Source organism: Amblyomma maculatum, chromosome 1 (assembly GCF_055883805.1).
Source record: "Amblyomma maculatum isolate TAMU_Amacu chromosome 1, ASM5588380v1, whole genome shotgun sequence".
NCBI classification, from domain to species: Eukaryota; Metazoa; Arthropoda; class Arachnida; order Ixodida; family Ixodidae; genus Amblyomma; species Amblyomma maculatum.
In genome coordinates this window covers 498409486-498680758 of record NC_139344.1, presented here as the reverse complement: position 1 = coordinate 498680758, position 271273 = coordinate 498409486, and the positions used below count along the sequence as shown (strand labels likewise).

General features: G+C 45.5%; 1 protein-coding gene, 2 long non-coding RNA genes and 2 pseudogenes across 4 annotated transcripts; 2 read left to right on the top strand and 3 right to left on the bottom strand.

Annotated features, from left to right (window-relative positions):
• The first annotated feature begins 6788 nt into the window (after positions 1 to 6788).
• Positions 6789 to 15838, top strand: LOC146210299 (uncharacterized). Its single transcript, XR_014703520.1, has 3 exons — positions 6789 to 7116; positions 13768 to 13874; positions 15250 to 15838. It is a non-coding gene; the product is annotated as an uncharacterized LOC146210299 (long non-coding RNA).
• Positions 15839 to 28791: 12953 nt separating this feature from the next.
• LOC146210298 (uncharacterized) lies at positions 28792 to 54510 on the bottom strand. The gene is made up of 5 exons (XR_014708796.1): positions 54374 to 54510; positions 53565 to 53669; positions 51512 to 51623; positions 31901 to 32046; positions 28792 to 29145 (listed from the first exon to the last, which is right to left on the bottom strand). It is a non-coding gene; the product is annotated as an uncharacterized LOC146210298 (long non-coding RNA).
• A 1461-nt stretch (positions 54511 to 55971) lies between these two features.
• LOC146210295 (uncharacterized) lies at positions 55972 to 211237 on the top strand. 2 transcript variants are annotated; one of them, XM_084609161.1, is made up of 11 exons: positions 55972 to 56169; positions 58097 to 58236; positions 59048 to 59176; positions 61090 to 62470; positions 62549 to 63700; positions 70339 to 70627; positions 94994 to 95178; positions 156332 to 156523; positions 207296 to 207404; positions 209130 to 209252; positions 210153 to 211237. In XM_084609161.1, the coding sequence occupies exons 4-5, from the start codon at positions 62368 to 62370 to the stop codon at positions 62866 to 62868; spliced, it is 423 nt and encodes a 140-aa protein (XP_084465287.1). In that variant the 5' UTR covers positions 55972 to 56169; positions 58097 to 58236; positions 59048 to 59176; positions 61090 to 62367; the 3' UTR covers positions 62869 to 63700; positions 70339 to 70627; positions 94994 to 95178; positions 156332 to 156523; positions 207296 to 207404; positions 209130 to 209252; positions 210153 to 211237. The 2 variants fall into 2 exon arrangements, with proteins under 2 accessions (XP_084465287.1, XP_084465282.1); XM_084609156.1 differs by lacking the exons at positions 70339 to 70627; positions 94994 to 95178; positions 156332 to 156523; ... (1 more) ...; positions 209130 to 209252; positions 210153 to 211237 and having other exon boundaries at positions 62549 to 63207; positions 63317 to 66544.
• Positions 118754 to 120372, bottom strand: LOC146210297 (uncharacterized; annotated as a pseudogene).
• On the bottom strand, positions 142006 to 142063 carry LOC146210296 (U6 spliceosomal RNA; annotated as a pseudogene).
• Positions 211238 to 271273: the final 60036 nt, after the last annotated feature.

Here is a 271273-nt window from a genome sequence, read left to right as displayed (position 1 = left end):
CTGCAAGGCCGCTTCTCGCTACAAACAGCCCTCTTAAGGGCTACCCAAGTGCTGGATGGGCAGCCGTTGGTTGCTTTCCTCAGCTCCGGATCACATTCATCCCTCTCATGCGCGCGCTTGTTTTATTTTATTTCCTTGTTTTTGTTTTTTCCCGTTGGTGCTCGTGGAAGAAGAAACTGTTCGGAACGGACTGCAGGTGAGCAGCGGCATGCGATATTTCGATAAGTGATTGCTTGTCATGAATTCGCCGCGCCTATTGCGCGATTATGTATGGAAGCATCGTTTACGAGATTTTTCACCGCAATTAAACTGGTGCCTCTCTCGATAGGAGGACGCTGGGCAGTATTTTCAATGTAAATACAGTGCAAAAATTGTCTCGCCAGGAGCGGTTGTCAGCTGGAAAAAGAAAAAAAAAAAATACACTTTGAATACGAATATAACGCGAGGTGCCGATTTCGATTTCAGCTGCTCAATTTATCCATTTAATGCTTCGATTATTAGCAGAACATGGACCGTCATATCTTCTCGCGTTCTGAACGGAGGCTGTGTTCCCTCCATCGGGTGTTTCCCAAGACAGTGCACTAAGGTCGCTTAATTGGAGAGCTGCATATTATGCATCAGCGAATGACGTGCGTTAGCTTAATTTGCAATCACCTTGTTTTTCATGTCTTTTTGGGCCCAGAAGGCTAATTGTGCCCGCCTTATGTGTCGTTAGGCGTGCTGGTTGCGTAATGCTGCGAATCGTTTCGCTTCGACGCTAGCTGGAACTTTGCGGCCGCTCAGGGGCAACTGGACATCGACAGCTCACTTTTGCATTGGAAGTGCTTGCAGCCTCCGAGATATCTGTTGCGCAGACTACTGTCTCGGAGGGCCGCGTACTTCCCCAGGCGACATCGAGAGGGCGCCGCTGCCGCGCCAGGTCTGTTTACATCGCCCACGCGCGCTCTTGGGTACCGAAGAGCTCGAGTTTTCTCCGTGCAATTCTGCGGCCGCATAAAGCGCCAGCTACTGTAATGCATTTATACGCCTACTGGGAAGCTTTGTCCTTTGTGCACCGTATCAAGGTAGCAAAATTTGGCTCACATTCACTTCCCCTGTCCTGCTTGCCGAGCGCACGTGCATGATTTTGCTTCGCGCGACGGCCTTCTTCCTAATATTTATTTCATATTAAATGAGTACTTCAGGTGAGGTTGATTTCAAAGCATGCGAAGCGTTTCTTCCGCCCTGAGACAGGCTTTTGCAGCACGACGTCTGGCTGAAGGCACACCAACTCTAGCTTATCGATTTATTTCCAAAAGAACACTGCTCAGCTGGAAGCGAAATTCTAAATGCGGAGCAAGGGCCGTTACAGCGTTCACTCTTCTCCTGTCAGCATGCAAAGCTAGCGTGCGCGGTTTTCAATCTAGACCTAGCTATCATCCGTACCTTGGCGAGTGTCGATCGCTTGCTAGTGACCGTCTTTGTACACATGTATTCCTTGCACTGCATTGTCACACGTGAGTAGCCTTTAGCCAGACACTGTTGATGTGGACACGTTGTCTGTTTTTTGCGGGACTGAAAACTGCGACGGCTGCCCAAATTTTAATGCTTGCGTCATGTTCCCGCTCTACGTTCCCTGTCTACGCGTGTTGTCGCCGTTCCCTTAATGCCACCGGTTTACGGCTGCAATAAAACGTACATAAACGATATACTGCGTGATGAAAAGATTGTGCGACTTAACCCGCTATTACTTACTGCTAGAGGCGTTCCAAACTTCGCGCACGGAGAGAAGCAAATTTATTTATTTATTTCATAATACTGCAGGCCTTATGACCCAAGCAGGAGGGGCATACCAGGTAACAATCACACACAGAAAAAAAAAAAATACTATACACACTACAATTCGGCGAGAAAAAAGGAATCATAATAGTAATTATTAAACAATTTGACAGTCTAAGAAATAAAAATAGGCAATAACACACAGCACAATTCGGCATGAACAAAGGAAACAGATATAAAGTACTGAAAAGTTGAGCAGCCTAACCAAACAAATGACCTTCCAGTGCCTTGTTAAAATTACTGCTTTGGAAAAGAAATTCTGAAAGCAAATTCCAATCAGAGATGGTCCGTGGGAAAAAAACTGTACTTAAATGAATTTGTTCGGGCAAAGACAGGTTGCAGCATATGTTCCCTAGTGTGTCGTGTTCGTCTGGCAGTAGAAGGTTGGACAAAGTTAGGTAATGGAATATTAACTTCCTGTGACAGAATCTTACCAAGAAACAAAATTGTGTTCATTTTGCGGCGGACTGAAAGGAGCGGGATGTCATTTTCTACCATCAGCTGTGTGGGAGAATCAGATCTGCTGTACTTGTGGAAAATAAACCTGACTGCTTTCCTTTGTATCATTTCAAGAGCAGTGATGTTCTTTTTTGTGTGAGGGTCCCAAATGATAGAGGCGTACTCGAGCTTAGTTCGGATGAATGTGTTGTATGCCAAAAATTTGATATTAGAGGGGGCGCGATTAAGTTTGCGTTTTAGGAAGCAGAGTGTCGAGAATGCCGAAGAACAAATTTGTGAGATATGCGGTGACCAGTCCAATTGATTGGTAAGTGTCAGCCCTAAATACTTATGGCTTGCTACTTCTTTAATATCGGAGCCTTGTAGGGAATAAGTAAATGGGCTAAAATGTTTTTTCCTTGTTACACGTAGGAGTACAGTTTTCTTGACATTAAGTTTCATGCTGCGTTCCACACACCATTTGTCAATAGCTGTCAAAGAGGCTTGAAGAATACCATGATCAGAAGTTTTCCTTATCTGCTTAAACACTATGCAATCATCTGCAAATAATCGTATGGATACAGAATTTGGAATAACATCAGGCAAATCATTTATATATATAATGGACCCAACACGCTTCCCTGCGGTACACCCGAAGTGACACACAGTGATTCGGAAATGGCACCATTCACCTCAACAAACTGACTTCTCTTTTCCAAGTATGCCTCTATCCATTGAACTATATATTGTGGAAGACATATTAGCTCTAATTTACGAATAAGTTTATTGTGTGCGACCGTATCGAAGGCCGGAATTGTCAAGGGCAGAGGATAATTCATGAACAGTTGACACAAGTTGGGTAACTGTTGACATTCCTTTTCGGAATCCATGTTGGAAAGGTGATAAAATGTTTTTGTCACTGAGAAAATCCCTAACGATACCCGCCAGAATGTGTTCTATAATTTTGCAACAGCTGCTAGTTATTGATATAGGACGGTAATTGGATAGTATTGATCGATCACCTGATTTGTGAATAGGCACTACACGTGCTACTTTCCAGTCAAAAGGTAAATCGCTTGTACGGAAGGAAACTGAAAACATGTTGGCTGAATACTCAGCAATCTGTGAAGCATAGCGTTTTAAAAAAGTGTTTCGAATGCCGTCCACTCCACAGCCTTTCTTTGTGTCAAGTTGGCGTAGCAATGATAATACGCCTTCTGTTGAGATGGAAGGAATACTACTAGGATCTATACATTCTTTCGGTTTAGTAAGGACAGGTTTCAATGTGAAAACGCTTTGAAAGTAATGATTAAAAGAATCCGCAATTTTATGGCTATCAAGTAACACAGTTTCATCCGTTTTCACTCTATCTATCACTTCCTTTCTCTTACTTAGATGTCTCCAAAATCTGCTAGGATAAGTATTTAAATATGAAGGAAGAATAACTTGGTAGTAATGGTTCTTTGCCATCATTAACTTACGTGCTAACGCGTGCTTTAATTCTTGAAAGGTTGCAGTAGGGGCCTTAAGTTGCCTACGATGTCGTTTTATTTTGCGTTTCAGGTGTATGCAATGCCAAAGTGGAAACCTTTGTCACTCTCTGGTCATGTGGATGAACCTCTATGGCGAACGGAGAAAAATTTTCGGCATTAATTTGCTTGGCATTCTTACTCCCGCATGCCACGAGCTCTTGTGCATGCTAGCTTGCAAAATAATTGCACCAAGCATGTCTGCGTAAAGGTCCAAGTGTGGCGCCTGCCTGCCTGGCTGGCCGGAGCTGACTTCACTGCCTCTCGAGACGTGGCTGCTCTCTTTTGTTTTCTTGGGCGGCCAGGTAATAATTACCAACTTCATTGGCGTTGTGTGTCTATCCGTTCCAACTACTTTTATGCCACCTACTACTGGTGCGACACTAGTCTTACGAAACATTTGGCCATGTCAGTGACTTACCACTTCACTAGCAAGCGTGCGTTTTCGGGCGCCGTGCAGGCTGCTACTTTGACTTTTATTCACTCTCGTTCCAATTTCCATACCCTAATGTGCCCATGCAGTCTCTCTCTCCATCTCAGTCCCTTCCTGAGCTGACCAAAAAAATAAAAGCTTGCACGCAACAACCTGCCGCGGCTACCTGTGTGTCGTGACTGCGCACGTCTGCCGTACTGAAGAGCATGTACATATCGCGCTGCTGACACTTTACCTCGTCACTCGCAATCTTGCTAGATTCCTCTCTACCTTAATAGAGCTGCAGCACAGGCCTTGTCGGTATCAACTAGAGCTTCTGTCTCGGAAAGAGGCTGTTGTGTGCGAGGTCGCCTTTAATAGGAAAACAGAAAAACACCACTGCAATGGCAGCCATGTTCAATCGTAATAAAACCCACATCTGTTGCCCACTGTCTGCAGATCCATCTGTGCTTATACCAGCGGCGGCGACACCAACCAAGTTGAAAGCGTCCTAGCTCTCGGGCTATTTTCTTGCTTCGTCGCTCTACCTTGAACGTTCAATAATTTAAGCACCACGCGTAGCTTCACGGCGAACGGAGATCTATACCGACAGCCGTAGCGTTTGCGCTAACACCTTGTGACGACGGCCCCTATCTCTGTGCGCCGGGAGGTGTTTGCGATTATTTAAAATTTTGTTTTATTTTATTTTAAAAGGAAACAATCCGGGAGCAGGCAATTGCCGGCCCACAGGCTCCTTCCAGCAGCGCGCACACGCGCCGCTGACGACGCTGCCGCCTATGCCCGCGTCTCTCAAGAGGCCTGCTTTTGCTTGGCCGGCAAAGGTAAAGGATAGGCGCACCGTAATCGGAAAAATTATTCGTTATCATGCTAAAAAAAGTACGCAATATATAAAAAAAGAATGCAGAAGTGTGTTGGATTCGGGCTTGCCGCGGCTGCCTTTGCGCGGCCGCCGCCCGCTTCCCAGTTGTTCTCCCCGTTCCCTTTCTCCCGCCTGAGGGGCTCGGACGACTTGTCACTGTTGTTCGGGCCACAGCTCCGCCCTGGCGTCCCAGTGGCTGTTCCCATTGGCGCCTTTTGGCGGGAACACGGCACCGCTTCCTATGCTGAGGCAGCGGCGTGGCCAGTTTCTTTGCGAGCGGTACGCGCTGCACTGAACGCAATCGAACGCATTAGAAGGGCGCCTGGAACAGGGCCTCAAAGCGGCGCCGGAGTCCAAGATGGGGCGCGTGCTTAACCTCTTCGACGCACACATTGCCGAGCCTCCTCCCCGAGCTCCCATGCCCACACCACCGCATCGCTACTGGTCCCTGAATGTCAGGCTCAGCATTCCGGGCATTAAGAGCAAGCGCAGCACCCCTGTCTGCGCTTTAAGGCAGGAAACCGCGGCAATAATCTACTAGGAATTTAGCGGTAAAACGCTGCTATACACCGACGGTTCCGTCTCGCGCGACGGCGCTTCTGCAACAGCGGCGTGCATTGTCCCAGCTCTAAACTAGAGCAGGCAGTGCAAAATCCCCTATCGCGCGTCCTCCACAATCGCAGAGCTAGCGGCCCTACATTTGGCGGCGGATATTGTCCTCGAAAGACAGGATATTAGCGAAGCTGCCATCTTATCAGATTCTCGCGCTGCTCTTATGCAGCTGAAGAATGACAGGCCACTGCCAGCTACTCGCTCACTGGTGGCGAAAATCCGCGCAGCGGAAGCCTACGGCAAAAGCGTCTGCCTGCAATGGCTCCCCTCCCACGTTGGGATTGCAGGCAACGAAGCAGCAGACGAACTGGCCAAACGGGCGCATAACAGCAATGCCCCCGATTCTAACGCGATCACACGCTTTGATGTGGCGCGTCTAAGCATATTCTACAGGGCCAAACAGAAGCACCCTGATAGCCGTGTCGCCTCAGGCAATGCGCCACGGGTCCTGCATCACGCGGATTACGACGCCACTGAGCGATCGAGCATCCTCAAAATGCGAATTGGATGTGTTTGGACAGCAGAGCGCCTGAGCAGACTACGGGGAATCCGCTCCGCTCTGTGTCAGGATTGCGGAGCAGTGGAAACACTCTCGCATTTGCTATGTGAATGCCCCGCACTGGACGCACACAGGCGTACTCTTCAGGATGCCCTCGGCAAACTCGGGATGCCGTCGGCTTCCTCAAACGATCTCTTATTCCCTAAGGCATCGCGAGAAAAAACGCGACGCGTACACGGCTATGTCCTCAAATTCGCCGAGGACGCGCGCATTCTTGCGCGGCTGTAAAGCCATGTTTACCTTTTTTTTTATTTATTTTTTTAAATATATCCTACTGTTTTTTTTTTGTATTTTCTTCTCCGTCTTACTATTCTCTATACTACTCATCTATTTCCAACTGAAATGCACACCTTGTGCTTCTACCACGCGTCCCAACGCGTGCTCTAAGCCCGCTTTACGCCGGCTCCAGCATTCTGGCGACCTCCCTCGCCCCTCGGGGATTGGCGCTCTCAACGAGCCAATCAGCTCTTGCGCTCCCCATAGGTCCGCGCGCCGGCCGTTCGGCCGCCGGCTCTTTCGCACTTCGTGCGTACGCTGCTCGCACCAAAGCCGAACCTGCACTGGGCTCCGACTTGCCGGTAGTGGTTGTGCTTGTGCTGTGTCCTAGCCGCGGGGCACCCAGGATAGCCCTCTGTGTTCTGCGGACCTCGTCGCAGTGCTTCCGTTCTTCGGCCCCCGACTCTGCGGACTTGCTCGCGCGTCCTCCCCCCCTCCCAATCTTCCCGTACCCCATTCCCCTGGGCACCAAGAGTGCCGCCGCTAGCTCAGGCTGGCATACGTCGTGCCCAGTACCCCATCCCCCCTCATCATAGTAACCACCGACTGTCCGAGCGGAGTTCAGAGAGGGACCCCTCCGAGACATCGCAAGGTGCGTACGCAACTGTTCTTCTGTCGGCCTTTGTTCGCGCAGACCAGTGTGTACTCGAGTTCGTCTGCTCCGGGTCGTACCTGAGAGCGCAACTCGAGCCTGTCGATCGTGGGGTGGTGGTGGTGGTGACTATGATGATGGGGGATGGGGTACTGGGCACGACGTATGCCAGCCTGGATCCGAGACAGGCGTACCTTGCGGTGGTTGCCCACTCTCTCTCAAAGGAACCCTCTGGTCACTGCGAGAGAGATGTCACAGCACGCCCTTGCGTGCTTGCGGCGCGCACTCCGTGTCACTTCGTGCGCGCAGGGGAGCCTTGCTCCTCGCGCGCTCCCTTCACACGGTGACTGCGTATGTGTGTGTATGTGCGTTTGTATATATGTGTATGTATGTGCGTTTGTAAATATGTGTGTGTGTGTGTGCCGCTGGAGGATGGCGTTTCAATAAACGTCTCCTTTGTGAACTTGGAGGTTTGTGTCCTTGCAGCGAAGTGCTCTCCTCCCGGTGGTGGTTGAGTGCGCGCTTCAGTGTGCGCGTGGTGAAGGCTGATCGGGGCTTCGGCTCGCGCGACGCTCGAACCCGCGGTGGTTAGTCGCCTATGTCCACGTAGAAAACCACAAGTGTTTTATTTGTAAATCACACTGGGGTATTGCCTATTTGCCTCTGTCTCTATCGCAATGCCTTTGAAAATTTTCCTGTTGTTCTCTTTTAGTTGGAGCGACTGCTCCAACATATAACTTAAATATTCTCTTTGTAGAACTGCTTTCTGGTGTCTTTAGGACTGAATAGACTTTTTTTGAACACTTAGTGGCCTGTCAATGCAAGTACAGTATACAGATAGGCATGAAAGAAATAGGGTGACTAAAATGTCATATAAAATGACAAAAAAATGCAAACGTATTTCCTGTAGTAGGAGACGAAGGCAATGGTGTAATATTCTTCAATGTCTCTACTATTAATCAGACTATACATCTCTCTTAGTACTTGTAAAATTGACAATGTAATCTCTTTAATTTCATCACTCTAACTTAATCCCAAATGTCAATATGGAAAATCGTAGTACATTACATCTATGTAGTTATAATTTCTATTGGATTTCTTGTATTTTTATTTACTTTTTCTAAGAACTTCTTTGTAATAGAGCTTTAATGGGTGCACAAGGCGTGTTCCGCTAATATTACCACACGATTAAAACTAATTTCTGTCTTCTTTTGCTACATAACATGTAATTTATGTCGACGTTTGGAGCATAGCTTTGGCGCGCGTTGCTCGGTTTCGCGGCGTGGCGGCGTCGCTGTCATCGTAACCACTTCCGGGGGGGGGGGGGGGGGTACACTCAGCGGCGAACAATTGGGCTATCTGTTCGTTGCGCATCAACGCGCTGCCTTCCGCAACCAAACCGATAACTCAATTGCTCTCTTCATTTCTCTGAGCTTCTTTCATTATAGCCAACAACTTTTAGTGGAGTTTCTCTTGAAGGAAAGCCAGAACTTTTAATGGACTTGAAGGAATACAAGTGAAAAATTACAATTTTTTCATGTACTGCTACATATGTGTCTTGCTCGAAATATTTTTTTCAGTTTACCGAAAACGTGGAACAGCTGAAGAGCTGCGCTGAAATTTCTCATTAGGAAGTAACATAATCCTTGACAGAGGCAGAAACTATGTCAAATAATTTATAAATTCACATTGATGACATATGCGGTCGGGTCAGTGTATTGTGCCCCATCTACATAGGCCAGTCGCGTCTGCTTTCTTTGGCTCGAACTTCTCGGCCTGCCTTGTAGTGAGGAGGGTGCATATTTTTCTCATATCATAATGTTGTCCCGGATGTTTTGCTTTACTAGATGTGTCTTTCAATGGGTGGACCAATTGTTTGGGCTTTTAGTTTAGTGCTGCTAGAATTAACCTGCCTTTCTCTGTGTCAAACAGCATCAAATTATTCCAGTCCTCTAATTGAATACTTTTTTTCCGCAAGTGCGTACTTTGCGTTACACAAATCCTAATCGGGCGGTAGACACGGCCCCAGTCAGGTGCTACTCTATTTCAGGTTACAAAACTTGTTAGCGAATACGCGACTGTTCTTCCTGACGCAATTGTCCGGCACACATGTCAACAACTACCACTACAAGTCTCACCATTGCTGCGTGCAGCACTTGTATTCTTCGTCACACTTTCGGCTCTAGGGTAGTATATGAATTCATCTTATGCTACTTCCTTAGCCGCGCCCACAATTGTTCTCCCATCCCTCTTGCTGCCGGCTAAAGATCTGTGCAATTCGACAAAACGCACTGGTGAAATCATTGAAGAAAAGCTCGCCATAATGCCCTCGAAGCCCATTAATAAAAGGCAGCTTGATACCACGTGACAGCGTGGAGGCACACACTACCTCTGCGCGCCTATTGACAAATCCGCGGCACCCCGTGTACTCTGCACAGAACCCGGCAATCGGCGAAGTCCGATCCTTGTCGAGGCAGACAGTCGCTCACCCCCGCAATGGCTAACGCGAGAATAATATACAGACATCAAAACATTACCTACTTACTCATTCAGCGGGAAAACTGGGGAGATACGCGCTTTATCCTCACTTGGCTTGCAAATCTGACCACCTTCTTTCTGATTCGGTGGGTTGCGGCCGCTGCGCAAATACAGCTTTGGTCAGGGTGAATGGGGTAATCCGTGCGCACTGTGGTCTTGATGTGTGGCAGAAGGGTAATGCAGGAAAACACCACAGACCTACAACCATTGCTGAGCTTCGTGGTGTCTCCTAGTAGTGCATCATCCTCGTCAGTGGCATTGGGCTTTTAAAGGTTAACGTCGCAACACTGTCTTGACGATAACAGCCCAGCTCCCCAATAAGGCAGCACCCCTTTGAAAAATCCTGTATCTAATCATATATACAAAGGTAATTCTTCAAATATGTATCCGAGATTTCAGATGTAGATTTTCAAATCAAGCTGATTACAAACTGAAGGCGGACGACGTCGGCTCAATTCTGCTGCAGCTATTTACGGAATATTAAGTGATATAGCACTTCAAAGACATCTCCGGAAGAAGATGGGAATGTTAGACCTTGTACATATACTCTATAAATAGCCCACTAAGCTGAATCACATTGCAAAAGACAAGGAAGCCATTACAGCTCTAGAAGGAGAGAAAAATATATTACTTGGAAACCGCCAAGTACGAGAGAACAGAATACAGAAGTAGGAGCCGAGAGTAATGTAGCAGAACTAGCGAAATACAGAATAGAGAGCAGGGAGGGAGGGAGGGAAAAAAGCAGAGGAGAGAAGGAAGGAAAGAGTGGAGAGCAGGGAGGGAAAAAAGCAGAGGAGAGAGCAGGAGAGGGGAAAAAGCAGAGTAGAGAAGGAAGGAAAGAGTGGAGAGCAGGGAGGGAAAAAAGCAGAGGAGAGAGCAGGAGAGGGAAAAAAGCAGAGTAGAGAAGGAAGGAAAGAGTGGAGAGCAGGGAGGGAAAAAAGCAGAGGAGAGAGCAGGAGAGGGAAAAAAGCAGAATAGAGAAGGAAGGAAAGAGTGGAGAGCAGGGAGGGAGGGAAAAAAGCAGAATAGAGAAGGAAGGAAAGAGGGTGGAGAAAGTAGAGAGCAGGGAGGGAGAAGGGAAAAAAGCAGAGTAGAGAAGGAAGGAAAGAGGGTGGAGAAGAGAGCAGGGAGGGAGAAGGGAAAAAAGCAGAGTAGAGAAGGAAGGAAAGAGTGGAGAGCAGGGAGGGAAAAAAGCAGAGGAGAGAGCAGGAGAGGGAAAAAAGCAGAATAGAGAAGGAAGGAAAGAGTGGAGAGCAGGGAGGGAGGGAAAAAAGCAGAATAGAGAAGGAAGGAAAGAGGGTGGAGAAAGTAGAGAGCAGGGAGGGAGAAGGGAAAAAAAGCAGAGTAGAGAAGGAAGGAAAGAGGGTGGAGAAGAGAGCAGGGAGGGAGAAGGGAAAAAAGCAGAGTAGAGAAGGAAGGAAAGAGGGTGGAGAAGAGAGCAGGGAGGGAGGGGAAAAAGCAGAGGAGAGAAGGAAGGAAAGAGGGTGGAGAAAGTAGAGAGCAGGGAGGGAGAAGGGAAAAAAGCAGAGTAGAGAAGGAAGGAAAGAGGGTGGAGAAAGTAGAGAGCAGGGAAAAAAGCAGAGTAGAGAAGGAAGGAAAGAGGGTGGAGAAAGTAGAGAGCAGGGAAAAATGCAGAATAGAGAAGGAAGGAAAGAGGGTGGAGAAGAGAGCAGGGAGGGAGGGGAAAAAGCAGAGGAGAGAAGGAAGGAAAGAGGGTGGAGAAAGTAGAGAGCAGGGAGGGAGAAGGGAAAAAAGCAGAGTAGAGAAGGAAGGAAAGAGGGTGTAGAAGAGAGCAGGGAGGGAGAAGGGAAAAAAGCAGAGTAGAGAAGGAAGGAAAGAGGGTGTAGAAGAGAGCAGGGAGGGAGAAGGGAAAAAAGCAGAGTAGAGAAGGAAGGAAAGAGGGTGGAGAAAGTAGAGAGCAGGGAGGGAGAAGGGAAAAAAGCAGAGTAGAGAAGGAAGGAAAGAGGGTGGAGAAAGTAGAGAGCAGGGAAAAATGCAGAATAGAGAAGGAAGGAAAGAGGGTGGAGAAAGTAGAGAGCAGGGAGGGAGGGGAAAAAGCAGAGGAGAGAAGGAAGGAAAGAGGGTGGAGAAAGTAGAGAGCAGGGAGGGAGAAGGGAAAAAAGCAGAGTAGAGAAGGAAGGAAAGAGGGTGGAGAAAGTAGAGAGCAGGGAAAAATGCAGAATAGAGAAGGAAGGAAAGAGGGTGGAGAAAGTAGAGAGCAGGGAGGGAGGGGAAAAAGCAGAGGAGAGAAGGAAGGAAAGAGGGTGGAGAAAGTAGAGAGCAGGGAGGGAGAAGGGAAAAAAGCAGAGTAGAGAAGGAAGGAAAGAGGGTGTAGAAGAGAGCAGGGAGGGAGAAGGGAAAAAAGCAGAGTAGAGAAGGAAGGAAAGAGGGTGGAGAAAGTAGAGAGCAGGGAGGGAGAAGGGAAAAAAAGCAGAGAAGAGAGCAGGGAGGGAAGAAAGCAGAATAGAGAAGGAAGGAAAGAGGGTGGAGAAAGTAGAGAGCAGGGAGGGAGAAGGGGAAAAAGCAGAAGAGAGAAGGAAGGAAAGAGTGGAGAGCAGGGAGGGAGGGAAAAAAGCAGAGTAGAGAAGGAAGGAAGAGGGTGGAGAAAGTAGAGAGCAGGGAGGGAGAAGAGAAAAAAGCAGAGTAGAGAAGGAAGTGAAAGCAGGGAAAAGACGCAGAATTTGCGCAAATGCACCACATGGTATTGTAACTGCGCATCATTACAATACCATGTAGTACCGCAGCGAATACTAAACGTAACCAGTCCTCATGCGGTCTGGTATCGGAGACGTGCGTTTGCACGCAAGAAGTCTCCAACGCTCAGGATTCTGCGCGAACAGATACCTTTCCCGGCTAGCCTTATACACATGTGAACCCACAATGAAGCTAGCCCAACCCCGATTTAACCGCTGGTTACTTTCTCCACCTTATCTGGGTGGACCGCAGCCATGACCACAGTGGCAAAGCGCTTTTAATTTGTATAACAAAAATAAATAAATGCGCCAACATAAATCTTGACCACTGTTACAAAAAGAACAACACGTAGCGCTCTATTGTTAGTTTAATTATTGCAAATAAATTTTATCTGTTTACTTATTCTGCATTTCTTGTGCTAATTTGGATACTTTTTACATTGTTTGATACTGATGATGATATTTTCCATCTGTGAGGCATCCCTCGCTTCAATAGTTTCTTATAAACTTCATGCACTGCACAGGTTGCATGTTTGATTTCTAACTGACCCTATATATTTCTAACTAATTTAAGCTGTACAACATTGCAATTAAAGTATTCCACACCATATATTATTTTTATATTATTTCTATAGTGCCGCCATCTACAATAGGGCTTCGGAAAACACCTTTTGTGAACTCCATTTAAATGTTTTTTTCTCTCTTTTGAAATGTTTATTTGTCCGATGTCTGCTTTTTTCAATGAGTATTAGTTTTAGGAACTTTAATTTTTTTACTTTCATTGCCTGATTATTATGATGATGAATTGGGTGGACACAGTATCCGTACAGTATCCGGTCAGAGACCTGCCGGTCGCCACCGCGCGATCTTGGTAAGCTGCGCATGCGCGAGAAGAAGGTAGGCGAGGAGGAACTGTTTGTATTCTGGCGGATGTGACGTAATAAATTGCCTATTTTTGTTTTTTGTTTGCTTGTACTCCAGGTGCTTTTTTTTTTTTTTCTTTTCCTTTTCAATTTTGGCGCGCAGTGGCACAAGCAAGCGGTAGGCTTGTTCGCGCCGCGTTGTTTCAGATTGACCGGACTGGAATGTATTCTGCAAAATAGACTGGATGGCACCCATCCTTGCAAGTTTCTCCAGACTTTCGTAAGTACAGCGAAAATGCAGCGCAAAACACTTACGGCGGCACTCCGTACTTTCCTCGCCAATTTAGGAGAGCTCATGGCGCCGCTCTCCTCACGTTACAGCTTGTCTGGAAAGTTTTTCTGCATCGATGCGCTATTGCTAAGTGATCTTGCTGTGAGTCGGTCGCTTCGTGCGTGCTTCGATCGGTCGCCGGCGGCTCATTTTCGAGTGCGCCTCTGTTTTGCTCCCGAATAGCCCTGTCTTGGCAAAAGCAACCATTTCTATTTTTTTGTTTCAGTGTGTGCCGGAATAATCTTGCTGCACAGCGATTTTGGGATCTTGGCTACGTCGCAGCTTCTGCTCATGGGCTCTCCTGCACCATGAATGCCTTGTGCCTCATGAAAGGTGGGTACAAAATGTGCGCTGGCAAAAACAGGTTGCTCCACAAGAGCGCTACTATATGAAATAGAAGTTACCTTATTTATGAAGCTGGGGCCAGCACCGTCGCAGCCAAATCAGTAGAAAGGGGGGAGGGGGGGTGCCAATATCTGCCGGAATTTTCTAACCACTAGAAAGGACTAACCCGGCCATACGACTACATTTGTATAACATTTTAGCTAACCGTGATGATGTTAATGTTGACATTTTTGCATCAACTCTAGGTGAATTCAAATTCTGTTTCTAGTTATGACTGTATGTTGTCTTGTGTACCATACAAGGTAATTGCTGTTCATGGGCACGGTAAAAAAATAAGTTTTTCAATATTCACCAGCAAATCCACAGGGCTATTTCTTTGGCCATTATATAGATCGTTTTTGTATTCCTGACTAGAGCGGGTGAAATTGCTTCTTTCAGCACGTTACCAAAATAAATGCTGGTGCATATTTTCCAGCAGCTGTCAAATACAGTGAGAGGGCAAGATGAGCCAGTCTGTTCCATATGGAGTGCCCACGTAGGCCTGTCATGGTAGGAAATAGAATTGTATAATTGCTCGAAGAGCTTTCCAGTAGCAATGTTTTGATGGGCTAGCTGGCACACCACTGCAGTGTGGTTTGGCTGTGCGAACAGGCCAAGGAGGAAAGGAACGCGCATGGAAATGCCAAGTTTGTTTTATCATTTCTTCATCTCCGTGCTTCTTCGGTTTACACTGCCAAATCATATTCACGCTTTCCTATATGTTACTTTGCAGGCAGCAAATGCACTGCTTTTACTGATAGAACATTAAATGTGACAGCTACTAGCATTATACTTTCCTTCTGTGTTGCAGCGGGATCATTCATGTCTTACCTTTCCCAGGAGCCGGCATTTATTGCATTGTTCTGAAACAGGAATCCCTTGGAGGTGATTTGCATCTTTTGTCCATCATCTTGATTCCGTCTCCACATAGGTAATAGCCACTGCGGTGGCTCAGGATTGGGGTGCTCAATTGTTAAACCCAAGGACACAGAATGAAATCCTGGTTGCGGCAGTCCATTTACAATGGAGGCGAAAAGCAATGCCGTGAACTGTGCGATGTTGGCACACATTTAAAGACAAGGTTGTAGAACTTTCTGGAGGCCTTCACTAAAGCATGTATTTATGTCCCATTAATATGGAAACAGTCTCTCCGGGCAATGGACAGGGAGAAAATCCAATAATCCAATGAGGTCATTGAGAGCATACTTACCACGGTAGCAGAGGTGTATCCAGGTGCCTACTCTGTTGGGGGGGGGGGGGGGGGGGGCACAGCTAGTATTGCGACATATCTGTAGTGCTTCCTGATATATATTTTTTTACATAGTGGCCATGCAGACCAGTTGGTGCAAACCTAACTTGCTGGACATGGACATGGGAAGCCAAGGACATGGGAACTCAATACAAAGAAGTACATGGGACAACACTGTTTGGTCTGAGACCCATTTCCAAAGCATTTCACCCCAAAAGAGCCAAGCATCAGGTGAGGGGAAATCCTGTACCAGTTGGAAAACTGTTTGGTACCTGGCGGAACCTGGAATCGAACCTGGTACCTTCTGAATGCACAGCAGATATTGTTCCTTATATTTCTTTTTCTTGTGTTCCCGTGTCTTTGGCTGGTCCAATATGTTAGATATACCCCAAGAAAACAAAAATGACAAAATATTTTTGGTCAGTACATAATCTAATTGCCCACTGTTCTTTTAGTTTTCATATCATTGTTTGTCTATAAAATATATATCCATGAAATTTGTTGCCGCTTAACTAAATTTGTGTACAATATCACAATATCACCGATCTAGTTTTTTTTTTGTGTGTGTGTGTGTTCAGTAAAGACTATTAGTGTTAAAGAAACATTGTTCTACATGCATATTTGACAAGGCTAAGTTTCAGAAATAAAATTTTCAGACAGCTCGTCCCAGTGTATATAATTTTTTTATAAGAACATTGCGAGTACGCTGAGCACTGATGTCTTCTTGCAATGAAATTTTTTTTAGCTTGGTCAGTTCTTTCAAGACAAAACTTATTATCATTTAACCATAATCATCACGGATCTGGTGTGTGAATCGACCCTAAGCGCTCTGTAAAAAAAAGAAAGACGAAAATGTACTGCATACACCAGCGCATGAACAATCATTAAGCTTTTTTTAGATCTTCCAAGGCCACGTTGAACACCATTAGAGCGAGAACCCGAGCAAAGGCTACTACCCCACCAAGACATGATGGCCTTGTGACAGAATCTGCCTCGCATTCAGGAGGTACCAGTTTCGATCCTGGTGCCGGTGGGTACAAGATTGCTCCTGGCCTGATTCTCGGCTCTTCTGGGATAAGATGCTTGGGAAAGGTATTCTAGTTCACTCCAGGAAAAGGGTCATGAACCAAAATTCACAATTCGTTCCACCATTAGACAACCCTAAGTCCGCTTCGTGCAGCAGAAGCCCATCTGCAGTTCCTTTTTCCTCCTTTCCTAAGCCATGAGCCCTGGTAAGCCAAGCACCAGGCTGGGCCATAGCTGGTACACATTTGAGAAAATTGGGAGTGGAAGTCGAACCCACCACATTGCTGTAATGTGGAATGATGCTGAGATAAGGAAATAGTGAGCCATTCAAGAAAGACTACTGATTACTCACACTGTGGTTCATTAAAGGGATTTACTCAGGGGTGCAAGAGCTCAAATAACATTTGTAGCGATTTTTGGAGCAGCAAAATCTTCGTTTTAGAGCAGTAAAATTCATATTTGGATCAGCTCACAAGAAAAAAAAATTAATTCAAATTTTGGAGCTGTTAAACAGGGAAGAAATCTTACTTTCGGCACAAAAGAATGAAGAGGTGTGAATATCGGACTGTATGAATGTGATCCAAAGGAAATCTAGCAAGGGCCACCTATCACCGATGCTGCATGTATTTTTGTAAATAAGCTTTTTGTACTGCTAGGCATGCTATCACACACACACACACACACACACACACACACACACACACACACACACACACACACACACACACACACACACACACACACACACACACACACACACACACACACACACACACACACACACACACACACACACACACACACACACACACACACACACACACACACACACACACACACACACACACACACACACACACACACACACAGACACACACACACACACACACACGCACGCACGCACGCACACACACACACACGCACGCACGCACGCACACACACACACACACAAACACACACACACACACACACACAAACACACACACACACACACACACACACACACACACACACACACACACACACACACACACACACAGAGAGAGAGAGAGAGAGAGAGAGAGAAATGAGTCATAAAATAGAAGAGGCTAAATAAAAAAAGCTACAGAATATGCTTTTTTGTTTTTTTTTCATTTAGCGCGATTGACAACCTTAATCATGGGATCTTATGTTGCTTGCAAGGCCCAAAAAACAATGTTTTACTCTGCGAAATCCACAGCTTGTGTCGTGCGAGGGCAGCTCCAAAAGAGCTTAATTTGAAGCAGTGACTGCGATCAATCTCTGTCCAGAAGCGAGCGCAGTGCAAAGACAAAATGTTGATTGAAAAGCAAATACAGAAACAAAGACAAAAAGAAACGCCGACCAAAAGGCGAAATGGCAAATGCCGAAAGCAAGTTTTAAGCAAAGAAAACTGACGAACGAGCGCATCTTCGGCTCGTGAATTATGCTTCTTGTGGACTGCCGGTGGTTTTGACACAATATTTTGATTAAGGAGAGGTGGACGATTATTAGGTTATGTATTTCATGCACAAATCATACTTTATAGTATTTCCATGTTTCAGCACGCATAAATGTTAATTTTGGCAGTCTTGGGCTCCACTGCGGCATTATGGAATTCAATAGCTAGGCTGCTGTAAGTTTCTCGACCTTCTGATGTTCGAAATAAATTTCACATGTTCCACCTCCAGTTGTATTAGCACAAACACAGAAGCCATAACTGACGCACCTCCTACACTATCTGACGATGGGAAAGTGAGTCTATTGACAAGACAGCATAAAAATAATCTTGCTGTACATGAATGGCCCAACAGGACATCGAAAACTTCTATGAGCCGCATAAAAAACTAAGATACATCCAATAAAAACATGCAGCACTTAAAATACAGTGTTGAAGTATTGCTCCAAAATCACATGGCCCACCACGGAAGCAATAGCAGTGGTGCCTTGTCACAAACAGCCCATTTGCGTTATAAGGTTCCTTCAGCGCACAGACAGTGACCGAACTGGAAAGCGGAGAAAGCACATGGACGCAGAGAAAAATATGAGTAGGCATTAGAATGCCATGACGCCATCTCAAAATAAAACTAAAAGGCCAGTGACGCATGCTACAGTGTCTGTAGCATCGTGACTGGTTATATCACGGCCGCAGAAAGTTGTCCCTGAGTATGGCAAACTTTTGCGGATAGTCGGGCCATTTTGGCACTTTGTGGCGTAAATTTCACGCTTAATGCTCAGCTTGGCGCAGCTGTTGCACCCCTGTGTGCTGTCCGCTCATCATTCTTGGATTTTCAGGCACCAAGCCGCTTCTGCTCTGTGAGGCCTGGGAGAGGTTGTTTTTGCCTTTTTAACTGCTTGGAGCAGGACAAATTTTATTAGCCTTCCATTAATAGCCTGGTACACAGATTTAGGGTGTGTCTTTCGCAGGCGCACTTCCTGCATATCCTCCAAAACCTTTAGCATTCTCTCCACTGCTTTGAAGCTCTGTTCGATCGATAGCCTTCGTCCTGCGAAGCTCCCTAGAAACCAAATACTGAGATTGTTGCGCTAAGACTTGCACTATGTGTGGGAAGTCACGCCACTCACACGAAAGAAAAAGTAAGGGGAACAAAGGACTCCTTTGCGGCGCGACGGAGTTCTGTATTTTTTCTTCATTGTGCATGATCATCCTTTATAGAAGTAGTATTAGATGGCATTCTCGAGGCATTGCAGATGAAGCTATGTGATGTTAAGAAGATAGTGAGAGACCGGAAAGCGTGGCGTGACATGGTCCATAGGGTCACGAAGAGTCGGACACGACTGAACGCCTGAACTGAACTGATCGCTGTCATACCTGCTTAAGTGCTTCCGCACTAACTGGGGACCAACATGGCGGCCCACCAAGCCTGACTGCCATTTTTAGCCAAAATAGGCAACCCTGGCATGAGATGTCACCACCCTAAGCTGGGCGCGCAACATGTAGGCTCCCTATCCTCTGAGAATTCGGCGCCATCTATTAGCGTTGCGAGAAAGAGTCTGCTGTCCCACATCGCCTCCGAGATCATCGCCACGCTTACGGGGGTGATTTCTGAGGCCATGCTTCCCGCCCTTCCTTGCAAACATCTCCTCGGCTTTGACTGTCTTTTGAGCCACTTTTTCAAAAGCATGAGAATGAGTGGCGACTCACTGAGCGGCCACTCTTTTGGAGAGCCGCTGGTTCAGTGAGCCATTGGGAACCGTGAGCAGCGTTTCTTTTGGAGTGCTGTTAGGAACCGTTCTGCCAGAGTTAGGTCTTCTGTTTGCTGCAACTTCAGCGCCATCTATTAGTAGTACGAGAAAGCAACTCCAGTGGGCAGGCACAGGTGGATTGGGCCGGCATATAAAGAAAAGAAAAAAGTGTGCTGTCTGCATAATCCTTCGCACGTCGTCGGTCGGCTGTTTCGGTGCAGTGTCGAGGCTCCACGCTGGCGACCTGGCAGCCGCAATGTTTGTATGCTTCGGGTGCTCGCCGCTGTTTTTGTGCGTCTTTTGTTTTGCTTTCTATAATTGCTATGCATAGTTTTCTCAAGCTGCATTACAACAGGGCGAATGTGGAATGCATAGCCCCTTCCGCAGCCAGCCCAGCAGAAAAAAATGTCTGGTTCAGTCACGAACAGTACCGACTGCAGCACGTCGTGTGCTCTAAACGGGAACAGATGCTTTAAGAAAATTAAAACCACACTTCACAGCATGAATGGGAGCGATTCGGCTGGAAGTAGACACAAAATGAACGAATTAATTAAATACGGTCTGCGTATGTATGTGGCGGCAAAAACGGAAAGGTTGAACAAGTTTGGGTTAGGGGACCGGGCCAGAAACCTGTTGCCAGGAATAAAGGAAGCAATGGGAGAAACCGGGGTGCTGAAAGCTGTGGGCATTGAGAAAGATTGTCGCAAAGTTGAACAACAGGGTTATAAGAATATACGAAAAACGAATCAGCTAGAGAAAGCATGTGGGGGGGGGGTTAGAAAGTGAAAAAGGACTAACGCGGACTCGAGCTACAAAGCGCACACTGCATTAAAAAATGATGCATTTACGTTATACCTTAGGCTCCTCCTGAATTCACTGTCTCCGGGAATATAAGAGGGACCTCGAATCAGGTAATCTGTTTTCTCTATAGTTATAATTCACTATCTATATTTGTCTACATTGTCACTATCAATATTTATTAACAGTCAGTCCACACAAGCTTTTGGGCTAGAGATTGATGGCCCGAAGTATTTATTAAGGATAATTCTCAGTGTGTTGAATGATGGCCAATGTTATTCAGATAATTTTGAAACGATAGGGTACCAAAAGAACGAAATCCTCTCTTGGGGAATGGGTGCACCTCCAATAATGGACATAAAGAGTAAGAATCGAGTCTAAAAAAATATGGATGTTGCTGTTTACTGGGATTTTGTAGTCACCATGAGGGGAGATAGGATGGACACACAAATATTTCCACGCTTTCGTTTAGTTTCGGGAGGTCGAACGGGTGCGTATCAGTGAACGAGAGAGAGGCAGAGTTGCCTTTCTCTCTCTCCAATAGACTACTGTTCGCTCCTGAGCGACCCAGGCTTAAGTGAGCCGGTGAACCGTTCAAATGAGCCGGCTCACTTCAGTAAGCTGAGCCGTTCTGAGCCGCTTTGCTGATCTCTAGGTCGTCGTCTCTTCAGTTCACTGTTCCTGAGTCTGCGTCGCTTGGATGGTAGCTATTGGAAGGTACTCTTGAGAAGATAAAGGTGGCAAACACCTGCCACATGGCGGCTGCGACAAGGTACTGGCTGGATTCCCAGGATGTTTTTACCCAGCACCTCCACCAAATGTAGCGGATGAAATGGGTTTAATACAGGTCAACGTTTGAATAATGAAGGCTGCTTGCAAACGGCCCAAAGCCCAGAACAGTCTGCACGCATCCCTCTCTTCCTCGAACTCCTCAGTAAGCACTTCCTCATTTGAAAGTAAAAATGGGGTATTTCACATATAAACCTCTGGCACCCATTGCATTGACTTATGCTTTAGTCCACTTCAGCAGATCATAATGGTTGCGGAGCACTGCAAGTTTCATTTTCAACCGTCAAAATGTAGAGCACATGCAGTCGAACCCCGCAATTTTTTTTTTTTTTTGTTCCCGCGAGAATTTCACTCTTGCAAAAGTTGACAAATAAGTAAATATTAGCAATTGGCAATTAAGCTATAAGTTGTGATGGCTCAAAAAGTGAGCATGGAAACGGCGAATACGCACTTGTCGGAATTCACAACCAGGCCGTGCTGTTGGAGGCGCTGTAAACTGCACGCAGGTAGTTCTCGTTATCTATAGACATATTGCTGACTGTGTTCGCATACATCAATGATCGATGTATGCGAACACAGCTGGGAGGCCTCTTGTGACCTTAGCAATGAACTGCTGAAAGGTTTGAGCTGGGTTCTGAAGTCCAAAGGGCATCCACACATCCTCTAACAGCCCAAACGCAGTTGTGATGGCTGCTTTAGGTATGCTGGCAAACACAGTGGGTATCTGGTGATGTGCCTAACTAGGTCCACTTTGTTAAAAATGGTGCAGCCATTCAGATGTGATGTGAAGCAATGGATAGCTGTCGTGGACAGTCTTGGCATTGAACGCTTAATAGTCACTGCACAGACGCCAGTCACTTGGATCTTTTTTTAGATATGAGATGCAATGAAGCCCATGCGCTGGATGATGGGTGTAGTCGAGCTGCATCATGATTGAACTCCCGTTTAGCAGGTGACCACCAAACAAGAGGTGTGATCGTGCTGGTGGTGGTGGTCACACCATATGCTTTGGTGGCTGGGTGAGATTGAAACGCTTTGCCAGTTACTGAAATCACACCGGGATGTTCTCAAAGGAGGTGATGGTATCAGCATGCCGATGCCAGTGGGGACAAGGTTAGACTCGACGCCAGATATAGATAGCCGAGTGAAGCTGTCTGTCGGGCTGCATGCTGAATGAAGCCCAAGTGAAAGTACGATAAGAAATATGCGCTGATGATTGGGTCAACATCAGCGATGACGAACACTCATCAAAATGTGTGGCAGGGTACCAAGTTGAGGGTGAGAGAGCGAAGTCTATATGTCACTATGGTCGAAGAGATGGCAGCCCGTTGCGATTGCCCCGCCAGCTAGGCATGATGGCTTTTTTTTGAAGGATCACGCTGACCTCTGCACCATTGTTGACAAGGAGCGGAGTATGACAGGTCTTGTCAATTACCACAAAAGGACCCCGCCAGGGTAGCGCAGTGGTTACGGCACTCGAGTACTGTTCCCAAGGACGCAGGATCGACTCCCGGCCTCGGCGGCCACTTTCGATGGAGGCGAAAAGCAAGGCGCCCGTGTGCTGTGCGATGTCAGTGCACGTTATAGAACCCCAGGCGGTCGAAATTTCCGGAGTCCTCCACTACGGCGTCTCTCATAGCCTGAGTTGCTTTGGGACGTTAAACCCCACAAACCAAACCACGAAAGGTGGCCGCATTGGGGAGCCACGAGTTGCCATTAATGGTCTTGAGGGGTTTTTCCCAACCACGAGACGCACTTCATGGCAGGATGTAGGAATTGCCAGTCATACCAGCAGTGTTAAGTTATGGCTCTTTTTGCGCGATGGAAAGTGGTGCCTGGAATATGGTGAATGGTCTCTTGGGACAGGCTCCTGAGTGTGTCAACTGAGGTAGTAAGCTCATCAGTACAGGCCGCGAGGCAGGAAATTGCCGAGTCTGCAAGTGGTGAGACAGCTGTGGCTAGCTGGAAGGCCACCTCATGAACCTGGTTGGTCAGTTCCATGGTTGTGTCACTGGCCGCTGGGAAGGCAAGATGCAGATGCTTGGGCATCAGCAAGAGCTGAAGAAGAGCTCTCGAAGCAGCGGAACATGGGTGGTGAGTCCTCACCGAGGAGCTGCCAAATCCGGTGAAGCTGTTGTGAAAGGCGACAGTCGCCAAGGTCCACCAGTAAGGAGCTGCTGTAGGTGAGAGCGTTCTTATGCCATAGTTCTCTCGGGTACTTTGGTCTTGAGGTGCTGATGAGGGCATCTCCCATGAGCTTATAAGAATATCCTACAGGTCACTGATCATGTCAGGAGAGAGCGCAGATAGGACATGATTGTACTAAATCACCTTGTGAGGTGATGCAGTCAGTAGAGATGTGCACGGGCGGAAATTCTGAGCCCGAGCTAGCTTGGAATCTGTGTTACAGACCAGAGTCTGGCATGGCAACATGTTCAGACTTAAAGGGCCCACGAAGAGCTATTTACGAAAACTAGAAAATGCACTCTAGATAGAGGTATCCTATCAGTCCTCTTTGCAACACGCAAATTTTTACGCTAGTGTCAGTAATACCGAAAATATTGGCGATTGAAAATGACGCTCGTCCTCTGCACGCTTAACCCGACGCACGCCAGCGCGGAAGAAAAAAAATGAAAAAAAAGCTGAGACAGCACCCCACCATGTTCCATTCCGCCCGGGTCACCTGGGAGCATCCAGTGAGCGGGCACAACCAGCAAGCCCCGATGACATCATTTGGAAGGTTTGCGCGGGGGAACGTGTCGCCCTAATCAGTTGAGAGCTTTAACCAGGAGCACTTTTTAAAAATTAGTTGTCAATTGTCTCCATGCAAAGCGTTTAAATTTGACTCGAATACTCACAAAGACCATCTTTATGGATTTCTTTGACTAGAATATTAGAGCAAATATCGTTTTAATTGCCCTTTACGGCCCTGGTCTGGCCCAGAATGATACAGTGTAAGGAAGAAGATAAGAAGAAGGAAAGAAATAATTTCCAAATAATGAGTTGACCTTGAAAGACCTTGAAATGCTCAGTTGTCGCGTTTAAGATTGAAATTTGTTGAATATATAGAGGCACAGCACAACATAGAATTATTATTATTTTTTTAATGTTATTATGCAAGAACAATTTAATCATTGATGAATGCTTAAGACATTTGTGGCACTCCTGGATTGTGAATCCAGCAATGCTGAAGTTCTTTTCACTGTTGTAACTTGTGGCTGCAATGAATTATGTGTTCTTAGCAAGAAAGGCGAGATTTGGGTTCATGGTTTCCTCACTTCACCTCTGAGCAAGGGGTTGATTTTGTGGCCAAGTACTCGGTAAGCTTATCTTGCTCACTGTGTGCCTTTCATGGCACCGACAAGGCCGTGGACCGCATATGCTTTGACTAGGTGTTACGGCCCATTTCTACTGAGGCTTGTCGAGGCCTGGCACAACACAGACGTGGAAGAGCTGACAGCGTACCGCAAATCTGGAAACTGATACCTAAACATCTGCCGAAGAGGAAGAGACAAAAGTAAAAATTCGATAGCCCACAAGTAGCCCTTCTGCTTGGTCGTTGACAGCTAGCAAAGATCTGTTCATGCCAGGGGTGTGTGGTGTAAAGGTGCATAACATCTGTATAGAGAATTCAGACACTCTTGTCTGGAAAGGATGCTGCAAAAAACTGCTGTATTGTGACTCCTAGCACACCACAACCATATTCGTGCCTTTACCGAGCCCTTGCACACCTTTAGCGGTGAGGGCCGAATTGTGCCTCAACCTGGAGAAACCACACTTGCGGGTTCTGGGGTCAGAAGGGTGAAAGGCAAAGTTGCAACAATGAAACGTTCTTCGAGAGTAAGGGCAGCTCTGTAGAGCAGGTGCCGGCTTCAGTCATCCTCTAGTCCTAGGTAATCAGTTGTAGATGCGGTGCTCTAGGCCGTAAGGAAAAATAAGCTTCCCACACATTTTAAGGCATAACCAAACTGAGCTGTGGCAGGTGGCAGCACGTGCTTCCGGCCCAGTGCATTCTTTGTTGTCCTCCTCTTGTGCAGTCGCGCTTAAGGCACAGCCAAAGAAGGATGCTGCAAGGGTAGTTTTTCTAACCAATTGTTCCAGTTTGTTTTTTCTGATATTTTATGTTGAGCCTGTACTCTGTGAAATTTCTGGGTCTCAGAGAATAGTACTATAACTGTCGCAGCATTCAACAAATATTTTTATTACAGTTCTGTATTCTCTGCATGAACGAGACAAATTTATAAAAAGAAAAAAAGGAAATGAATACATCAGGGCTGTTTCTTGGACTAGTTAGTGGGGTTTACTCAGTGACGTGAAAGAGACACAACGCTAACTTGCAAATCAAGTTTATTTGGAGCGAATAAACATATATATAGAGGAAAGCACTAAAAAAAATACGACGAGGCACGTTTGATTCTCAAGAATGCAGCTGTGTGCGTTAATTGGTACTTCCATCAGTGAATCTGTCAGAAAAGGAAACGATGGTCATGACATGAACGTGCGATGAGTTAACCTCTGCCTTTAAGGTCATGGCATGACAGCGTTAATGGCGCCAGAGGCCGGTTTTCTTTGTGAACCTTCGTGTAGAGAGACTTTGCCACTCACTTGTCAGAAGCTTTTAACTTGTGGCTGCATTGTCCCATACATAGTCGCAAGATACCACATTATAAAACCACTGCGGCAACGATCTAAACCACCATTTTAACCAAGCCACACAAAGGTATCTTCGTGGCCTAGGGCTCGAATGTCTTAACTCTAGATCTAGGGGTCCTGAAGGGCTGGATTCAGATTTCACCCTTCCATGTCACAGGCGAAGCCTGTGTTGGCAGCGCCTACCAATTCGGCCATGCCACGTCTCATGCCATCACACAACTCAATGACTAGTCATGCATGACCATGTCGTCTGCCAGCTACCACTTGCCAGAGCCATGCCCATGAATTTTTGCTCACAATGCGGACAATGGCTTTTCTGGGGGACGAAGACTTTAATGGTGCTGAATTAAAATAAGCTGTTTAAGAGTTTAATATCCTGTTGCTACATTTGAGCAATCAGGTGCCTTCACTGGGCATCCCCCCTCTCCACTTGTATAGGAGAAGAGGGAGAGGACAGATTAATGATGTATTCCAGTGGATGAGCAGGAGCACTCCCAAAAGTTCTCTCACAAGAGATGCTGCTTCCAATGGGAGAATTAGGGTTGGAACACTTTCATCCAGCGATAGAACTAGTGCAGTTTTTTAGCACCAAGAACAGTCAAGAGCAGTCCAGGCTGCACTTCAAACACAAGTTTGAAGGACGTCGCCTGACATCAAAAACACTGCATAATTACTGTTGCACTCCTTTTAGCAGAACATTTTCGAGAACACTGCAGAATCTGCACTGGAGAAATGCGTAAGCATGCTCATTGCTGTGTTGTCCGCAAGATGTGTCAGCGGGATTCCACGAGTAACAGACACTGCTCCTTTCCTTTCCTGTAAACCAATTATAGAAGGGTGGTGAACTGTGATGTGTTCAATGGAACACTGGTTGTGTTCAATAAGGGGCGTGCGATGTACCATGTGCAGCAGCAATGCTCAGGCGTTCGGATTTCTCCACTGCAGATTCTGCAGAACTCGGAATTTTTCAGATTGAAGTTGGCTGATTACCTCTATTTACACACTTTCTAACCATTCCTACCATTTGTGCACGCAAATCACGCCCTTTCCCGCTCGTTCACGTTTCAAACATTTCAAATTTACCGTCACTGGAAGTCAGTACCACGTGACCCGTTTGGATGTCGCCATTACCCCTCTAATTAATTACCTAGTTAACCCACATGCATCAAATTATTTCCCCAGCAAGATTTCTTGCTCTATCTAATGCAACCATTCTTTTTCTTATAACTTATTTCATTCACATGTAATTGTGATGACAATTCTGGTGACATGAAACTGCCGACATACCTACATAATGCTGATGCATTAAAAGCATTACTGCCCTGTGCAGTCATACCTATTTGACACATGGTGCCACAGAGGACATGGGCTCAACTTCAGTTAGCATTTCATTTACAATCATGCCAGTCACACAATACTGCGGTCTGGCTAGCGGTGGTGATCGTTCAAGGGGAAGAACATGCACACCCTCTCTTGGCATGCCACTGCACTGCTCCTCACTACATGGCATCTCTGCTCCCATCCGCCTAATGCAATGAACTATACGAGTACTGATGCGACAGCATTTGCTGACCGTGAAGAATGTCAGGCATTCAGCGTCAGTGTCCATGCGAAGCCTTCGCCTTGTAACTGTGGCAGGTGGTTTTAAGAAGTATTTCCCACCTTCCATTTATGGGAGAGGAGGGAGATATTTGGACAAGAAAGATGCAGCAAAGTTGAACCAGAAGCCACGACGAATAGAAATAGAATATAATCAGGATTGGAATAATTGGAGAGTAAAAAAAAAGAAATGATGGAATTAAAATTGGATTGGTTGAAATGTTCCAAAGTGACTCTGGCTATGAGGGACGCTGTAGTGGAGGGCTGCAGATAATTATGACTAAGTGAGGTTCTTGAATGTATGCACTCTGAAATCGCACAGCACGTGGGCACCTTGCATTTTGTCTCCATTGTAACATGGCAAGGATCGAATCCGGGTTTCCAGGCTCTGTAGTCAAGCACCCAATGACCAAGCCACCACAGTGCACAATGAGAATAGTAATACATTGGTGAGTGAATTTCTTCTGCAGTCACTCGAACTAACTGTCCTTAAATCCTTAAATTTGTTTTTCCTACACCAAAACTTCCTATGAAAATGCTCTTCATGAACTGTTCCCAGCACTCAGGGTTGTCGGGCATTGCCCCTAGTATGTGGGCCATTCACTTCTGATCTCTGCAGTAGGCACTCCAATCCTGAGTGACCTTCTACCGGTTTCCATTGGGCGAACAGGAGTAAGAGCAACGAGCAGCCAGAGCAGCGCACAAGAGCACTGGGGACGCGCGTTCTCGTCTCCCCAACGGAACATTCACGCTGCTCGGCGGCGTAGCGAGGGGGAGCGTGACATCAGGCGTCATGTGATGAAACTTTTCCCGCGTTCACGTTGCCCATATCCGCCGACCGAACGCCATCGCTGCCATCGTCCGCCATTTTTCTCGTCCGTCCTGCCTGGGATGTGCCTGGGCTCCGGGCGAATAACCAGAAGTGACTACAGAAAGGTCACATGACTTCCTCCGTTCTCCCTGTACTCCGCCGCTGGCGACTGAGCACCGAGGACTGCTCCTGGCTGCTCTCGGGACCCCAAAAGCGCGCCTCTTCTGCCAACAGAACACAACGCTACTGCTCCTGTTCAACCACTGGTAGGCGCCAAAACTCGCGAGAGCACTTTTAGTGCAGCTAGAAGTGCTCCTGTTCGTCCAATGAAGACCAGTATTAGTACATTGCTGCAGAAGTGGTGGCTGCTGGAGACAGGATAAAATGGAAAAAGGTCCAATGGGATTATTTTCAGTAATGCTACTGTACATGTGTGAAGCCTCCTTCTCTATTTCTACATAGCGGGGCAGAAGTTCACTGCATGTGCGAAAACCATGAAAGACGTCTTCTGGGTCATTGACGCGACAAACTGTTGCGCAATAATTACATGCATTGCTAGCATGTACTCGGCCCTCAGGACCACATACATTGTCCCTGCCTGCTATTGCAACAAACGAAAAGACGCTGCCAGGTTTGCCTTCTAAGAGATCAAGTGCCGCTTGGAAAATAAACTCACCCTACTATTGTGAAAGAATTTCTGCAGAAATTATGTGAGGGAGCCTCGGTAACCCGCCCTGCCAAACATACCTTGCCTGACGTCTGCAAGAATAGGCGCGACTGGAAAAAGGTCTATAGCAGAGCTACATTGCATGTGCTCAACAAAGTTGTTTGCTGGGTTAACAGTATAGGAGGAGGAGGAGGAGGAAGAACATTTATTTCCGCAGAATATGGTGCAGCAGCCACCTACGGGTCCGCACGCAGGCGTCCGGGGAGGCAGTCTGTCGCACCGCGGCCAGAGGACACCCGGCCTTGTCTAGGAGAAGAGGTCTTCAGCCTCGGCCGCCAGGCGGACGGCGAATCGCTGCGTTTTTTTCGTCGGAGCTTCTTAGCGTGGTCTCCCATTCGGGGTGCTGCGGACGCCTCCACAACATCTAAAACCAAAGAATGTATTGGTACCTTTAGAGATGTAACCGACACCTGAAGAAAGACCGGAGGATATATCCGCCACCGGTTAGATCCCTGAGTAAAAAGGAATCGTACGACTGGAGAAGACTCCAAGCTCGAAATTTCTTTTTGCCCCTGTGGAGGAGTTGGACGGGTGCCAGAGGGCGGAAGAGGGACGGTGCAGAAACCGAAATTTGTAAATTTTGCGGCCACGTGGCAACATTAGATCATATAATATGAAGATGCGTTCGTGCCCCAGGGCGCAACGCGATTAAAACTAGTATAGCATCCTAAAATTTGAAAGTGCTTGGAAAGACAAGGACAAGAGAAGTGGATGAGACAAAAGCGTTTGTCCTGTCCATCTCTCTCGTCCTTTGTTCGCTATTCATGGGGGGGGGAACACAAGCTTACAGAGGGGTATTTACATGACCTCACACGTGCCGTTTTATTGCCCCGAAGATGGCTTTTGCGTAATAAATTGTGGTGAGCCGATGAGACATTATTAATATAAACAGCGCACACACGAAGACAAAGGACAAGATAAAAGAAAGCCACAGTACAAGCGCTGACTCACAACTATGCCTAAGCCCTTTACTCCAAGGCCCAGAAAAAACAAACATGAAGAAAACGAAACAGTCACGTGAAACAACCCCTGGGTTCACCTGCTGCACAAAAAATCACTTAAATAAGACACCTCTTTGCTTGAAAAAGCAAGAGAAGTCTTGCTGACACACTTATTGTCCGTTGAAATAAAATATGATTCCACTATCTCCCTCGTCATCTTCTCTTTGTGGCGATACAAAATCCTAACTTTGTCAAACTTAGGAGTGCACTTCTCCTTCATTATTTCACATGAATGGCAATGTGATACCAGAAACGTTTTGTCCTTTCCACTTTCCAAGTTGTTCCGGTGTTCCTGTAGTCTCTTATTAATACATCGTCCTGTTTGTCCTATATAACTGGCTCCACAAGAGAGTGGAAGCCTGTACACAACACCTGTCTTGCATCCAACATATGGGTTTCTATGTTTCACCCCACATTCTTGCTTCTTCGCTTCTCTTTCCCTTTGAATAGCCGGGCAGATCCTCTTCATCTTGAGCGGGGCGGTCATTGCTACGTCAACACCGTACCTCTTGCCTACATTTTTGAGGCCATGTGAAATTCTGTGCACATACGGTACCACTGCAGCCTCCCTCTTCCTCTCACCCATGCTGGGCAGGGATTTCAGTCTGTGTGTTCTTTTAAGGCTCTTCAGTACCCGGCAACTGGCCTCAATAATAACCGACTCCCGATAACCGGCCTTTGCAATTCTTGTCACTTGTCTTTAAAAATTCTTGCCCATGCCGTGGTAACAAGATTTCTTCAACGCATTTAATAAGCATGTGTTAATCATCCCATTCTTCACTAATTTGGAATGCCCCGAATTGGAGCTTAGCAACGGCTTCATCGATCTCGGGTTGTATTCCCAACAAACATGATCATCAGCGAATTGAATCAATAAATCTAAAGTATTTAGATTTATTGATTCAATTCGGTGATGATCACCGAAACTACCCTCAAAATTTGACTTCGTCTGATTTGGACCAAAACAGACATTCAGGCTAATTCAGCTATGTCAAGCATGATGGTGACTTCCAAATTTAGTCCAGGCCACTCTCTGCTGAAGCTGGATTCAGTTTATTGACAGGCACACTCGACAGCAGTCAAAATATTGCTATGTCGCTAATGAGATCATGGATGTAACAATACAATACAACAAGGTGAGCGCTTGTCAAAGAACAGAGAGCACATGCAATTAAAAAAATCATTGACATTTTCCCGAGACGTGGTTACAGGGATGATGACAGTGTTTCATCGCAAGAGATCCCTTCAGTTGTTTTTATGCAATTTCAGTGCCAAATTAAAATAAATCCTTGATTCTTGGATATTATAGTGCTCGATCTATACTAAAGACATTTTTTTCATTTACACCATAATCTAATTTAGTACATATTGTTACATTTTGGTCCATGTTTTGTCCCTTTACAGGTCCGACAGGCACATTAAAGTACAAGGTTCTTAGTAACAATAGTGCAGCACTAGTGCTGTGTAGCTGTGCACTGTGAACTATCAGACATAAAGCGCCAGTTCTTGAAGGCCTTTTTGGTGTCCATGGGATTAAAGCATAAGTTATAGTCCTGTGCATTGTTGATAAATTCAGCTTAGCCCCACCATCCACTGGTTGTCCTGGTTAGATGAGTTGGTAGACAAACTGCCCCACATGAGTAACAGTCCAGGGTTCACTCCTTGGACCACGTCAAATTTTTCACTACTGAAGCTTCTGGAAAACTTGTATAGCTTTTCTTTTTACCTGTATGGCTGCACTTATGTGGGTGCTAATGAGTAATTAGCCTCTATTTGAAGTCTACTTTATCTTAAGTGTTTCCACTAAGTATACATTTGACTGATCCAGCAGCTAATGCGTGGTACTGCTTTTTTTGATACACGTCGCATAATTCAGCACTCTGCCCGAGATTAGCAGTGCACCTGCTGCTATCATATTGCTGTAACGCATGTAGCTCAGCCACAATTTTCTCAGTTGAGCAAACCAACCGTTTTCTGGTCTGAGAACTTCAGCAATAAAAAAAATTAAGTCAACAACACACTTTGAAACAAAATTATCTTTATTATTTCAATCAGTAAGCTACTATCATTTGGTTACCATGCATGAAACATTTTGTAGATTTTGAACTGTATACTCACAAGATGAGTTGAAACGGTTCGAACTGACAACAGCTACAAGTGAATGGCAGCCATCCTTCCACCAGTGTTCTTGTGATCTGCAAGGCTCCTGAAGTGAAAGCTGCATGGGCCACAATCTCCACACGAAGTCTTGTATCAAGGCATTTCTAGAACAAAAGAGTTTATTCTAGTAATGTCGATAGGCAGTTCATTGAAAGCTTTTGCAGACACAGCTGCTTCTAGCCAAGAAGGAGCTTTAGTTTCTTGAGGTGTATTACTATTTTGTTTTCGTTCATGAACGTGTTACAGAATACATATCTTTATCTGCCAATGGAACTTCTTTTTTTTTGTGTGTGTACTTCATTCTTTTCAAGGCTGAAGCAGTACAGGAAAGATAAGGGCTGCAAAATAGATTGATTTTGTGGTAAAGTATGTGAAGTAAATGAAATAGGCTTCTGCCACAGCAAAAACCCTCCACCTAGTAAACACTCCGGCAATGTAGTTATATGAGAAAGCAATTGAGACCGGCTTTAGCGGCAGTAATATGTGTGGGTCTCAGAACGGGCATGCGTACAGTACTGCAGTTTGCAGCAGTTTGGTTTTTTATCGAACAAACTTTTTGAACCCGCAAAACCGAAATAAAGATTCGCCTCAAGCAACCTGGTGTGCAGTTCCCCTTCAAGTCAGCTGAACAGTGCAAAGAAAAATTGTTGGTAAGTGTGTGGCATGGACACCACGACTACCGAAGATTTTTTTTTTTTTTGCAGTTTTTCGAAGTACATAGGCGAAAATCTAGAGTTAAAAATACGAATTAAAAACATGCAACCCACAAAAAAATCCGTGCTTCAGGTTAGGCACAGATGCAAAGAGCGACTTGTCAAAGAACGCAAACTAAAGAAAACTAAGCGCTGTTAAAGCTGATCGCACCATCGATTACTTCAAATCTTGCGTGCACGTTTCTGTACAGTCCTGTCGTTTTTCAGAGAATAACCGGCACTTTTTACATCGGAAACAATAAATTACTTTCTTCCTGCCGATACATTCCGAACATGCTTTTAGTGCGCTCGCCCAAGTTCTGTACTTGCCCCCACGCATTGACATTATAAATGGCACTGAACCATTTTAACCTCGCAGAAGCCGCTAAAATCATTGTACTCTCCTAAGCTTGTTTCCGATGAACGGACATTTTTTAAATAGGAGCGAACTTACCAAGATGAGGTGAATTGCGCGTATCGGTGGTCTCGGTTCGTCGAGGTTGCAAGTGTACGACAACAATGTTTTAGCGCAGCGTTTAAGGGTCTGGTTACCGACTTATAAAAACTGAGAAAGCATATGAGAACCACAGCGGTAAAGAGGAAATGTAAAAGCATAATAACAGCACATATTTCTGCCTCTAATGTCGAACCACTTGCCGAACGTTGTTAAATGCTTCAAGCATGGCGCCATGAAGAAAAATGCAAAAGCGAATGCAGCGCCACTACTGGAAATTAAACATTTACAACTTTAGGGAAAATATCAGTTACAAAAAAAATTCCTTTCTGAATGACATTAACAACATGACTTCAACATTTACAACTGTACTCTTGATAAGAAAGCTTAGTTTGTTGCATCCTAAAGAGAGAAAAAATGATTCGTTAAAATTTGGTAAGTGCCACCATCTGCACCGCTCGCAAATGCAGTTTCGGCGCACTATTTGAAGTACTTATTTTAAACGAGCGCATGTTTGCGAAGATAGACCTCGCAAGGGCTGCTTTGCTCTATCAAGACATTTGACGCACGACATGTAGCAGGGATTGCAAGGCACATCCGCGCAGACCTGTGAGGAACCAGTGGAAACGTGAAGATATTCCCTTGCTCCTTTTTCTTCTCGCAAGCACAAATAGAAGTGACTATGAAAATACTTCGCAGAGCCCAAAAGGAAGAATACGCTGAACAGTTACATTACGAATCCAACTGGATTGACATGTTGGAAAACAAGCGGCAGATTTGATCCTGGCAGTTTTGTTGATGTGTTCAACTGACAGCAAGCAGCCTAACTAGAGCACAACTCACCCTTGATTTTTTTTTTTTTTTTTACTTTTTACAGTGACTCATGCTATACAGATATTTTATAAATGCACTAAACAAAGCGGCCCAAGCATGCGAACAAGCGATAGTTTGTTTTGTCTCTCACTCTTATTTTTTCCTTCATGCATGAGCGCCCACACACTAGGAGGATGAAAATCCTGCAGGTTATGCACCTGTATGGATATGAACGAGGAATGACAAATGATGCAGCATTTGTCCAAATAAAGGCACATAATGCTCTTGGAGAGCCTATAGAAACCCTCAAATTGAAATAATCTTATACTACAATCCTTTTCTTCTGGATGAACACAATGCTTATTAAATATGTTCACAAAATATGGTCTGTAATGCAAGCAACTTTCCTGTCATCAGCAGGACATCTGCGGCTATGCATCTAAAACTTGCCGTCACTGTGGGGAAGCAATATGAAATGCAACAGTAAGATGCACTGCTTTGATCTAGCAATCTTTTTCCACCTCAAATGAGAATTCAGTGTACTCACCACGTTTACAAGGTCCTTACTAACCATCCGGTTAGCCCCTGAATTTACATCTCCTAAATGAGAGGGCATGTGCTGCACTTACCATATTTGCTAAATATGCACTCGGGCACAACAAAACACAGTGCCTTTCAGGTCTTGCAGGCATGCATTATGTTCATCTGTCAAGAAATTTCTAAATACTTGCGTGTCTAGTTAGAAACAAACCCCTATTTCACAAAAACTGGGGCAACTAAAAGATGTTAGGAACTCACACAAGCCGCACAGTTTCATGCTCGCAGAATAGCAGCTATGTTCTTCTACCAAGCACATATAAGACCAACTGCTTATTTCTGTTATCTGAAACTGCTTCCCCAACAAAATCTTGGCTCTTCAGTAAAACTTCCCATCATGTCAGAAAAGAAAGAAATGAAGCACCATACAACACTTCCTAGCTGCGCCATAGAACTGAGCAGTGTCCACTTTTATTTTTTTTTTTTGGTAAAGTTGTTTTTCTTTTTTAGATACGAAATGGCTGCGCTATTCCAAGTCTGACATTGTGTCCACTTCTATCTTCGTCCAGGTTGGATCGATAGTATGTATAATTAAATCGATAAATAAAAAATGAAGCTAGTGTGACTCGATGAAATTAATGCTCGGCACTTTCTGCACATAGGAAAGTAGAAAACACTAGCCATGCAACAATGACTAGCATCTCACAACAAGTAGGTTTCCATGGATATTGTGTACGTTTTTATGTAAGGGTGTCTTGCACTTTTTTTTTTAGGTGAAGAGGATGCAATAGTGTGCAACAGCAAAGAAAAAAAAAAATGGCAAGAGCATAGCCGAACAGGTTCCTCATCATCCTAACCAGCCTGACTACACCCACTGCAGGATAAAAGTCTCCTTTAATTCTCTTGTAAGGAGGAAGATGAGCATGCAGGAAGCTCAATGTCGGCAGCCACAGCCAGTTTGCTCAAAGTGGGAGACAAATCATCAAACTGCATGGGAGAAGTTCTAATTAGGCATTAACGCAGATGACGATGATGATGGTGCCATGGTCAGAGAGAACAAATTTTATGGTACATAATGAGCTGTGAATGGCGACCCTGGCCGTGCAGGCGGTCAAAGGCAAAAGACGCTGCGCATTATGGTGTGAGAAGCGAAAGATCAGATAATGATGTCCTCACTTTTATTAGCTTGTGCAGTTTCCTACACATCACAGATACAGTAGCACCAGTATCAACAAGGAACGGCCCTCCACCGCTTCAAGTACATTAGTAGGAACAATACGTGGGCCCTACATTTGTTGACATAATCGCAGTTCTTGCCTCAGGCAGTAACTAGTTTTCCTGGGGCAAAGATGCAGCAAAGAAACTGAGTGGCATTATGAGGATGGAGGCGAGTAGGCAGGTGGTGAGTGGAGGTGTCAAAGTTGTCTGCAGGACAGACGTGGCCGGGGCTCGGGAGGCGCATAAAGTCAGGCACATCTGCAGGTGGCGACAATGACGCACAATGTGACCAGAAACTCTGCACGCATAACAAATAAGAAGGTTGTCATATGTGCGCCAGGAGTCCACACAAAAAGGGGACGGCTACGTAGGAATGAAGGCGGTAGGCTAGAGTGGAAGGTGGAACGGGATAAACATGTCTGACCAGATCTGACGTTGCCATACATGAGCGTAACCGCAGCAGGAACCTGCAGATGAATGAATGACAGCACTTCAGACACTTGCTCGCAAATCAGCCTGAAGGGTCATGGCCAGGCTAGATGGAGATCCTCAAATGTCCTTAATTAGGAGTAGCTGTTATGTCACCTCCCCAATCGCAGTCTAACTGGTCCAGCAGCAAGCTGCTGACGGAACCAAGCTGGAAAGTGATTCAAAGTGTACAGAAGGTGGCTGAACCAGAATGCGCTGCTTTGCTCCTGGCAAAGCATGAATATATTGGCAAGAGTGATAGGGTTTTGGACAACAACATCTGGACTGCGTCAGCCTCGATGTTTTTGAGAATGCGCTTTATCCGATCCATCTCTGGCTGGAGACTTCTAGATGTGTACACAGGTTCACAATGTCTTCAGTATAACTGGTGAAGGATCCTTGCAGCTGGGTTTAGGCTCACAAGTACTGTTTGGAACACAGCTTTTGTATGCAAGGGCGGCCAAAGATCTAAGAAAAGGCGTGTTTGAAAGCAGACTAGGTGATGAAGTTTGCTTTGTGGTTTCTGCTCTACAAACTGGCAACGCCTGTCACGTAAGACACCATGTTGTTCAGCCTCCCAGTGTCGCCTCCCTGGTTGTGGACGCTTAACCACTTGTAAGAGGGAAGCCAATCCTATGTATCTTGGTCATTGAACCCACTGAAAATGGCAAGGTCCCAATATCGACATCAAGGTCCCTACATGCCTATCTTAATGTTTAGCCAGCTGTGGCGACTTAATCCTTGAAAACTCCATCTCATTCGCACACTTCATTTTCTGCTGCCCCTTGCTACACGAAGTCAAGAATGTAGCACAAAAGTAAAGAACATAAGGCGATTGACTAGCGCTAGTCAGTCATTTTATATGTCCTTCTTCATCCGTTCTTTATTTTTGCGCTAAATTCTCGACTCCATGAATCATCAACTAGCCACGCTACACTTGGGAGGGAATGGATAAGGTTTGCCACACGAGGGACGGTGTACGAATTCAGGATCTCTGAACAGAATAGATAATTCAGTTTTAAGCGACGAAGGCGATCTTAGTCTAGAAGCAATGAGCGATAATTTCAAAGCCATTGATAATGAGTGCATGGCAGAGGTAGGCAATAGGATAATTAGACAGGCTACCAGTAAACTACCTAAGCAGACGAAATATCTGATTATGAAATGGCAAGGCGCGAAAACCTCCATTACAGCGGTCGGGATAGAACTGGCAGAGATGTTAAAGGTACTCAGTGAATGCAATTTGTTCGACGCAAGGAAGTATATTACGAAGAGAATCGAGCATGCTCTAAAAAAACAGTGCTAGCCTGAAAGAGGTGAAGGGGAAATTAAGTGAAAATCCAATGTATGCATGCCAAGGTAGCCGAGGAGTTCTACAGGCTGATAATGAGGAAGAGGTTAAGAAAGCTATGAAAAGGGGGAAAGCAGCTGGGGAGGCTCAGGTAACTGTTGAAGGACGGTGGGGAAAATGGCCACCCTGCATATGCAATGTCTGGACATTGTCACCAGAGTTTTGGAAGAATGCTGACATTATTTTAATCTGTAAGAAAGGGACTTGACTAAGGGCTTGAAACATTACAGACCAATCAACATACTACCTGCTGCGTATATGGAATTTACTAAGGTCATTGCTACTACAGTTATATATATTGAACTCGAAAGGGGATCCCGAAATAGTTAGATACATAGGCAATTTCATATATAAGGCAAACCAACAGATGAGGCTCTCTATAACCCAGAAGCATGAATATGGTACCGTCTTTGCCAAAAGTAACCAGGCTGCTCTGAAGGCTGCCGGAGCAAGCGCGCGGCCGTGTGGCGGCGTTGCGCTCGCTGTGGCTTATCGGTGCTCGTCAGCTCCGAGGGTACAACAGCTGACGTAACTTTGCATCCTCACTCTCGCCCGTTGGATGATAAAAACTAGGCGCATACGATGTGCGTGCTGCGGTTTCAGTGGAAAGCCTGGTTGCGCCCAGTGAGGGCGCTCAGTATTGCGACGGGGCTATCGCTCTTCTCGGCAACTGTGGAAAACAGAAAAGCAGGTGATAGTAGACACGAGGAGCTATAGATGTTCGTTTCTAAGACGAATACGTGCTTGGTTTGCCCTGAAATAAGGGTTCCCCGAACGAGAAAGTAATCATGTGGCTAAGGGTGAGGAAGGTTTCATTATAATTCGGTACCTAAACGAAAACTTACCCACAAGCTGGGCGTGTTGGTTATTCATGATGGAAAAATGTGTCTTCATTTTGTCCTCGTCCTTCTCTGCGCTGTATTTTTCCATTACCCACAAGCAAATGCAAGAATTTGTTAGAATCAATCATTGAACTTACTTATACACAGTCTCCTAAAGGGGCTAACACAATTTTTCATTTTTAAAAGAGATATAAGATGGCTTGAAAGGTTTCACAAGCTTTCCCATATCTTTGTACTGGAGTCACGGCCCGTAAAGTGGCAGTACGCAAGGCACCTTGGAGAAAGCACAATTTCGAAGTGCGTTATCATTCTTTAATGTACAGGCGCATCAAACATGCAGGAAAGCGCAATAGTGCTGGTGCGTTTCAACTGCGGATTACAGAAAACTAGCACGTATAACTATATAGCGAGAAGCGCGACTTGTATCTGCTTCAGTGCAGTTGCCGAGAAGGGCAAATAGCCCCGTGGCTGTACTGAGCGCCCTCGCTGGGCACAACCAGGCTTCCCACGCGTGAAACCCCAGCCTGCACATCATACACGCCTAGTTTTTATCATCCAACGGGCGAAAGTAAGGGTGCGAACTTACGTCAGCTGTTGTACCCTCGGAGCTGATGAGCACCGATAAGCCTGAGAGAGCGCAACGCCGCCACACGGCCGCGCGCTTGCTCCGGCTGCCTTCGGAGCAGCCTGGTTACTTTTGGCAAAGACGGTACATGTATGGCAGCGGTGCGTTGCCTGCCGGCAACACACTGCTCACCAAGGGCGCGGCGATGACCCGCAAGGCGTACACACGCATTGAATGTCACCTCCCACCTAGTGCCGAAAAGGAGAGTACATTGGGAACACTTCCAAATGCCGCTTCGCAGGCACCCGAAATCTTGGCAGGCAGCAGCTGCCAAGACTGTACAACCCGGCTCCATGCATGAAAAATGATCGCCGGTGAGCTGCTAAAACAATCCTTTGCAGGGCACGACGCGCAATTCGATGGACATGAAGAACGCTGCTAAACTTTAATGTAGGATTTTCAGGGGGATATTTTGAGAGTTCGATATAGGAATATGATATATGTGCATTTGATATATTCGGGATCAAATATAGAATCAGGGCAACCTTAGACTTGATATATTCGGGATCAAATATAGAATCAGGGCAACCTTATACTTTAATCAACCAAATGATCAGGCAGGTTTTCGGAGAGAGTACTCTACCATCGATCACATTCGTGCTATCAACGAGGTGATAGAAGGATGTTCGGGATATAACCAGCCTCTATAAATAGCATTCGTTGATTAGAATAAGCATTTGACTCAGTCAAAACGTCAGCAGTCATTGCCTAATCAGGGTGTATATGAGCCGTATGTGAAAGTATAGGAAGATATCAATAGCGGCTGCATTGCAACCATAGTCCTCCATAAAGAAAGTAATAAAATTCCCATAAGGAAAGGCACTAGGCAAGCAGACATGATCTCCCCAGTACTATTTGCCACTTGCTTAGAGGAAGTATTCAGAGACCTGGAGTGGGAAAAATTATGGATAAGGGCTGATTTAATACATTGCCTTGTTAATTAACTTAGCGGACAAATTACAAAGAATGCTTAATGGCCTAGGCAAGCAAAGCAAAAACATAGGCCTAAAAATTAATATGTGGAACCCTAAGGTAATGGTCAATAGCCTCGGATAAGAACAGCAGTTTACAAAAATTCCGAGGGCACTGTAGAATCTACACTGCAGAAATGCGACAGCCTGAGTGTTTGGTGCACAAGGTGAATCACATTTGCTCTCATTATCATTACCAACTAACTGCATTGTCACTGCTAATTCCATCATTGTCATTATCACTAATTGCAGCATTATTGTTATCGCTACTATCATCCTCACTGTAGACAAGAAGAATTATGATGTGTTTCACGATTCCGGGCATGGCGCAGTAGGTTAAAGCGCTCGGCAGGGGATCCGAGGGATGGAGGTTCGATTCGCGGTGGAGATCGGATTTTAATTTTTCTAGATTTAAGGACAAAGTTTTCAGCGCAAAGGCACGCGGCCAAAGGAAAGAAGAAGAAGAAAGACTATGGGGACTATGCCTTTGCGCTGAAAACTATGTCCTTAAATCTAGAATACCAACTAGCCCAACAACTTACTCTACTGAAGTTCATTTTCCTGATGACGTTACTTTCGGTTTTGGTGATGACGTCATTGGATTGACAGCTCTGTGTGACCGAACGAACAAACAGCAACAGCCATTGAAGGCTTTCGCCTTAATAGGTGCAGGGGTGAAAGCAGGCTCAAGCATTTTGGAACAGCTCAGGGAGCAGTGGTAATGCCACTTTGGAGCACTCAAATTATGCTTTAGAACATGTTTCTAGGGTCAAGCACTTTTAATAATTGCAATTTGTTTCCTGATATAGAAAAAAATCCAATTTGATTACTTTTTACTCAAGATTCAATGCTGTACTACCTATGCACGCATATCTCAACATGTAAAGATGTTTAAAGTAACACAGCTGACCAAAAGCTTTTGCCTATTCTGACTTGACAGCTTTACACATGTCCACGCTCAAGCACCACCACTACCTTGGAATTGAAATAAACGAGCTGCACATCGCCACTCGCTGTCCTCTTCACATCCTTTTTGATCCCGCAGCTGTGCTGATAAATTCCTGGGCACTGCTCAGTAGTACCTTCGGGAAGGATAAATGGCACTGAAGGGTAGCCTTTTCTTCCTTCAGCTTCTTTACTTCATGGTTGTCTCCTAGTGACTCATGTTTTCTTTTAAGTAATACTGGGGCTACACGTCGGTAACAGGTTTTCTATGCCCAACACTCTTGAAAGCATTTCTTGCAATTGACACTTTCATGGCATCACCCCCCTAATGCTTCAAGTATGCTTTTGTCTGATGTAGACTTGACAGGTTTACAAGCGTTGAGGTGCCGGCTAGTTGGTAATACATTTTGGAATAACAGCGCGAAGGACGAGGACGAAGATAGAAGGACACAAACACAGCGCTGTGTTTGTGTCCTTCTATCTTCGTCCTCGTCCTTCGCGCTGTTATTCCAAATTGACAGGTTTGTTGTTAACAATGATTCTATAGTGAAGTACACACTCGTTTTCACAGCAGAACTGTTGGAACAACTCGTGTAGTTCTTTGTAACCAGAAAAGTTTCCTCAACAGCTCATGGTTGCCTGTGGCGATTGCTTCGCTCCTTGCCCTCACTTCTCTCACCACCGGCGACTCAAAAGGCTGGGAGAAGTTGCCGTCATGTGCACAAAACATTTTTCTTGCAATTAATTCTTCCCAGTCATTTGTGACTCGTTTTAGAATAACTTGAGATCAAAAGATTTCTTATGCTCGCTTTTCTAGTTTATTAAAATTTTATATATGTTAGCTAGGCCCAGCCAAGGTGCATTGTACCTCCACCACCAGTGTGATGCCTTCATTTAGACTATGACGGCCCCTATAGACCAGAATACGGAGGGTAAATTGATCGCCACCATATTGAGGGCGCTGTAAGGCTATCTAGAGGTGCTGCAGCGAAATGACGGCTCTGCACTACCAAACGAGGTGCCATGGGTATTCATAGTGCTTACGCTTTTACGTTTCTTTGAAGTTTTCACAACTTGCTGCCCACAAAATCGTCAAAAGTGCATTTCTGCCTCATGGCAAGGCTGTTCTGCACATCTCGCAATGGCAGAGGCAAGCACAGCGTCCACAAGTGGAGCGAGTGGTTCGGTTAAGTGCATAGTACCTTCCTATGCAAAAAATACTACGGTTGTGACTTTTCCACTTTGATTTGCACGCCCAATGATATGCCACATATTACCAAGACCCTTGCAGTACACAATATATCTTACCCTCGCGTGGTGTCTGCAAATATTTGTTGCAGTCCGCACCGCACAAACACCGCACAATCAGAGCAAATGAGACATGTTTACTCACACTTGCGGCATGCAAGTGTGAGTAAACATGTCTCATTTGCTCTGATTCCCTGATGTCGCCATTGTCATCTCAGCAAGGAAGTGCCTTTTTTTGTTTTTTTTAACAGCCATGATAAGCAACGCCAACCAGTCACAAAAATTAGACTTCTTGATATCTCCTGCTTGGATGATGTGCTGCTGATTCTTTCTTCAACCCTGTTGGAAAGGAAAAAAAAAAAAAAAAAAAAAGAAGAAGAAGAAGAAGAGAGACACCGGGCAATTATCGCCAATGAGAAGTATTCACTCGCAGTAGCGGCATGCGGTCTGTTTTGTGAGGTTTGGGCTGCGGCTGATTTTTTTTGCAGGCATCACGCAAAGGTAAAACATATTGCGGACTGCAAAGGTTTTGCTTCTACATGGGACATTACTTGGGGGTGCAAATCAAATAAGAAAAGTCACAGCCATAGCAAGCCTGCATGCAACGGTACCATGCGCTTATAGGAACCACTCGCTTCACTTGTGGACACTGTACTTGCCTCTGCCCTCGCAAGATGTAAAGAATAGCATTGCTGTGAGGCAGAAATTAACTTTTGACAATTTTATCAGCAGCCAGTTCTGAAAACTTCAAAGAAACATAGAAGCGCAAGAGCTAGACACCCACGGCTGCCTCGTTTGACAATCCAGAGCCATAGTTTCACTGCGGCAACTATAGATGGTGCTAGAACGCTCTCAAAATGGCAGTGTTCAATTTACCCTCCTTGCTCTGGTCTATAGACCTTTTCGAAAAGTGGTCGTGGGAGCTGCCATATTGAATACTGGGCTGTGCTGCTCGCACAGGAAAAGTTGAGAATTATCTCTTCCAAACCCGCCCCACAGCCCAGTCAAACCAGTTTCGCCGAGGCTCGTGAAAAGGTCTATAGCACAACATGCCACTGCCCTGCTGCACTTCTCACAGTCACCTAATCAAATTGCATTGAACCGCATTCCTTGTACCTGGCGCAATTAATGGCCCAATACAATTAATGTTAAGCAAAAATCATGTTTCGCTAAATTTTATGGCAAAATAACAAGGCATCAAAACATCATGGCAAAACATCAAGTTTTGGGGTTTTGGAACAATATTGCGTTTTGGGGCAGGATAAAGCAAACAGAGTGAATGGAGCAGTACTTCCACCCTGCAGGTAACAGAGCACTAGATGCTGTTGGCGAATGTGTCTGCTTAGGACAGGTAGCAACCGCAGATCCGGACCATGAAAGGGCGATAACTACAGGTTTCTCCCCGAATTTAATCCTAGTGCTAGTGCAAATAATCTGAGCGCTGACTGATATAATCTGCGTGCCATGTAATTTAATTTGATTGCCAAGCATTTAATTAAAGCACCAGCATATCTATTTTGAGCGCGAGCTCAGATAATGCCAGCTCCAACTAATTTAATCTGAGTGCCAAAGCAATTAATACAAGCGTCGGCATATTTAATCAGTGTGCCAACCAACTTAATCCATATGTGGAAAATGAATGCAATAGAGGGCTCCAAAGCACGAAACATGAATTCCAGAAATAAATCGAAATTGAGATCATCTTTCAAACAATGCGCCGAATCAGCGAAGCGTCAACTTATAGGATAGCCTTCATCAGTATTATGACAAATATTGCCTTGATGCAAGTGTTTTAAACCTAATGTCTCCCAGAAAATAAAATTGCATTATAAAGACGGCCGCTTCTGTGCTTTTACAAGCCTGTAGTTTGTTATCCACCTACGCCGCTACGATTGCCACCCAGGCAAATTAAGCACTGCTGTTTGGGTTGTAAGCTCTGCTGTACATAGTTTCAGCCACTTTGCCATGTCACAGCCAGACTGAATGCAACGGCGCGCGCTCTCTCTTTCCGTGGTAGTGGCCGTGTAAAATTGAGAAAGCGGTAAAATGAGATATGTTTCTCTGGCTCCATATCTTCTCGCCTGAACCAATTCTGCTTTACACTAATCCTTCTTTTCTGTTAGTGGCATTGAATCATTATGAGAAACACAAATACAATTCTGCACCGGTTGCCATTTCGTAAAAACAGCAGGCTGTTGTGTGAAGGCCGAAATGCCATCGGCATGCAGATTCAGTGCATATGACAACCCATAATAAGCAGTGCTTAACCAGCCGATTAGAAGATGACAGTCATATCTATTCACTTGTCATACGTCTAAACTAAAAGCTGCGAGAGGCGTGTCATAAACTGCAGTTTTTCAGCTGCGTGTGGTTTTTGGTTTTTTGCAAGATACAAGAACAAAGCGAAATAGTGCATGCAGATGTGATGCCTAAACGTCGCACGGTCTGCAAAGTGATCTCAATTTCGATTTATTTCTGGAATTCATGCTTTGTGCTTTAGAGCTCTCTACCACATTCATTTTCCACATATGAATTAAATCCGCTGGAGCTTGTATTAATTGCATTGGCACTCTGATTAAATTGTTTGGCGCTGTCATTATTCGAGTTGGCGTTCGGATTAAATACACTGCCGCTTTTATTAAGTGCTTGGCACTCAAATTAAACTACACGGTGCGCAGATTGTATCAGTTGGCGCTCAGATTATTTCCGCTGGCACTAGGATTAAATTCAGAAGGAAAACCTGCAGAACAAGTCTAGGATGGAGCGCATTTGGCAAGTTCTTGCAGGTCATGACTAGCAGCTTACCGGTATAACTCAGGAGGAAAGTAAATAACAGTTGCATCTTACGAGTACTCATCTATGGGGCTCAAATGTGAACGCTAATTAAAGGGGTTATACTTAAGTTGAAGTAGATGCATAGAGCTACGGAATGGAAAATGGTAAGTGTAGTCTAAAGATAGGAAGCATGCAGAGTGGGTCCAAGAAATCAACTCTAAATAATGACATTCTAGTTGAAATCAAGAACAAATGGCCACAGGCAGGACATATATTGCAAAGAGAGGATAACCGATTCGCTAAGAGTAACAAATTGAATTCCAAGTGAAGGCAAGCGTGGCAGGGGGCGGCAGAAAGTCAGGTGGGTGGACGAGGTTAGTAAGTTTTCAGGGGTCAAGTGGGTGCAGCTAGCACAAGACCGGGTTAACTGAAGGATTATGAGAGAAGCCTTCGTTCTGCAGTGGGTATGGTCCAGCTAATGATGATAATGATGATGAGCTATGGACAAAGAAAAACCGTATGGCAACAAAGGGCTCCTTTAGCACAGAAAAAACTGGATTAAAAAAAAATCTTCCCATCAGTTGAACCAAACTCATTAAAATGGCCAATTTGCCACCACTCTGAAATTAATGGCTGTGCAGCATAACTTTTGGGATCTGCACTCACAAAATCAATACTGACATGTACATTTCACTTGAGAAATCGGTTGCCAACGGTGACACCAGCATTTCATCTCTCCTCCTGAGTACTCCCTGCCACTCTAGATACTGCTCGTGTAAAAAAAAAAATATTGCTAACATGTCGTATTGTCTACGAAGAGGCTTCACAAATTCATAAACATTTAGGCGCTCCAAAGCCTTTTAATTAAACTGCACATGCTCTTTTCTCTCTGCGCGCGGAGGGGCAGCTGAACTGCGCATGTGCAAAGGTTATCGCAGTGCACGACTTGCACTTTTGAATGCAGCAAATTAAACCAACTTAGCGTTTTTTTAGGTATAAGCCACAGAAGAAAGGTACAAAAAGATGAAATTTCTAAATTTTTAACAACATAACAAAGACCCTGAGCTTCAGGCCCTGCGTGACCACCCCCGTGCCCTCCGTCTGCAGCTCGTGCCTCATCCGCTTGTGACCGGATTGCTCTGGTGCGACTTGTCATCGGCTCTACCGCGTCCATCTCTCCTGGGGGTCTTTCATCCTGCCATTTTCCATTTCCTTCACGACATCTGCCATCCCAGCATCAGAGCCACATAGTGCCTCATTACCCAGCGGTACGTCTGGCCAAACATTAGACATTCGCCAGTGGGCCCGCTCGTGTCTTGCTTGCCAGTCCGTCAAAATGACTCACTATACAAGGACTCCGCCCCAGTCTTTCCTGCCACCTGGTTGTTGCTTTGACCACGTTCACCTTGATTTGGTTGGACCACCACCTCCATCTAATGGCTGCCGGCACATTTTGATGATGATTGACCGCTTCACTCGTTGGCTCGAAGCAGTGCCCATTCTGGACATTACTGCGGAAACAGTTGCCAAAGCCTTCATTTCAGCATGGATTTCCCACTCTGGCTGTTACCACGGATCGTGGCCGCCAGTTTGAATGCATCCTCTTCACTTCCCTTACCCGTCTGCTCGGCACTAAACACTGCCGCACCACAGCATACCATCCTTGTGCCAACGGCATGGTTGAGCGGCTCCATCGTCAGCTCAAGACTGCCCTCATTGCTCGCCTAGATCGCGAGCACTGGGCTGGTCACCTTTTTATGCTGTTTCTTAGCCTACGAACCGTTTTTCGTCGCGACCTTGGCTGTTCGGTGGCCGAAGTCATCTCGGAGACTTGTTAGCTCCTTCGGCTTCCTCGTCCCAGCTCCTGCAGTATCTTTAACGCCTTTGGGACTGCATTCAACACCTAAACCCAGTCCCACCTCGATCATCTGACCGTCAGAGCTTTGTGCACCCAGACCTTGCGTCCTAGACACGTTTTTCTAAGGCTAGACACTGTAAAGGCGCCTCTTAGCCCCCCCTATGATGGCCCGTACTGCGTCCTCAACAAGACCACAAAGTCGGCGACTATCCTGCTGGATGGTCGTGAAGAGGTAGTCTCACTGAATCGCCTTAAACCCAAATACATGGAGACACCTCCCTAGGAGCTCCCCTCGGATGTTGCTGTCTTATCTGTCGACGTGCCTGCCGCTGAGGCCATCCCTGCCCCGTTGGCGTGTACATTTCGCCGCTCCGTTTGGTCGGGGGGCCCTGTAGCGCACAGCGCCGCTGTACAGCGGAGGCGCTAAGATCGGCGTTCACAGCCAGCAAAAGAAGAAAGTAAGGTTGAACGACACGTGCTCAGTGAGCAAGCACGACATGGGCTGTTCGGTTCGAGAAACCTGCCACGCTGGCCCTCTTGTTCTGGTGCTCCGCTACAACGCCGTAAATTCCTTACATGCTCTTCACTGCAGGACACTTTCTGCCGGCTGCAAATATACACAGAACCAGCACTCCACTGCTTCAATAAAATGCTGCTTTAGGCTTGAGCACTGCCAGCTCCGACAATAAAGGAATAAAGGGAAAACGGCACCCAGGTGGAGGTGACGATTAAGGGAGGAGGGTGTGGGAATTTAAGATCCCCCGCACTTGCACAACACGGCAAACACTCCCTGTCTCCCTCACGGGGATACCTCAGCTCTCTCCTTCCCCTGAAGCAGTGGTGGAGAGGGCGAGAGAACTGGCCTAGCGTGCCGGGCGGCCCCTCCTTTCCCCTACCCTCTCATATCGATGCACAGCATCTCATCCGGGGGAGACGACGCCAAGCCGCCAGAGCGCGCGGATGCTGCTATGACCAAGGATAAAAATTGGGCTCTCCCAATAAACAGCCCAGTACGGTGGCTCTGCCTCAGTGTTTCGTTCTTCCCTGCCACGGATGTGGTTAGAGCTAGCGGCACAGAGCCCGTGAGAACCCCGGCATCCATTGCAAGCCAAGAACAATGTTCAAAGCACAAATTAGATTAAGCTCTAAAATGCCATTGAATGGGTCATGTAATATATATAACTGCAAAAAATTTGCACATTTAAAGCTGACAGTGCCCAGGCCCAAAGCACCATTGCACTCAAGCAGTGGACTGCTAGTTCGCAGCCAGCAGAAAGTGGGCTGCTGCGATGAGCAGGCACACAGCAACACCGTGGTTGCCTGCAAAGGCTCAACTTGAGAAATCATTTTCTCACTTAAAAGCACCCTAATTAAACTTTCAGAATTAAATGGCAATGAATGGCTCTGTGCAAACTAGTATTTTTCATATTTTTAACAGGGCCACTTCATTACATAACTGACGGAGGAATAAATCAATAAGGTAATTTTCTCGGATTTAGAATATTTTTGCAGGTGGACCTTACATTGTTTGATCTCTTTCATGTTTTTGCAGGTGTACCTTAAGTTGTTTGATCTCTTTTATAGGCTTTTTGTCTTCTAAAAAAGTTGGAGAAATAGATTGAGTACTATAATAGTAATAATTGGCTTACAGGAAAGGAACAGTTTTTCCGTGGACACCTGAATCACGCTGCAAGGGAAGGAAGATGGGAGCGAAAGCGGAGGAGAGAGGCCCCATAGTGGAGGGCTACGGAGTAATTTTGACCACCTGGGGATATTTAACATGCATTGACATCGCACAGCACACAGATGCCTCTCCGCTTTGCATCCATCGAAACGCAGCTGCCGGCAGCCAGATTTGAACCCAGGCACTCTGGAACTCTAGTCTAGCACCTAGTACCATAAGAATATAAAATTTGATAAACATTTCAAAATTTCAACTTTTTGTACCATATTTTACGATTTATATTTGAACAAATATAAGGCCGATCGCTCGCAATCAGCCTCTGCTTTCCTTTTCTTTTTGGAGGGGGGGTAATGCCACCTGGTGTTCCCGAGATTCTTAGGTGGTGCCTGGGAGAAAAAGACGCTGAAGTCTGCTCACGCGCTCTGTGCGGAACGCTGGCTGCTGGTACAGCTTCTTCCTGTCTTTTAGGCACGTCTAGCCCTATTGTCCGTGACAATATTTTATGATTTTTATTTGAACAAAAATAAGGCAGAGTTTGCTTATTTCCTGCACATCAAAAGAACAATGCATTTTATTAATATGAAAATTTTTGTTTATAGTGATGCATCAAGAAGTTAATTTTTTTTACAAATTTATCTGTGTGACTAGGTTTTGCTATCACTTGCAAACTTGAAAGAGTATAGACCACCTTCACTCTGGCTACGTCATGAAGATGTGGTGGCGCTGTCTCGTAATCACATACTTTCGCGTGGTAGGAAAAACAATGCTTCAGTTGCTTTCGCCTACTGTCATTGTGCGATGGTTTGCTGCAGCCGAAAAAATAAAAAACAAAGCACCATGCTGACTAGTTGCATCACCGTGGCATGTACTGGAAGGTAAAGAACGCAAAGTTTAGTAAGCTTGCACAGGTTTCTTACGGACGAAGGTCGCCGTAAACAGTGGGCCATCGCAGTGAGGCGCGAAGGGTGAATACCGACACCTTTACGCCACAGCGGTTACGAGCTCAAAGGTCATGAATAACTCGAGTTTGGCCTTCTTTATGACACGTAATGGTACTTTGTGAGTGCACGTAAAATGTTGACGAGGCAGCCAGTATATTAATGCATAGACCTGTTTATAACGTAAACAATTCCTCAAGCAAATTTTTGTTTTTCACTTTCTAATTGTATGTATTATGCGCATAGTGAGCTGCTGCACAAGCGATCTGCGTTGCACTCCTCCGTGGTTAAATTGTATGGCTAACATTAGCTTTGTTCACCTAATATTATTTTAAATTTTGTGATGAAATGTGCGTGCGCTGACAGCCACTGATTTGCTCAATTGGAGCTGAATTTTATTATACTGAGGGGTTTGAGTGGTATTCACTGCAGCTAATTTTGAATGCGAGTTGTGGGGTTGAGCGTCCCGAGCGACATATGGGCCCCTGTTCCAGATTTTGAGGATCTTTACATCAACTACGTACTGCATGGCACACTGTCGCATTCAGAGTTTATCCTACATAGAAACGTGGTCACGGCGGCCAGGACTGAACTGGGTAGCCCTAACTACGGAACCAGCATTATAAATGCTGACACCAATAACCTCCCACGAACACAACAGATAGGCGTGCAGCGTGGTGATTTAAAGAAATAATGCAAGGATAAGCAAACCTGTACGGTGCCAAGGCACAATGCCCTTGCTACTGTTGCCATGCTTACCAACAACGCTTATTTGGTGCTCGGTATGAAGAACTGTCCGAGAATGCAATGATGCTTTGAGCGGAGTACTTCCTACCTGGTTTGCGTGCCCTGTTTACGAGAAAAATCACATTCCACTTACCCGACTGAAAGTTGTTGTACGCACCCAAAGCTTTGCAATCGGCTAATGTGCTGGGCAAATAGAAAATAGATATCAATCAACCCTGCTCATTTTCAAGGCAGCAACAACTTCGCTCGTGCGCTTTGAACCCGCTCTTGGTCTGGTACGGTGTGCAGGACAAGGCGATACATGCTGTGTACGTGAAGTTTTTCCAAGTATTGCTTTTGTACTCATTACTGAGGTTCACGGAGTACTCACACAGCGCGTGGGTATTTTATCTGCCAAAAAGGTGCCTGCATATCACAATAACACGCTCTTGGCAAGCATGGCCACAGCAGTGGGGTGGCTCCCGTGCTTTCCGCCTGCTCTGGGGCCATAGACGACTGCCGCGCCACCTTGATTGCTGTTTGTTTTAAACATGGCGGAGACCTATAGACACCTAATTTTTAGGTTCGTGTTTTATTAGCTGTAATGATGCGCAAGGTATTACTGTACAGAAAGCACCAGGTGATATCCACCTATGACCGCTAAACAATTTATCATTGAATTTCTTTCCTCACTCGTTTCATTTTTAAAAGCCGTGTGATGGCTGTGACGCCAAAGTTAAGTTAGTGATATCCTGTGAATTCACTACAACGCTGAAGCCAGCCTGCCTCGAGAACCGGAATCACAAGTGAAGAGTTGGTGATTATACTGCGGCTTTTTTATGCCGTGCATGGCTTGGACTTGATTGTGATGTCACAGCCATCTCTCAGCTGCTAAAACCGAAACTGGCGAGAAAAGAAAATTGAACTGAGAATTATTTAGCGGTCGTAGGCAAAAACCACGTGGCGATCCGTATACAGGAATGTCTTACAAAAATGCCACCAAAATTTGGTGTCTATACTCCTTTAAGATGGTGGTCACGGGCAGAAAATACTTTTACACCAAAAACAAGCTGGGATAATATTCTTCATAGCAATACAATTTGCTATGATTTTTTAAAAAGAAATTGAGGCTGGTCGAGCCCAAATTCTGTATCAGGTGGTGTAGAACGAAACCGGCACCTTTACCTTAGCAGATCATGCTAGCCATAACAGCCTAGCATCAGCATGACAGGAAAAAACAAACAGTGGTAGCATAACATATATACACCATCACAAAATCGAAGAACTTGAAGGTAAGCTGTCTAAAAATTGTAAAGGAACTGCAGCAGCATCATTCTTTGTATCGAAAAAAATTGTTGGCTTGACAAGCACTGGACCATATATATGCTGGTCTGCAAATATGAAACGCCTTTGCCCACACGTACCAGCCACAGCTATCCGATGGAAACTAAGGCAGAATCAAAAGCACAGAAGAAAGCTGCAGGTTGCCTCCAAAGGATCCCTGTTTCAGCACACGCACCAAAGACAGGGAAGGACCTGGAAATCAGAACAATGCAATAAATGCCCACTCCTGGGAAAGGTAAGACGTGAAGGATTTTGCTACAACACAGAAAGTATAATGAATGAAAGTATGAATTCCGCAATTCATGGCAGTTGGTTTTGTGTACTATCTTTGCAAACATTTGTCGTCACTTCGCGTAAAGGATCCATTTCTCGTTTCTAATTCTGAGGCAGTTGCTGATTTGCTCCAAAATGAGAGCTTGGTATACAGTGCTGGTTTTAGCGTAGATGTGGTTGATTTGTATAATCTCTTCCACACTCTCAACTCATCCAGTATGTTCAGCAATGTATTACGGAGGACTATGATGAATGCTGGTTCCAAAATGAGTGTGGAACCTTAACCGGATCCTTTTTGGAAATGTTATCTTACTACCTGAGTAACACGTTTGTTGAGTGAGATGGTCGCCTTTATACGCAAAAATCTGGTGTGTGCATAGGTGCCCAGGTAGCTCCCATCCTCAGCGACATTTATCTAAGCAGGGTTGATATGAAAGTTGAGAATGATTTAGCCAGTTGTTGCATGCACATTTTCCGTTCCGTGGAAGATTTTCTGGTGCTAGCTAGCTCTGTGAATCCTGAATTTGTGTCAAATGTTCTTGATGTTTTTGCACGTAATGGGTTGGGACTAAGGCTCACGCATGAAGTCCCCCAAGAAACAGCCTTACAATTTCTTGATTAAGTTGTCTTTCCAACCCCATCATGTCTGTTGGCAGTATTCACCTAGGAGTGAAAAGCACCTTCTGAATCACATGTCCTTTCATTCAAAGCTTGTAAAAAGTAGTTTTGTTACGGGATGCTTAGGCATGGCAGTGAAGAAATCTTGTCATCATAAAATGATGTCCAGTCTCTTAACTCAGGCGGACAAATGCAGGGAAGCTGGTTTCCTGAACTCAGTTTTCGTCTCGAGTGCAGACAAAGTCCTCCGTGCGCTAAAATCGTCTTCAAGCATGTGAGGGCGGGAAAGGGGTTCGGAGGAAGGAAGAAGAAAGGTAGTAGTCATGCCATATGTACACACGCTGTTGCACCAAATTAAAAGAGTAGGAAGCAAGCATAGGGTAAAAGTTCTGTTTCCTTCTCCTAACAAACTAGAAAGAGTGGGAGCCGCGGTTAAAAGAATGCACGAGGGGCGCAGAAGAAATATGTGCAACATAAATCATGAAAATAGACATGTTTCTTGTAAGACTGGCATAGTATATCAAATCCCTCTGTCCTGTGGCCTTACCTACATAGGCCAGACTGTGCAATGCATTAAAGTGCGGCTCATGGAGCACACTAATTCGCTGAAAGAGAAAGAAACTAACCTAGCGAAGCATTGATCCACGTACGAATGCACATCATTTTTTGATGACAGTGATGTTTTGTTTGTTCATTCTTACCAGTGCACTAGAGAAGTAGCCAAAACTTTTCACATCAGAAAAAGTAAAGGGTGCGTGAGTACGCCTTTTGTCACATTATCTCCTCGGGAAATGAATATGCTGCACAGTGGGCAGCAGTTCTGCCGATACACTCGTGCTTTTAAATGCCTTTTTTTTTTTTTTTTTTTTTACCAAAACTTGAGGTCGTTGACATTGCGCATGTGCGCTGTTTCTTCGTGTGCATATATATGATGTGATTCTTCCCAATAAAAAAATCAGCTGTAAGTTCACCGCTGTTCGTGTGTCTCGTTTCGTTTCTTTCTTGGTCTGTGTTTGTTTTGCGCTGTTGGGCCACCATTAATTTCGATTCTCCCCCGCTTTTAATTGCTTTGGCTGTGGCGGTGCTGATCGAAATTCATGCCCTGGCCACATCAAAGTCATGCTGTGGACTATCTTCATAAATAAAGTCTGTTGATTCCATATACCAGCACCATTGTGGAGCAACCGGTTTTTGCCGGCACATATTTTTACAAGCGGGTGCACTCAAGTAAGTGCTACTCACCTTTTCATGAGGCACAAGGCATACCATCGGGAGAGGCCATGAGCAGAAGCTGCGACGAAGCCAAGATCTCACAATCGCCGTGCATCAAGGTTATTTCGGTACACACTGAAAGGAAACAGAAATGGTTGCTCTTGTTGGGACAGGGCTAGCCGGGGCCAAACGGAGGCGTATTCGAAAATGAACTACAAAAGGAAAGCCCTTTCGTGCGAGCCGCCGGGACTGCTTTTAAGCGCGCGAAAAAGGGCTCCCTAGTTCCTCTACACTTCACTTGCAGTCACTGCAGACTCACAGCAAGATTACGAAAAAATCATTCAGATCGCTGAACAATAGCGCGTCGAGAGAGAGAACAACTTTTATTTAAAATGCCTGCAGAATCGGTTAGGTTCCCTCCAAGCAGGGAGGACAAGCTTTTACCGTGACGCGGCCACTACGTCAGTCTCGTGCGTTGTGCTCCTTGAGGTCTTGTTACGTCCCTCGCTACTTCCGCGGGTTCGAGAGGGCCGCCGCCCCCTTCTTGGGGTGCTGCCCCCCCTCTCCTCGGTTTCGCTCGGTCGCTGCCTCTCTAGAGCTGCCGAGACCTGCTGGACGGCCTTGAGTTGTGTCTCTTGATCACAGCTCCTCGTTGCAGCCTCTAGCTGCGGCGGGATCGTCGTCTTCTCGCTGGCTTCGCGCGGATTTACGCTACAGTCCCAAAGGATGTGAGCCGCGGTGGCTCTCTCCTTCGCGCACAGTCTACACATGTCGCAATGAGTAGGCGAGGCAAGTACGGAATGCAACACGTGCTTTGCGCTGTATTTCGCAGTACTCACGAATGTTTGGAGAAAGCTGCAGGGATGCGTGCCACCCAATCTATTTTGCAGAATCCATTTTAGTCCGGCCGATCTGAAACAATGCGATGCAAATGAACCTCCCGCCATGGCCGCTGCGCGCCAAAGTTGGGAAAAAAAAAACCCACCTGCGGCTTTGGAGTCGGCGAAAGAAAAGCTCCTGGGTCCGAGAGTAAGCGCAAGCAAAACACAAAAATGAACAGTTCATTACGTCACATCCGCCAAATTACAAACGATTCCTCCTCGCCTACCTTCTTTCTTCTCGCTCATGCGCAGCTTACTAAATCGCGCGGTGGCGACCGGCAGGTGGCCAGAGCGCCTGATGATGATGATGATCTCTTTCCTGTAAATCAAATTTTTCATTTAAATTATCATCTATCACTAACTATAACTGTCAGTAACTATATATCAGAACCTCACCGACATTCCGCGGACACATTTCGCGCACAGTTTCTGCGCATGCTACCTTTTAAAGTCGCTGTTAAAGCCTAGCCTAAAACCGTCGGCTTGCTTGTTCGCACGGCGCGCTCGTTCTGAGGAGTACGGGCGAGACATCTCACTTCACCCTCGCGCGCGCCCCCGGACGTGGGCGCCCGCCGCTGTTCGCGCCGCTGTCGACGTCGGGATATCGGCTCCCCGCGCTCGGACACACCGGCGCTCGCTCTCCCGCTCCTGTTCGTCGCCGCTCGTGCGCCATCGAGGCTCCTCGTGTCACCCTGGCTCCCAGTGTTTCGCATCAGTGTGTGACAGCATTGTGAGTTGCCGGTGGCGACCCGCGTCTCTCCTACCCTATGGACTACGTCTCAGTACCATCTCTCCGCCACCCTCTGTGTCCTGTGATGTTTGTGGTGGTGACTGCCGCGGATCATCCTCACCGGGCCAGGGATGGCAACAGCCCACACCGCCACCGCCGCTACCAGGCGCGCCAACGCCGGCACACTGCACGTCTCGTCCAGTCCCGGGTGAACTCTCCGCCACTCTACTAGGCCGCATCGGATGGCATCGGTGGGGAGAGATTCTTTACACTCCGCTATCTTATGGGCGGAGCCATGACGTCACCTCATCGGCTCACGTCAGAAATAAAAAACAACAAAAACCAGTGGAGGCGCTGCTGCATTTTCCGTGCGCGAGCGCGCCTCTGTGTCGTCTGCTATTTGTCCTCGTAGGCAAGGAGTCCCAAAATGATGGACAGCGATGACCCACAGGAGACCGTAATGAAAGAGCATTTGAAGGAGTTGAAGAAAAATGACGATACCGGCTTTCTTGAATCCGATGAGGATCTCGAAGAGTTCGAGAAGAAACTTGCATCTGCTCGCGTCCAGTTTGCACGGAATCATCGAAGACATTCAAGTCCGGAGCCTGTGAGTTTGCCCGTTTCATGTGTATTATTATGATAGATTCAGGATCGAGAATTTAAGATGATGTTTTTTCAGCTCCCTGTTTGTGTTGTCGGTAGTATTGGCAATGAGGCGCACCGGCGGGTGCGCTATGTTCGCGCGTCTTGATAAATGGTTTCTATATAGGTGTTTTAAACCGCGCGCGCGTCTTTCTATTTGTATTGTTTGCACGGGCAGCGCGAGTGCGCATGAGCAATGTTAGCGGCGACAGACGAGGGTAGATAAGCGCGTCAAAAGCGAGTCGCGTGGCTTTTTTGCCCCGGCGGAAAGGCCGGCGCGGGGCAACCGGCGAGCGTCATGGGCCAGCAGGGTGTGCACGGACGAAGATCACCGACACGACGATGGAAGCAGTGCCTGCAGGAACAGCCTAGGCGTATTCCTGTGAGTTGCTGCGAGGAGCAATCTTTCTTGTGTCGCCGTTAGCGCTTTGGCCCCATTGCTCGTTTTATTCGCTCCGCAGTGTGTTTGGTTTCGCCGCGGTAAGACACTGACATTCTTCCCGTTGGTGTTCAATTGTCGCGCACATGAACAGCCTGCTCTCAGCGCACGCCTTATGTTTCTTTGTTTTGCTTTTTTGTTTATCCGGAATAAACCGGTGTTTTTTAAGAGACTGGATTTGTCACTCGTCGGGCGAGACCATGGCTCGCGGACCCGTTTTTTTGAAGGCAAGGCCTTCAATATATAATGAGCATTCAAAAAAGTATCTAAATTTATGCGCTTTAGTGCATTGTAGAAAATTGGAAAGATTGGGATATATATGAAATTGCGTCGACGGATATTCAGAATATTCGCTTTTCAACACGTCTAGAGAAGAGCGCATTATCCCCATTAAGTATAACAATAATAATAATGTTTATTTTTCAATCACCATCTTCACTAAGTTCCCACTCCCTTTATATATATAGCTTGCACATCCACGGAGTTTTTTTTTTTTTTTTTTTTTTATCGGTAGTAATTTTTTCAGGTATCCTATTGTATTTTACCAGATCAGTTTTCAAGCATCAGCTGATGTATACAGTCCCAGATGAGAATGTGTGAAGAGTAAACTGAATGAACTTAATTTCCTCCATCGGGATACAATATGATCGAGATGGAAGTTCAGGCAGCATATACAATGTGCGCAGAATGTATCGCCTAGATGAACGTTAATTTCTCACGTTTGACATTCTCGGAACAAAACTTTGGCTGACCGAGAAAAAGGAAACGCTGTTAAGTAACACACACACAAAAAAGGACAGTCGTTTATCTCGAAATCGGTGGATGCGGGTAAATGAAAATTAAATCAGATGCTTCTAATTTCATATCTAACCGCTGCTCCAGCCGCAAGAACAAAAATGTATTGTGCCTGTTCTATTCCCCACTCGATGACTTTTATTTTTAACATTCATTCTGTCTTAGTGCACTATGACGTGATCCTGCTTTTTAATTGCAAAACGCATGTATGCGCCACACATCCCAACGCCATAGCGAGAAGATCGACGTCGTATCAAAATTGCGCACACAAACCTTCACGAGTTTCAGCAGCCTAGTCAGCACTCGTATGGAACGCTGATTCATCAAAAGGTCAAGCACCCGGCGGAACCAAAGCTGTAGAAATCGGGCGTGCAACGATTCCCTTTGTTTACCGTCCCTGTCGGCGTGACACAGGACGGTCAGGGATGCGTGGTCCAAAAGGAAACCGCAGAAGCCGCCTCGGACGGTTCCCATAGCCAGAAACGGGAGAACAGTAGTGGGAAGGGACCTCGCAGGAGATGGGCCAGCGGCCGCGGGTCGCCGTCCGTGTGACCGACCCACTGCGAGGGCGGACGACGGCTTCAAAGGAGCCGCTTCAAAAGCCTAGCCTGGGAAAGAACAGGCACTCCGAAGATGCTACGTGCAATCCTCCCCCTAGTTGAGATAGAATCAATGGGGAGGAGCGGGCTGAAGTTTTTCCTATCGATTGTGTCCAGTTGGTCGGCACAATAATAAAAAGGAATGTTGAGTTATTACACAAAGTGTGTATGAGTGACGAAAAAAGTAGTCATCCATTTATTGTGTGCCATTAGTTCATCTGTCAAACCATTTCCTTCTCAAGCAATATATATATATATATATATATATATATATATATATATATATATATATATATATATATATATATTTAGAAAGAGAGAGAGATCTGTGTCGCATATAGTGCCACTTAGAGTACTGAAGTCAAAGTGCCTTGAACTGTAGCATTTTCAGCTGTTAATTGATGCTCTGTATATAAAAAATAAGTTAATGTATTTTTTTTTTTCATACTAATTAATGGTGTTATCTTTTCACACAGCCCAGCTCATGTTTTCCTCAAATCGAGGAGCAGTGCCAATCTCTCTCAACATGCCATTCTGCGTTGTCCGGCGAGTGAGCAAGGACTGCGTGCTGGGCATTGATCGCAACAAGAACAGAACATGTCCAAGCAGCAGCACGGTAAGGAAACTACACCTTAAATAATATATAAATTATGCACTTTTCTAGAACAGTTACAACTGCTACTCACAAAACAAGGGCACAATCTTTTTCCAGTAAGAATGACTGCCTAAAATATGAGTAAGATGTCACATTCCCATTGGAACTTCTGCACAACATTTTATTTTGTATTTGAAAGCCTCTTTCATCAGATGTGGATGTGGTTACCTCAATCAGCAGTTGCCGAACTAAACCTTCTGCATGCCAATTACCACCTGTCAGATGACCTCATCAGATTCTAGCTAGAGTCCACCAGGGTCATTGTGTTTTCCTGCTCTCTCTTGGTAAACATTTTTGCCAATAACAACCTCCATCTGTGCCATTTTTAACAATTCACTGACTAACATAGCTTGGAGCCAGCAGAAATGCTTTGTGCTTGAATAGGCTCCTTAAGTAAAACAAAAGTCTTAACTATATTAGTCCTCACTGTTATACAGTCTTTCACAATGCATTTTAAACACACCCTCAGCATGCTATTATAAAATTGCAAGATAATTATAAAGTTGCTCAGACGCAGTTTGGCATTAATTCTGAACAACTGCTACTAACACTTCTTAGAAAATATATATACAGGCAGAAACCTAAATATGTCTTAAAGAGCTGCAGATCTACAGATGATGAACGTCAGTGTAAAATGGTATAAGTGGACATTTGTATTGACTAACAATAAAATTTATTACTGGCAGATGCCTTCAATAATATTGTGACATCATATTGTGCCATTTTGACAGATGAAAGCAGCAGATATTATCACGAGTGATTATTCTTTCAGACGAGTTGCCCACCTGACTGGCCTCAAGATGTCTTTGGAAAGAAAAGGATGACGTTACAGGGAACAAAGAAAAAAGGATGCACTGCAAGCGTGCACTTAAAGTGGCTTATTGTATATCCCGACTTCAAGGTAGGCCTGATTTTTCTGTTCCAGGACAAGGATTTAAATTTTCGCAATGTGTATGTGATCTGAGAAAGATAAGGAGGAAAAGTCTAAGCGAAGGTATAGCAAGAGGTTGTCTCAAAGCAGCTAGAATGGCCAGGCAACTGAGGATAAAAACGCCTCTTGTAGCCTATATCATTTAAACCAATTAATCTTAATGCCAGTGAAACCAAGTGACAAAATGCTGTTTTCATTTATTCAAGCATGAAATTAAATACAATTTTCTCATAAAAATAGAACAGGTAAAACTGAAGCTAAAATCACCAGAATGGCAGGAAAATGTACAAGGTGAATTCAGGTTTATTACTTTGCCCTTCATAATTTTTTGTTCTGTCAGCATAATGGGAATGCTACTGACAAAGATGAAACTGTGGTGCCAGGCATTTAGAAAACGAAAGAGTCAGCAGCATGCCTAGGACCATCATAACTTTCTGTGCTGCATGACAGCTTTGCTACAATCAGCAGTTGTTACGGCAAGTTAGTGTCTAGCTCAAGATTCTGTCTCACAGCACTGATGAAAAATGTACATATGTGTCAAAGTATTATGAAGACAAATAAGAAAGCTGAGGCCGTTCACATTTTGATGAGAACAGAGAAGCATACCCACACACCAGCTACATGAGAGTTGAAATCATGGCCTGCTCGAAAGAGTCAGACACAGAACCAAATATATTTAGAAGGGTGGATGATTGGACTTGTTATGTTAGTTCATGAAGCAAGAAAAAAAAATTGCAGTGCAAAAAAAAAAAAAAGCCAGTCAGGGAACTCCGTGCAAAAAAAAAAAAAAAGTTGCCATTGTCCCATAAGATCATTGACTGTCACATAATAAAAAAAAACATGGTGCAGCGATCTAGTGCTAGATTGGTTTTTCGGCTCCTAATAAGTTGAGTTATTATTTCGCAGAAGATGGCGGTTGGCTGCACAAAGAAGCATCGGGAAAAATTTGTTGACTACGTTGAAAATGCTGTGTATGCATGAAATATCTCTCTCCTGTGGCAAACAATGTGTGGGGCAAACGGGCAGATGCCTAAATGATTAGCTGCGGTAGCATGGGCCAGACGTTAAGAACATGTGTGGGAAAGGTCTGTTGGCCACTGCCGCATTTGCAAAAGCATTCTTCCCCTTCTCAAAAAAAATGCTTGGTTTTAAAAGTGCACGAAAACCGAAAACATGTTAAATAATTGAAGCGAAATAGACTGCACTTTTCAAAGGTGATTGTGTAAGTAGACCCGTGCTGTGCTGTTGCCGAAAGAGCTCTCATATCTAGGAGGTACGCTTTGCTAGTGCATGTTCTGATCGTGCACTTACGATACGATGGTATAAAAACTGCCCTTCCTTTCCAAAATAAATATTGCTGGAAGTTAGCACTGTGCGTGTTTTCTTTTCTGTCAGTGTTTTTTTTGTGCTACGCTTTCTTCCTTGCAAATATATTTGTACCTCTGGCTTAATTTCTAGGAGTGTGAATTCCCTAGTAGTACAATTCACAGTAGCTATCTTACTTAGGTCTGGTGCACCAAGAGTTATAAGCATGCAGCCCAAATATTGCAGAATACATAGCAAACTGTTTATAAAAATTTTGCATTACAGGAAAACAGGTTATATCAGTATAATACAATAGAATTTATTCTTGGTGATGTCATGGTAATTAAAATAATTCTCAGTGTTATGCAGTATTTAACCATAATGCCACCAATAATATTACATAAGCAAAGGAACCAAACTGTTATAATTACTGGAGGCTGGTTGATATAACTTAAAATGCTTCAATATCCATTGCTCTGATACCTACACATATTAATCTTTTCAAGAAACATATATATTTTGTAGACAATATACACATCTAATAATTGTCATTCCCTTTTGATCATTTTGCATTTCAGGTTGACATCGCTGACGGCACAGGAATAGAAAGGACATACAGAATGAAGGCTGACAAGATAAGACAGCACCCCTAGTCGCTGCTGCGGTCACTTCCGGATGCTGCTGGATTCTTTTGGCTGTTTTTGACCGTTTCAGCGACATCGGCAGAGGACGCTGGATGTCACCGTTTTTTGCGCGAATATGTCGAAGTGCGTCTATCGAAAAACGTCTGCAGCGTTAAAAAAAATGAGAAAGCAAGTTGTTGTGGGCTGCACTCCTGCCTATTTATCGTGCTCCGTACCGACCAGTGGAAATCGCCATTACTTAGCAAGGCAATGTCATCAGCGAATCGCAGATTAGTCAGGTATTCTCCATCTATCCTTATTCCTAACTGCCCCCATTCCAAGTCTCTGAATACTTCCTCTAAGCAAGCTTTGAACAGTACTTGGGAGATAGTGTCTCCTAGATCAGGGTGCCTTAGAACACGCAGCTAGAAAAACAAATATGACGCATGTGCTGTATGTGGCAACTCCAGTGAAACAATTGACCATATTACACTCGAATGTAATGGTATCCATCCGGAAGTTGATGTAGGCGCAGTCACTGTTCCTGAAGCTCTGAGGTTTGGAGATACCAGTGGCCGGGTGAATAAACCGGCGGTGGAAGCTAGCAAAAAACTACTGGAAGATTGGTGGCTTAAAAGCAGAGAAGTGACATAATGTTAGTAATGTAGAAACAAAAATTTCATAAATAGAATGATGGTGTAGTTAACCAATATAAAACAATAATTAACATTTAGTGACAAAAATGAGCATGATAGCTACTGCTACCACCCCGTTTCAAAGGGGACGCTCCTATATTCCATCCAGCCGCTCGCTTCGCGTCCTGGCCCGGGATTCCCCGGTCGTGACGCATCGCATGGCCAAGAGAATGGCTGCCGACTTCTTGCTGAAGCCCAAGGATCCTCCACCCCCTCCCTCCAGGAGGACGAAATGTCAGTTTGCCCCTGGCCACATTCCGCCCGCGCTGCTCTAAAGCCTGCATGACAGAGAGGCCCGGGGACACCACGTCAACCTCCTGTGGCTTGCCCCCTCCGAACCAGCCGGTCTCTCCTCCGGACATCTCCCTGGAGGAGCCTGCTGCCCAGGAGTCCGGCCTCACAGGGCTTGAGTCCTCGTGCGGCTGGCACTCGTCTCACAGGGGCGTCCCGCCCGAGGGGTGGCTGTGGGCCCCCCTTAGGCTCTTTCAGCGCCTGGGGGGACTTCAGTGCCCCACTGGACGACCTGTCGCCCCTGACAATGCCCTGGATGGGTGACCCTCCCTGCACCTGCCGGGCCTTCCCAAGAGTCCCTGCTGCAGAGCCAGGACCTGTCCCAACTGTCTGGGGAGATCGAGTGGCAGGTGGGCCTTGCCAACAACCCCCCCCCCCCCCCCCCCCCAGAGCAGTCCCCGAGCAGGGTTGGCACTGCCCTCTTCCAGTGCCTTCCTTCCAGAAATGGGCTTCCTTCCTGAGCCGCTCCAGGGTGGCTACCGCGGAGGACCAGGCCGCTACACCTGCGGTCCTGGGAGTGAGGGTGAACCCCTCACAAAACATTGTGGCCGTTGATGCCGCCACTGAGAGGCCCTCACGGCCTCTCAGGAGATCCAGGCTCTTGCTGCAGTCGCAATGCGGGGCCATTCTGCCTCACTCTGAGAGGGGCACCGCCATGGGGTACGTCCATGGAGTCCCAACGAACATCAGGGACGAGGACCTTCCTGCGGCCATGGAGGCGCCTGTTCCAGTCCTGGGTATCCACTGAGCTCGGGGAACTGCTCTCCGGGTGCGGTTCAGGCCCCCGTTTCTTCTAGCCTGGGTGGTAATCTTCCGCCTGCGCCTTCCAGTCCGGCCGGCTCTGCTACGGCCAATCCAGTGCGGTCGGTGTGGCTGCCTGGACCATGTGAAAGCCTCCTGCAAAGAGGCGCACCGATGCACACGCTGTGGCCGCCACCACCAGACCAGCGCATGCAATGCTGGAGTGCCTCGCTGCACCAACTGCGGGGGGCCCCCCTCTGTCTTTCACCCTGCTGCCCCCGCTGGCAGGAGGAACATCAGGTGGCAGCGGCAATGGTGCCGTCCCTGGAGCCTGTCTGGGAGGGAGGTGAGGGCCAGCTTGCGGGAGAATCCTGGTGCCCACACATACTCCCGGGCCCTGCAGTCACCCCCCAGGGTGACTGAGGACTGCCGTCTGGTTTCTCCCTCGACACCAGCGAATGGGACCCCGGGCATGCCACTCTCCCCTGCCAGACTGAGCGGGAGGTTGGAGGAGCTGTCCTGGACCCGGTGCGCCATCTCCAGAAGTCTGCACAGCCGTCGGGGGCTCGCCACCTGCCGCACCACCATGGCTAGGGCCCTGCCAGAGGTCCCCTACCCATGGGTCCTGCAGAACTGCTGGCCCTCCGCCCTCGCAGGGCAGAACTCATCAGTCGGCTACAGGCGGAACCCCACCTCCGGGACATCCTAGCCCTCCAGGAGGCATCCCAGGGAGTGCCACCTGCCGGGCTATCAGATTTCCCTGAGCCAGACGTGTGAGGCTGACCCCTGCCTGAGGCCCCTCCATCCCTCTTCGCCCGTTCATCCCTCCTCTAGGCTGAGTGAGTGATGCGGTAGGGGCCCCCATGGAGGCGGTCTGTGTCAGACTTAGAGGGGTGGATACGGCTGTCGCAAACGTATATGTCCGTCCTGTAACTCGCAGGGTCACCACGTCCTTATCACAGCTGGCCAGCCTCATAGGCGGCAACTGTTTGCTCTGCTGCGACTTCAACGCGGTGCACCCGGAGTGGTGTTCCCGCAGGGCAAATCGCCATGGCTGCCCTCAGCAGAATTACTTGCAAATTAAAATCATTAGTTTTGGATTACCAAGTATTACGTCTCAGCCAAGGAAGACACACATGCAGGAAGCCAGGGAACGAACAGAAGTGGGCTTTATTCACCCAATGACAGTTGAAAGCGGAGGACACAGCTTCACATGCTTTTTTATGAAACAGAGCAGACGGCAGTACAGCAAACCCCCCTTCTTTGTCTGCGGGAAGAAGACACAACGAATGCTGCTCAAGATAGGACTTAACTCGATTTACAGGAAGTCTAGAAGGCTGCAACTTACATCGTTGTAAGATGTCTACACCTGCGGAAACACAGTGGTCGGACTCTTGTTCGGGAAGGATCCTAGAAATCTGGTGTACGAACGTTTCATAAAAAAGCATGTGAAGCTGTGTCCTCCGCTTTTCAACTGTCATCCAAAACTTAATATGTCAAAACTTAAAGCTGAAGCAAAGAAACTATGCAAGAAATTGGACCTTGGGTCTGTGCTCAAAAAGATTACAGATTGTAAAAAGGAGTTCCTTCAGGTTTTCTTCAGTGCAAAGACCCATAAAACTGATGTACCGTTCCGTGCTATTGTATCTGAGAATGGCACATGGCAAAAATCCGTGGCCCTGTGGTTACAAGAAAAACTAAAAGTGCTTTCTGTTCAAGATCCCTTCCTTGTCCGTAACTCTGAGCAGGTGTTAGATTTTGTTAATTCACATGCAGGTCAAGGCGTTTTTGCTTTTTCTGTCGATGTAAAAGACTTGTACTATTCCATTCCGCATGACGCTCTCCTATCCTGTATTGAAGATAGCATTGATCAGTATGGGCCGATTGCCTTTCAAAATGCTTGTGGTTTATCAGTGAATGGATTTTTAGAACTATTACGATTTTACCTGACTTCGACTTTCATAATTTTGGATGGAAAACCATACCTTCAGAAACAAGGCATCTGCATTGGGTCGTGCATAGCCCCGATCCTAAGCGATTTATTTTTAGCCCGGCTGGACAGGTCTTTTGCTGATACAGTAACTGATACCAATGTTATTAGGATTTTTAGATACGTTGACGACTACCTCATTGTACTTAACAGAAATGACGGTTCCTTCATGGATGACGCTTTTAATGTCCTTGCGCTGTTTCGTAACCATTTTAAAGCTCTAGAATTAACATTTGAATTACCTGAAACAGGTGGTATTCAATTCCTAGATATTAACTTCATACTTCATCATGATCGGACGTGCTGGATGTTTAAACCTCGTGGCGAAAAACCATTGTTACCTTTCAATTCATTGCACTCTAAACTTGTGAAACGTTCCATTGCTCGCCTTTCATTTGTTAATTCTTTGAAGAAATCTTGCCCGCACCTCATGCATGACAGTTTTTCACAACAGTGTAAGCGTCTAGAATGTGCCGGGTACCCTTCCCATCTTCTTGTGTCCGTGGCCGAAGGCGTTTTGAAGAAAGTATGCCAGAAAAAAAGCGGATGTCAGTCAACAGGCCCCGTGTAAGAAAGAAAAAATTGCCGTCATCCCTTACATTCATAGGCTGTCCCATAATCTGAAAAAAGTTGCGCAGCGATCGGGAGTTAGAGTGGCTTTTTCGGCTCCGAATAAGTTGAGTCAGCTATGCACAAAGAAACATAAAGAAAAATTTGTTAATTGCATCCAAAATGTAGTATATCAAATACCCCTATCCTGTGGCAAGCAATATATTGGTCAAACGGGCAGATGCCTCAATGATAGGCTTCGTGAGCATGGCCGGGATGTCAGTAATAGGTGTGGTAAAGGTTTGTCGGCTCATTGCCGTGTTTGCAATTGTATTCCTCTCCTGAAAAAAAGTATGGTTTTAAAAGTGCACAAAAACCGGTTAACGCGTGAAATAGTTGAAGCTGAATGGATTACTCTTTTGAAAGATGATTGTATTAGTAACCCTTCTGTCGCGTTGTTGCCAAAGGAGATTGCGTATCTGAGTGACATGACTTGCTAGCGCATGTTCTTTGGCGCATGTGATACGCGGTGGTATAAAACCATGCTTTCTTCCTTAAATAAACATTAGTTGGAAGTTAGCGCTGTGTGTGTATTCTTTCTCTGTCTTTGTCTTGGTGCGCTACATTTTGTTCCCTTCGATCATGTACCAACAAGCCCAAGTATCTACCCTTCAGAAAAAAACAACGCAGGCAGAACAAGCACTACACCTGGATCGAGCTTGTTGTACTTTTTCCGTGCTCATTATTTCCTGCTGCTTTAATATAGATAACGAAAACCAACTTGCCCAGCTTCCTTTTCTCCTAGGTTATACCTAGGTCCATGGGGGTCACAAACCGCTATCATTACAAGCGACTGATGCAGTCTAAAATCACATACACAAAGAGGCTTAACAGTAAAAATAAGTTTAGTTGCATTTCCACGCAACTTCACTTTTTCTTCAAGACAATTCCACGCTTGAACAATGCACAAATATTGCCTGACTGACCTTGGCACAAACGGGAAATGCAAAGGTGTCCGCGTGCTGTGCGATATATCACACATAGGGTATATACATCTTCAGCCTTGGGGAATGTGCTTGGTTCGACCTTGATCTGATATCAGTCATTTGGTGGAAGCATGAACGAAATATTGTTCCAGATGCAGTGGCGGAGGTTTCAACCTAAAATAAAATTTAAGTGAAGTTCTGTGTACCTGAAAGGCGCAGCAGGAAACATTTTCCTTCAACTTTCTTTCGGCGTGCGACAGCCTTCTTGTTATGTGCCAATGAAAACAAATTTTTGCACATACTGCTTTAATCGTGCAGCGGTGGCGTAGCGGTAGAACATCCGCCTCGCATGCAAGAGGACCGGGGTTCAAATCCCGGTGCCGCGCAATTCTCCACCGGATGAAAAAAAAAAAAAAAAAAAAAAAATCCGCGTGTCGATGGAATTGCATATACAGGTTTGGGGTGCGACCTGATGCCGATGAACACCTCCGGCAACGCACTCCCTCACCAGAACAGGAGTTGGCCACCCTGGTGCAGTAATTGGCCACAACCTCCTATGATAAGCTCCATAAAACCCCGGCCCTCAGTCACCAGCGGCTGCGGAACAACTGACCACGGCGGCGGTCAGACCTGTGACGCAGCAGGGGGTGCTAAGAAAGCCTGGCTCCGCTGGACAGGCCGCCATTGGAAACTGACCCTGGCAACGTTTAATGCTAGAACCCTAGCTAGTGAAGCTAGTTTAGCAGTGCTGTTAGAGGAACTAGAGGGCATGAAATGGGATGTCATAGGGCTTAGTGAGGTTAGGAGGCCGAATGAGGCATATACTGTACTGAAGGAAGGGCATGTACTGTGTTATCGAGGTTTACCTGAGAGGCGACAACTAGGAGTAGGTTTCCTTGTCAATAAGTATATAGCGGGTAATATAGATGAATTCTATAGTATTAATGAGAGGGTTGCAGGCATCGTAATTAGGCTTAATAAGCGGTATAAACTGAAGGTTGTACAGGCCTATGCACCTACATGTAGTTATGATGACCAGGCAGTTGAAAGCTTCTATGAAGATGTAGAATCGGCAATGCGAAAAGTAAAGACGCAGTATACTGTACTAATGGGCGACTTCAATGCCAAGGTAGGGAAAAAACAGGCAGGAGACAAGGCAGTAGGTGACTATGGCATTGGTTCTAGGAATAGCAGGGGGGAGTTACTAGTTGAGTTTGCAGAGCGCAATAACTTACGAATCATGAATACCTTCTTCAGCAAACGGAAGAACCGAAAATGGACATGGAAAAGTCCTAACGGAGAGACTAAAAATGAAATCGACTTCATAATGTGTTCAACCCCCGCCATTGTGCAGGATGTAGAGGTAATCGGGAAAGTTCGATGTAGTGACCACAGGATGGTGAGGTCCCGAATTAGCCTAAATCTGAAGAAGGAACGCAATAGATTAGTAAGAAAGAAACCCATCAACGAATTAGCGGTGAGGGGGAGGGCAGAAGAGTTCAGGATCTCGCTACAGAATAGGTATTCAGCTCTAACTGAGGATGGCGACATTACCCTAGAGGCAAGGAATAATAATTTCAGAGATATCATTACTGAGTGCGCGGTAGAAGTAGGCGGTAGGATAGTTAGAGAGGATACCGGTAAGCTGTCTAAGGAGACGAAAGATTTGATTAAGAAACGGCAGAGTATGAAAGCTTCCAATCCAACAGACCAGATCGAATTGGCCGAGATATCAAAGCTAATCAATAAGCGCAAGGTGGCCGATATAAGGAAGTATAACATGGAGAAAATTGAGCATGCTGTAAAGAACGGGGGAAGCCTTAAAGCGGTAAAGAAGAAATTGGGCATAGGCAAAAACCAGGTGTATGCGATAAGGGACAAGGCGGGCAACGTCATCACTAATATGGAAAAGATAGTCAAAGTAGCCGAGGAGTTCTATACAGATCTCTACAGTAGCCAAAGTAGTCAGGACCGTAATGAGATTGGCGATAGGGAAAAACAGTCAGACGTTCCACCAGTGACGAAGGACGAGGTCAAGAAAGCACTAGAAACTATGAAAAGGGGGAAATCAGCTGGAGAGGATCGGATAACTACAGATTTGCTGAAGGACGGGGGGGATATCGTGCTAGAAAAACTGGCCACCCTGTATACGCAGTGCCTGGTGTCATCGACGGTACCGGAAGCATGGAAGAATGCAAACATTATCCTCATTCACAAGAAAGGGGACTCTAAGGACCTTAAAAATTACAGACCAATCAGCTTACTGTCTGTTACGTATAAGGTATTTACTAAGGTAATCGCTTATAGAATCAGGACAACCTTAGACTGCAATCAAGCAAAGGATCAAGCAGGGTTTCGGAAACGGTACTCTACTATCGATCATATCCATGCCATCAATCAGGTGATAGAAAAATGCTCGGAATATAATCAGCCCTTATACATAGCATTCATTGATTACGAAAAAGCATTTGACTCAGTTGAAACCTCGGCGGTGATGCAGGCATTGCGAAATCAGGGGGTTGACGAGCCCTACGTGAAAGTGCTGGAAGATATATATAGTGGCTGCACAGCAACCATAGTTCTGCATAAAGAAAGTAACAAAATTCCCATAAAGAAAGGTGTTAGGCAAGGAGACACAATCTCCCCAGTACTATTCACAGCTTGTTTAGAGGAAGTATTCAGAGACTTGGAATGGGAGCAGTTAGGGATAAGGGTAGATGGAGAATACCTCAGTAATCTGCGATTTGCTGATGACATTGCCTTGCTAAGCAACTCGGGAGATGAACTGCAAATAATGATTGATGACCTAGACAGGAAAAGTAGAAAGGTAGGCTTGAAAATCAATATGCAGAAGACCAAGGTAATGTTCAACAGCCTCGGGAAGGAACAGGAGTTTACATTAGGTAGCGAAATACTGGAAGTAGTAGGCGGATATAACTACTTAGGACAGGTAGTAACCGCAGATCCGGACCATGAAAAGGAAATAACAAGAAGAATAAGATTGGGATGGAGCGCATTTGGCAAGCACTCGCAGATTATGACTAGCAGCTTACCGGTATCGCTCAAGAGGAAAGTATACAACAGTTGCATCTTGCCTGTACTCACCTATGGGGCTGAAACGTGGAGGCTAACCAAGAGAGTTCTACTTAAGTTAAGGACAACCCAGAGGGCTATGGAACGAAAAATGGTAGGGGTAACATTAAGAGATAGAAAGCGTGCAGAGTGGGTCAGAGAAATAACGCAAGTCAACGACATTCTAGTGGAAATTAAGAAGAAGAAATGGACATGGGCAGGACATGTAGTGCGAAGAGAGGATAACCGATGGTCGCTGAGGGTAACAAACTGGATTCCAAGGGAAGGAAAGCGTAGCAGGGGGCGGCAGAAAGTTAGGTGGGCGGATGAGATTAAGAAGTTCGCAGGGGTCAAGTGGATGCTGCTAGCACAGAACCGGGTTAAGTGGAGAGATATGGGAGAGGCCTTCGCCCTGCAGTGGGTATAATCAGGCTGATGATGATGATGATGATGATGATGCTTTAATCGTCAGTCACTGGTTATAAACATTTGGCTGAGGTCTGTACATCCATTGAAGCACGTCATATCTGATGAGGAAAACAATAGAAAGACTACTGTGAATTTTCAGCTTTCATTATGTATAGAACAGGAAAGAAAACTCAGTACTAAGAAGGTGGAGCAGTAGAACACACCCTAGGTTTTTTTTTTTTCTGAACTCGTTTGAACCGGTTCGGGGAGGGTCGAACTGGCTTGAACAAGAACGGAATGCGTCTCCAGAGCTGAAACCGAACATGTACCCGAAAGGCGTGAACGATAACCCCAAAAAATCTGGTTGGACATTTTGCTTTCAAATACTCATAAGAATGTGACCAGTGGTTATAAACACAGAGTGTGTGTGGCGTACGCATCAGCTGACAAACCACCTTTCTTTGTGCTTCAGGTCCTTCCTGGCATACTCGTACGGTGTTGTCTAGCGCGGCACCGTCATTGGGGACCTTCATACCGAGGCCTGCCAACTTTGGCAGCGTGCAAACGCTACACAAGGGTCGGAAGCCATCGGAGAGCCACCAATCATTGAAATGCATCCCGTCTTCATGCCATCACCATGGTCATCGACATCAACAGTAGCGCCAGCTATAAATGTCCGGCAACATCGGAGCTGCTCCAGTGGGCACGGGTGCAGCCTGGCGTACGCATCGGCTGGCAAACCACCTTTCTTCGTGCTTCAGGTGTGTAATTGCATTTCCTTGTACGCAAAAAGGTGTGATAATCGTTTTTTACAGCTGTGCCCACGGGTTTTAGTATGCATTGTAAACGAGTGTTTTCACAATGGTGTACTTTTGTTGCGGGCGGGAGATGTGGAGGAAAATCCTGGTCCTCCCGGTCCCGAAACCTGCCCTCATACCGCTCGCAACAAACAGTCCGACCCCATACGTTCGACTGAGCAAGACGAGACAGTAGACAGAGCCGCCACTGTAACATGATTAACGCAAACGAATCACAACCTCGAAATTCTATGCCTACTTCGCGATCTGCAACTTGAGACTACCACAGTTCAGGCGAGTAACGAGGTAATTAAGAAGGGCATGAATGAAATGCGGCTTGGACAACACAACATTGAATCCTCACTTGCAAATATTGGCAGCAGGCTAGAGGCTGGGAAAACTAGGTTGAAAACGCTTGAAAGCCATAAACAGGACCCTACCCGTTCTATCGACGAACTTCGCAAACAAAACCAGTTGTTGCATGCTCGTATCGACGAGCTTGAAAATAGGAGCCGGCGCGATAACATAATCTTGCATGGAATACCAGACGGCATAGAAACGGGGGGGGGGGAAACTGAAGACAAAGTTTCGAATCAAAGTTGCTGACAACCTGTTGTGATCACCATTTGTCATCGACTGACATCGACCGAGCTCATAGATTAGGTCAGTATTCACTCTTGCGCTGTCGTCCTGTCATAGTTAAATTCGCTAGTTATAAAACTAAAGAAAAACTTTTCAGTCTGCCTCAAAACTAAAAGAAAAGGATAGAGTAAAAGCTCGTTAATTCGACATCGACGGGACCGTGAAAAATTTTCGAATTATCGAATAAAAAAAAAAAACGAAATGAGCCCCTGGTGACATACCTTTATTGATAAAGAAGTTAGTTATCACCGTCTGTTTTTTCGGGCGAATTTGATCGGCGACAATAGCGCTAATCGCTGCAAGATGCTCCATGGCATGCGCACCATCGGTAATCTGTTCGCAGAATTCTTCCAGAATGGACAGCGCTTCTGCGGCTTCTTTAACCATGCGCTTCGGCGGTGGGGGAGCTGGTCACAATGATCTTCTGATGAATCGTCGTTGCCGGTGTTTTTAACTTCCTGAATTATGTCGTCCTCAGTCAGCTGTCTGGCGACTGCGACGCCATCATCGATGGTGATGTAATCAGCAAGCCGCCGTCCGCAGTCTTTTCCTTTTAGCATTGAAGCTTTCACTGTGGAACGCCTCCAAGATGCTGTTTTCATTTTTGACATATGTGGCCAAGATTGTCCTCTTCACTCCATACTTGTTCATCACGTCTTGGCGTGAAACGCCGTCCTTGATCGCCTTCAATAATTGTACTTTTGTGGCCAGGTCCTTCGCTTCATACTTCGGCCGCTTTGCTCACGCTCACGTCGAATTAACCGATTTGCCGAACTAACGGGGGTCGAATTAACGAGCTTTCATTGTATTAGTGTGACAGAAGACTTCAGCCACTCGTCTTGCTCAGTAAAAACTAACCGGCTTCGCTAAACTACAGCCAGCATCCCTACGCTACCGACTCAGGTTTCATTTCCAACAAATGCTACATGTATAATCCTGTTGCTGACATATACGAAGTCGTCTCTACCAGTCCGCAACTTCAGATTAACAATTCGACACCGCCAGGCCCTGCACTAACAACCGAAGTATCATCTGATTAGGGAATCCAGAGAGGAAGTGGCCACACGCAACAATCAACGCATGCATCTGTCGTATTCACTAACATTACAAGCATTGTCAAAAAGTGCACAGAACTTTCCTCTCTTATCGATTCATGCTCCGCTGATATTATTATGTTGTCTGAAACATTTCTGCGTGGGAACATCAGAGACAGTGAAATCCTCGACTCAGCTAACCAATTTCATTTTTCAGATTTTATAGAGAGGAAAGGCAAGGCGGAGGTGTTCTCATAGTTATCAAAAAACATTTGGAATCATTCGCGCTCAATATTACGACAAACATAGGAGTCATTTGGGTGTCAGTGAACCTGGTTCACTGCCCCTGTGTTTTTATTGGATGATTTCAGTTACCCTGGTATTAACTGGACCTCAACTGCATAGTTTTCCTCTCGAACGTGCTGCGAATTTCTTGATGTGTGTTCATCATTGAGCTTTACCCAGATTGTTACTAAACCTACCCGGATCACAGAAACAACAGCTAACATATTAGACCTGATTTTGTGCACATATGTCCCGAACTGTTCTCAGCTGACCTACTTGCCAAACTTAAATGATCACATTGTATTAAACTTTAGCACCACTATCCCTGTGCAAAAAAAAAACGCGAGACAATAAAACTACCGTGCAACTACAGTCGAACCTCGATATATCGAACAGCGTGGTGATTGCAAAATAGTTCGATATAGCCGGAATTCGATATACAAAATCATGTAGAAAACGCGTCAAAAACTAGTACAAATCAATCAATGAACCAATCGTGGCACAGTGGCGCAATAAATACTCACTTGAAGTTTCAAACAAAGTATTTGCTCCTTTGGCTTAAAGTACTGTAGCAGCATAGCGTGCTTAACCATGGCGTCCTCAACGTAGTCTAAACGGTCCACAAGCGATAGTCCAGCGCCTTCTATTGCGCCGCAGTAGCGGCGTACAAGGTCCAAAGCAGCTACAGCCTCAGTTGCAGTCGGGAGCGGGGCAGCGCTTACGGGATCAACCTAGGCAGCGTCTTCGTTTGGCCGCTCAGCAGTAACTTTTTCTCTACATCTGTCAACTCCGCCACTGTTCCGGTGCTGTCATCACCGCCAACGAAGTCATCAATGCACATGCTGTGTGGCTCAGCACCGACAAAGCGCTCCAACTGGCTCCAGGTTTCTTCGAGCTGGCATTCTTCCTCTGTCCAACGCTGATTCTTCAGTTGCTTGCTCGGAAGCTTCTTCAATGCGGCTTACAAAACCCGCATGCCGAAAGCAGTGAACTACTGTCGACTGCTTGACGCTGTCCCACGAGGCTTTCAGCATTTGAATGGCACCCAAAAGGTCTATCTTTAGCTCTTGGCCCATCCGCAGCTTGAGAAGCAAAATGTCGATCAGCCGACGTTTATAAATGGATTTGAAAGCACGAATAATGCCCTGGTCCAATGGTTGCAGCTTCGATGTCGTGTTCGGCGGCAAAAACTTAATTTCAATGTTGCTCAGCTGGACATCAGTGTGGTGTGCTGTGCAATTGTCAACGATGAGGCAAACCGTCCGGCCTTGACGCGCCAGCTCCGAGTCCCATGCCTTCAACCACTTTTGGAATATCTCCCGAGTCATCCACGATTTCTTGTTCCATGCGTATGTCACCGGAACACTGGGGCAGTTGCGCATGCATCTCGGGGTTTGAAACTTGCCTATGACAAGTGGCCGCAGCTTCGTGCTGCCATCCATATTCGCAGCCAACAGAACTGTAATATGAGCCTTGCCTTGCTTTGCGGCCGTGGCACTTGTCTCCGCACGTGTCGAGCGTTTGTCGCGGAAGCATTTGCCAGAACAGGCCCGTCTCGTCAGCATTGAATATGTGATTGGGCTCATACTTGACGAGAATCTTAGGCCACTCTTCTTCAAGCCACTTCTTGATCTCGCTTTCATTGGCGTCCTCACTTTCCCCCGAGACTGTCTTCCCGACAATGTTAAAGCGGGCCTTAAAACGTTGCAGCCAACCGCTGCTGGCATTGAAGTTCTCGGCACCGAGAATGAACGCAAAGTTCTTGGCCTTCTGTTGTATCATCGGTCCCGATACAGGAATATTCCGGGCCCTTGCGTCGATGAACCATTTGTGCAGCGCCTTCTCAACATCTTCAAAGGCAGCTTTGCGCACCCGCCGCGCGCCTTAGTGCTGGTTTTGTTCCGCCTTGGCCTTTATGTCACTCTTGTTTTTCAGCAGAGTGCTCAAAGTGCTCCTCGGTATGCTGAAAGCTTCGGCGACGCCTGACTTTTTTTCACCATTTTCAACGCGGCGGATCACTTCCAATTTCGCAGCAAATGTCAGGGTCATCCGCTTCTTTGCGTTTGCAGCCATCACCACGCCGTGACAGGCCACACACGATAACGACTGGCGCAGCACAAGTGGCAGCGCCGAGACGCGGTTAGTCGTTGCCAAACTAAATCAGGCTAGCCGCCGCTACGTTCAAATGGCGCCCTCGGCGCGACCGATGTATGCAGCGATCGTGCGCAGCAGTCGGGAACGCCCATCGCGCTGCCGCTATCTTCGAGGGCGTTGAGGGAAAGCTCGCCTCCTGTCAACAGAGTGCACATGGTTTGGGGTGGCGGAGTTCGATTTATCCATTTGGCAACCGACGCCGTTCGAAATAAAAAATTAAAAATGCATGCGATTTTCCGCGTGATATAGAAAGTGTTCGATATAATTTGATATATCCGTGTTCGATATATCGAGGTTCGACTCTATAAGCGGGCAGATTTCGACCAAATTAATATGCACTTGCATTCTTTCTTAACATCATTCTTAGATACTTTTCAAGAGCGCTCTGTTGAGGCAAACTGGGATTTATTCAAAACCAAGGTTGAGGATCTTACTAGTCGCTTTATTCTGACTCGAACCATATCATATAACCCGGATGTGCCATGGTATAAATTGGACATAAGACGACTTTCAAACAGAAAAAAACGATTTTATCGTACGGGTTAATCATCTCATAATCAGAACCGCTGGGAATTGTATCGTAAAGCAAACGATGAATATATTTCCGCTGTAAGGAGAGCTAAAAAATATTTAGCTGCGAACACACTACCTACTGGATTAATGCAGAATCCCCCAAAATTTTGGAAGATTATTAACCCCAAGGAAACTGCACGTATTACATTAACAGACTTAGGTGATGAACCAGTACCTGATAATAAATGCGCGAGTGTCCTTAATGATGTGTTTTCAAATTGCTTTTCTACTTCTTCCGTCGTTGAACTTCCTATTTTTCGCGGTTACAAATATTTGCCAATGTATCCCGTGGTGGTCCACTCTGATGGTGTTGCTAAAATTATTGACAGCCTTAAAGTATTTTCAGCAGCCGGCATCGATAACATTAATGCAAAGTTTTTGAAAAGCACCAAAATGTATTCATCAGTTATTTTAGCTAAAATATTCCAGCAGTCATTGGAAAGTTGCGAATTACCGTCAGACTGGAAGATGGGAATTACCGGATTCCTTCGGCGCACACGCAGTGGCATTAGTGGGGCCAAGTAGGGCTAATGCGCGTGCGCAGCCGCCACTCTCTACTTCTCTGTGCGTAAATAGTAAGCCTCGAAGCCGTGGATTCATGTTGCAAGGCCAGGGGTCTGTTTTTTTTTTATTATTATTATTATTTTGCAATGCACCGTAAACGCTTTCGCAGACATTTAGTGCATGTGGTGGTTTGGCGGAATGAAGCGCGTGTCTGTATGGGACTGTCGTGCAGAACAGAGTACTGATATCCAGCGCGGCACACACACATCGCAGCTGTTTTTAGACTGCTGCAATGAAAACAAATCGAACATATTTATTAGCACAATGACAGCCTCCCTTTACGAGTGCACATGGTTATCCCCGATTAGTCATCGCGGTGGAATTCCGAGCTTTTCGGGTGTTTCCTGCGCCTCATTCCAGTTTTGTACCGAAAAAAGAAAATTGTAAATAAACGTCGCGTTTGGTTTCGACATAGGACATCATTCTCTTCACACCCTCGAACACGTCAGTTGGCTTGAGTAAAGTAAGTAGAGGAGGCTCAGAATTTTTGCCTCCAAAGGGCAGAAAGTCGATTGACACCGTCGAAATGAAATATGCGACAATATGTGGAGTGGAAATCGCAAGGCAGTCTGATTCGGCGTGCAGTTTTGACGTCGAGGCCACCAGCGGCATTTTTCTTTTTTTACTGAAAGCATTTCCGATAACAAACATGCAAAGCAGTAAAAGGAAATAAAACCAAAGACTAACGCTAGTTGTAATCCTTACTGCTTAGCATCAAGGAGCCATGTGGTCTTTATAAATATAAAGGTTCAGAAATGAAAGCAATTCCAAGCAAACACGCAGAAGACACGCAGCAAGCTCTACCAAGGCAGCAGTTGTTGCTTCCCTCAGGAGATAGGAGCGTGAGTCTTGCATGAAGGCACATTCACGAGCTGGGCTGAACCTGTTCATGTAATGCCATTAAGGCTATGCGCAAAAAAGACGACACAAAAAACAGAGGCAACGACAGGACGAGCGCAAACTAACAACTAGTTTATTAAGAAGTTTAACCTCTAAATATACAACATATAAGCGCATGCGCAGCGGAAAAAACCACAACATGCCTGATAAACGCGAACCACCGTCATACCCTACAAAACAGAATTCAACAAGGCAGACTCGCTTTGGTATAAGGCAATAGACGTATCACTGACACAATTGTGCGCTTTGTTTATCAAAAACGACTCAAATATTTCGCGCGCCACTGCGTTGCTGCCACGGCCAAGTATCTTAATCTCATTTAGTCGCGGCCGGCACTTGCAATCTCGACAATGTTCGGTTAAGTTTGTAGTACATTCCTTATCCCCTAACGTGCGCACATGCTCCCCTGCTCGATCATTAACGCATCTCCCTGTTTGGCCAATGTAGGCCTTTCCACATGTTAGTGGAATTTCATAAACAATGCCTTTAGCGCATTTTACATAGGGCTTACCATGCTTCTTTGTGCAAACGCCCGGCGTAGTTCTCTCTTTCGCCGTGAGCGAGCAGAGTCGGCCTAGCTTAACAGGTGCAGAAAACACCACAGGCACACCAAACCTGTTGGCCACCTTCTTCAAGTTGTGTGCCACTTTATGCACGTAAGGTACAATTACTGGTTTTGTACCCTCCTTTGGGGCCCGTTTGCGCACTTTTCCTTTCATTTTCTGCAGGAGAGTTTCACTCACTGCCGTCAAGATCGTGCAGGGGTAGCCCGCATTGTCCAAACGGGACACTTGTGCCAAGAAACTATCGCCCATTTTGTGCGGACATGACCTCATGAGGGCAGACTCAAGACACATAGCAGCAACACCTCTTTTGACCGTCTTCGACTGTGCAGACCCGTACGGCACAAGATCTTTTGCAACTCTGGGATGATACATCCAACACAAATGCTTATCTGAAAGAATCATTTTCATGTCCAAAAACTGCAGACTGTTATGATCTGGTACCTCATGCGTAAAAGTTAGACCTCTACCGTGTAGTTTTAAAGCTTCTAAAATCTCATTCGTCACGTCAAGGTAGTCAATGTTATCTTGTTCTTTCAGAAGAATTAAAAAGTCATCCACATATCTAAATACTTTTCAAACCATAGTGCTGTCAAGGACATTTGTCAGGGTACGGTCAATAAAAGACAGAAAAATGTTACACAGTACCGGGGCAACACACGAACCTATACAAATACCGCGACGTTGCAGGTAGAACCCATTGTCAAATGTAATGAACGTGCTATTAAGATAAAATTCAAGTAGAGTTATAAAATTATCTACAGTCATCCCTGTTGCGTTTTGAAAGGGAACATCCCCGTTCTCTTCCACACAAAGTCTAACTGCTTCAAGTAGTTCAGCATGAGGTATGGAATAAAAGAGGTCCTGGACATCTACAGAAAACATGAATCCAACTTTCTGGCTTTTCTCCAAATAGCCACTAACATCCTGTGAATTTCTAGTAGTAAATGGGTCAAACACATCTAGCTGCTGTAAATGTTTCTGCAGAAACAAACTGACCTGGTTCTGCCTTTCTCGCTCACAACTGTCCTAAAGGGCACATGTGTCTTTGCCAAGAAAAATACCTGCAACGAGTATACCTTTCGCTATCTGCCTAAATCATTGCCTTACTCTAGTCACACTCCTTTTAACTGACCTAAAGTTTTTGCTGATTGCCTGGTCTGCCTTTTCTTTAAACACACCTTCAGGTATAAGGACAAATCCACCATCTTTATCAGCCTGCAATAAACGCAAGTCATTATCTCTAAAAAAGTTCAGCACTCCTTTCGTGGCCTGCTTCCTTGTTGACGGTAGCTTGTGAATAGTCTTTGCTAAGCAGTCCACCCCTTCCAAAAAGCACCGCTCTTGACTTTCGCTTTCAGCTTTCTTGGCAATTCTTCTATTCAGTGCCAAAAGTTCATGAGCTTGTATGGCAGGCTCTTCGCTATACTTGGGTCCTTTCTTGAGAACGCTCATTACAGACTCTGGAACTTGAACGTCTCCGAGCACAGTCACAGACCCTTTTCCTCAAACGTCACTCCGCCTCTCCGTCAGCTTCAACAGTTGTTTAATTGTGACGTTCCACATGGCCTCCGTATGTTGCGAAGCATTTCGCCTGTGGACGCGCAGCATATGTTCTCCTAGCCTAGACGGGTGCTGAGCCAAGCACACAATGCGCAGCCAGTCTTGACATAGGCAAACCTGTCTCCACAACTCAGATCTGAGTAATCTACACACCCGCTTACGGTGACCAACCGACGGTTTAATAACCCCAAAAAGGGCACTCACTTCATGCGGGGTGATCCCTTTCCTGAGGTAGTAAGAGATGGATCTTGCACGAACAGAATTGGCGATGATCAAGCTGACCAAGGTATCCGCTTGAGGGTACGACGATGGAACACATAGTGGGGAAACACAGAAAGATGGGCCCGCTGTAGTAGAAATGAACCTCAACAAGAGTTGTTGTCCGGCTAGTTGGCTTGAATCATGTAATGCCATTAAGGCTATGCGCAAAAAAGACGACACAAAAAACAGAGGCAATGACAGGACGAGCGCAAACTAACAACTAGTTTATTCAGAAGTTTAACCTCTAAGTATACAACATATAAGCGCATGCGCAGCGGAAAAAACCACAACATGCCTGATAAACGCGAACCACCGTCATACCCTACAAAACAGAATTCAACAAGGCAGACTCGCTTTGGTATAAGGCGATAGACGTATCACTGACACAATTGTGCGCTTTGTTTATCAAAAACGACTCAAATATTTCGCGCGCCACTGCGTTGCTGCCACGGCCAAGTATCTTAATCTCATTTAGTCGCGGCCGGCACTTGCAATCTCGACAATGTTCGGTTAAGTTTGTAGTACATTCCTTATCCCCTAACGTGCGCACATGCTCCCCTGCTCGATCATTAACGCATCTCCCTGTTTGGTCAATGTAGGCCTTTCCACATGTTAGTGGAATTTCATAACAAAAGAACACATGCTGTGTTGACTGTCTGGACAGCATGGTTCAAATTAAACAGGCAAAAATGCAAAGCCTCTAGAGAGGTTGTCATGCAAACAGGGGCCACGTCTGTGTTCCCTACAGTGGAGAGAAAGTTGCTTTATCCTCACTACACTTGTATGCAGACATTCCTGGAAAAAGATTTAAAAAAAGGAAATAATATTGATGTAATTACTTACTCTTTGCCATGTATCAAATTTGTAATCACTGTCAGGCTCTGGTTTTCGTATGTTTCAGTGGTGAGCATTTTGAGGGTCACTTGGTGAGTTCCTCAAGCCCCAAGCCTTACTTTTCCATGTTGTTACTGGTTTTGACCTTGTCATTCGGCAAAGTTATTCACTTTAGCTAAGAATATCACAAAATGTAAAGACCAACCTCTGGACAAAGTGAATGACTTTGTTCATTAAAATGTCCATGAAGGTGTGTAACTTTGCGCAAAATCCAGGGGCGTCCTGCCAACTCCTCTTGGGCACTTGTCAAAACAATGCCTTGTTCAGTGTCCCATACCTGGAAGGAATATTGTTGCTCAGTATGAAAGACCCAGACCAAGACAAGCCCAAATGTGAACTGAGGCTCCTGCTTTCAAATCTGAAACATAGTTCAGCTGCCTGAAGATGCCCGTTCACTATGCTCACTGCCAAATTAGTCTCTAGAGGTGTGAGCTCAATAACTACAGACATTTCATTTACATTTTTACTTGGAAAAACAAAAACTGAGCCAAGGCAAAAAATGCATGTTTTGCTGTATTGCAGGATTGCAGGCTGGAAGAGAATCCTTTGGTTTGTATATAACACACATGTTGATGTCACCTGTATGTTTGCCGGTTTTAGCAGCCTCAATGTCCTTTTCTGAGCTTGCATCAGGGAAGCAAGTGGCAGCACATAGCACTAAGTTTCCCACAGGCTTCCTTCTAAGCATAGAGCCATAGACAGCAGTGGAAACCTGGCTTGGTGTCTGGCACACTTTGAAGAGAGCCATCACCAGTGAACTTTTGAAAACAATGAATTTCCACTGGAGCCTCATACCTGGAAACGAAAAGTGTCATACACCACACATGCTTAGCGCAATTACAAGTGTAGCAGTAGTACTTGGAAAGTAGTACCGCTGCATCATCATCAGCAGCCTGACTTGCATCGGGCAAGGAGGTTGTCGAAACGCCTCCTGTCTGGACTTTTGCAAACCGCCTCCACCGTGTTGACGTCAGTCACCCCAGCGAGCAATATGCGATTGCGTAAGCGAACCACTCATCAGCAGTCGGCGGCTGCTCGGAAAATGCTACCTTTGATGCTGTCTAGTGTATAATGGCCTTCCTTAAGGGAATGTTTGCTTTTATTAGGTGCACCTTTAAATGATGCTTGTAGTTTTTAATACCATGTTGTCGAGAAAAATCAGCCTTGATAGTGGCTAGTATCCTGGTAAGTTTGAAGCGCTTGTTCCTTCTAGAGGATGGTACAGAAACAGAAAAATGTAACACGTTATAATCAGTGGGTGATCGCTTTACTATCAAATAAGCACTTGACACCTGCTCTGGTGATAACCTTGCAGTAGAAAATGTTTCCTAGCGTAGATACTTGCATTTTAAACCTGAGTGTTGCCTTATATGTTATTTTGTGAGAAAAACTTGGTGCCTTGATTATCTTACTTGCAGGGATAAAGTTGACTGCAGTGAGCAAACAGGCCTTCGTCGATAGTGGCTCCAGCCGTCATCTGTACTGGTGCTCTGAGGAATTATTTCTTAGTCATGAAAGGTTGTTTGTGTTCAGTAATGTTGATGTGCTTAGCACTTTAGAGCCTGGATGAGGCCTACTGATTTTATAAGTACCTTAGGAAAAAAAAGTGTGCGTCTGCACATTTTACCATTTTCTCTGTTGCCTCTAAGATATGCTCAGTTGGTGAATCAGTTGCTGGTCAGAACATAAAATTGTCCTCGTTCGTTATGGCTGCAAGGGGCTGTGCACAGATAAAGGAGGCGTGTGCAGGCGCTTATGAAACATAGAGCTCATATGTGAATGGGGCTGCCTTAGCAAACTTCCACAGGCTAGTGTATGAAAAATGGGATAAGAGCGTAGATTTCATGCTTCCTCTGACAGCCTTGATTTCAATATAGCCAAATGTAAACATAGTCTCAGAGCTGGGATAGCGCAGAGTTAGAAAATTACTACCGAAAACTAGCCCTGAAATCATATCAGGCCATTTGTTTGCAAGTGACCTGGTAAGCAGCCGGTTTGTTTCACGCTCGTACATGAAACAACACACACACACACATGCACGCATGCGCACACACACACCACGGGAAAAGAGATGTACAGATGGAGGGACAATCAAGGTGTTAGTGGAATGATGCCTCTAGTTAAAGGGTTGAGTATTTTGGATGCAGTCAAATGCACTTACAACAATATTAAAGTGCCATAGAAATATCATTGTTATAACTGATTTAGGCTGAAAAAGCAAATAAAACATTTTAAACTACACATTTAATGAGGACGAGGTGGTCTACACTTTTTATTTTGTAGCGGGAAAAAAATCCATAATCCGTAAGCGTTCTCTCTTTCACGGCAATCTGGCTGACATCTTTCTGCGGGGCATCTAACTGTTGAACATTGTGCTGTGGAAGGTTCTTAGCAAAAAAAAAAAATCCTGCAGGGAATCGATGATTAGCCCCCTGGTGAGATGGCAACTGTATCATTGGCACTCTGGAGCATGGTCGTGTTGGCGACCTTTAGCAGTTCATGATGCGAGTTGGCGTTCTCATTGCTGTTTACAGAAACAGCCTGAAATGGGTCAACCAACGCGTTTCCTTGCTACTTTGTTGTCATTTTAGAAATGCTTCTTTGCAAATACTTATGTACTAGGTGTAAACAGTGTGGAGCCAGGACCATGCTTTGGCATTATTTGAGTGTGACACACATTTAAAATGGGCTTTGCCAAATATTCGGCCTTCTTGCCTAATTGCTTGTTGGTTGGCTTTCTTGCGTTGCAACAGTGCTGTTAGGAGAATCAGTGAATAATGAACACAAATATTATTTGTGCTCAAAAATTACCCACGTCCTCATGTAGAATAACTCCAGACGTCGTATCTCAAAGAAAAGGCAGGATTTGAGCAGAGAAGACTACCATACATATCCAGAGCAAATTTCCAAACACATTTTCAAAGCTCGCTTTCAATTTAACAAAAACGAAAGTTTCGAAAAGTTTTCTTCTTGACAAATAGTTATTTGTAATTTTGGTAACTTGCAGCACTTCCCACAGGTACATGTCTCTCTTCAGCAGCAAACATGATCTTTGGTATCTGAATAAAAATTTTATTTACTGGTTATAGCTTAGACATGCCTAAAAGGAAAGTTTCAAAAGAGCCCTACTTAACAAATATGAAACATAATTTTTGCTGTAATGCATTGATGAAAAGTTGCCTCTTTCCTTTTCGGTGAATTGAGTACAAAAATGCTTAGCTCTACAGATGACTACATCGAGATCAGAAGTCTTCTGCGCCGTTCATCAGCAGCTAAACTCTCCTTGGTTTGCATGTCGAGCGTGTTCTATAATTCGTTTACAGGAAACGAAAGGCACAGCACTCGCGGAAGGCGAGAAGTGCAGTGTTGGAGTGCACTCATTCTCGCTTGGGCCTCATAGCTGACAGCAGATGGGCGGCGTCACCTGAATTGAGTGACTTAAATATTTTAGTCTTTGGTACTTTCAAGTTTCGTGCCAGTCGCAGTATCTGTCACTCGCGGAATCCTGCTATCGTCCTCACTGTACACAAGCAGAATTTTCGATTCCTGGATGGAGATTAATCGTTTTTTTTTATGAAGAGGAGTCGCACACTTCTTAAGGCGGAGTCACACTGCGGAAACAGTTGGTCAACTCTGTCTGTCAACAGCGTGTTCGCGCAGTGTTGGCGGCCCTGTCACATCGCGCCAACACGAACTATTGGGAAACATGTCGTTGTCGCCCTCCAGCAGCTGCCGCGAACTTGTTCTCCGACAGTTGGGCGACACCGTGTCACACCGCGGAAACTTGCTGCTCGTTGAGGCGCTGATGTCAGGAGCCGCCCATTTTGCTACTATTTCGCCCAAATTCATGCGCTATATACGTGCCTGTGAAAAATTCAATAGACAAAGTGGCTGTCCCAGTTACTCTGAGCTTGCTTTAATGATGAACGAGGGCACTGTTATTGTGGGACCCTCGGTTCGGCTCTCACTCTGGTCCATCTCCTCAGGTCCCGTCCTGAGAAATGATGAGCAGTTTGGAGGAATAGGCAGAGGCTTACGGCATCTCTGCCGTGATTTATCTACATACTTACAGGAGTACAGGGAAGTCACATGAGAGGCATTTGTGAAGCCTCGACCGTGAGAACGCGAACCCGACAGACCACCACCTTGGCTTGCAACACAACACGAGTGGAATTCCTCGTCCGGACGTCGAGTCGGCGTTCTGACCGCACAACCATACAGCTCGCCCACGCGAGCTTCGCTGATCCGATCACGTCATACGCCTTATCAATAATTAACCACTCGATTACAAATACACTTCTTCGTTTCACACACGCACGTTCGCACACAGTTTTCAAACATCCGCTCTCCGTGCTGACGCACCACTCACTCCTTCGCCCATTTCTTCACGTGCCCGCTCTCATTGTCGACGCACCACGCACTGCTGCTCGGTGTCCCGTGATCGCACTCTCTCGCATCAAAGCATGGACGCTGTATTTGCTGCGCACTAAGCCCATTCCAAAAAGAAAACACCACTACCAAAACAAGGTAAACACGGATGGCACGGCGCCAGCCACCGCGGCGCCGAATCGTCGGAGGGACGCTGCAGATGGGGGTTGTCAGTTTACATGTTCCCAGGCGCACACACGGGACGCTCACGTTTGGTTCAAGGTTCACACAGCCGCCGCCAAGGCGGGAATTCCCGGCGCAATAAGTCGGCCGGCGACGTTACGGCTGGCAGGCAACAGCGCATATCATCGCCACCCGCGGGAGACGCCGTTGCCGAAGCTCCGAGCCCATGCGAACGGGTGAATGCGCTGCCTGCAAGACGCCACAACGGGGGAAATGGTTTGCATGGAAGCTCTGCAAAAAAAAAAAAAAAAAAAAAAAAACCGTATCTGCAAGTAGGAAATTCGCAGGAATGGGTCAATCAGCTCAAATATGAGTACTTTGGTTGGTCTGTTGTCGTCCGGAAATTCGCCCGGCCAGCGAACAGGCCGAACACCGTTGACGGACACTGTTTCCTGCTTGTTTTGGTTGCCAAACACTGTCACACCGAGGTAACACTGCAGCAACCTGTTTGGCTTCCCGACTGTTCGTGCGGTGTGACATGCTGTTGGGGAACAAGTTGGTTCGGAAACTTGTTGACGGCTTGTTTGGCAAACTTGTTTGGTTGAACACTGTCACACCGAGGCAACACTGCAGCAACCTGTTCGGCTTCCCTGCTGTTTCTGCGGTGTGACATGCTGTTGGGCAACAAGTTGGTTCGGAAACTTGTTGGCGGCTTGTTTGGCGAACTTGTTCGGTTGATGTCGCTGTTGTGTTTCCGCAGTGTGACTCCGCCTTTAAGCGTTGCTAGGCAACGCCGGCAGAACTTGGCGAGGGGGCTGCGCAGCTGGCCTTGGTTGTGATGTCACGCGGCCTCAGCATAAGCGAAGCTCGGCTCCGACCATTGTAGTGAAGCTTTTCGCTTAAAAAATTTCTTCTCGTGTAAGAGTCCTTCGAATTTCAGACTAACGTAAAACTAGATCTTCGTAAGCAATATACAAACCACCTTATTTTTTTTTCTTGTGCTCAAACCCTTTTATAACAACTGTATAGACCTTTTTAGTTTCGATGCCTGGGTGCAGCCGTCTTAGTTTGATGGTGGCGCCCTGTATAAACCAAACTGCGGAACGTCCGCTCCGGTGCCTCTTGACGCCATCTTGGGCTGTGCTGTGCGTGTTGATGCTGCGGTGCGGCAGTGTAAAAGTGCTGTTTCGTGGTGCTCGTGAAAGCTATCCGACACCTTGGTGCTATTTGTGCTTTGTTTGAGCGCGACAGGAAACCGTATACCAGCAGTTTGACATAGCGGCTGCTGTTGGAAACAGCACAGCGGTCGGGGTGGCTCCACTTCCGCAGTGAGGATGTATCTGTTATATCTTTCACGATACATGCATTTTTAATTATATTTTATTATCGCAATGGTAACTGCACACACAAACACACAGCGAATGAACCGTATGGGCAGCTACCGAATTCGGAATGCAGATACTGTGAAAGATGCTTTCCAGTTATCGCCGCATTGATTTAACATGAAGTGCGATCCATGTCGATATACGATCGAGCTGCATTGCTTAAACAATGTATACTTTCAAGTTAAACTACGGTTCAAGACTAGCACATAAAAGAATTAGGGTCTAAAGTACCATCCTTCGACGTTTTTATAAAGCCTCGGTGTTCGTCCTGCGGCGAGACAACATCGTATATCCCCGTCCCGTACGTCGTAGCAGCATCGTTTGCACGACGTATTTTGCAGCAAAACTTCAAAAAAACGTGTGCTCTCAGCGGCACCGTGAAAGTAAACCACAAATTCACAGCGCATACGGCAGCGTTTATGAAAGCGGCGCCGCCCGCTGGTGCGGCGGACTATGGCACTCTCGTCGAGCGCTACTCCCTAGTCGTCGCTAGGCCTAAATTGTTTCGCATCGAAGGCACATCCGACGACGCTTTGTAATTGCTCAGCGCTAGAGTAAATGGAACTGCCTTACTGCCGATCTCATAGTATCAGTAAAAGAAAGATGTAAATTTCGGTGATGCCTTAGCCAGGTAATGTGTTGCGTAACTTACTTGTATTGCAATTATCAATAACACGGTATAGGCCAGAAATCCGCAAGAAATATATATATATATATTTTTTTTTGCTGTCGGCTTATTGTTTACGTTAAGAACAGATTATAGCACAATCTTGCGTTGGCGGAAAAGATCCACCGTATCGTTGGCGCGGAGGGCTTGCGGGAGGCACGGCCTGCCCAGGCGTGCGTGGCTACTACGGCGGAGGAAGTGAAGTGGGCATCATATTCGTGAGTCCGTCATTGGTACTAAGTTTATCTGGCTTACATAAAACGTTCATAAGCTAATTAAATAAGGTTAGACTGGAAAGCGGTGAAGCAGAAACATATCAGAGCCAAACTCGCACTGTCGATGCATGCTTCCCGCATACGCTCTCGGCAATCATGTTGCGATTTCTTTGATTCTTTGCGCAGTCCACGATCACTCATTGCTGTCCCGATGACGTTACCACTGAAAGGGGCGCTAATAAATGTATTTCAGTCTCTCAATTGACGATATACCGAGGTGCAAGGCCGCTCTGCTATGCATGAAGCGTGCGAATGCTCTCGGTAAAACGGTCTATACAAGCGGCACTTTTTATCAGGAATTGGGACATTGTCGGTACAAATTTTTTTTGTTCTTTTAGTTAATTTTCGTAGCTTGAGATGCATCATTTCTGGCCTTTTAAAAATTGCATTTGAAATGTATGAGCAGTTTGAGCTTTTGGTTGGTTTGCTAAATCATTTCACTTCATTTGAGCTCAGCAACATTCAAGAAAAAATTCCCATATTGCAATAAATTACAGTGCACTGTATGTTCGGATGAAAATTTAATTGTGCGGCTTGTTGCAGAAATGCAAAGTTCAATTAAGTTGGTAGCAATGCTTGCACATTCGATTGTATGGAAAGGGAGCCATTTGAGAATCACCAAGCCAGTTTTGCAGCGAAATGACAGCATGGGGCGAAAATGACTGCAGAGCTTAGCTTCAAAATTGCTTTCTGTTATGTAAAGAAAAGATTTCAAAGATTTCTTAGCAAGACATTAAATAACAGGCTATCAGCTGAATTGCTTTTCACATTTTTGCAGCGAGCGCCTTAGTATGCAATTTTCATCTGAATACACAGTACACTACAGAATGTTTGTAAATTTGGCATTTTTCATGTATGCTATTTATTGAAGCTGAGGGGAAATATTGTCTTGCCGAATAGCACATATCAAAGGTGAAATTATAGCCTAACAGAAAAACACACTCACATGGAAGGCAACAGGACCCAAGGTTGACTAACAACTCATCTTTATTCCAGGGCGCAGAAGAATATAAAGGTGAGAGGGAATGTGGTGCTTTAACACAAAAAATGCTCTCAGTCATCACGTATAAGTCAGTGCCATGGGGTGAAAGCAAAATAAAAACTTATGACCCCACCTGTTAAAGCAGGTGTTTTGTGCGACACCGCGGACCCCGAGCACCCACGCTTAGCCGTGCGTGGCATCGTCGTGTTTGGGGAAAAGGGGATCCTGGTGTTTGAGCCGATGCCGAGTGTTTGAAACGGCCCCTCGGCGGAGGCAACACACCACTTTGGCCCACGCTTCCCGGATTGACCCACCTTTCCTGTCCACCCCTCCATTGTTTACTTTCCTATCCCCTTTCTTACAACTGTCCTGTCTTCTCTTACCTTCTTCGTTTCTTTCTACTTCCAGGCTGTGAGGGTTAACCTTGTGTGGCTAACCACCCTGAGTTACGTCATATTTGGTTATAGTCGGGGTGTACGGCTGGCGTGAGCAGGACCTTACAAGCTCCTGTTCCATCCCCTTGTTGGGCTCCATGGTGGGTGGCCGCCACCCTGGCCGAACAGACAATATTTTTTATGGCTTCTTCTCTACCTTCAAGTGATCACTCCCGAAAACGGGGGCGCACCGATGAAACAGCCAAGTTTTTCCCAAAGAATGCCACCAACTTTTCACGTTTCCACGTTATCCAAAATCAGCTAGACTGATTTCACCATTTCTGGTTACCAAGACACTAACCGAGGCGATTGACCAAGGGTACAAAGTGAAAAAGCTACCGAACGGCGACCTCCTTTTGGAAGTTTTGTATAATCATCAGTTCGAGAAAAAAGTGACATTCTTTGGAAACTGCCCAGTAACAATCTCCCAACACCTGTTCATTGAACACAGTGCGTGGAGTCATTTCCTAAGGTACTTGAGCGAAGAAGAACTGCTCGAAGGACTAAAAGACCAGAATGTCACTCAGGTTTATAGAATCAAAATCAGACGAGATAACAGCGAGACACCGATCAAGCACATAGTTCTTACCTTCTCATCGAGCACACTGCCCGAAGAGGTGGGCTACACAAAGATAAAACTAAAACCATACATAGCGAGACTGTAGCGCAAAGCAGACAGGACACACGAGAAGAACGAACAACACGAGCGCTAACTTCCAACAATCTTTATTTCAGTCATGCAGCACATTTATACGCCAAAGATAGGAAATCACTTGTGCTGACAGTATCACCGCCGGAGAAAAGAGAGTTCTTTATCGCATAAACTAATAGACGGAGTGCTAACACAAGTCTCTCCGCAAGCATTTATCTTCTCAGCTTCAATTATCATTCGCGTGGTCATGTCAAAATTTCTTGCTAGCACAACTGTTTGTTCCAAGTATGGTTTGCAAGTTTTCGATTCACAAGAAAGAATATGATCAACAAGAGTACTACTCTTCCCATTCTTGACGTTACGTGCGTGTTCCATTAATAAAGATTGTTGGAAGTTAGCGCTCGTGTTGTTCGTTCTTCTCGTGTGTCCTGTCTGCTTTGCGCTACAGTCTCGCTATGTTCACGCACCAACAAGCCCAAAAAGCCACCCTTTAAAACCATACATACCAAACCCACGTCGCTGTTGTCAGAAGTATGGCCATGGCTCGCAGACCTGCTGAGGCCAACTCACCTGCGCTAAGTGTGCTTCACACGAGCATCCCGCAGAAGACTGTGAGGGCAGCCATGCAGCTTACTCTTGCACATGCCCTACCTGGAAACAAGAAAAGGATATTCTCACATTGAAAGTCCAAGAAAACTTAACTTACAGGGAAGCGCGACAGAAGCTTACCTCTTCTCCGAATCCTTCATACTCTGCTGTGACGCAACAGGGGGCCGCATCACAGCAGTCTCTCACCCCTGGCCAGGCCACACACGGTGAGCCTCGTTTGCCCCCAAGGTGGAGGGAGCTACTCCACCACCCCCAAAGTGCGGACCTCTACGTCAGCCAGCCCCAAGGTCTCTTCAATCACGGCGAGGCCCAACACAAATGTGTCTGTGCGTCCAGCACGTCCGAGGACGCAATGGACACAACGAAAAATGATCATTCGGGGCTGTCAACATCAGACAGCAAAGTAGAAAGGAAAAAGCTAGTCTCCTCTAAAGATGGCCTTTCTTGTCCTGTAGAGGACTACAGTGATATAACACTCTTGCCTCTAGCACTGTGTCTACAGGAAACCAGTCTCGGTGCAAAACATTCAAATATACTGAAAAAATATAAAGATTTTCGCCTGGACTGAGAGCAAGCCAGCAGGTGGTGTTGCCATCATTGTCAAAAATACCATTGCAGCAAACAAACATAAACTTAACATTAGGTTTGAAGCGGTGGCAGCCACCTTCAGTTCAGTTCAGTCGTGTCCGATTCTTCGTGACCCTATGTGGACCGGACCATGTCACGCCATGCTTTCTGGTCTCTCACTATCTTCCTAACATCACATAACTTCATCTGCAGTGCCTCGAGGATGCCATCTAACCATCACGTTCGCTGCCTACCCCTTCTCCGGCGACCCTCAACCTTACTTACTTTCAAAACAATAACGGTATGCTGTGTTTATATTGAGCCACACCAGACTGTAACTCTTCATGACCTTGAAGATCTCCTTAATCAACTACCGGAGCCATACGTGTTAGTTGGAGATTTTAACGCGCATTCCCCCTTTTGGGGAAGTGAGAAAAGCGATCCACGAGGACAGATTATAGAAGATTTTATTTTATCTGACAATGTCTGTTTATTAAATACTGGCAAACTGACCTACTGTTACCGAGCACAGGAAAAATGAGTGTTTTAGATCTATCTTTTTGTTCATCCTCAGTTTTTAACGATTTTAATTGGGATATTTTAGATAATCCTTACCAATAGTAATTAACCTATCATCATCAAAAACCACAGCACTGGAGGCTACATCTAGCAGAGAAAAAGCCAGGCTACATGAAGCATTTTCCGAAAATCTCTCAATTGACGAATTAAATGAAAAGTTTACAGATTGTATACTTACTGCCGCAGAATTTGCGATCCCACAGTCCTCGGGAATCAAGGCCATAAGGTCTGCTATTCTTGTAGGAAAGCAGAAAAAACAACAAAATAAAGCCCCAACTTATGAAAAAGCAAGAGCGAAAGCACCCGACGAAATGCTCGTGGCAACCTCCATAAACAGTTCAGCTACATCAAAAAAAAAAAAAAAAATTGTGGCAGCAGGTTCAGATACTAAATGGCAAATTTTCACCTTTTACAATCCCCCTCCTAACACCTGGTATTCAAACCATTCTAATGGAACAAGCAAATATATTAGGGGAACACTTTGCTACAGTCTCTAGTTCATCCCACTATACACAGCCTTTCTTAAAATATAAAAGTATGGCCGAGAAATATAGACTCCCAATAATTGGTGGCACAAACGAACCTTATAACAGAAAATTTACAGCCCATGAATTAAATACAATACTCTATGCGGAAAAAAAAAACAGCCCCAGGACCTGACAAAATGCACTATGAAATGTTGGCGCACCTTTCTGATTCCGCAGTAGAAGCACTTTCGAAATTTTTTAACAAAATATTCACACTAGGAAAAATACCCGATGCTTGGAAGAGAGCCGTTATAGTTCCATTCCTTAAACCCGGAAAGCCGCCTACCTCCCCTTCTAGCTACAGGCCCTTACGAGCTGTCTTGCTAAATCTTTTGAGAGTATATTAAACATTAGGCTAACTTTTATTCTGGAATCACGTAAACTTCTCGACATTATTCAGTGTGGGTTTAAAAAAGCCTGCTCAACAACAGATCATCTCGTTAGGCTTGAAGATACAATCCGAGATGAATTTATACGCAAACAGCATTGCCTTGCCGTTTTTTTCGACATAGAGAAAGCATATGATACAACTTGGAGATTTGGTATTCTGCGTGACCTAGCAGATTTAGGCATCCGCGGCAAAATGTTAAACTGTCTAAACGATTTCCTTTCAAACCGCTCGTTCAATGTACGCCTGGGCTCAACCCTCTCGAGTACTTTCACTCAAGAGAATGGTGTGCCTCAAGGATGCATTTTAAGCACTACTTTATTTGTTATTAAAATAAATTCATTGTCCAGAAGAATCACGAAATCTATTATGTATTCACTCTACGTTGACAATCTCCAAATTGCATGCGCATCATCAAACATATCAACGTGTGATCGGCAGATACAGTTAACAATAAATAGGTTAGTTACATGGGCGGACAAAAATGGTTTCCAGTTTTCCCCACAGAAATCAGTGGTTCTCACTCAGACGAGGACCGACCCCCTAAAGGAAACTGTGCTACCCATCAAAAGCGAGCACAAATTTCTTGGTATTACTTTTGATAAAAAGCTAACCTTTCTACCTCACATAAACATTCTCAAGAAGAAAGCAGCACACTCATTAAACATACTTAAGATACTCTCAAGAAAACACTGGGGTTCTGACAGAGCTTGTCTTTTAAATCTCTATCGGTCTGTAACCCGCTCTGTTAGATTATGGATGTAATAGTGTATGGGTCAGCGAGACCTTCTTATCTGAAACAGCTGAACCCAGTACACAACTTAGGTTTACGGCTCTCAACTGGTGTATATAGAACATCTGCTGCACATAGCATTTATATTGAAACAAATGAACAATGCTTACATGCGCATATGTACTCAGAATAAGGTCTCTGCTGAAACATGTCTGTTACCCCATAGTTACCCAGTGCCCATCTAGAACACTCTGAAAACAAACCTCAGACAATAAGTCTTCGTTTTGAACAGATATGCCAAGAATTAGACATTCTCTTCCAAATATTGCCCAAAAATCCAGTCCACTGCCAACCTGGTACCATTTCCCTGCTGCACACAACATTACACTAACACATTTCCATAAGAAATAAACACCACATGAACACATGGCACTAAATGAAAAACACAGATGGGTCTAAAAGAGTTCCATGTTGGAAGTGTTGTGATACAAGGAAAATGGGAAAAAATAGTACAGTTACTGGAGTTCTTATCAATTTTCGCAGCCGAATGTCACGCTATTTCTTTAGCAGTAGAAAAAATATTAAAGACCGGTATTGAAAATAGCATCATTTATACCAATTCTCTCAGCGTTATCACAGCATTAAATCATAGAAATGCTACAGAACCTCTATTCAGAGACATCATACATAATATAATAGCTGCAAAAACACGGGGACATACAATTAAATTCTGTTGGGTGTCAAGCCACGTTGGAATCAGCGGCAATGAAAGAGCTGGTGCATGTGCCGCAGCAGCCCGTCATACTAAAATACAGCCAGTCAACGCACCACATAAAGATGTTCTAAGACTTGTAAAGAAAAAATTGAGAGTAAATTTAAAGAAAAAAGTGAGAGTAAAATGGCAGACATCATGGAACAACGAAATAAATAAGTTACACCTTGTCAAACCGATCATTGAAGAATGGAAATCTTGCAGTTACCAAAAACGTTTTATCGAAGTCATTTTATGTCGTCTTCGCATCGGACACGCTCATCTGACACATAGCTTCATTCTAAAGAAAAAAGACAGACCTCTGTGTCAAGGATGCGGAGGTGAACTAACAATAATACACATCCTACTTTCATGTACTAAACTAGAGAACTTAAGGAAAAATTTTACACATTTTACACAGAACAGATCCCTCTCCATCCCAGCCTGTTGTTAGGAGAAGCACTGGTCGAAGTTAACAATGTTCTCCATTTCCTAAAGGATGCAAACCTTCTGATAACGAACTTAAGAAAAAAAAAAATCAGTCCTTATTTACAAAATAAACATAAACCTTGTTCCTGGCGCATGATAGCCTGGGTTGCTTATGCACCAAAAAACCCAATACAATACAACAAAACTTATGAATGCGTTTGATGTAAAAGGCCATCCTGGGAGAGATTAAAAGCTAAAACCAGTGCGTGAGGAAACGCGGCTGAAGCACCGATCACAACAAAAGGGGGTGGAATGGCGGTAGCTGGAGACAGTAAAACACGTTGTTGGGCTAGTTGGTGCATTGCATGAAGTAAGACTAACCGGCCAACAAGACGCACACAGGAAAAATCGACACAGAAAGGCTGGATTAGCAAGAACGGGGCTCAAATATATAAAGGCGCTCAGCCACATGACCTTTCCACAATCGCCTTCACATCCTTCCGTCGTGGAACCACAATTCACTTTCATCGTAACTCCTTCATCGTACCTACGCTTACCCAGTAATCACTACGTACATATAAACAACACTATCTATGCAAAGCTGCGTCAGAAGGAACTAAAGTCATACACAATACAAACATTCACGTGATTACAAACAGGTGATTACAAAACAGATTGAATGAACCTGATTTCCTTACTTCGTAAAGCAACAGAACAATCACTACAGCATGCATCTCCTTTCTGTGTTATCATAAATGCTTCAAGAACTTCACGCGCTATTTTGTCGCGACTTCTGCCGAGAATCTTAATGCCGTCAAGCACTGGCTCACACCTGCACTCTTTACAGTGAAGGGGCAAATTAGACCCGGTTCCATTCCTTAGGGAATTCGAGTGCTCCAGTGCTCTGTCGTTAACACAACGACCCGTCTGGCCTATATAGACCTTGCCGCAGTGGTATGAAGTACCACTGACCTGCCTATCTTTCCCTTTCTTGTGTAGCCTTCACTGCATAGCCACTGAGTTTTCCATGAATATAGTCACGCAGTAGTCAGAAAAATTCAAAAGGCTGTCACATGATGGGATTTTTGGGAAATTGCGTTTGACTGTAGTTAATGCTGTAAATTGTAAAAAATAAAATTGGAGAGGGTCAAGCACCCTGATGCATTCAACATGGAATGGTCATAAAGGAAAGATGTGTTATTGTGGTTGCTGCACTGTTCTGTCAAAATGATCCTTTCTTCCTGCATGCATTGTAAGCGCACATTATTAGCCATGTCTATAGAAAAGCTGCTACATTACGAACCCCCTGTGCATGCCATTTTCAAGCTATTAAGTTTGCTGTATCATTCTTGCAATGTGCCTTTATAGCTGCAGGTCTGGTTATGGCCGGGCTGCTTGTGCCACTGAACACCGATTTGGCCCTGGAAATTGCCGGAACACCTTGGATTCGTGAAAGAGCTGCTGTCCAGAGCCGAACTGCGGAAACCTGTTGCTACATTGCCGGCTCAACTACCATGGAGCACACCAGGCCACTTTAGTCGACATATTCAAAAGTAAGTGAACTGTAGAAATTCTATTGCACTGAATGTATTTGCAGTATTTTAGGATATGTACTTAGATCATGAGCCACTTTGGTGCTTTAAACCTCATGAACCAAGCAAGGCTGAATGTGAGAAAGAAGATGGCTTCAGAGCCTCAGTTTGCCAATCTTGTCTGGGTAGCACTAGTGGGCTTCAGAAGAACAAAACCTAGGGAGGGAGAAGAAAGAACCCAATCACATGAGAAGAAAACATAACAAAGGCGCACACTACCAACTTACACTACATTGCACATCACGATGACAAGGATAGACGACTCTTGCAAAAGAAAAACAAATTTGCTGCTTCTTTAGGTCCGCAACCGTCATAGCTTATGCTACACCGCACATTCAGCACGATGACAAGGATGGACGACTGTCGCTTCTTATTGTTCGCAGGTGCCATAGCTTAGGCACATTCAGCAGGACGACACGAGATGCACATCGGACATCAGCCGCCGCGTGCTGAAGGTTCACAACACACTCTAAAAAAGCAGAAAGCGTCTGACATTCTGTCTGCGACGGGCTAAGCCGGCCTGTCAGCGCATGCATAGTGCGTAGGAGAAGTGATTGCGGCGTCCAGAACTGTATTCATTAGCTACAATACCTCTTGCTGTGACATCTACACAAGTCGAGCCAGCATTTTGTGTAAGTGTGTCCTCTCTTGTGATCGAACCTAGATAACTTCAACAACCCTAAACCTCTTCTTTCGGTATTTCTATGCTGACAAATAAAGGCAGAACCTACTGAGCCTATGATGACATGCTGATTGTAAATTATGTGGCTGAACATAACAGTCCTGCCTTAAGGTTGCTCTAGAAGAAGGTATATAGCGCGCCTATTCAAGCAACCATGACGCACAAGACGATGGTCGCATATCGTGTCGTGGCCACTGGAGCGAGATAATAATTATTGCGGTCCTCCGGCAAATACGATAATGACTCCAAACTCATTACGTGGCAGAAGGGACTTTTGTTGGAGCTTTTCGGGCCACAACATACGGGTGCCTTTGCGTTTCACCCTGGTACAAACGCGAAATGCAAAGGTGTCCGCGTGCTGTGCGATATATCACACATAGGGTATATACTTCTTCAGCCTTGGGGAATGCGCTTGGCTCGAACTTGATCTGATTTCAAAGTCATTTAGTGGAAGCATTGACGAAATACTGTTCTACATGCAGTGGCGGAGGTTTCACTCTAAAATACGAGGGTATTCCCAAAAGAAACCGAACTAAATTTTTGGTGGGCAGCTCTTTCATAGTACCGTGTTTTGCCACAAGGAGCGCATAGAGTGAATATTTCAGAGTCAGTCAGCCGAGTGGCGTCGCTGAAGGTCAGACGCACTAGCTTGAGCAGAGTTTATTGTGACAACTGTTTTCAGATAGTGTCGTTTTTGCAATGGCTGATTTTCATGAACAGCGTGTGGCGGTGAAATTGTACTTTCTGCTTGGAAAAAATGGAACAGAAACTCTTTAAAATTTAAAAACGGCTTACAGGGATGATGCTATGAGGAAAACTCAAGTGTTTGAGTGGTTCTCCTGTTTCAAAATTGGTGAAATGTCAATTGATGACCAACCTCGTTCTGGTCGTCCTTCCATGGTCTGAACACATAAAAATGTTGAAAAAATTCGTGCAATCATCAATATTTGATCAAAAATGGTATGCCTCCTGTTCCTCACCCCCATGCTCACCGGACCTTGCGACGTCTGACGTTTTTTGTTTTCCAGAATGAAAAATATACATGAAAGGAAAATGTTTTGCTGATGTTGCGGAGGCAAAGAAAAAAAACACAGGCGCTGTCAACCATCACAAAAAGTGACTTTAATCAATTTCTTGAAAACTGGAATGAAAGATTAGACAAGTGTATTAGTGCAAGTGGAGAGTACTTAGAAGGAAATTGAAGTTTTGACCCAAATAGTGAATAAATAGGTTTGAAAGGAAATGAGTTCGAGAGGAAACTGGTTCGAACAGGAACGGAATGTGTCTCCAGAGCCGAAACCGAACATGTACCCGAAAGATGTGAACTCGAACCCGAAAAAAATCTGGTTCAACACCTTGCTTTCAAGCACTCGTAAGAATGTGACCAGTGGTTATAAACACGTGCTTTAGCACAGAGTGTGTCTGTACAATGCGGACATTTCATAATTTGTCTCTATATGTGCATTCCCGCATACTCAAAAGTTTGGAGCGCAGTCAAAAGTATTCCATAAGGTTTAGGAACCCAGGTAAAATTTATAAAGTATCTGAAGAAGATCAATGACACAGTTTGCATTGTAAAACCTACAAAGATAGATATATACTGACTGTACTAATTCAGCAGCTCAAATAAAAGAAATACAGATCACAGCAGTGTTCCCCCAAGTTTTTCAACACATAGCCACAACAACTTTTACTTACTTTTTTCATATGGCTACGAGCAACTGCCACGCTAACAGCTGCACACCAGTACAGGGGGTGGACCTCTGGCTGTATCCAGTCAAAAAGAGCAGCACGGGCAGTCTTCTTGCTTTCTGCTGTGCGACGTTTCTTGATCACTGTAAACAAATCGACTGAGAAGTGCAACCCTTGTGACAGCCGCCCACACCCAGTTCCCTACTTCACCTGTGAGAACCCGACCTTTGCAGGTCATTAGTTGTTCGAAACTTTAAGCCCTCTAAGGAGCCAAGCAGGGTTAGCAGAGCCTCTTCCAAACGCACACCCCTGAGAGAGCCGGGCGCCGGGCCGGGGGATGCTTGTACCCATTTTACCGGTGGGTGTCCGGCGGTGGGTTTCGAACTGGCCACCTCCCGCAGTCGAGACGGGCGCCCAAACCACTCGGCCACGACTGCGGCCCTTGAAATCAGTACCTTCTTAGCAACAGAGGCACTCGGACAAAAACCATAGAAAGGTGACAGTGATAGAGGAGCTATACAATCATTCCTTTATGCAGCTTTTGAGACTTGTGGACACTGTATTGGGCACATTTGACAAACATGACCAACTAGCATAAAGCCAGCCTAGCTTTAAAATGATGGCCACATTGAAGAGCATCCATTTTGTCGATCCTCAGAAAAGTGTGGCTGTGACTGTCAAGAAGGCCTGCACTTTCTTGGGGCTTTGTTCATACTTGTGATGCTGTGTTCCCTACTTTGCCAACAAAGCCTCTCCAGTATGCTTCATTTGGCCTCTCTGCACGTGCAGAAGAGAGGCTTTACAAAAGTTAGCGTCATCTAGTGAAAGAAACACAAACTGTGCGTGGCGGCCATGTTTTAATCCGTCAGCCCGCGCTGCCAACGTGCACACTCAGTGCTGCCAACGTGCGCCGTCGTGAGAGCCGTGCATGCATTGCAGGCTGCATTGGAATGCTCTCAAGGGATTGTTTCTTTCAACCAGCTGGTTCCCGGTGAAGTTGACATAGTCAGAATTAATCCCTGGAAGGATGTCCTCACCGTGAATGTCAAATCCCAGGCTACAGTGGACAAGCTGAAAGGAATTGGTGTGCTTAGCAACATGCCGGTCCGTTCCTTTCTTGCGCATGGGAAAAAGACTACTGCATTGACCCTGAGATAAGTTAAAGCGATCTCTGCACACTGATAAATCTACGGCGCGCATTGTGGATGCTCATCGTTTCGGCCGCTCAAAGTGTGCTAAATTAGTCTGAAACTGAATCCCTCCTATCCCATGGTAAAGTGGGCTATGTGAGACATCCAGTTCGGATGTACTATATTCCAAGACCTGTTCAGGGCCACAAATGCAACAAGACTGGACATGTGAGTGCCGTTTGTCAAAACGAGATATCCTGCCGTCGATGTGGCGGTACGTACCCTCATGACACATGTCAGACGGAGACTGTCAAGTGTGCGAACTTCTCGGATGCCCATGAAGCGACGGCTAAGGACTGTCCTAAAATTCGGAACGAAAGGCGTTAACTAATGAAGATGGTGTGAGATAATTTGACTCATCAAGAAGCGGCTGCATCTATTCGTCGTCGCAAGCACCATTCCCGACGCTGACACAAGGAATCGGAAGGCAAGCCTAGCCTGGATAAGTCAACTTTACGGTTAACGTCAGCTCAGGTGCGACAACAGATTGAGCCTAATCCCATTAAGAATACTCTGGCTGTAATGTCACAGGCAATGTCACAGGCCAAGGGTCAGACAGAAGCTGTTGTGTTACCTGCGGCCTCTGATGTTGAGTGGCCTGCTCTACCATCAAGGGCCATTGCCAGGCCTCATCCTAGCTTAGTTGCCACACATGCTGAAATTTCTGACAATCCCGGCAGTCAGCAGGCGAAAGAAATGCTGAAACAGCTTGTTTGTTCAATGCGGATGCTGCTCTCTAGCATCAACATGCAAACAGCAAAGTTTGCTGTTCAGTTCTTGGACGCATTTGACCCGCTCTTCGCGGCATTACAATAATTCACAATGGCACAACAAACTAACACCACCTCTGGGACGATGCACTTGTGCCACAGTGTAGTGATGCAATGGAATGTCCGAGGCCTGCGTGGTCGGCTGAGTGACTTCCGACAGCGGGTACAGAAGTGCCGCTTTCCTGTGATTGTGATCTGTGAGCCCAACATGCTGACTGCTCTCTGCCTTTCTGGATATGTTGTGCTATGGTCTCGAGAAGCAGAAGAAACAAGCAAAGTGCTGGTGTGTATACGCCAAGACATTGCACATGTCCGCCATGCTCTAAAGCCCCACAACACGAATCAGTACATTTGTTTGATGTTAACCCTTAAGTTGCAGCGGTGGCGTAGCGGTAGAACATCCGCCTCGCATGCAAGAGGACCGGGGCTCAAATCCCGGTGCCGCGCCATTCTCCACCGGATTAAAAAAAACAAAAAACAAAAAAACAAAACAAAAAAACAGAACAAATCCGCGTGTTGATGGAATTGCATAAACAGGTTTGGGGCGCGATCTGATGCCGGTGAACACCTTCGGCAACGCACTCCCTCACCAGAACAGGAGTTGGCCACCCTGGTGCAGTAATTGGTCGCAACCTCCTATGATAAGCTCCATAAAACCCCGGCCCTCAGTCACCAGCGGCTGCGGAACAACTGACCATGGCAGCGGTCAGACCTGTGACGCAGCAGGGGGTGCTAAGAAAGCCTGGCTCTGCTGGACAGGCCGCCATTGGAAACTGACCCTGGCAACGTTTAACGCTAGAACCCTAGCTAGTGAAGCTAGTTTAGCAGTGCTGTTAAAGGAACTAGAGGGTATGAAATGGGATATCATAGGGCTTAGTGAGGCTAGGAGGCCGAATGAGGCATATACTGCACTGAAGGATGGGCATGTACTGTGTTATCGAGGTTTACCAGAGAGGCGACAACTAGGAGTAGGTCTCCTTGTCAATGAGCATATAGCTGGTAATATAGATGAGCTTTATAGCATTAATGAGAGGGTGGCAGGCCTTTTAATTAAGCCTAATAAGCGGTATAAACTGAACGTTGTACAGGCCCTACGCACCTACATGTAGTCTTGAGGACTTGGCAGTTGAAAACTTCTATGAAGATGTAGAATTGGCAATGCGGAAAGGAAAGACGCAGTATATACAGTCGAACCCGGTTATATCGAACCCGGATATATCGAATTTTGGTTATATCGAACTCACGGAATATCCCCTTGAAAATCCCATGTAAAAGTATAGGAAAGCCGCGTCATATATCGAACTCAATTTCGCCGGTCGTTCGATATATCGAACTCCGCACCACGCACTGGAAAGTGTGCCTTCCCTAAAGACGATCGCATCACCCTTGGCCGTTTTCCGCGTGACGTTTTCAAGCCACGCGCGGAAGGAATGAGAGGGGACAGTTCTGGACAGCGCCGCGCCCATTCCCCAAAGGCGCGCATCTGCAGTTATCGTTTCCTGCGCGCCAACACATGACGTTTGAAAGCCATGTGCGTGGGTGTGCCCATTCTTTTGCCGAGCTCTCTCCTTCAGCACGCGCTACTCATGCGCCAAGCCAGCTCAGCCCGTTTTCAGACAGACGTGGGACGCTTTCTCCAGCGTGTGTTGCGAAACCTCTGCGCGCGGCGGCTGACGTGGCTATGGCGCCTGCGGACGTTAAGAAGCGGCAGCTCTCTGCGTTTTTTTTTTTTTTTTTGCGAGAGTCATTCTTTTTTATCGTTGTGCTGTACGCGCGACGTAGCGTAAGATATGGCGGCTGCGGACATTAAGAAGCGGCAGGTTTTTTCTTTTTTTTTTGGCGGGAGCCGTTTATCTTTGCATGTATGAATCAACGGAAGCACGCCGTCAGCTGCTGCGATCATGACGCCCGCCCCAAGCGCGACGTGATAAATCGAACCAGGCTTGTGCAATCAAGCCATCACGGGAACTCTGCCAAGTTCGCTCCCCGCCACCGGAGGAGCTATAAAAAGATAAACGCGCCCCGACGTTATCGCTGCGCAACTTCTTGGCACGCTGCCAAGAAATGAGCTGTGGATGCGACGACCGAAATGGAGTGACGCGCGCCATCGACATGCAAGCGAAAACGCTCGCGATTTTCTGCTGCAGCGACACAGAAACCTTGTTTTGAGCTGCCGCGGTGGCTCAAGCGACCAGCGGGACGCAGTTCCAACAAGTTGGAAATTTTTCGCTGTGTCGCTGCCGCTCGTCGCTGAGATCGCTCAATCGCTTGCATGTGAGCGAGCTGGCCTTAACACATTTTTTTTTTTTTTTCAAATTCTCGGGTGCAAAAGTGGAGAGTGGGTCGTTAACGGCTTCATGGAACACACATTGCGCTTTGGGAAAGAAAACTTAAGTTCCCACCGCCACTGTAGGCACTCGTCTGTCTTCCTGTCATTTCTTGCTTACGCTTTTACCGACCTCTGTTCACGTTCAGCAGAATTTATTGCAACCACATGTTGCTGTTTTCCCGACTGCGGCGGCACTTCCGCTGCACCCAGAAATCTCCTGGTTCCCCCCTTTCGGGGTCTTTCTTACGCTGACCCTTGGTTTGCTCTGTACATTCCTCTCTGCTCTTGCGCCGCCGCCCCCTCTCCCTTAGAATGGCGACACGCCACAGGACTCGTTCAGGCATCCCACCGCATCGGCTGTCGCGTAGGTTCGCGGGCGGCACGCCCTTCTTTAACTTGCATTCGGACTACTATGCTTTTTTTCAAGCACTGTCCACATTAACGAGACAAAAATACATGGGCCCAAGTGGGGCACGTGCATTCTTCCCCTGTCCATTGTCCGGACAGCGAGTTTCCGTATTAATGAGGCATAAATACATTGAAAAGGTTTCGTCCCAAAAAAAAACTGTCCATAATTCGGGTCGTCTATATTGACGGGGGTCATATTAACGGGGCACAACTGTAGTGACGTTCACGAGGCTGTTGCGTTTTCTGAGCAAGGCTTGTCATCCGCACCACAAGAAAAATGGGAATTGCAACTGAACCTAGATAAAAGACTAGACTTGTCCCAGAAGTGCAATCTTCTCGAACTTTTACATCAATACAACGATTGTTTTGCCACGATATACAGGGTTCGCCAGACGTGTCGCAAAACCCAGAATTATTGTCGATGGCGCAACACATCCGGTTCGCCAACTGCCATACCGGGTTTCCTTGAAAGACCGAGAGACGATACAGGAGCACGTGCGTGAAATTCTAAACAATGACGTCATCCAGCCTTCCAAAAATCAGTGGGCTGCACCTGTGGTGCTGGTTAAAAAGAAAGACGGGTAGCTGCGATTCTCCGTAGATTACCGACGACTCAATAAAGTGACAAAAAAGGATGTATACCCATTGCCACGAATCGACGACATCCTCGATCGACTATGTCACGCCTGCTATATTTCGTGGATCGATTTGAAGGGCGGATACTGGCAGATTGAAGTAGATGAGCGGGACCAGATGGCCTCTATGAGTGATGCCGTTTGGTTTATGTACTGCCCCTGCAATGTTCCAACGAGTCATGGACACTGTTCTCACCAGATTGAAGTGGCAGACCTGTATTTAAATGATATTATTTTTTCGAGCACCTTTGCTGACCACCTTGTGCGCCTCAAAGCGGTTCTCCATGCTATGTGGAAGGCAGGCCTCACACTGAAGCCCTCAAAATGCCGGTTCGCGTACAGCAAGTTAAAGTTTCTTGGGCATATTGTCAGCCACGCGGGCGTGGAACCAGATCCTGAAAAAACTGCAGCCATAGTGTCGTTTCCACAGCCGTCGGACAAAAAGTCTGAGAAGGTTTCTTGGTTTGTGCGCCTACTTTGTCCACAACTTTGCCGCGCCCCTGATCCACCTTACAAAAGATAGTGTTGCCTTTGCATGGAATGAGGAGCAAAAGTCAGCGTTCAGGCTGCTAAAACAAGCCCTTCAAACACCACCTATACTGAGCCACTTTGATGAAGCTGCCGACACTGAGTTCCACACCGACGGCAGCAACAAAGCACTGAGGGCAGTACTTATGCATTCACGGGACGGCTGTGAGAGAGTTATTGCATATGCTAGCGTATTGCGTAGCCCTTTCCAGGGCAGAGTAATTACTCCACAACAGAAAAGGAGTCTGGGCAACAACAAAGTTCCGACCGTATGGTCACCACTCACTATGTTGGTTGGCTAATGTGAAGCTTGCTCGATGGAGCCTTCGACTGCAGGAGTGTGACATCACTTTTGTTCGGCCGAAAGCATCATGACACTGACTGCTTGTCTCAAGCCGCCCTGGAGCCGGCGCCAGGAGACGATGATGACGCTGACAATTTTATTGCATTCTTAAACATGGCAGATATGGCGGTTCGACAAAGACTTGATCCACAGCTTGGCCAGCTAATGGCGCACCTTGAAGGAGACGACGATGTGGTGCCTCATGTTTTCCTGCTTGACCTGCCCACGTTTAGAATTCGGAACGGCGTCCTGTACAAAAAGAACTTCGACAGCAGCCAGACATCGTGGTTTCTTGTTGTGCCGGAAGATCTGTGCAGCGAGATCACGGAAGCTTGCCATAATGATCCTACAGCCGGTCACCTTGGTTACAGCTGAACACTTTCACGGATTCGGGAAAAGTATTACTGGCCCAAACTCGTTAAGCATGTGCGTCAGTACACAAGAACTTGTCGCGAGTGTCAACAGCAGAAGACTCTACCCACACGTTTGGCGGGCCTTTTTCAGCCAGTGGAACCGCCGAGTGCCCCGTTGCACACAATCGGAATGAATATTCTTGGCCCATTTCCCATGTTCCAGTCCGGCAATGAATACATCATAATAGCGATAGACTACCTGACGCGCTATGCGTGAGTCCCGGCAGCAGCGTAGTCTTTTTTGAAGTGATCGCGCTTCTTCTTCTTTGGGCGCTACAATATGTTCTCAGTTCATACGATTTCCTTTATTATTTATTTATTTAAGCATACTGTAAGCCTTGGTAGGCTCTTACAGGAGTGGGTGAGTTGATGGGACCGTTATACAAAATGAAAAACATCAGAAACACAAAAAATGGAAAACATACACACTGCAACACTCTAACGGGCATTCAATTTTTCGGATATGAAGCACTGTAAAGAACCGCGAAGCGATACAATAATAGAACACGTTAGACAATAGGTACTAATAAGATAAAATCCTAGACTGAACACTCGCAGTGAATAACGAAACACTTTTTAGGAACAATTTTTTTTTTGTTTACGCCATTTGCTTCTCAAAATATGACTCAACGTTTTTAAGAAAAATATCAAGGCAGATATCGCCCATAAATTCATGTGGCAGCCTATTCCATTCTTCAATAGCTGAAGGAAAAAAATGAAAATTTGTATGCGTCGCATCGAGCTGGGATGGGTCTGATGCACATCCCATGATTTAACCTCTTCGAACGATGATATGATGCCTTGTATCAATTTTGATTCCACCGTTATAAAGAAGGTATAGAAATTTCATGGAAGCTACTCGTGGCCGACAAGAAAGGGTAGGAATACCCGCTTTAGTTCGCATGGATGATACACTATCGTGGCGTGAGTAGCTGGAGAAAATAAAACGAAGGGCCTTATTTTGAATTTGTTTCTAATTTTTGGCTGAGGTATGATTGATGAGGGCTCCAAATAATGCTACCGTACTCAAGAATGGGCCTTATGAGGGTATTATAGGCTGTTAGCTTTACATGAGAAGGAGCTGCTGACAGTTTTCTACGAAGAAATCCAAGTTGTTTGAATGCTTTTGCACACGTGTTATTTATATGAGTGTCCCAGCTTAGTTTATGGGTAAATGTGACGCCTAAATATTTCACCGTATCAACCCTCGTTATGTTACATCCTGATAAACTGTAAGAATATACAAGAGGCGCTTTTTTACGTGTAATTGTGATGGAAGAAGTTTTGTCGATATTAATTTCCATTCCCCATGATTTACACCATTTGGCAATACTATTTACAGAAGAATTTAAATTTAATTGGTCATCCCGTGTACGTACCGCAATGTAGAGAACGCAGTCGTCAGCGAAGAGCCTTATTGTCACCCCAGGTTCGGCACAAGCATGAATATCATTAATATATATCAAGAATAGGATCGGTCCCAAGACGGATCCTTGTGGGACCCCGGAAGAAACACGTATTCGTTCTGATTGAGCGCTGTTTACTTCCACGTACTGCATACGACCTGTGAGGTAAGAGGCTATCCAGGTTACTACTTTTCGAAATCGCGGGCAGTAAAACAGCTTCCATAGAGTTACACTATTTTTCTTCCAATTAATACACTCTCGGAAAATGCAGTATGGTCCTGACCGAACACGAGCTAGAGTTCGTCCTGCCGCAGCACACCGGTTGCAGATGGCATAACATACAAGATGCTCTCAAACTTAGCGTCGAAACAATGCCCGGCCCTACTCGCCGCCTTTAACACAGCGTGGAGCAGTAGGCGACTTCCCGCGGAATGGAAAGACAAGCCACCTGGAGCTGTAACTTCATTTCACCCAGTGTCGCTGACATCGTCGGCTGGCAAAATACTAAAAGCAGATTGCAGCGGATTGCGACAGCCCGCAACGCCCTTGCGCCTCAACAATCAGGCTTCTGTAAACAATGCTGCCCAGCTGGCTGCATCTCACAGATCCCAAAGCAAATCAACACTTTCTTCTTTTAGATATTCGCAGTGTATTTGATTTACTTCATCATGAAGTCATTCTAGCATCCCTGCTTTGGCTGGGAGTGACAGGAAGCCTTTTCCGCCATGTCAAAGCCTTTCTAAGCGACTGCAGTTTTCAGGTTAACATCCTGAGCACGCCACGGCCGGTCACTAAAGGTGTCCTACAGGGCAGTCTTTTCTTTTCAACTTGGCTCTAGTGCAACTACCTAAATCATCACTCCTACACTCAAGGCAATTTCTAAGCTCCGCTGAACAATGTCGACAAGTATCTGTGCGACATCGCCTGTTGCTATTTGCTTCCGCCCCTCTCCATCTACAAGGCTCTCCAGTACCCTGGAAGGCAAGTGGGAAGTACCTTGGGATTGCCATTGAAAACAGATTTTCATACAAGGCACCCATCGCCCAACTCTGCAAAAGCAACAAAACAAGTTGCAGCCATGGCAGCTGGACTTCTTGGCAGTGGAGAAGGCACAACCCCCACTCTCCCAATTTGCCTTTATGAGGGTAGTGTGTCAGCACGTATTCTGTGCGCTCTACCGCCGTCCAGTACAATGGGAACACCTTGACATAGACCAACATCCAGCCATACGTCGGTTTACATGCCTTCCAAGATCTTCGCAGATCGGCCCAACCTATGCTGAACTCTGCGTCTGGCCAGTCTCTCTTAGAGCAGAATGCATTGCTGTGAACCATATTGAGCAAATGTATCGCACTAGAGCACTTGGCAGTGAGCTACGTGCTTCTCCTCAGTCCCGCATGGGGCATATACTGCAGGACTGACTTTGTTGTACGCGACAAGCACATGCTGCCACCGCATCATCAGCAGCTACTCAATCATTGTTCCCGGAGTAGGAGCGAAACGCGACACACCTCAGTGTGCACTGCAACAAGAGAACTGCACAGCATATACATGACGACTACGCGCAGTGAACGCATGTGTATACTGACGGATCTATGTCTGCTGACGGAAATTCTGCTACGCCGTCTTGTGCTGTGCCCATGCTGCGCATTGAAAGGCAGTGCCGCCTGCGCTATTTTTCCTCGTCATTGACAGCTGAACTTACTGCTCTACACTTGACAGCCGATATCATCAGTCAACTGCCTCAACACACGTGACGATTCTTTGTGACTGTGGCTCAGCTTTGGCATCCTGAGTGTTGTGCTATTTGTGTGCACCACAAACTATGTGTCTTGTAGAGTAATTTCCTTCTCATGTGGGCAGTGATGTAGCCAACCAACTTGCCAAGGCCAACAACAGTTATGTGCTTTTTTGCGACATCACCCGCTTTGATGTCGGCCACCACATTGTTTGCTACAAAGTGGCAGTCTGCCACTCTGACCCACGTTTAGCGTCCAGAAAACCACCATGCCCACTCCCATTCCTCGCCTTTGGCCGCCAAGCTCTTGCTCTCCTGCTGCGCATTCGCATCGAGTGTGTCGGAACAGCGGAGCGCCGCCACCGTGTTAGGGGCTTCGGTAGCAGTTCATGCCACAATTGTGGTCAGCTGAAGACTGTGGAACACCTACTGTGCGACTGCCCCACGATGGCCGATCACAGCTCTTCATCTGTATCCAACAAGGTAGATGTCAACGACGGGCTGTGCCGTACAAACACACCGACCTACGGGGACATGTTGAAGTATGACGCTTTGCCAGTGATCACCCTCCCCGAACCTGAGTAGCACATAACTGTTGTGCCCGCACACACTATGTGCGCTGTGGCAGGTATAACGACAATCGGAAGTTTGCCATTTTCGAGATAAAGCTCAATCGCATAGTTTTGGATTTGTTTTGTCTCCATGCCAACCCGTGGCTGCTTGGGTGTGCACATCGGAAGCTGCTTGGGGCGTTGCTGTTCTTTTATTTTTGTTTTGCGATGGTGTTAAGCTGTTCTAAAGCATACGTCCCGCGCGTGTGTCCACATTCAGCTTCCACCTGACCATGTGCAGTTTCACTGCATTGTGCACTTGGCCGTAGTGCTTCACCACGCGACTCTGTGATGAAGCATCCTTAACCCTTTGAGGGTCGAATTGTTTTGAAAAAAACTTTCCCAGGTGGTCAGATTACTTTATTGCGTATTTTGAAAGTTCAATATGAGTCAAGGAAAAGTTGTAGAAAAATATTTGGAATCGTAATTTGGTGTCAACAATGCTCCCCACTGCAAACCACAAGGGGATACCTTCCCCAATAAAGATGGAAATCTGTAGCCTGGGAGATAAACCATGCCAGTTCTGTTTATCCCTTGCATAAAGATTGAAATCAAGGATAGAATCAAGTTACAGAGGGGGCTGCAGCTAGGAATCACTTTTATTTATCTTCGCAACAAGGCAGCGCAATAAATTTCAACTGCTTCTTGTAAGTCCTAGGAGCACCTCCCAGTGAGCATGCATTGTCATTAGGGCACGAAATTTCAAACGGACGAGTTAAACGATTTAAACCGTACTGGTACTGCAAAGACCCTCAAAGGGATAAAATGCGAAGGGGCCGCTTTGTGCAGAGGTATCAATACAACCGAGCAGCACTGCCATCTTTCAACCTTCCCGGCAGTGTGCGTATGCAAGGCACTTGACGAAACTAGGAATAATTGTAGTTTTTATTCTCATTCTATGTCAAATGCAGACAACAGAGTTTTCGTCATTTTTTTTTTCAATAATGCAAACTTCAGGCTAATATGAACCATTTTTTCTGCTCTATTGGAGGCCAAAATAAATAGAGCTCTTGATGGCAGTGCAGAGAAAAATGAACTGCACTGCCATCAAGAGCGAGATATTCAAGTCTGGCGCCGGTCGGCGCTCTCAGACAATCCTTCATTGCTGTTTATGAAAAATCCATGGTCAGCAAGACCATGGCAACGATGGCTAGGAAGACTTGCACAAATGCTCCTGCATGCCTGCCACAAAACATCTGCAACCACAATGCTGGGGCCTTGACAGAAGCAAATAAGGGACGATAGTGCAGCGCATCATTGTCACTGCACTCGCAGGATGGACTGCTTCACCATCCAGAGGACGCAAGGGCGCCTTGCTTTCTCTGCCACGGGAGGAAGCGCTCTTTCCTCCCCTGCGTCTCTGCGGCGTGCAAGCTTCCCCGACGCACCCGTACAACGCATTGGCTCTGTGCACTCTGTCCCAATTTCTTTTCTCTTTCTTTTTTATTTTATTGTCGCTGTATCGGTGTTCTCAGCATCTTCGCATACACGTGCGCTTTTGGGGTTTCCGCATTTTTGTTGACTTTGAGTGACCATAATTGATTGTTATAACCGATAATATATGACATCATTCTAATAAGTGGTTTATTTTACGGCAGGCGTTGCTGCGATCCGGTTGGAATAAGCTAGAAGCCTGGTGCAACCGGGTGAAAATAAGCAAACCCATGGATTGGCTTGGCTTTGTTTATTATTTTTGGATTGGGGTTTTTGCAGGAAAGTCCAAGTATGCCACCATAGCCCAAGGCAGATCACGTGTCGTGTGTTTGTAAACGATGTTTGGAATGTGTGATCGTGTGAATCGTGCGATTTTAGCGCCGTGCACATTTCGTGCCTCAGTGCTCACCTTCTAGTTCCATCATGGATAACGTTAGTAACGACAGAGGCGATAGATGCAGTAGAGGCTTCGGAAGTTGAAAGAGTGCTCCTACCTGCGGACCCCGTCGGCCCCTCCGTTCATTCTGCAACAAATCATATTTGCGTGTTGCTTCACAAACAGGGCGTCTTGGGTTTATATTTGAATCATGAGTGGTGCACATTAGAAAGGTGTTAGGCAAAGAGACACAATCTCCGCACTACTATTGCCAGCTTGCTTAGAGGAAGTATTCAGAGACTTGGAATGGGAGCAGTTAGGGATAAGGGTAGATGGAGAATACCTCAGTAATCTGCGATTTGCTGATGACATTGCCTTGCTAAGCAACTCGGGGGATGAACTGCAAATAATGATTGATGACCTAGACAGGAAAAGTAGAAAGGTAGGCATGAAAATCAATATGCAGAGGACTAAGGTAATGCTCAACAACCTCGGGAAGGAACAGCAGTTTACATTAGGTAGCGAAGTACTGGAAGTAGTAGACGAATATGTCTACTTAGTACAGGTAGTAACCGCAGATATGGACCATGAAAAGGAAATAACAAGAAGAATAAGATCGGGATGGAGCGCATTTGGCAAGCACTCGCAGATTATGACTAGCAGCTTACCGGTATTGCTCAAGAGGAAAGTATACAACAGTTGCATCTTACTTGTACTCACCTATGGGGCTGAAACGTGGAAGCTAACCAAGAGAGTTCTACTTAAGTTGAGGACAACCTAGAGGGCTATGGAACGAAAAATGGTAGGGGTAACTTTAAGAGATAGGAAGCGAGCAGAGTAGGTCAGAGAAATAACTCAAGTTACCGACATTCTAGTGGAAATTAAGAAGAAGAAATGGGCATGGGCAGGACATGTAGGGGGAAGAGAGGATAACCGATGGTCGCTTAGGGTAACAAACTGGATTCCAAGGGAAGGAAAGCGTAGCAGGGGCCGGCAGAAAGTTAGATGGGCGGATGATGTTAAGAAGTTCGCAGGGGTCAAGTGTATGCAGCTAGCACAGAACCAGGTTAAGTGGAGAAATATGGGAGATGCCTTCGCCCTGCAGTGGGTATAGTCAGGCTGATGATGATGATGATGGTGCACATTGCAAGATACTAGAAACTAAGAGCTTGTGTAAAAGGCCTGTGTATGGGGACCGTGATTTGGTTTGTGCTGCCACGGAACAAGAATATTTTCAACGTGTAGGTGGTCTTGGCTTTCGTTTTGAAGGTTGCGGGGTTTTTGTAATCACTGTATGTGATCGCTTGGCTGATTCTGGAAGGGCGTTTATGTGCTTTTGCTTGTACAATGCTGGGCGCTCCAGTAAAAACGGGTCTTTTTGAAGCTGCGAGCAGTTTTCCAAAACTGCCTTAGCGAAAGGACTTTTCTATTTTGCGTTATTTACGAGGTGTGCCTGCTCGCGTAGTGTGCAAGAGCATGTAAAAAATAGCATTCACATTCCCTGATTCGCACAGGGCACTAAGATGGAGCCGAAGTGGTGCCTTTCGCCCACAATGTATCTCAATATTAACTTCGAAAAAAATATTCAGCAGGTTGGGAACTCAATTTTTTTTTACCGCCTTTCCCAAGTTGCATCGCCTGTGTGTACGCATTTTTCACGTTGCCCGCATTCTGCTGAAGCTGCCTGAATCCGCCTTTTGCGCGAGTTTTCTGCGCATGCGCGAAGCCGTAGCTGCGACCGATGGAAACACATTGGACGGCGTCGACGGCGTTTCTCGGCGCCGTCAGTGCACGGGGGCTGGCGGCACCGGGCGGCACGGTGACCGTCACAGGCTTGCAAAGCGATGCCAACCACATCTGCCGCGTGCGGTTGCCATTCTCTAAGTGTGCCGAGATGCAAGACGCGGTTTTTCAGGTTTCTTTCGGCGAGCTGCGACCAACAACGACGTGAAGCTTGAATTGGGGCCACCAAGCGTCAAGATGTGAATGGCCGACCTTAACAACCGACTGCGTACGCTCGACTGTGCGAAAAACACTTCGTTGCAGGTATGTATGCATCTAAAGGAAATGTGCATGATGAAAAGTATCCACAGGAGTTTTCACCAAGCCTGTAACCCACCAGTGATAGCCGCAATGAGCATTTGTTCGGCACGTCTGATGGCGATGTATTTTGTCGTTTGTTTTCTTTATGTGCGAAGGGGCCGGGTAGCGCAGATATCACAGGTGGCTGTGTGCGCCACAACGTAATATTTAACATGTTTTACCATGACTGCCGCCTGACTAAAAAGAAAAAAAAATTGGGCGTTTGTTGTGATGCACCGCCGTTCACGAGCCGATTGGTTGAGCTGGTCATGAGGCTTGCAAACGGCAGTGCATTAAAACGCCGTATTTTTTTTTCTTGTTAGATAGGTGGCAGTCACGATAAAACATGATAAATATTACGGCCTAGCGCACACAGCCGCCTGTTATATCTAAGCTACCTAGCCCTTTCGCACATAAAGAAAAGAAAGGACAAAATACATCGCCTTCAGGCCCCGGCGCGACTAAAGCAATCACGCACCGAAAAAATCCTCATTGCAGCTATCCCTGGTGCGCTACAGGCTGGGTGCAAACTCCAGTAGGTACTCTTCATCATGCATATTTCCTTTAGATGCATACATGTAGTATTTGTGTTTTTGCCGCTCGGAGAATATGATGCACTTGACACTCTTGCACCATGCACAGTATTTTTTTTTACCTTAAAGGCTCGCCTTCATGCACGCCGAAGCATTCGGATTTTGCTCCTTGTGTGTACGCAATCAGATGCACTTCGTTAGGAAGCTATCGTCGTCTTCGTCCAACCGTTTGCAATGGCAAGGAAACTGCCCGGCATAAATGAGTCTCCTGGAGGGTTCATGCTCGTTCACTTGCAGAGTGGATCGCTCTGGACGTAGAACAGGGTTGGTTCCTGACCGAGATGCGCATCCGATATGTAGGAGATGCACATGTGTCACCAAGTCATTGATTCCGTAGAAATCGCGGCGGAGTCAAAAAGGTTGTGGATCCCTTCACAACAGACTGACCATTCGCTGTGCACTGAGAACCTTTTCACCACTCCGACCACATCCATTCTGACTCCCGAGGCCAGAAACCGGCTACAGCTCTGAATCATCCGTTGCCAGAAAAATGCCGCGCGTTTCCTGTAGGTGTGCATTCTGGCCAGGACAATACCCTTTTCAGGGGGTGTGTATAAGTGCCTCTCTGCCGAGCTTCGTAGATGAAATCCTATAGCTGCACGATTGTAGATGACGCGAGGAGGAAGCGACGCCCATTGCACCATGCCAGCGCCGCGGTGGCCGCATTATTGTGCTCGGTAACTCAAGACACCCCGCGCATATGCGCCGCTCGAAGTCACAGGAGACTATTCCACCTAGCTCTGCAGCATCAACAAACCCCTGGCTGCTTTGCCCTTTGAGATCCCCCTCCCTCTGTCTCTCTGCCTCCGCGCTCTCCTGTCTGCCAAAAACCTGCACGCTGAGAGCGTCTCATTCTGTCACGTCGAACACGGCCCGCGCTACACGCTCTTACAATACGCAGGTAGTATATGCGTGCGTTATGAGTGGATTGTGAAAACTCTGTACATTCCCCCATGCTGCGTGAACATGATATACTTCAATCACTGTCACTACTTTCTGCCCCGAAGCCAAAACAGGGGGGAAGCTTTCGCTTTCTACCAGCGTTGGCGTGGCCTTTTCGTATGGTGCGCTTTCGCGTCGTCTGCTACACTGCCGCTCAATGTGTTTCCCGCCCGCTCCCGCATGATGGCGCCACATCCTCGCGCAAAGGCGGATTGAAGAAACCTCTATCCACTAAATTTAACTTGATCCAAGGCTTTGTGACTTACCGTGCGCGGTTTGTTACTGCTAATGCCCGGTCCTCTTTTTCAAAGTTTTCTTTCAGCTAAAGCACTGTCCCTTACTCTGTGGGCCTCAGCCCTCACTCAGGGGGGTTCGTGAGCCGCCACCCATGCGACAAACGACCGGCAACAACGTGAACAAAAGAAACCGCTTTAATTTGAGCAGTCAAAAATAAACTCTATGATGAAAGGCATGGTGAAACGCATGGTGAAAGAAAACAATCTTGCGAGTTGCTGCACAGCACCGTACAAGGAAGCGAGCATCGATAACACGCCACACAACCAGGTGGAAACACAAGAGCCAAGCCGCATGTGGCGAGGCCGGAAAGCGCCTGCGCTGCCGGACAAAAACACGACGCTTCGAAAACGCACACACTCACGTAGAGCTCCCGGCGAACGCCGCTGCCCGGGCCGTCCAGCGGGAAAAAAGCCCCCCGCGGCTGTTTGCTCGTCGCTTATCTAGACGCTCGCGAGACACGTGCAACATTACGCGTCAGAGTCCAGGCTGCCTGACATGTGCAGTAGCGTCGGCGCCGGCCGAGTGCGGCCGGCTGCGTTGTTGCATTGATATGCTCCAAAACAGAGGGGCCAAGGGCCCCACACTCCCCCCCTCACAAGACGGTACCCCTCCCTGGGGTTAAAAAGAGAACTGTAATATTGTTCATAATGGACAGAGTAACGTTCCTGAGGTTCAAAAGGCACTGCATGGGTGTTCACGACAAATTAGACATCGTCTAAGTCCAAGAGGTTGTCAGCTGCCGCCGCGTCTTGAACTGCAGGTGCTTGGGGCAGGCTTTGGCTGTGGATTAGAGCTGCGGCGAACTCTGTGAGCAGGCGGCGCCTGGCGTCATTTGGAGCACCCGGCTGCAGAGCCTGGCGCAATATGTCGTGCAGCCGCTGCTGCTCCTGGTGTAGCGCGCTGAGGGAGTGCGCCTCTTGAAAGATTATGCATGTATCGCATAGTGAGCACCAGCCTACGTTGGCTTCCTCGGGGAGGGGCCGGATGGGGTCTTTACGGCGATGCTCCTCCACGGTATGGCCAGTGAATGGCGGTGATGCCGGTAGACTGCCTCTCTCCGGCCGTACCTGCGTCTCCCAGGCGGAGGCCGATGCAAAGCACGCCACCGTGCCGTTGCCGATGTGGCACCAAGTTGCCACGTGCCGCCAGCGCCCGGGAACCTCGTCCCTTGCTTGCCGATGCCGTGGGGGAGCAAGATAGGCGGGTCGACTGTACGGAGTCTGGACCGTCCTGCGATGACTGCGGCTGCGGTAGGCCGCGGAGCTGCCATCATTGCTGGGAAGGCTCCTTTCGTTGCGGTGATCACGTGGCATCCTGTAGAGCAACGGAAAAGGATGGGGACAACAAGGATCGGTCTGCGTATGGACGTTCCAATTCGGAGTGCAGCGACAACGATGAGAGTGTTGTAAAGTCCAAGACACCGTTACTAGTGGTTTAGACGCTCGTAGTAAGGTCTTAGATCATTGATGTTAACGGGGCCAATTGTCCGACCACCATGCATGTTTCGGAGAAGGTAGGCTAGACTGCTGACGCGTTTTATTATTAAGAAAGGGCCCTCCCATCGCGGCACGAGGGAGGCTGCAAACCCCTTTGCAGCATCGCTGAGTGGGTGTGTGCGGCGGAGGACCTTGTCGCCAGCAGTGAATTCCCTTGTTGTACTGACTGCATTGCTCCAGGTTTTCTCTGGCCTCCTTCAGGGTCCCGGCAAGGCGATAGATCCTGGGTGAGTAATTGAATGGTGGTAATTCAGAGCTGGAAGTAACGTCGTGCTCGATAGGAAACCGGAGTTCGCGACCAAGAAGAATAGCTGCTGGCGTAAACCCTGTGGATCGGTTCACCGTGGTTCTTGTGGCGAAGGCCACCTCCTGGATTCGAGCGTCCCAGTCCTTGTGGCGTTCTGTGAAAGCCACCAGCATTGTCTTCAGGTTTCTGTTGACCCGCTCTGTAATGTTCGCTTGAGGGTGGTAGGGTGTCGTTTTTTTGTGCTGTACTCTGAGAGCTTTACATGAGTCAGTAAATGTCCTGCTCGTGAAATAACTTGCGTTTTCAGTTATAAGCTGCGCTGGGAAGCCAAAACAGGTGAACGTTTCTAGCAGCTTATCCCAAATTAGCTTAGAGTCGAGCTTTCGCAGTGCGTGTAGTTCTACCCATTTTGAGAAGTGATCAGTGAGCACTAACAAATAGCGATTCCCTCTCACCGATCCCATGGGTATCGACTCTCTACGGGTTGCATGAAGCCCGGTGGTTTCCCTCCCCTCGGCTTCGCGATCTGGCAAGTGTGACAAGCGCGAACATACTTGAGGACGTCCTTTCTCATCTGAGGCCATGTCACGATACGACACAACTTGTCATACGTTTTCCTACCATCGCTATGACCCGCTAGGCATGTGTCATAATAGTACTCGAGGAAGGCTTTGCGAAGGCTCCTAGGGACAACGACCCGAAAGGGGGACTCACCGCCGTCCGCATCAGCAGTAGGTATATACCGCAAGAGTAGGCTGTCAGCTGCTTCCAGGTAGCTGTCGTAGTTGCCGGCTGGTACTGTGCTGGGCCTGCTCAGACACTGGCGTATCTGGATGCACTGGTAATCAGTGTTCTGGGCGTTCAGGAGCTGTTGCCTAGAGACTAATGTTCCCCAGGCGTCTGCGGGCGCTGCTACAGCCAGGACTGCAGGTGTTGGCCCCCCTTCTCCGGGAAGTGGAGCTCTGGACAGGGCGTCTGCTACCTTATTGAAGGTTCCCTTGCGGTATTCCACCCTGTAATGGTAATTTTGGAGGGCGAGAGCCCAGCGGGCCAGGCGGCCAGCTGGGTTTTGCAACTTTGAGAGCCATGACAATGCCTGGTGATCTGTTTGAAAGGTGAACTCGGCTCTATCCAAATACATGTCAAATTTCTTTAGTGCGAAAACTATCGCTAGACACTCCTTCTCTGTCACGTTATAGTTGCGCTCTGGCCCAGTAAAGGTATGACTCGCAAATGCCAAAGGGCAAAGCTTCCCTTGATGCTCCTGAAGCAATACCGCACCTATGCCGTACTCACTTGCGTCCGTTTGCGCCGTGAATGGCAGGTTGAGGTCGGGAAGCCGTAGGCGTGCCGTATCCGCGATCGCTGCGGACAACGCTCGAAATGATCCATCCTCGGTGTCCGTCCAGGACCAACGGGCACCTTTCCGAAGTAGCTGATGGAGGGGTCGTGCTAGGTCGGCGCAGTTCGGAATGAAGTGCCGGTAGAATCCTACCATGCCCAAAAAGCGCTGGAGGCTCTTGACGTCTGTCGGCGGTGGGAACTTCAGTATGGCCTGGAGTTTTTCTTCATCTGGGCGGACTGTGCCTTGCTTCACTACGAAACCAAGGAGGTTGATTCTATTTGCCACCAACTGGACCTTGCTGGGATTAATGGTGATACCTGAATTCTGCATTCGCTGAAGAACGTTGGTTAGATGATTGAGGTGTTCTTCTAGACTCTCCGAGAACACTACTACATCATCCATGTAGGCCATAGCGTAGTTAAACTTAGCGTCTCCGAGCACAATATCCATTACTCGCTGAAAAGTGGCAGGTGAATTACACAAACCGAAGGGTAGCCGTACAAACTCGAACAGTCCTCGATGGCAAGTAAAGGCAGTTTTTTCAATGTCATTACGGTCAATCGGGATCTGCAGAAAACCTCTGCTACAGTCAAGAGTAGTAAAAAACTTTGCTGATCCAAGTGAATACATGACCGATTCGACAGATGGAAAGGGGTAGGAGTCTGCAGCGTTCAGCCGCCGATAATCGACGCACAACCGTGCTGTGCCGTCTTTCTTAGGCGCGAGAACAACAGGGAATGCCCAAGGACTTTTTGAGGGTCTCACCGCACCAGTGGCCAGCATTTCGTTGAGGGCACCATCCTACAGTGCTCGCTTGTGGACGCTCAAGGGCCTTGGGTTGAACCGGATCGGACGAGCACTGCTGGTGTCGATCCGTGAATCAGAACGTTGACCTTCCCAGGGGCCTCCGTGAACATTGCTGCAAAGGGCCTCAGTGTCCTCTCGATTCTGCACCTTTCGGCTGGTGGTCCGCTGAAAGACTTCAAAACCGTGAGAATACCACTTCCAGTGACGGTGTCCGAATGGCTGTTTGTGGCCAGTAACTGTGAATGCAAAGCACCAGGTTGTGCTGTGAACTTAAATGCCGCAGTATTCATGCCGTACTGGTAAGTTTGGTTTCGAAGGTCTATCACGATTCCCGCCTTGGCTATGAAGTTACGGCCCAATATCACTGGACAGGAAAGGCCGGGAAGGTGTAGGAAGCGCTGTCTAATCTTTCGCCCATTGATAGTGACTGTTAAACGGGCTGCCGAGGTGGCAGATGCTACGTGAGTAGACGCCATACGCAGGTTGGTGCTTACACTCCGTAACCGGAGGTGTTTCGCATCACAGGCGTTTTTAACCCTATCGCCGAAAACTGAAACTGTAGAGCCTGTGTCTAAAAGCGCAGGCACTTCTATTCCGGCCACATTCACCGCAGCCAGCGCCATATTGTTAAGGTGGGTCTCATTACAACGAGATGTTGACGGAACAGCGCTCACCGTTTGTTCCTGAAGCTTTTTGGGTAATGCCGGAGGCTCCCACGTTGATCTGGGCCGGGTGAGCGGTTCTCGTCTCTGCTTCACCGGCGGTCGTTCAAGGTTGTATTTTGTGGCAGCAGGATGGTGCGACGACCAAAATATCCTGCATCGTGGTGTGGTTCTGGCCCCCCGAACTCCGTCAGCAGGAGAGGGCGAACGACGACTTGCACCCACAACTCCGTCAGCAGGAGGGGGCGAACGATGACTTTCACCCACAACTCCGTCAGCAGGAGGGGGCGAACGACGACTTGCACCCACAACTCCGTCAGCAGGAGGGGGCGAACGACGACTTGCACCCACAACTCCGTCAGCAGGAGGGGGCGAACGACGACTTGCACCCACAACTCCGTCAGCAGGAGGGGGCGAACGACGACTTGCACCCACAACTCTGTCAGCAGGAGGGGGCGAACGACGACTTGCACCCACAACTCCGTCAGCAGGAGGGGGCGAACGACGACTTGCACCCACAACTCCGTCAGCAGGAGGGGGCGAACGACGACTTGCACCCACAACTCCGTCAGCAGGAGGGGGCGAACGACGACTTGCACCCACAACTCCGTCAGCAGGAGGGGGCGAACGACGACTTGCATCTGACACCGCGGGGCAATCGGCAGGTGCTGCAGGTTGTGTACACGGCACGCCTACCGGCACTTCATGGCAGGCTGCAAGGAGGCTGGGCGGCTGCAAGGAGGCGCCCGGGACCGGTAGGTTGCGGGCCGGCAAGTGGTCATAACTGCTTACCACCGCCGGCCGTCGTCGTTTCCCTGCTTACGAGAGCCGTGGGGACTTGGGCACTGGCTTCTGTAGTGGCCTCGACCACCACACTGGAAACAGACCGGAAAGTCAGTGTTTGTGTCGTCCATACCTTGCCGCGTGCTTGGATCCGCAGACCGGCGACGGCCCTGGGTACGCCGTGGGGGTGCTCCCGGGTTCCGGCCTCGGAGTGGGAAGGGGCCCGGTGATCCAAGAGCTTGGTAGCTGAACGGGTCCACCGAGCGAGGCAGGGGCGGAGGCAAACGAGGTCCCCCATTTGCAGTGAGCGCACCAGGCCATGCGCATGAGGGCTCCAGGGCGGTTTCTGGAGGGGGCGGAGGCCGATAGGTCAATTCGGCTAACATGGCGGCCTGGATATCAGAAGCCGCTTTTGCGAGATCGTCCAGTGACGAAAAGCTACGCAAATAGGCCTGAAAGCGTGGGTGGGCGTATCGCTCGTGTGAACTTCTCTGTTTCTGGTGCAGAGGGGTCGGCACGCTCATAAAGTTCCTGAAATGAGCGTATATATTCCAAAAGGCTTTCCTCCTCTGCCTGTGTGCGAGTGTACAATTCATCTTTAATGCGGACGGCATAGTCGGGGGGAAGGAACTCTGCCCTTAGCAACTGCTCGAAATGAGTCCAGTTTTGAAACGTCTGTCGACGCCGCCAGCGTGCGGCGGAGCCTTTCAGGGCCACTGGCAAAACGCGTTGTAAAATAATGTCGTCTGGTAGGGCTTCCGCGTTACGGTAGACAAGCATTTCTTGTAGGAAGTCTGCTACAGAATTTTTGTCGGTGTGCCCTTCATATGTCGGCACTGCGAGCTGCAAACGGAAGGTGGGTGGTTCAGTTTGTGCCTGTCGCTCAAGCAGCGTAGTTATCCGGCTCAAAATGTCGGTCATATCTGCCGCGGCCGCCCCTTTTTCCTCGTTGTCAGACATCCTGTCAGTCGTGTGGTTGGTTGGCTCGTTACGATTAGTAAGTTTACCTGAGCGTAGAAGCATTAGAAATGGAACTGTCCGAGGAGAAATGTTTGGCCCACAGCTTACGTTCCTTGACGCAGTTGTATCCGGCAAGTTACTGGGGCTGGCTCCGGACGGGGGTGGTTCTCTTGCATTGGCGGTCCTCGCGGCACGGGTGCGTGCTCAAAGTGGCGGGTAACAACTCCCTGAAAGCTCAGAAAAAATCCCGTTGGGCGCCAAATGTGGGCCTCAGCCCTCACTCAGGGGGGTTCGTGAGCCGCCACCCATGCGACAAACGACCGGCAACAACGTGAACAAAAGAAACCGCTTTAATTTGAGCAGTCAAAAATAAACTCTATGATGAAAGGCATTGTGAAACGCATGGTGAAAGAAAACAATCTTGCGAGTTGCTGCACAGCACCATACAAGGAAGCGAGCATCGATAACACGCCACACAACCAGGTGGAAACACAAGAGCCAAGCCGCATGTGGCGAGGCCGGAAAGCGCCTGCGCTGCCGGACAAAAACACGACGCTTCGAAAACGCACACACTCACGTAGAGCTCCCGGCGAACGCCGCTGCCCGGGCCGTCCAGCGGGAAAAAAGCCCCCCGCGGCTGTTTGCTCGTCGCTTATCTAGACGCTCGGCAAGTCACGTGCAACGTTACGCGTCAGAGTCCAGGCTGCCTGACATGCGCAGTAGCGTCGGCTGCGTTGTTGCATTGATATGCTCCAAAACAGAGGGGCCAAGGGCCCCACAACTCTTAACGACCTTTCTTCAGTAACTTCAACCATCTACATTTTAGTTGATGACTGTGTACTTTGGTGCTCTGTAACCAAATTGTCCGACGCTTCTGCCTTATATCTATATCTAATTCGCATACAATAGTGATGTGCTATGTGGCCTTCGTCCCTGAGAAGCTTTAGAACTGTTTGGATTTCTTCTCACCACTGCCAAAACAACACATCCTACTTGCAAAATTAACACTAGTACTATTTTTTCAAAGAATTCATTTAAGTACCTTGGTGTTCAACTAACTAATGGTTTAACATTGTCTTGCCTTGTAAGCCATGTAACTAATTCCTCTAATAGAACTGTCGGATACCTCTATCGTAACTTACCCGTGGCTGGCGCCTTCTTGTGTAAAATTACTAGATTATAAAACCTTTGTGTGATCACAACTTTAATATACCAATCATATAGTTGATCCACACTACTGTAACTTTACTGAACCTTATGAGCCTGTTCAAAACCATGCCACCAGTTTGATTCCCTCGAATACTCCTTCAGCATCTCTGCCATGAAATCTCTGTTCTCATCACTGTACTTCATGCCTTTATCACAAGCTTTTCATACAAGACCTCATGGCAGTCGTCTCGGCTAACCAGTGTATAGAACACCTCGCACAGGCCATCGTAAAAGTGTCGTTTCACCGCGTGCCCGCACAACTGCATTTCATGAGTCATTCTTCGTAAGCACTGTTCACAACTGGAATCATCCCTTATCAGTGATTCTGTAAGCTTCAATACTGCCATTGAAGAACCTGTCTCATCATAGCCATGTATACCACTAGCCTGTCACCATTTATCACTGTGCACAAGCCCATTCCTCCTGTAAAGTCTCACAGTGGGACATCTGAGGGGTAAATAAACACATAAATAAAAGCATGGTTGATAAAGATTCCTTACAATATGGAAACTGTGATTATAATCTGCAGGAATATATATATGTAACTGGACCATGCTGAACGGTGTTCAGCTTGAGCACATCCTCCTTTTAATGGCACAATTGTCTTTCCTGTGATGTTGAACTTAGAAATTATGATACTGAGTGGTAACACTGACATGGTGGCTTGCCTTTTGAACTTAGAATTTGATTGCAGTATTCCTTTCTTTGCATCCATCCTAAATGCAGGGGTGGAAGTGCTGCTCCATTTGCTTCATTAGTCTTATAGCATCTGGTTTAAGCACCCTTCCCTATATATTTCGTGGAAATCAGGGTTAAGCCTAGCAGAGTTCACTTAGAAAGGTACCCTCTCGCAAAACGGGGCTTGCCAGTGCGAAAGCACGAAGGTGCTGTATAGGAACTAGCAGATATCATACTTGCCTGATGGAAACTGGCAGCTTGAGATATCAAATCCATGTGTGTGCCAGGAAGAATTCTATGCAGTATCAAGCATTGCAATACTTTACTTGAAAGCATATGCTGTCTTTTTTTGCTCATTAGTTTCATTCACAGTGCACATGGGGTGTCCACTCAGAGACATCTACTCTATTTTCTTTTTCCAAAAGCTTGCTTTGCCCCTGACAGAGTACTGCCAAATTTTTCACTTTTTTAGGCTCTTAAGAAAATTTCTCACTGCAAAATATGAAAGTGTGCCAAGCAATTAAGTAAGGCAACAATACTATGCTTCAGAATACTCAGGCTACTAGAAGTATTAAGCTGAAGGTTTCATCATTAAAATCTTTTCAAACATGAGGATAGTCTGAAACTGAATTCATGAACGACTGAAGTTAATACTGCATTTATGGTTCCAAAAATGGCTGGGATCACAAGTGCATGCTGATGATACAGTGTAGCAACTTTTGCTGCTATACATAACTTCATTACTATTTCTCAGTTTTTTGAACAGTCATCTTGACAATGCTATTTTTTGAACTGCTGATTGTATTTACAATTGCTGTGCCTAAAGGTGTGGGAGAGGTTGTACCAGAACCTGAAATACACCTAAATTGAGCAAATGCAACAAATATTTCGGGGGCACCTGAGCACCGCTGTTAAGGAAAACATGCCACAGCATTTACGACTTATGTATCCTCATCCCTGTACATTTAGTTGGCTATTTGTTTATTCACCGATCTTAGTTTGTGCTTTTATCACACACCAATTTGTGAGTTTACTAATTACCACATTATGTAAATGAACTCACACATCTGACTTGGGATTCTGAGTTTGATTCTCATGGCAAAGGCAGCTGGACTGTACCATGGTCCCCACATCACACAGACCATCTGCCAGTCATCCTCAAATTTCTTTTTTTGGTGAATATGGCCTTTTATTGCAGTCACATTGAATTAGGCGAGGGCTTCAGCTATTGTTACATGGCAAGAATTACTGTTTATGCTGCCTCACCACCCCAGTAGCATAGAGGCACAGCAATAGCGTGTATCCTTCAAGGTCATTGCTACAAGCATGTCACCTCGCTATTGAACACAATCCACTTTGAAGGGCCAAGATTGCAATATTTTAGTGGAGTGATTAGCATTGGCAAATGTTTGAGCATTACATGAGGTAACAGTATGGGTGTAAGTATCCCACAGCCAAGGGCATTGCAATCAAGAACTCTGCTGCTCGTCTGCAAATTATTGAATTAAACCTCTCTTATGCAATTCAACAAACACCACCCACTTTGCCTTTCCATCACCAGGCCCTGTCTGCAGTTCCAAACATCTTTATTTGGGCTTACCTCTAAAAATTGTCTACGAAACATATCTGTGAACTTTTCTTACTTCACTGGTCTTGCAGATTATTTCCTGTCTCAAAAGGAATAACAGAAATACATGGGATTCTATGACACGTACAGTAAATACTTGCCTTTCTAGGTAGGCTACAAAAGGGAAGTGATGCAGAAGGCACGCAGTCTAAACATAAATGTGTTTTGGCACTAGAGTGTTTATTACTCCAACCATTAACGAATGAAAAGGCACCTAGGTAGGAATACTTTATTTTGACACAGAAGCTATGGCCAAACGTGTGTGTGTTGCCATTACGCTCGTAAGTGAAGTGCAGACTTGTGAGTACACTGTTGAGCACAGGGAGCAGTCAACTTGGACCAGGGAATGCCATGCTTTGAAAGGTGGGCAGCTGTTGTGATCTCTTGACTAGCATCAGTCACGTGCAGAATCTGCTGTCATGGGGAGAAAAAACAAAAAGTATGCGAGCTCAGAGCAATAACAAAACACTCAGAGAAACTCAGAGACGTACCAAAAGCTATGCAGCAGCTCATATATTCTAATAGTGGATTTGCATATGGTCACTACACCCTCAAAAAGGAAAGAAGCACAAATGCTGAATTCATGACTCGTCAAAGGAACCAGACAAGAAGAAAAGTGTGCACCCTGTAGCATAGCTCAAGAATGAGAAAAGCCAAACAGCGAAAAGGTTACCCTAAGTAAGGCCAGTACTAGTGCTCTCTGCATGCGTGCAACAATGTATCACTGCAGTGCACATGCACAGCAGAAATGGACACCGTAGGTGGTAAAGAATTGATATGAAGTTATTAACACTGGCCGCAGACAGCAGAACAGACAGCTGATTGTACTTTGGTATAACGCCAAGCGTGCGGGCTTTGGTAGGTTGCGAAGCATATAAATAAACGTTGAGACATCTTGAAAACCAAGTGTGCACGTTTTCATTTGCTGCTGTATCCAAGAAGTTTTGCTTGCACTGTTCATTAGCCGACATGCGTTGCTCTCGGATTGTAACGTTTGTTGACTACACAGCATGATTCCAGAATTGCGACTGACTCAGCTGTGGACTTTTCATTTTCTAAACTTGCGAAATCCTTCTTATGGGTTGTGGAAAAGAATGAGGAACTGTTCCACCCAAATGTAGTCGCTCGCCCTCTATAATGCACATGATGGCAGCCACAAGTCATTTTGTGCCAAACAGTAGTTTTCATACAAGTAACAAGAAGTTATCAAACTATGGAACAGGACCACAGCTCTTTACTTTGAGGGTGGCCACAGCAAACAGACAACAACCACAAGATGGCCAAATCCCTAGCCAAACCACAACAGTTGCTACAATGCCAGCATCATAAAACCCCTGGCTGTCTTTAATATACGGTCCTCATCACAAATACACCAGTTCATGTCGTTAAGGAGGCGGTCCATGAGCATCATAATTCTCAAAGCAGCTAAAAAATATTGCAAATATAGACCAACACTTGACTTTAAGTGCAGTAGCACCACTGCTAACATTCAGTGTGTAATGGAGTATAGACATCCTGAAACGGATGAGACAAAAAATCAATTATACATTATTTAACAGGTGAAGATGAAAACCAGTCTTGCATGTCGTTAACGTGCAAAATGCGACCAAAATTAGGTGCATATGCTCCTGTAAGATGAAGTGCTGCACTGGCCTAGCCCAAGCAGTGCGAGTACCTCAAGCCAAAGCACTTTCAAGTGCCATCATTCCTGAGATAGATGGTTGCCCAATAACAATCGGAATTTTCATAATGGAGCGTTCCTTATCTTTGGCAGCCATTTTTCACTCTTCCCAATGGATGCAACCCTCCACAAAACTCCAAACTGAAGACATCAATTCAGTCATGCAGAATTGTCAGTAATGACCTGAACCACAAACAGACTTGGAGAGGTGGAAGCAGGCTCGAGCACTTTGGAGCACGTTTCTAAAGTCAAATGATTTCAATAGCTGAATACCTGACATACCAAAATAACCTATTTGATTCCTTAATTTATTCAAAGATCAATGCATTGCTGAAAATACAAGACTAACATGTGCAGATGTTTAAAATAACACAAATGACTTGATCAACAGTTTGGAACAAACTAGCAGAAAATGCAATGCTTGTTTCTATACTTAATGCCCGAACGATTAGCTTTACTAAAAACGTGACTATTTTAGCTTGAGAAATGTGGACTATACCGCTATGATGTGCTCAAGCACCACCAGACTCGTTCGGAGTTCACATCAATAAGCAGCACATTTCCACTCCCTATTTCATTTCATTTCATTTTATTACTCTCAAGGCCGGTCAGGCGTTGCAGAGAGGAGTGGGGGAAAAAAAAAAAAGAATAAAAAGAAACAAACAAATAAACAGTTACAATTCATAAGCATTAACAGTATCCTTGAATTTTTCAGAATCCTTGATGACGACGACGGTGGAGGGCAGGTGATTCCAGTCCGAGGCAGTTCTGGGGAATTGCACTGTGCACCTTTAGGTGGTGATCTCTGAGGGACGATATGTGCGCCGGAGGAGTAAACAGGGACTGCTTTAAGTTTTCGTTGCCGTAATATATTTTATGAAATGTGCAGAGGCGCGAAATGCGGCGCCGAGTGGCAAGATCCGGAAGATTAAGCGTTCTTTTCATTTCTGTAACACTGGCATGGCGGGAGTAATTAGACATTGTGAACCTTGCAGAGTGATTTTGGATGGACTCGAGCAACACAATGAGAGAGTTAGTGTATGGGTCCCACACTGGAGTAGCGGACGAGTGTTTTGTAGAGCAGTAGTTTCACAGAGATAGGGGCAAGGGAAAAGTTGTGACGAATGAAGCCGAGCATGCGATTGGCATCGTTAGTAATATATTCAATGTGAGCCTTCCAGGACAGATCATCAGTTATTTGAACACCAAGATACTTATACTTGTTAACTTTAGTCAGTGGGGTGTGATCAAGAGAGTATGAGCACGGAATGTTGTGATTAGTCGTGCGCGTAATTCTCATTAATTTACATTTGTTAACATTTAGTTTGATAAGCCAGGTATTACACCAAGTTCCAATTATGTTCAGATCATTTTGAAGAGCGCATGCATCATCTTGGTTAATAACTTCTCTGTACAAAACACAGTCATCAGCGAAAAGTCTTATTTTGGAAGTAACTGAGGAAGGAAGATCATTAATATAGATAAGGAAAAGAAGAGGTCCTAGAACTGATCCTTGCGGAACGCCAGAGGTTACGGGGGAAATGGGGTAGTCATGATCGTTAGCATTTACACACCGACTTTGATTACTTAAAAAACACTCAATCCACTTTAAAATACCATTATCAATATTTAATTTACTTAACTTATAAAGTAACAGTTGGTGTGACACGGTGTCAAAAGCCTTTGCAAAGTCGATAAATATGCAATCAATGAGAGAAGAGTGGTCCAGTGCAAAAATCAAGTCATTAGTGAATGCAATTAATTGAGTTTCACATGAATGATGCTTACGAAAACCATGCTGTGAATCTGTAAAAAACGAATTAGTTAGTCAACAAGGTGTGAATAGATAATATGTTCAAGGAGCTTGCATGGAATAGATGTTAAGGAAATAGGCCTGTAGTTATTAGGATTATGAACGTCACCAGACTTGTGGACTGGAACCACCTTGGCGATCCTCCAGTCGTCAGGCGGATGGACTGCGTAAAAAGTTCGGACAACATCATGGATGAATATAAACTTGTACTCTTCAAGAACTTATAACTAATACCGTCGACCCCTGCAGCTGAAGCAAGCTTTCCTTTCTGAATAAGCCTGTCAACACCTTCATCATTGATAGTTATAGGCTCCATCTGAATCGATTCAGAAACCGCAATATCGGGTAAGGTGGAAACCACGGAATTACTAAAGGATGAGAAAAATGTATTGTTCAAAGCAATGCAACACTTGTGAGGGGGAACCGGGATATTATTTATAGAGCGAAGTCGGACCTCTTTTGTTTTGCGCATATTTACGACGTTCCAAAATTTTTGCGGGTTAGAAACGAGCAAATGAGGCAGTGTGTCATGATAAAAAACATGCTTAGCGCTTTGCAGCGCCTGCTTGTACTGTGACGCGACAGCACGATAAAGGGGCCATTTATCAGCAATTTTTGAATTTTTCAGCTGCCGGAAAATGCGCTTCTTATTTAGGAGGCGCTTTAGCGATATGCTGAACCAGGGTGCCTGTTTGGAGCAGGAAACGCGACGAGTGGGAATATATTCATTTATGAATATATTCAAGGTTAGTTCAAGGGAAAATGAGCTCAGAAGGCGTCTCCGTATCTTCTGCTCAGATTCCGCCCATGTTTCATCTGCTGCATCATCGACACCGTAAAATATAAGATTATCTCTTCGAGACTGATCTTCAAATTCATCAAGGCGTGTCCGCAGAAGATAGCTTTCATCAAGAACAGCTTTAGTTACGAAGTGTTTCACGTCAGCCCCATCCAGAAGTGCTGTAGAGCTGCCAGTCGATGTAATGCGTCTGACACTATGTCTTCAAGCTGCTTTTGACTGGCCTCTAGCTGTTTTTGACCGGTCTCTAGCTGTTTTTGACTGGCCTTTACCTCGCTCAAAGAGGCCATTACTTCCTCAAGGCGCGATTCCATAGATTTTTTCAGGTCATTAATTGCAACTAATATATCCTCGTTACTCAGGCCTTGCTTGTTTGGACCAGGGTTCGACTCTACATCCCCTGACAACAAAAGCAACTTCACAACATGTTGGCAACGGTGCATCCCAAAGTGTGTGGGCATGGGACAAGCAGTAAACAGCGATTACTAGTACGCTTAGAATATAGTGAAAGTGAGCAACTGACCTGCGTAAGCACCATCATCGCTGCTGTCCCACGCCCACTGACGAGCGGATGCATCGGTTGACAATTTATACACTGCACGCTATTTGATGACGGTGGCGGTGTGTCTTGCTTGTCGTAGCGCGGTGGCAGCGCGTTTTTGTCGTCCAACGGCGCGAAGTTCAAAGTGGCAGGACAATAACCGGCTGAGAAGAGTCCGTGGAAACGGGCAGCATTTGGCAGCAAGGGTTGTCCTCCAGGCAAATCCAGGCAAAAAGCAGGGAAGTTGTAGTAGATCACGAGCAACTGCGTAAGCAAGTAGAAAGGCTTTAGCACCATCATCGCTGCTGTCCCACGCCCACTTGTGTATCTTGTGTAAATAATTTTTTTTTATTTATCCATGCCTGTTCTGATAAAATTTCCAAGGCACTGGTCAGTAATAACTTCAGTGAGGATAGACTGCACTCAAGGATAGCCCTTTCCTCCTTCAGATGCCCTACTCAATGGCTTTCTGTCAGTAGCTTCTCATGTTTTCGCTTGAGTGGCACCGGAGCTTCCTTAATTTTAACATGTTAATGATGGGCCCTCCATGCCTGCCCAACACTTGTGACATTTATAATGATTGACACCTTCATGGTGTCACACCCATAATACTGTATGTTTTTGTCTGACGTATGCTTGACAAGCTTATTATTAACTTATTAACAAAGAGGTTCAATGAAATGGATCTACGACATTGAGACTGCCAGAAATGAGGCTTATGCTGGTCTGGTTTATGGGATTTAATATCCCAAAGCAACACAGGCTATGAGAGGCTCATGCTCTTCTATTTAGCAGAGAAGGAAAAATATTGTCACGCATTTCCCGCGGTCCTTTATTGGAAGAAGAGGAGGCTGGTTCTGCCCGCTCTGGTGTGCTAATCTCTAGTGCATCCTAAGATCTGTCTAAATAAACCTCTTAACAAGTGTGGTGGAGTTTGCGGGCTAAAGAGCACCACGGAACCTCTCCTACATCGCCGAAGCAGAATTGCTGGGCTACCCCTCCTACGGACTGAGATGGCGCAAGCAGATGTTTCAACGCCGCCCATGCCAGCAGCACAACTGACCACCCCACAGCCTTATCGGGAACCCCGACACTTTTATGGCAAGCCTGGGGAAGACGTGGATGACTGGCTCACCCACTACAATCGGGTGAGCAAATACAACTGCTGGGATGCGAATACCAAGCTGGCGAATGCGGTATTCTTTCTTGAAGAAACTGCATTAACATGGTTTGACAATCATGAAGCATCCCTTACCACCTGGGATCTCTTCATGGAAGAAATGAGAACGGGATTCGGTGATGCCGATGCTCGAAAAAAGAGCGCCGAACAGACTCTGGCTCAGCGAGCGCAAGTACCGGAGGAGACCTGCACAACTTATATAGAAGAAGTCCTCAAGCTATGCAAAATAGTTGACGCTCGGATGACAGAGGAAGACAAAGTGGGCCACCTCCTCAAAGGAATAGCGCAAGATGTGTACAACTTTCTCATCTGCAAGGAGGATTTGAATACTACCGCTGATGTAACACGACACTGCTGCACGTTTGAAGGTTTGAAGCGATGCCGTATTATTCCGAAGTTTGGTCGGTTGCCTAATGTCACAACCGTCGTCAGTGTGGATGTGTCTGAAGCGACGAGCATGGCAGATACAATTCGACAGATCGTCCGCGAGGAGCTTCGGAGGCATCCAGATATTGGGGGCCATGTCGGACAGTGGCACCTCTTCTACCGGTTATACTCCCTCTGTTACAACTCCTTCGGATATCCGATGCTCTGCAGCTCATCGCCCAAACATGCAACCTCTCACCATCAACGCCTACAACAGCGAGAACTCTTGACCTCCTCGTTGACTACATCCAGAACACAATGCGTTTAATCCAAGTGACGATGAGCCTTATTCATCGAATGAACTTGAGCCGCCAGTGTGCTATGCCTGTGGAATGATCGGCCACATTTCGCGTTTTTGCCGCAACCGCCATCCGTACCAGCACTATCGCCGACAGTGGGTGAACTCCAATGCAATGTTTCCTGCAGACAATGATGATCCATATATAAGAACACCTGGCCGGAATGAGTACAGAACAACAGCTAGCCGACAAGAACACAGAATGGCGCTGAACCGAAACGAATCCCCGGCCTCTGACCGTAGCCTGACACCACCATCTCGGCGCCTACGACGCTCCCCTTCTCCCCGACGACGGTCGCCACCTCCGGGAAACTAGCGAGTGCGGCCGATGGAGGTGAGGTCGCAAATGATTCTAGCTTACCGATGCCTCTGTCTGTTTCGATGTTAAAAAACCGAATTGAAGTGTTTGTGGACGGTGTACATACTATGGCGTTGTTGGAAACAGGTGCAACCATTTCTATTATAAGCCTCTCTTTTAAAAACTGCCTTGGTCGTAAAGTTATGTTTGGTTGGGATAGAGCGATGACACTGTGTGGTGTTGGTGGCGAACCACTTAACCCACTTGGAGTCCGTGAACCTCGTAATCGGCGGCCGAACATTCCGAACTTAATTTGCAGTACTTGCTCGATCAACGCATGACGTAATTCTTGGACTCGATTTTCTGGAACAATGTGGGGCCACTCTCGACTTCCGCAACGGAGACATTTCTGTGAGCACTCGAATTGAATCTGCTTTGTGCGAAAATTCGCGGACCAATCCCAGCACGCTTTCGGTTTCGGTCGACACAGTTATTCCAGCAATGTCAGCAGAATTTATACAAGTTGTTAGTTCAAGCTGTGCCAGTGATGAGTTCGTCGCTGTGGTTGAACCACTCACCCTCAACTGCGTGAAGAAAAGTATTCTTATTCCCCGCTGCGTCATCTCAGTCATGAATGGCCATTCTTCTTTGTGGACGACTAACTGCTCTAACGAACCTGTTGTATTGCCACGTGGTCTAAAACTTGCCAACTTTGACGAAGATGCTTTTAAATAAGTGGCAGTGCTCAGCACAGACAATTCCCAGCCTACCGCATGCTCAGAAGTAGATAAGACAAAATTTCTTGCCATGATTAACAAGTCCCTGCCAACAAGTGACCGTTACAGTTTAGTAGAAGTTCTGTCCAAACATACTGCGGCTTTCGATTTCTCTCGGGACTCACCACCATGGATTCCTATTTCCCGTACTCATACTGGGACTGCTGATCCAATCCATCAGAAGCCTTATCGTGGATCCCCATCAGAGCTACAAACAATCGAAAACAGGTTCGTGATATGCTGCATAAGGGCATCATTCAGGAATCGTCTAGTCCGTGGGCTGCCCCTGTGATACTAGTGAAAAATAAAAACTGCACATGGTGATTTTGTGTTGATTATCGACGGCTGAATACTGTTACCAAGAAGGACGTGTATCCCCTGCCACGTATTGATGACGCCATTGATTGTTTACATTCTGCCTCCTATTTTTCCTCAGTTGACCTGCGATCAGGCTATTGGCAAATCCCCATGCACCCGGAGGATAAAGAAAAGACGGCATTCATCATCCCAGATGGGCTGTATGAATATAATGTGATGCCGTTTGGATTATGCCAGCCACGTTCGAAAGATTCATGGATACAGTTTTGCGCGGACTGAACTGGCACATTTGTATGTGTTATTTGGACGATGTAGTGATATTCGGGACTACTTTTCGTGAACACAACAGTCGATTAAAGATTGTCTTGGAGTGTATTGCAAAAGCCGGTCTGATACTCAATTCCAAGAAATGTCGTTTTGGAGAACGCCAGACTGTGGTACTTGGACATCTCGTAGACAAGGATGGAATCAGGCCTGATCCGAAAAAGATCGAAGCTGTCACTTGTTTTAAACCGCCGAAATCTTTAAAACTGCTGAAGAGCTTTTTGGGGCTTTGCTCCTATTTCCAGCGTTTTGTTCCAAAGTTTGCTGACCTAGCATATCCCCTTACTTGTCTTCTGCAAAAAGATGTACCTTTCAAGTGGACTGCCGATTGTGACTCTGTCTTTCACCAGTTAAAATTTATTTTGACATCTGGGCCTGTACTAGGCCACTTCTGGCCATCAGCTCCAACAGAACTTCACACTGACGCCAGCGCAGTTGGACAATGGCAATGAACATGTCGTTGCATATGCAAGCCGTTCTTTGAGCAAGGCTGAGTGTAATTACACAGTAGCAGAACAGGAAAGCTCAGCTGTTGTTTTCAACGTTTAGGTCATATCTTTATGGATGTGCATTTAAAATTGTGACGGACCATCATTCCTTATGTTGACTTGCAAACCTTCGTGACCCCTATGGACGCCTTGCGCGGTGGGCTTTGCGCCTGCAAGAATTCAATTTTAGTGTGTCTTTTAAGAGTGGTCGTAAGCACGGCGATGCTGACTGCCTGTCACGGTTGCCGCTTGAAACAACTGATTGCGACAATGAGATCTTGGACGAATATACAGCTGCCATCTCTCCAAGCTTCCCCGATGTTGGTGAATTCAAGGTTGCGCAGCGGAACGACAAGGAGTTGGCACCGCTTTTTAATGCAGCAAGTTCCCGGAACCCTCTGCCCTCATTCTGCATTCGTGACGGTCTATTATACAGGAAGAACTACTCATCAGTAGGTGCGCGGTTTCTTCTGGTAGTTCCTACAAGTCTTAGGTGTCAGGTTCTTCGGGTAATGCACGACAATGCCACATCGCCAGGACATTGCACAGGACTAAGGAACGTTTTTATTGGCCGAAGATGCGTCAAACTACTCAATGTTATGTGGCCAGCTGCCTCCAGTGCCAGCGTTTCAAGCACCCAACCTGCTCTCCGCCAGGCCATCTTCAGCCTATAACGCCACCACGAACCCTATTCGAACAGGCGGGAATTGACCTTCTAGGACCATTTCCCTGATCCTCCAATGGAAACCGCTGGGTAATCGTGTGCGTAGATTACCTTACGCGGTACTGTGAAACTGCTGCCATACCATCAGCCACTGCTTCTGATGTATCGGCTTTCCTCCTACGGTCTATCATTCTTCGACATGGGCCTCCTCGAGTGTTAATAAGTGACCGAGGGCGACAGTTTACGGCAGAAGTTGTAGAACTTCTTCGCCTCTGCTCATCCCATTTTCGCCATTCAACTCTTTACTACCCACAAACAAACGGTCTTACTGAACGCACCAATCGTACGCTTAGCATTATGCTCGCAATGTATGTCGACTCCCGCCACAAAAACTGGGATGAAGTCCTCCCATTTATAACGTACGCCTTTAACACTGCTAGGCACGAAACGACAGGCTACAGTCCGTTTTTTCTTCTTTACGCACAACCTCCACGAACTACTCTGGACACATCTTTACCTTTCTCACTCCCTGCTGAAAGTTCACTTGCGCATACTCTCTCTTTGGCTGAAGAAGCTCGCCGACTCTCTAGACTTCGCACACTTGCCTCCCTGGAACGCTACAAGCAACGCTACGACAAGCGTCATCAAGATGTTAATTATACCCCTGGTGATTTGGTGCGGCTTTGGACGCCACTGCGTAAGCGCGGCTTGTCCCAGAAACTGTTGCACCACTATACTGGTCCTTTCGTTGTACTGGAACGCCTCAGCGCAGTCAACTTTGTAGTCTCTCGCCTGACCACCCAAGGTCGTCGTTCTCAGAAGACTCAAGTAGTCCACGTGGCCCGCATGAAGCCCTTCTATCAACGTGACCAACCTTGACTCGTCCGGTGGGCATCGTCTACGAAGGGGGCAGTGTCACGCACTTCCCGCGGTCTTGTATTAGGAGAGGAGGAGGCTTGGCGGGATAAGCAGAAGAAGAAGAGGAAGCTGGTTTTGCCCGCTCTGGTGTGCTAATCTCTAGCGCATCCTAAGATCTGTCTAAGTAAACCTCGTAACAATATATAAAGGCCCTGTTACGACACAGGTATGCAGGCCAACAGAATGAAACTGAGGAAAGCATATAATAAACTAATTAAAAACAAGATCTGCATGGGTGATGAATGGTAATTAGCAGTGTATCTTATCTCAAATAAAAGATAACTCATTGCAAATTAGAAAAAAAAAAAAAGAAACATGCCACCATTGAGGTGGCATGTTTATTATGCCACCTAATGTCCACATTATGCATTCCATGCTTTACAAACTAGCTACAATGACGGCTTTGCAATCTTTTACTTTCAAGCTATTTATGATGCATGTATCCCAACATAGACAGCGTTCACCAGTGCTAAACTAAACCATAACAGCAGACGTGGGAATGCCCTGCAAATACAGCAACAAGGTTGTTGACTGGGCGAGTTGGTAATCATTCATTTTAAACCAGCCAAAAGACGAGAAACAGAGAAGCCAGCCTCATCTCGTTCGCTTCTATTCTCTGTCTCGTCTTTTGGCTGGTTTAAAATGAAATACAGCAAGTGCCAAGTAGAACCACGGCCGGTCTCGAGGGAGAGCGCGCTTCTCTTCTCTTACGGCCTCTCCAATGGGGTCTGTTTCCACCGCCCGCGGCGCCTCGGTGGGGTCGCCACCGCCCCACTGCTGCTCCTCGGCTAGAGCCGTTCATGTGCAAGGGAAACGCGCGCTCGCTCTTAGCTCCGCCCGCGTCAGTTGCAACCGGCATGGTCCTAACATTTCGCCCCTTATGGTTTATACAAAGACCGTAATCAGCATCGAGCATTTATCGTGTACGAGGAATAATATACAGTCAACAATCCGCTCTCGCGCGCGCGTCCTCGTCAGTGCGGCCGTGCGCGGTCGAATGAAGCGTCGGGTACACTTCAACATTTTTTGCCCCTAAGTTTTGTACAAAAAATAAATTTATGCAATGTGCCTTTGAATGTTGTAAGCAGGTGTAGCGCGACCTGACGTGATTGCATGGTGAACTGCTGGGTGGAGATTCTGTCAACTGCTACCGTTTCCGTTTAGATCAAAAGAGACACCGGCGAAAATTCATGGCGCGTCTCAGATTCAGAGTAAAGAACAAAAATTTACTCATATAGTTAAAATTTCACTTGGTTGGTGGAGTGGGCTGTTCTAGCTTCGTTCAAAACATATCAGTCGGTTAAAAGACCGAAGATGTATATATGTAGTCCCGCGACTACTTTTAATCAAGGAAATGGGCATAAACACTTAAGCAGAATTGAAAAGAGCGGCAAGCAATAAATTTGCTCTTCATATTCACCAATTCATGAAAATGGTACCTGCGTCTAGAAAATTCAGTCTCAAAACCTTCCTGCGCGGCTTGTGCACACAAAGAGTTAATTGTCCTCTCGTTCTTCTCTGTCACTTTCTTGGTATAATTAATTGAGAAAAAGAATTCTGAGAAAATTTTCAAATATCAAAGAAGCGGACCTAATAACATGGCTGTTGTCAATTTCTTTCGGGCAACTCAGTGTTGAATTCTCAAGTGCTGATTGAATCAGTATCTTAAGTACTTCGAGAACCTTTGTGTGTAGTAGGTGTACGGCAGCTTTTTCAAAAAAACAAAACAAAAAGAAAAGCTTGTCCAACAGGACAACAAGCTCTGGTTTCGGATAATGCAGTCCACTAGAATATTGTTCGTGACGGAAAATAAACGACACCGACCAAAAGAAGAAAGATGGAATGACGTTTCGGCTCCCATACGGGAGCCTTGTTGTTAGATTGTGAACAAGGCTCCCGTATGGGAGCCGAAACGTCATTCCATCTTTCTTCTTTTGGTCGGTGTCGTTTATTTTCCGTCATGTCCCATCCCGACCAGACGGGCTTCCGTCAAACTCTTGACTTCAAAATTAGAATATTGTTCTCGTAGAAGCGTGTACTTACATGGGGCTGCTTCTTTCGCTAGTTTCAAGAATAGCGCAAGCGTCGACCCGAAGTGGATTAACTTAACAATATATTAACCGATGTAAGCTAAACCGGAATATGGGACAGTGGGAAATGGGATGGCAGGATATGCCATCACTTCCTTCAATTCCTCGGTTACTGATTGCGGCACAGCAGAAATTACATTTTTTTATTTTTTTTGGCATCGACGCAAGGTGCCTGGATTTCGCTCTCAGATGAAACGTCCGTCTTGACAATGTAGTCATGTGCCGCTAGCTGTTACGGCCTTCGCATCTAGCATATGTCATTCCCTTCCGCACATTAACCTTACTTTCTCGAAGAGAGCCTCAATGGGTCGCTATATAGGGCTTGAAATGAGTCTTCAGTGAGAGTGTCCTTCTTTAACGCTTTTGAAGTTTCTTGCATACTTTCGATATAGCAGGTGAACTCATTTGTAAGTCACTGCAATCACTTTCATCATTTATTAGCCTCCTTTTACCACTTCCAGCACAAGTGGTGTCATGAATATCAAACTATTTTTGATTGTTTTCGTAATAAGCTAAATATTATGTAAAAATCTCAGTAAAACAATGTTTATTTGCAAAATTAAAATAATGTTTATAATACCACACATTGGCTAATATATTAATTGTAATAACATTTAACACTCAACCCTACGTTTACTCTGACTGTTATACTAATACTTTATATCATGCAAGCATTTTGCAATTTACATTACATTTTTATGAAATTATTTTCATCTTTGGTGTTACATGGATGGTTTTGCATCTAGCGCTGAAAGACGGTTTTGCTGTTGCAGACGATTTGTTGTCATGTTAGCCTTCAAGAAGCTTCACTGCCCATTGAGGTTTTTTTGATATTCTGATTCTTGTACAGGCTTGGGGAAAATTCGGACTAAAATGGACAAAAGTAGCTACCATATGCCACAATGTACGTCATATGCTTGTCGAACGTTTGCTGAGCGACAGTGTTTTTTATATAAAGACTCCGTTCACGTGTGTAGTACGTTGACGACATGCCACTGCAGCATCTATCTTCTGTGTTCTTTCATTTCGGGGCTGCACTCACCACGAAACCTGGGAGCGACAGCGCGAAACCAGGCAAAAGCCACCCGCCGCCGCTGAAGCAGACGCGGAGTGAACAGTGAGCAGGTTGCGCCCCTTGCGGCGGCAGAGAGCGTGACTCAAGGAGAAACGTTCCCATTGTTCCCGCGGCGATGGAGAAGGCCGTAAGAAGCGCGCACTCTCCCTCGAGACCGGCCGTGGTAGAACATGATGTGGAGCGTGGTGTCTCAGTTCAGTTCAGGCGTTCAGTCGTGTCCGACTCTTCGTGACCCTATGGACCATGTCACGCCACGCTTTCCGGTCTCTCACTATCTTTCTAACATCACATAACTTCATCTGCAGTGCCTCAAGAATGCCATCTAACCATCGCGTTCGCTGCCTACCCCTTCTCCGGCGACCCTCAACCTTTCCCAACATCAAATCTTTCTCCAGCGACTCCTCTCTTCTCATCAGATGACCAAAGTAGCTGAGCTTTAACTTTAGAATTTGACATGTTGACGAAAACAGCACTCGCCGAAGTCATAGACGAAACAGAAAAAGAAAAAACAAAACATAAACACATTGACGTTTCGGCACCGCTACGGGTGCCTTGTTCACAATGGAAATGAAACGAGATGGGCCGTTGCTTATGAAGTTAGTGTTGCGTACAAAGTGCATGTACATCTCGGGTAGATTTCCCCGCGTCCTGTTTATCGCTTGTCATTTGGATGTGTAATGATTCCTTGAGTAGGCGGGTAGATAACAGTTTTTCCCTTTCAAGTATCTGCGTGGAATCCCAGTCAATCAGGTGGCCCGTGTCTTGATTGTGCTCTGCTAGAGCGTTAGAAGTCACTTTTTTGTTCTTTACGTCACGTTGGTGTTCCTTCAATCGTCTTCTGAAGTCGCCAGTTTCGCCTATGTAGGAAGCGCTGCAATCTTTGCAAGGAATCTTGTAGACGACGCCAGGGTAGCTTGTCTTCTGCAAAGGGTCTTTGACCCGTACCAGATGATTTCGGAGCTTGCTGGATGGTACAAAAAAAAAACAAACAACAGCGACATTGCGATACTTCCTGCCGACAAAGGTAACGCCGTTGTCGTATTGGACCGCGTTCACTACGTGCAAAAAATGGAGGCACTTTTGAGTGATACAGCGACATACGCCAAGTTGGCCCGAGACCCCACAAAGAAAATTGAAGCTGAGTTGCAGAAGCGTCTGACAGAAGTTTTCAAGTTCGTTCCACCGGACAAGGGCTACCTGTATAACCGTCTGCTCTGCCACAATGGCTCCGCGCCAGCCATATACGGGGTACCCAAGGTGCACAAAAAGGATGTGCCACTTCGCCCGATTGTGGACTTCACCCGGTCTCCATTGCACAAGTTGTCGGGCTACCTACACCGGGTACTTGCTCCTTTGGCCGGAAGAACCAGCGTGAAAGACTCGGCACAGTTTGTAGAAAAACTAAAGACAATAACGTTTGACGACGACCACGTCATGGTGTCTTTCGACGTGAGATCCATGTTTACGTGTAGACTTCGCAGTCGAATGTTGCAAAACAGCTATGAACAACGACTTGTCTCTGCTAGAACGTACACCTATTGAAACGGACGATCTATGCCAGCTTCTCAGATTCTGCCTGTCCAACACGTACTTTACGTTCAACAAGACGTTCTACAGGCAGGTCTTCGGGACAGCAATGGGTGCTTCCATTTCTGTGGTTTGTGCCAACCTGGCCCTAGAAACGATTGAAAACCACGCACTGACGTCATTCGACCCTCCACCAAGACTGTTCCTTCGTTACGTTGACGATTGTTTCTGCCTCATCCGTCAAGAGGACGCCGAAAGATTCCCGCGGCACCTTAACTCGTTTCAAGAAAGCGTCCAGTTCACTATGGAAAAAGAAGCCAACGGGCGACTCCCCTTCCTTGACGTCCTTGTTGAAAGAACAAGAAACGGTTTAGCGACGAGTGTATACAGAAAGCGTACCCACACGGGTAAATATCTGAATTTTCATTCAGTGCACCCATTAGGGCATAAGCGATCGGTTGCCTCAGCGCTTTTTAATCGGGCCTTCAGGATTTGCTCAAGCCCAAGAAAAACACGTCGTGAACTGAGCCACATACGGAAGGACCTTAAAGAAAACGGATACCCTTCCCAAGTCCTCCGTTCGCAAGAACTACGCTCTGCAGCCCCTCCAACCGGAGAAAGAAGAGAAAAGAAAAAGCGTGCTGTCATTCCTTATGCCCAGGGCGTCAGCGAAACCTTATGCAGGATATTCGCTGCCTACGACGTCCAAGTGTCCCATGTACCATCCAGCAAGCTCCGAAATCATCTGGTACGGGTCAAAGACCCTTTGCAGAAGACAAGCTACCCTGGCGTCGTCTACAAGATTCCTTGCAAAGATTGCAGCGCTTCCTACATAGGCGAAACTGGCGACTTCAGAAGACGATTGAAGGAACACCAACGTGACGTAAAGAACAAAAAAGTGACTTCTAACGCTCTAGCAGAGCACAATCAAGACACGGGCCACCTGATTGACTGGGATTCCACGCAGATACTTGAAAGGGAAAAACTGTTATCTACCCGCCTACTCAAGGAATCATTACACATCCAAATGACAAGCGATAAACAGGACGCGGGGAAATCTACCCGAGATGTACATGCACTTTGTACGCAACACTTTAACTTCATAAGCAACGGCCCATCTCGTTTCATTTCCATTGTGAACAAGGCACCCGTAGCGGTGCCGAAACGTCAATGTGTTTATGTTTTGTTTTTTCTTTTTCTGTTTCGTCTATGACTTCGGCGAGTGCTGTTTTCGTCAACATGCTGAATTTCTCTTGCCGGACGGGTTTCCGTCGAATCCTCAACTATTTAGAATTTGACCCTCCAATGAGCAGTCAGGGTTTATGGTCGACAATATCGACTGATTTGATCTTCTGGCAGTCCAAGGAACTCTTAAGAGTCTTCGCCAGCACCACAATTCAAACGCATCAATTCTTCGGCGGTCAGCGTTTTTCACAGTCCAACTCTCGCATCCATACATCACAACTGGAAAGACCATAGCACGGGTTATACGGATCTTGGTTGGCAGACTAATGTCTCTGCTCTTTACTAGGCGGTCAAGGCTAACCATTGCTCTCTTTCCCAGAAGCAGGCGTCTCCTAATTTCATGGCTGCAGTCTCCTTCCGAGGTAATCTTGGCGCCCAAGAACAGAAAATCTGTCACAGCTTCCACTTCTTGTCCATTGATGCTCCAGGACTTGATAGGGCAAGACGCCATGATCTTCGTCTTTTTAATGTTCAGTTTAAGCCCAAACTTCTCACTCTCTTCTTGTACGTGCATCAGAAGTCTCTTGAGTTCCACTTCGCTTTCTGCCATTAAAGTGGTATCATCCGCATATCTAAGGTTGTTGATACGTTTTCCAGCAACCTTCACTCCAGCTGAAGACTCGTCCAGACCGGCCTTCCTCATGATGCACTCTGCATATAGGTTAAATAGGCAGGGCGACAGTATGCAGCCTTGCCTCACCCCTTTCTCAATCGGAAACCAATCAGTAAGACCATGCCCAGTTCTGACTGTGGCCTCTTGCCCTTCATAAAGGTTCCTGAGGAGACAGATGAGGTGAATTGGAACTCCCATCTCTTGGAGAGCTTGCCACAATCTGCTGTGATCTACGCAGTCAAACGCTTTCGCATAATCAATAAAGCAGAAGTAGATGGGTTTCTGGAACTCTCTTGCTTTTTCCATGATCCAGCGAAGGTTGGCAATTTGGTCTCTAGTTCCTCTGCCCTTGCGAAACCCAGCTTGCACGTCCGGAAGCTCCCGATCCACATACTGCTGCAGCCTACCGTGAAGGATTTTCAACATCACCTTGCTAGCATGCGAAATAAGCGCGATCGTGCGGTAGTTGGAACAATCTTTGGCACTGCCTTTCTTTGGAATGGGGATGTAAACTGACCTCCTCCAATCCTGTGGCCACTGCAGGGTTGTCCAAATCTTTTGACATAATGTATGCAGTGTGTTAACAGCGTCGTGGTTGAGGTTTTGAAGCAACTCAGCTGGAATACCATCAATTCCGCTAGCTTTGTTCTTAGCAAGGCTGGCTAAGGCCCATTCAACTTCACTCTTCAGGATGCCCGGCTCGAGATCAGTAACGTCAGCTTCTTCAGCAGCAGTGGTCGGTGCATAGACTTGGATAACTGTTATGTTTAAAGGGTGACCTTGGATCCGAAGTGAAATCATTCGGTCGTTTTTGGGGTTGTACCCTAGCACTGCTTTGCCCATTCTTCTGTTTACTATGAGAGCGACCCCATTCCTTCTCTTGGATTCGTGCCCACAATAAAAGACATAATGGTCGCCGGAGTTAAATTCTCCCATTCCGGTCCACTTGAGCTCACTGATACCCAAGATATCAATGTTCAATCTGTCCATTTCTCGCTTGACGATATCCAGTTTACCTTGCGTCATAGATCTTACATTCCATGTTGCTATGTGATATATCTCCTTGCAACATCGGACTTTCCTGTCGTTTCCCGACACATCCACAACTGAGCGTCCTTTTGGCTTTAGCCCAGCCGCTTTATTCGTCCTGGAGCTACTAGGAATCGCCCTTTGTTCATCCCCAGTAACATGTGGGACGCCTTCCAACCTGGGGGGCTCATCTTCCGGCGCCATATCGATAATGGTATTGTGACTGGCCATAGGGTTTTCTTGGCAGGAAATACTGGAGTGGGTTGCCATTACCTTCTCCAGTGAATCACATTTTGTCAGAACTCCAGTGTCTATCTTGGGTGGCCCTACACAGCAGAGCTCACGACTTCATCGAGTTTCGCAAGCCCCTCCGCCACGACAAGGCAGTGATCCATGAAGGGGAAAAATGTGGAACGCTTCACGATTTTGCGTGTCATCCTTGCGCAGGGGCCATGCTGAAGACACCATGTGGTGTCTGAAGGGTTGCATATGAACGAGCCGCACCAGCGCGGCACGCCACTGCTTGTAGTGTGCCCAACCTCCGACAGGCAGTGAGACTCGCACGGATTCGGGCAGTATGGCCAGTGTGACTCTTTCGTCTTCCCATGATAACTATAGACTGTTAGAAATTCGCTGAAAAAGAATGTATTAGTTTAGGCCGTTTACAGTCTCCAAACACATCACAAAATATGTCAGCTGTATTGCATTTCGCTTCTCTCATAATTTGCAGAAACAAAGAAAAACAGCACTACAAAAAATTCACGGGGTTACTTTGCTAGGTACTAGAAAGCGTGACGAATACAATGTTAGAAGCATTTTTTTTATTTAACAAATATTAGCGATGTATAGCAGTTCAAAGTTTTCAATCTTGCTCTAAATCAGACAGGAAGGCACTCACATTTGGAACAGGGAACTGCTATAACGTCGCTAATATTTGTTATATAAAAGTGTGCCTAAGATTGTATTCGTTACGTTTTCTAGTATCTAGCAAAGTGTTCATGTGAATTTTTTGTAGTGCAGTTATTTTTTCATTGTTCCCGCAAATTATAAACAATTTCGTTTATCTTTTGAAATAATTGGCCAACCTGAAACTTAATTACACATTTGAAATCAGTGCAAGAAACTAAATCAGAATACTAGGTTTTATCAAATTTGTTGAAAAACATAGGAAAAATAGCTTTAAGAGCCATGTCCCCCTTAAAAGCAACCAGTTTGGCCATGATTTCAATCCGTGAAATCGCGTTCAATTAGGAAAAAAAAAAAGTCATCGGACTTCTTGCGAGGAGGCTTTAATATTTAGATACCGCGTGCAGTAAAATATGACAATAAAATCTCGAGGAAACGCAGTGTAGCCAATTGCGTGCGTATGTAATCTTCACGCCATTCCAAAACTGCCGTTCGTCAAGCGTAGGTATCGCCTCTGTCAAAGAAAGAGAAAGCCAATATTCTTCTCGAATTAATGTATCTGTGAACTGGAGGCGACGGCGGTAGAACAAAGACAAGAAGCTCAGGCGGTGTGCCCACCCTGTGGTGTGCTAGAGGTGCTGCACAAGTTCTGGCTGCAATGCTCTTCGCTGATTCTGCATGTAGAAGGCCCCCCCCGCCCCCATATTCCCCTGTCGAGAAAGATGGCGCCGCTGCAGCAGCAAAACTATGTATCTGTGGCTGAGGCGTCAAGAGTGTTGAACACCAACCTTGAAAAAGACCGCACCTCATCAAGCGTTCGAACGTTGGCCCTTCCCAGTGGTTTGTATGAGGTTTCCAGTTCCTAGTCTCCAGTGGTATATAAAACTGACCATATGCGGAAGCGCCTTATCGCAGACCAGACTATCTGTGCTCGCTGATAGCTGAAACAGCCTCATTCGGCGCTACTCTGTAATTTATTGCGCAAATGCACGTGTGGAAAATGAGCCATGTCTGGGACGTTACTCCACGCTGCACCACACTAGCGCAAGCCGCACATGGCATTTTAAGCTTTAAAACATGCAAGAGCGGTGTCTGACTGCTGCTCTTGTCACCGAGGGGAATAATTTTATATATTTGTTTGTATTGTTCAATGTGGCCGGCGCGCATCTAATTGTTTACGACACTGATTGACTCGATTTACAATTTGCTCTTTCAAAATTTATCTTATTTTATCGTCAAGAAAATTTCTAAACTCTTTAAGCCTTTGCGGCCATTTCAGTTATGAGACGTTCTAATCAACAGATCAAAATGAAAACCATACCCATGTTTGGTTTTGAAGTTTCTCACGTGGAAAAAAAAAATTACATGACACAAAAAAAAAAAGAAAAAAAAAAGGGCTATGTTTTTGGAGCAATGGTCCCGGTTTCAAACCGGCTCAAGGTGTGAGGACGCCCTAGCAGAGGTGTCTGGATCACTTCGGCCACCTGGGGTTCTTCAATGAAACTGCAATCGTTAAGTATGCCTGCCATGCTTTCAGCTTCGACTGAAATGCTGTCTCCCATTTAGGATCAGACTAGGGTATCCCAGTTCAGTACACGAGAGCTTTAATGACTAAGCTACCGTGGTGCCATAATAAGTAAATAAATAAACTAAGACTAAACTTTTTTCTCTGAGCGTACCATGGTTATTTCATCCGTTTCGCTGCTGCGACGCCGCGGATTTGTATTTTAGTCTTACAAAGTGACTATAAATCGGACATCGGCCCTCTGTGTACAAGCCCGAATCCGGCTCAGGCCCGAACGTTTAAGCCCCCCCCCCCCCCCCCCCCCCCTCCCCGGGTACAGCAAAAATGTTCATGTGTCGGCCCAGACGACCCATGGGCTAAGCCGCACTCTGCTTTTGGGCCGGTCCATGCCCATAGGCAGGGCAGGCAGAGAATATCGTGGGGACCGCTTCCTTTGCTAGAAACGCGCAATGCTTTGCAGCACATGCCCATTTAACTCTGTCGTCCATGTTTTGGACACAAACCTGGGGTCCAAGTGCCCCTCACAAACAGTGACTCTACAGCTCGGTCCTTTCTTGGTACTCCGGCCGCCATAGCTGAAGTTGTTCGACATCTTTTCGCATCGAAAAAAGCTGACATTTTTCCTTGCAGAATATGTAGCCTGTATTGCAGTGGGGAACAATGCACTTTTTTCCACATTACATTACATTACAACTTAGAATATACCATGATCGAAGAAAGGCGTGGAGCGGGGGCGTCAGCGAGAAAACCGAAATGCGCACCGATGCAAGTTGAGAACTGACTGCCATTTCTTGCGGCAACCAGCGAACCCGCAGCCACCAACAGTCAATGCAGACTCTCGGCAGCGTATGGAAATCTGAGTATCGGTATTGCCACTTACTGTTCGGTGCAGTACAGCCCGTTCACACACTTCTATTCTAACACCATGATGCGCAGGTTGTGGGTCCGGGCTGACCAGTGGCATATGGTAGTTTTTTGCTAAACAATTACCTTTCAGACAAACTCATTATGAATTATCCATTGATTGCCACGCCATTATGGGCATAGAGCAGGGGTCTCAAACTCATATTGCTATGTGGGCAGCATTGAGAAAGCTGTTTCTCTCATGACCCAGGAGATAGAAAATAACAAAACAGGAAACAAAGTACAATAAATAACTATAAAATGAACAAAATTAAGTAAAATTTCTTTTTCCGAGACCTAGCCCTCTCATTATTGCAAAAGAAAAGCAATGTGTGCTCCTTTCCGCTTGAATGCCGGACAAAAGCAGCTTCAGAATCGCTCGGAGAGAGGTACTGAAATGATACACTTATAATCCTCAACAAGAAAAAAAAAGAAGAAAAGCACCCTTGGAAACGAAAGAGAAGGCAGGATGTCCGGCTCCTTGCTTTTGATGGCATAGTGGTGTCAAATGAAAGTTCACGCAGATTAAGGGGTCAACGCCTTTTCAAAAATAAATGCGTACTAACTGGGTACAAAGTCTGAGTTTATTTTAGTTTAAAATTAGGGCTGGTGGTAATGCTTTCAAAAGGTCAGCTGAAAATTTTGAGCTGGTGGACTGCATCACACAGCTCCGCGGGGCGTGCGCCAAGGCCCCTGGCATAAAAGAAAAATCTGATGAGTGGAAAGAAAGTGTTCAACGTTAGTGAAAAGATAGTGGATGGAGTGATGGAGTGGAGGGGCTGCATGCCCCACTCTCAGCAAGGGAAACTAGAATACTTCTTTGCTCGACAAGTAAAGAGGATATACTTTAGGCAGGCATTGCCTCTGCTACGAAACGGGCACCACCGTAGGCAGTGTACACCTGGCCAATTCTTCAGTACCGCGCGACCGTCGGCTGCCTGGCGCTGCTGTGCCGGAAGATGCAGATGACAAAGTAAGTGAGTGTGAAGGTGTGCTTACAATTCGTGCTGCTGCAGTGAGCCTTGTTTGCTACGCAGCTGTGATTAATGAGAAGCAACCCTGTCACAATCGGCTGGTAGGCATATCGGTGCCCTGGAGAAGCTGCCACTGTTTGTTTTTAGCTGCAATATCTGCATAAAGAAGGCCACAAGCAAGCACAACCCGTGGATTACCCGAGATATAATTCACATGAAATGAAAAATTAGTAGGTTAAGGCAAAGAAATGGGCAAAGAGCAAGCTTAGAATTAAAGATAAACATAAGTAAGCTAACAAAACAAAGAATAAGGTACATGAGGCTAAAAAACGATTTTGTGGCGCTACACTTAACAAATTCATTAAAAATCTCCCGGACAAGTTCTGGAAGTATATAAACAGAAAAAATGAGACTGCTACTTCGCTTTCACATGGAAAGCAGCAAGCTGATTCATTTAACAGTTACTTCCAGTCCACTTTCACTGCCGACAATAATGTCTTAGGAACTTTATTGTGTCATAGTAATGAGTCAACACAACTTTTAGGCGCTCCGGTTATAAGCGTACTTGGGATTCTTTCTCTGTTGTTGAACCTTAAAGGGACACTAAAGACTACATTTGGTGGCACTGTCGCCGCATATCCGGCAGCAAAAAATCGAATAATTGCTGAGATATTGCGATAAGAAGTTGAGGTTTTTTCTTGTTCCCGCCGGTGGAATTCAAACTGTGGCCGGCGCGGCCCGCGGCGTCGCATCCCTCGAGGGCCAACTTGGCAACAGCGTACTCGCAATGACGGCCTCATCCGAAATAAATAAAACAATGAAGAGAGTCATTTAACGAGCGATGGGCCCATAAAGGAATAAAAAAAAAACATAGAGCGCTTGTAATGCGCAATACATTACATGTTTCTCAAGCTTTTGCGCTCCTTCTCGCACTGTGTATAAACAAACCGAGCGCTCGGTCATCGAAACGCTTCCCGACATGTTTACATACACATAAGATTTACTTACCAGCAAAATAGTGTCCTCGCTGCTGCGCTTGTTAGTTTTGAAGCTTCGTCGCACTTTTTTCCTTCAAGGTTTGTGCTACAGCTCCATGTTCAACGAAAATTACGTCCACGGTAGCAGAGCATGACCCACTATATTTGCCAGCGCTGTGAAATTCTACATGTTAAAATGGATCCAGTGCACAATATAGTGCGCATAGGCATCCAGAACGTTAGTTGCAAGTCGTGAGAGCAGGCAGCATGCTGCGATGGTCAAGAAGTTGTAATTTTTTAGACCGGCGGCAGAAACATTTTATTGTAAATGGGCCATGACATAAAGTGCAGAAATATTTCTGGGGTTCCTGTGGAGTGGCGTTGCCGAACGGTTAGCGCCGAACGTTACGGAGCAAGCAGTAGCCAGTTCGAATCTTACCGGTACTGGCGTTGTTGTTTTGTTTTCTACAAAATGATTTTTTGTAGAAATTCAGGTGCTGCAGGTCCAAACAAACTATCCGAGTGCGCACGAATTGCCTGAGCCGAAACATAACCAAAACTGAAGTGGGCGCCTGTGGCTCCTCCAAGTATATTTTTGTATTTGCCTTGCAACGTTTACGTTGTCTTTTCGCCGTCGTTTACGTATGATAAAAGCGTGTTGTTATATTCGAGACAGAACCTACGACCGCATTCAAACGAGCAACGTAATTCGCATTTGTCAGCCTTCGTGATCCCTAGCGCGTCACGTGATTTGTAGTTGCGGGTTACCTGTATTTCTGTTCTTCCTCTTTACTACCTTATAACAGCTCTGTTTTCAGTAAGAGTGGATATTTTGTAATCAGGAATTGGCATTCTATCGATGCAAGCCCACTTGAGTTTTCTCTTTAGTGTCCCTTTAACGAAAAAAAGTTTGGGTCCCGATGAAATTCCGAATTGCTTTCTTAAGCGTTATGCTGAACCAATTAGCGAATATCTCTACCTAATATTTTCTAAGTCACTTGAGGACAGCTGAATGGAAGATAGCAAAAATAGTTCCCATTCACAAATCAGGCGTCTAATTCTCGGCCTATATCTCTCAAAATACTTGAGCGTATTTTATTTCTTAAAGAACATACCAGGATGGCTGTTATCCAGCTCACAGAAATTTCTCATGACCTAGATCAACGACCAAAGTCATTCCTTGATTTCTCGAAAGCTTTTGATCGTGTAACACACGCCAAACTGAACTTGAAACTAAATGAGATACTTGTTACGAGGTAGATAGCCAGCTATTTATTGGAATATGTGCAATACAATGCCTCTGATACTGTTCCGGTTATTTCTGGGGCTCTCTGCTTGCACCATTTATTCTATGCATAAATGACATAACGTGGATGTAAAGGTGATGCTGATGATTGCGTACTATATCACTCAAGCAGACCAAGAAAGGCTGAACACAGCTCTAAGTAACGTCATACAGTGCTGTAATACATGGCAAATGGTCATCAATATGTAAAAGACGGTAGTCACAAATAAGAAAACAAAACTTAGCTTCTCTTATGGCACAGGCAACCAAGTTCTTAAAATAGTAACTGAAAAGAAATACCTTGGTGTGATTATTTCTGATCATCTCAGCTCCAAACCCCAAGTACAAAACATTACCAAAAAAGCCATGAGTAGTTTATACTTCCTCAGATACCAAGTTACTTGCGTATAAGATCCGTCCAATCTTAGAATATATGCAAATGTCGTCTGGTTTCCATATATGCAAAAAGATGTACACATGCTCGAATCAGTTCAACGAACAGCGGTTCGCTTTATCTACCACAGATACCGGCGCACTGACTCTCCCATGAAGCTGCTTTCCTGCACAGGTCTAGACACATTATCATGTCGCGTAACACTCCATCGAGTTTTTATATCAATTAATTCATAACGCATTCAACATGGATCCTGCTACTTACATTTGTTTTAACCGTTCTAGAGAAACACTTCGCAAGCATGAGTTTACGATTAATGAATACGCTTGCGCTAATAACACATATTATTTTTCTTTTTTTCCCTGAGCAGTAAGGGAATGGAACGCCTTAGATAAATCTAACTGCGCAGAATTCGTTAGAAAAATTCATAGAGCTTGCAGCCTCATCAGTTCTGTCATCAAGCAAGACTTGATGACCATCCAGTCTGTATGGTCTTAAGTTTTTTTCGCACTCGATTATGTACCCAGTGTATGATTGTACTAAGGAATACTTTGAGGCGTGTTTAAACGCATGTTTTGAACGCCAGAGTTGGCTATCTTCCATCTTCTGTTATTCACTCGATGTTTCCGCATATGAATGCTCATTTCTCGTTTTTAAACCTGATTGCTGGCTTTTGTATTGTTTGTTGTTAGCTTGCATCCTTGTCTATAAATCCACTCCTGTAATGGTCCTAAGAGGGGACCAGCAGTATGTTCAAATAAATAAAATAAAAATATCGTGCAAATAATATCTTCAAAGTACACACATTTCTGATAAAAAATCGAACATGCCCAATAACTCTTTTGCCATTGTTACTTGTGAAAAATTATTGTCGAGAATATTAAATATCGACACAATCATTACTTAAAAAAACAAAAAAAAACAAAAAAACCCCAGACAGTATTCGCAAATAGAACCAGGGACAAGTGTAATATTTGTAACGTTACAAGTTTGCACAGATTAAAACCACAAGCACATAGCAAAGCGCTTCCAGAACTCTGATATGAAACTTGATTCAGGGGGTTGCTACCAACGGAGCAGAACAGCCAAGCAGACAACACTCGCTCAAGCAGCATGATTACGCCTCCCTGCTTGTTCCCTCTCCTGATTTGCACTTTGCTTCTGCTCTGATAGTTGACACTCGCGCGGTACTGTTAAAGAATTGGCAGGGTGTACATTCTGTGGTGCTTGACTTGCAAGCCATTGATGCCAGACCTCATTTTATCTTTCACAGTGGTTTCCAAAGCTATCAAGTTCTGGCACATGCACAAAAAAAGCAACCAATCTGTGCAGGAATATCATTCGTTAAAGGCTTTACCAGTTTTTCACAGCGAATTGAGAAGACAATATAGCGTGGTTTGATCTTCCATCTTGCGCAAACATTTGTTTGTTTTTGGAGCTAGTCTGGTTTTCTTAGTTTGAATCAACTGCATTAATTGCATTAATGCAGATGCATTAATTGCAGCTGAGAAAGAAAGGCTGCGAACTACAAGCTGGACACTGCAGCTGCAGGAATGCTTGCTTGTTCGATTCATTCATGCACTCTATGCAATCTGGTGACCTGTGCCCAAGCATGTTCCCCATGTAAAACAAATGACCAGTGACGGTGGCACAGCAATTGTTTTGAAATTAAGTACAGGGCTCACCTTGTGGCGTTAGAGCATATGCTGCCTCCGCCTTTCATAGTCCCATTTGTTCAGCTTCAGCAACCAGCAAGCACATGCTAGACTCCAAAACACATATCCGGAAGGTCCCTGCGTACCAAATATTAGACATCAGCTTATAAGCGGTCTTCACACACACAAAACAAATTGTTGATGCACTTTAAACACAAAGCGAAATCGCATACCTCACCGTAATTAGAAAACGGCCCTGCATACATTTCACAGTGCGCTGTCATAAAATGAGGTATAAAATCATTATTCTACACCGTGTCATAGCAACGAGGGTCACACAAAATGATAGTATGTCGCACAAATGGTTAGTACGTCGTGGTGCACCGAAACAAAAGCTTCCCACACAGGCCTGTGTGATCCTCGCCTTTCCTGCTTCTACGCGTTGTTTTGTCATGTCCTAGTATCCCCTAAAGTCCCTCTATCAGCTATTCATCCAGACCGCTGAGGAAAGCTTACCCAAGTTTCCCGCCGTTTTCAGGCGCACGCAAGACTGGTAGTCAAGCGTGCTTTACATGACTGAGATTTTGGTGCGGTCGGCCTAATAAATGGTATTTAACCGTCCTTGGTGTCGAACTGCGTTGACCTTTTGACTTTCGATAATCCACCTTTGGGGCCAAGCAGGCTCAATGGTCGTCAACAGAACATTCGGCCGCAGGGAGGTTGAAAACTCCAGACAGCGGGCAATGACTCAATACATGCATACTGAAGTATGTAAGAATAGACATAGACAGAATAGACATAGATATGTCTAAAGACGTCTTTAGACATATCTAAAGAATAGACAACCACCTACCCACAAAACAATAGCCGGAAGTGACGTCATTTTTTAAACCGGTGAAGATGTCATGGGTTGCAGCAAGCATTTCGCTCCTGCAAACGGGTCGCAGCAGACAGCGCCTTATTTTACCAGAGAACACATAGCAAACCTCACGGTGGAGCGGCTGCCCATTTTTATATCCGATATGTTGTTAAAACTGGTATTGTTGTAAGTGGGTTTGACTGTATAACATTGCATTATATAGTTCCTTTGGTTGGTGTGTTCAAGTCACTCATGTTTCTTTATCGCTCTTTGTACCTAACCTAGCTGGTGTTATGCTTCACCAGATTTTGAGGTGACTTGTGAAAACTACCTGTGTTCTTGAATTCTCTTTCAATGGTAAACGATTTTGTTTATTGATCTTAACAGGACGCAGAAATGTGCCAACACCGAATTCCATTGCCAGGACACATGAGTGTATGCTCATGAATGTATTTTTAGCCATGCTTTGTTATGATAAGGACCTCTGTCATGATGAGAATGTTGCTCGTTCACAGGCAGGGAGCAAAGATGGATAGAGGGCCAAAAGAGGAGAAGTAGTTGTATGATGACTCAATATCGCAACAACCTATGGTACATACAGCAACTTCAGATTAACGTTACTTAACACTGTTGTTGTGGACATATCCTCCCCTTCATTCGGGGGAGGACATTATAATCGAAGGGCCCTTCCTTACCAGCGAGCAAATAGCAAAAAATATCAACGAGCATGGAGGTATTGTTTCTTGCCCCTTGCTTCGCCCGTGAAGATAGCTTCTTGTTTATTTATTTATTTATTTACATTACCCCTCAGGGCCAGAGCCATTACAGAGGGGGAGTGGTAAATACACAAAAAATGAAGAGAGTACAGTATGTAAGTACATGAATGTCAAATATATACAATGTTAGCTAGAGCTACGCGGAGTTAGTAATGCCAACAATTTCTGCGGGAAGGTGGTTCCAGTCTCGTCAGGTTCGCAGCAGGAAAGATTGCGAGAAGCATTTCGTGTTACATGATAAAATTCCAACTTTGTGTTGATGGTCAATGCGATGGGATACATAAATTGGACGGGGAATGAGGTGATCACGAAGAGCGGGATGATGGTACAACTTGATTATGCGGAAAACTTTTCTGCGCGATGTCAGTAGAGGGAGGCACAAATTAGTCTTCATGGCTGTTATACTGGCTGTTCGGTTGTAGTTAGCAAGAATAAAACGTACAGAGTTATTTTGGACCATCTCGAGATCAGTAATTAAGTTCACATGAGCAGGGTCCCATACCGGTGAAGCATACTCGAGTTTCGATCTTATTAATGTTTTGTATAGTAACAGTTTCAAGTGAGAAGGAACATTATAAAAGTTGCGACGTAAGTAGCCTAGCATGCGATTAGCATTTTTAATTATGTTCTCGGTATGGAGGGACCAATCGAGGTTACTAGTAATGTGGACGCCGAGGTATTTGTATGACGGAACTGATTCCAAGGAAGTGTTATCGAGGTAATAGTGGGGTGGGGAGGAAGTTTTTCTAGATACGCTCATGACTTTGCATTTGTTAATATTTAGCTGCATTAGCCAATCCTTGCACCATTTACCAATAGCAGAAAGGTCTGACTGAAGTAAGGTAATGTCGTTAGCATTGGTTATTTCTCTATAAATGACACAATCATTGGCGAAAAGGTGAATATGAGAATTTACAAGAGAGGCAAGATCGTTAATGTAAATCAGAAACAAAAGAGGACCAAGAACGGAACCTTGTGGAACTCCAGAACACACCTCTGTAAAGCTAGAATTATAACCATTAGCAGAGACAAATTGTGAGCGATTAAGTAAAAAACATTCAATCCATTTCAATAAGTTACAGTTAATGTTCAGATTTGATAGTTTGTGAAGTAGTAGTTTGTGACAGATCTTGTCGAACGCTTTAGAAAAATCTAAGAATATGCAGTCAGCTAGTGATGAGATGTCTAGAATGTGATGCAGAGCATGTGTAAATGATATTAACTGTGTTTCACACGAGTAAGATTTCCGAAAACCATGTTGCGCTGATGTAAAAAACGATTTCGATTCGAGGAAATTAACAAGGTTAGTGAATATTATATGTTCGAGCATTTTGCAACAGGTACTAGTAAGGGATATTGGACAATAATTACTAGGGGATGCTTTACTGCCGGATTTGTAGACTGGAACCACTTTTCTGATTTTCCATTCATTAGGAAGTGTTGAATGATCAAGTGATTGCTGGAAAAGATTTGATAACATTATAGAAGAATAAGCCGAAGTGTTTTTTAAGAACTTTGAATTTATACAGTCATATCCCGGAGCAGAGTGAAAACTGAGACCATCAATAAGCTTGTTGACACCTGGCATATCAATGGTTATTGGGGGCATGATAAAATAGTTTGAATAGTGTATTGTTGGCATAGGTACATCAGATATGGTTGTAAAGTTGTCAGTAAATCCGCTGTTCAGAATTGTAGCACAAACGTCGGAAGGAACGGGGTCACCTGATGGGTAAGTTAGGGCGATGCTGTCATCAGTGGAAGGATTAATGACACGCCAGAATTTTTTCACATTTGTGGTTAGCATAGAGGGTGAGTAAAATTTCATTTTAGCTTCTTTGAGCGCATGCACGTACATATGGGGCGCAACTGTATATGAAGCCCATCGCTCGCTAGTTGGGGAAAGCTTCGCAATACGGTAGAGGCGTTTCTTTTTGTTAGATAGACGCTTGATGTGATTATTATACCAGGGAGCGTTTGAGTGATCGGTTACCGTGCGAAGGGGAATGAACTGTTCAGTTAGTTGGGTCACTATAGCTGTGAACATGCTCCAGTTAGTTTGCACACTACGGTTGTCAAAGTTATCAAGGAAAACATTGATAAAAGAAGATAGCTCGTTATTTATCGCCTCAAAGTTTGCTCTGTTGTAGTCACGTATAACTTTTTTCTTTTTAAGGTTATTCGTAGGAGATAGGTTAATGTAAAGGTGCAGCAGCAAGTGGTCGCTGATGCCCGGAAGGTATGTTATAGATGATACTATGTCAGATCGATTTGTTAAGACTAAATCTAGTATATTCGCTGCGTTTGCTGTTATTCTAGTTGCTTGTGTGCACAATTGTACTAAAGAGAATGTTGTGCATACATCTATAAACTCGCGACCTTGAAAAGAGAACGGGGACATTGAAGGGGGGTCCGAGATCCATGTTATGTTCGGAAAATTAAAATCACCAAATAAGAAAGGCGGACATGAAGGAAAACGTGTAGTGACCATATTAATAGCATCATAAAGTTCTTCACTAAACGTAGGCAACGAGGAAGGTGGACGGTAGCAAACCCCTATCACTACACGCTGGTGATTAAGGGTGATCGCGGACCAAACTATTTCCAGGTTAGTCTGGATGCGTATGCATGATGAAGGAATGTCATTGGAAATAGCTAGGAGCACTTCGCCGCCTCGCTGCGTGCCACGATCGCATCGAAAAAATGAAAAATGTTCAGCGTTTAAAAAGATTTCGCTGTCGTGAATATGCGCAGTGAGCCATGTTTCTGTTAAGGCGATAATTTTAGCGGAAAAAGTGTCGATAGCTGATGTTAGATCGTTATACTTGTTCAAAACGCTTCTGACATTAGTGAAAAGAACAGATACTGAAGCTGTGATTGGCCGACCACTACCCCTCCCGCGTACCTAGGATGTGTTATCAGGGACAGCGGCAGAGGCAGAACCAACATGTGCGCTGCGTGTATCAATGTTGATGACTGTGTCAGTGTTAGTGTCGTACATGTAACATGACTTGTTCATAATTAGCTTATTGTAGCGCAGCTTGTGGGTGGGGGAACCAGGTTGGCTCTTAGCAAACTCAATAAGCTTTTTTCGTGCCAGACGTGTTGCCACCGAAAAATCTTCAGTAAGGGAGACCTGTTTAGCTTTCAGACTGTTACGCTTGGAGAGGATTAGGTCTTTTGTTTTGAAATTTAAGAATTTCGCAATGACAGGAGGACATTTGTTGGTTTTGAAAGTCCCTAATCGGTGGGCGCGTTCTATTGCGTTGGGGGCAAGGCAGTCGGTAAGAATAGCGGTTAGCTTTTCTTCAGATTCCTGCCAGGTTTCATCTGGAGTGGAAAATTAAATTATTGCGCCGGGATCTATCATCCAGCTCATCCTGCCGGGAGTTTAACGAGTTCACTGAAAGTTCGTCTAAATTTCCACGCTCAGTTGATCGATTTTTTTACAGTTGTCTTCAGCGGGCCTGAATGGCAGTGATTTTTGTTTCAATAGTTTTGTGGCCCGATTTAATAGCTTTAACGTCTGCGCTTTAGAACTCTGCAAGGAGCGAGTATGGGCATCTTTATATAACTTTCATCTGCTCTGAGGGGTCAGAGGGTAAGGTAGGAGGCCCCGGGTTCATCTCGACATCACCAGCGCGCAATAGTAAAAGGGTCATAGCACTCATAAAAAACATCGCACAACACTTGTGGACACGGAAACAGTACTAAGCAGACGTTGTTACTTTTCTTAGCGTATAAAGGAAGCTTTGTACACAGCTGCATAGCAAAATGGGAGCGATTCAGTGCCAGATTGCAAGTACTGTCCACTGAAGCGAAAGTTGCTCAGCTGGGCTCTTAAATACATGGATGATGTTGCTGACGATACGGAAGATGAGTTGTACCGGACCAGATGCGTCAAGGAAGGGCGCGAAGGTAAGATGCAAAGGAAGCACCCCGTCAGACGCGCAGGCGTGGTAGCAACCCAGTGTCGGAGGCTGGCATATCGGGTTCCGCGAAGTGGCCGATAACCACGGGAATGCAAGCAGGGCCTGCATAGCAAAATGGGAGCGATTCAGTGCCAGATTGCAAGTACTGTCGCCGTGTCCACTGTGTTGAAGTAGAGAGGGACAGTGACGAAGGAATCCGTCTTTTTTATTGCCCTTTAAGTCGGGCTGAGAAGCTGCTACGCTGCACAGAAAATAATATAATCGAGTTTGGTGTACCCAGATTCTTGTTAGCATTTAAGGTGCTTTGTGATAGTTTTGAGACTACTATTGAAGGTATGTTGTGCATCCTAATTGTCTTAATTGCCGCTTGCACGGTAGCCAGTGATTTCGGCAACTGGCCGGGAAGTTTGTGTGTTATAGCACCTTAAGCACAGCACAGGGAGACTAGCAAGGACTCTTTGGGTCATTTGCCATTCTACTTCTCTTCGCTCAATGGCACGAACAATACCCTCTGTTGATGTCTTCTTTCGCCCGGCTTCCAGGGCCCATTCCAGGCCTTCTGGGCACCTTCTGAGCTCAGGGTCATCCTCGCAACCACCGCGGGCGAACTCTGGACCCGGTTTTGTAACCGGGTTTTTCCCACCGCCGATCTTTGTTTGCGGCCAACACCTGCGGCCATTCCCTGCGCCCGTCACCACCGGGCCGGGCTTTCGAATCCGACCTACCAAACCCAGGTAAGCGTTACTCCTGCGGACTCCCGGACGGGTTCCTGCCGCCTGCTGCCGGTGTTTCGCTGGATTTGGGAGCTCCGGAATCTTAAAGCCGCAGGGCGTGGCAGCCTTGCCTGGGCCTATGGAGTCATGATGAGGGTTTGAGCTGAAGGGTGAACAGCTCCGGCAACACACTGCCTCACGAGAACAGGAATTGGCCGTAATTCGCGACAACTTCCCTACCAAACCTCGGCCTTTCGTCAACGGTGGTCAGACCTGTGACGCAGCGGGTGGTGCTAAGAATCTCTGGCTCCGCTGGACAGGACGCCATTGGAAACTGACCCTGGCAACTTTTAACGCTAGAATCCTAGTTAGTGAAGCTAGTTTAGCAGTGCTGTTAGAGGAACTAGAGGGTTTGAAATGGGATGTCATAGGGCTTAGCGATGTTAGGAGGCCAAATGAGGCATACACTTTACTGAAGAACGGGCATGTACTGTGTTATCAAGGTTTACCGGAGAAGCGAGAACTAGGAGTAGGTTTCCTTGTCAATGAGTATATAGCTGGTAATATATATGAGTTTTATAGCATTAATGAGAGGGTGGCAGGCCTTGTAATTAAGCTTAATAAGCAGTATAAACTGAACGTTGTACAGGCCTACGCACCTACATGTAGTCTTGAGGACTTGGCAGTTGAAAACTTCTATGAAGATGTAGAATTAGCATTGCGGAAAGGAAAGACGCAGTATATACTGTGCTAATGGGCGACTTCAATGCCAAGGTAGGGAAAAAGCAGGCAGGAGCCAAGGAAGTAGGTGACTATGGCATTGGTTCTAGGAATAGCAGGGGGGAGTTACTAGTTGAGTTTGCAGAGCGAAATAACTTAAGAATCATGAACACCTTCTTCGGAAAACGGAAGGTTTGGAAGAGAACATGAAAAGGTCCTAACGGTGAGACTAAAAATGAAATTGACTTCATAATGTGTTCTAACCCCGCCATTGTGCAGGATGTAGAGGTAATCGGGAAGGTGCGATGTAGTGACCACAGGATAGTAAGGTCTTGAATTAATCTAAATCTGAAAAGAGAACGAAACAGATTAGTAAGAAAGAAGTGCATCTATGAATTCGCAGTGAGGGGGAGGGCAGAAGAGTTCAGGATCTCGCTACTTAATAGATATCTAGCTTTAACCGAGGATGACGACATTAGCCATGGATGAACAATAATTTCAGAGATACCATTACTGAGTGCTCTGTAGAAGTAGGCGGTAAGATAGAGAGGATACTGTTAAGCTGTAAGGAGACAAAAGATTTGATTAAGAAACGCCAGAGTATGAAAGTTTCTAATCCAACAGACCGATAGAACTGGCCGAGCTGTCAAAGCTAATCAATAAGCGCACAGTGGCCGATATAAGGAAGTATAACATAGAGAAAATTGAGCATGTTGTAAAGAACGGGAGAAGCCTTAAAGCGGTAAAGAAGAAATTGGGCATAGGCAAAAATCAGATGTATGCACTAAGGGACAAGGCGGGCAACATCATCACGAATAGGGACAAGTTAGTCAAAGTAGCTGAGGAGTTCTATACTGATCTCTACAGCAGCCAACGAAGTCACGACAATAATGAGATTGGCGGTAGGGAAATGCAGTCAGACGTTTCGTCAGTGATGAAGGACGAAGTTAAGAAAGCATTAGAAACTATGAAAAGGGGGAAAGCAGCTGGAGGGGTCAGGTAGCTTTAGATTTGTTGAAGGACAGGGGAGATATCGTGCTAGAAAAACTGGCCAGCCTGTATACGCAATGTCTGGTGTCATCTACGATACCGGAACCATGGAAGAACGCAAACATTATCTTAATTCATAAGAAAGGGGAAGCTAAGGACTTGAAAAATTACAGACCAATTAGCTTACTGTCTGTTACGTATAAGGTTCAATAAAACAGAGTTGAGCTAGTTGGTACATGTTTAAGGAATAGCAGCGCGGAGACGAAGGAGGTGTTGTCTTCTTCCTCGTCCTTCGTCTCTACGCTGTTATTCCTTAAATACGTGTAAGACATTTACCAAAGTAATCACTAATAGAATCAGGGCAACTTTAGACTGCAACCAAGCAAAAGATCAAGCAGGATACTCTACTATCGATCACATCCATACCATCAACCAGGTGATAGAAAAATGCTCGGAATGTAATCAGCCCTTACACATAGCATTCATTGATTACGAAAAAGCATTTGACTCAGTAGAAACCTCGGTGGTGATGCAGGCATTGTGAAATCGGGGTAGACGAGCCGTACGTGAAAGTGCTGGAATATATAAAGGGTGCACAGCAACCCTAGTTCTGCATAAAGAAACAAAATTCCGTTAAAATAGGTGTTAGGCAAAGAGACACGATATCCTCGGTACTATTCACAGCTTGCTCAGAAGAAGTATTCAGAGACTTGGAATGGGAGCAGTTAGGGATAAGAGTAGATGGAGAATACCTCAGTAATCTGCGATTTGAGATGACATTGCCTTGCTAAGTAACTCACGGAATGAGTTGCAAAGAATGATTGATGACCTAGACAGGAGAAATAAAAAAGTAGGCCTGAAAACCAATTTCCGGAAGACTAAGTAATGTTCAATAGACTAGGGAAGGAACAGCAGTTTACGTTATGTGGCAAAGCACTGGAAGTAGTGGGCGAATACAGTCAAACCTCGATATAACGAACATGCAAAGAACGAATTATTGAATATATCGAACTCTTCAGAAATATTTTTGTCAAACACATGTATCTTTAACTTCCCATAGCGAACGCGGTTCGGCATGAAACGGATATTACGAACTTCGCGACACCAAGCACTACCTCACTTTAAAGCGACACTAAAGAGAAAACAGAAGTGGGCTTGCATCGATAGAATGCCAATTCCTGATTACAAAAAATCCACTCTTACTGAAAACAGCTGTTATAAGGCAGTAAATAGGAAGAACAGAAATACAGGTATCGCCGCCACAGTCGAAACTTGCAACTACAAATCACGTGACGCGTTAGGGATCACGGAGGCTGTCAAATGCGAATTACGTTGCTCGTTTGAATGCGGTCGTAGGTTTTGCCTCGAATATAATAACGCTTTTATCATACGTAAACGACGGCGAAAAGACAACGTAAACGTTGCAAGGCAAATACAAAAATATACTTGGAGGCGCCACAGGCGCCCACTTCAGTTTTGGTTATGTTTCGGCTCAGGCATTTCGTGCGCACTCGGATAGTTTGTTTGGATCTGCAGCGCCTGAATTAAGAGCTTGGAGCAGCAGATGTGCCTGGCTCGTTCCCATTTGAGCATTCGGAGGCACGAGCGAGCGAAAGCCGCTGCCGCCGACACGCTCCTTCGTTCACACTTCTGCGCCAACATATCGCGGCCGTCGCGGCTTCGACTGCGACTGGACCGCTCGACTGCAGCTACATGCGCCACGAAAAGCATACATATGCTAAATACAGAAGGAAAAACGCATTATCATTCAATTGTTCGCTAAATCATGGCACATTTGACCAACATACTGCGTCAACAAGACCTTCAACGTGCTATTTGCAGGCATCGTAAACAAAAGGGGCATACTTGCCGCTCATACCAAGGAGAGCATCGATATATTGCGCTCGTCGGCCGGCGAAAAAAAGGGCGTTGGATAAAGTGCCGGAATACATTACAAAAGGTAAAAAAAAAATTCTATTTGTAGCAAAATAAAAATAAAAACATCAGTAGCCGTAAGATTCGAACTCGCAACTGCTTGCTCCGTAACATTCGGTGCTAACCGCCCGGCTACACCGCGCCTCAGGAGCACCGGACATATTTCTGCACTTTACCTTATGGCCCCATTTACAATGAAATGTTTCTGCTGCTGGTCTAAAAATTATTTCACAGCGCTGGCAAATTTAGTGGCGCCGGCTCTTTGGTCATGCTCTGCTACCGTGGACGTAATTTTCGCTGAACACGGAGCTGTAGCACAAACCTTGAAGGAAAAAAAGTGCGACGAAGCTTCAAAACTAACAAGCGCAGCAGCGAGGACACTATTTTGCTGGTAAGTAAATCTTATTTGTATGTAAACATGTCGGGAAGCGTTTGCGATGACCGAGGGCTCGGTTTGTTTATACACAGTGCGAGAAGGAGCGCAAAAGCTTGAGAAACACGTAAAGTTTACGTAGCGTTCGGCAGAGGCTGCCGTCTGTCGTCGTGTCCAGTGTGGTGCGCGGGTGTGCGTAGTGCTGTGATGGCGGTGAACGTGAAAAAAAGAGCAGCACTGACGTTAAAGACCAAGCTCATGATAAAATCAGGGCCTTCAAGGCAGTTTACAAGAGGAGACTGATTGACACTCTTCTCGTGAAGCTTCTTATGAAGCAGGACTTGAAGATCGACTTGCTGGGAGCATTAAAGCGACATGAGACAGCGTGAAAGGCGAAATGATTGCCAACTGCTTTTGGCACGCAGGTTTTGTTCCAGCAGAGGCCCGTGCATCACATGACGATGGGGACGATTCCGATGAAGCAGAGCTCCGCAAGCTTGATGAGGCCTGGAACGATTTCTCGCGTTTTGTTGGTGACATGCCCGCAACAATGACTGTAGAGGACTTTGTAGGCGACAACATCGCGGCGAACCACGGCTGTACTGACGGACGCCGAAATCGCTGTGGAAGTTTCTGAACATCCCGCAGACGAAGCTCAGGCTGGAGACAATGAGAACATCCCGACTTCACAAGAAGCGCTTGCTGCATTGGACTTACTGCGTCGCCACTGCAGTGCTACTGAGAGCAGTGGGTTTGCCCTTGTTGAGTGTTTGAAAACTGTGGAACAGGGCGTGATACGGAACGTGATCAACACAAAAAAGCAGGCCGTGATAACGCAGTTCTTTGCGTGTAAATAAATGGACCCAAGTAGGCACCCTCCGAGTTGCTGTGCCTTCTCTGATTGAAGTTTGCTGTTCTTGCATGTATTTTCTACGAAATTTTATATTACGAATTATGGATAGAGTGAACTATTTTCCGATTTTTTAACTGTTCGTTATAACGAGGTTTCGCTGTATATCTATTTAGGACAGGTAGTAACCGCGGATTCGGACCATGAAAGGGAAATAACAAGGAGAATAACACTGGGATAGAGCGCATTTGTCAAGCACTCCCATATTATAACTAGCAGCTTACCGGTATTGCACAAGAGGAAAGTATACAGCAGTTGCATCTTACCTGTACACAGCTATGGGGCTGAAACGTGGAAGCTAACCAAGAGGGTTCTACTTAAGTTGAGGACAACCCAGAGGGCTATGGAAAAAAAAATGGTAGGGGTAGCATTAAGAGATAGGAAACGTGCACAGTGGGCCAGAGAAATAACTCAAGTCACTGACATTTTAGTGGAAATCAAGAAGTAATAGGCATGTGCAGGACATATAGCGCGAAGATAGTATAACCGGTGGTTGCTTAGGGTAATAAACTGGATTCCAAGGGAAGGAAAGCGTAGCAGGGGGCGGCAGAAAATTAGGTGGGCGGATGAGGTTAAGAAGTTCGCAGGGGTCAAGTGGATGCAGCTCGCACAGAACCGGGTTAATTGGAGGAACATGGGAGAGGCCTTCGTCCTGCAGTGGGTATAGTCAGGCTGATGATGATGATGATGATGATGATGATGATGATGATGATGCCACGCGACCTGTGCGGTCAGCTAACTGGTCGAGAAATATTGGTATCTACACGTGTGCCTCTGATGGTTCAAAATGTGGCTGCACATTTGTAGCAGTCCAGCATGTAAGAAACCTGCAGTTTGAACTCTCCAAAGAACGCCATTTATGTGATGCCAGGACACTGCAGGTTGCTTGTGGTCGTATTGTGGCATCGTAGCCATTTTTTTTGTTTATCGGGAGAGCGTTGAGGGAGCGTTTTTCTGCCCTTTGCAGAATGTGAGTTGGTGCAGGGGCGAGGAGCAAAGCAAAACGAAAGGAAAGAGCGCAATAAACACTGAGCTCAAAAGAAGTTCAATTCTGTGATATATGGTTAAAGAGTGCGAGATAGCATGTGTGGCAAACAGCCTAAATTGGTCAAATGGTTCAAACAACACAGTTTGTTTGCTGGCTACTTTGTTGTCATTTTAGAAATACTTCAAATAGTTATGTTAGTTAGTTTCAAATAGTTTTTCAAATAGTTAGTTTCAAATAGTTATGTACTTGCTGTAAACAGTGTGGAGCCAGGACCATGCTTTGGCATTTTTTGAGTGTGACACACATTTAAAATGGGCTTTGCCAAATATTCGGCCTTCTTGCCTAATTGCTTGTTGGTTGGCTTTCTTGCGTTGCAACAGTGCTGTTAGGAGAATCAATGAATAATGAACACAAATATTATTTGTGCTCAAAAATTACCCACGTCCTCATGTAGAATAACTCCAGACGTCGTATCTCAAAGAAAAGGCAGGATTTGAGCAGAGAAGACTGCCATACATATCCAGAGCAAATTTCCAAACACATTTTCAAAGCTCGCTTTCAATTTAACAAAAACGAAAGTTTCGAAAAGTTTTCTTCTTGACAAATAGTTATTTGTAATTTTGGCGACTTCCCACAGGCAGGAAACATGATGTTTGATATCCCAAAGAACCCCAGGTGGAGTCCTCTACTACGGCGTCTCATAGCCTCAGTTGCTTTGGGACAACCCCACAAACCAGCCAATAAAAATCCTAAATACTGGTTATATCTTAGACATGCTTAAAAGGAAAGTTCCTTACTTTAAAAATATGAAACATAATTTTTGGCTGTAATGCATTGATGAAAAGGAACTTTTCGTCAATGCATTCCTTTCCTTTTCGGTGAATTGAGTAAAGAAATGAAAGATGGTTTAGCTCTGCTATGCCTGGATATACTTAGCAAAAAGCAGTGACTACATCGGGATCCGAAGTAGTTAATTTCTCCAGTCTTCTGCGCCGTTCGTCAGCAGCTAAACTCTACTTGGCTTGCATGTCGAGTGCGTCTAAGTTGACCGCGTTCTATAATTCGTTTTCATGAAAGAAAATGCGCAGCATCTTTCACTTGCGGAAGGCAAGAAGTGCCGCCCGGCGGCGTTGGAGCGCACTTGTTCTCGCTTGGTCCTGATAGCTGACAGCCGATGGGTGATGTCACATCCTTGGCGTCGCCCTAATAGGGTTGCTTGACTATTTAGTCTTGGGTACTTTTATATTGCGCGCCAATCACAGTATCTGTCACTCGGGGAATCCCGCTATTGTCCTTACGGTAGACAAGCAGAATGAAGAGCGTTTCACGACCCAGGGCGTGGCACAGTGGTAAAGCGCTCGGCTGGGGATCCAGGGAATGGAGGCTCGATTCCCGGATGGAGATTAACTTTTTGTTTTATTAGAAGGAATCGCACGCCTCTTAAGCGTTGCTAGGCAACACTGGCAGAGCTTGACGTCACTCGGTCGTGGCATAAGGCATACGCGAAACTCTGCTCTGACCCTCGTAAGTGAAGCTTTTTGCTTCAAAAATTTCAATGCTTTGGTTTTAGTCTCTTTATGTGCTATCTTTTCAGTGTTATGAGTGAGTGTAATGTTGACAGTTTAGTGACTGTCTTTTTGCCATTTTTTGGTCTTTGATGGCAACTAGTGAAACATTTCACCCTCAAGAATGTTTCTGTAAAAATGTTTGCTGCACTTTTACATATACCACAGAAAGTGTCGTCAGCAGGGCCTGATTAAGAAATATCCCCCTCCCCAGCCAATCCTCTTGGCGGTGCCTCCTAATTTCATACAATACTTTATACCCCGTTTCATTTTAACTACACGAAACTAAAAAAAGAACAAGAGGTGATCATTGTGATTAGTGCGAGAATGATGCATTAGTTTTGCAGCACAGGTGCAGTCATTAATGCTCAGATTAGGAAAACTGTTAAGACAAGAGGAGACACAAATACAGCACTGACTGGGATGATTCCTCCTAGTCACTTTTTCGTGGTGTTGGCTCGGAGCTGTAGTAGTGTGCACTGTTACAGGAATTTCGTGTTTGGTCAGCAGTCTGGAAAAACAGATGCCTTTCATTTGTGGCGTTGGTTAAAAACGCGCCACTGTGTGCTCTCAGGAAGAGCCAATCTCTTAGCTGCATCATTCTGATCGCAGGATCTTGCGCAGTCTTATTCCGTGGTTTCTCGAGTCGGTCTCCGAGCAGCGCCAAGATCGCCATAGGTAGAACTTTCGCTTTCAGGCTTCTGAGAAGGAAAGCTTGCGGGGGCGGCAAAGGGTCACCGCGAACAAGGAAACCAAGGTGCAGGGCTTGGCACTGAAACGCGGACAAGGGCCCATTGTTCTACGTAGGATTTCAGATAAGGTAGGCGCTTGGACATGTTGGTTTGACGTTATCAATGCAGTGCGCAAGACTAGGGCGAGGGGAGACATAGATACAGCACTGACTCTTCACAAGTTCTCTCTGGCACGGCCTATTTTCCTCTCCTGAAGCAGGAGGAAAGAAGTGATGCAACTATTTCTGAAGTGTTGTATGATAGTGACAGTGGGAGTGGATGAATATTTTCCTCCTTATCTAGCCCATTGTTCTAGTTACACGTTATCAATGTTGTCCATCACCACCACAGGGCAGAGGGATTCACATGAGATCGTTAAAGGGGCAATGACAGGTCGGTCGATATATTGCCGTTTTGTACTTCTGTGAATAAGTACAAACGCATCAGTGATTTAACTTATGCAATAGCCCGCCTGACAGCATCGGGCCGTCGGTCTGCCAAAACCGAACTATGTCATGTTGCCCGCTTGAAGCCGTGTCAGCCTCGCACGACTGACGAACACGCACAGAGGGCTACGGCTGAGTAGGGGGGAAATGTCACGCTACTGATGACGATGAAGGATTGTGATGGTGCGGCAGAAGAAGAAAAAGAAGCGTTGGTTTCTGGGGGCTAGTAGGCTTCACCTTGTCCCGTGGCGTCAGCACTGTAAATAAACACCCCCCTTTCTTATTTTTACCGTAACAATACACAGGCCTGTGATTCTACTTGCAAAAAGAAACGTGATAGAAATTGGAATCGAGAAGCTCTTCCCACCGAGAGTGACTACCATTTTGAAATGCTCGAGCGACGAGGATACGCAGCGGAGCGTCGTCTGCACTATCAGATGACAGTGGTCGTCCCTCATGCAGATGTGCTCAATGAAGATATGGCGATGTAGAGTAAGGCATGTTTTCTTCAGCATAGCTTATCGACGCACTCATCTGTTGCATTACACCAACAACGATGCTAGCATGACCAACGGTCGCCCATCACCATAGTGGGAGGTTTTCGGCCTCGCGACGCTGACTGAACTGATCAGCGGACGATTGCCCGATCGGTTTTGGTCAGATCGCAGGCCGAGTGAGATCTTGACACTCGATGAGTTAACGGCTTGAATGGCTGCGCTTGTCTGTAGCTTAACTGTGTTAGAAAAAGGAAAACAAGTGGCTACACTATACATGTTCCCCCTTCTAATCAGCAATGACCTTGTTCAGAAATGTAATCGGCGCCGAAGTGCAGGCCTGTTCAGCGATGAGTAGGCCTAGCGCAAGTACACGGGATTAGGGTATAAAGTTTTGGCGATTGCATAGCGCGCATTCATAAGATTTAGCAGTTGCATATGTGGCCATCGAGTGTAGTTCTGGCAGTAGTGACCCTGTCACAAACCTCCACCTTTACGGTCAAAAGAGGCGCTGGATCCTCTTTACGGTTACCCGTCATCCCTCTATGAGGTTTGACAACACATTTAAAAGTTAGGCCGGTCAACCCGTGAAGTATGTGTGTCGGTGTGTGATTGAGGAATAAGTTCAAATAGTTCACTTTCCTTTACAAACAATTGAATGTTTATAAATTTTAGTCCAAATTACACTGCATAATAATAGGGTACAGTGACAAAAATAAAACGCCACGAAAAAGATATTGACAAAAGACGACAAGTTAAATGACAAGAGGAAACTCTACAATGGACAAAACGCTGTGATAAAAAGAACACAATAAAGATAACAAAGCAAGTATTCTAGATATAATAAATATGGTACAAAAGTCAGATAGAAAACACAGCGTAAAATATTATTAAGGGGAGACCTGAGTGTTTGAAGACGAAAAATAGTGAAAAAATTGTTTTTTTTTTCAAGTATTTTTTTATCACAATCTTGAAGCTCTAAAGAAGTTACTCTTGAAATAATAATGTATTCTGATGCGTATGTATCGAGATATTAGCGAATAAAGTCAGTAACGGGACCGTTCTGGCTCATAAAAATGCTCCTGGAATCGCGAATTTCAACGTCACGTGCCGCGCTAATGGCTGCACGCAGTGCGGCCATTTTGGTCTCGTTTGAAAGCTGCACTCTACAGTCAGTTTTTAGCGGGATAATTTTTTTCGACCAGCAACCATGGCAGTATACACCTTGAAAAGAATAGTAAAAGAAACGTACAGCATTGGTGCTTTCGCGTCATGTGGGGCGAACTCAGGCTCCCAATTGGATGTTGGAAGCATCGTCTGCCAGACAAAAGCGCATCGGTCGCCATCTTGTCACGTTGCTCGCTTAGCTGCAGAGTTGCTGATTGGTGCGCAACGCGACTTTCTTATTCTTGCTGCTATGGCTGGTGGACATAGAAAGTTCCGGACAACGCACCGTTAAGCAATGAAAAGGGCGGCCTCGAAAGCGCGACAAGTCAGCGACGTCAATGAGCCCGCGTACCCGCGGCAGATGCGGACACGTGCCGCTACCACCGCGTCTGTTGACGCGGGACAAACAGTGCGCGTTGACGCGGTGTGTGGTTCTCGCGATGAGATAGCGGCCACCACGGCCGATGAAGTGGAACAAATTGTGCGCGTCAACGCGGTTTTTCGTTCTCGTGACGAGATAGCGGCCACCACGGCCGATGAAGTAGGGCAAACAGTGTGCGTTGACACAGTGCTTCGTTTGCGCGACGAGATTGCAGCGGCTGAACGCCGAGTGAACGAGGAACAGCGCCGGTTGTCGTCGATGTCCGCAACTCGCCGAAAGCACTCGCTTTTGCCTTCGTCCTCATCTGAAGCTCCGTGCGACTCGACCAACGGAACAGAGTTTGTCGTGCTGAGTCTGGCGGAGGTGAATGATCTGCTTCAACAGCACGTGCGGTGCAAAGTGTGTGGCAGCCCAATGAACATTTCGAAGAAAGGGTATGGAATTGCAGTGAAGCTTGTTATGAGCTGTGATGTCTGTGGAGAACTTTGAGCCAGATGGAGTTCACCAAGGGCCGGGGATAATCCTTCGAGGTGAATTTGCTTGCAACTCGTGCTGTTATGAGCACTGGTAACGGCCATACTGTGCTGAACGATGTGTTTTCTGCTCTGAATATCTCCCACTGTGGCATGCACAAAAAGACCTTCCAGGACTATGTAAAAAGGAAAGCTTAATCCTGCAGCTCTGAAAGCAGCTGCACTCGTGACAGAGAAGTGCAGTAAAGTCGCTGTACTCGGATCTGCAGTTTTCAAATCCAGGCAATATTGCCGTTTCTTTTGACGGAACTTGGCTAACTAGAGGGCACTCGTCACACATTTGTGTGGGAACTGTCATTGAGTTATTCACAGTATATGTGCTTGACTTTGTGGTGCTATCGAACTTCTGCTTGGGATGCCGGCTCGGCCCCAAAGAAGAAGATGATCAACACGCAGAATGGTCAGCTAGCCACATCTGCCAAAAAAATACTTTGAGCAACCCTGGCCAAATGGAGGTAGAAGCTGCCAAGATTCTCTTTGGCCGGTCTGTCGAAAAGCTTGGATTTCGGTACACAACAATGTTGTGTGATGGAGACAGTCGAGCTTTCAATAGCCTCCAGCAAGAAAGAGTCTATGGCATGGAAAAAGAAGATTGTGTTCACAAACGGATGGGTGCAGCATTCGCAGTCTTTTGCTCAAAAACAAGGAAAGCAGAGCCTCGGTGGCCGACAGTCTTGGTGGCAGTGGCAAAGCAAGAAGCTCCACCAAAACACAAATACAACACATGTCTATACATGTCTCTCTAAAAGGAAACTTCTGGAGCGCTGTATGAAGGGGAAGAACTGAAATGAGAGTCTGCATTCTGTCATTTGGTCACTTGTACAAAAGACCAGGCACGCCTCGCTCTTCACAGTTGAAGCTTTGATTCGCCACCGAGGCAATTCTGACCAAGCTGAACCTCAATCGAGGTAGCACAGTGCTTCAGAGATGTGCTGAAAAAGACAAGCTCAAGGCTTCTGACAAGAAACATGCAAGTGCGGAGAATTGGCAAAGTTCATTTTTCATTGATGCTACCAGGCAGTCGCTTCATATATCTCTAATATATTCTAGAGTAAGCATTCTTTAGAGGTATTTCGCTAGCAGAAGCTGGATAATTAGACTGCTGGCAGCTGCAGTTTAGTGATACTAACGAGCGGACTGTCGCGCCAGTTGTATTTGCGATGGCAGAGAGCTGAAAGCGTGCAAATAGCAGGAGGACATAGTGCCCATTTTTTGCAGCCTTTACAGAGCTTTATGCTGCACTGCCCAAGAGAGTCAGAGTAGCTCTTGTCTTATTGTGCAGCACTGTGCAAGCACGGCAGGTACACCGCGTTTCTCAGCCAAAATTGTGCCATGGCTAATCTTTCAGATATTTACTTACTAGCGCACAATCTTAGCTATTTTAAGCTAAATTCTCTTCACAGCTAGCTCAACTGATTTTGTTTACATGTGTGCTAGTTTTTTTTTTTCTGAAAACGGTAGGAGGTATACAATGCCAAAGAACTGTATCATGGTTAATATCATACTGTGAATCAATGAAAACATAATGAGGATCACGAAAAAAAAGAATAAAAATCTCTTTCAAGCATATTTGATTTTTACTTGAGTTGTATTACGAAAATGAAACTGCATGATGTATATGAGTTGCATTTTTAGCATTGCTGTATTCATTTTGCATGCATCATACCCCAACATGTATGTAGCTAAGACTATATGGCCAAAAACCTCTACTAATACTTGTTGAGGGCCTGGGTCGGCTAGTAACGTAGCTATATTCCGGCAGGCAGAGAGACATATCCATTTGCTGAGGCATCAGTGCATGTGAGAAAACCCCACTCATAAACAAAATTAACTAGCATAGTGTGTGGGACATTTTACGCTATTCACATACAACTGTGGAAGCTCTCCATGTTCGAAATTCCCATGCTTGATTCCCCAATACTGACTGCTGCATTATGTCGGTCAAAAAAAGGGAAGTACTAAAACAAAAACTGTTTTAATGGCCTGTCTTGAAATCATCAAAACTCCAGGATGCGAAACCATTATTTTTTCCAATCAAAGCTAGGAAGAGCCTGTAACTATTTTGCTGTTGTGTACCTTGTGCTTGGGGCCTGGCTAGACAGAAAACCTAGATTGTGTATACTACATTCAAAGTTTCCAGTATAGGCACATGATTGTTAATGCATGCATACTGAAATGCTGGAATGTATAACTTGAGCACTATATGCAATGTGTTCAAGGTAAAGGAGTCAAATACAAAAAGCCAGGCATAAAGTCAACTCGTCTTGTGGTTCTTCATAACGAAAACGTCAACTGAAAGACGTATCAACGCTTAGCACAGCTTTGCTATGGGCACCAAGAGAAACAGTCGGGTGCAAGAAAATAGGCAAAGGTAAAAGTTACTAGTCTTTATTATACATCCATGAAAAAGCAAATGTTCTTGGAAATGGGAAACTGTTCTCATATTGTAATTAAGCCTCATGTTACTTTGTCCAGCAGAACTTTTGCAGCACATTTTTTACAGCATGTGATTAATGACCTCCAAGCAAGGCTGGGAATGAGGAATAGTAAATTGTGACAAAATGCCTAGTACAGGCTGTAGAAATGAGCTTCAAAAGACCTGTTGGGCAAGTAATAGCGAGCTGTAAGAAAATGCATAGCACAGAGCACATAAGCCTTGCCTCGGAAAAATTCATACTTCTTACCCTTAGACATAAAAACTGCTTGCTAGGCCAGCCTCTGCCTACCTTGCAGAATTTTGCACTTGTTGAGATAGCCAATGGCCACCAGTGCCTTGTTTTCCATCTGAAGGCCACGCAGCAAATGAAAATAACATATAAACTTCATGCATATGCATCACAAGTAGCTTATGTAGATGCATCTGCTAATGCTAGGCCATTGTAAAACTGCTTTGCTGAACAGCAAAATTTGGTTTTATACCATGCATCTCAGCTGTCCGCGTTTCTACGTTATGAAAGATGAAAAATAGCTGGAAAATGTTAGTGCTGCACTTAAATGAAGATTTCATGACTCTGACCCAGAGTATAGAAAAATGCCATTAATTTTTATTCCTGCAACAGTATTTAACTGGCTCTCTTTCTACACAAGGCAAGAATACAGTTGACGACTGATTTTTCGGACTCTCAATGGACCACGAAATGTGCGAAAAATTGGGCAGTCCAAAAAAACAAATATGTACCAAAAAAAAAGCTCAATTTATTGCCTATTATTCACTTTGAGGCCGGAAAAAGTCTCAAATGCTTTTCTGCACCACGCTTCGCTTCTGTGCTAACAGGTCCGCCTGAATTTCGCTTGCATCAGCTCAGCTTGCGTTTTGCACGCTGCTGCAGGTGAGTCATCGTCGTCGTCGCTCTCAGACTCCACAAGCACTTGGCGAATAATTTCTGCATCTGTGAGCCCAGCCCACAGTTCCAACTCGTGGTCCACGTCTGTGAACTCTGAAAATGAGGCGGCCGATGGAATTTCGACGCCAGCAGTGCAAAGGTCGGGAATGAGCTGCTCACTGCCTGAAAGCTGCTTGAAGACGCTCTCCTCGTCCAAGGCAGCCGACTCGTCATTCCGCACAAATCCCGCGTGGCGGAAGCAATTGCGCAGCGTTGTAGGTGCTACAGACTTCCACGCATCGGCGAGCGTGCCAGGTGCTCCACTCAAATCGACAGAGTAGGTTTTCCCACTGTCGAGGCACACCACAACCACCAACTACTGGATCACAACACCGACTCTGTTGAGTGCCTTCTCGCTGCACGCAAAAAAAAAAAAATAACTCCTTATTAAATATGGAAACAGCTTCTTGAAGAAGTACAACCATCAACTACCAACCACTGGATCACAACACCGACTCTGTTGAGTGCCTTCTCGCTGCACGCAAAAAAAAAAAATAACTCCTTATTAAATATGGAAACAGCTTCTTGAAGAAGTACAACCATCAACTACCAACCACTGGATCACAACACCGACTCTGTTGAGTGCCTTCTCGCTGCACGCAAAAAAAAAAAATAACTCCTTATAAAATCAGGAAACAGCTTCTTGAAGAAGTACAACCATCAACTACCAACCACTGGATCACAACACCGACTCTGTTGAGTGCCTTCTCGCTGCACGCAAAAAAAAAAAATAACTCCTTATAAAATCTGGAAACAGCTTCTTGAAGAAGTACAACCATCAACTACCAACCACTGGATCGCAACACCGACTCTGTTGAGTGCCTTCTCGCTGCACGCAAAAAAAAAATAACTCCTTATAAAATCTGGAAACAGCTTCTTGAAGAAGTACAACCATCAACTACCAACCACTGGATCACAACACCGACTCTGTTGAGTGCCTTCTCGCTGCACGCAAAAAAAAAAAAAAACTCCTTATAAAATCTGGAAACAGCTTCTTGAAGAAGTACAACCATCAACTACCAACCACTGGATCACAACACCGACTCTGTTGAGTGCCTTCTCGCTGCACGCAAAAAAAAAAAAATAACTCCTTATAAAATCTGGAAACAGCTTCTTGGAGAAGTACAACCATCAACTACCAACCACTGGATCACAACACCGACTCTGTTGAGTGCCTTCTCGCTGCACGCAAAAAAAAAAGGAAAAAAAATCTGGAAACAGCTCCTTGAAGAACTGAAGCCGATTCAATTAAATGAGAGCCACAGTAGCGACAGAACGTAGTTCTCGCATCAGCACGACCACAGCTAGGCCTACTCGCTACTCTCGGCAATGCACTTGAAACGCACGGCAAACACACAGGGGAACAGGCAGTCGAATTGATCACGCTAAAAGAAAAAAAAAAAAGCACTCGGCAGCGACGTTGTCCCGGAAACGAAAGCTGCTAGGCAGATAATATAGCCTCGATCCAGCGTCAGTTTAGCTGAGGAGCGGCACGCAAGGCTGGCATCGGTTTCGAGGCTATTGAAGGAAAAAGTAAACAAACTAGATGGCGGCGACACTGCACAAAATGTGTGGCAGTTGGCCCGGCTGACGCTTGGAATGTCTGAAAAATCGAATAGCCCTCCTTAGAGTGTAGAGTGTCCGAAATTTTAGGCAGCGTAATACATTGACTCGCCGTGGTTCTAGAAACTTTCATTTAGCAGAAATGGTAGGGCACAAAATTGATCAGTACTTATAATATCGCGCTGTACTGACGGCCAAACAACAAAATTTGCGAACCTTTTGAAGTCGTGGAACGAGCGCTCGCTGCTACCAGCGCATAGCCAAAGTCACCCGAGAGAGAACTTGGTGCTTTCGAACGAGAGCAAACAACCTACTTCACAAAATTTTCTAGCTTTCAGAGCGCTGTCCAACACTTGTCATTAACAAAATACTCAAAGCCTCGTGTTCCATCTGCAGCTCGCTGTCGACGGTCAGCCAGCGCATCGCAACGGCCAAAAAGTTTTCGCCGTTCACAACTCGATGGCACTCGGAAGATCTTGTATCGCGTTCTAGTTGCCGTAGTTTCTAACACCTCAATCCCAGCACATTGAGTGCAAATATCTAGAGAATAAAGGTTGATACCGCACACCGGGAAGCAGTGCCAGCAGAAACCAAGCCACAACGACCCGGAAGTCAAAATTCACGTGATAAATCCTCGCCGTGACGCAATGTCCGCCAAAACTTGGACACCACCTATTATTATTATTAATGATATTATTATTATTATTAATATATTATTATTATCCAGGCAGCAGTAATTTTTTGTCTAAAACTAACGTCTTCATTTTATCCATGCAGGGTAGGTTTTAACATTATTTTTATGGAAACTCCTGTGATTTAGTGCCTTATTGGTGGTGTCCAAGTTACGTTACGTCACGGCTAGGCTTTGCCATGTGAATTTTGGTTTTTGTGGTTTGGTTTCTGCTGGCATTGCTTGCAGGCGGCCTTTATTTACTTGATATTTGCGCCCAATTTGCTGGGAATGAGGTCTTCTGCACGGCTTCCAACTCAACTAGAATGCGATACAAGATGTTCCGAGTGCCGTCGAGTTGTGAACGGCGAAAACAGTTGGCTGTTGCGATACGCTGGCTGACCGTTGACGGTGAGTTGCACGTGGAACACGAGGCTTTATTTCGAGTATTTTGTCAATGGCGAATGTTGAATTGTGCTGTGAACGCTAGGAAACTGTAAAGTAGGTTGTTTTCTCTCGTTCAGGAATCAGGAGCACCAAGGTATTGCTCGGGCGACTTGCGCTATGCGCTACAGCTGTTTTCACATGATGACGGTAGCAGCGAGCAGTCGTTCCACTTGTTCAGAAGGTTCGTAAATTGTGTTGTTTGGCCTTCGTCAGTATAGCGTGATATATTATAAGTATTGAGCAATTTACTCCCCGGCCATTTCTGCTAAATGCAAGTTTCTACAACCACGGCTAGTGCTTACTAATCAGCTGTCAATGGTTGGTCTTATTGCCTGACTAGGCCAGCGTGTCACTATTAGCAGTTGTTGTTGTGTAAGCAATGATTTTACAACGAAACATGATTTCACTAGCCAAGTGAGCACGCACAAAATTGCCAGAGAAATACGAGCAAGATGGATATCATGTGTATAAAGAGGGATAATCTTCAGGACAGCATTCTGTTTTTCATCTTTCATTGTATGGCACATATAAAACCAAATTTTGCTCTTCAGCAAAGCAAAAGCAGTTTCACTGCCTTTTGAATTTTGCATGCACAGATTTTGAAACGCTTAATTGCCTGCCATAGCCTATACTCTCGGACAGGATTGTTGAATTTTTTTTGTACAAAGCATGCGAAAATTAAATGAATATCCACATAAGCTACTTGTGATGCAATTCAAGGTGCTGCATTTTCATTTGCTGTGTGCAAAATTCTGCTAGGTAGGCAGGAGCTGGCCTAGCTAGCAGCTTTTATGTCGGTAAGGATAAAAGGTATGAATCTTGCCAGGGCAAGATTTCTGTGCTCTATACTATGCATTTTCTTACAGCTTGCTGTTACATGCCCGCAGGCCTATTGGAGCTCATTTCTGCAGCCTGTACTAGGCATTTTGTCACAATTTACTCTTCCTTACTCTGCATGAGCCTTGCTTGGATTAATCACATGCTGTAATTAAAATGTGCTCCAAAAGTTCTGCTGGAGAAAGTAATAAGAGGTGTAATTACAGTACGAGAACGGTTTCCCATTTCCAAGAATATTTGCTCTTTCATGGCTGTATAATAAAGACTAGTCACTTTTATCTTTGGCGAGTTTCTTGTGCCTGACTGCTTCTCTTAATTGGTGCCCATAGCAAAGCTGTGCTAAGCGTTGATACCTTGCTTTCAATTGATGTTTTCATTATGAAGAACCAGATTTTATGCCTGGCTTTTCGTAATTGACTTTTTTTACCTTGAACACATTGCATATAGTGCAGTAGTTGTACATTCCCACATTTCAGTATTTATATGCATTAACAGCCTATACATCTGAATGTACACAATCTATAGTTTTTCTGTCAGACTCCAGCACAAAGTACACAACAGCAGAATAGGTACAGGCTCTTCCCAGCTTTGATTGGAAAAAATAATGGTTTCGCATTTCAAGAGAGGCCATTAAAACAAAGCTTTTGTTTTAGTACTTCCTTTTTTTTGGCCGACATAATGCAGCAATTGGTATTGGGGAATCAGGCATGGAAATTTCAATCATGGAGAGCTTCCACAGTTGTATGTGAAAAGCGCAGAATGTCCCACACACTAGGGTTGGTTAATTTTGCTTATGAGTGGGGTTTTCTCGCATGCACTGCAGCCTCGGCAAGTGGTTATGTCTCTCTGACTGCCGGAATAGCTACGTTACTAGCCGACCCAGGCCTTCAACAGAGGTTTTTGGTCGTACAGTGTTAGCTACATACAGTTTGGGGTATGATGCATGCAAAATGAATACAGCAATGCTAAAAATGCAACTCATATACATCATGCAGTTGCATTTTCGTAATACAACTCAAGTAAAAATCAAATATGCTTGAAAGAGATTTTTATTCTTTTTTTCGTGATCCTCCTTATGTTTTCATTGATTCACAGTATGATATTAACCATGATACAGTTCTTTGGCATTGTATACCTCCTACCGTTTTCAGAAAAAAAAAAAGCATATATTCAGAAGAGCGTGTTGTCGGGCTAGTTGGTTCTGCATAGTATATAAGAGAAATGCGCAACAACTTCAACAGGACACAGGAAGAAACGCACAAAACAGTTCACGAGCGCTCGTGAACTGTTTTGTGTGTTTCTTCCTGTGTCCTGTTGAAGTTGTTGCGCATTTCTCTTATATACAAAGCATATATGTAACCAAAATCAGTTGAGCTAGCTGTCAAGATCACATAGCTTAAAATAGCGAAGCTTGTGCACACTTCTAAGGTTTCGAAGCACTGGTAAGTAGATCTAGATCTGGAGGAATAGCACAACACAGTGTTAGAATCGCATGCCACAATATTAGCTGAGCACCCCGCCGGGGTGGCGCAGTGGTTACGACGCTCGACTACTGTTCCCAACGACGCGGGATCGAATCCCGGCCTCGGCGGCAGCTTTTCGGTGGAGGCGAAAAGCAAGGCGTCCGTGTGCTGTGCGATGTCAGTGCACGTTAAAGAACCCCAGGTGGTCGAAATTTCCGGAGTCCTCCACTATGACGTTTCTCATAGTCTGAGTTGCTTTGGGACGTTAAACCCCACAAACCAACCAATATTAGCTGAGCAGCGCATGTACCAGCTGTGCTTGCAGATAGCTGCAGTACATCACAAGACAAGAAACCCTAGCTACTCTGACTATCTCTGGCAGTGCAGCATAAACTGATAAAGCTTTGTAAAGGCTGCAAAAAAAGTGCACATTGTCCGCGTGGTATTTGCATGCTTTCAGCTCTCTGCCATTGCAGCTACAACTTGCACGTCAGTCAGCTCCTCCTTATTGCTAAACTGCGGCTGCCGGCAGCTTAATTATCCTTCTCCTGCTACCGAAATACCTCTAAAAATGGTTGCTCCGATAGCTTGCTCATGCAACCGAAGACATGGCATCGTCATGCTGCATTTCTCGGTCATTTAATCATATTGCATCAGATGGCAATTTTTGTGGGCTAAATTTGATGGCAAAACATTGAGACAGCCAGTTTGAAGCAGTTGTGGAGCAGGGAAAGCAGTTTGGAGCAAAATGGAGGAGTATTTGCACCCTTTCTTGTTTGTTGTGGAACTGCATATGGTGCCAACATTTTCTTCTAGTAAGTTTAACAATGAATGCTAATTATCTGGTTCAACTGCGTGTGATGTTGTCTGTACCAAGGTAAACAAATTGAAAGACGCCAAAGGGCAGGGGTGGTGCCATTTGTCATCTTCAAGAGACACTTTGCGATGCTTGCCTTTTGTGTCCTAGCACTTTTCTTTGAAAACAGATACTGCCCTTCATCGGCAACCCAGCATTGATGGCTTTTGGCCTCTGATCATGGCATAGAGAATTAAGGGTTGGTATCGTGTGCCACTGTCAAACTTAAGATACAAAGATTATCGTAATATGTGAGCTCCGTGCAGAATTTTCTTGCAAATAAGCCAGTGGCTGAGCCGAGAAAGTTTTTTAAATGTCTTCGTGATAAATATGCACAGTATGGTGCAACAGAGTATTTGCAGCAGCTTGCAAAGAACATAATCCACTCTCAAGCATATTTAGACTATGCGTCACTTGTGGTATGCAGCCTGTACGCAATCATCACACACACAAACAGGGACAAAAAGATTGCCAAGTGCTGTAGCAGCATCACTGCAATAGACCAGCAGAAAACATTGCCGGGCAAGGGAGCTATGATGTCCAAGAACCTCGGTGCCACTGCAGTCGTAAAGAAAGCCCATTGCTAGAAATTTTGCAATGCAAGTGGTGCAGTTCTATTTTATGTTCACTGTTGTTTTCCATGTCAAAGTATTGTAAGTTGATGCACTGAATCATACCAAGCACTTGTAACATACTGGGATGTTGCCCCAGCTAAAAAGCCATGACTGAGATTTTGCTGCTTAACCCCGAGGGCACACAGCTATGGGAGCCAAACAGTACTACGACAATGAAGAAGAGGCAACATGTACACGGTCTCATGCCTTCAGGCAATCATATCATAGTTCTAGGCAGTGTCAGTACATATGTTAATCACAAAAGCCGTCACCTCCATACCATGTTCAGGTATGGTGCGGGCAAAAATAAGCAATAGAGATCATGGTTTTACGAGTTCCGTAAAATTTGGCCATGGTGGGACCAAGAAAAGAGAAGAATGATGAATTGTGAGCATGAGCAGAAAAAATTACTAGTTTATGAGAACAATTAAAAAGCTCAGCTTTTTAAAGTAACACAAGAGGTTCTGGATGTAAATTACACAATATATTGCAAAGATCAAATTCAGAGCACTTAGATATTGATTTACGAATTGACTCTGCAAGGTCACAATAGTTTTGCATTTATTATGGTCACGTGCATTTTGCAGCTGCCCCAGTAGTTTTCCTCTAGTGATAAGCACAAACTGAATGAACAGGTACCCTCTAGTATCTGTAAATGACATTGCAGCTAGAGTGGGAAAAAAAAGGGATACCGATTATGGGAGAGACTGGAAAAGAAAAGTAATGACTGCCTGTCCCAAAAAGGCTGCTGTGTGGCATGCGCGTTGTTCCTCACGAAAGCTGTCAAAAATTTGCCGGATGGTGAACAATGCTCACCATGCAAAACCCTGCGGAACCAAACATGCCACATGGTTTTTGAACTGCATCATGGGGGTGGTCTATTTTTTGCAAATCCTGTATTGGACAAACAGGCCAGTGCTTGAATGAAAGACTGCGTAAACAGCTCTGATGGCTGGTGGTCATTTGGCCGCACATTCGCCACGTGCGAGTGCTGAGGCGGCTCTACAGGCAGGTTGATTTGATAAGACAGGGTACAAGTGCTCCAGCACCACGTCAATACCCCTGACAAAAAAAAATAATTGTTGAAAAACATGTGTTAATGTGTCTTGATTTTTTTTTATGATAGCTTGCTTCTTTGATAAAAGAATGGGGGGGAGGGCCAAAAAGAGTCTCCTGAGCATGCGCTAACGTCAAGTGTCAAATTCCTTTACGTGTGGAATAAACGTTGAAGTCTGGCGTGCTGTCCCGTTGGTATCTTACTGTCGCTATTCCTTTTTTTTTTTTCCACGCTAGTTGCAATGTCGCAGCCATTTACAAAAATTCACCAACTACCCCAACTGTCTTCCCTGACCTCTAGTACCAGGCTGATATTAAAAAAAACTGGTCCTGTTCTTCCACAACTCTTACTGTACAGCTCCAAATCATGTCTGCAAACAGGCATTATGTGACAGCCATTACAAAGACTAGGAATGTAAAAAGTCACTATGAAGTTCAATGAAGACACTAAGTTCTATGCAATCAGACTACTCATAGCAAGGGCGGCTGCAATGGCTTCATTGCTTCGTTGTTTCACACAAGCAAAACTTCAAGTGCCAACATAAAGCAAGATCAAGCTTCCTAAGTTGCAACTGGAACCTCAGTGATCAGTTTTTCATTTTGCAAACATTTTGAGACTGTTACAAAGCATTATGTATAAAATGTGGGCTTCATAAAGCAGCAGCAATGACATACCCCAAAAATATTCTATTCAGAAATGCAGGCAGGACTGAACAGAATTATGGAGACTGAAGCGCTGCCTGCTGCCTGCGTGCAACAGCTCTGCCATCTATATAACCATATAAAAGCTCATGTCAGGACACTAAAAGGGACAAAATCCATCCACCTATGCTACCATGTTGAGAGGGAAAATTCGGTTTACTGTCCTGAGAGACATGCCGTCAAATTTGAGCCCTCCAATGTTGTCTGTCTACACAGCTATTGATGTTCATCACATTCTTCAGTTCAAAGCATACCACACAGCTGACCAATTTCTACCTCAGGACCAGGAAATTTGTTATGCCACAGGCTTCTGCCGAAATGGTAGGTGCAGAAAAAAAAGATGAGGAGCGGTTCTTTTAAAGGAGCAGAAAAAGCTTATTCTCTGCCGCCTAGCGGTGTGGCTGCGCCTATGTCTTGCATAGATAAGGGCCGCCAGTAAGTTTTGAAAATGCGTATTTAAAGGGAAAAAGATGTCCTTTTTTTGCCACTTTTAGTAGACATCAGAAAAGAGATATATGCAAACTAGTAAGCCAGTGAGCTAAACTGCAAGAGGTAAGTTGAAAATGTTACGGACAGGCACTTTGTTGCAAAGAAAGATTTTTTATCCAACCAATGCAAATAGCCACGTTTTTTATAATTTTAAAAACACGATTGCCCCTGTGGCAGAATAGAAATTGGAGATTGCAGAGAAGCAGTCCGTAAACTGCAATGCTCCACAGATTTGGGCTAAGAAGCAACCACTGTGGGCTTCCTAAGCTTGGATAACCCTGCCTCTGCAGCAGATTTCAAATTCATGTTAAAACCCAATAAAGGTTGGACAGGCAGTGATAAGAAAGAGAATGTGCAAAACACACTTTTTAAATAAAGTGGATTGAGTAATGCCGATGTTCCCTGAGCCTGGAATGAAAACAGTGCTGCTTCAGAGAGACTGCAAAACAATTAGAAACGCGTGAAACTCAAATTAGGAGGAATGCAGAAGGTTGCGACTTGTCATAAAGCGGTACACAAGAGAATAAAGCAAGGTTTTCGACGGCCCTGTTGAAAGCTGAAATCATGCAGACTGGTTGATGAGATTTGATGAGATGGCCATGATGCACTGGATCATGGCCGGCTTCAGAGTGAAAATAAGGCAACCTTAATGGCAGCTCTTTCATTTGGAAGTGTGTTCCAATCTCACGAAGAATGGTACTTCTCATGTTGCATCATTGCCAGTCACATACATTCCTGACATGACCTGTGGTTCTGTGGATCCAAGATGAATATGTCCCTTCTGTTTGCAAAGTCAGAAATAGCACGCATGAAGTGTCTTTCTTTACCGTGACCTGGCTTAAATGTGGCACTGACCGGAATTTGTAGGAAACGCACTTGTTACATATGGTCCTTTAGGCAGTGCAAAAACACTTTTGGTCCCACTCATTGCTGGATTTGAGTTCAGTGAAAACCTGGAAGCCCTGTTAGCGAAACACTGCCACTGTATACCTAATACAAGAATTCCTGCCCCGCCAGGGTGGCGCAGTTGTTACGGCGCTCGACTACTGTTCCCAAGGACGCGGGATCGAATCCTGGCCTCGGCAGCAGCTTTTCGATGGAGGTGAAAAGCAAGGCACCGACCACTGCTGCTGAAGAAGCTGACGTTGAGAGATTTTATGCGGACCTACAATGCCTTTTAGACCGCACCCCATCATCAGACGTCGTTTTTCTCATAGGAGACTGGAATGCTAAGGTCGGGAATGAAGAAATATCCGGAATTACAGGCAAGTTCGGTCTTGGTGAGCCAAATGAAGCTGGGCAGAGGCTAGTAGAGTTCTGTCAAGAAAACAACCCGACCATAGCGAATACTCATTTTCAACAGCACAAGAGGCGCCTGTACACATGGATTTCACCGGACGGTCTGTACAGGAATCGGATCGATTATATTATTTGCCGGCAGAGATGGAGAAGCGCTATACAAGCAGTAAAAACAAGGCCTGGGGCCGATTGTGGCACCGATCATCAGCTTCTTGTTGCCAAAATTAAGCTTCGATTGAGGAAAACGCAGAAAACTAGAAGGCCTTTCAGGTATGATCTGGATCAGATTCCATTAGAATATGCTGTGGAAGTGAGGAATCGATTTCAAGAATTAGATCTAGAAGACAAAAAGCCCGAATAGATGTGGACTGATGTTCGTGATATAATACAAGAAGTTGCTACTAAGGTAGTTCCAAAGCAAAAGAAATGTAAAAAAGCAAACTGGTTATCTGAAGAGGCTTTGCAAATAGCTGAGGAAAGGAGGATGGCAAAAGGTATGGGGGAAAGAGAAAGATACAAGGTTCTCAATGCGGATTTTCAGAAAATAGCAAGGAGAGATAAGAATGCCTTCCTGAACATACAGTGTCAAGCAGTTGAGGACAACAGCCAATTAAGGAACACAAGAGCTCTGTATAAGACAATCAAAGATATCAAAGGAAGCTTCTGTGCTAAGCTGAGCGTGATAAAGGACAAACGAGGCAAGGACCTCACTGAAGCCTCAGAGATAAAGAAGAGGTGGCAGGAATACACAGAAGAACTGTACAAGAAGGACCCGGATGTGCAAACCCAACATAGGACGGTTGTGATCACTGATCTCGAGCCGGGCATCCTGAAGAGTGAAGTTGAATGGGCCTTAGCCAGCCTTGCTAAGAACAAAGCTAGCGGAATTGATGGTATTCCAGCTGAGTTGCTTCAAAACCTCAACCACGACGCTGTTAACACACTGCATACATTATGTCAAAAGATTTGGACAACCCTGCAGTGGCCACAGGATTGGAGGAGGTCAGTTTACATCCCCATTCCAAAGAAAGGCAGTGCCAAAGATTGTTCCAACTACCGCACGATCGCGCTTATTTCGCATGCTAGCAAGGTGATGTTGAAAATCCTTCACGGTAGGCTGCAGCAGTATGTGGATCGGGAGCTTCCGGACGTGCAAGCTGGGTTTCGCAAGGGCAGAGGAACTAGAGACCAAATTGCCAACCTTCGCTGGATCATGGAAAAAGCAAGAGAGTTCCAGAAACCCATTTACTTCTGCTTTATTGATTATGCGAAAGCGTTTGACTGCGTAGATCACAGCAGATTGTGGCAAGCTCTCCAAGAGATGGGAGTTCCAATTCACCTCATCTGTCTCCTCAGGAACCTTTATGAAGGGCAAGAGGCCACAGTCAGAACTGGGCATGGTCTTACTGATTGGTTTCCGATTGAGAAAGGGGTGAGGCAAGGCTGCATACTGTCGCCCTGCCTATTTAACCTATATGCAGAGTGCATCATGAGGAAGGCCGGTCTGGACGAGTCTTCAGCTGGAGTGAAGGTTGCTGGAAAACGTATCAACAACCTTAGATATGCGGATGATACCACTTTAATGGCAGAAAGCGAAGTGGAACTCAAGAGACTTCTGATGCACGTACAAGAAGAGAGTGAGAAGTTTGGGCTTAAACTGAACATTAAAAAGACGAAGATCATGGCGTCTTGCCCTATCAAGTCCTGGAGCATCAATGGACAAGAAGTGGAAGCTGTGACAGATTTTCTGTTCTTGGGCGCCAAGATTACCTCGGAAGGAGACTGCAGCCATGAAATTAGGAGACGCCTGCTTCTGGGAAAGAGAGCAATGGTTAGCCTTGACCGCCTAGTAAAGAGCAGAGACAGTAGTCTGCCAACCAAGATCCGTATAACCCGTGCTATGGTCTTTCCAGTTGTGATGTATGGATGCGAGAGTTGGACTGTGAAAAAGGCTGACCGCCGAAGAATTGATGCGTTTGAATTGTGGTGCTGGCGAAGACTCTTAAGAGTTCCTTGGACTGCCAGAAGATCAAATCAGTCGATATTGTCGACCATAAACCCTGACTGCTCATTGGAGGGTCAAATTCTAAAGTTAAAGCTCAGCTACTTTGGTCATCTGATGAGAAGAGAGGAGTCGCTGGAGGAAGATTTGATGTTGGGAAAGGTTGAGGGTCGCCGGAGAAGGGGTAGGCAGCGAACGCGATGGTTAGATGGCATTCTCGAGGCATTGCAGATGAAGCTATGTGATGTTAAGAAGATAGTGAGAGACCGGAAAGCGTGGCGTGACATGGTCCATAGGGTCACGAAGAGTCGGACACGACTGAACGCCTGAACTGAACTGAACTGAAAAGCAAGGCGCCCCTGTGCTGTGCATTGTCAGTGCACGTTAAAGAACCCTGGTTGGTTGAAATTTCCGGAGTCCTCCACTACGGCGTCTTTCATAGCCTGAGTTGCTTTGGGACGTTAAACCCCACAAACTAACCAAACCAAACCAAACGAGAAATCCAGAACACTGGAAGCACGGCCCAGGTGCAATAACCTAGCTGATTGTCGTACACAAGGAATAAAAAAAAAATCTTGGCCAAAGCCTCGACTGCAGCATGCTCTGTAACTTATGCAAAGTTTTTCAATGATACTACATCCCACATATCACAATTACTAGTCCAAACTATACTTGGTCTCACAAGACGCGAAAGGCAGGGGCGCCTTGGCCTATTCAGGATCACGCACACTGTAATAGGTAATTGTACTTGTATGAGCCTCTTGCCCCCCGAATCAGCAGAGGCGACAGTGGGAACGAAATGCGCTGGGATGAGAGATGTAGAAAAACACAATTGGCTATTATAGTATGCATGATCCTGTTTGGTACATGGTGTCTTTGGCACTGCTACAAACACCTTGTGAGACCAATTATAGATGGCATGCACAGCAACCTACATCTTGAAGCGTAGCATGCGCCTTGCCATAAGAGTTTCTTTGGGCAGCCGTGCATGTTGTGCCAACATTGGTGGTGGCATTGGGGAATGTTTGATCTCTTTCATGGCAGAAAAGCATTGTGTGCTGCATTTTTCAACTGCTACTTCCAGAAGGTTTTGCACATACTCTGAAATGACCAGCAGAAGTTTTAGGGTAGGATGAGAAGAAGATGGCTGCATAGTATAAAAGAGCAGTGAATAATGGTCTCAGTTTGCAAGCCGAGCCATTTTAACAAGAAGATTTGCATTTGCCTGTGTAGCGCGGTCATCAGTGATGGGGTTTAAAGCTAAAAGGGAGAGGGGGAGCTGTGTTGATGGACGGGGCAGAAAGGAGCAGGGCAAGAAGTGAAAGAATGTTTTCTTTAGTATGAGTTTCTATGAGCCTCAAAGAGAAAGTAAAGTGGCAGCAGCAAGAAGGGGGGGATTATGCATTGCAGGCTTGATGCTGGCACTTGTTTCTTGACAGGTATTCCAAAAGCACCTTATTAAAAATACAGCTATAGCGGAATAGTTGAGAACTTTCAAGAAGGAGAGGGCAAATGGAGAAATAAATAAATCAAAGTAAGTCATACCTGGGGCATTATCCAACAAAAAGAGTTAAAGAGGGAACCAAATTAAGAAACATGTTTGGAAAAACATCTGCAGCTTATTCTACTGCAAATAAGGGGGGAGGGGGGGGGGGGAGGGGGTAGAGCATTCAGGCAAAACCCTACCGACAGAGGTTTCTAACCATTTCAATGAGAATGGCTATAATTCTGGTGAAATTAAATTTTTTGTTCTCCAGTCAGGCCTGAAATATTGAAGGGATAATAAATATAGGGAGGCATTTCTAATTCATGAATTTAGAACACTGGAACCAACAGAAAAAAAAAATATCTTGAAAGGGACATTAGAATCCCTAAAATATTCCCTCTTTGCTTCAACTAGTTGGGAAGGCAACCGCATAAAGCAAAAATTGTAAACACCCCTCCCCCCCCCCCCCCCCCTCCCCTTAGCTTATTTATAGTAGAATAGCTGCAGATGTGTTTCCAAACATCTTTCCTGCTTATCGTTCCTTACTTTGGTTCCCCCTTGAATCATTTTCTTGGGATAATGCTCCAGGCACGGCATTATTTTTGTATTTTTTTACTATTGTTCTCACCTCCTTTTCCGATGCAGCTGTATTGCTTTCAAGAAACACATGCCAGCATCAAATCTAGTTAGATGCTAACTCATCATCTACCTCGTATGATAATTTTTCCTGCTGCTGCCACTGTTTTATTTTTTTCCAGGTTACAAGTTCACAGAAAATCGTACCTGGAGAAACATTCTTTGACTACTTGCCCGGCTCTTTTCTGCCCACTCCTTCTCTCCTTGCTTTTATTCTTCGAAAGCAAAAGCTCACTTACTCCCCGCCAGTGATGCCCTTGTCGAAACGGTGGCTCGGCTTGTGAACTTCTCAACCCTTATTCAGTGCTCTTCTAGCAGAAGTTTTGTAGCACATTGTTGCAGCATCAAAGTAACTGTGCTTCCTCATCCAGTAAAATAATGCGGCCATTTCTGTAGGCCAGTAAAGCATGTTGCCGGGTTAGTTGGTTTAACATCTTTTATAATTGTCCCCTTGTCTATCTCTTTTGTGTGTGCACATTTTTTTTAGCCAGGTCTTTTCCCAATTTTTAAGAGTCGACATCTCTAGGTGTAAACCCAGAAATGGCCTCAGTTTTCATAATCCTGTCCTTTATTTGCTTTCAGTAGTAAACAGGTTTGCCTTCCTTGCATCGCGTTTTCATTGTGGTGCAGTATGGCTAGTTGAGTTCTGCAAGTGCACAGCCAGTAGTTGGATAAAAAAAATTAAACTTTCGACAAGCAATAATTTTACCTCGCAGACAAGGTGTGTACGCCACTGATTTTGGAACAAAGCGAATTATGAGAAGAACTCGAGAACTGGGTGTTCTCCGACAGCTGAGAAATGTATTTCAGAAGGCGCACAAAGCTTCCTGCAAACATAAAGAACAAAGCACAGTTGTGGGCAGAGAAAACTACTTAATTTCATCTCTATTACAATGAGCAGAAGGCAAAATAGGGTGTAGAACTTTGGGCAGCATAAATTTAATTTATCCGGATGATAAAACGACACAACATTGTTTCAAGTTCTGCCTGCAACTCGCACCTACAGAAGGCAACACTGACATGGTATTTTACAAATATTATTTACACCTGCCTAAGTAGAATATTCCTCTCCAAAGAAAATGCTGTGTACCTGGTTAAGTAATTCCTTGCGCGACAGCTTCTCTTGCAGGCATCGATGATCATGGCCATTGTGGACATTAATAATATGTCTTGTTAGGCCTGTAGGTGCAAAAGCAGACAAAACATGTTCATTTGGTTACTAGGCACTTAATACATATGCCAGTCGGTGAGTGCTCCTCGTGTGCTTGAGCATATACAGAAGAACCTTTGTTGTTGCAACGCAGCACTAGAAGATGGTAGGAACATAGGAGCATGCTTAAAGGGGCCCACAAACACCTCCTGAGCATTGCTCACAAACTATCTCAGTCGCTAGATTATGCTGCGATACACATTTGAACGTAATAAAACACGTCTACGGGCAGTACAGGTCGCGCAATTCTATACGAAAGTTGGTGCTCTTTCCTTCGACTTTAGCGGTCCTCCTTCTCCTCTTTGCAACGCTGCTACGTACATGCATTTTTGAATGACTATTAGCCTGCTTCTTTGCGACGTCACACAGGCATTAAACCACCACTTATGCCAAAATAATTGAAATACGCTTAACTTTTAGTTATTAGGAAATAAAATTAGAATGTTTTTGTGGACAAACATTTTTATTTAGAAGAACTTCTTGTTGGGGCGAATTGGCGCATACTATTGTAGAAACAAGTTGCGCACAGAAGGATACGCACAGGACACATATTTTTAGCCGCTATTGACCAATCCCTGAATCAGGGGCTTACTAACCAGGGGGTACTTAGGGTACTTGATGATTTTTTAATTGTTTTATCTAAACAAAAAACTTTTACTCATACAGTGAATAGCATTTTAGCTCTTTTTAAACGTTATGGGAAGGGTCTAAAGTTTACGCATGAACTTCCGACGAAAGGTGCGCTGCAGTTTTCAGATCTTAGCCTGGAGTTTAGTTTTCATCACGTCTGCTGGCTCCAAGAGCGCAGAAAGGGCTCCTTCATTCTAAGGTAGTTAAGAGAGCCACAGCCAGCTCATGCCTAGAATCTTCTCTGCATGCAATGAAGACCAGTTTTGATAAACAGGCTGATTTCGGCTGGCTTCCCCTGTTAGGTCATCTCAGCTGTGGCTGAGAACATTCTTAAGAAGGTGAAAAAAGAGAACAGCACCAACAGTACGGAGCGATTGCCCCGAAGAAGGACTACGGTCGTCCCGTATATGTCGCCCACAACATAAAAAAAGTGGCAAACAGGCATGGCATCCCTGTGGTTATTTCAGCTCCACACAAGCTCGCAGGGATCAGGATCAGTGCGGAAGGCGCTCGACGAAGAGCATGCGATATTAAACATGCCGAAAGATTTGTAGAATGTGCCACGGGCGTCGTGTACCAGATCCCACTCAAGTGCGGACGTGTGTATGTGGGCCAGACAGGACGCTGCGTCAATGAACGTGCAGGGGAGCATCAGCATTCTATTAGAAATAGGGAAGGAGCAAATTTGCCTTCTCATTGCATTGCATGCGTCGGTTCTGAACCAGTGTTTACAAGCATTAGAATTCTAGGCAGGAGCAATGATAAAGTAGCCCGTGAAATTCTAGAGGCGTATCATATCAAGAAAAAAGGCGATAATTGTGTTAGTGACACTTCTGTTTCCCTGTACAATTTGGAAAGGAATTTTTTGAGCGGCTTTGGGTGATTGTCGCACAGGTTGTGATTTGCCCTCTCACTCCTTCCGCACCTATCTTTTTGTAGGCATGCGTGTACACTGCCTGTAAATGTGGGCTTAAACGAGTAATAAACCAGTTGATAGTTTGTGCTCGTTCTGCCTACCTGTGTTTATTTTTCCTGTGTGTGTCCTTCTGTGCGCAACTTGTTTCTACAAACCTTTTTAAAAGCTTTTTTCCTTGCACTTCCAGTCTCACGCGGGCACCACGCAGCAACCTCGTTTCAGTTCCCTGCGTGGCGCTTTCCGCCTGTGTATGTTCTCGTTTTTTGTGTCTCCCATGCGAAATGGACTTCGAAGTCGGCTTACTGGTCTCCAGCATTAGGTCGGTGCGTTAAATGCCGTGCATCAGTGCACCGCGTCGTACGTAGTGCAGCAAAATTTCGGAGGCAACCGCTCCGTTCCCGTGTCCACCAAACCAAAATACGCACCTCGGATCGAGTCAAGGCGACAACGTACGCTGGTAAGTAATGTGTTTACTAGCCTGAATATAGCGCACAGATAAACGACGGTTTCACAGGTGCAATGAGAGTGTTGTGATGCATCATTACTGTGGCGGCTTTTAAAATCCTACCGGCTCAATTGTTGACTTGATTGCGTCAAGCTCATTTTGGCACATAGTAAGTTTGTAGCGTATAAACTTTTGTCTTATAGTAAATTAGCTAAGACAACTGTACCTACCTGGCTCGGCCGTGCACGATGCGTGAATCCGCGGTATCGTGTGCCGGCATTGGCAGCTTTCGGCCCCTGATACTGGCGCAGATTGCAGGTTTGCATTGTACGCAGCAGCAACAAATTAAGCACCCTTACCTAACTTACTACGAGCAAATAAGTTACCGCAATATCAAAGCTCCGTGTGCAGTTTCGCCACAAACGACTGAATGGTTGAGCCGGAGAGATACAAGCCACCGCGGTAAACACGTGTTAGGATACGCATGCTGTATCTGCCCCTTGCAAGGTTTCACATGACGTGCAGTGATGAGGAGGCACCGAAGAAACGAAGAAAACAACTTTATTTCCAGAGAAGGCCTACAGCATTTCTCTAGATAGGTTCTAGAGCATATTCCATTATGCTCTGAGGCAGTAAACAACGTTATTAAGAAAAAAAAACTGTCTCCGCGGTGAAGCGCTGTGTTTTTTTAGTCGCTAGCAATATAAATTACCGCTAAGAACGCAGTATTATTTCGCGCACATAATAATAATCAGCGCAATTACACTGTTGTCTTGCAAACTGTGTAGCTTAACGAATGGGGAACTGCGAGCCCGTGAAAAGAGATATGTGAAATGGTCACTTGTGAAGTCTGCTCACTTTAATTACTTCCATTTACTTCCAGCTTGGCCTCAAGAAGCTGAACAACTTTGATCGGCATAATTATTCGCAATCTAGCCTTGCGCACACCCTGAACCCACATTTGCTCTGCCTTTCCTACTTTTTGTTTCAAGCGGCAGCTTTGATGCAATACTTGAAGGGCCTGCGGGCGGTTGTACACCATGTGGGGTTGCCGCGATAAGCAAACAGCAACATGTTTTGTGAGCACTTTTGCTTGGCCTCAGCCAGAAGCGAAACACAGAGACATGGGTACAAGACTGCACTCACTATGCCAGAAAAAGTCATATGAAACTGCTCTCCAGCTATTGCTAGTCGCAGCAAACATATTTAAACAATTGTTTCTGCTCCAGTGGCCAATGCTTTGCGGCGCTGATGCCAGTTTGTCGAGCATTTGGGTCAAGCATACTGACAGTTGTATTGTGCAATTGAATAGTCGTGATGAAGCGCAAATCTGTGCCTGTGTGCAGTTCTTCTTTTGATGGTCTTTCATAGGTATCAGTCATAAAGTGGCGCTCTGAAGCTATGCTTGCAGCTGTCTCTGTGTGTAGAGCCCTGAGACCGTTTCTCCGCATCCTGGAGGAGCCTGTGGACGTGCGCTGCGTGAAATAGTCATCGAGATTACAACAGTTCACTTATTTTTTCGTGTAATATTATAAGTAGAACAAAGTTGTAACTTACAAAAGGTAGGCTCCATTTTCATTGGAGCGGCACTGAAATGTCCTGTTCTTGATTTTGTAATTTTCACTTTCCAGCGGTCCTCTCCTTTTTTTTTTCTGTGCCTGGAGCCTGAAGAATTTTCATTGAAGTGAATAACAGCCAGATGTTACCTAAAAAGAAGGTAAATATGAATGAATTTCTCATACTTTGGAAAAAAATGTGTTTCTTGTTGCCTACTAGGAAAATTATGCCGAGTAGAGGCTACTATATATGGAACCATTAGGAATTCACATCACTGCAGCAGATTGCTTCTGTTTTAGCTTTCATATCCAGCGCCTTTATATCCAATTAAGAACGTGATGCAGTGATCTTCAAGCTACAAAATGAATATATGACATGGGCTATACATCATCATATCGTGAATCACCCAAGTTCTCCCTGCTGTTGTATTCTAGCGATCATCATTAGTCCAAGTGATCAAGTGAACCTTGAGCATTCTTTCAGTTTCAATGCAGTAGCTTCGGGACATTCGAGACGATTCTAGAGGGGTCGAAAACTTGCGCTGATAACTTCCAGTTCTTTAAAAACTACCTTTGTCTTGGGACTGCACTAAAATGAGGAGCACTAAAGAGAGACGAGGTGTTTTTTCAGCCGGCCCTCCATGCTTGCCCTTAACTTTGCGTCATTGCAGTGTCTCAGCTCTTGTCATTTCTGTCTGTATGTATTCCTGGTGCACTGTTCTTTATCTCATCCCATCTAACATAACAGCAGTGACTTTCAATGGGGACCCTTGAGTGGCCTGTGCACTTTTTCCATGGAAGGGGATTGCAGAATGGCTAGTGCTACCATCCTACCAAATATGTTTCTACTATAGCATCCTTGAATGTCAGAAGTGTGCACCACAGTCTCCTCCAAATGTATGAAAACTACCTTTGACATGGCAGTGTTCCAAGTTTCGAAAAGAAAGACACAAGATAAGTTCAGCTAATTTTACAGCAGTGTATTTACTATCACGATGGAAGGAGTGTCGCAACTGGCTCATTGGGTGCCTAGTTTATGCAGAAGTTGACATTGAGTTACGTGGCGGGCACTTTGGCAGATGTCAGGGTCGACTCCTGTGAATCGCAATTGTAGGGTCTCGTTTTACCTGGCCTGATAACATGAGAGCTCCAGATCAAGCACTGCACTAAGGAGACTGAAGTCGAGCCCAACTTCCATAAAAAGAACGCACCCAGTGCATCCAGTAACACAGCAGCTGCTCCCTTCTCACATTAAAAAAAAACACTTGAACTCGTTTTTTCTTTTTCTCCAGACCTCAGCACTACACCATGCGAAAAACTGTTTTGAGGTGCTTGAAATTTGTCACAGTACAATTTTTCAGCCCTCCAGGGCTATTCCATAGCACAAACTAAAAGCGACCTGCTTAGTTGCAAGTTCCAATGGGACGCTTAGCAAGTTGAAGAATCAAAAGGAGCAAAAGTAAATGAAGCAAATGCAGCACAAGCTTTCATAGATGAACTTCTGTTTTTCTTTTTCGCATTGTGTGTAATACCCTTATGTAATACCCTCTAATGAGGGTCTTTAAGGTATTAAAGTGAAGTGAAGTGTATTCTATTTCCTCTGGCCTCTGTTCCTTTTATGACAATATTATGTACATACATTAAAAGCTTCATGCAAGGATTTATTGTTTTCACATGCCATGCAGAAAAGTTGGACTGCATAGTCACACTGGAGGGAAAAATAATGTCTTAGTCTTCTCTTTCATTCAACTTACCTTACTTGCATCCCACCATCTGAGTATGCAATTGATTTGGGAGCAAACCTGATGACCAAGTTGTGAAAAGGTTCAAGGGAAGATGTTTGGGCTTTGGGAGACAGTTGTCGAATGTCGTTCAAAAACAGGGAGTTCTTCAGAATGGAGTTCAGCTTCTTGGAAGGACATGATTCTGTTAAAAATATTGTTACGGGGCACAGTATATCAAGACGACGACGACGTGCTGATGTGAAGTAGTGAAGAAGACGACGCTCAGGCCTAGCTAACTTCGTTCTGTGGTGTGCGGTGTGTGGTGTGCATCTAACAGTGAACTAGCATTTACCACTGTGTTCTTTCCTTAACATTTGGTGGAGGATTGCTGGAAGTACGTAAGTCGCCAAACCTGGATCTCCGTAGTGGCCGCCAGATTGGTACCATCACTATGCGATCCGACGCGACACCTTCTTCAGTGGCACCATCAGCTCCCACCGTCGTCATGACGCAGCCTCGCGATCCAGGCACCTTTTGCGGCACCGACCACGTCGACGTAGAAGACTGGCTCGCCTTGTACGAGCGGGTCAGCAAGCACAACCGTTGGGACGCGACCCTCATGCTTGCCAATGTAATCTTCTATCTGGCAGGTACGGCGCGCGTCTGGTTTGAGACGCATGAAGACGATATCACATCGTGGGAGATGTGCAAGGAGAAGCTTCGAGACCTATTTGGCAAACCGATCGGACACAAGCTTGGCGCACAAAAAGACCTCTCATCCCGTGCCCAGTCTTCGACGGAATCGTACTTGTCTTATATTCAAGACATTCTAGCCCTATGCCGAAAGGTAGACAGCGCCATGTCCGAATTAGACAAGGTGGGCTACATATTAAAGGGAATTGCAGATGATGTTTATAATCTGCTGCTTTGCAAAGATTGTCCGACGGTCGACTCAGTTATCCAAGTTTGCCGCCAGTTCGAACAAGTAAAACACCGCCGTATTACTCACCGCTTCGAACGCTTGCCAAACACAGCTGCTCCGTCCTCGTGCGAAGATAGTCCAACCTTACAGCAGCCATCTCATCCCTCCAACTTGACCAGGATTGTTCGTCGAGAGATAGAGGCTATGGCACCCGTTGCGTTCGCTCCTCAGCCAGCGGATGCTACTATAGCCTTAATCCAATCTGTCGTTTGCCAGGAGTTTGCAAATGTGGGCCTCAACGCGAACGTGGGCTTCAACTCCGGCCAACCTTCCGCACAGCCCTCGCTTCAACCTAATGTTCCAGTCGTAGCTGCTGCGGCTCCTACCATGCCCTTTCAGACACGGTACCGCTACCGCAACCCGGACGAATGGCGAACCTCGGATGACCGACCAATCTGCTTCAACTGCTCACGTGTCGGCCACATTTCTCGCCATTGCCGCAGCCGTTGGGTTTCGCCACCTCGACCTCGCTACTATTCTGATCGCAGCGCCGACTATGTTCCACACCCAACCTATGTCCGGGATACGTGGACTCCTGACTAACTCACCAGCCCCGCGCATGCCCAGCCGCTCGCCGTCTCCTCAGACCCGGAGGTCCCGCTCGCCCCAATCTCGTCGTTCCTCATCTCCCCACTTCTCCGGCTCTCATCCGGAAAACTAACCAATGCAGCTCCCGGAGGTGACGCTGCATTGACGACCCGGCCCGAAAATCCTGTGCTGACCCTCGCTCATCGCCGCAACCTTCTAGACATCTACGTGGATGGTGCCCCTGTTACTGCCCTCATTGACACTGGTGCCCAAATTTCAGTCCTAAGCTCATCTTTTCGCCGCCGTCTCAAAAAGGTTGTCACACCCGCTGCTTCATCCGCCGTTCGTGTTGCCGATGGAAGCGTCACTGCCGTCGTGGGACTGTGCACTGCGCACGTGAGTATTTCCGGTCGCACTTCCCCTGACCTCTTCACTGTTATCGACCGCTGCCCTCACGACGTGATCCCTGGCATCGACTTTTTAATGGCCCATTCTGCCCTGATCGATTGCTCAACTGGTCTTCTTCGCTTAGACCTGCCCTGCTGCTCTGAAAACACCGATGTCAAGCCCCGCCTCCGATCCGCCGAATTTGTTCGTCTACCACCCGAAGCTGCTATTTATATCCCGCTGGCCCCGATCCTCGCAGTTCCTGACGGCACATATGTTACTTGCTTAATTACCGATGGTGTTCTCCGTCACAACGTCATACTCCCCCATACCGTCGTTGCGGCTCTAACCCCTTCGATCCTTCTGCACCTACCGAACTGCGCACCGACGCTAGCGGACATGGTATTGGTGCTATCCTCGCCCAGTCCCAGCATGGTTCCTCCCGCGTCATTGCTTATGCTAGCCGCCTGCTTTCGTCCTCTGAGCGCAATTATTCAATCACAGAGCGGGAATGCCTTGCACTTGTTTGGGCGCTGACCAAATTCCGCCCTTATTTGTTTGGGCGGTCCTTCTGTGTAGTGACTGATCATCATGCTTTGTGTTGGCTGTCCTCACTTAAGGACCCCACTGGCCGCTTAGGTCGCTGGGCCTTACGAATACAAGAGTGAATTTACTGTGGTGTACAAGTCCGGCCACTTACACCAAGACGCTGACTGCTTGTCCCGCCATCCCGTAGATCCTCCCGATTTGTTCGACCATACTGCTGACGACTGTTTTGTCCATCTCGGACTTTATCAATATCGGCTCCGAACAGCGTCGTGATCCTGCCCTGCAACCAATTATTGACCAGCTGCGCAACATCCCCGATTCTTCCGCCAGCATGTTTGTACTCCATAACGAGACATTATGCAGATGCAATATGCATCCAGATGGCGCGGTCCTTTTACTGGTTGTTCCGGCTCATCTGCGCTCTAGTGTCCGCGCCCAACTTCACGACGTTCCTACAGCAAGACACTTGGGAGCCACACGCACGTATGACAGTGTGCGATGCAGATTTTTTTGGCCTGGTCTCTACCGCTCTGTCCGTCGCTACGTCGCCGCTTGTGAGCTGTGTCAGCGCCGTAAGACACCCTCGCTTCAACCTAGTGGGCCCTTGCAACCAATTCCAGTGCTGACAGAGCCGTTTTCTCGTGTGGGCCTTTTGGAAACAAGTGGATTGCTGTGGCGACTGATTATACCACCCGATATGCTGTAGCCAGGGCTATTCCTACCAGCTGCGCCTCCGACGTTGCCGACTTTCTTCTGCATGATGTCATCTTGATTCATGGTGCTCATCGTCAACTGCTCACAGATCGTGGCCGCTGTTTCCTCTCTCAAGTGGTTCATGACCTTCTCTGCTCATGCGCTACTCGTCACCAGTTCACCACGGCCTACCATCCGTAAAAGAATGGTCTCACTGAGCGCCTCAATCGCACTCTGACCAACATGCTGTCTACGTATGTGTCCGATCACCATCGTGACTGGGATGTCTGCTTACCTTTCGTCATGTTCGCCTATAACTCCTCACGTCATGACACCGCCGGATACTCTCCCTTTTATCTACTCTTCGGCCGTGACTCTTTCGACACCTTGCTGCCTCTTGACGACTCTTCCTGCAGCTACACTTCGGATGCCATCGGCCGCGCTGATGCTGCCCGCCACATTGCTCGAGAGCGTCTTGGAGCGTCTCAGCGCTCTAAGAAAACGTCGTTACAACCTTCATCACCGAGACGTCCACTACCCTCCTGGTTCCCTCGTACTTCTTTGGCACCCGGCTCGCCGTGTAGGTATGTGTGAGAAACTTTTGCCTCGTTACGTGGGCCCCTACTCAGTCTTGCGGCAAGTCACTGATGTGACCTATGAGATCGCCCCTTTACAGCCCAAGAATCTTTCCACAACCCCTCATCCAGAACTCGTGCATGTCGCCCGTCTAAAACCATATCATTCGAGTTCTCCTGTGTAGGACGCACCGGGACGGTGCTTCTTCGGCACGGGGAAAACTGTTACGGAGCACAGTATATCGAGACGACGACGACGTGCTGGTGTCAAGTAGTGAAGAAGACGACGCTCAGGCCTAGCTAACTTCGTGGTGTGGTGTGCGGTGTGTGTTGTGCTTCTAACAGTGAACTAGCGTTTACCACTGTGTTCTTTCCTTAACAATATATATATAAAAATATATAGTAAAACCTCATTACAAGAGACACTCAAGGGACCCAAAAAAGATGTCTCTTGTAAGCAAGGTCTCTTGTAACCAAAAATTCTAAAAGCACTGTGTTGATCAGTTTATTGCACATCAGCATATAAATGCATTTACACACATTAACAGGAAATTGTTCAGGAAAGCTTAAAGAAGTTATTCATACAAGTATGTATTTTTGTGAGTGCAGAGTGTATTCCTTCCCAAATTCTGGAGGTAAAGCACTTCACTTTGCAAGCCTTCCTGCTGCTGTAATACCTTTGAGGCACTCTTACATGCTCGTAACCCTCAGATGCTGACACTTTTCCTCTAAATGTCTTCGTAGTGATCCTCTATGGCACATGTCCCATTTACTTGTGCGAGAATTGCACAGTCTGTACGATCTGGGAGCACACAAGATCCACATCTGCAAATACGAATTCCTCAAAAGATTCTGGTACCTCAGCAGTCTCTTGGATGCTCGCCTAAGCTTCATTTTTAAGGAAGCTTGCCCCCTCGTCTGAAATGGTTTTTCACAGCTTCACTTCTCAGGCCATTCCAGACACCTGAAATCACATGAACAGCAAACTTCGCATCAATTACTATTGTACAGTCTTGCTGCCTATCGAGAAACAGACGTTCTACCAACCTTGTTTTGTACAACAACTTGACTGAGTGCATACTGCCTTTGTCTATTGGTAGAAGGTAGGGTGTGGAGTTTGAAGCGAAAAAATAACTGGTGGCTTTGAGCACAAGAACTTTGGTGCTGCAAAAAGCATTGTCCGCAAAGAGAAAAACATCAGGATTCTGAGCTTTCACCGTGTGATTAAATTTTAAACAGCGAGGAGTTAAAACTGCTGGATGTCATTCATCCATTTTGATTTGCTTCGTGGGTGACAGTAATGCGATGCCAGTGGCTGAAACAACGGGGTCGTTTTATCATTGGGAAGCACTCCTTCTGAGTTCCTGACATATACAATAAAAAGGATGCTGATATGGAGCAGAATTTGGCTAAGGGAATCTGAAGTGCATCATGTACGAGTTGGCACGCTTCACGTACATTGCATGAGCACACCTGGGTTGTGTCTCTTCCAAATAGTGAGGAAGTTACTCCAGGGACCTGCGAAAGTTACCCTTAGTAACCGAGTGTCTCTTGTAACCATGTCTCTTGTATGCAGTGTTGTTAACATGGCATGTGTAGGGAAACCAACCAAACAATTTTCAAATGTCTCTTATAACTGAGTGTCTCTTGTAACAGTGTCTCTAGTAGCAAGATTTAACTGTATATATAAATATTCGCCTGATGAGCTGCAGTGTTGGTAGTACAGTAAAACCTCGTTAATTTGAACTCTGTTAATTCGAACTTACGGTTAATTCGAACTGACGCTCGGGTCCCGGTATGGCCCTATGTATTTCAATAGGAGAAAACGCCCGATAATTCGAACATGCCAGTATCCACAATGGTTAATTCGAACTAGGAGCCCGTGGCTCACACAGCGCAGACAGAAGTCGGCCCATACCGTATACAATGCGCAGAAAGATTACTAAAGACGCAAAAAACAAAATCTTTCAAATCTGCCCGCACGCGCGAGACGAGGTGCGCACTCGCCAGTCACAGCGAGCATTCCGGTGCATGCCGTAGCAGGTTTTCGCTGCCGGGTGCCGCCAGGCTCCATCACACCAACGGTCCGGCGCCAGCTGTTGCAGGTTTTGGCTGCACCGCGGTTGCTGGGTGTGCTTTTGACAATCCTTTTTTCTTTTTGTCCTGCGGTCACGTGTGCACAACGCAGTTTTCGGTGTTGTGCCGCGGTGGTCCAAGTTTTATCGTTTTCGTTGTCTCACCGCCTTGCCAGCGACGACTCACCGATTGTGACAGCCATGGCAAACCGCGGTAAATACACGGCAAAGGACCTCAAGACTAAAATGGAGATTTTGAGTCAGGTGGAACGTGGTGTCCTATCCAAGACGGATATAGCCAAAAAGTACGACATCAAGAAGAGCACGCTGTCAACGTATCTCAAGAACAAGGAATCGATCAGTGCTGCCTTTCGTAAAGACGTTATGGAGCCCTCACGCAAAAGGCTACGGATGTCAGCCCATCCCGAACTGGAGAGTGCCGTAATGGCATGGATAAAAGAAGTTCGCAGCTGGAACATTCCGTTAAGTGGGCCCATAATTGCTGCGAAGGCTGCAGTCTTTGCCAGCCAATTGGGCTTTAGCGAGTTCGGCGCGTTGGAAGGCTGGCTGTCGCATTTCAAGGCGCGTCACGGGCTGACATTTAGAAACGTTTGTGGGGAGTCAGCTGAAGTCGACAAGGAAACGTGTGAACAGTGGGTCTCCAGTGAACTGAAGGAACTCCTCGCTGATTATGCGCTCAGCGATGTCGAGACGGCGCTGTATTTCAAATTGCTCCCCAACAAGACCTTCACTTACAAAGGCGACACTTGTGCTGGCGGAAAGAGAAGCAAAGAAAGAATCACTGCCATGATGTGCGCAAATGCGATGGGCACGGAACGGTGGCGCTTGCTGGTGATCGGCAAGGTAGAGAAGCTCCGCTGTTTTAAAGGCATCAAGAGGCTTCCTGTTGATTACACCGCAAACAAAGAGTCGTGGATGACACGGGAAATTTTCACCGACTGGCTGGGCAAGCTAGACAGGAAATTCGCTGCACAGAACAGGAATGTTCTCATGTTCGTGGACAACTGTACAGCTCATTGTGACGTGAGTGGACTGACAGCAATCCGCTTGGCATCTTTGCCTAAAAACACGACTTCTGTGCTCCAGCCTAGATCTTGGAGTTATTCAGAACTTAAAAACGCTGTACAGGCGCCACCTCCTAGAGAGACTTCTTTGTTTGGACAGTGGCAAGTCGTACGACATCGATTTGCTTGGAGCTGTCCACATGCTGGCATCATCGTGGAATACCGTTAAGCTGGAAACTATCAAAAATTGTTTCCGCAAGTGTGGCTTCGGTGACGTCCCAGAAGCATGCAGCGCGGAGGTAGCGGAGGGTTCGTCTGATGATGACTCCGTCGTGCTCGACCGTGGCTACGCGGCTTTGTCGGAGGGTGTCGCCTTTGAAGCCTACGTTGACGTTGACAACGGTGTGGAGACGTCTGGGCCCTTGAGTGATGAGGATATAATCGCGGCATGTGCTCCACAGGGCTCACGGGTGGCGAACACGGCTGAAAGCGATGAAGAGTCCGACGAAGGCGACGATCCGGTGCCACCCCCTAGTGCATGTGAAGTAGTGTCGGCGCTCGATCTCGCTGCACGATACTTCTCCGCCGATGAGAATTCAGATCCTGCGCTGGAACTCTTGGGCAAGCTGCAGTCGATGCTTGTGGAGTCGTGGCTCAAGAAACGCAAGCAAATGCACATTACAGATTATTTTCCCGTGTAAATAAACATGTTTTGAAGCTCGCTACTCACACGAATGCATTCCGGTTCTTGTTTGCGGCGCATGACTGACCGATTAGTCCCGTTCATTCACTGTTGCGGCTCAATTGCAAAAATTATCGGAATCGCCTTCCGTAAACGTGCAGTAGCGCCTAGCCCTCTTTACTCATGGTAATGAGTCAACATGTGGGCTCGGCCAGCACGGTGGGCCACGATGGCACTCATTCCAGTGCCCGACTGTTAATTTGAACTCCGCTTAATTCGAACAATTTTCTCGGCCCCTTCGAGTTTGAATTAACGAGCTTTTAGTTCTGCTCAACCGTAGATGCTGAACCTGCTTACAGCTGCTGCATTGCAGCTGAAAACAGTTTTAGCATCATATTTATAAAAAGACCCCAGGTCTTACTCTGAAAAGAAATCTAAGAGATGTCGAGCAAACATGCTGCACTTTGTCTCCTTTAAAATTGTCAGTATGGAAAATCCCATTGTATTTGTGTTTCCTACTTGCATGTATTAAAATATCTCAGCATTCACATTTAGATTATTTTGTTTCTTCACTTCATTCTTTCTTGGCTATGTCATATGTCAACTTGATGTTATGTGCGGATGTGTGGAAAGTTTTTTCCTGTGAAGTTCTATTTGCATTTCCTATCCCTTAAATTTATCATTGCCTGACAAATGCCACAAATGTGAGCCCTGCACCTTCCAAACAACATCAAAGTGAAAACATTACAAATATAAAAAACAGATTACCTGTGCTCATCCACTGCCTGTTTGCAAGGAGCTCATGCAGGCATTTGCTGTATGGTCCATCATGGCCATCATGCTTATCGCATATATTGTTCAAAAGGCTGCACCACATGCATCACCCTGGCTCAGGGCAGCAACATAGTAAACACGACTTGTGATTGTCTGGATCCATGGTTCTATTACTTCACAGCTCTTCGACCTGCTCACAGCTTTCAACTTCTTAAATCCAGTGCAGAATAATGCTATGACCAGGTGTTTGCCCTAGTAAAGCAAGCAACTGCACGCATCCTTAGTAATGTGCCAGGCATCAAAGTAGTGCTGTATGTGTGATTTGCTGTACTTGCAATATGTCCGGATAGCTGGGTGGTGGTCTGTAGATAGATGGAATTAAAAACTCATTACATAATAATATATGCCAGCAAATGTACCTCTTCCCCAATGGTTTACAACGATGAAACATTTTGTAATTCAATTGTTTGTATTGCATAATGAATAATTTGATTCTTTTTATGTATGGACATGCAAGCAGCAGTTGCCAAGGACACTGTTGGTGAGGTTGAAAATAATTTCTAATATGCATAAATTGTCGGCTTTTGTTAAAGACTGCACTGAGACTCGTTAAGTTGAGGCCAGGCCCCATGTTCGCGCTATTGGGCACTGCAGCTTACTTAACACAGTTAATATGAATTGCAGCTTACCAATTTTCGTATCACACCTCTCCTATTCTTACCTGTTTGCATTGTAGGATATGGTCAGTCTGAATGACAACAACGCTGTACGTGCATACTTGGCGCTGTAGCCCGGGGAGTCGCAACGCCCATCTCCCACTTCCATTCCATCCAGCTGGCTGATGATCTGCACCTGCTGTTCCTGGAAAAGCTGGGACAAAAATAAGTGTGCATTTGTGAGCCACTTGTAACATTGCGCCGAACTGTGTCCCTCGATCGTTGCACTGCTGCAAGCGTGCGCAGTTTTCTTTTTTTTTTTTACGCAAGCTTGTCATAAGGCATATTATAAAAACCTGTGTAAATTATTTTCCGTTAGGAACCGGAGAAGGCTCCTGCTCTTATTGTTGTCGGTGAGCCATTTGGAGAAGTCCTCTTCCCTTGTTGCAGTTTATTTCCCCCTCCGGCCCCCCCATCCCGAAGAAAAAATCTAGATGCTCCTGTCAACCAACACTTACACTTCCGATTGGCAGCTGATCGCTTAGGGATTAAGGGGCACAACTTTGAGTGACTAAGCCAGTTCACGCGAGTGATAACCTTGCATTCATGACCCTCCCCCTTGTTGAAGGGTAAAGCCCCTTGGCACTTTTTTTTTTTGTTTTCATCTCTTTGTTCCTGACCAGTGTCCCTCCTTTTTTTTTATTTCCATCTCTTTGTTCCTGACCAGTGTCCCTCCTTTCTTCGTTCTTTTATCAACCGCACATCTCGGTTTTCACGTGTTTCTTTCCTGGCCGCCTCGGTTGGTGAACTTGGACGCAGCTCCATCCATGTGAGGGTGTGCTCTGTACAAACACCACACGGCATTAAAAAAAAGCTACAGGGTTGGAGTCATACTGCGATCATAATCGGGCACCGAACAGAGTTTGTTTACTTCCTGACGGTGCGTGCGTTTGCCGTTTTCCTGCAGTCAGCTGACGCCGAACCGCGGTTAACAAACCGCGGCTGCGCAAAAATACGTAGCCCCCTTCTCCTCATCCCCCTTTTTTTCCTTAGTATAGACCCTTATCTTTCACGAAGGAGCATCGTATAGTCAAACGCACGAGGAGCCTAAACACGATTTCAAGGTTCGAGCAAGGTGCAAGAGAGAGTTTCCCTCTGCGACGCCTGGAAAACCGCTCTCTGCAATCTCGATTCTGAATTTCTAGTCTTTCGCTGACATCTCATACCCATGCTGTGGCATGAATATTACGGACCCCGAGTTCGAAAAGAATTCGGAGAATGAGTGCCGAGATTGGATTCGACCCCCATAAGTACATGCCGTTAAAGAATCCGGTGCTGAATCGTGACGATAGTATACGGCTTATATGGGTGCATTGGTGCATGGGGTTGACTAGCGTAACAGTAAAAAATATCAAAATCTCATTGTAAGCTCGCCACTGGTTTATTTTGAGTAGTAAAATTCACAGTGATCATGACAAATCTCGCTTATGCACGCCACAACGTCGAACAAGATCGCCTGAGTTAAAAAGAATCCACACTGTAATGTGGTAACGCGTCTAAAGCTATTATTATCACAATATTTTCATTTTACACTTACCGGCAGTGTTGAAACAAACAGCGTTGGTACCGCTCCTTCACGCAGACGCAATCTTGTTGGGATGCCCAAATCGCGAACGACACCCAGGTAAAAATTATACGCATCGGGAGAGAAATGCCGTCCACAAACATCTTCACGGATGCTGGCTATCTGATGAGCTGTTCCCACTGTTTCCAGAGGTTGGCATCTTGAGCACTTTATGCAGAATGTTTTTCCTGCCGTCACTAGCAATACCTTCGCAGCCAGGGTCTGCACACCGTAGCAACCTCCCACTCATGTCCCGTCAAAACAACAATTCAGCGCTTCGATAACTGCCTTCGCGAACTCAAGAGAGTGGCCAGTCTAGCCCAGAGTTATCCTGCACCCGTCGTGCACAGGACGTAACACAAAATTGAGGGTGAGGTCAACGCCAGGGATATATAGCGTGGCATCAAACCTTCCGAATTGCGCCGAAGGACGATGAAGCAGACGAGAGGCCCTCGGGGGCGCATCTGCAAGTAAGCGCGCCAAAACGGAAGTTGCGGCGCTAAGCAAAAAAGTAAAAGCACAACTGTGTCAGTTGTGACGTGTCAGTGGGCGAGGCCCGTGGAGAAGGGCCAGCCTTTGCGTGTGCTAAAAATTTGAAAGGAGGAGGAAAGCCGCGAAGGCGCAGATATTCAAATTTTGATTGCAAATAACTCTGCTTCCAAATGCCGCATTTCAAAAATTCTTGCGGGAATGTTATTTTACATCGCCATTCTTTCACATACTAGGCATAGGGAAACATTATTCTAAGGCTGTTTAGAGCCCCTTTAAAATTATTGTGGCAACCCCTATATATGACACAATGTATTTAGCAAGGAAATATTGGAAATGAAATTGAGCTAGTGAAACTATGATTAGCAGCATCAGGAATCAGGCTTTGTAGTATGGTGCATGCGCACTTTCTAGTACATCTCACTCTGTCAAAGATCCCCATCAGACACAGGCTGTATCTACCAATGCAGGCCACCAGACCTGGACATGAAAAATATTGAGTAAGACGCAGAGCTACCACATCCATTAGAGCGTGTGTTCTGTACTTTTTATTTATGATGTAAATAACAAACCAAACTGTCAAAAGCTGAAACATTTTGCATAAAAAAATAAATAAAAATGTTTGCTCTTTTCTGTCCACTCGGCAACTAGCAGTGCTAATTGTAACAGTTTGTGTGTAGGCTCCTCTAATGGCTAGTTTCACATTTTCAAAACCCACAACATAACGGTCGGATATATAGGGGAATCCCCCAAGCTGGAGTAGATTTGTAATAACACATCTATAAGCATAATTAGCTTTAAATGTAATTTTACATACAAACCTTTGACAACATGCCAGCTGTCTAGCTCGTGTTTGATCGTTGTTTTGCTTTCACGCATATACTTTCTTATGCCAGGATGCCTGTCGGTCGTCAATGTAGCAACCACGAGGTTCAAATTAATTAGCCCTTGCCTGCCCATTCCATTTGTGGGCTCGTCTGGTGACTTCATTCAGCATGCAACAAATAAATTTGATCAAGCATTTTGACAACAATACTATGAACAACATGTAAAACAGCATTCTTACCTCTCCAACTTGTACAACCTTGGCTGTTTCAGCATCCATGAAGCTTTTGAATCACATCTTTCCAAGCAATTGAAGGCAGTTGTCCCCCAATGCTTCAACAAGTGAAGCCTGCTGTGTTACTGAGGATCAGATATGTCTAGGTTACATGCACATTCTAGTTACTTCCTTTATGGCTGGCAGGAGACAGCCTTTCTGGTAGACGTATGATGTCTTCGAAAGGACTTAAATGTTGATGGCTGCCAGTAAGTGTAAGACCTTTGATACGTTGGCACCACTGTACAGAATGCTGCCACACAGCAGAATGTTACCTGCTGCCATGCCATTGGTCAAGGGTTGGCTGTGCCAAATCTGCTCATGTTCAAGGTGACGTGGATATTATTGTCAGTAGAGTTCCCCGAACACGTTTCTCGATGCTGAAGGTCTGACCACACATGCCGCAAATTTTGAATAGTGGCAGCAGTGCACTTTAAAGTTATGTATTTTTTTTTTTCAGATTGCAAAGTGGATGGTAGATCTCTGCAGGAAAAAAGGCTCAATTGTTTAGAGAAACAGATATTCAATGGCTGCAAACTTAGACAAAGAAGATTGCAGCTATGAGCCAGTGTCTGACTACACTGGCTATAGCTGCTATCTTTTCGGTCAGCAACAGGGCTGGCATAAAATGAGCGATTGTGCATCAGCAGCATCTTTCATTTTTGCCTGATGAGGTGTTGATGTTTTCATAGACGTTAAACACAGGGTTGGTATTTCCAGATTCCCTTCTTTGCTGCGACCTCTCACATTCTCTCTGAAGCATGTCAAAGTCTGTTTCTGTGCCAATGCATTTTTTGGGGAATAGATTGGTCTGGTCACCTAAAAGAAGAAAACACGGCATCTCATTTTCTGTAGCAGCTTTGAAGAGGTCATTTGCAATGCAAAAAAAAAGAAAGCAATAGAGATAAATAGGTACAGAAAATATGCCTGTATAGAAACAGAATCTCAGTATGGAAGGATGTTGCACATTGTAACTCACTTGCTGACATGAACTTCCGAGGTGTTTCTTCAGGTACTAATGGCATCATTTTGGAGGCATATTTATGGTCCTAATGCTGCTTCACCTTAAAGCAAAATATTCATTGAAGTAAAAATCTGCTCTAACTCTGACACTACAGGTATGGGGCAATATCAGCTTCAATTTTACTAATTCCCCCGTTTTAACTTCTTTAACTATTTACCAGCTCATAAGATTGAGGAGCACTGGTGGTCATGGAAACTTCAGATTTGCTTTAAGCTCAATGCTTGCTTAACCACTCAAAAATATGCTGCGGTCCTCAATCTGCACAAAAAAATCTCGATATTAAACACTGCCACTCTCAAAGCCATAAAAAAATATACGAGGGCCCGAGTGCATGAAAAATGTGCGTAAAGAGTGCAATGATTAATATATTCCTCCCTGTGCTTATGAAAGGAAGACAAGCTGCGGTTTCAGTAATTTGCTTCCACAGGCTGCAAACAGGTGGCTCCCCTGACAAGCGTAGTGTAAGCAGTATGCTCCTCATTGCACCTACCCCACAAGGTGGAGCTACAGTATCCGCTTAGAAATAAAGCGCTACATTCATTAATAAAAAAGGGCGCTATAACTTTCAGGGTATGGATCTGATCTAAAGCTACGACAAGGTAACTTGGAAAGTTGAGTAACCTGCAGGATGAAAAAGGAGGTGTGTAAGCCTTTGGTTCCCTTCATCACGCCTCCGTGCTCACTGACGAGATGCTGCTTATCCTTTCCAGTGGCGATGACATTGACGTGGCACTGACCAATTGCAGGGGGCGCATATTGAGTTCACATGATGCCACACAGATGGATCCTAAAGTCTCTGGAACTCTCAAAGTACTGCAATCAGCGGGCGGCGTGTGGGCAACATTGAGTTGTTGCCAGGAATGGTCCAACGCAACGAACGCATCGTCTGCTAGGCGAGGAAAGCTCCGCTATAGCTCGTGTCTCCCCCACAGAGGCTTTGTTGATTGATTTTGCGTGGAATATAACGAATGATAGCATTTAAGAATGAAATCTTTTAGAGGAAGAGGGTTTACGAAATCATTTAAAGCGTAGCACGGCTGCTGCGCAGCCACGATCGGGTTCCTCACTTCCCGGGCGTGCGCAAGATGGAAGCGTGTTCCATAGTGCTTCATTCGTTGCAGCGCAGGTTATTCTACCATATATATCTGAAAAGAGTCATTCTAAAAGGCTTGCAAACGTATGTTTTCGGGACCAGGCAAACTGTTTACAGCAGTCATATATGCCACGTTCACGTGAGGGCTCGCCTGAAATGTGACTCATTAGAAAGGTATTCTCTTAGCGCTTGCTGTCCCGTCTGTACTTCCCTTCGCCTTGTCGCGTGCCAGCCGGGTGACGTTTTTGGCAGCTCCAACTACACGAGTGCACAAGGGCAACACTGAATTCGTAGCTAGATGGCCCCCGGTGATTGCTTTTTGCAACTGCTTACAAGGGGTGGGGGAAATGGGGAGAGGCTAGAATTAAAGCGCCAAGCCTAGGAGAAGTCTTGCCATGCAGACAAGCTGTGCGAATGAAAACGGTAGGCTATGAGGATATGTTGTGCTCTGACCGAAGTGCAATGCCCGACCCGGGCTCACCAGCATGTTTGCAAGACGTCTATCCACAAAGCCCATTCTTACCATCATACTCGAAAAGTAGTGTGATTCCACCCTCTCATGAACTTTCCTTGCTGTGGGGTCCTAATGTAGCATGGTAAAGAACTCATTGTTATTTACTTTGACACGGAACCTCCGCATTTGGCACCCGTCATGGCTCGTGTGTCATTTCGGAAATTGTTTTGTGCTTAAAAAAATTTCAATTGAGCATCATAATTAGCTAAGTACAGATATAGCTGTGAGACGCATCACTCATTAGCCAATATGAATGACCTTAAGAAAAAGAAAACGCGCAAAACGTTTCCGAAAATGTAGCTGTGACGGACAAAAAATATACAGCGAAACATGCAATGCAGGCTGGTTAGGGATGTCAAACTAACCTGTAAATCGCAGGATGAACATTTAGTGTCTGATAACAGCTGATAAGTTCACAAAATGCTTGACTCGCAAAGCTTGGTATTCTTATTTGGGACAAATTTGTTGTGAAAAAGCGATGCAGTCATACGGTCATACTGTTCTTTATCACTTTCCGCTCGGGGCAGTAAATAATACTACCCCAATTTCACCCGAAAGCGCAACACCCCGGCATCCCCAGAGTGACTACGCTGTGCATGTTTTATGCACACTATGGGACGAACTGAGCCATAAAACATGCCGCCCACGTGCCACCGAAGCCCTGCGTTGACTGCGGGTCGTCTGCTCAAGCGGACCATCCATGGCGGGGCTTGAGCATGTGATCTCAGAGGGCCAATGGGCGGCGCCGCTGCAAAGAGAAAGTAGCTGCAGTACTTTCATAGTTACAGTGACTTTAATGGATTCAGGGCAAGGGGAGCGTCACTGAATCCATCCTGAGGCCGCTGCCCATCTGGAGAGCCATCCGACGACGGGCCAGCTGCGAAGGCCACTAGGAACTGCAGGATGTAAAAACAGGTGTGTAAGCCTTTGGTTCCTTTTACCTTTCCTCTGTGCCCACTCCTTGCAATGGAGGTGATTAAAAGCATTATCTTCAGTTCCCTTTGATATGTGGCCCACCTTGTCGGACTTGGACATGGCGCTATCCACTTTGTGGCATGAGACTAGAACATCTTAAATACACAACAAATATGATTTGATTGAGGACTGGGCTCGGGATGGTAGATCTTTTTTAGCGCCGAACTTGCATCCGATCGGCTTGCCAAGCAGATCTTGGATCTCCCTGTGCATATTACTATCCCAGGATGTGAGATTGTCTTCGTGCGTCACAAACCAGATGCGCACCATATCCGCCAGGTAGAAAATGACATTGCTGACGCTCTGTACATGGCATGCCACTCTTCGACATTGATATGAATGGTACTGCAAAAAGGTGCCCGAATCACGCGGCTTGTTGTACCACTTTAGAATTCGTTGCATTGGTTGGCATAGTGCTAGCGCAAAGCTGGCAGCCACTATGGAGATTCAGGTTTCGCTATTGAAGTGCTCTCAGTAAGCCTCCAACATATGTTATGGGAAAATACATGGAGGTAAACCGCAACTGTTCTCTGTCAGGGACACACCACCCAAACTAATCCAGCCTAACTACAGCCTTTTCTTTTTCACTACACCACACTGACATGCCATCATAAAGTAACAGTGCGAAACGTAATATTTATAATGGCTTGTCAAAAAGCGGCCTCTGCTTTTTAGAGCTTTGAGTAAAAAATGCGATGCTCTGTGTCTCTTCATCAGCTCTTCTTTCTGTGTTATGAATGGATCTGATGTTAACAGTTTTGTGACTGTCTTTTTGCTATGTTTTGGTTTTTCATGGCAATCAGTGAATGATTTTTCTTTTTCGCTCTAGTACACTTTTGTAAAAATGTTTGGTTCATTTTTATATATACTACAAAATGAAACTTGCCAGCAGGGCCAGATTAAGGAAAATGGGGCCCGGGGCTAATACCCATGTAACATCCTCAGCCCCGCTCCAATTCCTTTGACAGCTCCCCCTCATTTCATGCAATAAGTGTATCCAGTTTTATTTTAGCTACATGAAATAAAAAAGAACAAGATGTGATTGGCGTGAGAGTGATGCACACAGAACACAAGTGCAGCCGTTGCTCAGATTAGTAGATAACTTATTGGGGCCGCAAATAAAACGACGACAGGGATGAGGTCTCTTTTTCGTGGTGTTGGCTCGGAGCTGTAGTAGCATGCACTGTTACAGGAATTTCATGTGCTGTCAGCAGTCTGGAAAAATAGATGCCTTTCATTTGTGGCGTTCATTAAAAATGCACCACCATGTGCTCTTAGGAAGAGCCAGTCTTTATGCAGGCAAGCTTGCTGTATCATTATGGCCCCGTCGGGGTGGCGCAGTGATTAGGCACCTCGTCTACTGTGCCCAAGGACACGGGATTGAATCCCGGCCTCGGCGGCCACTTTTCGATAAAGGCGAAAAGCTAGGCGCCCATGTGCTGTGCGATGTCAGTGCACGGTAAAGAACCCCAGGTGGTCGAAATTTCCGGAGTACTCCACTATGGCGTCTCTCATAGCCCGAGTCGCTTTGGGACGTTAAACCCCAAAAAACCAACCAGCTGCATCATTCTGATCGTATGATCTTGCGTAGTCTTATCCCGTGGTTTCTCGAGTCGGTCTCAGAGCAGAGCAAAAGATCTCCATTGGTAGAACTTTCGCTTTCAGGCTTCTGAGAAGGAAAGCTTGCGGGGGCGGCAAACGGCCACCGCGAACAAGGAAACCAAGGTGCAGGGCTTGGCACTGAAACGCGGACAAGGGCCCATTGTTCTACGTTGGATTTCAGATAAGGTAGGCGCTTGGACATGTCTGTTTGACGTTATCAATGCAGTGCGCAAGACTAGGAGACATAGACACAGCGAGGGGAGACATAGACACAGCGCTGACTCTTCACGAGCTCACTCTGGCATGGCCTATTTTCTTCTCTTAAAGCAGAAAGGACGAAGTAATCGAACTATTTGGAAAATGTATTGGTATAGTGGATGGTGGAGGGGACTAATATTTTCCTCATCTCCCCCATTGTTCTAGTCACATTATTCCGATTTTTTCGTCCACCACCACAGGATGGAGGGATTGACATGAGACCATCAAAAACTTCTCAAACGCCAACCGACTGCAACCTTACAAGAAAGGGTACTTCCTGTGTAGTGGGGAATTCCTGTTTTTGCAGCTCGACAAAGGCTCCCAAAAGTGAAACAGTCAGATTAGAGGAAGACCCCGTCTCCTCCTTCTGCTTTTTTTCACTATACTTGTTGCTTGACGTTCCCTTATATGTACAGTCGAGCCCGCTTTTAATGAACCTGAGTGTCACGTGGCGTCCGTTCGTTATATCCCGAAGTTCGTAGTAACTGGACCACAAACTAAAAAAAGAGAAAAAAAAAAATTGGCGGTCAAAACACGAAATTTATTTCTTAGCAAAAAAGTCTGTGATGCTCGTCTGTTTCTGCAGTGCAGATGCGAAGAGGGCGGTCTCCAGTTTATTTAAAGCACTGGCGTGCTCTTCGCCGAGTCCCTTGGCATAGACAAGTTGTCTGAGGCCCTCTATATAGCCCATTGCTACAGATGTGCTTACGGGTGCTCGCTCAGACGTTTCATCTTCATCTGATTCTTCCGCGTCGCTCTCGGCCCGCACTTCAGAAACGATGCCTTCGTCCGTGCACGGTTCTGCAATATCCGCTTCTTCATCCGCAGAAATAAAATCCTGCCAACCAATGCCAGGGCCTCCGATGTCTGAGTCGACGACGCGCTGCCACAAATCGCCGCCGGAATCATCATCATCGGAGGCATCAGGCCCGACGTCCGGTACTGCGTCGACGAAGCCAGCCTTGCGGAAGCAGTTTCGCACGCAAGCGGTCGTCACCTCCGCCCAGGCCGCCTTCACCATCTCAAAGGCTGAATACAATGAAACTCGGAGCGGCAAGTTAGCGGCCGGACGGTCAACGGCGATGAGCAAGCGCTGCACAATGCGGTGCCTATACGATGCCTTAAAGGAGCGTATTATGCCCAAATCAAGAGGCTGCGCTTTAGAAGTGGTATTGGGCGGCAGGAAAAGTAGTCACTGCTGTCAGAGACGTTTGCACGTGGTGCGCTGAGCAATTGTCGAGCAACAGCAGCAGCACGCGCCTGCTTTGCCTCTGCATGTCGTGGTCAAACTCGCCCAGCCACTCTGCGAATAAATCCCGTGTCATCCAGGACTTAGTATTGTGCCTGTAGCGCACGGGTACATGGTTCCGAAAGCAACATGGCTTCTTGGATTTTCCGATTACAAACGGCATGCGCCGGTCGCTGCCATTCATATTAGTGCACAGAACTGTAACGCGCACTTTACTGTGTTTACCGCCAGCGCATGACTCCCCTTTCATGGAGTGCGTCTTATCGGGAAGCATCTGATAAAATAATGCAGTTTCATCTGCGTTATACACATCCTGCTCCGCGTATCTTGCAATAATGGCATCCTCTACGTCCACATAGGTGGCCTTCCGCAGGCGCTTTCTGTCCGCTGTGTTGGCGTCGGAGCTGGCGATCTTTTCCTTATTCTTCAGAATTGTCGAGATGGTTGATTTCGACACGTTGTACTTCTTCACCAGCTCGCAATTTTTAGCACCTTGAGACAGTTCCGTCACAATTGCTCGCTTCGTTGCCATGTCCAGCGCTTTTCGTTTCGTGACCGCTGGAGGCAGGCGATTCCCGTCCGCCATCCCGAATTATACGACAGGCCCGACAGACGAAGCGCTCACACCACACACACGAAAATGACAACAAAGCGCCGCAACTGACGGAGCACGTGCGCACGTGTGACAATCACGCGAGGCAAGCGAAGAAGTGCCTAAGGAATGGAACGGAACGGACACACAGCGGGGCATAGGCTTCCAAAGCACCGTTGAGCGGCGCTGCTGCTCCTGACAGGGAGCGCCAGCTCTGACAGAAAAATAGAAACTGGGGATAAACGCGGCGGCACCACCTAGGCATCCCGTGCAAGTTTTCTCCTTTCGCTCGCTCGCTTCTGCGCACGTGCCGACGTCTTGCGCTGCTTTGTCGCGCGGGCACTCACTGGACCAACACCTACTGGACGCCGCCGGCTCGCTCGCTGCCTTCACGGCGTGCGCCGTGCGCTTTCTCTCGCACGAGCACGCGCATTGACGCGCCCCCGCAGGCGCACCGCAACATGCAAACCGCATTCCGTCTTGATTGGGCAACCTGACGCGTACTCCCATGAAGGATACTTTAATATAAGCGGGAAACTTTTTATTCACGTCTGCACTGTAGAGCAGACGACAGACGGGGATGAGTAAATATTGATTGTGAATGCGTCCCACGTTAGCAAAAGGGTAGGAATGCATCTCGAGGTAAGTCCGCTATGTAATTATATTGTCGTACATAATATCTTTAAAAACTGCTAAAGTATCATCAGTACTGTGGAATAAAATGGCCCGCTCGTTGACCATCGTTTTGGCCTGTAGCATGCGATCTATATACGGATTTGTTTTTTTATTATTACGACGTTAGCAAAGGAAATTTCGCAGTAGAAGAATAACTATATAGTTCGAAGGAGGTGTTTTATCAAAGACAAGAACGCTAGCAATCTCATAAGCACATGCGTGCTCCGTGCGCTACACGCGATATAACCGGCTTGCTGGCTCGGAAGGCAGGTGAAATCCAAGCTTGTACTACACAGTGTTTTATTTCGGTTCTTATTAAATGGTTGCGCTTCATTTATGATATTATTTGGTTTGCACTCACGAACTTTGTGACGCGAATGGGATGCTCCGTGCGAGTAGTGTTAGTCGAGCCATAGCTAGGATCACTTTTGTACTGCACTTCCGACATATCTTCGTTAATAATAATAATAATAATAATAACTGGTTCACTTATTGGCCAATTTGCGAAAATCTGTAAAAGCGTCTCAGCAAGGCATGTTTTCCAACGCCGCTCCCACCCCCGAAAAAAAAAAGGCCTCGTTCCTAGATATTTTCTTGGTCAATCTAAAAATGAAAAGGCAGCTGTGGACACTTAGGGCACATTCACACATCAGTCTCGGTTGTGGACGTCACACCTGTTGATTTGGTTGCTCTCAGAGCACTCACAAAGCAGGGAGAGAGCACAAAAAATCGGCAAAACTAGACACGCGGGGAGCGACGAGCAGGATAATCTTCCATCCTCTTCATTTTTTATGCATGGTGTTTAACCACTGTACTTTTTTCGCTCTCCAAGCCGTCTTTGTCAACTGTCAACATTTTTGAGTTTACGAAGAAAGGGGAAATTGGCTCTTTTCGTTTCCACAAAGAACGCGAGACTTCTCAGAACGCTGTCATGGTGTTGGAAAACAGGTTTTGCGGACACGCTTCCACAGGAATCTGCAAAGTTTCACACGTGAGCCCCGAATTTTGGTGCTTCGCCTACTATTGTGGCTTCCCATGACACAATGCTAGTTAGTACATCCGTTCCGCATCAGCGGAAGTGTTTTTGTATCGGCAAATAACCGCCAGACGCAACGCGATCGCCGCGCGTGCACAGGAATCTAGCGGAGCGTCTGCTCCGGCGAAGCCCCATCGTTTCACATTTCGCCACCATGCCAGGAATGCGGCGCTGCCGTCGCGCGGCGAAACTTGAGCTTGGGCTCCCTATAGGTATGCAGCGGGGAGACACTAGTGAGAGGCATCCTTGAGCGTCAGTGCTGCCACCTGTTGTCTCCTACCGTAGTTGCTTTCAACCGCCCATGGCCTCCAAGATTACCTCCGCAAATCTCGGAGGCCACGAACCGTCACCGCCGTACTGAATGCGCGCGGCGCGCCGCTGCGCATTCAGTCCGCCCGTGCAAACAGTACAACCGCTGGTGTATGGAGAGGCCTGCCTCCTGGCGCCCCGCGCCCCTGGCACGGCCGCTCAATGGAACAGCCAGGAAACGAAACGACGAAGCTTCGAAGACTATGCCGGCGGCCGGCGCCGTGGAGACAGGCGAAGACGAGGGAATGGCGAGAGGAGAGGGGAGCGGAGTTGCGAGGAGGGGCGGCAGCGTGGCCTTGGAGGCCACACCACGCGCCGACACTCGTAGGCAGCGCGCGTCGGCGAGCAAAGGGTAGCTCGCTTGCGAGGAGGATTGCGAAAACAGATCAAAAGGGATGGGAGCCCATCGTTATCTCGTATCGGGGCGCCGGGTTTACGCAAACCCCGTCCGTTCGCTGTAACCGATCGGCAGCGCTCATGGACGTTCATTGTACGTGCGATCTTGTGCCATTGAAGTAATGTATATTTTGGCGGTCGCTCCGGTCTCGTTTGTTATAAGCGAAAGTTCGTCTTAAGTGGGGCCGTTATAAGCGGGCTCGACTGTAGTTCTATATGTGGCGCAGGATAGAATAAATGGGCCATCTGCACCTATCCTCGGGAGAGGAGGCTCTGGGCTGCAGCCTCCTTAGCCCCCAACTTAATCCAGTGCTGGTCGTCATGACAAGGAAATATTTTTCGATATTATTAGGCCTGTGAGTGGGATTCTTAGTGTAGAGAACCTGTTACAGCCACTGACCAATTTTTCAGACCCTCAAGGGGTCGAGATAGCGTCCGGAAAATCGGGCAGTCCAAAAAACAAATTCAGGAATGAAAAGTCTTTAGCAAGCGGCTTGAAAAAGTGGTCAGTATGCCTTTGCGGGGTGCTACCATGCCGTACAAGTAAGTCAGCTTGCACGTCGGCAAGGATGACGTTCTTGCTGTACACAGCCAAAAGCACCATCAGAGCTCGGGTTAGTTTACTGCTAGTTGCCAGCACAGCCTCTGGTTCTTCACTGTCGGAGCCCAAGCCATCACTTTCAAGCACCTGGAGAACATTTTCGTTGTCGGTGAGTTCAGCGCAGAGCTCGATCTCGCTGTGAGCATTAGCAAACTGCTCCAGCGTCACTTGTATGGGAACGGCTTCTGCAGCGCGCAAGTGCTCGATGAGGTCAGCGGATCAAGACTGCTGATTGGATTCACAGGCGCTATCATCGGATGACGACGGCACTTCATCTCTGATCGCGAAACCAGCAGGGCGGAAGCTCCGCCTTCCATGCATTGGAAAGCATGCCGAGTGCAGACAAGTTGGCACTGTAGATTTTGCCACTGTCCACGCATAACACCATGCGACTAAGCATGAGTGACCGATAGAGGTGCTTGAGTGTCCGGATAATGCCTGGTCCATGGGCAGTAGTAGGGACGTTTTGTTCAGCGGCAAGAATTCCAGTTGCATGGCTTTCAGATCCTTGATGTGGCCTTGTGCAGCACAGCACAGAATGAGAACTGCGTCCTTGGAGCTTGAACGTTTTGTCCAGCTTCCGGATGTAACCTCCGAAAATCTGCTGTGTTATCTAGGTTTTCTTGTTGGCTTTGTACAGCACTAGAACACGCGCTCCTTTAAAACATCTAGGAGTTTTCATTTTCCGATCACCAGCATCTGGAGCTTTTCGGTGCCGAGCATGTTGCAGCCGACAAGGTATGTTAGCCATTCTTTGCTGTGCTGGCCACCGTGGCAAGGGTTGCCAGTGAAAGTAAGGGTTTTTTCTGGTAACAGCTTGTAAAAAAGTCCGGTTTCGTCGCAGATAAGTGTGTCTTCTGGTGCGAACTGCTGGAGCAATGACTGTAGCCTGCCACACTGATAGCTTTCAATAGCTGCCTCGTCAACTGTGACACTCGCTGCACATTTTTTTGAAGCTAAGGTCTTGTCTCCTCTTAAAATTCTGGACCCAACCATCGCTAAACTTGCAGCCTTCAATATTCATCTGCAACTCCAGGGTTTGTGCTTTTTTCTTTTAAACATCACTGGACACCAGCACATGTTTGACAATCATGGTTTTCAGCCACACCAGAATGGCTTCCTCAAGCTTCGGGTGGGCACCTTGGCTGATATTCTTTTGGCTGGATCCAGATGACTTCTTGGTGGCCTCTAGAATTTTTACTGTGTTTTGTAGGTAATCAGAGATAGTCTGCTTCGAGATCGCAAATTGCATTGCAACGTCCGCTTGCGACCGGCTACTTCCCACTTGCCTGATAATGACAGCCTTCTTTTCCCAGTCAAACTGCTGTAATTTCTTCGTTTCAATGGTTTTATTGAGGAGGTGGATGGGACGGTGGTGTCGGTGCCATTGGTAACTGCTTGTAGTTGACGCGGCGATGTAAACAGCACAACACACAACACGTGAATGGCGATCGTGGTGATTGACGACTGTGCATGATGGCAGCACCACAGAGAAAGTGGCAGCACGGCAGAGCTGACACTGGCAGTATGGTGCAGCAAGCGGTGCCAGCTATCGAGGCTATACTGGGTGCGAGGTTCTGAAGCCGTGATCAGCGGACAATATGACACGTGGGTTTGAGGTTGCAAAAACCAAAATGGCAGCGGCCAGAAAAGTCATGGCACCAGCATTGTTTGCGTTTTCGGTAGCTTTTGAGTCGCCAATCGAAAGAAAGAGTGGAAAATCGAACGAGAAGGATTTCAAACGTCCGAAATTTTTGTCGGTGTTATACATTCATTCTATAGAGTGCGTGTTGGTGCCATGGTAAGGTCCGGATTTTCAGGCAAGTCCGGAAAATTGGGCATCCAAAATATCGCTCGGCGACTGTATATCCTTGGTAATGAAACCTATGGGGGAGAAAAAATTAGAGTAGATGGCGCAAAATGAACAGGACAAAACAAAGCACCTTGTCCAAATTTATTTTTGTTTCGTCCTGTTCATTTTATGCCATGGATCTGTACCAACTAGACCAACAGTTGTCTGGAGAAAAAAATTACAAGATAGAACTCAGCTTTGCTGAAGAGCTGTTTTTGCTTACCAAGTAACATGGAAGAACTTAATGGTGACAGCCTTTCCTCATCCTTCTCTTCTATCTTTTCTGTCTACCCTTTTTCTTGTACCTCTATCTTGCCTGTTTGTGTACTTATGTTTTCTTTAGCATTGTCATCGGTGACATCGGCATCTCAGGGCAACTCTTCTCCACATTTGAGAATGAAGGCAAGAAAGTGGAAATTATGCTGATGCCAGAGCCTATTGTGATGTTTTGAGCAAGAAAATTATATAAAGGCACGAGAACCTCTCGCGAATGCGAGATTTTCACCATGAACCTAGAAATGCTTTCGCTAAGAAATAAACACTGCATAGGTTATAGCTGAACTATCCGACTACTCCATAACACTTGTCTAAAAGGAGGATCATCAAAACAACATACTTGGCTTCATCACTGGATGTTTTTGTTACCTGCAGTCTCCAGAACTGTCGTTTGTGCCTTACGTGGGTTAATATGAGAATGCTAAATTGTAATGATGGTGATATGACGTACCTCTCAAACTGCCTTCGAGTTTCAACCGGTGGACGAGATTCAAACACTTAATGGCAACCTGTGGGTGCACTGCATACACCGAATTGCCATGGTGGTTGCACTTTGTAAACATAATTTATCCAACGGACGGACTTCGTACATCTATTTTCAAATGATGGACACTCTTCGTACCCCTAATTTCATCTGGCGGACGCACCTCATTCTCTGAATTTGAACCTGTGGAAGCACTTCGTACATCTAATTCAAACCGGTGGACGCACTTCATACCTAATTTCAAGCGATGGATGCACTTCTCATACCCAATTTAAACTGGAGGACGCACTTTGTACAGCTTATTGCTACATTAGACATACTTCGTACACCTAATTGCAACGGTGGATGCACTTCGTACACCTAATTTCATCTGGTGGACGAACTTCGTACACCTAATTTTAACTGGTGGATGCTCTTTAGATACCTAATTTCATCTGGTGTGCGCGCATCATACACCTAATTTCAGCTGGTAGATGCAGTTCGTACACCTAACTTCCACCGGTGGACGCACATCGTACACCTAATTTCAAAGGTGGATGCATTTCATGTACCTGATTTCAACGGATGGATGCACTTGGTACATCTAATTCCTACCGCTGGACGTACTTTGCACACATAATTGCAATAGGGAACACACTTCATACCCCTAATTTCAACCAGTGTACACTGTTCATACACATAATTGCAATGGTGTGCGCACTATATACACCTACTTTCAACCAGTGGATGCACTTCGTAAAGCTAATTGCTCATTGGACACACTTCATATATCTAATTTCAACTGGTGGACGCACTAAGTATGCCTAAATTCAACTGCTGGATGCTATTCGTAAAAACTAATTGCATAGTGAACGACTATGTACCCCTATTCAACCGGTGGACACACTTCATGCACATAATTGCAATGGTGCATTGACAATGTACACCTTTCAACCGGTGGACGCACTTCATACACCTGATTGCCACAGTGGACGCACTTCATACACTGAGTTGCAACGGCTGGACGCACTTCGTACACCTAATTTCATCTGATGGACGCCCTTAGCCCAGCTAATTGCTCATTGGACACACTTTGTACACTTAAATTCATCCGGTGGGTGCACTTTGTGCATGTAATTTCAACCGGTAGCCACAATTCGTACACCTAATTGCAACGGTGAATGCACTTTGTACACCTGATTGTTACAGTGGACGCACTTCATACTCCTAATTTAAAATGTGGATGCAATTTGTAGACTTATTGTCAAGCAAATGCACGGTAAAGAACCCCTGGTGGTCGAAATTTCCGGAGTCCTCCACAATGGCGTTTCTCATAGCCTGAGTCACTTTGGGACGTTAAACCCCAGAAACCAAACCAAGCACTTTGTACACCTTATTTTAACCGCTGGATGCTCTTTGTACACCTAATTGCAATGGTAGACACACTTTGTACACCCAATTTCATCCGATGGATGCACATCATACAGCTAATTGCTCATTAGACACACTTCGTACAACTAATTTAAACTGGTGGACACACTCCATACATCTAATTGCTCATTGGACATACTTCATACACCCGATTTCATTCTGTGGAGGCACTTCGTACACCTAATTTGATAGCTGGATGGACTTCGTACACCTAATATCAACAGGTGGACGCGTTTCGTACAGTTAATTGCTTGTTGCGATGGAGCACCAGAGCAAGATGACCAGTGTGGCAGTCTTCTCATTCGGAACAGCCCGTGCTGTGCCTGTGCTCCGAGCACATGCTGTACATCTTTATTTTCCTCTAACACTGATCTCAGCGCCTCCGCTTTATAGCATCGGCGGGCGTTATAGCCCCCCCCCCCCCCCCCCCCCCCCCCCCCCCCCCGTCTAGACGGAACGGCGAAATGTGCGTGCCAACGGGGCAGAAATGGGGGTGCCACGTTGCCAAGCAGGTCTGCAGATAAGCCGGGAACATCTGAGGGGAGCTCCTGGGGAGGTGTTTCCAGGTACGCGGGCTTGAGGCGATCTAGAGAAGACCTCTTCACGACCATCCAGCAGGATTGTCGCTGATTTTGTCGTCCTGTTGAGGACGCAGTACGGGCCGTTGTATGAGGGGGTACGTTTTGTTTTGCCTGATAAGGATAAAAATGTTTTTTCTGCAGAATAACATCTTTCCCATGCATATGCGGTGTCAAAATGTTTTGCGGGTTGAAAAAGTCTTTTCTTTTTTTCTGAGGCATTTCAGCTCTTTGTTGAACCATGGCGACGATGGGTTTTCAGTGACGGTGATAATAGGGACATGTTTATCAATAAGTTGATAGAGCTTGTTTCTGAAAAGGGACCAGTTATCTTCAATTGATCGCTCTGAAAATTGTTGGAGAAGCCGCATGCAGAAATTTGTTCATCATCATCACCAACTCGCCCAACTTTCGGCATTACTCTCCCATATTTCTCCACATAACCCGGTTCTGTGCTAGCTGCATCCACTTGACCCCCACGAACCTCTTGACCTCATCTGCCCACCTAACTTTCTGCTGCCCCCTGCTATGCTTTCCTTCTCTTGGGATCCAGTTTATTACCCTAAGCGACCATAGGTTATCCTCTCTTTGCACTACATGTCCCACCCATGCCCATTTCTTCTTAATTTCCACTAGAATGTCGGTAACTTGAGATTTCTTTGACCCACTCTGCACACTTCGTATCTTTTAATGTTACCCCTACCATTTTGCGTTCCATAGCCCTCTGGGTTGTCCTCAACTTAAGTAGAACTTTCTTGGTTAGTTTCCACGTTTCAGCCCCATAGGTGCTGAAGGTACAGGTAAGATGCAACTGTTGTATACTTTCCTCTTGAAAGTTGCTGATACCGGTAAGCTGCTAGTCAACCTGCGAGTGCTTGCCAAATGCGCTCCATTCCAATCTTATTCTTCTTGTTATTTCCTTTTCATGGTCCGGACCTGCGGTTACTACCTGTCCTAAGTAGACATAATCGCCTACTACTTCCAGTACTTCGCTACCTAATGTAAACTGCTGTTCCTACCCGGGGCTGTTGAACATTACCTTAGTCTTATGCATATTGATTTTCAAGCCTATCTTTCTACTTTTCCTGTCTATGATTATTTGCAGTTCATCCCCCGAGTTGCTTAGCAAGGCAATGTCATCAGCAAATTGCTGATTACTGATGTACTCTCCATCTACCGTATAAACCGGAATATAAGTCGAGTGGGAATATAGGTCGACCCCCTTACCTTGAAGTGAAAAAAAGAAAAAAAAAAAGAAAACAACCAAAAATTGCCGAAACGCATTTATTTAAAACATCGGCTGCGTCCCTGCATTAACGGAGCTACGGTCTCACTCCGAAATTTCAGCAGCGTCGTCGGAAGATAACTCTTTGTCGCTCGCCGTCTCCCACAGTGCGTCGTCCTCAGTTCCGTCAAGCTTGTTGCTTAAGCAGCACTTCTTAAATGCTTTCTGCACCATAGCATCCGGCAAAGAAGACCAGGCCGACAACACCCAGCTGCAGACGGTCGCAAGCGGAGGCCTTCGCAGGCGACCTGTCGGCGTTTTCGGATTGACGCCGGACATCCACGCATTGTATTCCTGCCGCACTCTGTCCTTAAACGGTTTGTTGAGTACGACGTCGAGTGGCTGAAGGGTGGATGTCATTCCACCAGGAATGACAACGAGGTCCGTCCTAGCTTCGCTGAGCGCACGCTTTACTGATTCGGTCAGGTGACCGCGAAATGCGTCCAGAACCAGCATGCTCCGACGACTCAGCAGTGCACCGGGCCGGCGATTCCACACCACACGGATCCAATCAACCATCATGGCCTCGTCCATGTAGCCTTTTTCACTGACGCGCACCACAACACCTGGCAGGAAAGCTTCCTTCGGCATAGTCTTCCTTTTGAAAATTACAAAAGGCGGCAGCTTTCTGCCATCAGCTGTGCATGCAAGCATGACAGTGAAGCGCGAGTGCTCACTTCCTGTCGACAGCAGTTTCACCTCTTTGGCGCCGCGTTCGTTGACCGTTGTAGACGAAGGCATGTCGAACCACACTGGGGTCTCGTCGGCGTTTGCAATTTGTCCCAGCATGTAGCCGTGCTCTTCTCGAAGGCGAATTACAAATCGCTGGAAGCTGACGAGCTTATCGGCGAACTCCTCCGGCAGCTTCTGGCATATTGATGTGCGCCGGCGGAGGGAAAATCCCTTGCGCCTCATGAAACGGCGCACCCATGACTTCGGTGCGCTGAACTCTTCTCGATGTAGTCCGGCTTCACGCGCGAGCTCCAGAGCTTTGCAGCGAATTGAATCTACAGTCACGGGTAGTGAGCGCGCACGAAGCTGCCGCACAAAGTCCGCAAGTGCGTCCTCAAGTTGTGGGTGCACTGCACGACGTCCACGAAAGGACATTTTGCTCGGTTTGCATGCGAACAGCTCACCTTTTTGTCCGCGCCAATACCGCACGCTCTTTTCTGAGACGCCAAACTGGCGCTGAGCGGCCATGTTGCCGTTCGCTTCGGCGAACTCTATAACTTTCTTCTTGAAAGCCGCAGTAAACTGCCTCCGCGAGCCGCTATTCATTGCTAACGCACGTGGTTGAACGAAACTGCACACGCGAAGACTAACACGCCAGTGACTGAAAACAAAAATCCAACTGATGCAACCACGTTTGGATGTCGATACGGCTTTGGCTGTCCGTTCGCGTGCAGGCACGCTAGACGTTGCCAGACTGTGACTCACATTCTGCTAAAGACCGCTATATAAGACGAGGGGCGACCTTAGCTTGATTTTTTTAAGAAAAAATCTCGACTTATATTCCGGTTTATACGGTACCCTTGTCCTTAACTGCTCCCATTTGAAGTCTGAATACTTCCTCTAAGTAAGCTGTGAATAGTACTGGGGAGATTGTGTCTCCTTGCCTAACACCTTTCTCTATGGGAATTTGTTACTTTATGCAGAACTATGGTTGCTGTGCAGCCACTATATATATATTCCAGCACTTTTACGTACGGCTCGTCTACCTCCTGGTTTCGCAATGCTTGCATCACCACCGATGTTTCAACTGAGTCAAATGCTTTTTCGTAATCAATGAATGCTATGTATAAGGGCTGGTTATATTCCGAGCATTTTTCTATCACCTGATTGATGGTATGGATATGATCGATAGTAGAGTACTGTTTCCGAAAACCTGCGTGATCCTTTGCTTGGTGGCAGTCTAAGGTTGTCCTGATTCTGTTAGTGATTACCTTAGTAAATACCTTATACATAACAGACAGTAAGCTGATTGGTGTAATTTTTAAGGTCCTTAGAGTCCCCTTTCTTATGAATGAGGATAATGTTTGCATTCTTCCATGGTTCCGGTACCGTCGATGACACCAGGCTCTGCATATACAGGGTGGCCAGGTTTTCTAGCGCGATATCCCCCCGTCCTTTAGCAAATCTGTTGTTATCTGATCCTCTCCAGCTGATTTCCCCCTTTTCATAGATTCTAATGCTTTCTTGACCTCGTCCTTCGTCACTAGTGGAACGTCTGACTGTTTTTCCCTGCCGCCAATCTCGTTACAGTCCTGACTACTTTGGCTGCTGTAGAGATCAGTATAGAACTCCTCGGCTACTTTGACTATCTTGTCCATATTGGTGATGACTATCCTTGTCCCTTATCGCATACATCTGGTTTTTGCCTATGCCCAATTTCTTCTTTATCGCTTTAAGGCTTCCCCCGTTCTTTACAGCATGCTCGATTTTCTCCATGTTATACTTCCTTATATCAGCCACCTTGTGCTTATTGATTAGCTTTGATATCTCGGCCAATTCGATCTGGTCTGTTGGGTTGGAAGCTTTCATATTCTGGCATTTCTTAATCAAATCTCGTCTCCTTAGACAGCTTACCGGTATCCTCTCTAACTATCCTACCGCCTACTTCTACCGTACACTCCGTAATGATATCTCTGAAATTATTGTTCATTGCTTCCAGGGTAATGCCGCCGTCTTCGGTTAGAGCAGAAACTTGTTAGTCTGGAATTAATGGCTGCATATTTGCCTCTGTCGTACCGTGTTAGTGTTTTTCGTATTTTTTTGTGCGTGACAACTGGCAGGAGTATGTGGCTTGACCACAGAGTCCTGGTAAATGAAGAAGTGGCGGAACGTTATCAGGGTAGAAAGTTAATACGAGGTCGAGTATGTTGGAGGAATGATTGCTTTGTCTAGTCGGGTTTGATACGAACTGGGATAGACCAAAGGTTAGACATGTGTTAACAAAATCGCTTTCGATGTTATCTTTACATGTTGTGGTGGAAAGGTTGGGCCAGTTTATTGCAGGGAAGTTAAAGTTGCCGAAAAGAACTATGAGTCGGGGTTATCATGCGAAGTGCTTCGTGGAAATTAGCAACAAAAGAATCCATCAAATCTGGTGGACGATAGCAAACACCAATGATTGATTACGGGAGGAAATGAAGCATGGCACTGAATGAACATTATTTCTAGAGAGGATGGAATTTTAATTTCAGAACAAAGAAGCGAATCATGGGTTCCTATTAGCATGCCTTTTCCCCGTTTATCTTTTCTATCGCGACAGAAAACTGTAGTTAGGAAAAACGGAAAGTATTTCAGAGTCATGTACGGATGGCGTTAGCCAGGTTTCAGTGAGTGATTATGTTGGGGGGGGGGGGGGGCTATCAATTGTGTGCGCAAGACTTTCAAGGTCAAGTTTGGGCAGGAGACTACGGATATTAGTGTAAAGGAAGGACAAGGAGCAGGACTTTGGACTGACAGGAGGTTTACACAGTGGCTATGGCATGGTGACGGAGGGGGGTGGGAGGTGGCGGCGAACGACTCTGTGCAGAATGGTCGAAAATATAGACAGTGTTATCAATGATTATATATCATGGCAGAGTTGGTATGTTTCTGGTTGAGGTTTTGCAAATTTTAGTAATCGTTTCCTGACAGAGCAGATTTTGAGGAGTCTTCCGAGATTCTATAGTCACTGTTTTTTCGTGTCTTATTTCAGGAAAGAACTTTCTAGTTTTAAAATGGTGAATTTAACGATAATCTGCTGTTTCCTGTCGCTTTGAAACTAAGCCTGTGCACTCTTTCAACATCCATCGGGCTGATTGTGACGTCGAGCTTGACCCTACATAACTTTGAAATAAACTTTTCAGATTCGGCCCATGTTTCTTCGTCAGTGTCTGACAAGCCGGAAAAAAATATTTCTACGTGCTCTATCTTCAAAATCGGTCATTTTGCAAGAGAGATTTGCAATTTCGCCCGAGTTTTGCTCCGCAAGTGTTCGCACATCGCTAATATCGTCCCTAATTGCAGTAAATAATGCACAATCTTCAATTTTGACGAGTCTTGTTTTAATTTCTTCGAATGTTTTATCATTCTCAATTAATTTCGAATGAATGCCTTAATTTCGTCTAACAAAGTTGTTTGTCCGGAACGTAATTCGTTCAAGGCTTCCATTATTGCATCTGTAGAGCGGGTATGTGGAGGCCTGGGATTTTACTCGATGTCATCTGCCAAGATTAGTAATTGATAGATGACACTGAGACAGTCATAAGCAATGTGTCCCGGCTGCGACATTTCGTTTCCAGCCCAGATGGGAGCAGACACTATCATCATTGTCGCCATCTCCAAGACGTCGCATTACGTCAGTTCCTTCGTTCTCGGTTGCCGCTAGTTGCCGTGGCAACAGATACGCTCCAAAATGCATATGGCGTCACGCATGTTCTCCGTCGCTACAGTGTTCTGCCTGTCGCGCTCAGGGCATTGCTCGCGGTCGAGTCAGTTGCCTCGGCTGGAGGATGGGGCCCATTTGGCGTCGGCGTGCCAGCAACGATGTGCGCATCACAAACAGCATGCTAGCAATCCTCAGGGAGCCTCGAAAGGTGAGAAGCAGTCACAAAAACATTGCTAGAGATTTGAGAAATGCGAGTTTTTACTTTGACAACAAAAATTTTGTGCGGGAATGACCACTATAGCTATAGTGTACGTCAGAAGCTTCCGATAATTCCTGCAACAAACATTGCTTTCGATGCGCCTACAGCTCGTTATTCCGCTACGTACTTCGATTTTAATTAAGAGCATCATAAGAAACAGTTTGCTTCCCTTATGCCGCCATCGTGAGGGCTGACTCCCGTGAGTTAGTCGGAATTGTGCATATTTAAATAAACTGTTTTGTGCGGCATCGTAAACAAACTTCCTGATGTCCTAGCCATGCTTCAGAGGATATACTGGGCGTTGCCGAGGACGTGCATACAATATCGAGAAAGGCACTAAAATGAGCACAGTGGTATGTGTGCCGCGCAGTACTGCTGCAATAGTTCAGCATTGCTTTACCTTCGTATTTTATGTATTATCAATAGCTGCTGGCCAGGAGCAGCGCAACAATTCTGCTCGCGCTGGTTGGGGTATCAAGGCATATTAATGAACAGCTTCGGTGCTGCAGAAACAGTGGTCAGTGTCGACTCTCATTCGGTCGCTTTGTGTATTCTCACAGTTAATGACGGGTAGAGTTCAAGGTCGTGACACTTGTATCGATTGCCGGTTTTTCTGATACACATGAGAACGTTGTCGGTTTTAAACGTTAATTACTTGCTTCTGCAACACTGCCAATGTTTTGCTACGGATAGTAAGAATAAGCAGGGACCGCGGCTCTCAATGCACGCAATTTATGTAGCCATTAATTATTGGATGCCATGGCAGTAGTGTGTGATGTGGTTTGCTGCTGTTCATGCTATGAAACCACCATGAATGACACATGCTCTCTCATTGCAGGAGACTGAGGGCACTTTGGTGGCAGTACTTTACCATCCATTCCATTGCATTTGACTGCACCATGGGGGTGTGGAGCGAATTGTAGGAAAGAAAGGGTGCTGCATTTGTGTGATAGTGCAGTGCTATGTGAAGCTTATCATCTTGAGGATTCATATAAGCATGAACAGCCTTGCACTTCGTCGAATCTGTGAAATGCACGGAAATACCTTTTGTGCTGGCATATAGCCTGCAGTGCAACTCTGCAGATACCACCAGAGTGCAGCTCTGCTGGTCAATCATACTGATGTAGGTGTATGGGTCGTTAGATAAAAAAGAAATGCTGTTCAGTTTACAGCAGAAGCACACCTGCAGGGTGCCGCACTGACTTGCGCATTACTCGAATGCGCTCCTAGGTACCAACATAATGCAAACATAAATACTCAGGCTTCCAACATTTGGAGGCAACACAGTTGAGAAATGTACTCAGGAAAATAAGTAATGTAATACACAGTAAATGACATCACCGCTCGTGCTCAGTTTCGCTCTATGTTGCACTGCAAAGTAGCAGTTATCACAAAAAACTAGATACAAGAAATCTTACTAGAAATTGTTGGCATGAGGATTGTTCTGTGCCCTAATCCTTGCATATTGGAAACTTGGCATCACAAGTTTCTGTGATGTCATGTCCAAATGTTTCATTGACACTAGTATCTTCCTTTGTTTCACTACTGTGCAAGTTGTACAAGATTTTGTCTTATTTTGACTTCTAAAACAATTTGCAGATGGTTCAAAATCCTTGTTGAAAATCTAAGGTTTGGTTTGATTAGGTTTGTGGGGTGTAACGTCCCAAAGCAGCTCAGGCTATGAGAAACGCTGTAGTGGAGGACTTCGCAAATTGTGACCGCGTGGGGTTCTTCAAGGTTCACTGACATTGCACAGTACTCGGGCGCCTAGCTTTTCGCCTCGATTGAAAAGCGGTCGCCTAGGCCGGAATGTGATCCCACATCCTTGGGCACAGTAGTCGAGTGCCCTAACCACTTCACCACCCCAACGGGGTAAAAATCTAAAGGTGTAGTCATTTCCTTCATACTGTTTCTATTGCAACATGTCACACAGCCTATTTTTTAAAGAGCACTCTTTCCCACATGGATGCCACTTCACAACGACAAAATAGGGCTAGGTTTCCGTGCTGAACTATTGACGATTTCAACTGTGGAGGTATGTTTTGAAGTGCCCTTGTAATAATGTAAGCTTCACAGATCAATTCTAGAGGCTGCCACTTTGCAGCCTCTACTGAGCCAGAGAAACACTGAAGTTTGGCAACTCAAATTATACTGGTTGCATTGCTCTTGGAAGGAGGCAGCAGAGCAGGCAACAACACAAAACATAAGAAGCACACACAAACACAAGGACAACACTGCACTGACTACTATATTGACCAGAACCTGCACATCTTCTCCCTTCACTTCACGTCTGCAGCCAACTTCTTCCTTGTCTTTAACGTCCTGCCGATTTGCGCAGAAATTCGAATTCCTTCTTCAACAATATCACTGAAGGCATACTGACACATTGGTCTCCCGAGTCACTGATTGCATATGCTTCATAAATTTCTCTTGCTAACTTATCCTTCATCCTTTTCATAACCTTAACATTGTGAAGGTCAGCTGGACATTTTTGGTCTCTACAAACAACGCAGTCTTTGCAGTGCACGGCGAGATTAGTGCCAGACTTGTCCGATATTGCCATAGCGTGTTCTCTAATCCTGTCATTGATACATCTTCCTGTCTGTCCAATATATTTCTTTCCATATTGCAAGGGAATCTGATAAATAATCCCCTGAATACACTTGGAGTACCTAGTCCGGTGCGAAGTTTTGCATCCAGAGTTGAAGTCCTGGTTGTTAACCCGCACACACATCCCTTTAGCTCTGTTTGGTGCCGTTGAAGTGAAGGGAGAAGATATGCGGGTTCTAGTCAATGTAGTTGTCAGTGCAGCGTTGTCCTTGTGTTTGTTTGTGCTTCTTATGTTTTGTGTTGTTACCTGCTCTGCTGCCTTCTTCCAAGAGATGCGTGACCAACTAGCTCAACGTTCAACTCTATTATGGTTGCATTGGTTCTGTTCATATAAAAACTGTACTTACAAGATCTAAAAAGCACAGGTTCAGTATGCTTGATACAGCGTGCAAAGCCTGGTATGTAGCGTAGTAAACGGCTGCCACGTATTTAATATATAAGCACAAGTTTTGAAACACAAGTCACTAACATGGTAGGTATTGGCTGTGGCTTGTCATTATAATTAAACTCACTGTATCCATCATTAATGTTGCTACTAAAGATTGGTTTGGTTTGGTAAAACTTTATTTCCCACAGTAGGGGTCCTGGAGGACACTCGGCTAGGCGCCAGGTGTAGAGGGCAGCTCCCACGTCGGCACAGAGAGCCCGAAGCTCTCCGCCGCCGCGCGGGCCTCCTGGACAGCCCGAACCTGATCATGTAGTGAAGCACTTTTTAACATCTTATTCAGAAATGTGGCGCAACAAACACAAACACAAGAGAAGATACACAACACACACTTTTTAACACTTTGTCCCAACGTTCCTTGTTCTTGCCATAGGCGTCGCTCGATGCACAACCACACTAAACCTACTACCTCCTACTAAAGATGGATTAGCTGTAGTTGCCCAACCCACATACTCAGCTAGGTGAAATAGGATACTTTAAGAAACTTGGAATATTTCATGGGATGCTGCACACCTAATAGCAGTCTGCATTTTTGTCTTTTCGACTGTGGCAGTTTCAAACTTAGGTACGACTTCAATAATGGAATTAGTATTGATGTGATCATCACTTACTTGCCAACAAAAATGGCAACTGAAACGAGAACGCCCGCTGTTCTGCAGAATACACAATTTGATGCATGGTGTGATCAAGGTCCTGAAGTAATGAGATCTCATTCTGGACTATACAACACAATGGTCTTTTTATGGACCATTCAGAATTCTGATCTTCAGCACTGTCTAGTAGTTTAATCAACAGCATAGATAAGCAGTTCTTTGTTTCAGAGCCCCACATTGATGGGTGCATATTCTCCTAGACAAGGGTTTTATAAGCTATAAAAATGTCTACATATGAAATACATTTGTCACCATTGCTGGCCATTCATGTAAGCAAACTGAGGTGCACAGTGATGACCTAGTGGCTCAAGCATCTGCCTCACGTGCAGAGTTCCTCACGATAGTGGACAACTGTTGTTTTTTTTTGGGGGGGGGGGGGGGGATTAATTGACTGTGGAAAGGGCCTCATACTGTCCCACTTTCAAATTTAAATCTGTATCGTGCTATAAAGCCCATTTGCGGCCCATTATTAGCAAAGCAGTGGCCTAGGTGGGCCACAAGAAGAAAAAGTTATTTGCACACCTTTGAGGCTAGGCTACATCACCTTCAACTTCCATATGGTGATAGTGGAGTCATCAGTTTGGTGGCATAATCTTGAATTGAGTGTCAAGGAAATTTTCAAATCCAATTTATGAGTTTTATTGCAAAAGCAACACTACTCTAGGTTTTGAGCCTTCAACGTAGCGCGGCCGGTAGCCACGTCTTACCCACGTGACACTAGGGTGAGAGCTGGGCTACCAACTCAAGCGGTCGGCAGGAGCTGCCAACTTGGGTCTCTCGTTTCACATGGGACGGTAATGTCAGAATTGGCCTGCTAGGACCCTGGCATTCACGTTACCCCTATAGGCCACTAAGGCACGTTCACACTGATTGGTTAAAACGGGGCTTTATATGTGGGCTGAGGAAGAAGAAAAAGAGAAGAACGCTCGGTCACCCGCAGCTAATGCTTTCACTGAATATTTGGTTCAGCAGCGTTGAACCCTTGTAATTTTTTTGTTTTGTTTTTTTCTGCTGCTGGCGAAACATCATCATAGCCAGAAAGAGCCACACATTCATTTCCAACTAAAAGCAAAATTTAGATGGAATTGTCTCTTGGCGCATTTTTCTAGAACAAATTTATCTCTGATACTGTGTAGAAGATAGCAAATTCTGGGGACACTTAAGCTCTTTCTTTAAGCATATGACTATATAGCATAGTATATAAGAGAAATGCGCAACAAATTCAACAGGACACAGGAAGAAACGCACAAAACAGTTCTCTTATATACTATGCAGAACCAACTAGCCCGACAACACGCTCTTCTGGACTATATAGCGTCTGCAGCTCCCCTTACAGTTAATTTGCATACATGTAGTCCTCGCTTATTTACCAATCTCTTGGTCTGTGCCTCTAATATATCACATTCTTATTAGCATACAGTACTAAACTATAACCTCACCCATCTACCGCATGTAAGCAACCATTCAACATGTCAACCCCCGCTTTAACCAAGCCGAATGAGTGTGCCTGACTTGGCATCCAAGAACAGTGGAAGGTTGATTCTTATTCCACCTTCCCACCCCAAATGAGCAACCAGAGTTGGCAGCTCCTCCCACCTCTCTGATAAGTGATCTTGTTAAGTTGCACTAACCATAGAAGTATCGGTGCTCGGCCATAACAGCTGCCAGCTAGTACAATCTGCTAGCACCATGACCGCAATTTTTTGTTCACAATGCTGCCACAGGATTTTCTGGGTAACGAGGCCTTTAAAGCTATCGCATAAAATGGTAAATGTTAGCATCTGCTGCATCACATGCACTATGTGAAGGTAGCCTGTTGAACATCTGCATTTTTCATATTCCCATCTGCAAGCTAGCAAACTGCCACACCAAAAATTGGCATAGGTCAACTGCTAGAGCTTCTCAAAAAAAGTCCTAGAGCCAGTTCCACAAATTTAGGCTTCTGAGCAAATGAGAGCTACTGCTTTAAGCCTGAGGCCTTCACCTGTCACCAGCTGGCCAAGAATGAAGCCAAGGAATGTGTGACGCCAGTTACCCGGAGCAGCTGATTTACATGTGGCCTGAAAGGGCGCAAGCTGTCAGCGTGTGAAGGGGCAAGGCTTCGTGCACATAATCTGAAATCTTGAAATGTTCACCACAAGGAATGGAGGACTTCCGTAGTCAACGCACAGCATACAAAGCATGTACTCTGTCCTACATAAAAGCTCATTTTCTGCCATGACAAAAAATTATGGGGATTCTTAAGTCACCTTAAGAATAGAATGCGACAGCATTCGAGCACCGTTGCTTGCTGTAGGTTTCTGTCATTTCAGCTTGACATGCTCATTGCTGTACTTTCAGAAATTTTTACCACTTATAGTAGGTTCTGGACAGGCACTTTGAGTTGTTTTTCTGCAACAGTAGACATGGACAACACTGAAGGTGACTATGAACCAGCCACTGTTCTTGGCCATACGACTCAACCAGCACACCTGTAAATTTGGCCAGAGGGCTCCATTAGGTTGCGCTTTCTACACCAGTTGAGAGCATACTCAAGTACAATTTGTCAGTGCGGTTTTGTGCCATCTGCACCAGCCTCCCCGCAAGTCTCCTCGTGTAAATATCTGCTTGACTTGTTCCATTGTAGACTACTCTGTAGTCATGCTTTTTTCAGTAAAAGTGTTTCCTGCCACACTTTCCATGTGCTAGATGACTATGGTGGTCATATGTAGTCAGTCAGTGTCAGTCAGCAGACGGGAGGGGCTTTATTATTTTTTTTGTGTGTGATACAACATGCGGAGACCCATTTCTTTTTGACAAGGTGTACTCCGCATCAGCATCTGTGGTACCTCCACTTAGAGTAGCGATTGGTTTTAAGAATGCTAGTCAGCCTATACCTTCGCCCGTTAGTCTGCCCATGCCTGCCAGTAAATGTCTGACAATCACTCTTCCACCACTGCCTGCCAAAAGAAAGCCCAAGTTGTGGAGTTTAAAAGTTAACTCTTTTTAATTGACAGGCAACTGGTGACACATTTTGGATGGGAACAGCAACAGCCTTAATGCACATAAACTGCCTTGGATTCTGCTGTTATCTCTTCGAAGTACCCACTGACTCGGTGACAGTTTGCCTGCACCACTTTGCACAATGCATAAAAAAGGGCAGAGTCAAATACATAACTTTTAAAACTGGCATAGAACTTTTCTGAATTAATGCAGATTGCACCCAATCTGGGGAGATCAAGACTCAGTCTTGTGAAATCACACTCCTCGCCAACCAATCAGCGCTTGGTCATATACATGACCTGACCTCTCCATCAAGCAAGACATTTCCTGTCAACACCACGTTTTCCTGTTCATATGAACTGTAAGCTATTGCATTAATAAATGAGTTTTCTTATCTTCGGCCTGTCTCTGCATCGGCAACCAGTGGCCCACCCAGTCAATGTTACTCCTTGTGTAGACTCCAGCAGTGGGCCTAGCGACACAATTACGATTAGGTGCCATCTGTAGGATCCCTAGAATATTCCTTAAAGCTAGTTGTTCTATGCTAATTAGTGTATTGTGAATGGAGGAATACACATCACAAAGAAGACTTGCCTGTTCTAAATCTTTATTTTTTTTTGCGTCTTGTAATTCTTCATTCACATATTATACGCTTTCAATGCATCCAGCATAGCTGCCATGGCAAGAATATTGCATGCCATTCTATTATTCATTCTTGCAGTAGAACAGTGGTAGGGCTATGCCAACTCACCTGCAGCATTGGCATTGGCTGTGATATATAGTGTACAAACCAATATGGCTGGCACGTAAACCTGAACTTTATAAAACCTCAATCACTCCTAGGAAATTTTATATACAGCATCTTTTTGTGTAAGGCAACAAAAGCAACACATTAACTGAAAGCTGATCTGGCAATAGAGGCACTATTCTGCTGTCGCTCCCTTTCACTTCGAGAAAACACCACAGTAAAAAACGAAGGACAAAGTAGGAGAATTTTGCTATGAATGCTAACTTTCAAATTAAATTTATTCAAGCTTTCATCAAGATAAAAAATTTGCATACACTGCCCTCTCTATTTAGACCAAGCCAGTTACCCACGTAGCAATACAAGTCATGGCTTGTCTCGAGGGAAAGCGCACTTCTTACGGCCTCCCCAATGGGGTCTGCTTCCACATCTCTGTAGGGTCTCCACTACCTCACCGCTCCGCTTCAGCTAGCGCAGTTCATGAGCAAGGAAAGCAAGCACCCCCACTCAATGCCCCACCCGCATCACTTGCAACCTGCAAGTCCTTACATTTCAGTCTTTATAGTTCATACAAACACTGCGCAGCCAGCGTTGTGAGATTTGTGATCTATGAGATATAAAATGCAGATAAATCCTGTGCACAGGCGCTCCTCTCAGTGCGACTGCATGGTCGCATGAACCTCCTGATCTACTGTCATCACAGCTTTCTGCCTCTAAATTTTGTGCAAACACAAAATTTATATGTCATGTGCAGTGTGTTAAATTACATCCTCAAAGCGTTTGCTTGGCTTTTGAAGTTCAAATAATATCCTGGAATCTCAATTGATGCCGTGTTATTTAGCTAGCTCTAAAAAGCGGCATTAGCAATCATTCCTGGCGCTTCACAGATTGAGTTAAAGAGCAAAAATTTGTTCAGAGTTGAAATTGCGGCTGCACAATGCAGTGAACTTTTCACTAAGTTCTGAATATGTTACATTCAGAATATCAATCAGCTGAAAGAGTATGCAGTCTCACGGCTGACACAACTACTTTTGATCGCGACATCGAGCATGAATATTTGTTCTGCAGAAGTAAGGAGAGCGGCGGTCAAGAGAAGATCATTCTCCTTTAAAGCTGTCCCTTATTTAAGGAAATCTAAGGAAGGAGAAAATTATATTCTCCTTCAAGAAACTGAACATTCCTTTATAGCTCTGTCCATTATTTCACTTAAGTATGATCTGTGGCAGGACGGCATGTGTGCACGTGTGTGCGCGTTTTGGGGAGGGGATTGCTTCTAGCGTTGTTGCAATTATAATTACACAGTGCTTGAAAAGCAGCTCGCCTGTGGGACGAGTCTCCTTACCGAGCACCTGACCATATGGGCATAAGTGATTTATTAAACATAAAATATCTAAATAAACACACCCGCCACGGGAGAAGCCGCATTTCAAGTTCTAAACAAAAGACGCATCTCAGAGGCACTTTATTTTCTAAATTATTATTTGCTATTTCTACAGGTTATTCGAAAAAGCTATTTTTGAATGAGCTATGTGCAACTCGCAAAAAAGGTGGTGTCCACGAAAATTAGGTCAATTTTGACAGCAATTGCCAGCATGCATATTAGAGAATATAAAGTTAGGACTGTGTCAATAAAACTGAAATTTCGTGGCCGTAGTCGTCCTAGATGTCTTTACAGGGCGATATCTAGGAGTGCGAGCTTGAAAAGCTTCGGTTTTCATTTCTCTCGGGTTTGATCCCAGCAGCGGCAGCCACATCTCAATGGAAGCAATATCGTCAAGGCATCCATCTTCTACACATCACAGTGCAAATTAAAGAACACCAAGTGATTGAAATTTCCAGGACCTCCACTGCGGCGCCTCTCATAGCCAGAGTTTCTTTGCAGCGTTAAACCACATAGACATGCCACCAAGTTAACCTTGCATTAACAAGCTTATAGTACTTGTCAGCCCAGTATGAATATTTGAAAAGAATGGATCAATACACCATCTTCTGCATTTAAGAGAGCAGTATCCATCATATATGCACATCAAATTTTTGAAAAAGAATGATTCGTCTTTTTGATGATTCTAACTGGCAGATTTTGTTACTAAGGACTTCATTCACATGTGGAATACATTGGAGACGTGCAGCTAAAGCAACTACAGTGTTGCGCATTCTACGAAACCAGTGGATGACAGCGTGAAACCATGAAAAAACCACCCGCTGCTGCTGCAACAGGTGCAAAGCGAACAGTGAGCTGGTGGCACAACTTACAGCGGCGGAGAGTGTAATTAAAAGAGAACCGCTCCCATTGCTTTTGCGGCAATTGAAAGACCACAGGAAAGAGCGTCCGCTCTCCCTCGAGACCAGCTGTGCACAAGTATAGTAATTACCAAAAATAGCAAATGCACGGATTGGCATGAATTTATTCAAGGAAATGGCCCAAGTCATTAAAGAACGATATGCATCAAGTGCACAACATAACGAAAAGGGGTCTGCACTACAGTAAAAAAAATAAATGCAATTCATATTGTTCCAAACCATTTGAAATTAGTGAACATGAGACTGGCAGAGATGTACCAAGACCATACTAATGCATAAATCTGAATGCTCAACAAATGGTAGGAAGGTGCAGACTCCGTACAGGCTCCCATAAATGGAGATGCCAGCTGGACTGAAGCCACTTTTTCTAAGAATCATGAATGCTCTGCACAACATGTTAGAAAGTCGACTGCAGTGATGCGAGTGCTATGCTAAACAGTCACAAAGCTTGCCTTGCCCCATGCTGCCACATTATGAAATTTGAGCAATTTGGGCCAAGCCAGCACCAAAATTTTCTTAAAAAAAAAAACCCACCTTGGGTGCCATGTGTTGTATGATATACGCTACTGTACAAAACACCATCATCATGGCTCACACATGCGCCAGCAGCCGCAGCATAGTTAGCAACTGCTGTTAAGTTGCATCCTACTATGGCACGATCTAATCTGCATATGCAGTTACAAAGTATACAGGCATGAGAGAGTGCCAAGTGAAAGCTCACTACAATCACCCTTTCAAATAGCATGTCCCAGCTACGCAGATTGAAAGGGCAGTTTTAGATCGACAAACACTGCAAGTAGCTGCTCAAGTCTGGACTGAATGGTTCCACCGTTCTTAAAGATGCATAGCATTCATAGTAAGATTCACAAGCAGGATGAGTATCACTTTATTGGTTAGTCTCAATTGTGGGGTTTAACGTCTACTCTGGCTGTGAGAGACGCCACAGTTGAGGGGTCTGGAAATTTCAGCCACCTAGGGTTCTTTTCCGTACACTGACAGCACACGGGTGCCTTGCTTACTGCCACCACTGAAAAGCGGCTTCAGCGGCCAGGATTCGGTTTTGGGTCCTCCGATTCAGCAGTCAAGTGTTTTAACCATGGAGCAACCGCACCGGGATGTCACTTTATTGAAATCTTGCTGAGAACTTTATGAAAGTGCAGAGATAAACTTATTTATATGTGATGTTACTAAAAGCAGCGAGAACTGAAAATGTCTGTAGTGATGCATTCAGGTAAATGCAATGCTAATGCAATCAAGTGCCTTTGTAATGAAGTGGTTTCGACCTCGAAAATCATTCATAATACAGGTCACTTCATTGTAAAAGTCATGCACAGAGCACTGTATCACATGAATAGAGCACGGTAAGCATGTCTTACAAAAGAAAACCTTTATTTACTATCAACTGAAGAACTATTTTATGAAACAGTTTGTTAATTTTCTTCTAGCTGGGCACTTCTTCCAACAGAATGTGCATCTGTAGGTGATCCTTATCATATCCAGGTTCATGGCATGCTCCATGATGAAATCCAAGAGCAACACAAAAGTAGAGCAAAAGAAAAAAAAAAACGCAGGGGGAAGGGAAATGACGGCAAGTGCTCATTAAAGTGTCGTTTTGTCACCTTCGGACTGGATCGATGCAAAATGGCCGGTTAAATCCACTCGCTCCATCGGCATGTTCGCATTTGCTGTTCACAGTTTTCCAGTGCCTACCAGCAAGTGGGAGCATGCAGTTTGCTTTGCCTAGTTTTACTTTTCCTGGCTTCAGGTAGTGCTAGTGTCATTCGTCAAGATTTCAGTTTTAAGGCAAAGGTTAATGACTCCAACCAACCAACAAATCAAGAACTTGGTTGGAGCCATTGACCTTTACCTTAAATTTAAAATTGAATTCCCCAACCAAGCTCCTATATGCAGCACAGCTCAGTGGGCGGCAATCACAGCCACATTATGTGAGTTCATTGTAAAGCAGTAACAGCTGCCGACATTCCTTCATTTTGTAGCACCATAGATATGAAAGAGGTTCAGCTGGGACATTAGAAAGCCTTAATTATACAGGTTGTTTTATTGCATAGGCGTTCATGTTACTAATTTTAATTTCAGCAAGTGTTGACACCAAATTTCGAGCTATCATTCTTGTTTCAATGATTCATGACACTACAAAATAAGGATGGAATTGAGAACTTTCTGAGAACACATAATTCAATTTCTACTAGCAAGCCACCAGTTTCAGTAGTCGATCGGTGGCTATCATTCGAATGAACACGAAGCTATTACATCACTGCTTATGTATGCCTCATGTGACCCCAAATCTCAACTCTCGTCTGACAAAAAAAAAAGGGGGGGGGCTCCAGCTCGGCCTTTCAAGGTATGACGCTACAGCATTAATGATTAATGGCTCCCATTTGCCAGCTCCTCTTATTTGTTCGAGTCCATTCAATCTGCTACTTGCCTAATCAGTAGTCTTATTTGTGCACCTATTGTCCCATGCACACTCATTAGCACAGAGTCGCAAAATATCCCATGCATATCTGCCAACTTGGCGAGATCAAAAATCGGAAGATTTTTTATTTGCGCTAAGATGGGGTGGGAGGCGGCACGTTCAGGACGAAGTGTCCAATGAGTGCTAATCAAAACACAAGCAGCAACAGCATGCATGAAAAGTGAGTCCTAGAGACCTCTGCACGCCGTCACCGAGCGATCTCGCTACACCTCCGCAGCTGGTCGACGCAAACTGATCAGCGAGGCACCATTGCCGTTTTCTTTCGGTGTCATCGACGCACCGTTTTAGTTTAATGTGAAACCATTATTAGCCCCTTCATACGCGATTCTGCCCGCAACTGTTGTTGGTCGTGATGGTTCCGAAAGAAGAGCTATCCATGCCATCGACGGGCATAGCGCAGCTCAGTAACATGAGACACGTGGCCGAGCGCAATATAGGAGAATCAGATGGCATCATGTTTGGGCAAAGCTGCAGAATTAACCCTTTCCCGCCAAGTGCGCTAAGAGGCCGCCCTTTAGCTGCGCACCGCTGCTAGCTGCCGCCGAAACTGCTGCCTACAAGGACGTCGCCACAAGTCCAAACCGACACAGCCTTCTTAAGCAGGCAGAAACCACTTGCCGGAAGATTTAAAGCAATGATCGTGTCATCGAAAGTCTACTGTGCAAACCGGAAGGGTTGGAAGGTATGCCATCATTTGACAGATCACCCGAAGTAGACATAAGTCCCCATTTTAAATAAGCCATACGAGCATGCCGGTGTGGTCTAAGGGGTGTGCGTGCCTAACTTGGGATCAAAGGAACTTGGAAAACTAGTTCCTCCGACCTCAAAGGCAAAAGCGAGAGTTGGCAGCACCTGCCAATTCAGCCCTGTCATGTCGGCTCATAACGTCACACAACTCAACCAATCAGTGCACGACCATGTCACCGGCCAACTACCACCAGCCAGAGCCATGCCCGTGATTTTTAACTAACAATGCCAATACCAGATTTTCTGTATAACAGGGCCTTTGATGCTACTGCATTAAGATATGTTATTTACTGCACTTGCGCTCGCTACAGTTACCCATGGAAAGAGACACCACAGTCACCGAACCCAACCAGTACTCTCAAACAGGCATGGGAAACCAAGATGACCATCTGCTGACACGTCTGAGGGAATGACCTGCAGGAAGATAAAAAAAAAAAACCAGCATGAAGCCACACAATCAAAACAATAATACTGGAACAGTAAATATTGAGTGCTTCATTAGGTCATTTCACATGACACTGAATTCAAAAGAATTACTTGTTATAACCTGCTGTGTGAAAGCTGAATGCAGCAAAGTAGAAGCCATTTCAAGTAATGGACTGGGCAACGAGCACAAAAAAAACAAAGCAGCTGCATTTTTATTCCAGTAATTATTTCTCACAAATAAACTTTTTTTTTATTTTCCTCGATAAATTAAATGACCACGGTAATGCACTGCCCTTTGAAGCATTGTCCTTCTAGGCATTTACAGTCTTCATAGTTTGCCATGGATAGTTCTTTTTGTGGCTGGGATATCTGTAGTTTCATGAAACAACCTGACCAATGAATAGTCTTTGCAATTAAGAAGCTTTTTCTTAAATGTAATTTCTGCACATTCAGTATTTGTCTATACAGCAGATCCAGTAGAATGGTTATCTTCTAGTCAAGAATATGTTTCGGCAAAGTAATGCAGGAACCCTGTGAATGTGCATCAGAAAACGAGTATTCAGCCTGGCTTGCACATGAAGTCCCAACAAAAATTTTAGGTGATGCCCACTTTGATGTGATGCACTTAATTATTGAATCAACATGACCTTGAAAAGTGAGACTACAATACACCCATAGGACCAATAAACTCTTTCAATAGCCTACATTCGTCACACGGCTCCAAGACATAAGTCGGCATTTCGTGTAGCTATATGCACTAGCAAAGACTAGGTAGCAATTAGGATATCTAACTATTCTGCTCAGGAAGCATGCAATTTATTCATTTAAGGCAGTTAGGCCTGTCATGAAAGCAGGGCAACACTGAGCATTAACTAGCACCACACCTTTTAAAGAGATCAAATACTTAACTTTAAGTACCCAATTTTTTTAGTAATGAAAAGCTTGCTTTCTAAGGTGGTCGATTGATCCAACAGTTTTATAAGGTGTTCTGCAATTTTTTGCAGATTTGCGAGCAGTTTGCAGTTTAAGCAGCATTTACACTTCGCCTTCAGAGTCCGGCTGGAATAATTAAGATGAGAATCATCGTCTCTATTCACCCTGTTTACATTTCATAATCTTTAGGTACTGAACATATGTCATGACCACATATGACCAGAGCAGCACCAGCATGGAGAAAGCAAATTCAGTCTGCTCGGTCTGGTTGGGAGCATCCCTGTGCTAGTTCACTTCATCTCAAAAAAATTGCCCGTGGTTTAGCTCTGGTTAAACCGGGTTGAATTGTGTTAGCAACACCTTCATGGCTGCGCTTATGGTTCAGCATGTAGTGTACCTCCTTCTCTAGTCTTTTTTTTTTTTTTTTTAGTCCGTGTCCGTGGTCCTGGCAGGAGCTGCCAACTTGGGTGTCTCATTTCACATGGGACGGTTATGTCAGAATCAGCCTGCTAGGACCCTGGCATTCACATTACCCCTATAGGCCACTAAGGCACATTCATACGGCTTGGTTAAAGCGGGGCTTTATATGGGGCTGGCAGGAACTGCCAATTTGGGTCTCTCAAGGTCAAACGTGGCCCAAGGCTTCCCGTGACGATGTGATGGGCTGAAACCTGGCACAGTATTGCTAAAGCAATAATAAAGCTCAGCTTCCATGGCTGTTCCAGCTGATGAAAGTATCTATTGCAGTTGGACAGGCAGCAATTTTTTCACATGTACCTATTTCCATTACGGCCACTGCCGACTCTAACTACACAAATTTGAATTTGAAACTTCCAGTACCTAGTCTTGATCGTCCTTCAGCCATCCTTTCCTAAACTTCTGCACAAACTTCACAGGTTCTAGTAATGTCAGACAAAAAGCTTGAAAGCAGATTCGACTATTGCGTTAGAAATGCCGCAAAAACCAATTCAAGGTGTAATGGGCAACTAATATTAGCCACCTTGACATCGCAGTGACCACGCTCTTGCAGCAAACTTTTCCTCCAGAAATGAATATCATTTTAAGAAACAGCGACTGTTGTAAACAAAAACTGTAGGACCACCAAACACCACTCATAAAGAAGCCAACAGGACTTACAAATCACTAAAACCCCACCTCCTTCAATGGAACTCTTTTGCCTGCTAAACAGGATTGAAACAATTAAAGTTAGTGGGAAAAGCACTAACTAGGTAACATTGGTCAATACTAACAGCCCTTTAAGTGGTATCCTTAGGATCACCTCCTAAGCCATGCATGCTTGTTCTCTAACTTGTCTTGGAAGGCGTTAAATTTTGGACCACATCTGTCCGAGGACAAGTGGGATCGTTATACGGCCACGGCTATGCTCTAACTAAACTGCCATTACATTGATAGCTGAACTGAACGATTTGCAGATTAAATAATTTCATGACTGCCCAGCCACAAATTTCAAAGATCGTGCCTATTGTACTCTCTAATGATGCCGGTGGCTGCGGCTAAATCAATTTCGTTGAGCGAACTATTGGCACTATTACCTTGCATAGAAAAGACTACTCCTTCACATTTCACAGTTACATGAAAAGCTTGTTAGAGCTAGGACTAGCCGTTTTCTTTGGTAGATAATTTGATTATGCAAATTTAGAGCAAATAATGTGAACATCTGGCAAGAAATGTAATGCTTATGAATTATATAAATTTTATTATCAAATCTCAAAATGCTGCAAATGCACTGGTATCATCATAAGGCACAAAAAAAAATCAGTATGCTATTTCCGTAATAAGAGAGCATGATTACAAAGAACACACGAGAAAATGTGGTTGTTTTAATATGAGGCATTCGTTTGCTGAATGCTGATAATGTATTTCCTTTCATATTGGAAGTAACTGTACATGCATTAAGAGTGCAGACGGCTGCTGAAATCAGGTGGTGCTTCTTCTCTTCACTTGAACAGTGATGCTTGTTTGACACAATGTCCCTACAGTGACTGAAAGGCCTCTGATAAATGCAAAATCGCGTTCCTGCCGCTCACTCTCGCTCCTTGGTCGCCCCCACATATGCTAGGCATTGCTTTCTAAGAGAATTTTCCGCTTCTACTACTAATACTGCTATTGAAAGGCACCAGTAATCGCGACCTTGTGCGTAGAAGGGTGGGAACGGCTGTCGCCAAAGTAGGCGTGTGAGCTTGCTTCAGTGTACTTGGGAACAGGCATTACAAAACATCACCAAAGTTCTATCCGGTACCGTATTTTATCATTTACAGTAGCTACAATATTCAAGTAAACTCTGGTCAAAGCTGAACCGCAGCGATCTCTACGAGGCTGAAACGCTTGGAACTCACCTGAGTGCTTCCTTGAAGGCGCAACATACCGTTACCACATTACTTATGCCAATCCTTAGTTTTCAATTAATGATGCGCAAAACATTCTGAAGCAACTTTACCTTACAGTAAACCTGTGGCGAAGATGTGTACGCGGTCGAACCACTTAAAGTGGGCACGAGCTGACACACATGATGATAATCACCGTTTGCTTGTTTTGAACACAACCTTTTTTGAAACTTTTCAAGCATAAAATGAGCACAAAAATGTTCAACTAATTATCTTTACAGTACAAAGCAAGTAAAAATATGAATACCGGCAGCGAAAACTGTGAAGGCATTGGCTCTCAAGCCCACCGCAGAAGGCGCGCCCTACAGTAGGTCGTCTGCTGCCGAGCCTCCGTGCGCTCGTGACGAAAATTCTTGCCACGAGCTACGGGTTATCTTTTTGCCACTTCCAGCTATAATACACCACGTGGAAGATGAAGCCCATAATACAGCCTCATCCAGATTCACGGCCAGAAACTGCCACAGCGAACAGAGAAGTGAAAGTTCACAAAATGACATAAAAAAAATGGTATGCTCTCAAATTTACTAAAACAATATTCGGTATGTGTGCGCCGAAATCATAACTTATATGCAAGACTTATTCCACTCTTTCTGGTTGAATGATGAGCAAGCAGTGAAGTGAAAGATGCTTAGCAAAAATAGTGTATTTTTAACCAGTGTTTGGGATTCTAAGGATTTAAATTCGTTGCAAAAAAAGTCCATTATCAGGTGTGGATAGTCAAACAAGTTGTCTAATTATACATGATTATCATAATGCCCTCACAAATATGCCATTCATAGTATATGCATATACTGTAGGCAAAGGAAACAGAGCAATTACAACAAGCAAAGCAGGTACTGTGCTCTAGCTAGAAATACAACGAGATTCCTAGAGATACACCAATTCAGGCTATGTTCGCAAGGTTGAGGTACAGTCATTCAAAACATTATTAGTACAGATACACACTAATAATGTAATAATTGATGATGACTCCATGGTACATACCATACAGGATTCATCATCAATTAATTATTCCGAGGCAACATTCAGAACATTGAAAGATATAAGCCTAATGTTTCACAAGCGTACAACTGGTCGAATTTGTGACACATAACTGGTAGCAGTATTTTCAAAATCAACTGCTGATCGAGACATATGTACACCATAGAGAATAATACCATAAAGTAAGGTCTCGAGCACCTGCTTCATTGCGTGCCTGAAATCTCTAAATAAAGCATGCCTCAGAATGAAGTTACAGCATACCATATGCCCAAATCCACCAGTACTGTAAGCTACCTGGTACCAGCTGACCTCTAAGCATACAGCTACTCAGCAGGCTACCGAGGCGTGTTCTGCAAGTATCAAGAGCCTTTGGCAGCTCCTTAACAGCTCAGTGTTAGCACCTGCCATGAGCTGGCACTGGAGGACAAGTGCCCTATGACTAGATTTCTTCAGCCGACAGGAACAAGTCATGACTAGCCCCTTAATGTTCCATCTTCTTCTTCACCACTATCTCAGCACGAGGCGTCAGCTGCAGTGACCCAGACAAAGTTCCAGGGCCAGTCCTTGAACCAAGTCTGGAATCGTGGTAGAGGTAGTGCAAAAGGCTAGGATGAAAGAGAGAAGAAAGGCAACACACAGAGATTTCCACCTTATAACAAATCTGGAAGTCTAGATATATTTGAGTGCTATCTCCATCTAGTTTATATTATAAGCAAATAGCAAAAGCCAAGCAAACTAAGGAAAGTAAGGTTCCAGACATGCTCCTCACCAGCATTGTGCAATATCTGTATGCAGACTGGAACAGCATTCCAGACAATGCTGCTATAATCACTTGCTCACATCCCTTCGTTGCAGACGTAAAAGCTTTCCTGTAACTGTGGATACATATTTTTTAATTTTACTATCTCTTTTAGGGCCTTTAATGAAATGAAATCTAGTACTGCACACCAACAGAATATGTGCAAAATTGGATATGCCAGGGTATCCCATCATACGGGCCAGTGAGCCTGTTTTTTACATTTAAGCCTTTAATAATTTCTCACCACTTTACAATAATACTGCAGCTCTCAAGACTTCGATGAAACTTTTTTGCAAGCCCTTGATGAAGAGTATCAGACTGTCGATAAGGACATGAGATGCATCCACTCAACTGCCGATGGACAGCTTTCTTCCTTCACTTTCCTGTGTGCTTTAAATTCTGGCTAAGCACTGTGAACATCAGCAATGTTGCATCGCAAGTCCTGCTCATGCTAAAGGCTACCATTGCAATGGGCACACAACACAGAAGGAAATAAAACAAGTCGAGAGAATAACACGCACCCAATCCTGACATGTTAACGGTTCTGCACACATTCCTGCTTGTCAGCCGGTCAACGTTAGGCAAAGGCTAAACGAAGTCACTCGCTTAGCCATAGCATCTGAGGCAATGCACCTGGTGCCAAATGATACGAACCAAAGCCATTTACCGTGTGAGCACATTAAATGCATATCAAAGAGGAAATTCAGAAAAAAAAACTGATGACTACCGAGAGTAAGACACAGACACTTGCCAATCATGAATAAAGATAATCAATCTCATGGCACGACAAAGAAACCAAAGATTTGTTAATGCACGATACCACCTCAGCCTTCACATGTAATAATGCATACCTAGGAAATTTTCTATGTCCATGGATTGAAGTAGTACCTCAGCGTACATCACACTGTTGAAACAGGTCACCGTTGAGGACAATGCAAAGGGCATCTTGCATTACCAAACCTTCAATTCCTTTCTTTCACCAGCTTGATACATAAAAGGCAAGTTTCTGTTTTGCTCTTGGTCTTGATTTTGTTTTATTTGTCTTTTTGCTCGTTTCACATGCATTTAATCATGCTCAAGAAACATATGCACTTGGTTGATAGCAGTCTTCCTACCTTTGTGATTTGCCCTGCACTCTTGGTTCAGTATGCTTCATCACTAACTTGAGCAGCCACACACATTGATAGTGTGGCAGAGCAGGGCCCACAAATTCTCTAACTTGCACCCTTTTCGAAAATGCCCCCTTCGGTGAAACCAGACTGAATAAAACACTCGATCAGTGTGCTTCCACTTGCTCTGGCCTGCACTGCTGGAGCTGTACACCATATAACAAAAAAGCACCTGGTATACAAATGTGATGAGGCACAATGTATAGCTGCACTTGCCTTCCTGCCTGATCAAATTTTACGGCAACAATACCAACATTATATAATATTCGACAACTACCAGCTGTGCATTCTTGTCCCATGAGTGCCAACATGCCAGCAAAATGACGATGTATAGTAGGATTTCCACAGTACATAAGCTTTACTTTTCTGAGAGGGGCCTCTCAAGAGTATTTTCTTCAAAATTTTTAAAGTTAGGCTCTACTGTTTGGGTGTAGTACTCTGGATGCAGAATGTCCCTACTGAAGGTGTCCACAGTAGACCTTCCAGTGAGATACCCATAAAGCTGGCAACGAGTTGGCCTTGTTATGGGGTTTAATTATTGCCCTATAGCGACTCAAGCTATGAGGGACACGCCGCAGTGAAGGGCTTCGAATAATTTCAACCAACTGAGGTTCTTTCATGTGCACTGATATCATACATACAGGTTCGCACTGCATTCGGCCAGGATCAAACCCAGATCCCCTGCCCTATAGTAGCTGAGCGCCCTATGCAACAAGCTTACCAGCATGCCTTGGGGTTCAGAACAATGGGGGATGTACAATGCCTGAAAGCACTAAAATAGAATGAGTCACTGTTGTCATTGGTGTAACATGCACACAACAGATGCAGTCATTATCTAACGCACCATTTTGATTTCTATACAATATTTTTACTCAGGAGTTCCTATCATATATATGGTGAAATAAATTCATTGCTATAGTAGTAATGTTTTTGCGATATACATAGTTACTTCAGTGCTACTACCAAGCAGCGGTACAATTAATACAGGGCACAGTGTCATTTCCAGTCGCTGTCTTTAAATGACATTACTTGCGGTAAACGGCTCCGCGTTCACCATAGAGCACTCCGCAACAATGCACTGCAGCTGATCCACAATTTGGATCGCACATATGAATTAAATGAGGCGCCAGTGTAGCAGCAGTATTCCGTTGCACACATAGTCGCATCACGAAAGGCTGAAACAACTGCGCCTCAAAGTTTCGTGCATTTCTCGAAATTGTATGTTCATCCCGCATTATATACCAGCGGCCTTGATTACAACGCCGTGAAAAACGGTTTACCTATAATACAACACTTTAAGACTGTCTAGTGAATCGCTCGATCGAGCGATGACCCCTTGACGGCGGCTTGCCCAGAAACAGGACAATGTTTGCCACCAGAGTTATTGATTTAGAAAGGTCCTAACGCACACTAGTTGGTTATTTCCGCATGTATTTATGTTGCCAGCGTAAGAGACTGGCATTTCTCAAATCTCGCTTACACAAAAACTCGGTTCGAGCCGAAAAGCACACGCTTTAATAACATACTCACTTTGTGAGACCCATCAACAGCTGCATGCACGCTGTTTGCGTCGTGTGCGTGTCGTTCATCGTTGCTAGCAGGCCGACGCCAAATGAACCCCATTCCTCCAGTCCGAGGCAGACGGCGAACATGCGTGACACCATATGCATTTTGGAATGCGTAGCTGTTGCCACGGCAACCGAGAACGAAGGAACTGACATCGCGTGACGATGACGATGACGTCAGCGTCTGCTCTCATCTGGGCTGGAAACGGAATGTCGCGTCCCGGTCACTTGAACTTCGGCGTCGACAAAACTGAGTGTCATGCCCCGATTTGCGACAATGTGCAATATGGGGGCTTCAGTTCTGTACAGCAATCCGCCGATCTGTCCGACCTTCTCGCAGATTAAGCATTGAATTTGAGTGTTTGGGTTTGGGGCTGCGTCCTCTGGTTTTGCTGAATTTTGATCAGCTCTATATTTAAAAACTGCGAGGTTATTTTGTCGTTGAGCCTCCAGAAAGCGATCGGCGGCCTCAGCAATCTTGTCCACTGTTTTGCAATCACATTCTCACAAGAGAACTAAACGATTGTGGCAGCTGTTTTAAAACTGCTCAGCTACTACCATGTCCCAAACCACTTCAAACATGCGACCTTTTCCTCGCATCTCAACCCAGCGGTCGAAAAAACAACAGCCTTGTGACGTACTGGAAAGCTGGCTAGCCATCTTGCGGCTTGCTTTCACGAAACCTCTCTATGGTCCTCAGCCGTGAAACGGAATCTCTGAAGTAGCGCAAGTTTCGCTACATTGTAATTCACTGAGTCCTCAAGAGAGAGTCCAAAAACTGAGAGCTGCTCCCCCGAGGCACAAGCTTCAAATACGCGCCCAAATCGTCCCTTTCCTCATTAAACAGTGGAATCAATCCATGACGACTAATTGGGAAAGCTGGAGTCGGTAAGGTACCGTGCTCATCACTTCCAGCACTAGAAACATTTTCTCCCAATTCCGCAAGTCGTACCCGTAGCTGCAAATTCTGACTTTCTTGCTTCAAATTCTGGCTTTCTTGCTCCAAGCGCTGCTTTGCTTCTGCAGATTTCGCTTCACATTCTACAGCTCTGTCTTCCCTTGCCTTTTGCAATTCTTTCTCAACCCATTTGCGCAACTCGACTCCCTGCAAACCTAAATGTTCCCCTACCGCGAGAAACTGTGGTGCACTCATTTTTCTCCGATCTCTGGTCGCGGGAAAATGCTGCTTGGCCGGCCTGGTCCTGCCGTGAACTCCAAAATTTTGAGGTTCCTTCAGAGCTACTGGCCAACTAGTTCTGTGGCTTATTCAAGGACAGCAATCAAAATACAAGACCAGGCCGACCAATTTAGCGACGAATAATTTTTATCTGCACACTTGGACGGGACGAGAGTATAACAGACAACACAAAATTGACAATATTCACCAGTTAGTTAGGTAGGAAGAAAAGTCGGTGTAGACGCTCCGGTTGGTCAAGCTTTGTAGGGTCGCCAACATAGGACCTCGGCAGTCCTAGCGAAAGGTTAGGCCACCGGTCAAGGCCCAGTGGAGGCTGGAGGCCTCGGGTTGCCGTTTCATGACTGATGAGCCAGGTCTCCCTGACGTGTCGGTACAGCATGGTGCCGAACACTCAAGCCAGTGAAGAGCTGCCGATACAGCAGCAGCGATGAGTTGAAGCTGTACTACTCCCTGGTCCGATCACCTGGACAGCAAGAGGAACAGGACAGGAGGTGGCAGGCAGGCCCCAGGTCTGGATCCCCAGGTCAGGCCTGGCAGAACACGCACCGCTACGAGCTCCGTGGACAACAGATCGCCTCCGCAGCTCGCCTGTTGTTATCTTCACCTGCCTCGCACTCCTCGAGCCACCCTCAACCTTCTTTTCTCCAAATGTGATTTTGTTCTTTGTCTTTCCTCAGATTCTCTCACTGGTTCTTCACACACCTAATTTCAAAGATAGACGCAATTTGTACACCTAATGCCAAGCGATGGATGCAGTTCGTACCCCTAATAATGGTGGACACACTTCATACACAAAATTTCAACCAGTAGACGAACATCATTCACCTTATTTCAACCGATTGGCGCTCTTCGAACACCTCACTTTTTCTGGTGGATGCACTTGATATACCTTATTGCAATGGGGAATGCACTTCGTGCACCTAATTTCAACAAGTGGATGTACTTCGTACACATAATTTCAACAGGTGGCCGCACTTTGTACACCTAATTGCAATGGTGATCGCACTGTGTATGCCAAACTTCAACCGGATTACTGGATGCACTTCGCACACAGAATTGCAATAGTGAGCGTACTTCGTACCCCTAATTTCAACCGGTGGAAGGATTTCATACACAATTGCAATGGTGTACACACACTATGTACACCTACTTTAAACCGCTGGACAAACTTTGTACACCTAATTGATACAGTGGAAGCACTTCGTACACCTAATTTCAGCTGCTGGACACACTTCATACACCTAATTGCAACGATGGATGCACTTCGTACACCTAATTTCATCGGTTGGACAAACTTCATACAGTCAAGTTCAACCGGTGGACGCACTTCACATGCCTAATTTCAACAGGTGCACACACTTCATACAGCTCATTGCTCATTGGACGGAATTCGTACACCTAATTTCAACCAGCAGACTCGCTTTGTACACCTAATTGCAACTGTAGGCACACTTTGTTCCCCTGATTTCAATGGTGTACACACGTATACATAATTTTAATCAGTGGACGAACTTCGAAAACCTAATATCAACCGGTGGGTGCACTTTACACACCGCATTGCAGTAGTAATTTCATCCAATGGACACACTTCATACACCAAATTTCATCTGGCAGACACCTTGTACTCTTAATTTCAACCTGTGGATATACTTTGTTCACCTAATTTTAACCAGTGGATGCACTTCATACAACTAATTGTTTATTGGACACGCTTCGTACACCTAATTTCAAATGGTGTACGTACTCTGTACACCTAATTGCAATGTTGAATGCACTTTGTCTCTAATTTCAATGGTGGACACACTTCGTGCACCTAATTTAATGGTGGAAGCACTTCGTACACCTAATTTTAATGGTGGACACACTTCATTCACATAATGATGTCGGGTGGACAAATTTCGTACACCTAATTTTAACCCCTAGGTGCACTTTGAACACCTTATTTAAAAGTGAATTAATTCATACACCTGTCTAATGGTGGACACACTTCGTACACCTAATTTCAAGTGGTGGACAAGCTTTGAACTCTAATATCAACCCTTGGGTGCACTTCATACACCGAAATACAATGATGGTTGCATTTTGTACACCTAATTTAATCCAATGGACGCACTTCATACACCTAATTTCAACCAGTGGGTGCATTTCGTTCACCTAATTCAAACCGGCATCCACAGCTTGTGTACCTTATTGCAATGGTGGACACAGTCTAAAACTCAATATCATTAAAAGAAAGGGCGTTCTCTTCCATCGCAAAAAATAAAGCATTTGAGCTGTCTTCTGTTGTACTCAGTGGCATGAAAATAGAAATTGCTGTCTGAAAATGTTAGGCGTGTACTTCTCAGAGCACAAGATATGGGACGTTCACATAGAATATATAGTCAATTAACATGCGCAATAGGTTCTCTATGCTGAAAGTATGCTTTATAATTCACTCCATCTATTCTGAACTACTTGCTAGTATGAGCAACAACACCAGTAAACGTTGCAAAGTAAGAAATTACTAAAGGTTCTTACCTCGAACAAACAGGACCAATATTTAAGCAGCTAAAAATGGTAATTAATACCTTTGCATAACGACTGGCTTTTGCGGTCATGTAAACAAGGCATCAGTAAAAAGGACAACACACTAACACTCATAGCAGCACTTCAAGAAACACAAACACGACATGCGTAACCCAGAGCATTGACACATTACAGCATGCCGAACGAACTATGACAGGAGGGTACTTTACTTTAGGCTTCCTACCATATTAAATCAATCCTTTCCTAATGGTGGTCAAGATTTCTCCCTTCCATTGAATTAATCTGCGAAATGGCTCTATAAATATATATTTTTAAATTAGGTGTTCTATCTTGTGGCGTCTGTGTTATATTCATGTATTTTTCCTAATATACATAGCGTTTTTTTGTGGTCTAATTATTTCTCTATTTATTGTTTATTCATTGTGTGGGCGTGACTTTTCTGCTGTGAAATGCTATCATATACAGGGGCACCCGACCCGTCAAGCTGCTCTTTGAAGCAGCTTTTTAGCGGCTGCTCCTTTCCTTGTAGTAAAGGAAAAAATAAAGTGTTATTTCGCAAACCTATTGTCAAGCAGTGCACGCAGCTCATACCCCTATTTTCAACGATGGGCACATTTCATACACCTAATTAAACTGGCGGACGAACATCGTTAATCTTATTTCAACTGGTGGGTGCACTTCGAACCCCTTTACCTTCCAGTGGATGCACTTTGTGCACCTGATTGCAACATTGGACACTTTTTACACCTAATTTCAACAAGTGGTTGCACATTGTACACCTAATTTCATTCCGTGGGTGCACTTCGTACAACCATTTACCATACTGGACGCACTTCGTACGCCTAAATGGAATGGTGGACGCACTTCGTACACGTAATTTAATCCGATGGACGCACTTCCTGCACCAATTTCAAGCAGTGTACACTTTTCTTACAGCTAATTGCTCATTGGACACACCTCGTGCATATAATTTCAACCAGCAGGCGCATTTCGTATACTTAATTGCAACTTTAGCACTCTTTGTACACCTAATTTCAATAGTGGACACCATCATACACCTAATTGCAACTAGTGGATGAACTTCGAACACCTAACGTCATACGGTGGGCGCACTTCATACACCAAATTGTAAATATGGTTGCACTTCGTGCACCTAACTTTATCCAATGGACGCACTTCATACACCTACCTAATTTCAACTTGTGGATTCTCTGTCCCCCTAATTTTACTTGGCGGACACACCTCGTTCTCTTAATTTCAACGGATGGAAGCACTTCATACACCTAATATCATAATCATCATCATCATCATCATCATCATCAGCCTGATTATACCCACTGCAGGGCGAAGGCCTCTCCCATATTTCTCCACTTAACCCGGTTCTGTGCTAGCAGCATCCACTTGACCCCTGCGAGCTTCTTAATCTCATCCGCCCACCTAACTTTCTGCCGCCCCCTGCTACGCTTTCCTTCCCTTGGAATCCAGTTTGTTACTCTCAGCGACCATCGGTTATCCTCTCTTCGCACTACATGTCCTGCCCATGTCCATTTCTTCTTTTTAATTTCAGCCGGCGGGCATACTTCTCACCTAATTTAGACCGGTGGACGCACTTCGTAGAGCTCATTTCAACCAGTGGATGCAGTTCATACACCTAATTTCCACTGTTGGATGCACATCATAACCTAATATAAAAGGGGACGCACTTCATATACACTGGTGGATGCACTCCGTACCATAATTTCAATTGTGGATGCGCTTTGTACATTTAATTTCAATGGTGGACAAACATCGTACACCTAATTTCAACCAGTGGACAAACTTGAACAAAAAATGTCAACTGGCGGGCGCGCTTCACACACCGCTTTGCAATGGTGGTCGCACTTCATACACCTAATTTCATCCAATTGCCACACACCATACACCCATTTGCAAACGCTGGATGCACTTGGTACACCTAATTACCGCGGTGGATGCACTTCGTACACCTAATTGCAATGATGGACATCATGCCCATAGTTTCATCCGTTAGATGCACACCTTGCACCAATTTCAAGCAGTGGACACACTTCGAGCACATAATTTCAACCAGTGGGCGCATTTCGTTCACCTAATTGCAACTGTAGCACACTTCGTACACCTATTTAAATAGTGTACACATTGTACACCTTATTCCAACTGGTGGATGAACTTGAAACATCAGCTGGTGGGTGCACTTCATACACTGAATTGTAAATGTTCTTGCACTTCATACACCTAATTTCATCCAACGGATGCACGAAGTACACCTAATTTCAATCACTGGACCCTCTTCGCCCCCTAATTTTATCTGGTGAATGCACCACGTACTCCTAAGTTCAACCTGTTGACATACTTTGTACACCTAATTTCCACTAATGGACACACTTCAACAGCTAATTGCTCATTGGACGCACTATATACACCTTATTTCAATTGGCGCGCCTTTTTTCAACTGATGGGCACACTTCAAGCGCCTTGTATCTTCCAGTGGATGCACTTTGTGCACCTGATTGGAACAGTGGATGCACCTTTTACACCTAATTTCATCCGGTGGCCGCACTTCGTTCTCCAAATTTCAATCTGGTGATGTACTTTGTACAACTAATTTTCATCATTGGATGCACTTCATACAGCTAATTGCTCATAGACACTTTAAGCACCTTATTTCAACCGGCGCGCGCACTTGGCAAATCTAATTTCAAAGGTGGACAAACATTGTTCACCTTTTTTCAAGTGGCGGGCGCACTTCGAACCCCTTATTTCTTCTAGTGGATGCACTTTGTGCACCTTATTGCAACAGGGGATGCACTTTGTACACCTAACTTCAACCGGAGGCAGCACTTCGTATGCCTTATTGCAATGGTGGACGCACTTCGTACACATAATTGCAAGCAGTGGACAAACTTCATACACCTAATTTTGACTCTTGGATGCACATCATACACCTTATTTCAAAAATGGGCGTAATTCATACACCTACTGTCAAATGGTGTACACTCTTTGTACCTCTAAATTCAATGGTAGACACAGTGCACCTAAGTTCAACCAGTTAACGTGCATCGAACAGTAATATCAACTCTTGGGCACACTTCATACACCAAAATTCAATCGTGGTAGCATTTTGTACACCTAATTTCATCCAATGGATGCATCTCGCACACATTTCAAATTGTGTAGGCTCTTCGTGTACCTACTTTCAACTGGCGGACGCACCTCGTACTCCTAATTTCAATCCACGAACGCAATTTGTATACCTAATTTAAATATTTGGAAGCTTTTCGTACACCTGATTTAAACCGACATCCGCACTTCATGCACCTGTTTGCAATGATGGACACAACTCGCAGACCTATTTTCAAGCAGTGCACACAGCTCGTACTCCCAATTTCAGTGGTGGACACACTTCGTACACCTAATTTAACTGGTGGACGAACATCGTTCATCTTATTTCAACCAGTGGGCGCACTTCGAACCCCTATGTCTTCTAGTGAACGCACTTTGTGCACCTCATTGCAACAGTGGACTCTATACACCTAATTTTCATTGGTGGACGCACATCGTATACCTAATTTCAACTGGTGGATGCACTTCTCACCAAATTTATAATGGCACATGCACATTGGATGGCAAATTTCAACCGATAGCCCCGCCGGGGAGGTGCAATGGTTATGGTGCTCTACTACTGTTCCCAAGGACGCGGGATCGAATCCCGGCCTCGGCGGCAGCTTTTCGATGGAGGCGAAAAGCAAGGCGCCCGTGTGCTGTGCGATGTCAGTGCACGTTAAAGAACCCTAGGTGGTCGAAATTTCCGGAGTCCTCCACTACGGCGTCACTCATAGCCTGAGTTGCTTGGGGACGTTAAAACCCCACAAACCAAACCAAACCAATCAACAGATAGATGCAGTTCGTAGGCCTAATGTTCATTGTTGGAAGCACATCATGCACCTAATTTCGAAGGTGGATGCACTTCATATACCTGATTTTACCCGGTGAGCGCACTCCGTACCCCTAATTTCAATGATGGACACACATTGTACACCTAATTTCAACCGCTGGATGAACTTCAAACACCTAATGTCAACCGGTGGATGCGCTCAATAGGCCGAATTGCAATTGTGGTTGCACTTAGTGCACTTATTTCATTCTGGCGAACTTGCACCTAATTTTAACTGGTGTGCGGACATCATACACATAATTAATCCGGTGGACGCACTTCGTACAGCTCATTTCAACCAGTGAATGCAGTTCATACACCTAATTCCACCGGTGGACGCACATTATACACCTAATATAACGGGGGATGCAATTCATATACACCGGTAGATGCACTCCGTACCATAATTTCAATTGTGGACGCACTTTGTACATTTAATTTCAATGGCGGACAAACATTGCACACCTAATTTCAACCAGTGGACAAACACACGAAATGTCAACTGGCGGGCATGCTTCACACACTGATTTGCAATGGTGGTTGCACTTCGTACAACTAATTATATCCAATGGACGCACTTCGTACACCTAATTTCAACCGTAGGACACTCGTACCTCTGAATTTCTTCCGGCAGACGCTCCTCATAATCCTGATTTCAACTGATTGAAGCACTTCAAACACCTAATTTCAACCAGCGGATGCATTTTGTACACCTAATTGACTCTGTAGGCATACTTCATACTCCTAATTTCAAAACTTGACACACATTGTACACCTAATTGCAACTGGTGGACATATTTCAAACACCTAATGTCATCCAGTGGGTGCACTCCATTCACCGAATTGCAGCTGTGGTTGCACTTTGTAAACAAATTATCCAATGGGCGCACTTCGTACACCTAATTTCAAATGACGGTCACTCTTCGTACCGCTAATTTCATCTGGCGGATGCGCCTCATTCTCTTAATTTGAACCTGTGGACTCGCTTCATATATCACTTCAAGTGATGGCTGCACTTCTCACACCAAATTTAAACTGGTGGAAGCACTTCGTACAGCTACTTGCTAATGCAGACATACTTCATACACCTAATTGCAATGGTGGATGCATTTTGTACGCCTATTTCATCCGGTGCACAAACTTCGTACACCTAATTTTAACTGGTGTGTGCACATCATACTCCTAATTTCATATGGTGGACAAACATTGTACACCTAATTTCAGCCAGTGAATGCAGTTTGTACAGCTAATTCCACTGGTGGACACACATCGTACACCTAATAATAAAGGTGGATGCACTTCACGTAACTGATTTCAACTGATGGATGCACTTGGTACATCGAATTACTACCAGTGAACACAGACACACTATGTATGCCTAAATTCAACTGCTGGTCGTACTTTGCACACCTAATTGTAATAGTGAACACACTTCGTACCCCTAATTTCAATCGCTGTACGCAGTTCATAGACAGAATTACAATGGTGCATGCACTATGTACACCTTTCATCCGGTGGGTCACTTCGTAGAACTAATTGCTCATTGGACACACTTCGTACACCTAATGTCAACCAGTGGATGCACTATGTCTGCCTAAATTAAAACCCTGGATGCTCTTCGTACATCTAATTGCAATATTTATTTATTTTATTTGCAATGCTGCCAGTCTCTAGTTGAGACCATAGCAGGTGGGCATTACATTCATAATATCGACAAAATGATGATGACAAGAATTAAAGCAGCTCTACAAAAATACAGTATTAGGCACTTCTTAAAGCAGTAAAAACTGAAAATGTATTATCAAATTCGCACAAACAGCTCATAAATGAAGAACACATACAGCTTCGAAAACGAAACAATGGGATAACAGTCTGTCCACTGCGTTAAACAAACGAACGAAAAAAGAAAGCGAAATTTGTAAACGAATAATATCAGCTCACACCGTGGCCTGTAGTTTGGAACAAAAACTGGAAAATGAATTAGCGTTAGTAACAGATGAGTGCAGACTTTTTCATTTGCTTGCTGCCAACGGGAAGAAAGAATGTTTAAATGCATCACTGTGACAAGAAAATTCGGGTAGCGTGAATGCGTGATGGTTTCTTAAGTCTCGCTTATGTGATAATGAAACATAATGTGATAAGTCAATGTTAAAGGCATTATGTAGTAGCTGATATAAGAATTTTAATCGCGCCAACTTTGCTCTATGCTATTCAGCTGGTGGACACATTTCATGCACATAATTGCAATGGTGCACGGACAATGTACACCTACATTCAAATGGTGGACGCATTTCGTACACCTGGTTGCCACAGTGGATGCACTTTGTACACCCAATTGGAATGGCTGGACGCACTTCATACATCTAAGTGTAATGGTGGACAAACTTTCTACACCTAATTTAATTCGGTGGACGTACTTAGACCAGCTAATTGCGCATTGGACATACTTCGTACACCTGATTTCAACAGGTGGATGCACTCCGTAGACCTGATTGCTAGAGTGGACGCACTTTGTACTCCTAATTCTATTGTCAAGCAAGTGCACGGTAAGAAACCCTAGGTGGTCGAAATTTCCGGACTCCTTCACTACGGCGTCTTTCATTGCCTGAGTCGCTTTGGGAATTAAACCGCAAAAAACAAACCAAGCACTTCATGCATCTAATTTCACCTGATGGACGCACATCATACAGCTAATTGCTCATTGGACACACTTCGGACAGCTAACTTAAACCTGTGGATGCACTTCATACACAAAATTGCTCATTGGACATACTTTGTACACCCAATTTCATCCAGTGGAGGCACTTCCAGCACCTAACTTCAACTGGTGGAAGCGTTTCGTACATTAATCGCTAATTGATGATAGAATCAGGACCTTAGACTACAATCAAGCCAAGGATCAAGCAGGTTTTCGCAGAGAGTTCTCTACTATCGATCATATTCATACCATCAACCAGGTGATGGAAAAATGCTCGGAATATAACCAGCCTTTATACATACCATTCATTGATTATGAAAAAGCATTTGATTCAGTTGAAACCTCGGCGGTGATGCAGGCATTGCGAAGATGGAGTAGAGAAGCCTTACGTGAAAGTGCTGGAATATATATAGTGGCTGCACAGCAACCATAGTTCTGCATAAATAAAGTAACAAAATTCCCATAAAGGTGTTAGGCAAAGTGACACGATCTTTCCAGTACTATTCACAGCTTGCTTAGAGGTATTCAGACTTGGAATGGGAGTAGTTAGGGATATGGGTAAATGGAGAATACCTCAGTATTTTGTGATTTGCTGATGATGTTGCCTTGCTAAGTAACTCGGGGATTAACTGTAAATAATGATTGATGACCTAGACAGAAAAAGTAGAAAGGTATGCTTAAAATCAGTATGCAGAAGACAGGTAATGTTCAACAGCCTAGGGTAGGAACAGCAGTTTATGTTAGGTAGCAAAGCACTGGAAGTAGCTTGGCAAATATGTCTACTTAGGACAGGTAGTAACCACAGATCCGGGCCATGAAAAGGAAATAAGAATAAAATTGCGATGGAGCGCATTTGGCAAGCACTTGCTGAGTATGACTGGCAGCTTACTGGCATCACTCAAGAGGAAAGTATGCAACAGTTGCATCTTACCTGTACATACCCATTGGGCTGAAACGTGAAGGCTAACCAAGAGGGTTATACTTAAGTTGAGGACAACTCGGGGCTTCGGAGCGAAAAATAGTAGGGGTAACATTAAGAGATAGGGAGCGTGCAGAGTGAGTCAGAGAAATAACAAGTTACTTTGTACACCTAATTTCAACTGGTGTACTGACTTCGTACACCTAATTGCAATGGTGGATGCACTTCATACACCAAATTTCAATGGTGGACACACTTCGTACATGTAATTTCATCCGGAGGACAAACTTCGTACACCTATTTTAACCGTTGGATGCACTTCCTACACCTAATTTCAAAAGAACGTAGTTCGTACACCTACTGTCAAATAGTGGACACAGTTCGTACCCCTAAATTCAGTGGTGAACACACTTCGTACACCTAATTTCAACCGTTGAATGAGCTTTGAACACGTAATATCAAACCTTTCGCGCACATCATACACCGAAATCCAATGGTGGTTTCCTTTAGTACACCTAATTTCATGCAATGTACGCACTTTGTAGACCTCCATTGAAATAATGGCTGCTCTTTGTACACCCACTTTCATCTGGCTGATGCACCTCGGTAACATAATTTAAACCGGCATCCGCACTTCATGCACCTATTGCAATGCTGCAAGCAATTTGCAAACCTATTGTCAAGCAGTGCATGCAGTTACTACCCCCTAATTTCCATGGTGAATATGCTTCATACACCTATATTAAACTGGTGGACGAATATCGCTCACCTTATTTCAACGGATGGGCGCACTTCGAACCCCTTTTAACTTCCAGTGGATGCACTTGTGTACCTGATTGCAACAGTGGACACACTTTGTACACCTAATTTCAACCGGTTGCCACACATTGTACACCTAATTGCAAACGGTGGATGCACTTCGTACGCTTAATTACCACGGTGGACGCGCTTCATACAGCCAATTGCAATGATGGACATCATGCCCATAGTTTCATTCGATGGACGCACTTCTTGCACCAATTTCAAGCAGTGGACACACTTCGAGCGCATAATATCAACCAGTGGGCGCATTTCGTACACCGAAGTGCAACTGTAGCACACTTCGTACACCTATTTTAATTGTGGGCATATATTGTACACCTTATTCCAAATGGTGGATGAATTTGAAACACCAAATATCAGCCGGTGGGCGCACTTCATACACCAAATTGTAAATGTGCTTGCACTTCATGCATCTAATTTCATCCAATGGATGCACTTAGCACACCTAATTTCAATCACTGGATGCTCTTCGCCCCCCTAATTTTATCCGGTGAATGCACCACATACTCCTAAGTTCAACCTGTTGACATACTTTGAACACCTAATTTCCACTTATGGACACACTTCATACACCTAATTGCTCATTGGACACACTTTATACACCTTATTTCAATCGGCGCGCCCTTTTTTCAACTGGTGGGCGCACTTCGAGCCCCTTGTATCTTCCAGTGGATGCACTTTTTACACCTAATTTCATCCGGTGGCCGCACTTCGTACTCTAAATTTCAATCTGGTGATGTGCATTGTACACCTAATTTCCACTGTTGGACACACTTCATACAGCTAATTGCTCATGGACACACTTTATTCACCTTATTTCAACCGGCGCGCGCACTTTGTAAATCTAATTTCAAAGGTGTACGAACATTGTTCATCTTTTTTCAACTGGTGGGCTCACTTCGAACCCCTTATATCTTCCAGTGGATGCACTTTGTGCACCTGATGCAAGAGTGGATGCACTTTGTACACTAACTTCAACCAGTGGCCGCACTTCGTACGCCTTATTGCATAGGTGGACGCACTTCGTACACCTAATTTTATCCGATAGACGCTCTTCGTGCACCAATTGCATGCAGTGGACACACTTCGTACAGCTAAATGCTCATTGGACACACTTTGTACCCCTAATTTGAAAATGCAGACACACTTCGTTTACCTATTTGCAACTGTATGCATTTTAAACCTATTCCAATAGTGGAAAAACATTGCACGCCTATTCAACCTGTAGGCGCACTTCACATGCCGATTTGCAATGGTGGTTGCACTTCATAACCTAAATTTATCCAATGGATGCACTTCGTATACATAGTTTCAACTGTTGGATGTTCTTCGCGTACATTCGTGCCTTCGTGCCCTATGTGTGTACACCATTGAAATTAGGTGTACACATATCGTACACCTAATTTCAACTGGTGGACGAACTTCGAACACCTAAAGTCAACAGGTGGGTGCACTTCACACACCAAATGGCAATGGTGGTTGCACTTTGTGCATCTAATTTTATCCAATGAACACACTTCGTATGCCAAATTTCATCCTGTGGACACACAATTGTACTCTTAATCTGTGGATGTATTTTGTTCATCTAATTTCGAAAGGTGGATGCACATCATACAAATAATTGCTCATTGGACACCCTTTGTAAACCTAATTTCAACCGGTGTATGCTCTTCGTACACAGAATTGTCTTGGTGGACCCACTTCGTACGCCTAATTTCAATGGTGGACACACTTTGTACACCTAATTTCAGCTGGTGGATGCACTTTGTACAACTAATTGCAATGATGGATGCATTTCGTACACCTAATTTAAATGGTGGACACACTTCGTACACATAATTGCAAGCAGTGGACAAACTTCATACACCTAATGTTGACCCTTGGATGCGCTTTGTGCACATTATTTCAAAAATGGACATAATTCATACACCTACTGTCAAATTGTGTACAGTGTACCTCTAAATTCAATGGTAGACACACTTAGTGCACCTAAGTTCAACCAGTTAATGAGCTTCGAACATTAATATCAACACTTGGGCGCCCTTCATGCACCAAAACACAATGGTGGTTGCATTTTGTACTCATAATTTCATCCATTGGACGCACCTCGTACACATTATTTCAAATGGTGTGTGCTCTTTATGTACCTACTTTCATCTGGCGGACGCACCTCTTACTCCTAATTTCAATCCACGAACGCACTTTGTACTCCTAATTTCAGCATTTGGAAGCGTTCCGTACACCTAATTTAAACTGACATCCGCACTTCATGCACCTGTTTTCAATGGTGGACACAACTCGCAGACCTATTTTCAAGCAGTGCACACAGCTCATACTCCCAATTTAAGTGGTGGACACACTTCGTACACCTAATTAAACTGTTGGATGAACAATGTTCACCTTATTTCATCCAGTGGGCCCACTTCGAACCCCTATATCTGCTAGTGGATGCACTTTGTGCACATGATTGCAACAGTGGGCTCACTTTATACACCTAATTTTCAGCGGTGGCCGCACATCGTATACCTAATTTCAACTGGTGGATGCACTTCTCACCAAATTTAAAATGCACACGCACATTGTATGGCTAATTTCAACCGATAGATGCCGTTCGTAGGCCTAATTTTCATTGTTGGAAGTACATCATACACCTAACTTCAAAGGTGGATACACTTCATATACAAGATTTTACCTGATGAGCGCACTCCGTACCCCTAATTTCAATTGTGGCCGCACTTCGTTCACCTAATTGCAATGATGGACACACATTGTGCACCTAATTTCAACCGCTGGACGAACTTCAAACACCTAACGTCAACTGGTGGACGCGCTCAATACACCGAATTGCAATTGTGGTTGCACTCAGTGCACCTATTTCATCCGGCGGACGAACTTCTTACACCTAATTTTAACTGGTGTGCAGACATCATACACCTAATTCCACCACCATCATCATCATCATCAGCCTGACTATACCCACTGCAGGGCGAAGGCCTCTCCCATATTTCTCCACTTAACCCGGTTCTGTGCTAGCTGCATCCACTTGACCCCTGCGAACTTCTTAATCGCATCCGCCCACCTAACTTTCTGCCGCCCCTGCTATGCTTTCCTTCCCTTGGAATCCAGTTTTTTACCCTAAGACCTAATTACATACGGTGGACAAACGTTGTACACCTAATTTCAGCCAGTGAATGCAGTTTACGTTAGGTAGCAGTTAGGGACAGCAGTTTACGTTAGGTAGGGAAGCACTGGAAGTAGTTGGCAAATATGTCTACTTAGGAAAGGTAGTAACCACAGATCCGGACCATGAAGAGGAAATAAGTATAAGATTGCATGTGAGTGCATTTGGCAAGCACTTGCTGATTATGACTCTCAGCTTACCGCTATTGCTCAAGAGGAACGTATACAACAGTTGCATCTTACCTGTACTAACCCATAGGGCTGAAACATGGAGGCTAAGCAAGAGGGTTCTACTTAAGTTGAGGAGAACTCAGGGTTATGAAACAAAAAATGGTAGGGGTAACATTAAGAGATAGGGAGCGTGCAGAGTAGGTCAGAGAAATAACTCAAGTTACTGACACTTTCTACACCTAATTTCAACTGGTGTACTCACTTCGTACACCTAATTGCAATGGTGGAGGCACTTCGTACACCAAATTTCAATGGTGGACACACTTTCGTACACGTAATTTCAACCGCAGGACAAACTTTGTACTAGTTTTAAACATTGGATGCACTTTGTACACCTAATTTCAAAAGAACGTAGTTCTTATACCTACTGTCAAATAGTGGACAGAGTTTGTACCCCTAAATTGAATGGTGAACGCCCTTCGTACACCCAATTTCAACCATTGGACGACCTTTGAATGCTTAATATGAAACCTTTAGCGTATGTCATACACCGGAAACAATGGTGGTTGCATTTTGTACACCTAATTTCATCCAAAGAACCCACTTCATAAACCTCTATTGAAATGATGGATGCTCTTCGTACACCTACTTTCATCTGGCTGATGCACCTCGGAAATCTATTTTAAACCGCCATCCACCTTTTGTGCACCTAATTGCAATGGTGGATGCAATTCTTAAACCTATTATCAAGAAGTTCATTCAGTTGATATCCCTAACTACAATGTGGACACTCTTTCTACACCTAATTTATTCTGCTCATTTTTCACCTTATTTCATCAGGGGGCACACTTTGAACACCTATATATTCCAATGGATGCACTTTGTGCCCCTGATTGCAACAGTGGACGCACTTTGTACACCTAATTTCAACTGGTGGCCGCACATTGTACACCTAATTTTAATGTGGTAGAAGCAGTTTGTACATTGAATTATCATGGTGGATGCACTTCATATGCCTAATTTTATCCGTTGGACGCACTTCGTGCACCATTTGAAAGTGGTGGACACACTTCATACACCTAATTTCAACCAGCGGATGCACCTCGTACATCTAATTGCAGCTGTACGCGCAGATCGTATACCTAATTTCTATAGTGGACAGACATCGTACGACTAATTTCAACAGTGGATGGCCTTCAAACACCTAATTTCATTCAGTGGGCACACTTAATTTCCCCGAATCGTATATGTGCTTGCACTTCGTACACCTAATTTTATCCAATGGATGCACTTCGTACACCAAATTTCATCTGGTGGAGGCTCTTTTTGATTATACATTCATTCACGGATGCCCCTCATTCTCCTAATTTCAGCCAGTGGACATACTTTATGCACCTCATTTAAATGGTGGGTACACTTCACTATTTTAAACCAGTACATGCTCTTCACACAGCTAACTTTAATCGGTGTATCCAGTTCGTACACCTATAATTCCACCGTTGAATGTACATTGTGCACCTAATTTCAACGGTGGACGAACTTCGAACACTTAGTGTCATCCGGTGGGCTCACTTCACACAACTAATTGCTCCATGGACACTTCATACATCTATTTTAACCGGTGTACACACTTCGTACATCTAATTACAATGGTGGATGCACTTCGTACACTTTATTACAATGGTGGATGCACTTTGTACACCGAATCGCAACCGCTGGACGCAATTCGTACACCTAACTGCTATGGTGAATGCACATCGTACACCTAATATCATCTGATGGACACACTTCACATATCTAATTGGAACAGGTGAATGCAATTCGCACAGCTAATTGCTCATTGGACAGAATTCGTATGCCTAATTTCAACCAGCAAACTTCGTACACCTAATTGCAACTCTAGGCGCACTTTGTACACTTAAATGCAATAGTTTACATGCATCATGCACTTAATTTCAACCGGTGGACGAGCTTCGAGCACTTACTGTGTACAGGTGGGCACACTTCACACATCGAATCGCAATGGTGGTTGCACTTCGTACATCTTATTTCATCCAATGGATGCAATTCGTTCACCTCTTCAAATGGTGGAACCTTATTGTACTCCTACTTTCTTCTGGCTGATGCTGCTCCGACACGTAATTTAAAACAGCATCTGCACTTCGTGTACCTATTGCAATGGTGGATGCAATTCACAAACCTATTGTTAAGCAGTGCATGCAGTTCATATTCCTAATTTCAATGGTGAACACACTTCGTACACCTAATTTTAACTGGTGGACAAACATTGCTCACCTTATTTTAATTGATGAGCGCGCTTCGAACCCCTTATAACTTCTAGTGGAGGCCCTTTGTACACCTTAATTGCAAATGGTGGATGACCTTCATACACTTAATTAAAATGGTGGATGCACTTCGTACATCTAATTGCAATGATGACCATTCTTCGTGCCCCTAATTTCATCCGATGGACGCACTTCCTGGACCATTTTAAGCAGTGGACACACTTCGCGCACATAATTTCAACTAGCATGTGCAATTCGTACACCTCATTGCAATTGTAGCACACATCGTGCACCTGTTTCAATAGTCGACACATATTGTGCACCTTATTTCAACTGCTGGATGAACTTCAAACACCAAATATCAGCCGCTGGGTGCACTTCACACACCGAATTGCAATTGTTGTTGCACTTCGTGCACCTAATTTCATCCAGTGGATACACCTAGTACACCTAATTTAATCTGGTGAATGCTTGTCTCCTAAATATCATCCGGTGGATGCACCTCATACTCCTAATTTTAACCTATTGACATACTTTGTACACCCAATTTCCACCGATGGACACACTACATACAGCTAAATTCTAATTGGACTAACTTTACACACCTTATTTCAACCGGCGCGAGCCTTTTTTCGACTGGTGGGTGCACTTTGAACCCCTTATATCGTCCAGTGGATGGACTTTGTGCACCTGATTGCAACAGTGGACGCACTTCGTACACCTCATTGGCACAGTGGACGCACTTTGTACACCAAATTGCAACAGCTGACGCACTTCATACACCTAATTTCATCCAGTGGATGTACTTAGCCTAGCTAATTGCTCAATGGACACACTTCGTACACATAATTCCCAGCGGTGGGTGCACTTCGTACACTTGACTGATAGAGTGGATGCACTTCGTACTCTTAAGTTATAAGGTGGATGCAATTAGAGGACCAATTGTCAAGTAAGTGCACAGTAAAGAACCTGGATGGCCGAAATTTCCAGAGTCCTTCAATACGGAGTCTCTCATAGCCTGAGTCGCTTTGGGACATTAAACCCCCGAAAAACCAAACCAACCAAACCAAGCACTTCATACACCCAATTCAACCGCTGGATGCGCTATGTACACCTAATTGCAATGATGGACACACTTCATACACCTAATTTCATCTGATGGTCGCACACCATACAGCTAAGTGCTCGTCGGACACACTTCGTACAGCTAATTTAAACTGGTGGATGCACTTCATACACATAACTGCTCATTGGACAGACTTCGTACCCCTAATTTCAACCAACGGATGCACCTCATACACCTAATTGCAACTGTATGCGACTTACAAATAATTTCATTAGTGGACAAACATCGTACACATAATTTCAATGGTAGATGAACTTCGCACTACACCTAATTTTATCCAATGGAGGCAATTCTTACGCCAAATGTCAACCGGTGGAGGCTCTTCATTCCCATTATTTCATCCATGGGCGCCCTTCATGCTCCTAATTTCAGCCAGTGGACATACTTCAAACACCTAATTTCATCCAATGGGTACATTTCACACCTAATTTATACTGGTACGCGCACTTCATACAGATAATGTCAACAGTTGGATGCAGTTCGTACACCTAATTTCCACTGGTGGATGCACATCGTACCACTAATTTCAGCCATTGGACGAACTTCGAACACCTAATATCATCCGGTAGACGCACTTCATACAACGAATTGCTCCGTGGACACACTTCGTACACTGAATTGCAATCGCTGGACGCACTTTGTACACCTAATTACAATGATGGATGCAGTTCATACACTTAAGGGCAATGATGGACGCACATTGCACACCTAATATCATCTGACAGATACACTTCACACATCTAATTTCAACAGGCGGATGAAATTCGTACACCTAATAGCAACTCTAGGTGCACTTCGTACACCTAATTTCAATGGTGTACACACATCATACAGTTAATTTCAACCGGTGGACGAGCTTCGAACACCTAATGTCACAGTTGGGCACACCGAATCACAATGGTGGTTGCACCTCATACATTAATTTCATCCAATGGATAAACTTCGTACACCTCTATTCAAATGGTGGATGCTCTTTGTACACCTATTTTCATCTGTCGGATGCTCCTCGGACACTTAATTCAAATCAGCATCCGCGCTTCGTGCTCCTATTGCAACGGTGGACACAATTTGCAAACCTATTGTCAAGCAGCGTATGCAGTTCATATCCATGAATTCAATGGTGAACACACTTCGTACACCTAATTTAAACTGGTGGATGAACATCGCTTAACTAATTTCAACTGATGGGCGCCCTTTTAATTTCCAGTGGATGCACTTATGCACCTGATTGTAACAGTCGACGCAGTTCAATTTCGACCTAATTTCAACTGGTTGCCACACATCTTACACCTATTTGCAATCGGTGGATGCACTTTGTACACTTAATTACCACGGTCATAATGCTCATAGTTTCATCCAACAGACATACTTGCACCAATTTCAAGCAGTGAACACACTTCGAGCGCATAATTTCAACTAGCGGGCGCATTTCGTACACTAATTGCAACTGTAGCACACTTCGTACACCTATTTCAATAGTGGACACATATTGTACACCTTATTTCAACCGGCGACGAACTTCAAACACCAAATATCAGCCGGTGGGCGCATTTCATACACCGATTTGTAAATGTGGTTGCACTTCGTACACCTAATTTCATCCAATGGATGCACTTAGTACACCTAATTTCAACTGCTGGACACTCTTCGCCCCCTAATTTTATTTGGTGAATGCACACTGTACTCCTAATTTAAACCTGTTGACATACTTTGTACACCTAATTTCCACTGAAGGACGCACTTCATACAGAATTGCTCATTGGACACACTTTATACACCTTATTTCATACGGCGCGCGCCTTTTTCCAACTAGTGGGCGCACTTCGAGCCCCTTATATCTTCCAGTGGATGCAGTTTGTGCACCTGATTGGAACAGTGGATGCATTTTTCCACCTAATTTCATTCGGTGGCCAAACTTCGTACTCCAAATTTCAATCTGGTGACATACTTTGTACACCTAATTTCCGCCGTTGGAAGCACTTCATACAGCGAAATGCTCATGGACGCACTTTAAACACCTTATTTTAATTGGCGCGCGGCCGGACTTCGTAGTCCAAATTTCTATGTGGTGACATACTTTGTACACCTAATTTCCGCCATTGGAAGCACTTCATACAGCTAATTGCTGATGGACACACTTTAAACACCTTATTTCAAGTGGCGCGCACACTTCGTACATCTAATTTCAAAGATGGACAAACATTGACCACCTTTTTTCAATTGATTGATTGAAAACTTTATTGAGTGCGTGGGAGTTCTCGGAGTTGTGGGTGTTCTGCCTATTCCGGCAGCCCAGTGACCTGTGCCATAGCGTAGGCCCTGCGAACCAGTCCTCTTTGTTGGTCGGGGTGCTCACTGAGCAGAATGGCCTCCCACTGCTCCAAATTGGGATTAGGGAGTTTATCGATAAAAGGATTTAAGTTTCATGCCCACACCATGTGAAAAGCCGTAGCTATTTCTCCACTCTGTGGGCACCCTGGTGTGTAAAGTGAGGGGTACCATCGGTGGAGTTTAGATGGTGTAATGAGAGCGTCTGTCTGTAGCCGGTGGGGGATATGTACTTCTGCCTTGTCTAGAGTTTTGTGAGGTGTGGGGAATGTCTGTCTGGCCTGTCTGTAGGCCCGTAGGAGCTCAGCAAAGGTGATTATAGGCTGTGTGATATGCTCTTTTTCCTCATCGGCTAAGTGGGGATCCCGGTGTAAGAGAGCTCGGGCGTGCTGGTGGGCGGCGTCATTCCCTCCTGTGCGTTCCGGAAACCACGATTGTGGCCCGATTAGGAGGGTGTTTTGCTAATAGGGTCAGATTGATTGATGGATGAGTCCGCTGGTAATATTCCTGCACGAATTTTGGGAGTCGGCGAGTGGGTTGGCAGCCAGTGCTAGTGCAATGGCTGCCTCCTCAGCGTGAGTGGGGTTGGATGTGTGGACTGATGTGCAGTTGACTAATTTGCCCTCGGGATTCGTTATGGCGATGGTCATCCGCCCTTGGGATGGACCGGCTGCATCCACGTAGAGCATGTCCGCGTGGCCATCCCATTTCTTGCGAAGGCTTTCAGATCTGGTGTTTCTTCGCTCCGCGGTAAATGTCGGATACATGTTTTTGGGTATTTGATGGATATAGATGTTCTTGCGGATTAATAGAGGAAGTTCCGTCCTTTGGTCCACTGTGTGGGGTACTTTGAGGTGTATCTTGTTAAGAAGGATTTGGCCTGTTCGAGTGTTGGCTAGGCAGCTGAGCTGTGATAGTCGTTGCGCCTCCCAGATTTCTTGGAGTGTGTTGTGGATGCCGAGAGACATGAGGCGCAATGTTGATGTGGTCTTCGGCAGACCCAGTGCCGTTTTATAGGCCGCTCGTATTAGTGTCTCTAGCATTGCGATTTCTTGCGAGGTGAGGTGGAGGTAGGCAGTCCCGTACATTATTCATGAGACACAAAGCTTGTACAAGGCGAATTGCGTCCCTTTCTTTTAAGCCGTGGTGCTTGTTGCAAATGCGGCTGAGCATCCTTGTTATCTGCTGCGTTGTTGTTGCGAGATTTCAACAGTCGTGGTGTTTTTTTCAGCCTTGTGGTATGTACTGGCCAAAGATTTTAATTTCGGATGGCTTGGGGATTTCGTGCCCATCGATGCTAAAGGAGATGTTTTGAGCAAGAGGTTGTCTTGGGTTCTTGAGTATGAGCAGTTCCGACTTTTCTGGGGCGCATTGTAGACCTAGAGATTTTGCGTAGTGGTGGAACACATCGTCTGCAGCCTGAAGACGTTCCACCTCTGCGTCGTTCCCAGTGCAGCACCAGATCGTAATGTCATCTGCGTAGATGGCGTGTTGTATGCCTTCAATTTTCTGAAGCTGGGATGGTAGGTCCTTCATCGCCAGGTTGAATAGCAGGGGTGAAAGGACCAACCCCTGTGGGGTTCATCGCGGGCCAAGTGTGATGGGCTGTGATCGGAAGGATCCCAGATTAAGAATAGCCTGTCTCGATGTAAGGAAATCTTTGATATAGTTGTAGGTCTTTGTACCGCAGTTGACATTTGCAAGGTCGCGAGAATGCTGGAGTGGAAAATGTTGTCAAATGCGCCTTTTGGGTCAAGTGCTAAAATGGCCCTGGTTTGGGTTTTTGGAGGTTTCTCGACGTTTTTGTATATGTATAGTAGACATGTATAGTATATGTATTGTAGACATTTAATATGTGTATGGCTTCCTCCCCTCTCCTTAGCGGCAGGAGAGTGATGTAGGAATGTGATATGCCCTCAATTATCTCTTCGTGCAATACGGCCGTGTATGATTTGTGAACTAGTATGGCAGAGAATTTGTCGTGCTGGTACGCTTTGCAAATTATTAGCTTCAACCCTCTTGCAAGTGGTTCTTGCAGCAATATCACTGCGGGGGCTCTTTTACTTGCATGATGTACATGCTAAGGGGTGCTTGTTTCCGCTTGAACCCCCAGCAGTTCCACTGCCACAGTGTTACTCTTGAATCGGCTGACATGCTTCCTCACTGTCTGATGGATCGTCCAAGATCAGAGGTCTAATGAGTCGATATTTGTGCTTTATTTTCAGGCAGTTTGTCAAGGATGGTTGCAATCGCAGTTTCTATGTAGTGTTTGGTGTTTACTATGCTTTCGCGTGTTTCAGCTGTTTGATGTTCTACATACTGTTGGTAGGCTCGGAATTCTCTGAAGGATCTGAGCTCCTGTATAATTTGCTGATATATCTGCCATGTGGGCGCACTTCAAACCCTTCATATCTTTCAGTGGATGCACTTTGTACACCTAACTTCAACCGATGGCAGCACTTCGTATGCCTTATTGCAATGGTGGACGCACTTCGTACACCTAATTTCATCCGATGGATGCACATGATGCACCAATTGCATGCGGTGGACACACTCCGTACAGCTAAATGCTCATTGGACACTTTATACACCTAATTTGAAAACGCAGACACACTTCATTTACCTATTTGCAACTGTATGCATTGTAAACCTAATTTTATAGTGGACAAACATCCTACGCCTAATTTCAACCGGTGGATGAACTTCGAACACCTAATTTCAACCTGGAGGCGCACGTCACATGCCGATTTGCAATGGCGGGTGCACTTCATACACCTAAATTTATCCAATGGACGCACTTCGTATACATAGTTTCAACTGTTGGAAGTTCTTAAGTTATAATGCGGACGCAATTTGTAGACCTATTGTAAAGCAAGTGCACGGTAAAGAACCCCAGATGGCCGAAATTTCCAGAGTCCTTCAATATGGTGTCTCATAGCCTGAGTTGCTTTGGGACATTAAACCCCCCAAAAAAACCAAAGCAACTAAACGTAGCACTTCAACACTTAATTTCAACTGCCTAATACACTTTGTACACCTAATTGCAATGGTGGACACACTTCGTACACCTAATTTCATCTGATGGCCGCACATCATACAGCTAATTGCTCATCAGACATACTTCGTACAGCTAGTTTAAACCGGTGGATGCACTTCATACACATAATTTCTCATTTGACATTCTTCATACGCTCAATTTCAGCTGGTGGAGGCACTTAAAACACCTAATTTGATTGCTGGATGCACTTCGTACACCTAACTTCAACCGCTGGATGCATTTCGTAGAGTAATCGCTAATCGCTGTTAGAATTAGGACCTTATACTGCAATCAAGCCAAGGATCAAGCAGGTTGTCGGAAATAGTACTCTACTATCGATGATATGCATACCATCAAACAGGTGATAGAAAACTGCTTAGAACATGTTGAATATTCCGGGTGCCGCCTCCGCTACTGCAGTCTTCACAGCACGACATTTGGGCCTTCCCCCTGACAACGGGGGATGGACGTACACGGACTGGAATCACCCATTCTTTACCGCGGGGTACGGCTGTGTGCGCGTGTGTTGTGTGGTGTGGTCGGTGGGTGACGCGCGGAAGGAGCGCTCCCTTCTTCTCCGACCAGTGTGTTTGTGAGTGCAGTTTGGAGAATTAAAATTCATGTTGTTGTTTTAACAGTTCTCCGCAACGTCTTTGAATAACGAACATATATTTTGGTGCCGAAACCCGGAAGTAAGCGAAGGACAACTGCAACGGACGACAGCGATGGAGCGTCTCCAAACAAACAGAGAAGTTACGCGCGCCGAACTGAAGCGACTCAACGAGGAGCTTGAGCGACTCGTTAGTCGCTTCGGCCCCCTGCAACAAGATCTCCTTGCGGAAATATCAGATGAGTTGGACATTGTTTCGAGAGATTTGAAACTGTTAGATGCCTTGATTGAGCCGCATGTGTGTGACGAAGGCCTCGCGAAAGAATACAAAGGTGTTCGTCAGTGCCAAGCTCTCAGGACACGAATGCGGACAAGGCTTCGGCGTTTCAGTGAAACAAATTCTAACGGTGCAACAAGCACATCGAATGCAGAAGAAACCGCGTTCAAATGACCTGCGTCCCG

Coding starts and splice junctions, on each gene's coding strand:
- LOC146210295 (XM_084609156.1), top strand. CDS start 63,036: ATGCACACGCTGTGGCCGCCACCACCAGACCAGCGCATGCAATGCTGG. Junction 63,208..63,316: donor GGAGCCTGTCTGGGAGGGAG/GTGAGGGCCAGC, acceptor CCTCGACACCAG/CGAATGGGACCCCGGGCATG.